The following is a 227,267-nucleotide window of genomic DNA, read 5'->3' on the forward strand; positions in this document are numbered from 1 at the left end:
GATGAAAGATGTAGAACTGACAAATGCAAATAAAATGAAGAGGTCCAAGGGACAGGTTATAAATTAGACATCAGTGTTCACAAAAGTGACCCTGAAATGCTTATGGGTAACATTCTGAAAACACCAGTGCTGTGCTCAAGATCCACAGTACAAACTGTGGATGTTTTACTGCTTTGCAAGTTTGTGCCGCTCCTGCTTCTCAAACCCTAATCCCTCCACTGGCATGAGCTGCATTTTACAGTCTGTCTGGAATAACACGCTGCATCAATGGAAAACTCTGTCACTACTGAGTGTATTGAATAGCTCAGGTCCTGCCATAGTCCCTGCAAAAACTGGAGGTTTCTATTTTGTGGTTTGGCCATGATTGACTTGGCCACTCCTTTCAGGTAGTTTTAGAATGAGGAGCACTGCAGCTCCTGGGTCCATCTCTACCTCCTTGCAGGATCCCTTAGCCAGCATTGCCCCGGCTCTGATGATTTGGTACTGTTTCTTTTCCATTTTTCCAGAGGCAGTGCCATTTCAAACAGATCCTCTGCTAAGGGCCTGCTAAAGATGAGGTCCAGTAGGGAATCCTTCCCACTTTCTGCCTGAACAGCACTGCAGCAATGCATTTGTTCAGCTACTGCACCACAGGCTTACCCTAAGCTCTGTCCCTGCACACCATGTTGGCCCCACAGATGTTCTGAGGGGTACTTGTTCCCAGGGGGTTTGAGGGAAGAGTGAGTTTTAGCTCTTAGCTTCCTTCAGCAAGGCTCATTTTGGTTTTAGCTCCAACCCACCCAGCCCGTGGGTCTTTATTTTCCCTATTCTGGCCTTGCTCCTCCTCACATCCACTCACTGACCTGCCGTGCTGCTCTCCTGCTCCCAGCCACCCCTTCACGGGGCCCTGGCACCCCCCCCCCTCCACAGCAGCCGAAAGCTCGTAGTCGCCGCTGGGCTTCTGGCAGACCTTTCCGCGACACCCTCACCCGCCGAGCCCCCCCCGTAGCTCCCCCTCTGCCGGGCTCCGAACGGGCCCTCGGGACTCCCCTCTGCCGCCCCGGGGACCGGCCGCTGCTGCGGCGGGCGGCCTGGGCGCCCACAACGGCGCCCCGGGGGCAGCAGCGTGTCCCAGCCCCACCGCTCGCCTCCCCGCTGCCATAGCAACCCCGCGAGCAGGCCGCGGGCGGGCGGAGGCGCGCCCGACCGCACCCCTCAGCGGGCTCGCGCGAGCCGAGGCTGCTGTACTTTAAAGGGATCGCCACCACGCCCCACGCCCCCCCCCCAGCCGGAGCAGTGACGCTGCTCCCATTGGCTGGCCCCTCCCCGGCGGCCGCGTCCTTTTCCCTCTTTGATTGGCTACTAGACGCTCCAGCCACCTCCCTCCCGGTTCCGATTGTCTGGTTGCCAAAGTCGCCATCCTCGCCCTTTCTCAGCTTCGATTGGCTCGTCTCCCGCCGCAGGCCGCGCCCTAGTCGCGCTCTGATTGGTTACGGGCCTCCCCCGCCGCGCCCTGCCACGCTCCGGTTGGCGTGCGCGGAGCGCCCGGGCCCGCCCCGCCCCGCCCCGCCCCGCCCCGCCGCGCGAGCGAGCGGGCGCGCGCGCGCCGAGGCGGAGGCCGGCGCTGAGGCGAGGGGCTTGGGCCGCCCCCCATCGCCAGTGTCGGTGGCGGCGGCGGGATGGCGGCGGCGGCGGCGGTCGGCGCGTTGGGCTCGGGCCCCGCCGCGGGGCCCCCGGCGGTGGCCGGCGGGGCGGCAGCGACGGCGGCGATGGCGGTGGCCGGCCCCGGGCCGGTCCCGGTGCCCATGAACCTCTTCGCGACGTGGGAGATAGACCGTTCGGCGCCGAGCTGCGTGCCCAGGTGAGCAGCGCCGCCCGGGGCCTCGCCGGGGGCCGCCCCGCTCCTCTGCGGGGGCCCTGGTGAGCCCGGGGCCGGTCGGGGCCGGGGATGGCACGGGCGGGGAGGAGGCGGTCCCTGACCGCCCCCCCCCCCCCCCGCGCCTCCGGGCTTGGCGGCCCCTGCAGCATCCCTGCCCCGCCGGGCTGAGCCGGGCCTGGGGCCGCGATCCCTCGGTGGTGGCCGGGCCTTGCCCCAGCCAGAGGCTGGATGCGCGGCGAACGGCTATTCCGGCCGCCGTTCCCCCGCCGCGCTGCTCGGTGTGCTTCCAGTGGGAGCGGCGGCAGCACCGAGGACCGGCGGGGCTGGGTGTGCCAGCACCAGACCACGGCTGCGTTGACTCCATGTTGCGGCCTCTGGCTAGTGTGTGCTGTGATGGCCATGGAAGATCTCAGAGTGGGTTATGTCATCGTGGTCATGCTGCTTCTGAAAGCTCCCTCTTTGCCCCTGAAGTGAATGATGGCCTTACAGCCCGTCCCTTGAAGCCAGACAGTGTCCACTTTGCATCCACCGGCCCATGGGGTTACCTGTGTCACCTGCACTCCAGACCATAGGTAACAGCAAAAAGGTTTCACTGTGCAGCCAGCTGAACTTGCAGTTTTATCTCTGGCAGAGCTGTAAGACAAGCTGAATGATGTAAATGTTGTTGCTGACTGTATGGTTAAGGGTTTGCCTAGGCTAGATGTGCTTATGGGAAGGATGCAAAGACTTGTCTTGGAGCCAGGAGGTGCTGGATGTGTTAATGAGCTAGGTGTCTTTTGTCCTGCTCATCTTATCAGACATTGATCAGGAGGTTTCCTCATGAGAATTAAGGGGCAGATTCAAGAAATCACTCTGGATCCATCTATCTCTGGGCTGTGGTATGTTGTTTGCAAGTGATGTATTCAAGTGCTGCACAAAAACCACAGGAGTAAAATTCAAGAGGGGAAAATAATTGTTCCTGTAGGGCAGGAGAATAACAGCCTTTGTGAAAGGGCTTCAGACGGTGGATGTGTAGGGAGAAACTCTGATTGAGTGGCCAGATGGGTTGTAATAGAAATGTTCTGAAATACTCTAAGCTAGTAGAGAAAGTCTGTTTGACTGCCCAAGGAGGTTCTGAGCTGAGCAGACAGCAAATGGGGAGAATTTTGCAACATGTGTCAGTGAAAAGCCAGTGCACATTTTGATGACACGTGCTGAGGCTGTTGTGTGGAGCAGGAAGCAGTGATTATTCTATAGCTTTAAAGTGGCTTGAGGTATTGTTTATTTGTGGGCAGGTTACTCCCAAGTTGGAATTTGGAGAGCAGGACAGAATTACCAGGTTGACTTTCTGCAGAAAGAATATAAAATGCAGATACAGAGCACAGAACTTAGTGATGGTGAAGCATGTGTATGTACATAGTCTTCACAAATGGAAATACTGCAAGAGCTATAGAGAGGAGGAATTGCTTTGGGCAAACCAAAGACGGAATGACTGGGAATAGTGAGAAGTGGGTTAGATGGGTGGCGGGATGCCAGTGGGTGAGCAGAAATGGTGTATCATCAGTTTGGAAGTTGTTTGAAGAACTGCTCTTTGGCCCGATGAATCCTGTGCCTTTTCACAAGGACAGATTCCATTAGCATTGTGTAGATGCCTGTTCTAATGTATGAGCTTCTTTGTGTGTCGATAGCCATGGGGGACAGCCATCTGACACACCAGCTTGGAGGAAACTTCTGTAGAATGAATCTGAAGTTTCATCTCTGGAATGTCTTCAGATGTGATGGTTGTTAGGATGGGAAGAAGCTGATGGAAGCTGATTCTTCCTTCAGAGGCCACAGCTCTAACATGATGTGCTGCTATGCCTGTAGAGTCAGCAGGTGTCTGGAGAACAGTCAGGCCACAGTGACCAGTGTGGGACTGGTGCTTCTGTGTTTTCTAGTCTTCAGCCAGCCCAAGCTTTCCTGAGTGAGCGGGTCACAGGTAGGCACCTATTAGGCAGGTATTTGTGTTCACTGAAACTAAAGGAAGATCAAGCCCCAAATCTGAGCTGGGTTAATGGTGTATCTGTGCACTGTGCTTACTTATTGCTTGTCCATGTTCTTCTGCTACTAACCTGCTTGTATAATGTTTTAGTGTTGATATTATGGTCTTAAAGGTAGAAACTCTGCTGTACTGTGCCAGTGCCCAGCACAGGTGGTCTCTGGTCTTACTGTGCTTTGGGGGTGATAGCAGTAGCAAAATAATATCCATCCAAGGGTAATAATCCTTCTCCCTTGGGCCCCTCTGTTTCTTACGTGTGTGTAGTCTCAATTCTTCCAGCCCTGCACATAACTAGGGAAAGGAGAACTTTGCACTGATTTTAATGCTGTAGAATGTACTTTCTTTTTCTAGACTCTGTATCTTAAGTCTTTGCTGTTCCTGTACTTCTTAGGTGTTTCGTTTTCTGAAAATGCAACTCCGGCTGCTGCAGGAGTGGGACTGGGCTAGATCAGCCTTTGTGGGGTTGCTCTGTGTTTGGCTGTTAATGCAGGATTGTTGAGAGGTTGTGTCCAGGCATTCAGGATTTCGGAGAGGCAGTCTGGGCCAGTAAAAATAGGTACCGTAGAGTAAAAGCCCCAATATACTGAACAGTTCAGTAGCATGATTCTGATGTGCTGTAGGAGGATCTTGGCTTTCTAAGATGAACTGTTGCCCATAATGGAAGTCTTCCCTGCTGAATCAGGAATGTGCCACTGAACTAAGTCCACATTTAGTTTTGGAAGTTGCCTTGCTCTCAGAATGGAAGTATCATCTCTCCTGCTGAGGTCTTTCTCTTTTCAGGGCCAAGTTGAGAGAGATCTGTGAACTCTTAATGCCCTTCCTATGAACTGAGTAAGCATAGCCTAGACCTAACTGCCTTTGACTCAAGTGGCTCTCAGGGGAGGCAGAGCAGAATTTTCTGGGCAGTGGGCTATTATGCAGAGAGGCAGAAAGAAGTAAACACCTGGAAACCAAGCAAAATGCTCTTTGCATCTTCAGTTAGGCTACCCACTGGGATAGGGATTATTGGCTTTGCATCGCGGTGCCTTAGAAGGAAGGCAATCCTGATTGATTCATGCTGCAGAGTGCGAAGCATGCTTTTGCTAAAATAGTCAATCAATCAGCCTTAACTTCCACTCATAGTTATCTTAGTAAAAGTCTTCATAGTGGTGTTCTGAGGCGGAGAAAATGTCTTTATTGTGATACGATGCAAATAAGTACCCTTAAGGGTTGTAGCCAAGTTTTCACTGTATGGAAACTGCAAGAAATGAACTAGAGCTTTGCCAAAGTAAAATGTCTGTCTCTACTGTGTTTTCATTGTTTTGTTTGCTGATCAGGCAGTACATTTGGAAAAAAAGCGTTAAAGGATTTTGTGCAAACATGCTTGGGGTCTTGTTCTTTCCAAGTAGTGATATTTTTCAACGTCTGTTAATAGGACTGCTCTTCCTTTTTTTCCGCCTTTAATATCTGAGAACCCATAAATGCAAGTTCTTAATTAGGAAACAAGATAAGATTGTGTGATTGTGTTCACTCTTACTCTTTTTCCATGACACAGCTGTTGTGTTCATTGTTATGTGGATGTTGTTTCAGTGATAAGTCATCACATTTCTGGTTAGAGGTGAGATACAAGTTTTATTTCGGCTAATGCATCAATATTGTTGAGCTCAGATTGCAAAGGCAGATTCTACCTGTACAAATTATGCTGTGAAAGGTTCTGCAAGGATTCAAATACACTGCATTTCGTCCAGAGTACCTTATATCCTGGTATGATGCATGAGCTCAAAAGCATTTTAAGCCCTGCTGCCACCCACACAGTATGCTCAAACATTGTCTACTGCTTGTGATAGTTAGGAAAGCATTGACTTCAGGAAATGCATGTGGTTCATGCTCACTTTGTGAGACTGTGTATGTGCACCTTCGGGATATTATGTTTCAGAATATGCTCTGAATATCATTAAAACTTCCAAATGTGTGTTTTGGAAAGTTATAGCTTGATGAATGTCTTTTTGGAAGGAGAGCAGTTATTGAGAGTACAACTGGAAATATCCCATAAGTGCCAGCTACGGTGATCCTTTGAAGTGAATGTTCTTGTCTCTGCAACCCCGTTGTTCTGTTTGGGCAGACAGTATCTATTACCTGAGACTTCATGGAGAGTAGGGTAAGACTTCGTTTGTGCAGCTGATTGCATGCTTTCCTTTGCCTCAGGTCCAGAAAGCCTTGCAGTGAGCGGTACATGTTGTACAGTACGGAGGAATGTGCTCTCCTCTGGTACAGCTGCATTCAACTGGGTTGGCAGCATCTCGCAGCCCCATGAAGCGGGCTGCTCTGTCAGGTGTGGACTCAGGGCTGTTTCCTCTCTGCAAGGAGTATTGCCTGTCTTTTCTACAACCCCTAAGAGTTTCCTTTTCTGAAGCTGATTTGGTGATGAAGAGACTCTGAACTGGGTGTTCCTTTAAGAAACACTTATTCCAGCTGGAATAACATGTATTTATCTGCCTGAGATGTTCTTGAGTGGTTTCCTGGGTAAATCAGGCATTTTCATGGTAAACTTCCAACCTCAGCAAAATCTGCTCTGTTTGAGTAAGCTACAGGGTTGCACCTCTGGGAGTGTTAAATGATTCCAGATTGTTCCCTCAAAAGATGCTATGACGCTGTGACAAACCGGAGTAGCTCCAGACAGGGAGTGCTTGGGAGAGGCCACAGTTTCTTGTAAGGAAACAGTCTCTTATAACTGGTGATATTTGCCATGTTTGACTTATGATTTCCTTTTAGTCCTATATAGAAAACAAAATGTTCTGAACAGCCATTGGGTTTCTTATTATTCTTAATATTGTGGGCTTGGCTACAAGCCTGCAACATAATACATCTGATGTGTTGCCCACTATCTGTTGCTCTCTGTGGCTTGTTGCAGAGGAGCATGTTTGGGATTTCTCCTCTGGCAGTGTTATGTTTCCCTTCTGAGCATACTATAATTGAGTTGGTGTTTCCTATTCCTTCTTGCTGCTCATTAGTGGAACTCAGGACAAGTGTCCTCTGCCAGTATGATTGATGGGGGGGGGGAGCTGTGTTCTTTTCAGAATATTAATAGTGACTTTCCTGAAGGCTTAATTTTATATGAAGTACCTGCCATGCTGCCTCCTAGCCTTGCTTTCTAGTGTTTCATTCATTAGCTAGGCTGTGTTAGCTCAGTTGTCTGCTGGCTTATCAAAAATGTTGCATTGTTCTTATTGTGCTAGTATGCTATGAGTGCTCATTCCGCTTCCTCTGGCGTATTCAGTTACTTATGATTGATTACTAACAGCCATGTAACATGCGTATAGTGCACCCTCCTCTGGGATGGAGATCCCCTGACCTTTATACTGCCAAAAGAATAAATTGCTGAGCACCAGTATCTCATGTGGTTCCTGTAGCAGATCCATTCTTCAATGAAATCTGTGCTGATACTTTTACGTAATTGTTTGCAATGTAGAATGATTCTAGATTGAATGTGTGTCTCCAGTCAACTTCAGAAGTTATTTCCAAAAAAGAGCCAGAGGTGAGAAACATACTGTGTTTTATAGCATGCCAGATGAGCATCTAGGCAAGGCTATTTTCTGAATACCTTGTGTTCTTATCTGGTCCAAACTTTCAGCATCCCTACTGATGGGGAAGCTGTGCTTCTGTGGTGTTTTGTTTTGGGTTTTTTTAATGACGTCAAAGCTGGTAGATACTGTTTTGGGAAACGAGTGTCTTACTCCTCTGTGTAGGATGTGGCACCAGTAACCTATCTTTGCCTCTGGGAAAGCAGATGGCTTAAGCGATACTGCTCTTGTAGTTAGAAGCCTCTTAGAAAAATGAGACTTTGGATACTTCAGTATACTCATTGCAGTGGACCCAAAGGAGAGATGCAGTATTTCAGGTATCTTAACACATTGCAACTGTGGTTACAGAGACCGCTCCCTGCTCTGCAGTGTGATTCAGCCTCAGTGCACGCAGCTGAAAATTACGCTGGCTTTTTCTGCAGGCCTGTTGCAATGCCATCTCCTTTGTAATTTACTGCCCACTGTCATCTCTTGTTCTCTTCCTGTCTCGTGTAATCATGTAATAGGGACTCTATTTAGTAAATAAAAACTCCTGTTGTATTTTGGCTGCTATTCTAGCTTTTCTAGGTTCTCCTTATTTTCCTACTCCTGCTGATTTTTACACTTCCACTGTAAATCCTTCTTATCATGCTTCTTATTCTTCAGTGCAAGCATATCTTAAGTAGCATGAGATGCAAAGCCAGTGCATGTAGGACCATATCCTGGACAAAAAATGTCCAGGTTCCATGCCCAGATGTGTATTTTTTAACTCTTTTTCTGTGCAGATGATAACTAAGTTCTCATCAGGATAGGCAGTTTGGGGTGATGGCAGAACTCATGTCTTTGGTTCCATTTTCCAAAACTGAAAATTGCTGTCGTGCTGTTACAATGGTAGCAGGGTTAGAATAAGAGTAACACCCTTGAAAAGGGTTCTGCTACTCTTTTCCTGTTCTTTAATACCTTTTCTCTACCAGGGGAGAAGATTGCGTTCACCCGAATCCTCTCATTGATTCTTCTGCCGTCTGATTTTCAGTAACGGTTCAAGTAGTGTCTCTAAATCCCTATTATTTATGTCAGGTTTTTTAAGATTTACTTATTTATATATTTTTAGAAGAGCTTCCTTGTATTTGTTCTGCATTTTCCTGTGTTCCTTCAGCTATCTTCTAGTAGTCCATTTATTTTCTACCTTATCAATACATCCACTTTCTTCTCATTGCTCCTTTCCCTCAAAAGCCTTGTGCACACCTATTGATAATTTTAGCACTGTTCTCACATTTTTCCTTGATTCTGTTTTGCCTTGCACCCCTGTAACTGAGTAATCTTTAGTTCTGTATCTTAATTTTTCTCTTTTCAAAGTAGTTTGCTTTTTTTCTCTCAGAATTTAGGGACTATTGTGAAGCTGCAATGGCCACATCTTGTTCTTGTATGGCTTGTATTTTTCAGCTGGACTATGTTCTTGATGTGCTTGGGTTGTTTTTTAATGGATTTTAGGTTTTTTCACTGTTAATGAATATCAGCTTTTTTGTTTTTCTGAATTTTCTTTTATGTGCTTCCTTGAAATACAGTCCCATAAGTTGACATTTCTTTCAGTCCTCTCATACCTTATGCTTGTGGCTGCTTGCCCCAAGTATTCTTTCCTTTCTTGTGTGCTTCTTTGTCAGAAGCAGACTCAGGATGTCCATTTGGATTTCACAGCATACTGTATATATGAATAATTTACTAATTTTTTCCTTGATGTTTGTCAGGTCCCTTGACTTTTCAAGCTTTTTCTCTGCTTATTATATTCCGTAATCTCCAGTCAGACAAAAGGACATTTCCATTACTCTGCATTTACACTTTGTTCATCTCACCTGTGTATTGATGAAATGTTCATACTTATTTGGGGATAACTTTATCTGTTGCAATATTGATTTGTGGAAGCATGGACAAATCATCCCTTATTTCAGGGACCTGCTCTACCCACAAGGATCTGAGCAGAGAACTGCATTGTACAGACTCTGGTTATTAACAGCTTGTGCTGCAAGTGGATGAAAAACCTACATACAAATTTACCTGTTTTGGTGAGAATCATTCTTTCAAGTGAAGAATCTTAACTGTGCAACTCTTTAGAACTTTTTTTTTTTTTTTTACAGTTATGAAGAAGCCTCAAAAACGGATGCCCATGCTGGTTTACCACTGTCTCTTCCATGGGCCTGTATCACTGTTATTGTATCATTTCAGTCCATCCCCATGCTCTCTTCCCAGATCTATCTTACCATGATGCCATGTTCCTGAGCCTGCAGGTAGTCGGATCTAAGGTGCTTGCCAGCTCAAGGCAACAGCAAAGGAAACAGATGGGATGTTTGGTGGGTTTGCTACTTCAGAATAGCAAGCTGTAATGAAACCTTAACTCTGCTTTCATCGTTAGTAGGAAAGTTATTAGACTATGTGTTACCAAAGCTGCTGTATTGCGCATGTTCCCTTTTTGTCAGCATGCATGGAGATCTCTACCAGGACAGTCTGGATGATGGAGGATGTTTTAAGTCTCTGTAGCAGGGTTTGCTAGACAAGTATCTATTGGCAATTGAACAAATGCCTGCAGCAGAGAACTGGAGGAAGTTGGTGTGGATCAGTGAACTAACCTTGATCTCATTTCACTGTTTTTCCCAGCTTGGCTGCATTGGCACATCTCCAGCAGACTTGGAGGTGTACCTCAGCAAGCTCTGCCAGGTGATGAGTGTTAGGATGTAGCCTGTTCTACATTCCCATTGGCACTTTCAAACTTGGTTGAAAGGTACTTGTCACTGTGTCTTAAGCACTTGTTCTCTTCCTCCTGTAGACAAGAATGCAAGAGGTGTTTTTGTAATCACTCACTGCTTTGTGGTGGTTAATTCATTAACACGTTTCATTTTAGCCTGGAGACACAGTGAGCAAGCTGTTTAGCAACGGGTGTCATGGCAGACTGCTGGTGCTGTGGCTCCATGGAGGTGTGGTGCATTTGCACCTTGCCATGCCATTGACTGCTGCTCTCAGCTAAGCTGGCAGTGCAGTATCTTTGCCTCTTTTGTTAAAGCAGCCTTGGATTTGGGGACAGCTGGTGCAGCAATTCTGCTGTGGATGTAGACAGAAAAGTTCAAAATCTGTTATGTTTGTGAAAAAAATTCCATGACATTAGACATACTAATGCTAATGCCTAATTTCAGCATAGCTAAAATGAGAGAAGATCAATGTGCTGCTGCAGACTTCCACTTCTTTTCTCTCTGCCCTGAGATTGCTTTTGGGCAGACCCCAAGTTAACAGCTGGAAGTTCAAACATGATGATCTTAAGTAAAGCAATGACCAGTTAAAGATGTGATGTTTCCCAAGTAATGCACACTTTCTGTTGCCTATAAAAAATAATTTTTAAAAGTTTGCTGCAGCATGTAGCCTTACCACTGACCTCTGGATTGTTTAGTAAGCTCTTTCTAACGTTTCTAGGGAGGCTGTTATGCAGCAGCAATGAATTTGGTCACATGCTTTTTGTTAAACGAGTAACTTGTTTGAAAATAGAGCCGAAAGATGACCTTGCGGTTTGGACACTGAAGTAAGGCTCAGATTCAGATCCTGGATCTGAAGTTGCTTGCTCTTCTTCTACTTCAAATAACCCTTTCCTTGCCTGAAGCCGTAGCTATGACTCATGTTCCTGTCCTCCCCACTTTGTTCGCAGCTGCTTGTTTTCATGCTGCAGTGTTGCAGTTTCCTTGTGTGTGCTAGAGCAACTGTGGAGTTGTATTGTAAAGCAGAAGTGATCCTGAGGTGTGGCAGGGTTGCTCCCAAAGCCAATGTCTTGCAACGTGGTGCCAGTACTCATAAAGGAAGAAATTTGTCCTTCTTGGGAAAAATAAGCCTTGTAAGACTGTCCATATGCTATGATGTGTTTCCCTGGGCTGGAAAGACAAAGCTGAAGCTAGAGGAAATGGCTGCGGATTCTTCCCTGGCTTCCACAGACTGAAGAGCTGGGCTAGGAAGCCTGAGGGTGCTCAGAAAGGGGTAACTGCAGAGAAACATTCTGAGCGCCAGACCACCAGCAGAGTTTTCCTTGCTGTCTATTCTGAATGCTTCTGGCTGGGAATCCCCTGAACAGGCTCGGGGGAACTGGTGGAGTCTCAAGGAAGGTTTGGGGAGCAGTATGTGGAAATCAGTTGAGAATTTTTGGACTTTCTGCTGAGGTTTTAAGGGCTCTGTGCTGAGGAAAGATATTGCTCCTAGTAGCGGCAATTAGTATCTGCATAGCTTGCGGTGGAGCACGAGAGAGACTAATGGCTGTGTGACTGAGTAGCATGCTGTGCATGCTGGGACAGGCTGTCTGGTCAGATCCTAATGCTTCCTCAGGAGATGCTTCTTGACAATGTGCTTATTATCTGGAAATCAGCTTGTGTGACAGGAGGTGCCAGGAGGCTATGGCAGTCTTATGTCCTGTTGTGGTAGATGCTGCATGACGTGCTATAATGAAATGCTGCCTGTTCTGTGGGGGTTTTACTCCATGCTTTGGATAGACATGGGTGAGGGGGAAGCAGAGGTGAAGTGATTTATCCAACAGTTAAAAACTGGCAGAGACGGATTAAATCTTCCTCTCTGCCTGGAACCAGATCTTAACTCTAAATTGCTTCCTTCTGTAAAAGCACTGAAGTCTCGCTGTAGCAAAGCCTGGGGGATGTGGTTATATCACTGCAACTCTCCTGTGCACATGGTGGGGCAGCAGTTGTTTGGTATGGTTTGTCTTCAATTAATTTTTCTTTTTTTTTTCTCCCCCCTCCCCAAATGTTTGGATATTGTAAATAACACTACAAATGAGCCATAGCCTCACACAGGAAACTACTAAGAAAACAGCAGTGTCTGTCCAACTCTCAACTTCTGATCTATTTGGCCAATTTTGTCCTGGCTTGTCAGGGGCAACTGCCTCAAAGAACCATGTTTCATAGAAAGTGGTTAGAGGGAGATTGGAGGTCCTGTTAGATCCCCTGTGATGGAGAACTTGGCTCTCTTCCAAGCCCCTGTTTGCAGGCTGATGTGCCTGGGTGCGTTGCGGAGGTAACTCTCAACCATCCTCAAAGTTTGCTGACTTTTTCCAGTGGGGTGGTATTGAGAGTTGGGAGGGAAAAACAAAGAGAGAAGACAGCCTGGAAAGAGCCAACGTAAGTGTGGGAAAGGGGATGGGAGAGAGTAGTGCATTTTCAGGCTAAGCAGTAGTAGTTTAAGCAGTAGTAGTTTAAGCAAAATTTGAGTGGTGATCTTTGCAGTGATGCATCTGTGTGAGTATTTAATGTGAAAGGATGCAGAGTGATGGGTGAATGGTTTCAAGGAGCCTGTTTCATTCATTGTGCAGCAAGGTGCACTTGCTCCCTACATATCTCGGTAAACGTGCCTTTAAACCAGTGAGGTGAGAAGTGTCAGCCATGAGTAGGATGCAAAATTAACAACCCTAAACACCCCTCTTAAGCAATTGGAGGAGGAAAGGTTTAACAGCTACCCCACTGCCTTATAACTTCTGTCCACTCAGAGCCTGGGCAGGAGGAGGGAAAGGAAATCTCTTAACCTTATTATTGTTTGTGACTACAGTAAGCAATCCAGTTACTGCCATCCTTTAATCCTGACACTACTGGACCCCAGTTAGAACAGAGGAGTCTTGGTTTCATACCCTCACAGGCAGGGATGTGTTGTCTGTGAAGGAAATCACAAAGCCTCTCTGTGCCTTGACCTAAAGAAACTGTGATGGTGCTTCACACTGACCACTTGGAGTTTGTCCAAGGAGCATGTGAACAGTTGGCCCCAAAATTTGAGTCCTGTGTATCTGTCCAGGTAAGGAATGACTGCCTGGCTGCCTCTGGGTTCTCCATCCTATCTTTCTAAGTGACCTGGACACTTCCTTCATAGTTCTAAGTGTCTTTTGGGGGAAGTTTGGAGCTTTTAGCAGATTCTGATAGTTCTTTCCTCTTCAGAAGAGGAATCTTGAAAAGCATGTTCCAAAGACCGCTTCTACCACTGTGGCCATGGTTAATTCTCCTCTGGGTAGCTAGCAGAGCTGTGAGATATGAAAGAGACAGGGCTGTAGATTGTGGTAGCTTGTGCCTGTGCCGGGGGAATGGTGTTCTTTGGGTGAGATGCAGAAAAGCAAAAATGGTTGGTGATGGCATAGCAGAAGTGGTCGACATCCCAGCTAAACGCTGCTGTGAACAGAAGGCAGAGCAGTTAGCTATTGGCACACAGAAGGTCTTAGATTCTCTTCTGAAAAATGATGAGGCACTTGTGCCCAGTCCTGATTGTAGTGGCAAGCACTCCTGTTGACATGAATACGAATAGGTTTCAGGTCCCAAGTGACAAAAGATTAATAACTCTGCCTAATTAAAACCTATTTTTTTTAATACTCTGAGAGTAAATGACTTTTCAAGGAGAGCTGGCTGTGAGATGTGCAGGATGTCAGAACTTTCTTTGGGAAGAAGGCAAAACTAAGTAGATCAAGGTTTAAAATCCAGGGTAGCTTTGTGTAAGAGAAGCTCTATGGTCACTGCCTTTAGGGTAGATGTGATTTCAAGCCAAACAAACTTTCTGTTGAGCTTAGAAGTGTTCAGCGTAGATCTTTTCCAGGGTGGTTACCTGCGTGTGCACACACCCCCTCCACATGAAAGATCTCAGTGACAAGTTATCACCCTTGTCAAGGACACTTTGGAAATGCATGCACTGCAAAAGACCTTTGAATTTGAGCTGTGGTAACATGACTGTTGGTCCTTTCTGCTTCTCCCTGTACTTGTGGACTCTTTTCAGAGTGCCAGCTTTGTGTGCTAGCTTCCATACCTGTAGGATGCTCGTGGGGTTGCAAGTGACAGTTGCTGCTTCTGAATGATATGTGGTGATGAGAAGCGGTGATGGAGACTATTTGAAATGCTACCTTTGAAGCACATGTCTGTGCAGAATGCTTGGCTCTGCATCTTTGTCCTGGACATCACACCTGCATTGTGCTCTGCCTGTTGCGCGTCATCCTCCTTATCCTGGGACAGAGGTGCTCAGCCTTTTAGAAAAGCAATAAATCCATTTAAAGCTAACAAGTTGCTAGCTGGTACTAGCCATGTCTCTGGTGCAGGTCTAGGGAGACAGTGCAAAAATGGAGGAGAGTTTGTGTTCTGTCCTGTTGAACCTGAAGCCGTTTTGCAACTGTATCACAAAAGCACAGTAGGAACACAAGCCTGTGGTATTTAGGATCTCTCAGGTTCCCACAGTTCTCAAGCTTTTCTCTGTTTCCTACAACATGCAGACTATATAAAGGATGGGTGAGGTTGGGTGACAGCCAGCCATGCTTTGCACTTGCTAATTTTCTTCCCTTTGTATTTTCAGGTTTTTTACTACCTTGAGATTTTCCATATTTCAGCTATGATACAAATATTTTGAAGGATTAAGCCTTAATGTTTAGGATTAGATAAAAGTTGAGGGAAGGAGTCTGTTTTATGCCTAATGACCTTGTTCTTGTGCATGGACAGCCTGCAATGTTTGGGAGGAGAAGCAGCTCCCGAACAAACATTTTGTTGAGTAGGTCTGCTAATGACAGATGGTGTGGGGTGGCAACTGCTAGTGACCTGGTAGTAAAATGACCAGGCCAGTGAAACAGGGTAACAGAGAGATTTTTCAGGCTTGGGAATTTGTAAGAGGTTGTGTATGACTGATTCAAAAGAGCTTTTCAGTGTTGTACTACGCTGCACTTAAAGCTGCAAAGGTGCAACCATTGCCCATCTTAGATCTCCTGACTTTGGTTTTGACATGCTGTCTTAAGATTTACAGCCTGAAACACAAGAATTTATTGCTTGTGCTGAGTCTCACCACACTCTTTCACTAACATTAAATTGCCCTGGTGGAGGACAAAGTTAGAGCAAATTCACCTAAGCTGAATGCTTCCTTTCCTCTGACTTACACCTGCTGTACTTTGGGGAGTGAACCTCATAAGCTCTCTTACTTGTTGTCGATTTGCATACATACTGTATCCCCTAAATACATTTTTTTCTTTTTCTTCTTTAATGGAAGGCCTTGAGTCATTAGGGACTAGGAAAAATTCTTGCTCTTCCATGCGGACACACCTGAGAACAAAAGTGTTTAGAGTTGTTGAGGACCCACAGGGGTATTTCTTTCTTACTCATCTTTTTGCCTCACCCTCACAGAATTTGGCATGCGTTTTTTGTTGCACTGATAGGAGGTTTCCTGTAAAGCTTTGTGATTCTTAAGGCAGGTTTTGGTTTCTTTTTACTTTGCCTGCTGAGCTTATGGTTTTTGGGAAATGTCATCCTCTGAATATCAAGGCAGATTTCCTTTCCTTAAGAACAAAGATCTGATTTTGAAGGTGTATGCGGATTTTGCTCTGAAGGAAAGTGCGTAATAAAATTAGGAATTTTCCATCAGGACAAGCCGTGTGTTTCTTGGTGGCTACAGCTTCTAGATGAAATGGGTGAGATGCTCCTAAAGCATATGTTTTAGAATCAGATCTGGGCTACATCCAGTTACAAAACTGAATGTAAAATCCTGCTCCTGACTGCAGACAGCTTCTGAGGCCACAGCTCCAACAAACGTGTTGAGTGTTAGGTTGTTCTTCAGGCATCTACTTTATTGCAGATCTGAGAAAGCTGAGCTATGAGGTGTGTGGTTGAGCTTTTTCCCTTGTCCTTTGGGATGCATTTCAAGCTGTTTCTCAATGGCTGTTGGCAGACTTCCAGTCTCTTGCTGCCTTGCTAAATCACCTGTAGTGTGAGTAGTTTAGTAACACATGAGAATTACAGTAAGCATAAGGTGGTATGACTGCAGTGTGTGAAATACACTGTTGTGCCCTGGGAGTGCAGATGGAAAAGCCTGCCTGGAAGTGGTGTTTTGGGTGACTAGTTAGGATGAATTTGAGTGCAAATCTGGCATTAACTCCCAGCAGCTGACATCCCTAACAGGGGATAAGCTGGTGGGAGTTGTTTTCTCACCAACCCAAGGAGAATGGAGTAATGTGGCAAGGATGCTGAGAAGCTGCCCCTTCATAGAAGAGCATTGCCTGGTGGGACTTTCTGGAGCTAGCAGCAGCTCTGCTGGGAGGCAAGAAGAGGGGTTGATGAAAATCTACTCTGAAACATGGCTGCTGGAACAATACTATGTTTTTGATTTCTTCCTCCATGGTAGCTGACTTCCATCTTCTCTTGTATGGACCTGGGTGGGATTAGTCAGCACATTTTTGGTAGAGAGGAGACAATCCGCTTTCCAGTCTTTTCTAAGGAAGTTTGTCACTCAGTGGGTGAGGGGAGAAATGGCAACTTTCCAGGCAGTGGTGCTGCTAGGGATGAACACCCCTTGCCTTTACTCCTTCCTGCTGAGAATCCTCCTCTTCCAGTGTACTTGAATCCCTACCCTCCCTCCTCTTTCCCAGAAGAGATGGGAAGGGGCATGCAAGCTGTCTGTGAAGTATCTACTAGAAATACTGATCTCACATCAGTTGCTCTGCTTTTAGACAAAGCAGGAGGCTGGGTAATTACAAATTTTATTTCTTAGAAAAGAAAAAAATCAAGCTTTTCTCAAGCAGAGTCCCACCATTTCCTCTCGGTTGCTTCTTCCTGGACATATGGAGAAAAGAAAAGTTGTCCACAGCCCTTCTGGAAGCTGCCTGAAAGTTTGGCTGACCGTGGTGTGAAGCAAGTCCTACAGCTGCTCTGATGATTTTTCCAGGGTTGTTGGTTCACATGCTTCAGGTGTTAGAGGAGTGTGTTAAGATAGAAGAGGCATTTACAGTTCAGATATCATAGAATCCCTTCCAATCTGAGTCGGAAGGGATCCATGGGGATTATCGAGTCCAGCTCCTGATTCCGTAGGGCAACCTAAAGGTCTTGCAATTTAACTGGAAATGGGTGCTTCTAAACCTTGCAGCAGGTAACGTAGTATTAAGCCTGTGGGTTCAGGTAACACAGTGGTGAGGCCCATGCCAGGGAGGAGAAGGTAGGAAATTATAAAGCCCACCAGATGACCAACCAGCTGAACACTTGACATAGGAACTGGCTGTGGGCAGCTTTTGCAGATGCTCATGTGCAGTTAAGCTCTGCTATCTGCTTGAGATGCAGCAGGACAGGTAGGTCATGGTATGCTGCACTCTGGATGCTTGAGGTTGTGCCCTGCTGTGAGGTTGTGAGGATGGATGGTGATAATTGTCCCCATTTCTAAAGAACATCTTGTAGCTCCCTGGCTATGTGTCAGAGACTTGCAGGCCAGGAGTGTAAGATGGGGAAGGGAAGCTTTCTCCTACTGATTAGTACTTTGTTTTGGGAAAGGAAACAATTTCTAGGGAACAACCTAAGGAGCCATCTCTGGATCCAGGCAGAGCTGTTCAGGATGGAAATCAGAGCTCTTCAAAAAACTGTAACTTTGCTTTTAAGTGTGAAGATATTGGTGCTGTTTAATGCAGTAATGACTTTGAAGTTGTTGAGTTTCAACTTTGCAAATGTTAAATTTGGCTCCCGTGAATGAATATTGGACACTTGTGTTGCTGGAGGAGTTGCTCCAGGAACCAGACTGCTTCTTTGTCTGTCTGTTGAAAGGAGTTGCATCCAATATCTGATGACAAGGCACTTTTTCAGCTGTGTATTCTTTTATTCTCTTGACATACCTTACAAAAAGGGCAATAAATTTCAGAGATGGCTTGACACCAGCCCAAGTGATTTTGTCACTCACTAATAAATGATGGACCATTTTTCTGTGGGTTTTTGGTGTGTTGCCATTTTCTGTTTGCCTGAGCAAATGTAGTGTTTGTGTATGCCCTACAGGAGGTCAGGCCAGACAGACCTTTAAGACTAATGTCCCTCCTAATCTTAAAAAAATATAGAAGACCCCCCCCATGGGAAGTCTTACATGCTGAGCCTTCAGAGGTGACATGTTAGATCCTGACACTGAATGGTTTTCTAATAAATATCTTCTCAAATTTCAGCTTTTTTTTTTTTTGCTTTTTTTCCCCCCCCTTCTTTCTTCTTCCAAAGAATATGTGTTGTTTGGCATCTTTCACCTTTGGCAATGCAAGTAGCTGGGACGTGTGACCCAAAGCTGTTGTGTGAGTTCTCATCACAGTACAGCCAGTGTTGTCAATAGACATCTGTTTAGCAGATTGTACAACTCAGCGCAGGACAAAATAGGTGAAATAAAAGTACTCAAATAAAGCCAACAATACTGTCTTGATGAAGCTATGTTAGCGCTATGGTGTGCTGAGGGAGAGAAAGGTGAGAGGCACCCCAAAATGGCTAATTGCTGTTGTCTCACCTTAACTGGAAGCCTCACTGAGTTGCATGCCTTTCTGCTGGGGTGCTGGGTGATACGTGTAGTTGGCATTAAAAGTGCTTCCTGTGGGTGACTTATGCATTGGGTTGTTTCAAAAGAAGGTAGGAGAGCTTTATTCCTTTCTCAGGCCAAATTCCAAACACCCTGTTCCTACACTTGGCATGACACTGGCAGTCCTGGCCTCACAGCTTGGGACTGGCACCCTTTCTTTGGCACTAGTTCCAGCACATGCCTGACTATGTGGCAAGCCATCTCAGTGCTGGCCTGGAAGGAAAGAACTCATTATTTTTTAGGTTCATTCTTTGCTGGATTAGCAGGTTGAGTCAGGTCATCGTGTGTTCAAACACACGGTAATGATGGGGAGTCACAGGGAGTGGACAACAAGGCATTGGCTTCTGGTGGTGGGGGCCGCTGGCTAGGTTCACCAGTTTCTCTGCCTATACCCTCTGAAAGGGATGTCAGTGTTCCCAGAGAACTGGGGTGATACTTGATTTTTGTGAACATCTCTTACAAGGGCCTGAAAATGAGCCTGGAAATGAACCGTCTGGACCCCTGGAGGCAGCATGGGGGAAATTGCTATGAGCAGTAACATGTTACCCCAGATACTTATCTGCTAGATGCTGCCCATTGCATGCTCTCTAATGGGCACAACCTGCAGCATGAGGTCCACGAAATGAAACCGTGCTGTTTTGTCTGCAGGGCAGCAGCTGTATAAGGAAAAGATCTTTCTGATTTAGCCCTAGTGTAAACAGATTAAACCCTCCTTTTTATTTCTTCACAAATGTCTCTTTATTCCTTTGATTAATGTGGATAAATAGTCCTCTTTACATTTTATTTTGGGCTGGCTTCAATTAACTGTGATTTGGAGGATAATTGGGTAGAGTAAGGTATTTCTCACTGAGCACCAGTTCTAATGGGTGTTATCAAGTGTCCTCTTCCCTGGCACCTTCTTCAGGTGACTCCTTGAAGAAAATTCTCTGCAGAGATGGAAATATGTTAACTGGAAGAAAGTCTCTTCCAAAAGCACCAAAGCATAGCAGAGTTGCACTGAAGCATAGGGATTCCCTAGGATGTTGCAGCAGTGTGTGCATGTGTAAGAACTCATCCTTTCTTGTTATGTTTGAAGCTGTTACAGAATTTCCTGGGCACAAAGGTGTTTTAAGTCCATATTGCCATGGTGTATCTGGGGCTGCAAGCAAATGTCATTCAACAAGCGAGTGGCAGGCATATTCACAGAGCTTTGAAATCTTACACTAGAGACAGTTCAATCAGGAGTGCAGCTCTTAGTCAGAGGTGTGTGCTGGACAGATTATCAATAGCGCTCAGATACCAGCTGTGTCAAAAGCAGTACAAAATCAAGAAAAAAGTGCCAGAAACCGCTAACAAATAACCCCTATGGTTCTTTGTTCCATGACTGAAGAGTCTTTCCTTTAAGCCTTTCGTTTTCCAGGGGGGAAATCAACCTTGAGTCTGAAACTCAGCGCTTTAGTGTCTGTGAGCAGCTCTTCTTTGTGCAGGATACTCAAATAAAACTAGCTTGCGGGAGACTGTCTCAGCCTGCCTTTTGAGGGGTAAGCAGCATTACTCCAGAGAAATGGGGTGCTGGTTCATACACAGGGTGTGCACACAGAACGTGTTGGGGGGGGGGGCAGGTATCATGTGCTACCAAACCTGGAAGCAGAGGTGACTTAACTGATGCACCCATAGTCATGAGCCTGATCTCTGTCCTAGAGCTTGGTTGTCACCTGTATCTTCTGGATTTTTTTTCTTCATATTTCATAGCCTTTCACATTGCTAGGTTGAATCTTTTTTTTCTTGCAAGAAGAGTTAAAGCACATATCTTATGTTTCCTCTGTCAATGAAATGTGTGCGCGTTTGGGGTTTATTATGTTTTGCACATGTTCAATTGCAGAATTTTTGCATCCTGCAGCATCACCAAAAGTGAGCTTGGACTTGCTGTCAAATTGGGACATTGCAGAGGGAGGCAGAAGCAGTGCTGACAGAAATGCAAATGGTAGATGAGTCTCAAGTTTCAGGTTATCTCTAGAATTGCTGGAATAATTTGTACTTTCTACATGGCAGTTACAAGCAGTCAGAGGGGCTGACAGAAGCAATTGCATTAAGCCTACTAACTCTTGCTAATACTGTGAGCCAGAGGGATTGTAGTGTTGTCTGACTGAGGCTTAAGCCAGGTGTTTAATATCAGGTACTTAAGTTGAAGCTTTGAAAGATGATGTAAACAAGAAGGAAGGGAAAATACCCAGTTTTATTTCTTGGAGTTTGGAAAATGCCAGAAGACTGCTGTGCTCTGAATTATTGTCAGCCCTTATAAAGTGGTTCTGAGGACTACTCACTCCAGAAGGTCTAGTTTTATGTTTTTATTGCCTGTTGTGCTGAAGCAGCTCAGGCCACTTGTTAACAGAGAACAAGGTATTTATGTTGCACACAGCACGCATGCTGCTCTGAAACCAATGTGTGTAGTCTTCAAAGATCTCCAATGTGTCATTCCCTCAAATGGAAAAACTTGGGGAATCAATCACGGTGGCGGTTCAAGGATCTGCCTTATGGTACCTGCACAGCTCAGCTTTGCTAGATGCCAAGCCTGCGCCAGATGTCCCAGCTGCTCTGGTGTCCCTTGGAGATCTTCCATTCATAAGATTGAGCTGGATTGAATTTACTTAGGCTTGCAATCCTGTTGCCAGAAAGCAGAATAACTGGCTGTCATCCAGGTGCTAGAAGGGCTTTGCTGTCTGAATTTTCTGAGTATGGTGGTCTCCGGTGACACGGATTTGTGGAGTTGCTGTGGCAACCTGCATAGGTCCCCTCAAGCCCCAGCCCGGTTCCTGGCTTCCCAATGAGCTTTGCTATTCATCCCGCTTGTGAGAGGGGGAGTGGGGGCTGGGCCTTGGGGCAGTTTGCCCACTGGATGAGCAAAGCAGCCTCTGAAGGGGCAGGGGCAGAGACCACCGCCTTCCCAGAGAGCATGCAGAGAGCTGCAGTGCCCTGCCTGCCTTCCCTCCCTCTGGCTGGGCAGATTAGCGAGAGCTGCTGCCTCTCTCCAACCTCCCTGCTGCCTTTGCTTGCTTATTCCTGCCATAGTTAAATGGGTTTGTTGTCTCCTGGGCTTAATGCATTTAGGTCAGAGTGAGTTAAGCCACAATTTAAACTGAGCTTTTTGGAAGAGATTTGAAAACTTGTGCTGTTTTCATTTTAGATGAAAAAATATTGGTAACTTAAGCAGAAATACGGCTCTTAAAACAGTGCTCGCTGCAAGGGAGCTAATTGCTCTGAAGTTTGTTTGAGTGGAGTGTAGTTCAAACAGGACCTTGAGCTAAGCCCTTGAAGGCAGAATTTTTAAAGCTGCCAATGTAATTTAGGACCTAATGCTTCCCAGCTGAGGTCCTCCCTGAAGCATGCAGCCTGTGCAGAACCATCCCCTTCACTCCTGTGAGTTCAGTGTGCAGCATGGTTGGCTCCACGTACTCACAAATCTTCTGAAGCTCTAACGCCTTCTCATGAGGATGCTCACAAGGCCTTGGGTGGGTATCTCTTTGAGCGTGACAATGTGAATCACCAGGGAGAAAATGAAACTTCCCATTTTATGTGGATGTTTTCTAACAGATAAGAAGCTACTTAATTAAATGGTAGACACAGCTATAATACAGGGAAATTAAGGGTTGGAGAGAGATAAAAGTCTCTTTGTTTCTTTTAAATCAAATTTTAAACATATCCTTATTATTATGCATCGTGGTGTATTATATGCATATCTGGATTGAAATTTTCTCATCTTCTCTTCAGGATCTGACCACCCATCCCAGTGTAATAGTCTTGTTTTCATGTTTCTTGTGAGGTGCCCAGCACAGCTGTGTACTTAATGTTCAGGTCAAGCTAAACACACAGTGTTCATCAAAAGCTGTTCCACTTTTTAACTTTCAATCCAGCAGGTTCTGCATAACTGATGTCTGTTTATGAATCTTGATTCAAGTATAAAGCACATAGTTTTCTCCTGTTTCTGTGAAGTTTAACAGCAATTGTGGAGAAAAACCTAAGCTTAGTGAAATGCTGTTTGGAGTTCTAAGACAGCAAGAGTTGCGTATGTTTGGGGCTTTATATGCAGTTGAATACGCACTTGAGTCATGATGATAACAGTTTAGAGTCGAAGGTGCTTTACTGCGGACATCAGAAGTATCAGCTCCTCTTGGTGTCTTAGGGAAGCTGGAAACATTGAAGCATTTGGACCTGACCCTTTAGTTCCCGTCACACCTCTCAGTGATACACATCAGGGGCTGGAAGATGTAGAACTCGTGGAATGGCGTTGGCTAATCAGCTGGATATAATGCCTGTTGAGATGCACAGGATTATTTTATCTCATGTACCCAGCAGATGAAGCTGATAGAGCCAAATGTGGTCACGGACATTGCAAAGTTTCTTCTGCAGCTTCTGAGGATTCACTAACCTCAACATAATAGTGGCAGGTCAATTTTTGTCTAGGAGGAAGGTTGATGTCAGCATCCCTACCCTTAGCTACCTTATTTGTGCTGGATCACCTCAACCCTTTGCATGTTTTAGGTGTGCTGGTAAATTGTTCTTTCTTGTAATATAGATATTATTCTGAGTCTAGATTGTTGCCAGATGGACATGAGTGTCTGATCATTTTGTGGCGCATGGTCACTGCAGTAGTGATGCCCTTTATACAGTCCAAGCCACACAGTTCACTTAAAGTAACTTTTAACTTAGCTTTACACAGCCTTGAGCCTTGAGATGTTCTGGGTATTGTATGTGTGTGATAAAAATAACAGAGAAGCAAATATGTGATTGGGACTTGAATTCTTGCAGAGCTGTTAGTGATCTCAGAAACCACAGGAGTGTCATGTTACTCAGTTCCCAGATGAAGATGCCTTGTAATGCCTGCATGAAATGTTCCAGCACGCTATAAACATGGAGCCTGGATGCTGCAGAGGCCATACATGGTTAGAGAAGAGCTGTTTATTGAATGGTAGCACAAGTTCTGATATTCAGTCTGGACACAAGACTGTGCATGCTGTGTCTGTACAGTTAACACACTGTGTGAAGAGGGGGTGTGGAGGGGGAGCTCTTGCACATTTGAGTTGGGTTTGCAGTCCACCTTGTGTCTCCTGGGTATATCACAAACATACCTGAGTGTCCATTCCCAAACTCCTGTGGGGGTAATGACAAATTTAATAGACTAAGGGGCAGGGGGTGATGCTGGGGGCACAGAAGTGCTGTTACTTGTTTCTGCTTTTGCTATTTCAGAGTCATCTTAAATATGTGTTACATCCCATTGCGTTCTGCCTCTTACTTGCCAAGGCTGGTTGCCTTAGTCACCAGGGCTTTGGTAACTAGGACAACAAGATTGAGTAGGCAAAGGTAGAAATAATGGTAATAACTTTCTCAACTCTTTCTGAAATTGGCTTGTATGAACCAATGTCATGCATGTGGGTGACTTGTGTCAGCAGTCTGTTCTCCCTTTCTGCCTGACACATCCTGAAGTCCTACTGGCAGCACCACCCTAACAGAGCTGTGCGCTGTGCTCTCCTGCAACTGGAAACAAGCCCATCAGGGACACGTGAATGTTGCTGGCCACTTCCTTCCTGGAGCATGGCAACCTGTGCTGGGGCTGGAGCAGAGTCAAAGGGGCACCTAAGGCAAGCCCTCAGGGGCCAGCACTTGTGTGCCTGCCAACTTGGTGGCAGATCTTGAGTGGGAAGTGTCGGGGCAGCGTGTCTGCTGGCATGGGGACTCTGGCTTACAGTGCTGAGAGCAGCTGGTGGCTGCCATAAAGTCAATGTCTTCCATAGACGTGGTCCTCTTCTCAAATAGTTATCTATTTGTTGATTTGTTTGCTTACCGTCAGGCTGAGGAAGTCCGGGAGATAGCAATTGGTGTCCTGTCTTCCTGTGTCTCATTGCTCAGGTGACTGGCTTTTGGATACTGTTTACGCTACGGGTATAGTTGGAGGTCAGCTTTTGATGCAGTTCTGCTTTGCTTTGAGAGCAGGCTGTTTCTATCCTACCAGGTAATCCCAAATCCTAACTTGGGGCAATGAAATTATATTTCCCAACCCACCTTTGAAATACGTTGCTCCTGGAAGCTTCTGTGGAGCTGCATCCTGCTGTGTCTGTGCTTTGTTACTAAGGCCTTTTCTGCAGTAACAAACCAACACTGTGTTCTCTCCTGTGGAAAGCCCTCAGCTCCATGAATTTGTGCTAGCAAGTGCTAGTATCCCTCACTGCTCTGTGCATTGGTTTCCTTCTTTCTCTTTTGTTTTCTCTCAGCTGAACATGACAGGGAGCTGCAGTGAGCACAGTCAAGGGATTACCTGGCAGCACAAGCCTGTTTTTTGTGGGCATCCAATGCAAGCTTAACAGACTCTCTTGAACACTTTAAGACAAAATTAGTCACCGTCCCCATTAAAACTGAACCTCCAACCAGCCCAGGTCAGGAACTTGGCAGGATCTGAGGGTTTCAGCACCGTTTGGAAGAAGGGCCTCTGCAAAGACTGTGCTTGGAGTGGTAGGGGAATACATGTGCAGGGCAGGAAATGGTAATAGCTGTGGAAGGTTGCCACTGCAGTGTGCTTGCAAACATCAGTCCTGTGCTGGTTTTGGCTGGGATAGAGTTAATTTTCTTCACAGTAGCTAGTATGGGTCTATGTTTTGGATTTGTGCTGAATGCAGTGTTGATAATAGAGGGATGTTTTAGTTATTGCTGAGCAGCGCTTACACAGAGCCAAGGCCTTTTCTGCTTCTCACACCACCCCACCGGTGAGTAGGCTGGAGGTGTGCAAGAATTTGGGAGGGGACCCAGCCAGGACAGCTGACCCCAACTGACCAAAGGGGTGTTCAATACCGTATGATGTCATGCTCAGCCTATAAAGCTGGGGGGAAGAAGAAGGAAGGGGGAAACATGTTAGGGGTGATGGCATTTGTCTTCCCAAGTAACCATTACACGTGATGGAGCCCTGGAGATGGCTGAGCACCTGCCTGCCCATGGGAAGTGGTGAATGAATTCCTTGTCTTGCTTTGCTTATTAAACTGTCTTTATCTCAACGCAGGAGTTTTCTCACTTTTACTCTTCTGATTCTCTCCCCCATCCCACTGGGGCGGGAGTGAATGTGGCTACTTAGTTGCTGGCTGGGGTTAAACCATGACAGTCCTTTTTGGTGCTCAATGTTGGGCTCAAACCCATAACCTTGAGATTAAGAGTCTCATGCTCTACCCCTTGTTTCCGGCCAGGCAAGGGGAGGAGTTAACATTGCAATGTTAAACCCTGTAACCTGGCCCAAAGGGACCAGGGGTGGAGGTTGTAATGGAAATACCTTTAAATTGTTGTAACCAAGGGTTCGAGTTACATATTATAGGAATTATTATAGCAGGACCCACCTGAACCAATGGAGAACAAGCCTTACAAGAAGTAGTGCAAGTGCAGCAGTGACCCCACCTGAGCTGGCTTTGGTGCCCAGTAATTCCACGCTACACACCACCTCTCCTGTCCTGAGTGACCACCATAACAGATGGAGCCCAAAGTCATGGACATTTTAGAGGTATGGCCCATAGACTAAGGGAATGATACCTGTGTGTACATATCAAAAGACAGGAAAAGTGATGGTGATTAATTGGAATGTATTGGGAAGTGTAGGACCTGGGCATGACATAGGTGGTATGGAATAAGGGGTGGATACTGTCCTGGTTTTGGCTGAGATAGAGTTAATTTTTTTTTCTACTAGCTGGTATAGTGCTGTGTTTTGGATTTAGTATGAGAATAATGTTGATAACACACTGATGGTTTTACTTGTTGCTAGGTAGTTGCAGTGTCTACACTAAGTCAAGGACTCTTCAGCTTCTCAAACCCTGCCAGGTGCACAAGAAGCTGGGAGAGCACAGCCAGGACAGCTGACCCAGACTGGCCAAAGGGATATTCCCTGCCATATAACGTGATATAACGTCCGCGTATATGACTGGGGAAGCTAGCCAGTAGGTGGAATCACTGCTCAGAAATAAACTGGACATTGGGTGGTTGTTGTTTTCCTTCTGTGTGTGGTGAGCAATTGCATTTGTGCATCACTCATTTATTATTATTACTATTATTATTATTTTCCTCTTCCTTTGTTATCCTATTAAACTGTCTTTATCTCAACCCACAAGTTTCTTTTTTTTTTCTTCATTCTCCTCCCCATCCCCTTGGGTGGTGCTTAGCTGCCGGCTGGGGCAAAACCATGACAAGTCCACACTCTAGTAATGAATCCTGCTGCTTGAAGAGAAGAAAGCAGCCTAGACTGGTGTGTTTCTGCAAAAGGAACTTTGTAATCACTCTGCCTTTGATTTGGATTTCGTTTAGATTTTGAGCTAGATGCTCAAAATTTGTTACTTTTCATGTTAGAATGCAATACCCAAGCATTAGTGTGTACACCAGCCTTCCTTCTAATTCCCTGGCTATAGATCTGTAATCAGACACCCATGACCAAGACTCCCTTCTTCTGTGTCACAGTGCAAATTTGGGATCATCCCGCAGTGCATGGAGAAGGGCTGGAGGAACAGCCCCTTTAGGAGCAGTGGGCTTCAGGGACTGCAGTATGTCTGTCTTTTGCTCAGCCACAAAAAAGGGGAATAGTTTGGGTTGCTTTGCTCACCTGGCAAGGATTAAAAGAAATTCCATTGCCAGCTGTGGTTAGACAAAACTGTCTGCAAGAAACCTGCTCCTGATGTCTCATTTGGCTGTAACCATGTTTGCTCCTTGATTTGGGACACATGATCTCTGAGGTTGAACACCAGGGTTTTGTGTGGCCATGGCCTGGCTCGGAGAGGGTGTCCCATGCTGCTGAGCCTTGCCAATGGCTCCCTCAGAGAGGTCTCCAACCATGCAGGGGAGGAAGTGGAGGGTTTGTGCTGATGTGATGGGAGCAGTGTTGGCCTCTTCCTTGCCAGAGGAGTGCATGTGTGTAGTGGGGCACAGGAAATTGTAGATCAGAAGTGTCAGCAATAGGCTAACTCTGAGTTATTTCTGAATTGGTCATGGGGTCTAGTGAGTGGCTGAACCCTCCCCAAGATATCCATGCAGCCTAATGAAAAGCTTAAGTTAAGGATCTGAGTCTTAAAAATAACTATTCTGATGGGATCCCTTTTACAAACAGCACCTAGACCAGGGCTGCAGAGGATGCTTCTGCTGTGGATATAGCTTCTGGTTTGAGCAAGTATCCCCGTATCTACTTTTAAGAACGGTGGCTCATGATTTAGATAATGTGTGTTTTTTTAACTTCTGCAGTCTTACCTACTGCTTTTATTTATCACTACTCACCCTTTGGATACAGACTCTGAAAGTCTTCTACAGGCCCAGGAGCATGCTGAGACCTTGACAGTGTTCTTGAGTAGAGGTGGTGTACCTGGACTTGCAGCTGTCGAGTGTTGTGCAGGTCCAGTGGTTATATGCTGTTGACCTACTGTGAAATCAGTTGGTTACCAACAGCAGGGTGCTAGACTGAAGGTGGGTGCTGTGGGTGACCTCTGAGGAGTGACTGCAGATCTAAGGGTGCCCTCAGTGCATTGCTCTGCTTGTGGCTCTTCAGGGAGGACTCTGGAGAGCAGCGCTGGGGAGAGATGTCCTGCCACCTCTGTTACCAAGGAAACAGTGGCTGCATTTCACAGCTGCTGAAGATTTTTTTTATTCCAGAGTGAAATATTAATTTCCAGACTGGAGCTGCATCAAGCTTCTTGAGCATGAGCATGGTGATCTGTTTGGTTGTGCCTGCCCTCTTGGCTGAGTTGCAGGCAAATCTCAGATGTGAGTTTTCTGATGCTTTGGATCTCTGTCCAGCAGCTTTTTAAGTATCTGAGGATGCTGAGATTTCAGGCTGGCTGCAGTACTTTGAGAGGGCATTGGAAACAAGTCTTGGAAGTTCATCCCTTTCTGCTGAGCTCAGCTGGCTGTCTCTACCTATCTGCCTTTTTTCCAAGAGCCCATTCATTGGCTGTGCATGTTGTGTGTGTACATGGAGGTCCACAATAGATTACTCTGGTGAGGAGTAGCAGCAGTGGTCTATGGCAAGAGCTGCAAATGTTCTTATAACAAAGACGTGGTTGAGCAGTATCTCACAGTAATGCATTGTTTTATTGACCACAAATATTGGAGTCATCAATGTGAGGAGATTCTGTCTGCTTTAACTGAGCATGAGATCGTACTGTGTTTGATTCAAGACGTCTGGGGATAACTTTCCCTAGGGTCTGGTTGTCTTCTCTGACTTGTACTGGGGAGGGTACACTTGTGGTTGAGCAGCTTGCTACTGACTGGTAATTTTAGGGAAGCCATAGATTCAAGAATTGAGAAGTGTTTTGGAGCATGTTCTCATTGGGGCATCTTCTGGTCATTCTGAGCCCTTGTCTGTTCTGTGAGTCCTTCACTAAGATCACCTCCTAAGGTGAATCTGCAGGCTTTTCTTGCTCAGATGCCTCATTAAGGACCTGTCTACCAAAGGAAAACAGGCTGAGCAGTCATGACTTGGCAGAGGGGCAGTTAAAGCTGTCTGACAACATAAGTCAAAGTATCATTTTCAGGAAGAGCCCTGAGTCTTGCACTCTGCATGTCTGCAGAAAAGGTGCACTGTTCCCAGGGTTGTGCGTGGTGCCTCCTGCATGTGCTGGGGAAGCAGCTACTAGTGCAGATATTGTGGAGGCAGCTGGTAGGTAGAAAGCTGGCAAAAAGACCTTCTGTCTGCTGTCTCAATTGCTAGGGGAGCAGTGCTCAAGGGCTCTGCTCTGTCAATCCTTTTGCCGGGAGCAGCCCCCTGTGTTCCCCCCACCCCATCTCCAACTGCTGGGATTTTAATGTGGTGCCTGTAAGTGACAACAGTGGAGGCCGGCATGGCAGCATGTACATGACAGAGGGCACTGAGTGCTGCAGCATCAGCACTATGGCTCTCTCCTGCTGTGGCCCTTCATTCAGCTGTCCCACAAGGGTGGCATGCTATGGCAGTCTTTGCACATCAGCAGCTGAATGTTCCTGTGGGAACTCTGAAGGCCTTCTTGGAGGAAGGAAGGAGAGGATGTCTGGTGTAGCTGTGCGTGTTCTGGGGAAGCTCTCTGCTGAAGAGTCTCTGTGTTAGTGTTACTTCCTCCCACATTTCTGGGAGCTGTATAGGTTCAGTAGTGTGTCTGACACTTTTCAGAGGCTGCCAAGCTCTGTTTGCTCTTTCCCTCTCTCTTTATGGCTAGAGAAATGGGAGGCTTGAGACAAAGTAACTTCAGTAAATTTAGCATCAATGACTGTTTCTTTGCCTGTCCCTTCTGATGTGGGGCTAGTGCATCGACTGAAGTTGTTTTCAGGGGAGGATTTTCCATCTGAGGATGAATAGCCTTGAGAATCACTGTGACGAATCAAGATTGGTTTGTCATCCCTTCTCATCCCTTGGTTGCAAAGCATGGTGGATTTGCTATCTTTGTTCTGGTGGACAAGGTGGTACTAACAGCTCAGCCTCACACAAAAATGTTGGACACTGCATGGGCAGCGTCATACAATTGAAGCTGGGATGCCAGTCATTTACTAAGAAACTCTGCTCCAAGAATGAAGGATTCTTTTATTTAAATAGCTTTGTATTTCTTGATTTAGAAGATGAAGTCCCGCTTGCAAAAGGGGTTGGGGTGTTTCAATAGAAGAAGAATGGATGTACATAACCACTGTTAGGGAAGTTTGAAACAAGAACATTAAATAAGGCTGGATTAAAGGTACACATGTAGCCTTGCTGTAGTTCTGCTGTTTTCTTAGCCTTGACAATTTGAATCAATGACCTTTATTTTAATGCAATTTAAGACTGTGGAGTCTTTGACTAAATGGAAAAAAAAATCTGAGTAAGTATCCTGCTATGTGACATTAGCTTGATATCTGCATGATCACTGCTTGGGTTAGGGTGGACCTAAGAACGTGAGTATGGCTGTACTGTTTTGGTCTAGAACTGCCTTAGCCCTGAGTCCTGACTATGGCTGACAGGACGTTTACGGAAAGAGCATAAGAAGGGCAAGCATGGCCCCCTGGCTCTGAAGGTGAACAGCTTGGGTGCTTCCTTGGCTGGAACCTTTCTCTGTAGTGGGTGCATTGGAAAAGCCTTTTACAGCTTGAAGTGGTGGCAGAAAAACTTATGGAAAAAATATGGAGAAAGCCTGAACAAGTAGCCCAGGACTAGATTCACAGGAGCAGTCTGGACAGATACCAGTCTGTAATAGCTGGACTACTTACTGCAATATATAGCCTCTTGCTTCAGCTAGTGTCTCTCCCCGGAGACTGGAAGTGGCTGATGGGAAGCCTACACTTTTCTGAGGGTTTTAAGGGAGATTTGAGAAACTGTAGACTAGTAAGCATCAAGTACATTCGTAGAAGCTAAAGAACAGAGATGGTGGAGCACATAGATAGATACGATGTTGGTGTAGGGGCCCTTTTGTAAAAAGACTTGCCTCTCAGATGTTTTGGAATTGTTGAGGCATAAGAACTGTTAGATCTAGTTGATAAACTACTTGGATTTCCAAAAGACCTTCAGCAAGGTTTCTCAGAGGAGCTTCTTAAAAAGCAAGGCTGCTGTGGAACAAAGGGGAAAGTCCTTACACAGATACATAATTGTTTAAATAAGTAGCAGGAATACATAGTCAGTTGTCATGGCGAAAGCTCACCAGTGGAGATCTGGAGGGATCTGCACTCAGGTGCGTGTTCAGTATAATCCTAAATAGAAATTTTCCTTCCTGTAGAAGATTGCTATGGCACTGAAGAACTCCAGCCCAGGGAGTGCCTGCTGAATGACCATCTTTCACACAAACACTCACACATACTTACTCGCTGCAGAGCTTTAGTTGCCTAAATTTTTAGGGAGGGTTTGTGACATTGTGCTAAGGTCTTGGATGTAGCTTAGGTTTGCATTTCAGGAATGCGAGCTGAGCTGTTCAGGCTCAATCTTATTTTTTTCTTTTTGACTTGAGACTGTTAACAATCTGACACATTTCTTCTTGGCAAAATATTGGTTTGGAGCCCTTGAAACTTTACAGAGATCTGCATGGGTAATTAAAGTAGGCATATTCCTTCATCCAGTTTCTTTTTGTGACGTACCGGATGATATGAGACTTCTTTCCTTTCCTTAGAAAGAGGAACATTGATGCTGAATCCTGGGGAAATCATCAAGCATGGTTTGAGGAGTACATTCTGATCAGACTCTGACAGAAACCATTGTGTGAGGTGCTCTGGCAGCTGGAGACAAGTGATTGAGCTTACTGTGGCAATGATCTGAACCAGCTGCAAATTTTGATGAGCTCTATTTTTTATTTTTTTTTAATATATATTCATGTCATATGCAATAGTGTAGTAGCAAGCATTTGATTCTATACCTATGCTCATGTCCCCAGTGCCTTGGCTGTTCAGGCATGTTTATGTATAAGCTCTGCCAGTTAGACCTTCTACTCTCCCATCTTAAGAAGCTGGCAGCGGTAGTTCATAGTGCAGTGGAAAGTAAGGAGGAAATAACTGGGAACAGAAAACATGTATTGTTCCAGACACTGGGAAAATGGAGCTCACTCATCAGCACTCTGCAATTCAGCTCTAATCCATGAAATGCGGAGTGCCTGCTCAGGCACCCAGGGCTGAGCTGGCACTGTGTTTGTTGCACAGGAGCTCTGGAGGCGTGCAAATCCACGTGCTGAAATGGGTCACATTTCAGACTCCACTCTCGCAGCTACTTTGGCTGCTAGGGCTGTATAGTGACCCTCTTACACTGCAAAAGTTTACCTCCGCTCTCAGAAATGAGAACCTGAAAACTGAAAGGGTGGAATGGTGAACCCACAGTTTACCTTGGTGACCTTCCCTCCAAGGTGGTTGCAGTTGCCTCTTGGCAGTCCTCTCGCCTGCATTTTGCCTGTGCAAGGATCCAGCCAATTCATAGAGGGCTCTGAGTATTTGAAGAGGGACAACAACATCATAACATCTGCTAGAGGGCTGATGGAGAAGGGAGAGCGAGTGCTGCTAGGCCTCTCTTTCTCTGACCTCTGTGTATGGAGTTGTGCACGAACAGTATGTATTTAAACTTTGCATGGGTAAACATAGGTATCTGTTCACATACAGAGCCCAGCTTGCATCAAGTGTTGCTAGCCCCTGTCTGCGCTGCAGTATACATAGATGTTCGGGTGGGCTTGCATTGGCGGTAAGGCTCAGGGGCTTCTGGTTCTCTCATGGTGTGGCTGTTCCTCATGGGAAGTGCCGGCTGCTCAGTCCCCTGCTCTTGAGGAGCTGCTTGCTCATTGGAATTCAGGGGAAGTAGCTGAAACTTCACTTCTTTTGGAAAAGTAGGTCAGGGAAATCTGCCTGTCAGGAATGTCTGGAGGGAGAAAAGGGGATTTGATGAAGGCGATGAGAGCCCGACACAATCCACCTCCATCTGTTTTTATTGAAGAGATTTGTGGCATGAATGTAAATCATAAAGGCTTCTATAAAAATATCAGCTCCTGCTAAAGTGGCATCTGGTGACCTGAGGTGCAAGTCCAAAGTGGGACCTTTGGGTCCAACTTCTCTGTGATCTTGGGCATCTCACTTTCCCTTTCTGTACCCTGCCTTCTCATCCGAAACAAGGAGAAGTGCTGGGGGGTGTTGAGGAGGTGTGACGGAATGACCAGCAGCTCTGCCAAGTTGTGCAGTGCGATGAGAGGATGAGGTGAATCGTCCAAGCTCTAGTGATCCATTATAGTAGCAAAACTTAAGAGATGCATAGACAGCTGTGTTTTGGCTAGCTGCTTTTTATCTGGAGGCAAAGAGCTGGAGGGGTGGTGTGTGTGTAGAAGGATTGCTGTTGCTTGTCTTCCACTGCAGCAGTGGAAGGGAAATTTGGTCAGCCAAAGAAATGCCGGGTCTGGTTCAGATCAGGCTCAACGGGAGCTGAGCACTACTGTCCAACTTCTGGCAACCTGGCTGGCTTGAGTAGCTCTTGTTTGCACCCCTCATTGTCCCAATAGGAGTGTTTTGGGCCTGCTCCAAATGGGTCTCTTGCCTCTTACCTGAGAGATCTTCAAAGATGTGCAATTGCTGCTGCAGGACTCCTGTTGGATGAGTGCTCTGGTGGGAGGAACTTTTACCACTGCACCCTGATCTGCCTTCCCTCAGCAACTGCACATTCCAGAGCAGCCTGCAGTCGGAGCGGTTTGCAGCAAGTTGTCCTTCCTTCCCACATCCATCTTGTTTTCATGGCTGTGTGTCACATGCTGGAGACAGAGCAGTGCCTGGAAAAGGGTCTTTGGGCATATGTTGCTCACAGTCTGGTACAGGCAGGCAAAGACTGGAACTTGACCATGGGCACGCTTGCATTTGCATGGGCTGTATTTGTGCATTGCTACTTGCAGGATGTACTTGCTTGAGCTTGCCATAGCAGGAAGTGAAGTGTGGACATGGACAAAGAGGATCTTATCCTGTGCCACTGGCTGGCAGAGTGACTTGCAGCCTGCAGAAGACATGGGGAAGTGTGGCATGGTATCCCTTGTGTGTCTGAGGCTTTGCTACCTTGGAGATGGGCTTTTTAACAGTCTTCTGGACTTGCAGGGTATGGACTGACAAGTCTTGGGAGGGCAACAGTGTGTCCTGCTATAAGCTTGTACTGTACCCAGGGCTCCTGTTTGACCACAGCGCAGTAGAACAAAAATGCTTTATTTTTAAGAATGACTGTACTTATAAGAGTATGTGCATAAGGCTGGACAGAGGACAAACCTTGTGAACAACAGCAGCCTCTTCTATTGTATTAGGTAGACCTGTCCTTGCATTGCTGAGGGCAATCAGCATTTAGGTGGGTCTAACTTGTCTCTTCCTCTTATTTGCAAATGCACATAGCTGGTAGCCAAGCAGGTGCTGAGTTTTCTAGCTGCCTCAAATATGAAAGAAATTTATTAAATGTTGCTGCTTCCAGTAGGTGCTGGTCTGCTTCCAAAATGGGAAAAGACAGTTTGCTTTATGTTAGTGAGGCAGGTCAGGTTTTCATGTACATTGATGGCTTTATACTATTCTCTGTGTATAGAATTGATTTTGTGTGGCATGAGCAAGAGTTTCTCATGCTGCCAATTCTTAGCCCAGTAACTAGTCTTTGAATATGGGAATAATATGTGCCAAGAAGACAACTTCAGTCTCCTGCTCTGCCAGTGCTTTGGGACTGAAGTCCAAATCTAGATCAAAAGCACTAAATGTGAGTGTCTTAAAATGCCAGACGCAGCTGGGGGCATAAATTTCAAGATGGAAGTGCCTCACCAGTTCATTCCATAAAGGCATGTCCCAGGGAGAGAGATTTGCTTCAGAAAACTCACTAGGACTTACGCTAAAAAAATAGGGCAAATGAAGAAAATCTTGTTTAGACTCAACAAGATCAATGCATCTTCATGTTAATTACTTTTGGCAACATGCATTCACCTGTGACTTTTGCCAGTGCAAATGCAATGCAGCTCAAGCCTCTTTGACAGATTTCAAGATCTGTATGCTGCTAATAGGAGTCCCCAGAGGCTTGGACAATAGTTGGATCCCTTGTCCCTTTTGGTGGTGAGAAGAAAAATACGCAAGGCTGTCAGAGAAACATAAGAAAGTTCCTTTCCTCAAAATGGGTCAGAGCTGGAGTAGCAAATGCTAATAGTAATGGTGCTGCTACTGCTAGCAGACTCCCTGGGGCTCTACTCCAGCCTTGTTTCTGGTTTCTTACATTCTGGAGCATCTCAGGTATCTAGAAAAAGCTTTATGTAGCTTCTCACAGAAGCAGACTGAAGTCAGAAATCCATCTCTGGAAAGTCCTTTACCACTTACCTATAGCACAGCTGTTGACAGCAGCATGGGCTCAGGATGGTCACCAAGGTAAAGTGTACCCAATCACATGCGAACTGCCTGCAGTCTTTCCTCCTGGAGCCCTATAAAAATTACAGGGTTATTCAGTGTATTTGTTACTAGCTTCCTTTTTTAAAACTGAGTGACTCACTTCATGTTTACTAGATTGAGAATTCACAAATACTTAATAGGCTTTTGTATGGAAATGAAAGTTCAGTTAAAATCTCCAAAGTCAGTCCCTTAAAATTGGCTCACTAAAATTACTTTGGATGTACTGGATTATAAGAACATTCATCTGAACATGTTTTGTATAGAAAGCCCAGTTAATTGGATGGAGGATTATTATTCCTGAGTAGTCAGAAACAAATAGATTTTGTTCAATGCCCTCCAAGAGATGGAGCTAGCAGATCTTATCATATACACTCTCCCCTTTTACTTGGAGGTTCAAAGAGGAAAATCAGCTTTCGGCTTTTTCAAGCTTCCAGTTGGGTTTCTCAACTCTGCAACTTGCCAATGAACCAAAGTGTTTCATTCCTGTTTGCTCACATTCCCATCCTGTCCTTGCTGTCATGATTCATCTCCTCTGATGGCATAGACCATGGATGGATGGTGGCCAGAAGCCCCTTTGACACTGAACGTGAGCTGGATCACTTGGGATATGTGGAATAATTAGGTCCAATTGTGTGCAGATGAAACAAAACAAATTTTGGAAAAAGCTCACAAAACCACTGTGCTGAACAAGGCTGGATGAATACATGCGGAGTATTCATTTTTGACTAGGGTATGGTCAGATCAGTTTGTGCCTTGTGACAGTACTGATGAGTTAGTTGCTTCTAATCAGGTAAATTTTGTCCCACAGCTAAGACATGCCTTGGCCCTGTGCTACAGATGCTTTGGCTGTTGTAATGTGAAGGATGGCAGGGTTGTATATGTTCTTGATGAGGGCATGAGTAACTTCAGTGGGGTCCAATTTTAACTGACCTGTACGTGCCTCTCTAATTACATGCTGATTCCTGTAAAACTGTATTTAAATTTGCCAATGCAATTTTAGTGCCTGTTAAAAAACCTAAACTAGTGCAGGCTTGGCATATACTCTTAGTCAGGTAGAAGCCAGCTGTAGATAGTGTGCAATGGGTGCAGCTGAACCTACTGTGGCAGTTTAAAATCGCACTGTGCACCCTCACGTGGGTGTTGACAAGAGAAGTTCTGGCAAGCAGTGCAGTAGTTGGTACTATTGTGGAACCTAGCAAGCTCCTCTGCCTTTCCAGTCAACAGCACTGCAGTGATTTCCTCTCTGGTTGAGTAGTGATGCTCTTTAGCCTTTCTAAAGCAAAAACCTCCTCCATCAATGGCTGATGCCTTGAAAGGGAGACCTTCAGACCTTCTTCCTTCTTTCAGTGTATAAACCTGTTTTAACTCTCCCTAGTTCAGTTCCTGGGCTGTCTTTCCCCCTTGTACAAAGCAGGGTTGGCTGCACTTCAGGTTTGTAAAGACCCATGTTGTTCTGTGTGGAATTGCTCACGACAATTGGTTATTCCCTTTAAACAAGCATCTTTAAGTGTAGGTGACATCAGAGGACCTCAGGGTGGTATATGCTTCTGTGGACAGGACCAAACTGTACTCCTGTTCCCTCAATGTGTCAATTATACTTGATACCGGAGCCAGCCCAAAATTGTTCTTCCAGACAGCATTGCTAGGGTTGCAGTGGGTGAGAGGTTCACTTAAGATTGGGTGGTACTTCCCTGTATCGTGATGTAGCTCTGGGGCATGCTGTGTTGACTGTGAGTGCTTCTTGGTGGGTAGCTGATGGTGCCTAGCTTTTTTATCTGCTGTAGGACACACTGGGCTGAATATGGGAATTCTGGAGATGCTGGGCTGCTGCTCTGGTGCAGGTGTTGGGGGAAAGCATGGTATATCTGCAGTGATGGATGGAAGAGTGGAACTGCTTCTCCTGTGTCAGGCTGGCCCATCCTCCCACCTGCCACTTACAATAAGGAACAATGGTGATGCTCTGATGTACAATCTCTGATTGATCTTTTATATCTTACACGAAGTAAGAGTAGGGCAATTGCACCCAAGGAATTGTGCTAACAAAAGACTTTCTGCTTTTGTACCTGGGTAGCAGCGCTCTTCAGCCTCCCTGAGGGAACAGCTTCCCCTGCCTCTTCTCTGTGTGTGATTATCCCGAGGAAGGGATTCACCTTTCCTTTGAACTGGCAGCCTATTTATAGCTGCAAACTAAGCACCAGTAAATACAACATGCTACTAACAGGTATGCTTTGGGGGCCTTGGCTTCTCTGGACTTGTGTTTTGTTCTTGTGTCTGCATATTGCTGTTCATGCCCTTGGCAAGTTGACTTGGTTTCATCTTTTAGATGCTTGCTTCTTGGCCCTGGGAACTGAAGATAGTGCGATCTAGCCAGGCTTCTGTTCTGCTGCTCAGGCATTAGGGTGGGTTGTCTGATGCTTTCACAGCATTGCTATTAAGGAACTGCCAGGTATTTCTGAACTAGGTTTTTCCTTTGAGTGATACCCTATTGGTCTGTCCAGATCCTAGGCCTTTGGTTAAGTTTGCTTCCCTGATGTTATTATCTGTTGACTTTTGTCCTTCTCTTAAAAATTGTAACTGGCTAGAATTTCACAGTCACTTGCAGTTTTATTGCCTGCCCTTCTTAACCATGTCCTCTGTTAGATAGAGTCAGATTCAGAGGTGTCCCCTCATGGCTGTTTTCAAAACTTTACAGTATTATTTTGGGCTTGAACTAGCTTTTATTTCTTTTATAGGCTTCTTTTATAGTTTTATCAGTGAACCAAAAAAAAGCCACATTTTTGTCTCTTCTGCTTCTGTTGGCTGATGCAGAGCTGCCTGTGGGCAGGTCCCAAGGTATGTGCACTGGCATATGTTTTTCTAACAGGCTGTGTAGAAGAGCTGGGGACGACTCATTTGAGAAACAATTAAGGGCCTCCTGTAGAAAATTCAGAGCTCTTAGAAAAGTAGGACATTGCATCTGAACATACAGGTTTGACTTGGCCAACACATGCCCAGATAAAGGGCATAAAGGAGTGCCTCTGTTGCACCAGGTGGCTTTGTGTACACCTATCGTGCAGGAAATCCTTCACTTCAGCCACAGATTCCCACGGGTTTGTGGGAAGGATTGTACAATAAACCACCTGCCCTCCAATTCCCGAGCTCTCCAATAGGCACGAAAGTTCTCTTTAAAGTATAAAAATGTGCTCTTTAAAATGTGCTTCAAAGAGAATAAGTGGTTAGTGGGGTGTTGAATTTTTCTTGTATGTTACGAATTCAAATTGTTTTAGCCAGGGTGTCTTTGGATGGCTGCATGTGCCCGGTGTGGCTGTGATACAGGATGTGGTGAGGAGGCACACTAAGTTATTCACAGACCCTTTGCTAGACAAAATGTCTGTCAAATAGTTCCTGGCTCTGCTTGCAGCTTGCTGAGATGCTGGATGGGCACAGTGATCCTTGGAAAGAATGTCCTGTTCCACTGGGACAGTGGCTGGAAGTGAGCAGCTCCAGGTGCATGGAGTGTCATCTGCTTAGTCTGTGTGCTGCTTGCTGGAGCCCCCAGGGCCCTGACAGCCTGTGAGTAACTGACACTGCTGAGCCCAAGCTGCAGCACCTTTGAGAGCAGGGACCACGCCTGCCGGGCAGCCTGGCAGCCTGCTGGGAAATCTTGTGGTGCCAGTGAGCATGAGTGACTGCAGGCAGCAGCTGCCTCCATGCTTTGCCTGGAGAGGTCCTCGAGGGGAAACTGCCTTTGCTCTGGCCCGCTGGAGCTCAGGCTGCTCCCTGGACACAGCTCTTCTACTTTTGCAGGGCAGCCAGTCCATGCTTCTCGATGCCTGCTCCCACACAGCCTGATGTTACAGGGGTGGACCTGAGCACAAGGCGCTATTCTATTGCTGGGGTTTTCTGGTAAACACCAAGGTACCCCTCAGCTAGGGATCTAGCATGAGCCATAGCAACATATACAGCCTTCTCCCTTCCACTCCTGCTGCATGGGTTGTGTGGCATCTCTGCCTCAGAAAAGCATGCGTGGTTGGGTAGAAAGAGCCCAGCAGCTTTGGATTGCAGTGACAAGATCGACGTCTCCACCAGAAGGGGCTATTTCTGAAGCTGGCTGACGAGGACAAGCAGTGCACAGTAGAGTGTTTGCAGGCGTCTCTATGCTAAAAGGAAAGCTGCTTTGTAGCACCAGGTAAACTGCAGCTCCTTGCCATGTGGTGTGTGAGATAGCTCTGGTATGTCTGTGACATAGGTTGGAGCGGCCAATAGAGTCTTTCTAGGCAGATCTCAGGGTTTCCATTCCACCCTCTGACCTTGCTGTTGACACTGAATGCACAGAGTGGTTGTTCTCTCGTGATTTTAACAACCGTCCTTTCATAGGTCCCCCACTTTTCAGACAAGGGTCGTTGTGTCATGTGGTCAGCACAGAGGCCTCACTGGTCTAGATCAGTGGGTTAAGAGACCCGCGTATCAGAGAGGTTAAAAACCCATTGGGAAAGTCCATGCAGAAAATTTAAGCTCACTTTTAGTCAGCCTGGATCCCTGTTGTGGTTTGACCCCAGCCACTAACTAAGCACCACAGAGCTGCTCACTCACCCCTCCTGCCCCTAAGGGGATGGGGAGGAGAATGGAACCCTCATAGGTTGAGATAAAAACAGTTTAATAGGATAACAAAGGAAGAGAATTATTATTATTATTATTATTATTATATTTATTTTTTTAAAAAAGTGACGCAGTTGCTCACCATGTGTGGAAGGAAAAAATCCCCAAAACCTGATGACCAGTCTGTTTCTGAGCAGTGATCCTGCCTCCCAGGTAGCTTCCCCAGTTATATACGGAGCATGACACTATATGGCAGGGAATATCTGTTTGGCCAGCCTAGGTCAGCTGTCCTGGCTGTGCTCTCCCAGCTTCTTGTGCACCTGGCAGGGTTTGAGAAGCTGAAAAGTCCTTGGCATAGTGTAAACACTGCAACTGCCTAGCAACAAGTAAAACCATCAGTGTGTTATCAACATTATTCTCATACTAAATCCAAAACACAGCACTATACTGGCTACTAGAAAGAGAATTAAGTCCATCTCAGCCAAAACCAGGACAATTCCTTTTGCTTCTGTCTGGGAAGTAGTCCACAGAGAGCCTGGAGTGATAGGTGAAAAGCAGTGCTTTGAGCAGCACTGCAGTATGAAGGTACAGGTGGGTACCAAATTACAAACTGTTTAAAAGGAAAAGATTTAAAGCAAAACTAGCGGGGGAAACTGTGAACAGAGACTGAATACATCTGGGAAGACAGCACAGCAACTTTGTTAAAATAGCAGTGTTCCAGCCTATGCGGATCCTGGGGATGATAGTACTAGGCCACGATGCTTTCGTAGGGCATTTTTCTGTTGTTGACTTTTTCTAGCACAGAGCAGCATGACCAGGCTGTAAAATGACATTATGAGGTGCCAGGTTTGTATCTGACTTGAATCAGACTAAATGTTAGCAGGAAAATAATTTTGTTGGAAACATGCAGTTCCCACGAGTATTTTAGTCCTTCCTCTTAGCTTTTGAATCCGTTGCGCAACTTCATTTAGTATTTATGGAAGAGTAGGAGAGAAGTTTAAAAACCACCTCACCTGGGTATAACAAGGGTGCAGGGAAGCCTCACAAGCAGCAAAATGTGTCAGTTCAAATTTTGAAGCTGCAGCCCCATCAGAGCGGAGAGCTGGGCATTCTCTGCCTTGTCATTGGCACCTGTTCCTTACGTTTTGCCTTAATGTGGTTATATTGCCTACTTGGGCAGGCTGGAGGCTTGTGGAGCAGAGCTATCCTGTGTGAGGGAGGCATTTAGTGCAGCTTTACAGGCAGGCATAAAGCTGTGATAAAGCAGTAGCAGCCTGGCTGGTAGCTGTGCTGGGTCCAGCACTGTGCCAGTGCCATCAGAGATGGAGCAGCTCTTCCCTGGAGTGGCTTGGCTCAGAAAGAAAGGGTTAATAGCACAGAGGAAAGCTGGATGTGGAGAAGGACGTAGCTTGCCTCAGTGAACAGTGGTACCTGCCTTAACTCTCTGTATTGGTAGGTTCAGTCCCTGCTGATTCACACTCTATATTGAATTCTGTCTGCAGAGAGGAGACTTGCTAGGAGGGAGGGGCAGGAATAGCCCCGCCAATGCTGACAGGCTGTAGTGGTTCCTGTTGCCCAGGTTCTGTGCTGGCTGCACACACAGGCAACGCTCATCCTGCATGGGAGTTTGTGGTGCTGGGTAGGTCTGGTGCCACAGTAGCAGCTGCTCTTTCCTCCCACAGTGGGACTAGCCACGCTGGCAGGGATGACCCCTGCAATCAGGGTAGGAAGGATGCGTATCTTGTGCATGATTTGCTCTCCAGGCTTACAAAGCATGTGGGAGCTCTCAGTCCACAGTAGGGATGGGTCAGGAGGTGGCATGTCTCAGGAGGAAGCAATCCTCAGGTCACAAGGTGGCATTCAGGTTATATATTGACTTTAGCTGTCTGTCTGCTGTGTACAGTGTCCCACACTGAGCCATCCTGGAAATGAGCATAACAGCAAGCATTTGTGTAATAGATACAAGTCCTCAATATAAACAGCTAGTACACCAGAGTGGTCCACTTCTTTTCAAGGCTGCCTGTATTGCTGAGTCCAAAACTGGAGCTGTCTGTTGCTGTGGAGCATGCAAAGGACAGTTGCACTTAGAGAAATCTGCCTGGGAATAGGAAGGGAGCATTTCATCATATAGGCTTATCTTTGACTTGCCTCCACTATGGCATTTGCATTGGTCTGAGAAAGCAGCATCTGTCTTGTTTAAAAGCAATTGGCATGGAGAGATGCTGGCGTACGCTTGCCTATGTGACAAGGCACATCCAAACCTCAGTTTAGCAGCCTCAAGAAGGAAAGCACACGTGATCTGGAGAAGTTGGCTGGAGGCCTGACCAGTGGGAATCCCAGGCAGCTTCGTTGGGTTGAGAGTGTCACTGCTGCCTGTGCTTAGTGGGGACCCTGCTGGAGAACAGGGAATGCATCCTGATTTGGTGTGTGCCCTTGGCCAAGCTTTTGCGGGAGTGCACTGTTTTTCCATTGCAGTCAGGCCTGCTCTGTTCTGATTTGGGATGCCATGACCTCTGCAATGGCACTGAAGAAGCTATGCATCCTCATGCCTCTGCTTCATTGCCCTGCTGCTTGGAACAGCCCACCCTTCCTCATTATGTCATGGGCAGCAAACAAGCAGAGGGATCTTTATGTTAACTCTTGTCCTGAACAGCCATTCTTTCATTAGAAATGCAGTGTTATGAGTAGTTCAGATATTCTTCCATGTGCACTGTCTGCATGTTAACATTTTGGCAGTATGAAAGCAGCTGAAAGCCTGTAGTAGATGTAGCCTTTTTTTTTTTTTTTTGGGGGGGGGGGGAAGGGAAGTACTACGCACCCTGAGTACAGCACTGCTGCTGGTCTATCTGCCTCTTTTCATGTGACTCCCTGTGTTTAGGGCTGGTGTACCCTCAGTCATGCATCTTGGCTGATCTCTTAACAAGGATGTTTCAAAAGCATAACCTGTTAAAACCCTGTGAGGGAAACATAGTGGCAGGTCCAAGAACAGTTTTGGCTACAGTTTGGCTACAGCTATCAGATACTAGTTTTGAAAGCCCTGGGGAAGAAAATTATTTTGCACATCACGTTAGATATTCAGAAAGATTTTTATATTCTCCTAGATAAATCCAACAGATGTTTTCTGTAATGCTGAGTGAATCCTATGTCTTCCAGAGATCAGTTAATCCATTGCCTGGCTGTGCTCAAGCCTCCCTCACACCTGACTGCTTTCACATAGGTAGCAAGCAACTCTGATAGCTGTTGCTGTTGATCAGTAGTAGCTACTGATGCTGGCTGAGGCATGGACACAGTCTGTTCATGTTCTTATCCGTTTCCTGAGCCTCCTTATCTCGTAGGTACATTTGTCCCAGCCTGGTACGTCTACTGTGCTTTGTTCTAACTGTTGTATCTCTTTGGGGTGTGTCCTGCTCTTTCCTGTGCATCTGTTGTGACTGTGCTGTCTCAGTGGTATTGTGATACTATGAAATATGTATATGAACACAGAGGAGTGCTAAGAGCTTGTGATGGGAGAGCACGCTGCTCCCAAAAGGCCTCTGGGTGGCAGTCAGAGCTCCTGGGCAGACCCGTGCGTGGTCCCTGCAGTGGGAAAACTGCTTCTGAGTGTGTTTAATAGAGCAGCTGGGTGCAGCAAGCTCAAGGGCAAGTCACTGACCAAACCAGAGTTGAGATAATCTGCCCAGAGATTGAAGAGTTAGGCACTCTTCCAAGGGCTGATTGGAGTAGGGCATGCCTGATAAATGTATATACATGGTGAGATGGTGATGTTTTATGCAATTAAGAATGGACTGCCCAGTCAGATGAGAACAATAGGGGCTTTTGGAGCGGGCTTTCTCTCCAGTGAGGATAGGAAAAATAGAAAAAGTGCTCCAATTCAATACAGTGGTGCTGAGGTTCCCTTTAATGTGCTGCACTGGCAGGTCCTGTACTGGCCTCTTTGAAAAGAGGCTGCAGTCTGTCTTGAATGGCCATCCCAGGGGGCATGTGCTAGGCAGGACACAAGGCTGTGGGCAGCTGCAGGCAGCCAGCCATGAAGGCAAGGAAAGGTGGACGTATCCGTTTACAGGACACTGTTTTCTTCCCTTTTCCTCCCATTAGTCCTGACTGAGGATGCCATTTTGCTCTTGGTAATACATACCCTGCCAACACTGGCATTTTTTGCTGTTCTCAGCGTGCCATTGCCCTCTGTCCTCCTCCCGTGTAGTGTGGCCAACTTGCTGCTGTGAGGAGAAGGAACTCCTCCTCAGCATGGGCTTGACGTTCCTTTGCTGATTCAACCCTCAGAGGCAAAAGGAAGAAGAGTGTCAGCTGGTCCTCCAGAAGGTCTGAGCTTTGGCCCTGGGTTTGGTCTGTCTAGAGGCACTTGGAAGGAGTTGGGATGATGGAGGGGACCAAGAATAGTCACATGGGGAAAGAGGCTGGATTTCCTAAGGCAGGCAGAGCCGTAAGCTATTAAATGCTTTACAGGAAAGGAAGGGACATAGCAACCTGGGGAGTTTTGTCCTCCTGTCCCTCATGCACTGGGATTTCCTTTGAGAAGATCACCTGGAAATTGGGATGAATCAAACCTACTTCAATTTTCAGTAAAAGAAGTCTGCTCTGTATCCAGCAGCAGGGCAGACATGTGCTACTGGTAGCAAGCTGCTGTCAGCCAGGATGCTGGGGAGCCAAAATGCCTCTCTCATGGCAAGAGGTTGCTGGTTAGCACCAGGGCTGTTGTGCTGCACACCACCTTGCATAGCTCAACTGGGAGACCTGATACACAGCAGTCATGTGGTGGTCCTGGCCCTAGCTCTTTCCTTGAGGATCCCAGGAGAGGGCTGTCATGGCCTTGCATTTGGCCTTTGCGTCCTATTGTGTTACACCACTTCACTGCAGCTTGCTTTACTTGTCCTTCCCAGGCTGCAGCAGGTGCATTTGCTGGAGGGCAGAGAGGCAAGAGTGTGCTAGTGAGGCTTGTGTGCTCTGTCACACTTTCCCTTGGGGAGGCTCTCAAAGCAGGCTGACGTCGGCCTTCATTCGAGTTCATCTTAAAGCATGTAATTGGCCCACCTACCCATCCTGATGCCTGAGCTGCAGAGCCTGGTGAAGAGCCTGCTGCTGTCCCAGTTCATCGCTCCTGTTTGCTGGCAACAGGGACTTGGTTTCTGAAAGTGGAGTAGGTCTCCCCTCCCCTCTGCGTGCATCAGTGGTGTCTCATGCAGACATATCACTTACGGCTGAGGGAGTATCTTAACTTCAGAGAGCTGTGGTTGAGAGCGCATTCCGGGCAGTACCTCACTGCTCGCACCCCGTTTGTGTGCTCTTCCGTGCTTTGGCCACGGTTAGAGGTGAGCTGTAGGGCTGGACACCCCCCTGGTCAGAGCGGGTAGAGCTGCTTTTACAAACTGCTCTGAGACTAGGCAGTCTGCAGGGCGAGCTGCAGGGCATCCCCATGGCCCGGGGTGTCTGGTCCTGGCTGGCTGCCTTCTGCCCTCTAGTGGGATGCTTTGCAGGAAACAGGTGCTGCACAGCAATTGAGCACGGGGTGCATGAGTGTCCCGTGCCTTGTGAGCCCCACTGAAAATCTGGTATTTGTCTAGAAGCCCAGTCTCGGAGGTGGATGTCACCTTGAAAGGCAAACTTGAGCTGCCAAAGTCAGGAAGAATACTGAGGAGCTGCTAAACTGCTGGTATTGAAGGCTTAGCCCACGACCGTGCATCTCATAAGGATGGTAGTGTTGACAAGGATGTGTGGAGGGTCAGTGCTGGGAAAGGTGGATGTACTCTAACATTTGTAGATGGCATGGGAGCTACAGGCAAAACCCAGGAAGCCTGGCTGCTGCCACTTCAAGAAATCAGTGCAAATGTTCAGAAAAATAATCCTGCCCAGAGAATGAGCTGTCACTGACCAGTGGTCAGTAAGCCAAACACTGAACAGCCCAGAATGCTAGCAGAAAAAATGTACCATGTCTGCTCAAAAGAAGTGTGAAGTGTGCTGTTAAGGTTTTATATCTCGTTAGTGGCCAGATGTACCATTCATTGCTGCCTCGCTTTCCATTCTAGCCTTCACCTTCCATGTATGATCCTTGTAGAAGTGCTCCTTGGCACCTGTGCCTCCTCAATGCCTGTGTCCTGTGCAAAAAGAGAAGTCTGAGGTTCCTTGTTTACACAGAGCTCAGGCTGCTTCACTGCCAGGCACCTTTGCCAGGTTGTGGATAAGTTTTGGGTAGTTGTGCAGGTCCCATTTTACAGGGTGCTTCTAAAGCTGCTGCTCCCCTCACTGTGTATGGTGGACCCCCAAATCTTTTTGCTGAGACTGTAGGTAGGTCAAAATTGTTTCCTCTCCTTACTAGTTGCTCTCTGGCTTACGGGCAAAGCACAGGCTCAAACCTGCTCCTCCTGTACTGTGCACAGATGTATTTTCATCCTGTTTTGCCTCCCTCTCTACGAGCCTTAGGAGCTGTACCTCTGGTTTGTATTCCCCTGCCATCAGGGGCTTTAGAGATGTGTGGCATTCACTGAAACATTGGTCTTGAAATACAACAGTAAAACTAGCCACTGTGCATGTCATCTTGTGAGCAGCAGTCACCTGTTGGGACAGGAGGTTGTATGAATTTGCAAGCAACAGCTGGAGCCAGTGCTTTGCTGCTGGCACTGAATTTCACAAAATACATGTGTTACAGGAGCTTTGCTGCTTCAAGATAAACTCACAGGCCAGGTTGGTGACAGTGCTTCATCAGACTTCAGAGCAAAACCTCCAAATTCGTCATTTAACTAGAGAGGAAGGAAATAGCTGGGAAACTGCAACCTGCAGCAGGAAAAAAAAAAAGGAAAAAATGTGCTTAGAATGATCATAGAATCATAAAATGGCCTGGGTTGGAAGGGGCCTCAAAGATCATCTAGTTCCAACCCCCCTGCCATAGACAGGGACACCCTCCACTAGACCAGGTTGCCCAAAGCCCCATCCAACCTGACCTTGAACATTTCCAATGATGGGGCATCCACAGCTTCCCTGGACAACCTGTTCCAGTGCCTCACCACCCTCACAGTAAAGAATTTCTTCCTAATATCCAATCTAATTCTCCCCTCCTTCAGCTTAAGGCCGTTACCCTATGCCCTATCACTACAAGTCCTTGTAAACAGTCCTTCTCCAGATTTCTTGTAGGCCCACTTTAGGTACTGGAAGGCTGCTATAAGGTCTCCCTGGAGCCTTCTCTTCTGCAGGCTGAACAACCCCAACTCTCTCAGCCTGTCTTCACAGGAGAGGTGCTCCAGCCCTCTGATCATCTTTGTGGCCCTACTCTGGATTTGCCTCAACAGTTCCATGTCTTTCTTGTATTGGGGACCCCAGAGCTGGAAGCAGTACTCCAGGTGGGGTCTCATGAGAGTGGAGTAGACAGGGAGAATCACCTCCCTTGACCTGCTGGTCACGCTGGTTTTGATGCAGCCCAAGATACAGTTGGTCTTCTAGGTTGCAAGTGCACATTGCTGGTTCATGTTGAGCTTCTTGTCCACCAACACCCCCAGGTCCTTCTCCTCAAGGCTGCCCTCAATCCATTCTCCGCCCAGCCTGTAGTTGTGCTTGGGATTGCCCCGACCCATGTGCAAGACCTTGCACTTGGCCTTGTTGAACTTCATGAAGTTTGCACAGGCCCACCTCTGAAGCCTGTCAAGGTCCCTCTGAATCAGCAAACTTGCTGAGGGTGCACTCAATCCCACTGTCCATGTTGTCGACAAAGATGTTAAACAGCACCAATTCCAATACCAACCCCTGAGGAATGGTCTTCAATTAGACATTGAGCTGTTGACCACGTGTCTTTGAGTGCGACCATCCAGACAATTCCTTATCCACTGAGTGGTCCAGCCATCGAATCCATGTGTCTCCAATTTAGAGACAAGGATGTCATGCGGGACAGTGTCAAATGTTTTGCAGAAATCCAGGTAGATTATGTCTGTCACTCTTCCCTTGTCCACCAATGCTGTAACCCTGTCACAGATGGCACCAAATTTGTCAGGCACGATTTGCCCTTAGTGAAACCATGTTGGCTGTCACCGACCACCTCCTTATTTTCCATGTGCCTGAGCATAGTTTCCAGGAGGATCCGCTCCATGATCTGGCTGAGCACGGAGGCGAGACTGACCAGCCTGTAGTTCCCTGGGTCTTCCTTTTTCCCCTTTTTAAAATGGGGGTTATGTTTCCACTTTTCCAGTCAGTGGGAACTTCACCAGACTACCACAGCTTCTCAAATATGATGAAGAGTGGCTTAGCAACTTCATCTACCAGTTCCTTCAGGACCTGCAGATGCATCTCATCAGGTCCCATGGACTTGTGCACCTTCAGGTTCCTTAGAAGGTCTCAAACCTGATCTTCTCCTACAGTGGGTGGTTCTTCATTCTCCCAGTCCTTGCCTTCTGTGACCTGGGCAGTGTGGCTAGAGCCCTTGCCAGTGAAGACTGAGGCAAAAAAGTCATTGAGTACCTCAGCCTTCTCCATATCCCAGGTAACCAGGCCTCCCATTTCCTTCCAGAGAGTGTCCACATGTTCCCTAGTCTTCCTTTTATCACTGATGTACCTGTAGAAACTTTTCTTGTTGCCCTTGATGTCCCTGGCCAGATTTAATTCTATCAGGGCTTTGGCTTTCCTAACCTGATCCCTGGCTGCTTGGACAATTTCTTTGTATTTCACCCAGGCTACCTGTCTTTGCTTCCACTCTCTGTAGGCTTTCTTTTTGTGTTTGAGTTTGTCCAGGAGCTCCCTGTTCATCCATGCAGGTCTCTTGGTGTTTTTGCCCAGTTTCCTCTTTGTTGGGATGCATTGCTCCTGAGCTTGGAGGAGGTGATCCTTGAATACTAGCCAGCTGTCTTGGGCCTCTCTTCCCTCCAGGGCTTTGTCCCATGGTACTCTACCAAGCAGATCCCTGAAGAGGCCAAAGTCTGCTCTCCTGAAGTCCAGGGTAGGGAGCTTGCTGCGCACCCTCCTCGCTGCCCTGAGGATCTTGAACTCCACCATTTCATGATCACTGCAGCCAAGGCTGCCCTTGAGCTTCACATTCCCCACCAGCCCCTCCTTGTTGAGAATAAGGTCCAGCATGGCACCTCTCCTTGTTGGTTCCTCTGTCACTTGTAGAAGGAAGTTATCATCAACGCATTCCAGGAACCTCCTGGATTGCTTATGCCTTACTGTCTTGTCCCTCCAACAGATATCTGGTTGCTTTAGGTCCCCCATGAAGACCAGGGCTTGTGAATGTGAGGCTGCACCTGTCTGACTATAGAGGGCCTCATCCATTCAGTCTCCGTGGTCGGGTGGCCTGTAGCAGACCCCTGCTACAGTGTCTCCTGTCCCTGCTCACGCTTTAATCCTGACCCATAGGCTCTCAGTCAGCTCCTCATCCATCCCCAGGTGGAGCTCCATGCACTCTAGCTGGTCATTGACATAGAGGGTGACACCCCCTCCTCATCTCCCCTGCCTGTCCTTCCTAAAGAGCCTGTACCCTTCCATTCCAAGACTCTAGTCATAGGAGCCATCCCACCACATCTCCATGATGCCAATGAGATCATAGCCTTGCAGGTGTGCGCACGTCTCCAACTCCTCTTGTTTATTCCTCATGCATTTGTATAGAGGCATTTAAGTTGGGCCCCTGATGACGCTGGCTTACTGGCTGGAATTCCTTTGTGCTGCACTTCAGGTGCTGTCCTGCTGACCTGTGATCCTTGTCCAGGCTCTGGGCTTCTACTGCTGGCGTTGGCATCAAACTGGTAGGATTGGGATGGATTGAGGTTCCCTTCCCTTGGCAACTTTAGTTCTGGGGTATTTTCAAAGTATGACTTCAGTGTCTGAGAACATACTCTAGCAAATTTCACCATTGAGTTTTTAATGCTATCAGACAGTTATATCAGTGAGTTCCTGGGTTTGTTCCTTTCTCTCTCTTCCCCCTCTCCCTGTCTTATTTTCATGTAATTGCTTGCAGTTCAGAATCCCAACTTTGAAAGTCAGTGCTTGCTTAGCTAAGGTGAGTGAGTGTGTCTGTGTGCATGTGTGTCAGTGCACACACGCGCATGCTCCTTAGCTGGGGGTGGTGCTGTCAGGATGCATATGTTTGTGTGTATCTGTATGCTCCTTTTCATTACCATCACCTTAGCTGGGGATGGTGGCAGTGGTGGGTGTGTGAATGTGTGTATGTGTACATGTACTCCTGTTTGTTACCTCCTCGGCCAGCAGCAATTGTGGAGTGCATGCTCCTGCTTGGTACCAAGTTGAATAAGGAGGTAGAGCAGAGTGAGTGAAAAGTAGGAGCTGCTTTATTTTGTTGCATGTTTAAAAAGCCATGGTCAGGAAAGATGACTTTTGGCTGACTGACCATGCCAGTTAGTGATGGAAAGAAGGCAGCATTGTTGAAGACAATACAAGGAAATGGTGGGTACCTCTCACCAGTAAACAACCGGTGGTGGAGTATAGGAGTACTGGAGTTCCAGAAGTCTGTCAGACTGTCCTGTTGGAGGTCACTTTCCTTGCTGCTGTCAGTCGCTACTGCTATCAGTGTTACACAGTCATTGTTCACCACAACTCAATGTAGAGGAAGTCCTTGCAGTAGTTCAACAGCTCAAGAGCAGTTGCTACTTATTCTGTTTAATTACATGAGCAAGTAGATCCAGATTTATAATTTATTTACCAAAAAGTTCAGTGACTTGAGTGGTCAGTTCTGGGCAAGACCATGAAGTAGTTGCCATGGGATTTGGCTGAAGTGTTTGAGAGAGGCATACCATTCCGATCACTGTGGATCAATCCTGTCCTACAGAGATCTGCAGGGATTAGTGCGAGACCCACTGCTGTCCAGTACTGGCACTAAACACCTAGTGATGACACAAATCTGGGTGATGCAGGGATTGGTTAAGTAACAGATCAAAAGAGGGTCATCAGGGACAGCCAAGCTGCTATGGAGCTCCCTTTTAAAAATTGTGTGCTCTTGTGCTGCAGATTTAGACTCCAGAATATGCGTGCTGATCCCTGTGGGAGGGGTAGTGGTATTTTAGAAATTGTTTTTTTGAGAAGGGATTGGCGTTGCAGGATACAAGCTATACCTGAGCTAGTGAGATCTTTGAGTGAGCAGAGGATGGAAGGGGGTAACCACCTTCCTGCATGTGGTATAGGAAGTACCGGGGCAGAGTACAGGGTCTCCCACCGTGTAAGAGAGATCTAAAAAACTGGACAGGGGTAGAAAGAGAATAAAGAAGCTTTAAAGTGCCTTATCAGAGATAAAAGAGCTGCCCAAGTGGGCAGAGCTGATCAGTATGCACATACTCTTCCTGGAGCAAAAATACCAGGTACTGACTCCTGAGTGCCTCAGTGAGGAGCATGAAGAGCTAATGAGTGGATTAGTTTGGATAAGAAGCATGTTTCTACAGGGAGAACAACTGCCAGGTAGAATTATAATCTTTAAATATCCTCAAATTAAGACTGGATATCCTTATGGAAGTTTTAATCTTTTGGGGATAACTTTTCCATGCAGGTAACTATCACAACTAGATCAGTGCTGTATGGAAAATTTGAGTAGATGTTTTGTCCTTGGCTTACACATACAAGCCTCATTCCTCTCTATGGCTTGTCTAGGGACTAGGGACAGTCAAAGTTAGCACTAGTTAGTGATGTTAGCTAAGCTTAGCCTCTTTGCAAGCTTTTCCTTAATACATCTGGTGTGGTTGCTGTACCCCATCTTTCTGGCTAGCACTCAGTCCTGCCCTCCCTGCCCTAGAGGTGACCTCCTTGTCTTTGGCCACACTCCCTGCGTCTCACTCCTGAACTTGCCTAAGTATTTCTGGGGAGCAAGAAGCCTGCTCTAGATGATAAGATTTCTCCCTTCCTACAAGCAGACGCTCAGAGGGAAAGGGTAGACAAAGATAGGATCACTAATTGCAGTGGTGTGTATGAGGGCTTAGGGGGCTGTAGACCTGGGTTTTGGCTGAAGGAATCCAGGCCATCTGGCAAAGAGGTGGGCAGAGCTTCCTGACTTCTGGTCTCCACCATGCCCTGCTATCCAAATGCAAAGGACAGAGCAGCAGGGTTGCAGTAACAGTCCAGCAAACCTTCTACACAAGCTGAAATCATTCTAGCAGGGAGAGCAGGGACATGGTAGGAGGCGAGTGCTTGCTAAGCCATAAACCTGTCCAACAGTATTGGCTGTCTGTCCTTCCCTTTCCAATATCATTCCATCTCTGGGCTGTTCTACACTGTTAATGTGCATTAGCATAGCAAGAGAAGGGGATTTTTCCCTCTAAAAACAAAACAAAAAAAAAAGCAAGGCGGAACAGCTTGCAAGAGAGAGCACAGTGTGTCAGACAGAAAGGTATTCGGTAGTGGTCCATCTGTTCTCCAGGAAGAGTGGCCTAAATCTCAGGTACAGCACACTGGTATCCACAAAAGCCGTGGGTACCACTGGCTGCAGCAATGCAGACACTGAGTGTGGAGCACAGAGGCTAGCTTGCAAAGCATGAGAGTGCTGGTGTTGCTTGTTGTAAAAACGTGTCTAGCCTGTGCTCCCTGACACATACTTCCTCACGAGTAGTCTCCATGGGAGTCCTGCTGCAGGCTTCTTAGGCAGGAGGTTGGGGTGGCTGGCTGTCTCACAGACGCTGACTAATCCTTCGAGCAGCAAAAGTAGTTCTTCTCACTCAGCCTCAGGCTCCTTCATGGGTTTTTCCTGGAAGTGCCACTTACCATACCGACTCTCCAGGATTTGAGGTTGTCAGGCTGGCTCTGCTGTGCAAGGATTCCTGTGGGGCTGCTGCCTCCCAGCTTCCCAAGTCAGCTCTGTGTGGTACTGTGCAAGAGAAGAGCTGAGCTGTAATGTCTGCATGGGAACATTTGCCTTAACTAAGACCAGGATAAGAGTGGATTTAAGTGCTTTGGTTTATAAATAAACAGCACTGCGGCCAAGGTAGATTTAAGCAGAGCTGGCAACAGCCCTACTTGGGAAGGGATCTCTTTACCACATGGCCTGCTGTTGGACTTCCTGTCGCATGCTAATCCCTTAAGCCTGCTTTAGCTCTGTTAATTTTCCTTCTTTCCTTTTTTCCCCAATGGGCTGTCTCAGTGGCGTGTGAATGCCAGTGTTCCTCAGCCAAGCTTGTGCCTGCAGCTGGGCCAAGCATCCGGGCTGCCCTCCGAGCACCGGGTACCATGTGGCGGGGCCCCAGGGATGGTGGTGCCTGAATGTGTCCCATTCTCTCTGTCTTACAGGCTCTGCAGTCTGCGCCTGAAGAAACTCACGGTGCTGAAAGAGCTGGACAAAGAGCTGAGCTCTGTGCTTATTGCTGTGAAGATTCAGGTAGGCTCCTCTCCTTGCTGCTGCCTCATGGCAGCAAGCCCATCCTTGTGCCCTCTGTGAAGTGCTGGTCTGCGTGTCCCTTTGCCTTGTGCCAACCTCTTGCTTCTGTCTTGGTTAGCACCCTTGGGGAGATTTTGGCTCCCAGGCAGGTAGGAATGATGCCCCAGGGACAGCAGCAAGCTGCCTGGTGCTGGTTTGTATCAGGGATGAATTTGGTTAGGCCTCTGCACTGAGACAGAGTGCATCTTACTTCCCTGCCTGCCTCAGCCAAGGCCCTCCTCTCCTGTTCGGAGTTTGGCATCCCCTATCTCACCGTTCCTGACCCTTCAGATGGGCTCAGCGCTCAGCGCTGGGTGGTTTCTGGCAGTGCCCTCCATCTGGATCCCCTCCCTGGGGAGTGAAGGGTGGGAAGGGAATGCTGCAAGGGATCAGCAGCTCTGTGCACAACTTCTGCTGACATTTGCACCCTGTGTGATCTCACTGCTGCCTCTGCTGTGCTCTCCCTTTTTCTGTGCATCCCCCCTAGGCCTGGTGCCTCTACTCTGAACCAGGGGGAGGGGAGAGGATCTTTGTCACCAAGGGGAGAGGGAATTTACCCCCATGCTGGTATGTGCGATTCTCCCCCCTTCCCTCTCTGCAGCTGGTGGTGAAAAGATGGGTCCCTGTGGGTGCAGGCACATCCTTTCTGCCTGCCAAAGGACAGCATGGAAGCAAGATGCCTCTTGAGTATCCTGTCCTCACTACAGCTCCCCTAACCCAGCTGGGATGCTGGTGTCCTTCCTTCGTTCTTGTCAGCTGGCAGAAAAGCTGCTGATCCCATTGAAAGCACTGTGGGGCGGGAGCTCAGCAGCTTTGCGCTCCCACAGAGCTCTTTGTGCGGCATACATTGGGATCTAAATCCTGGATTAGCGCTGGAAGCTGCAGTATTAGTGGAGCTCTGGGAGCCGGGGTTTGCCTTCATGGCAGACGTGATTCACTCACACAGAAAGAACTGAAAGCAAAATGTGTGAAACTTGGGGCCTGGGGTGAAGACAGCAGGAGGATGCTGTGGTCCACACACTGTTTATTGGTCGGTGTCCCACTTTGCTGGCCTTTCATCACTGTGTGTATGGTGCCATTCCGGAGAGCTGAAAGCACTGGGCTTTCAGCCCTGATATCCCCGATACTTGTGCCCCTTTGGTGCAGGCTTTAGCAAGGGAACAACCTGGGCAGGAGAGAGCTGCCTGGCCCCTGGAAATGCAGGAGCAGTCAGGGCTGGGGCCGAGGTGCCAGCAGCACAGGACTGGAGGGGCTGGGAGCCAGCCAGGGGCTGTGGGTCCTACCTGGCTAGGAGGGCTCGGCTGGTCCCTCCTTTTATCTCCTGCATTGTCTGCCCAAGCTATCTGTGCTTCTCTGGACTGGGGAGCCTTGGGCTCCCATGCAGCCCCCCTTATGCTGGGGCTGTCGTGTGCTGAGCATGTATGTTCTCAGCTGCCCCCTCTCTCATGCACTGCAAATGTGAGACCATGGAAGAGGCTGCACAGTGGGACTCCAGCTTTTTCAAACAGATCACCCCCATCTCCACCACAGGCCCAACTTGCACCCTGTTGGCAAAAGAAACTAACAGGCCTCAGCGGTGACTGTTTGAGGCCACAGGGGCTCTTCACTGCAGGGCTCCTTTCCCTGCCAGGGAATGGAGTCTGCATTCAGGGTCTTAATCTAAACATGGTCACCTCCTCTCTGTGTGGCCACATACCTGTGGCTGCATGCTGATGTAGGCTCCCTGCAAAGCTGAAGGAAACTGGAGGAGAATGTTTCTGCCCACATTACCCTGTGGCTCAACACTCAGTGTGGGAGTGAGGTGGACTTGTGTGCCACCCCAGGCTGCTTCCACCTGCCTGACCAGCCGCCTTGGCAGGGTCGGGGGCTGCTGAGCCTTCCTGGAAGGCAGATGGAATCTGTAGGCAGCTTCAGCACAGCCTGCCTACAGAATGGCCTCAGATGGATCCATCCCTCCTGCTCCTCTCCTAGGTAACAGATGAGTCATGCTAGCAAAAAGCTGTTTGAAGGCTGCCCAGCGAGTGTTGCCATCTCCATCTTTTGGATGGAAACAGATGATGACTGTAATTTGTGGAGGACTTGCAAGTTTCCAAGGGGGCAGCTGGGGACTAGTGGAAAGGGGAGCTATATTTTCTCCCATTTCAGCAGTAGCTCTGTTGGGTTGAGGAAGTTGCCTGTCAGGAAGTTGCTGCTCTGAAAGGCAGATTGCATGGAAACAAAGCTCTGACCCTGCCCGACTGGGGCCAGCACCAAGACAACAGCCCCAGCACTGGAAACAGTCTGCTCAATGAATGTACATGACCCAAAGTATAGTGTAAGCCTGTCTAGAATATCTGATCTCCTTCTCACAGTGATCATGCCCTTCTGGTCTTAAAAGACAGTTTCCAAGTGTGGCATGTGCTGTTATCTGTTCCTTCATCTGAAAAGACCTCTGTCAAAGGACTAAGGGAACTTTCTATGTCTACAGTACTTACCCATTTCCCAAAGGTGATTTGAATATTTAATGTTCAGTGGCTTCCAGTGAGATAAAGTGTGAACTACTGTGAAAAAGGGGACTTGCTCTCATATTACTTGAGTAGTTTTTAAACTTTTATCCCTCATTATTTGTTTTAACAGACTGGAGATGTCATAGAGCATTTCCTTCTGTGTATTGTTCAGCATGGCATTAACAGATTCAGATGTGCCTGGCTCAGCTACATAAAGGTGCAGGTATCTATCTTGGCATTGTAACTGATTATGGTGTGAAGGGCCACTTGGTGCTGCCTCTCAGCAGAGAGACTTACAATAATTCAGGAACACCCAGTCTTGAGCCGTGAATAGGGGAAACAATCAAAGAAAGAACAAAACAAGCCCCAGCACTCCAAGAACTTTCAACTCCTGTGACAAGTGCTGTGGGAGGGATACAGTTCCTCCTGCAGCTGCTTGCAGGATGTGGCTGGTGACTCAGGATCTACCCTTGGTGCTGCTGTAGAGGGATAATGCTGACAGCCCCTACATAGCGGACCAGAATGTGCGCTACAAAATAGGCCAGGCTGAGAAGCTTGTTTGGCTCTGCCAGGCCTGCCTGCTGCCACAGCCCTGCTCCCTGCAGGAACTTCTATTTCCTTCCTATGCATGGAAGGTACTTGCAGAGTTTTCTGTTTACACCACACTCATGCTTTGTTTCTAATCTTTTTGCAACCACTAGTAGGGTTTTCCACTCCTACCTGAGCAATTCCAGCTACCCCCTAAATAACTAAATTTGCTGATGATATTTAATGGGCTGTTCTCTCCCAAAATGCACCTTTAGATTGAATTCTGGGTAGTGCTTTGCTGTCTGCCTTGGCCTGCTCTCCCGTACTATGTTAGTTCTCTCTCCTTTTCCAGGTTTGGTGTGCACTTCTAGCCTCCACGCTGTGTTTTAAAAAAGACCCATCAGGACAGATTTATACCTGAAATTTGGGATTGTACCTTGCAAACCAGGCCTGGGCATCACATGCCTGTGTATAGTAGTGAAAGCTCCTGTATGTTTTCAGTCTATTAGGTAATGAAGATCCGTGACCACGACCTCTCTCTATTGCTTTTCACTTCCTTGACAGTCTTTGTCATCTGTGATCTTCACTGTAACAGTCTGTTATTGAGTTTTCCTGTAGTACTGATGGTGATGCTTAACTGTTCTGCTCAGAAATTGGTCTTGCCTGACATTACTTGAATTGCAGAACAGCTGAACTACATCAGGTGCTCAAGGTCATGTCCAGTTGAGATTTGAATTTCTCAAGGGATGGAGAGTCCTCAGTCTTCCTGTGTCCTGTCCTAAGGTTTGACTGCACTCATAGAGAAAAAAAATCGCAGCATCTAATGGTAATTTCATATGTTCCAGCTCATCTGCTGCCTCTCACTCTGTCCCTGTGCACTTCTGAGAGGAGTTCAGTTCTGTCCTCTCTGCACCCTCCTTGCTAAGTGTCTGTAGGCAACACTAAAGTACCCCTTCACCTTCTCTTTTTCCAGCTGAACAAACCCAGCTTACTTGGCCTCTCTTTGTATGCTTTGTGCTCCAGCCCCTGACCATCCCGATGTCTTCTGCTGGACTTGCTCCAGTCTGTCAATGTCTGTCTTGTACTGGGGAGCCCAAACTGGCTCTGGAATCCAGTTGTGGTCTCGCCAATGCTGAATAGAGGGGAAGAATCCCTTTTCTCTGCCTACACATTTGCTGAGGCTGAGATTGGTGTCATTGCTGCAACAGAACATGCTGCTGATGTAGGGGTACCCAGGATCCCCCCCTGCCCCTTTCTGCAGAATTTGTTCCGCTGCCTGGGGTTCTTCCCAGGCAGCAAAGTCATGGGATGTCCTACAGAAGGATTTTGCTTTTGCCTTTATTGAACCTCATGAGGTTTGTGTTGGCCTTACTAGAAATCCCAAATTGTTCTTAACTGCCTGTTGCTGATAGGCAGATAGTAGCCTCCAGGTGCTAGTTTCTAATCAGTTTAATTGGAGCAATGCTAGTTTGTGCTGGGTTGTGATTTGCTCCTGAAGGTGATCGGTGTTTCCTACTGGATATGTGAGTGCCATCCATTTCATGAAGCCTAGCCTACCTTGCAGGCTGAACTTGTGCTTTAGGTAGTGGCTTTACCTTGCTGAGAGGACCGTACCTCATGCATTTGCAGTACAATGTCCTGAGTGCTATACTCCATGATGCCCTGGGAGCTGGTCTTCTGGCTGAGCTTAGACATTATAATCTCTCTCCCTTTGTGTGACCCCATAGGCCAGGTATCTCCTAGGGCTTGAGCTCAGCCAGGACACAGCCTGCCGGGTCATTGCACCCATGAATAACTGGTCTGGACCTAAAAACTGCTGCTGCTTAGGGGTCTTTGAGCTCTGCTGCTGCTCCCTTCTGCTTGCATTGTGATAATGAACCAGCCTTTGTCCCAGTCCTTGCAATGCCATGCGGACGAGCACTGGCATTTCACTGAGGGTCAGAGCCTCGGATTGGAGCTGGGCATGTACCTTTCATACTGGTAAATGACAGTAACACACAGGACTGCGATGTTTATGAAACTTTCACTCACTGGACGTGCCACCCAAGCTGTAACTTGGTCCCCAGAAATAGCAACTTCAAGAGGAATAATTGTACCCTTATGCATGTTTTGATGAAAGAACAAATCTTTGGTGGATAATCTCTCTGCAACAAACAGCAAATGGTAAATGTACTAAAGCAAATTGTTACTGTCAGAGTGACCACCTATCATCTCTTATTAAAGAAGAGTTCAGGAAGGAAGAGTCAGTGCGTTCTTGGCCAGGAAAGATCACAGATGGTGAAGGGGATGAGCTCCACCTCTTCTCTTCAGTTTTAGGAAGACCTTTCACAGGAAAACCTCGCTCCTGGCACAGTCGCTTGGAACAGTGTTGCAGGCAGCTCAGATTGGCCCTCTTGAACACTAAGGAGGGTTTCGCTAGACCTTCTTTGCTCAGGTGTCTCTGAGAACCGTAATGTTACATCACTGCAAAATGTGGAGGCCTTTCTTGCCTCCCCTCTATAGGTTGTTTGGGTTTTTTTTTTTTCCCCTTCCTAGCATGGGTAACACCAGCAACGGAGGTGCAAGAAAGGCCTTATATCAGCACCACCCAGGCCTGCTGGACCCTGCTGAAGTTCCCATCAGAAGGCTTCCTTGGTGCTCACTGGATGCTGAAACACGCCTGTGCCCATTGCCATTCTCTTTGACTGCAGAGGGGATGTAGCTGTAGTCTCCTTTACGGTGCCACCTGCATGCTCCTGTCATGACTTGTGGGGCTGCTGTCCCATTTGCAGTGGAGATGAAGAGCTAGGGGCTCTAACCTCACCAAGGCTCTAACCTCGCCTACCTTTAGCCAAATCTAGGATTCGTCTAAGTTGCTGAAGGGTCTCTGGCCATGGCATCTGTCAGGATCAAGCTGGGAAGGGAGTGGGAATGCAGTGAGGTCCTGACAAGGAGCAACGTAGATGAGGTGGGACCCAGTTCCTCTGGACTGCTGTGCCTATTTGGTTAGCTTTGACCCATCTGCTCACAGTTAAATTAAGGAGTGCTCACAAAAGCAATGATAACTGATTTGCAAGAACAGCAGTACTGGCCTAGTTGCCTCCCTAAATCAATGTCTCAGCTTGCTGGCCCATTCACAGGGAGGCAGGAGAGAGTGAGGAAGCACCATGGGCTATTTTATGCTTGGAGCTGGTCCCACAGCCCTGCAGGGGCACAGATACTGGGTATGAGCCTTTTGGGGGGGTCTGTGAGTTGTGCCGCCCTGGGACCAAGAGAGCCTGGTGCATGCAGGTAGCATCCCAGGTCATTCAGTGTCTGTCAGCAGCCAAGCCATGGAGATAGTAAAGATAGGACAGAAGTAAAGGAGAGAGATGGAGTGGGCATGTGGTTAGAGTACCTCTCTTACTGCCCTCCTGGGGCAAAAAAACCATTTGTATATGTGGAGAGATACGGACTGTTGCCCAAGGAAAAGACTGGGAGAAGTTTTCTGAGATACAAGCTGGGCAAGCGGGGGGACCCCTGTTCCCCTGGGCGATCCTGCCTTGGTCCCAGTAGAGCCATCCTGACAGCCATGCTTGGGCAGGGGTCTATACTGGATCCATCTACTGTGAAGTAGACATGTGCTCCAGGACCTGTTCCTTTCCTGGCTAGGCAGTGTGTTAGGACTCTTTCCTTGCCCTGCTGGTGCCGTATGCATGGCTCCCTCTGGCTCTAGCAGTGTCCCCCTCCACAGCGTCCAGTGGGCCCCAGGTGCAAGGAGCCAGATTAAGCAGAGCAGGCTTGGGAAAAGCACGTGCTCCCTGGCAGGTGGGTAAGGAGAGGGGGCTGTTGGCAGCTCAGGAGAAACTGCAGGATTTTGCGAAGCATTGATTGATGTGTGTAAGGTGGATCTGTGAGGTGGAACAGAACAGAGTTAAGGCACTGGCTCTTTCCTTGCGGACTGTGAACACCAGTGACTTGTGTGTGTGGTGCAGTGGAGTCTGTGGCCAAGACGCTCCAGCTTAGCTATGTGCATCTACCAATCTTGTTGTAGGGTTCAAAGCGAGTTTTGAGATCAAATGAATACGTCCTCCCGCCTGGCGGCCTGATGGAGACTGAGCTGGAGCTGACCTTCTCGCTGCAGGTACCTCGTGTTGCCTGGTCCCCTGGGCTCCCTGGTGCTCCCCTCATCTGGCATTTCTCAGCAAGCATGGCTTTGGGGGCTCAGTGTGAAGGGGGCAGCCTCTGAGGAGGGGCCTGCTGTGGTTGCCCATGCTCAGATCATAACAGCACGGATTCCTGCTGCTGGCCAGCTGCTCCATTGCTCCAGGGGTTGTTTTGCTGGGCAATGTGGATTTGGAGGATGATGCGGAGTGCAGGTGGCCTTTGAGGGGCACCTCAAAGCTCAGCAGGTCAGATCCTGCTGTACATCAGCACTGAGGAAGAGTTTTCTATCTGTGTGTCACACTGAGCCCTGCCCTCATGCTGCCATCTTCCCTGTGCTTCCCTTCCCTAGTACCCACACTTCCTCAAGAGAGATGGCAACAAGCTGCAGATCATGCTGCAGCGGAGGAAGAGATACAAGAACCGCACGATCCTGGGCTACAAGACCCTTGCAGTGGGCATCATTAACATGGCTGAGGTACAGGGTGCTGGGAACAGAGGGGAGCTTCGCATGGCCTCCCTGTGCCAGTGCTGGGAAGGGAGCTGGGCTGGCTGGCAGGCGCTCAGTGCTGTGAGTGCTCTGGCTTGTTGGCTAACTATAATACAGAGGGGGTTGCTTGCCAGCTGCCATTGTGTCACCACGGCAGCGGTCTTGTCTGTCTGCCTAGGTGATGCAGCACCCGACGGATGGCGGGCAGCTTCTGGGCCTCCACAGCAACATGAAGGATGTGAACATCCGAGTGGCTGAAATCAGCATCTACTCTTTGTCCAGTCAGCCCATTGACCATGAGGACGGGAACGTCCCCTCAGGTCCTAAAATCAAAGCTTCAGGTGTGTTAGCGCTCATCACAGACCTGAAGGCAAGCCTTTGGGACAGGACATGGGTAATGGAGTGCATCCCCATGTTTCTGCCAGTGATACCGATCATTTCACAGCGTCATGCTTAGCTGTGGCATCTGCACTGTCTGCTTTCAGATCGCTCCCCAGACATTGATAACTACTCTGAAGAAGAGGATGACAGCTTCTCCTCAGAGCAGGAAGCCAGCGATGATGCTGTGCAGGGTCAGGTAAGGGAGGCCTGGCAGGATGGCTTATGTCCTGGTCCCATTTCTGGGGTAAGAGTCCTGGATTGAGGGTCTTGATCACCCTGAGTCCTCTCATCTCCCTTGTAAACGTTGGTCATGGTTTCAGAGGGCAGAGAGCCACAGTACCTGACAGCAGGAAGAACTGTGGACTGCTGTCAAGTCCATGGTGGGGCAAGGGACTTTGAAGAGCCATAGATCTCACCCACGTGTCCTTGGAGCTGTCTGGTCTGCAGCATAAACCCCTGCTGAGACCCCTCCACCTTGCACCACAGTTCTCTCCTGTCTCCCTGTGATAATGGGCTAGAAGCTGCCCTCTCTCTGAGAACAAAGCTTTTAGGAAGAAGTACAGTCTGGGTCTGAAAATGAGCAGAGGCAGCAGACCCATCCCAGCACTGTGGTGAGCTGTGCCACTGCTGTTTGCTGTCTTCTTGTTGTGGTGCCTACACTCGAGGCCAAAAAAAGACTTGTGGTAGCATGCCGATCAAGCACAGGGACAAACCCCTGTTCAGGGTCCTCCACATTACCTGTCCCATCATGCTGGGTTAACACATCAGGGCCCCATGTCCCTGGGAGCTGTGTGTATTGTTGAGGCTGATCCCTGGAAGAACACTTTTTGTAAGCTCAGGTGCTGTGCTCTCTGAGCTAACCCTGGAGAGCAGGAGAGCAACACATGGGTCACGGGGAGGCTGGTGTGAGAAGAGTTTTAGGTTGTAACAAGGACTGTTACAGAAAGCTGCGGTCTCTCCTTTGAATCTTGCTGGTGCATGTCCACCTGGAGGGGCCTTGGAGCAAAGGTGCTAGGGAAGAAGGTCTATGGGGGGACAGTGCTAAGGAGGGAGAAGGAGCTGCATGGAGAGAGGTGGGAGAAGCAAGAACCAAGACTCTGGGAGCAGAGTGGACCAAAGCTTTTCAAAATGGGGGACAAGCGTGGGGCAGGACAACTTCTAGGAGATGCTGCTCCCTGCAGGACTGTTGCAGAAAGCTGTTGCTCTGATGTGCTGTGACATTTTGCCTGCAGGATCTGTTTGATGAAGAAGATGACTTGAGGAAAACCAAGAAGGCTAGGAGGAAAATGATCCGAACCACATCAATGACCAGAGTAACATCAGTATTTACAACGTGATCAAAGGGATGGAAGAGATTCACTTCCTCCCCTCCCTGCAGGGAGTGAGGGGGGTTTGGGAGGGATGCTGGCAGTGGTGCAGAGCAGGAGAGAGAGCACTTGGCTCTGAGAAGAAGGGGCAGACCTCTTGCCATTAATGAGTTAGCTTGCTGCTCAGAGCTGTACCCCAGCTCATGGTCTGTACTGTGTTTAGCCTGGCTTCATATCAATGACGATCTGTGTGTAACAGTTTTGACTTGCTGCTGTGACATGGTCTCTTCTCTTTCCCTCCCTGAAGAAGGGGAAGGTTGGTGCAAGGAAGCATGAACCACAAGTAGCTCCTCTGCCTATCAGCAGAAGGGGAAGCTGCCCTGCCAGCCCCCTGCTCTCCAAGCATCTCCTTGTCCCCATCTGCTTCAGCCCTGCAGATCCCTGGGCGCCCTCTTCCTGAGTTTGTTCCCTGTCTTTTCTTGCTTGAAGGCAGCATTTCTCAACCAGATGGTCTGGGGAGAAAGGGGATTTAAATGGAGAGAAAGTGCTATTCCAGCCTGTAGCAGAGACAGTCTGAGTCCTTGCGCCCTCCCTCATGCCCAGATACAGTGGCTTCTTGCAGAATACAGATTTAGTCCAAATCCTACAGCAAATTTAAAGAGCAAGGGAGGTCATAGCTGACCTTGAGCCTGTGGACCCAGAAGGGAGCAGACAGCATGTTAAAGAGAGCAACTGTGGCCTGTACATTAGTCATCTTGGAATGTGGGTTTATAGTTTTGTTGATCTTTTTTCTTCCCTTGTTTTGTTTTAGCAACCAAACTTCAAACAGAAATTTGTGGCTTTGCTGAAGAGGTTTAAAGTGACAGAGGAGGTAAGAAGCAGGAAGGCTGCCCCACTTGGCAGTGTCTTCTGTAGATGTATAGGTGTCAGAGTGCTGGTTCCCACTCAATGGGAGCACAAGGCATGAGCTGCACATGCTCAGGGATGTTACCAAAGATGGTGTGAGACATGACACGGACTGGGCTTTGGCTTTTCCGAAGCCTTCTGCCTCAGGAAGGCAGCTCTGAGCCTCATGCTCAAATCAAAAACACCTTTCTGTTGGGGAGAGGGGCCAGGAGAAGGGTGCTGTCATACACTAGCCCTGCCCCAGAAGCTGGCATTGCAGGGACAATCCTGTACATGACTAAGAGCAGACTGACATCAGCCTGGGGGTAGCTGGCCTTGGCGGGGAGCCTGCACTGAATGTGCAGCACAGCCAGTGGAGGTCCTTTCAGGTGTCTTAACTCCCCGTAAGTATGATGGGTATCTCTGATTCCTTCAGATGTCACGCTCATGGCACCCTCCTTTGGCCCAATGACAGTGTCACTTGCTTCTTCCACAGCCTGGATTTGGCTCCCTGAAGTGGGAACAGTGCCGTGGTGTGTGTCGTGGCTGGGAGAGAGCTTGTATGTCCCTGGCCTGGCATGCAGGTGACTCCATATCTCTTCATTGTCCTCTGGGCTTGGTCCCACAGGTCCTGGACTCTGACCCTGTAGACCAGACCCAGGAGGTGGAGGAAGACCTGGGCTTGCTCTATGACAGCCTGGAAGAGTGCAACAACAGTGACAGCGGACCAGAGATTGAGGACAATGAGAGTGTGCACAGCACACCCAAGCCCACCCTGAGGTAAGGGTTGCAGGGAGTCATAGGCAGACAGCACAGTCTATGGGACCTGGAGAAATGGCCTCTGACACTTTTCTGTTGCTTGTGCTAATGCAGGCATTGTCTTGTCTTCTCTCCCATTGCCATCTTCTATTGGCACCACTGAGCTCCTCACTAGCATATCCTGTTTAATAAACTCAAATCTGCCCATTAAAACTAACCTCCTTCACCTTTAGTCTCATTTAATTTCCTGCCAATCCAGCATCTGACATTTACTGATCTACTGGAAGATCTAAGCCCCCACTGTTCCCAGCTCTCGTATCTTTCTGCTGACAGTCCTGGCCTTCTCCGGGCTCTCCACACTGAAGCCTGCCTGTCTTTTGAGGACTTTGTGACTGCTTGGGCTAGTCCTTGTGTCCCTGCATGCTGCATTCCCACCCTTTGTGGAGACATATGACTAGCAACCATCAGCAATGTCCCTCACCCCATTCCCCAAGCATCAGGTGGCTTGACTTGCTCTGCCAAGCACTGCTGGCTTGGCACAGAGGTCTCCAGTGGACTGTGCAGTGAAACCAGGCTTTTCTCCCACATCTTCTGCATTCACCTGGCCTCTCTGCTCATGGCTGTTCTGTTTCTGTGCTGTCCTTTTGTGAGAAAGTTGCCTTTTATTGTCTTTCTATTTGGCTGCCTCACAGTGTGCTGGGTCTCTTCTAGCCAAGCTAAGCTTACTTGTCATTATTGTTTCTATAGTTCGGTATTTAAATATAATTTGGATTAGTTGGAATCCCTGCTGAAGGTACTTAGCAGGGGTAGCAGACTTGGTCTGCCACAGGCAAACTGTTTGAAATTAAATCAGGAACCCATGGCGCACTGGGGAAGAAACAGGAACATGACAGAAGTCATGTTTTCTGCAAACCCACAAGTTGTCGTGAACGAGACAGCAGGCGCATGGGCAAGGGGGAGCTGCTTAAGTGGTTTGCTTGGACTCTCATAGGAGTTTCACATGGTCTCTCATCAAAGGCTTTAAACAAAGGTGCTGTGGGAGAAAAAGGAAGGTCTTTTTGTGGTCAGATAACGGTTAATGTATGTACACTATGTAAAACTGTATAAACTGTAAGAAAAGTCTATTGAGAATATTTAAATGTAAGACCCTGCCATGGTTCTGCAAGTGCTTGCTTGCAAATATCTGGTTACTGGGAGAGCATCCCAGAATAAGTGCTGGTACCTGCCATTACAGTCTTCCTTAGTTAGGTGTTTGCTGCTGTCTCTGTAGGTAAGCCCACTGGGCCCTGGGCTGTTTTTCGTCCTGTTCACAGCATCCCTAGCTTGGTTTGCTTTCTAGTGCTTCAGTTTCTGGCAGTGCTGAATGTGTATCTCCTTGAATTCACATTAATGGCTCTGTACTTTTTCTAAGGAGATGTGGGAGCTGAGTGCCAAGGTCTTTAGTGTAGACTGCATGGTTCCGAGGCCCTGCATAGCCTTCTCAGCTGGTGATGACCTTCCAGCCTAGCTTTTAAATTCAAGATGTGATCCTCACATTGGATTATTTATTGTCATAGGCAGCCTTGCTAGACACTGTGAAAGTCTCTGTGGAGCAAGGGCATTAAGGTAGTCCTTAGGGGTGAGCAGTGGCCAGTGCCCTGGATTGGACCAGTGGTGTTGGGAGCAGATAGACATCCTTTTGATCAGCCAGGGAGGCCACACAGCTGAAGGCTGCTCCTGCACTGGGGTGAAACTGGAGCTAGAACTGAGGCTGTTAGATAAGATCTCAACAGTCAGAGCCTTTGATTGAAGATCAGAGGTGAAGAGGCAAATGTCTCCATAGCTGACTGGAAAATGGATGGGGAGGAGGGGGCTAATTAATTGAAAACAGAAGGAGGCTGTGCAAGAGGGCTGGGATTTACCTAAATCTCAACCTGCTGAGACTCAGACTCAATTGTGCCTGTAGGAGAGCCTTTAAACTGTGGAACAGGGAAAGCTGAGAATTGCAGAAGAGCTTTGTGCTCAGTGTGACACATCCTCTAGGGATGAAAGTTTCAGAACTGCAAGTGAGAGAGGGCAGAAGCAGGCACAACTTCCATGGGGAAGGGGGACACAAGTCGGGTGTTGAAAGCCAGACCAAGTATATACAATCTAGACACATTCAATATCTAAGAAAAAGGAGGGGATGAAGATACCTTTCTGAGGTGCCAGTGGCACCAGGAGTATGTCACGTTCTGGTGGGATTATTGGGACAGTTCAGAGGAGTGTGGGAGAGATGCTGATTGGGGGGTGAATTATTAAAAAACTTACATAATTCTTTGGTTATTAACATAGTCTGTATGGATTGAAATTTCTGGCTGAGAAAAGGCAAGTGTAGAGTAATGACTGTACAGGGTGGTGACTCTAAACCTGTCGCTTTGGTAAATGAACATGTCATGAAGCAGCTGGTCATGGAGCCAGTGAGAGGAAAATTGAGCCTTGACTTCTCCCAGCAAGTGTATAAACACTGCTTCTGAAGAGCTGCTCTGTGGTGGGGACCATCATTGACTGAGATGAAATGTCCTTGTAGGAGCAGTAAAAGTAAGTGGCAGCACAGTGTGCTGTATACAGATGAGGAAAGATGTTGAAAGGAAAGTAAAAGGAGCAGCCAGGATGTTCAGAGATTTGTAGCTATCCTGCAGAAAGCTGCGGATATATCCAGATGAGGACAATAGAAAATACTGGAAACCTTGGCAGAGTCCTAACAGAAGAACTGCTCCTATGCTTCTGTGGTCATCCCTGGAAACCTGCAACCTGGTATCCCCATCTGCACACCAGGCGAATCAGGAGAAACTTTTCCTGGGAGTTAGTGAGCAAATACATACATACAGCTCAGAGGGAAGCTGGCTCAGAACTCCTGCAGGAAAGTCACACGTTGCAGATGGGCTGCAATTGCTGCAAGGGTCCTGGGAAAGCTGACAGGTGAGATCCAGTGGTAGAGCCTGCTTGTTTCCTAAAGACTGGTCTTTGAGCAGCCCACAGGATGTGGAGGGGGTCCTTGGCAAATAAATAATGGGTGGGAAAAGGAGAAACAAAGGTGGAAGCTCACACTGTGGTGGCAGAGACAATCCTGCTGCCCCAAAGGAGTACCTCTGTTGACCGTCGTGGTTTGGGAACAGGACCTTGGCATTGTACTGTGCAGCTCTGCCAAAACGTCACCTCAGAGACCTGAAGAAAGGCAAATGTAAGTGCTGGGGAACAAAACAGAACATTGCTGTGCTGCTGCGCTACCTGCAGCATGCAATACTGTGGTCTTCAGAGCCTCAGGAAAGGGGAAAGCAGAAAGGGAAAGTGGAAGCTGCTGCAGCAGCAGCAGTCAGAGGCAAGGAGCCTTTCCTGGAAAAGGGGGAGCAGAAGAGAGAGAGGTGGCAGAAATCTGTGGAAGCGATGGTGGGACAGAGGAGGCAGAAAGGCTCAGCAGCATTTTGGAGTTGTGGTGTTGACAGGGACCACGTACCAGTGAGATGGGGCAAGGTGGTGATTCCTTACCCTGCACTGCAGTGGTAGGGGAACACCTGAGAGAGAAATCGCTGCTGCCTAAGAGACAGGGACTCTGCCTCCACCTCACCGGGCTCACAGGTTTGGCCCTGTTGGTCTGGGGTGGCCCCATCCTGTCCCTGCACTCAGCATTGTTGCAGCAGGCCATGGTGTGTGGGGCTGGCAGGTCTGCTCCTAAGCCGTGAGTTGCTCGGACACTTGAGTGTCTGGCCCTGTGTCTCAGTGGGGACCTCTCCACGGTGCTCTGTGCTTGGGACAGGATGGTGGGAGTGTGCTGGGATCATGGTGACTTTGTTCCTCTCTTATTCCTGCCTTTTTCTCTCCCGTCTGTCTGTCTGTCCGTCCGTTCGTCTGTCTGTTTCTCTGCAGGCGTTTCTTTGAGGGAGTCTCTCATTCTGGTTCCCAGACTGAGATCGGCAGTCTGCACAGCCAGAAAGGGCAGGATCAAGAGTCGGGCAGCCCTGTGAGTTACACCACCACCACCACCATCACCACCACCACTTCTTGCCCCTTCCCTCCCCAGCCAGCCCAGCCTCCCCGCAGTGCCTGCAGCTCCCTCTGAGACCACAGCTCCTGGCAGCATCTGCCTGGGGCTGCTCCTTCCCTTCTTTCCTCTTCTTTTTCCCAGCGCAGGCAGACAGGTAGCAATGGGGGGCATCTTCTGGGGCCAGTCCCAGGGGGACACTGGGCTCCCCTGTGGGAGCGTGTGTTCTGTGAGGCCAGGCATGGGTCCCTGGCAGCCACTCTGCTCGGGGTGCTCCATCCTGCTCTGACCCCACTCCCTGTCCCCCAGGGTGAGGCAGATAAGCGGAAGCCAGGAGCGTTGCGACCACAGGAAGAGCCAGGAGTGGAAATCCCTGCAGTGGTGAGTCCAGGCTACGGGATGTGGAGTGGGGCTGGAACTGCCTCAGGCCTTCCTTTCTGGGGTACCAGGGGTGCCCACCAGCTTGGGAGCAGGGCTGGGGGCACAAGTAGATTGGGCTGGAGAGCAGCAAGAGTGGAAGAAGGGTTAGGGTCTGCAAGAGATGCAGCCCATCCTCCTCAAGGCCCTGCAGCCTTGGCTCTCCAGCAGGGCCACCAGGCCTACCATGGATGGGGGCACCCATGGGTGCAGGGAGCAGGGCAGGGAGAGCGGTGTGTGTGAAGTGACTGTGTGTGGCCCTCAGGAGCTGGCTGCAGAGGAGCCATGTTCACGGCTGGCCCCCACAGAAGCTGCCACAAGGGAGGGCAGTGTGGACAGGCTGGCTCAGCTGGGGCCCGGGACCAAAGCTGAGCTCCCCAGTGCCGTGTCCCCCAGGTAAGGCAGGTCCACGCCCCATGCCAGGGCTGAGGGACCTCACGCTGGCTCCCTGGAGTGAGTGGGGGTTGGTGGAAATGGGATTTCCTCAATAGTGTTGCCTCTACTGCTTCTCACTCACAGCAAGGCAGAGAGCAAGCAGTTGTGGCGTCCCCGCAGCACCTCTGTGAAGGACCGGCAGAGCTCAAAGGGACAGGGTGGCCGTGCCAGCAGCCTGGACAGTGAGAGCTCTCCAGACTCATGGCATAGCACCCAGGTGAGGTCCTGGAAGCTGCCTCACCTGGAGGCTTCTCACTCAAGAGCCCTGCCAGGCCCTCAGCCCTGAGCAGAGTGGCCAAGGCAGCCAACTGGGGTTAACGTCCTTGGTGATGCTGTCATAGGTGCCCCGAAAGTCTGTTTACGATCAGCTGAACCAGATCCTGGTCTCAGATGAGCAGCTTCCCGAGAGCATTGTGCTGGTGAATGTTGCTGAGTGGCAGGGCCAGGTGAGTAGGCGTGATGAGAGCTGGATGCATGGGGAGATCTGTAAGCAGGGTCCCAGGGGATTCTCCCAAACATGGCAGGGTGTCCTGGGGAAACTGCCACCAGCTGTGCCCTCCTCTCCTGCAACATGGCCCTTTCTTTGGGGAGACAGTGCATTTGCATATTGCTGAGCTACATACACAAGAATCCGGTGTGTCCTCTCCGTCGTGTGCCACGCAGCAGTATTGCTGGATCCTCAAAGCATGATGCCCTGAGCAGTCCCAGAAAGGCTGGTTGACAGGCTGTGCCTTTTACCCTCACTGCTTGGTCCTGGCTCCCAGTGTCCACACTGGTCACAGCTTCGTTAGATGCCGTGGCAGAGGTGCCAGACTCCCTCTGCTGGCACCAGGCCCTGGGAAGCAGCAGAGATGCTGTTTCTCACTCAGGGATGGGAGAGCATAGCCTGCCCTTAACTGCACTGTCAGAGCTGGGGTCTCTGGGCAGGGAGACATGTGAGGTCTTCCTGCCTCATGCTGATCACCATCGTGTCCGTGTGAGGATGGGCCCAGCCCCTGATGAGCACCTTCCTCCCCCATGCTTGGAGGAGTTGACTGCTGAAGGTGAGCAGGGCCACGTACATGTATGCAAACAGCAGTTATATAAAGCACTGGTGAGACCCCTTTGGGATCTTGCATCTACACCTCGTATCCAGAAACAGTGCTGGAACATCAAGGTAGGGTTTGTGGCAGAAGAAAAAGCTTCTCAGTGAGAGGTGGTGGAGTCTTGACCCAAGCCACACATCCTTGTCCTGTTCCTGCAGTAGCTCTTGTCCTGATGGGGAAAAAGGAGCAATGTCTGCTCCCAGACCCTATCATGGCATCTTCTAAGCCCCCTTGCCTAGCACAACTGCCTGTTTTACCACTGTTCAGCCACACACAGGCACCTAAGAGGCACAGAAGGATTTTGGAGTGCCACAGTGGGACAGAGCAAGAGAAGGGAACAAGCAGAGGGGGACTGAGCCTAGATCTGGGCACTGCTGTGGGATGGCAGGATTTAAATCAGAGGTTCCCTGGACCAAACCGTTTATCTGAAGGAGCACAGCCTGGTTCTTGGGACAGTTTTGCGCTTGCCATCGCAGGGTGGTGGATGCTGTGCTCAAAGGTGAGAGTAAGGGGCTGGGGCAGCCAGCCCCCTGGAGCAGAGCTGGTAGGAGTGGGGATACTTGGGCATGCAGCCAGGGGTGATGTGATGGTTTCAGCTTCCCTGCATGGCATGGGTAGGGACAGGGGCCCCAGCTCTACCCAGGGGGCATAGGGGACAGGACAGGCATGGGCTGCTACTGGCCAGCACCCCCAGAGTGCCTTAACCTGAGCTCTCTGCATTGGCAGTATGTGAGTGAGCAACTCCAGGCGCACAAGCAGTTGGTCGTATCTACCTGCTCCGTGGCGGACATCCAGGCAGCCTTCAACACCACTGTCTCCCGCATCCAGCGATAGTGAGTACAGCTTGGGCTCAGCCTGACAGCTCCCTGTAACTGCAGAGAAGGGCTGGGAAGGGCCCTGGCTCCCCCAAGGCTCATTAGGACCCTTGGGATTGTGGACACAACTATAGCAGCTGGAAATTGTCAGCAATGGGTTTCTGGTGCTGGGTTGGCTGGTCTGGCAGGGCATGTCCCCTGCCACCTGACCCACCTGCTGAGCCCCTGTGCGTCCCTCACATCCTTTTCTCTCACTTTGGCAGCTGTAACTGTAACTCCCACATGCCTCCCCCAGTGAAGGTCGTGGTGGCAGGGGACCAGAGCTACCTGAGCATTGTCCTCCGTTTCTTCGTGGAGCAGCTGGCCAGCAAGACACCTGACTGGCTCAACTACCTTCGCTTCCTGCTTGTGCCGCTGGGTGAGAGCCACCGCAAGCCCAGCCCCAGGGTTGTCTTCTCCCACCATCCTGGGCTCCCCCATCCAGAGCCAATGTTGCCCTTCTCACCTGCAGGCTCTCACCCTCTGGCCAAGTACCTGGCCTCAGTGGATAACAAATACAGCACACTCTTCCTGGACACGGCATGGCGGGAGCTGTTCAGCAGGGCTGAGCCACCCATCGCAGGTAAGGAGCGGGGCAGGCCAGGGCCAGCAGTGCCCTGAAGGAGAGCCCAGCTGCCCCAAAAGCCCTGACTGCTCTTTGCACCCGCAGACACTGTGGACATTGCAGGCCGTGTCGCCCAGTTCATCGCTGGAGCCAGCCTCTCTCACCAGCTCCCCATCTCTGAGGCCATGCTGACGTACAAGCAGAAGAGGTGAGCGTGGCCTTGGGGCACCTGTCCTGCCATATGTGGCCCCAGTCTGGGCTGTGCCTGGGACAGGGCTGTGGGAGATGGGGCACAAGTGAGTGCTCTATTCCACCAGCGAGCAGTGCGGTGCTGAGGGGAGCTGGGGTTCCACAATGAGAGGCTTGCAGCGCCATCCCCTGCCACCCCCTGGTGCACTTGGCCCCTCCAGCAGCTGTGGGCTGTGACGGCCCCAACAGGGGGACCGGCTGCCAGGGCTGGGCTGGGGGCCGCAAGCTGGCACTGTGCTGCCCGGGGGTTGACGCTCGTGTTCCAGCTGCGCTCTCACCTGTCCCTTCTCTTGGTTTCTGGCACCCAAGGAAGAGAAGTCTCTATTTTGATTTTTATATCAGGTATTGGCTTGTGCTTGCTGTGCCGCTGCCTGGCCCCCCCCCTTCCCCCCCATGTGTGTCCATCCCTCTTGCTGTGCAGAGGAGCCATGACCCCAAAGCGGGGCAGGGCTGCCCTCCCGCATGCAAGCCCTCTCCCAGCATTGGAGGGGCCAACTCCTTGCCTCCTTGTGTAGTGTGCCCTGTGCTGCCATGTTGGGGACAGGGGGTCCCATGGGAGGGAGGGCAGAGGAGACGGTCCCAGTGGCCATGAGCCACCTTTGGCCCCTGCCAGCGTGGGGGTCCCTGGGCCACAAGACTAGTCGCATGGCACTCCGTGCTCAGCACACCCAGACCCTGACCAGCCTCTCTTTCTTGTGCAGCCCCGACGAGGACTCCTGCCAGAAGTTTGTACCCTTTGTGGGGGTGAGTGTGTTGAGAGGCCAGCAGGCAATTTGGGCTGGGTGGGGAGGGGCAGTGCACAGCCCTGCTGATCCTGGGGATCATCTGACTTGTCTCTCCTTGCAGGTGGTGAAGGTGGGCCTGGTGGAGCAGTCCTTCAGTGCCTCTGGTGAGTCCCTGGGAGCCCACAGTCCCTAGCTCCCTTCTCCAGTCGGGAGACCCTTGTTGGTGTCCCCCAGCCCCACCCTGACCCACACTCTTCCTCCCCAGTGGACTCAGATGATGCCACAGTCTGCACCCCCTCCCTGCTGAGCTCAGTGCCAGCCACTGGTGGAGCAGCTCCCTATGGCAAGGAGACTGTGAGCACCCCACCACCCTCCCCATCTGTCAGCAGTGGCCTCTCGGGTGCTGGGTAAGGAAGCCCCACTTGGTCTGAGGCAGGGGGTGCTGGGGTGGGAGGGTTTGAAGTGGTCACTGGCCAGACTGCTACATCCTGGGGTTATTGGGCTGATGTGCTCCCTGGGCAGGCTGCAGCTGGGCTACGGGTAGGGAGAGGAACAAGGGCAACACCTGTGTGCTGCATGGTGCTGCCCATCTTGCCCAGGTCTCTGAGCCCTGGTGTGGAGGTGATGGGCCTGCAGGTGGACTACTGGACAACACAAGGGCTGGACAGGAAGAAGGAGGGCGAGAAGCGGGAGACGGGTATCAAGAACACACTCAAGAGCAACTTCCGCTCACTCCAGGTCAGCCGCATCCCCAGCACAGGGGAGCTGGTGCCCCCTAGCACCATGGCCATGACCGTGGTCACCAAGGAGAAAAACAAGAAAGGTAACCAAGCCCACCCTGAGGTGCTCGCCAGCTGTGGGGGCCACACTCCATTGCAAAAAGGTCGGGGGGGAGCCCGCAGGAGGGCAGGGCTGAGACCTGGCCCAGGAGGGGCGAGTCAGTGCAGCCAGCCCTGGGGTAAGGGCTCCCACCCAGGGCCAGGTGGGGACATCCTAACATTGGTCATGTCTGTCCTCGGTCCCTAGTGATGTTTCTGAGCAAGAAACCAAAAGAGAAGGACCTGGAGCCCAAAAGCCAAGTCATCGAAGGGATCACACGCCTCATCTGCACAGCCAAGCACCAGAACACCATGTTGCGAGGTGAGGGGAGGCACAAGCCCCATGGGGCTGTAGGTGTCAGATCAAGCAGTGCAGGCTGCCTGTGGCGGGGCTGTGCCTCACTGCACCCTCTCCTCTCAGTTTCCATAGATGGGGTGGAGTGGAATGATGTGAAGTTTTTCCAGCTGGCAGCACAGTGGCCAACGCATGTCAAGTACCTCCCTGTGGGCATCTTTGGCTACTCAAAGAGTGTGTGAGATGCAGGGGCAGCTGTGGGATGGAGCTGCGGAGGGTCACAGGAGAAGACAGGGAGACGGGGAGACGGACATGCTCTTGTCCCCTCTCTTCTGCGGCCCAGCCCCTGCCTGCTCTGCAGAGGAAGATACCACACCTGCACTGGTTCCTGTGGGCCAAGAGCCGTGAAGGTGAGGCCAGTGAGACCGGGTCCATGCACCCTCTAACACCAGCCAGGACACCATGCCATCTGCCTCCCATGACCCCAACAGCAGCCTGGGACAAGGGTTGGCACCAGCCAGCAGGGACCTAGAAAGGGCTCTGGGCTCCGCTCTCCCCCGATGCATCTGCCAGGCCAGCTCCCCACCAGCCAGCCGGGGCCCCAGCTGGGCTGGGCCCAGGCAGGTTCCCCAGCACTGGAGCCAGCGGGATTGCGCTTGGGGGGGAGTAGGGGGCAAGTGCTGAGCAGGGCCCACCAGCCCCGTACCACCCCTTGCCAGCCCCACTGCCAGCCTTGCGCTCCTGTGCCTGGCCCTGCAGGGCTGAGCCTCAGCAGCTTTTCTAGTCCCCCTGCAGCCCTGCTGCTGAGGCTGGCACAGTGCTGCTGAGGTTGTCCCCAGGCTGCTGGGGGTCACCCTCATCTCCCCATCCCTTCCCGACCAGCCCTGCCCCATGGTGCTGCCAGCTGGAGGTGTGGCGTGGGGGCACCTGGGTTTTTTTTTTACAAGATTCTATTTTTTTTAAATTTATTGTACGGTTACTTTTCGGGATTAATTTTAATAAATTAATGCTGGTACCATTACAGCAGGGGTGTTTGTGTCCCTCCATGTCTGAGGGTATGGCCCAGCACAGCTGGGAGAGAACAAATGTGAGTAGGGTGTGGCTACCACCACTCCAGCAAGCACAGGTGTCAGGGCTGCCTGGGCACAGCAGCCAGCAGTATAACCTGGCCCGGCTCCCAAACACTGGCCAGCTGAGCTCTCCAACAGACTATGAACTGGGAGTGGGTGGAGCTTGGCTCATTTATTTAAAATAAAACCCACAGACTCCACACAGCCTATGTCCTCCCAGCCCAGCCAAGTCCCTGACTACCTGAAGGTGGAAAAAGTCTGTCTCCTTTCGGCAGAGGCAGGGCTTGCTGCCATCTTGATCTCTACAGTCTGGAAGGCAACCTGGGACTGGACCTGGGAGGTAGCGGGTGTTGCAGGTTCAGCAGAGATGTATTCCAAGACATGAGGTCTCTCCTCCTGGCGCCGGAGATAGCCCTGGTTCAGCAGGTGCAGGACACAGGACAGCACATCCACGCTGTGGCAGCAGAAGCTCAGGAACTGCAGCCCTGGCCCCAACTCGCCCTTCTGACAGGCATCAATCACCTACAGCAGCAAGGGAGTCCCTCACTGCAGTGCGGTGCAGCACCCAGGCGGCCCCCTCTCTGCCCCTCAAGCCCTCCATGCCCTTACCCTAAACACCAGGTTGTCAATGTGGAGCTGCTTCTCCACCTTGAGGATGCGGGTGATGAGGCAGCAGAGGATGTTCCTCTTCCTTTCCAGGGCGCTGACCTCAGCCCTCTCTGCCCGCAGGTACCTCTGCCGGGGCAGCAGCCTCAAGCGGCGGCCAGAGGCATGGGCCAGGGCTGCCTGGTTCAGCCGCAGTACACCTGGAGCTAGCACCCGACCCAGGGTCAGCCAAGCCCGGAGCTGGGCCCTGAAGGAGCCCCGGGACACATGTGGGGCTGCTGGACCCAACCCCGGGCCCTCACCGCTGCCTTCGCAGGTGTCAGCCCCGTGCCTGTCCCCCACACGCGGCCCCAAGCAACAGCCACATGCACAATCCCCAACCCTGCACACACAGACCTGAGACCCAGTCACCCACAATGACCCACACGTGGCCCCAAGCCCCAGCCCCACACACCACCCCAGCCCTACACATGGCCTCAGGCCCCAACTCGACATGCAGACCTGAGCCCTGAGCACTGACAGACTCACCCCAGCCCACTCGCTTCCCCTACGAGCTCACACACCCCTTGGGGCTCAGAGCAGCACCTCCCCAGGGGTGCCCCAGCCCCACGCTCACCTCCTGGCGTGCAGCTCCACACCAGGATGCCTTCGCCGTGGGTCAGCGGTGTCAGTGCATGGTGCACCAGGTCAGCAGGGAGCCCTGTAGCCTGCAGCAGGGCCTCCACAGCCACCTCCTGCAGGAGGGCGTGGGAGGGCAATGGCCAGCCGAGACCCACCAGTCACAGGCCCAGCCAAACAAGGCGGGGGGGAGCTTGTGCCCCAACCACCACTGGAGACCCCACTGGAAGGAAGGGGGGACACGGCCCTGCTACGCTCCAGCATCCGCTGCCTCCCTCGCCCCCAGCTCCTACCTCGGCGCTGTTGAAGCACAGCAGGATGTACATCTGCAGCGTGGAGACGTGGAGGACGCAGTCTCCAAACTGCAGTTCTGCATGGCCCAGCCACGTCCACTGCAACCGCCGAGGCTTCGTGCACTCCCAGACCAGCTGGCTCTGGCCTGCCAGAGACTGTGTCAGCACAAGGGCCAGGGTCCGGCCCGGCTGGGCACTCTCAGCACACCCCAGGGCTCTGCCACTTGTGGCTGAGCTGCTGCGGAGGGCCTGGGCCCTGCCAGACCCCACACGCACCCACTGCCACGACACTCACTCTGCTGGCAGAAGTCAGCAAATTCATGCAGGGGGGAGCTCAGGGACGCCGAGAAAAACCTCCCAGGTTCATCCATGTAGCAGAACGGGGAAACGGGCCAGCAGCGCGGGGACAGCGTCAGCACCTTCACCTCCGGCACAGCTGCCTCTGAGGCCGTCCCCAGTGCCTGGGCACATGGACACGAGGGTGGCTCAGGACAGGCCCCAGGATCCCCATGAGGAACACGGGCGGCCCCCAGCCTCCCCACTCCACCAGCATGCTCACCTCGGCCAGGCCCGTATCCAGCTCCAGCAGCCGCTTGTCCTGCTCCTGCAGCTGGAAGAGGTAAAACTGCTGCTGCAGCTCCTCCGACTCAGCCAGGTTGCTCAGCATCCCTTGGGGGAAGCGGCTGGGGAAGCACAACCCGATCTCCTCCACGATGGCTCCTTCCAGCCAAGACGGCCCTTGCGCCAGGAGCCGGTCCCCCAGGTAGTGCCTGCCACAGCCACCAGCCTCAGGTCAGGGGCCGGCCCGAGCCCCGTGGCCACCAGCCACCCGCCAGGAGACAGAGACGGCCCCAGCCCCGGCCTCGCTCCAAGGTGCGCGGGCCCGGCAGCACCTGTCTCCCCTCCCTGTCGCCAGCAGGGAATGTGCCTCTGCAGGCTGGCAGCACCCACGGGCCCTCACAGCCTCTCCCTCCACATGCCAGAGCCAGGAGAAGCAAAGCGGGAGCACCGCTGCCACAACAGGCCAGGCTCAGCCACGGCCCCAGCACTGCCTGCGCCTCCCCCACCACACCACACTGCACCGCACCGCACCACACCAGGCCCTAAGTCCCGTGGAGACACAGCACCCCTCACCGGTAGAAGTGCTCGAAGGTGTGGGCAAGCTCCAGGCCACTGAAGACGACGAAGGGCTCCAGGATCTGCTGTAGCCGCTGCAGTGGCCCTGCACTGCCCGCAGCCCCATGGAGCTCCTGGATCTGCCCGTCAAGGTAGCGGGCAAACTGCTCACTCACCTGCAGAGGCACAGGGCTGGCTGCAGAGGGGGCTCACTGGGTGGCCACAGGGCCAGGCTGGGGCCATATCCCTGGGGGGAGCAGCTGGGAAACCCTGGGGCTCTCGGGCAGGGGCTGAGAGTGCCCAGGCACCAGGCTGAGACAGGAGTGCACTGGGGCTGGGGCCACGCCATGACAGCGCCACACGCTCGCAGCTGGGCACCGTCCAGGGCTGCCACGGGGCAGGGCGTGGTGGCTTGTGGCTCGGTGGGAGGCCAGGACACCACCCACCCAGAGCTGGCCTCAAGGCCGTGGGCCAGGGCAGCCTCCCCAGCCTGTGCCCGGAGCCAGTGAGGCCAGGGCCCCGGCCCTGGTGCCACGCTCCCACAACTCACATGCAGGGTGGTAAGGAAGGAGAGCTGCAGCAAAGCCCCCGCAAAGCCCTGGCCCAGGGCCAGCACAAAAGAGGCTTGCTGCCCAAAGAGCTCCTCCGTGGCACCGCGCAGGCGCTGGTACAGCCCGCAGTATCGCTCCACAAGGTCTGGCGCCTGCCCTGCTGCCTCCAGGAACCTCTGCACCTGCAGGATGCACCACGAGAGGGGTGAGCCCTGCAGTGGGACACGCCATCAGAGGGGCGAGCCCTGCAGTGGGACATGCCACGAGAGGGGTGAGCCCCACAGCAGGGATGGCCTCCAGGAACATCTAGTCCCAGCCCGACTCTGCCAACATCAACTGCCTGGGATCGGCCAGGGGCCAACTAGAGGCCCCAGTGCTGCCGCAGGCTACCGAGAGAGAGCCTGCGGCAACGTGGGAGCGCAGCCCCAAGGGCTGGGCTTGGGCTGCAAGGGCAGGACAGAACCACAGCAGCAGCCCAGCAGGAAACAAGTAGCCCAACACTGTACCCTCTCTCCCAGCCTGCAGCACCAGCCTGACGCCTGAGCACTGCCAGGGTGGCAACGGTAGCAGGGCTGTCCCCACACCCCCCCAGGCCCCGCAGAGGCCAGGTACAGCCCCATGCTCCCAGGGCACTGCCAGGCCCCGCTCCACCCTACACCCACCCAGCGTGGGGTCCCACATGCCCTCTCCAGCCCCCACGGCCGGCCCTCCAGGCTCTACCTGCTGCTGCACCACGTGGCGCCAGCACTGCGAGATGCCCCACAGGCTGCTCGACTTCTCCACCACCGCCTTCGCAGCCCTGGCCGGCACCTCCTTGGTCTTCCCCTCCTTCCCGCCTGCCAAAGGAAAACCCCGGGCTCAGCACGGCTCCGTGGGCAGGCTCTGCACACTGACCCCCAGCAGCCTCCCCCTCTCCCTGGGGGTCCCAGGGCAGAGGAGATGCCGGGGAGGCACGGTCACAAGCCTTCCCCAGCTACGGAGCCTCCAGTGCCACAGGGCCCTCCCCAGCAGATCCCCACGGCCACAGCCTGGCACTCTGCACCCACCACCCTCCCAGCCCCATGGGAGGGCAGCCCCTCGCTCACCAGCTGCTCTTGCCTCCTCTGGTTCTGGGCCACCAGGGTCCACGTGCACCAGCAGCTGGGTCAGGCGCCGCACACGGGAACCAAAGACAGCACTGCGGCTCGTGGCACGGCGGGGCAGCTCCATGCTCTCCAGGTACTCGCTCAGCAGCCAGGCCAGCGGGCTGACGCCGTGGGGGTCTGCGAGGCCAGACAGACTCAGAGCAGGGTGCCTCAGCCTGGGGCATAGCACGGATGGGCCCAGGAGAGCAGAGGGTACCTGGGCTGGTGATGCTCTGCACCAAAGGGTTCACCAGGGCCTCCCAGCACGTCCTGCCCAAGGCCCGGGCCGCCTCGTCATCAGGAAGGAAGCGGTCGGCAAAGCTCTGCTCGTGCTGCAGTGCTCGGTTCAGCCTGCAAGAGAGACCGGGCAGCACACAGTGCTGCCGGGCACCTGCTGATGGCCGGGGGAACTCCCCCAGGAAAGCAGAGCGTGGCCGTCGCTCCCTGCTCTGCCCCTTGCCAGGCACAACGGCTCAGCAGCCCCACTCGCCCCCAGCAGCCAGGGCCCTTCGCTGCCCCTGGGCCCTGCCCACACCGGGCCCTCGCGGCCAAACCCAGGGGCTGTGCGGTGCCTGTGGCCGCAAGATCCTGCCTGCGCCTGACCCACCTCTGCCAGGTCAGGACGCGCCAGCCCCTGCGGGGCACCTCTCTGCTGGGTTAGCCCTGCCCACGGGCCCAGCTTAAACCTGGGGGACCCCAAGGTGGCCCTTGCCCTCTGGGACTGCTGGTGGCCAGGGAGGAGCAAGGGCCCCTCCCTGTTCAGGCGGAACACCCGGCTGCTCCTCTCCTGGCCTTGCAGTCCCCTCGTCGGCTGCCAGCATCCCCCACTCAGCCCTGGCACACTGGGGACACCATGGCACAGCCAGGAAACAATTCACCTGCCAAAGAGCTGCAGCAGTTGCCCCCGGTCCTGGCAGATCTCCTGGCACCAGGCATGAGCCCGGGCAGTGCAGGAGAGGAACGTCCGCCGGCACAACTGCTCCTTGAAGATGGGCCAGAAAGTGGGCTTGGGACCCAGCACCTCGATGCCACGCACGCGTGTGTCAATGCCACCCTACGGGAGAGCGCGACCCTCAGCTCCTCAGGCACGGCCCTGACGTCCCACGCTGCCAGCTCCCTGGCCCGGCCCCCTGCTCCCCTACCTGCTGGCACCGCTTCACCCGGATCTGGATGACAGGCCAGAAGCGGGTCATGTTCTCCAGCAGGATCACTCTGCTGTCTGAGGGCAGGATGGTCACCTGCAGGCAGACAGCAAGCCCTCAGCACACCAGGCAGCGAGCGCCAGCCGCCCTGCGTGCTCCCCTGGCCACCCCCCACTAAAGCCGTCGTCTCTGTCCCCCGCTAGCAGCCCCTACATGCCCACAAGGCACTCCCTGGTCCTCACTTCTGGCTCACTTCTGGCTCACAGCCCCAGCACACCAGCCTGCCGCCCAAGGCTCCAGCACCCGCTGCCTACAGCCAGGAGGAGGCTCCCCCAGCACAGCTCCTGCCATCCCTATCTCCCCGCGAGGCACCCCCCAGGGCCTCGGCACCAGGGCCAGACCTTCGCGGGGCACAGCAAGAACCACCCCCCTGCTCCCGTGGGGCCCCATGGCCCGAGCAGCCCGCGCGAGACTCACCGCGTTGAGCTCGGTTCTGACGGTGGCAGGGCTGTCTCCCCCCAGCACCACGACACGGGCTGGCATGTAGCTGGAGTCCTCGCTGGCCACCAGCATGCTCATCTCCCTGCAGCGCAGCAAACACGGTGCTGCCCAGCAGTCCCCCCTCCCTCCCTGCCCTGGCCCCTGCCAGCCCCACGCGCTGCTGCCCACATCCAGCAACCCCCAGCACGGGCACCGCTGGGGCAGGGCTCGCACAGACCCCAGAGCCCTCTCCTCCCCGCACGGCCACCGGTCCTCCCGGCCCCAAAGGCCCCCAGCCCTCCTGGCCCAGCCCCACCTGACCACCACGCCACACTGCATGTGGACAGTGATGAAGTGGGAGCCGGTGCTGCCGTTCGACTCCCAGTAGGTCTTCGGGTTCCTGTCCGTGAGCCTGCTCGCCCGGTGGGGGTTGGAGGAGACCTGCACCTTCTCCCAGCACTTGTCCTCCTTCACCTCCACGCTGGAGCCTGCGGGGAGAGCACACGGAGCCTCCAGCCACCAGGCCAGCACATGCCAGGCACAGGGCTCCAGCTCCCGCTCCCTGCACTCACCTCGGCACAGGTTGCGCAGAAAGACGTCAAAGAAGGGGATGCTGATGGGCTGGTGGCTCCGGCGGTGCTCCTCAATCTGCCCCAGCACCAGCTACGGGATGGGGTGAGGCTCTTACCAGGGGCCCTGGGTCCTCCTCCCCTCGCCCGCCACACGGCTGCGGCAGGCAGAGAGCAGAAGGCTGCCCCAAGGTGCCAGGGACAGCTGGATGGCCCCGAGACCCAGAGCCCCAGCGCAGCCGGGCCTCCCCAGGCCCACCTGGATGCAGCCAGCCAAGATGCTGGTCGTCAGCTTCTTGTAGAGGCTGGCGTACTTCTCACAGTCGATCACCAGGTCGAGCAGGGCTGGCGCCAGCGACGGGGCCGTGCCGTGCTTGTCCAGGCCTTTGGACAGAGCCTCGCGAGCGCCCACGCGGCACATCACCACCGCGCAGTCCTTGCTGGCTGTGGCCAGCCGGTGCAGGAAGCCAACAACCTCCTGCACCACCTGCTGAGCAAGGCAGACGTGAGCGGCCAGGCTGGTGCCGGGAACCCGCCAGGCCCCAGCAGCAGGGTACCACACTGCTCCGTCCCCTCCGCCCCGACACCGCAGCAGCGCCCGCAAGCGCCTGGCCAGGCATGGCACTGGGCACGCCAGCCACCGGGACGCCGCCACGGCCACAGCCAGGACAGCCGCTCCCCACCTTTCCCAGCGCGTTGGCCACAACGAGGCTGGGCTGCTGCAGGCAGGGACCCCGCTTCACCAACACCAGGCCTGGCCGACGCACGGCACAGCTAGCAAAGCCGCCCCTGCCTGCCGCGAGTCCCGGGACATCCTCACCTCCCGGTCGCTGCTGTGGGCGCTCAGGGAGGACAAACAGGGCTCCACACACTCATGCCAGGGCAGCGCGTCCTCCTGGTAAGCATCCAGGAACTTGTTCAGGATCCTGAGTGACAGAGAGGGCCCACTCAGGCCGGGGCACACAGAGGCAGCCCTGCTTCCCTGCCCCATCGGGAAGGCCGGTATCCCACAGGGACTGGGAGCCGAGGCTCCCCAGGCACCTTGGACGTCCCACCACCACCCAGGCACCTGCTGCTCTGTCCCCGCATGGCCCTGTGCCCCAGGCCACCCCAACTGGCACCTGCATATGTGCTGGGCCACACCTGCCCCTGCCGAAGAACAGCTCCGCCAGGACCCTCAAACGTGTCCTGTGCCGACCCCCCCAGCGTCACCACCAGCACTCACACACCTCCTCCAGAGGCCCCAGACCCTCACCAAATCCCCCTGGACCCACCTGAGCATGTTCAGACTCACAGCCTTCTCCGCCCCCAGCAGCTCAAAGCTGCGCAGCAGCAGCCTGAAGCACCTGCGGTCCTGCAGCAGCTGCGCCACCTCGCCAGAGGTGACGGGGCCTTCACTGTAGAGCTGCCGCTCCAGGGCCACCACCACGTCCTTGGACAAGATGCCGTCCCCCAGGCCGCCCAGAAGCATCCGCACGTCCCTCAGGTCCAGCGGGACCTCTCTGCCTGCCACAACAAGGACACGTGGGCCCAGCCCAGGCACTCGCTTGAGAGGCGCGGGCAGCTCTGCCCGCTGCATCCAGGGGGCCATGGCACGGCAGGAGGCGCGGGCGGCACGCTACCTGCTGTCTCCTGGCCCAGGGGCAGCCGGTGCTCTGCGAGGCGGTTGATCGCGCTGAGGGCCAGCATCGCGTGAGGGCAGCCGGTGCTATGCCCGTCCCACCAGCAGCTCTGCAGCACCGTGGGGAGATCGCAGCTCGACAGCTGCTCCGCCAGGCCCCGGTGGCTGTCGATCAGCATGTTCACCACCAGCAAGCCGTTCTGCACACCTGAGGAGCCCCTGCAGGGACAGAGCAATGCGGGTGCCTTCCACCCCCAAGCACGCAGCCTCCCCTGCACCCATAAGCCACCTGCCCGCCTTGCCCACCACACACACACACACACACACACACACACACACACACACACGAGGGTCCTCCCACCCCCAGCCGCTGTCCTCACTCTGTCCCTACCCTGGGACCCTCTGCATGGTGCTGATGGCAGCAGGGATGGCACTCAGCAAGCTTGCTGAGCCCTGGCTGGAGGCAGAGCCGATGCTGGCAAAGATCTCCCGCATCATCTGCGCGTCGGCATGGTTCAGGGGCAAGGGCTTCCCGCCGGCACCTCCCGGCTCATCAGCCACAGCTCCCACCAGCACCTTCAGGGCCTGCAAGGTCAACAGCAGTCAGCAGGGCAGCGGGCATCTCCGCTGCACCTGGCCGAGCCTGCACCCTGCCCTGCCCTGCCCACCTACAGCATCCCCTCTGCCACACTCACCGCCAGGCCAGCCTGCTGCACCAGGGCGGAGGACGGGTGCTGCTGCATGCAGGCCAGCACAGCCCGCACACCACCCTCCGTGGCAAACGGCACGCGCCAGTCGTACTTTGCCGTGAGCACGGCCAGCAGCCGCAGCGTCACCACCACCAGGGCCTTCTCTGCCACCTCGGTGCTCAGCAGCTCCACTGCCACCTTCACCAGCTTCTCCCTGCACGGGAAAGGATGCCTCAGGAGGAGCCTCCGGGCATGCTGGCACCCCAGGCCCTGCCGGCCACCTTCTCCCTGCCCACGTGGTTCTACTGCAGCTGGGTCAGCCCCAGGAATGAGACTGCCTGGGACAAAGGGACAACAGATCCACATCTCTTCTTGCTGAACGCGCAGGGACATGCCGGCCTTCGCACTTCCGCTGCCACCTCCCGCACTCCAGCGCTGTCCCCCACCCTACCAGCGCAGCCCTCCCCAGCCAGCAGGAGGGCTGTGCAGCACCCCACGGCTCACCCGACGCTCCTGGTCCCCAGCCTGCCCTGGGCTTTGCCGACTTGCTGCTCGGGCTCAGGCTCTTCCGCCAGGATCTTCGTGATGTGCCTGAGCCCAGCTAAGCGCAGCCCCACCTCGGAGCTGCTGCTCTGGATCACGTCCACCACGGTGGCAATCTTGGCCAGCGAGCCCCTCTCGTTCACCCCCTTGCAGCTGCCCAACACTGGTGGGAGAGAGGCAGGGACACAGGCGTCAGGGCAGCAGTAACGCCTCCAGCAACTCCCGGGGTGCCATGCGCCCACAGACCTAGCACCCAGGCAACCACTGGGTGCCTCGACTCCCATGCCCTGCCCAGAGCCTTCCTCCATCCAGGCAACGCACCCATCTCCAGCACCGTGCGTGTGCCCCAGCGCATAGCGGGCGATTACCTTTCATCTGCTCCTCTGTCACCTCTGGGAAGAACAACCCTTCCCTCTCAAGGAGCTCGCCAAACAGCTGGGAATCCGACTTCACTGCTGCAGCGGGGGTGTGGGGCAGCACTGTGGCTGCGGAAGGGTCCTCCTCCTCTGCCTTGGCCGTCGTGGCTTCAGGGCCAGTGCTCCTGCAGTCGGCGCTCTCCGAGGACACCACGGTGCTCCCCCCACCATCCTGCTCGGCTCCTCTACCGAGGAAGTATTTGGCATAGACGTGGGAGCCGCGCAGGTCACGCTGAGCGCTGCCGTGGCACCTCTTCTCCAAGACCCGCAGCACCTTCTGGGCCAGCTTCACAGGTACCGACAGCTGGATCAGGGCTTCTTCATCCACCTCCGACACCTGGACAGATGGGGTCAACTTAACCCTCACGGACTCCCCACAGACATCACTGTCATCCCTTGTGACGGCCAGTGCCAGAATGGACAGAAAGGCTGTGCTGCCGGAGGCCCCCAGGGCCATTCTCCACTGTCACCTTCCCCTGCCTGTCCCCAACCCAGCTACCACCAGCCTGCTCTCACCACCCAACCGCAACCAGCACAATCACCCCATGGGCTTGCCTCGCCTACCCAAACCTCGCTGGACACAGTCACTCTGCTGGGGTCGTGGCAGACTGCACTTCCTCTCCTCTCTCTTCACCCCTTTGCTGCGCCCAGCTCCCCACGTTTTCACCATCCCACACTCACCCTCCCATTTCAGTCCCATTTCTGCCCCGTTCAGGCCGTCCCTGCACAGCTCACACTTGCCATCTCCTCCTCCGGGCCCAGTCCCTTCCTTCCTTCCTTCCTTCCTTCCTTCCTTCCTTCCTTCCTTCCTTCCCTCCCTCCCTCCCTCCCTCCCTCCCTCCCGTTTCGCCACTGCAGGCTCTGGCCCATACCTGCTCTCCCTGGTCCTGCTGGATGAGAGAGGTGATCTCTTTCTGCTCCTCTGCTTCCAGCTTCTTCACGAAGAAGAGCAGCTCCCACCACTCAGCACGGCTCAGGGCCTCTGCAGCCTTGGTCGGCTGCTCCCCCAGGTAAGGCAGGGAGTACAGCCCCCCAAAAGGCTTGCAGAAAAACGGCTGTGCAACTGCAGGAGAGCAGAGCAAGGAAGGGCACTGTCAGCTCTGCTGCACCCCCCACCTTCCCCAGGCAAAGAGCTCATGTGGATCATCTGGGCAGAACTGATCCCCGCTGTCCCACAGTCTGCTCTGGGAAAGGGAGGTGGCAGGAGGGCAGCGAGAGAGGGGGAACATGCTGGGAGGAGACCCCAGAAGCTGCAGAGATGGGGACTACCATCTTCACTTGAACCTCTTTGGGCTGTATAACAGAAAAAGCACATCCTCGAAATGGGCACCTCTAGCTCACTGCTCCCCCAACCTGTTCCCACAATGCCTGGACCAGCCAGGACAATGCACTGGGACACCAGCACCAGCAGAATCCACAGTGCCAGCATGCAGCTGCAGAAGGCCTGACAGGCTGCTCACCTGCTGCCAGCTTGTGGTTGTGCATCAGGGTGGACACCTTCTCTGGGCCCTCATGTTCCTCTTGCCCTAAAGGGCCGATGATCTCCACCATGTGCCAGTGAACCCAGTATGTACAGCCCAGGGCTTGCCAGTACACCTGAGGAGGAGAGCCCAACGCAGACCCAGCTAAGGGAAGGCAAGCCCAACCCCACTGCTCCCATGCAAGGCTGCGTGCTTCCTACAGCAGACAGGCCCCCTGGCAGCCCCTGCCCTCCCAGCAAAGGATACCTGCACGGGCGGCGTGCCGTCATTGCTCTGGCGAAAGTCACCCTCGTCACCCGCGCTGACCTGCTCGTAGTCCTCCAGCATGCGCACCCGCATGCCACGCACCAGGTTCGCCTGCACATACTCCACATAGCTGCTGCGGCTTGGGAAGGCTGAGCGCGTCTTGAAGATGCTGGGTTCTTTTGGTGGAGGAGTGGGGGCTTCTTGAGTAGCAGTGCAGGATGTGGCCCTGCGCCAGAAGATGGAGTGGGTGGTGTGAGGCCGCAGCTCCTGTTGGGGCAGCAGCTCTGGCTCGTGGCTGTGGTCCCAGCCCATCACGTGCACCAGCTCCAAGATGAGGTTTGCCATAGCCATGCTGAACTCAAACTCCTGCTTCACACGGCTCCTCTCCTCAGTCAGCAGCTTGGGCACGGTGCAGTCCTGCTGCTCCCCTCCCTGCTCCATGCCACTGCTGAGCTTGTCCATGAGAGAAGTGACACGCAGGTAGCGCTTCACCAGGACGAACAGCAGCTTCCCGGGGATCTGCAACAAGCACGGCTGTCAGACTCTACCCTGCAGAGCACCTCCAGCCCCAGCTCTCTCCGAGCCACCAGCTCACCCACAGCCAGGCTCCTGCAATAGCTCCGGACCTTTCAGCCCACCCTCGTCCCTCTGCTCAGACAAGGCTCTCCATGGGCCTCTCCACCACCTCTCCCAGCCCCAAGCCAGGCCCAGATCCTGGGACAGCTCTCCCAACACCCAGTCTGCTCAGCTGCCCACTGACAACTACCCTCCTGGCCCAAACAAGAACACCAGCTCTGGCCCCCCACTCTCACCCCTCCTGACCCCTAAGCCCACAGGCCCAGGGCTGGCAGGGCCTGCCGCTACCTGTGGAAGGTGAATCCCCTCAAAGGACATGCAGTGCTCTTCAGAGGATGTTGTCTCAGCAAACAGCTCCAGCAAGGTGTAGCGACCATCAAAGTCCATGTGCTGCTCAATGCCATCCTGATGGCTCAGGGACAGCAGGACATAGGCCCAGCTCCCTGCAACAACAACAGAAACCCTTCAGGCCCCCTAAAGACAGCCCTCACCCCACCCCCCGTGCAGGCAAGGAACAGCTTTGATGCTCAGTGTAACCTAGAACCATGTTCTGTCCTTTAATCTTGATTGGCAACATTTTGCTTCCACCCCTAAAGCTGCAAGATTCCCCCAAAGCAGCAACCCCAAATAACTGACTCCAGAACACGGTCCCAGGGAATAAAAAAGTTACGTTTGAACCTGAATCAGCCCCCCATCTGCCCCACTGGGCAGCCACGTGAACTCTAGGACAGGGAAAGCCAGATCGCTTGTGGGACACACCACCACCAGCAACCTTCCGGGCACGCCCAAGCCTCACCAGGCACTTCTGAGCCACGACAGCTCCTCTCAGATGAGGGGACGGGTGAGGACCACGCCTCTACCCACCGGGGCCTGAGGAAAGGCTCCCTGCCAAGAGCAGGCCAGAGCCTTCCCAATGGACAGCACGCAGCACAGACACCCCAACACTCTGCCAAGCCCCTTGCCACAAGTCCTCCTAACAGCCAATCAGCGTCCCAGCTCGGGAACCCGTCAGGGGAAGGAGCACCCAAGTCCTACAGCACCCCAGACAACTACGACCAAGGAGCCGCTTGGCAGCTCCAGTCTGATTCTTCCCCTTTTGCCAACAAGCCCCGAGACACGCGGCTTCCCAGGCACCCCACGCCTACAACAGGACCGCCACCCCCCTCGGCTGCCCAGCAGCACCTCCTCGCTGGCACTGAGCAGCAGCAGCCCCCACCTGCGTCGTGCGAAGCCAGGGCCCTCAGCATCTTGCCGGCACTGCGGCGGACTTGCTTCTCCTTGTGGCACAGCATCTTCATCAGCAAGTCGAGGGCTCCCGTCTCCTTGAAGGCACCCGCCAGCGAGCCAATGCTGGCGTACGCACTCAGCACGTGGATGGTGTTGAGGATGGAGGACTCGGGCGCCCCGGTCTCAGACATCTGACGGCCAGCTCGCTGCACCAGGCTCCTGACATCAGCCTTCATCTCCAGCAGCGAGGCTTCATCCAGCGGGACATCGGCAGCAAACGGGCTGGCTGCCTTCTCCTCTTTCACCCACTGCCCTTCCGGCTTCCTCTTGCCCAGCAGCGCCGGGCAGCTGGCACAGACCTCCTCCGCGGACATCCACATCGAGATGTTCTCCGGCTTGATCTCTGCAGAGGAGACACTGCTGCCTCCCACTGCTCTCTCCTCCAGGCTGACAACACTCCACTGGATCAGGTACTCAGGCTGGCCATCGTGGCCTCGCCGCTGCCGCAGCAGCTCCTCCGGGTAGGCCTGCAGTTTGGGCCCCAGGTGCACAAGCAGGTTGCCATTATGCCGCTCGTTCACCATGACAGGAAATATGTCTGCAGAGACAGAGGGGAAGCAGGAGCTAGGGAGAGGCACCTGAGGCACAGGATTTGCTATGGCTAGAAATCTATGATCCTGTGGGTCACAGTGCTTGTAACGTGGCAGTGTAACAGAAATAAAACGTGCTATTGTACTAGCTGTACTGAAGGTCAGTGCTGTAAGCCCCTAACACAACAAGACCACTAAAGTATGAGATATAGCATACAAGACAACAGGGCAGGACACAGTAATCTTTGGATTGTTAAAAGGGCTGTGGGCACAGCAGGAACACAGCCAGCAGTGCCCAAGGAGGGCAGCTCTTCCCAGGAAGCTCAGCTGTAAAACCCAGTTGTGCGCTGACAGAGCTCCCCAAGCCGGGTGGAGTGTGTCTGCTGGCCCTGAGCGCCAGTGCAAGCCTGTGCTGGAGGGCTCCGCTGCACATCACCCAGCTGGGTCTGGAAGCACCGTCCAGCAACAGGCCTACGCCCTGGCCACCCCGGTTCCTGGGACACGCACGCTAAAGGCGGGCGGCACGGCACCACAATTACTGGGGAGCGGGCTTGCGCGGGCAGGTCCCGCTAGCGGCCCGAATAAAGCTCCTTATAAGCGTGGGCCAAGCGAGAGCTCCCGGAGCAACGAGAAGCGCCTGGCTCTGCCCGGTCCGGCCTGGCTGCCGCAGCCCCTCGCCGGCGGGCAGGGCTGCCTCACCTCGGGGCTCCGGTACCGAGGTCTCCCGCAGGGCTCTCCAGAAAGGAAAGGCCCGGGACCGCCCCAGGATAGCTCCGCTCGAGGCGCTCGCCAGGCCGGGCCAGACCCGGGCCAGACCGCCTCCCTCCACCGCCGGGCCGGGCCGCGTTACCTCCAACACCGCTCCCACACCGCTTCCGGGTCGGTGGACGCGCATGCACAGCGGCACGCCCGGACGGGAGCCGCGCAGGACCAAGATTAGCCCGCCAGCGGCCCCGGCCGCAGCTGGCTGCACTGGGGCGGGTAGTACCGGGGAGGTCGGAATAGCGTGGAGGAGGGGGAGTTCAGGACCGGCGGCTGCATGGGGCTGGGGACACAGGGAGAGCTGGAGTGGCCGCTATGGCACTTGGAGGGGCAGCAGGCTATAGGGCAGCGCGGGATGAGGAGGGCAGAGGAGGCAGCCGCAGCCGGCGCCAGAAGTGGGGGCTGGGGAGCATCAAGGGCACGAGGGGGGCCGGGAGGTGCCGAGGTCAGCACGCCCCAGCTGTGCAGCAGGTCGCCCTGGCTGGTAGCCACCTTCCCACCTCACTGCAGGGCTGCTCACTTGCCTTCACTGCCCCACAAGCTGAGGGTTGGGAAAAGCCCAGCTGTCCCGCAGTCAGGCTTGGCACAACTGTGCAGAGGTCTGCTGGACCCCACTGAGACCCCCACCCACCCCATGCTCAAGCCAAGGTAGCCCACAGTCCCGCACTCATCTCTCCTGGCAGCCCAAATTCTGCCAGGAGGTGAACACAGCTGAACACATCCAGTGGGGAAAGCGCTCCCTGAGGCCCCACACAGAAAAGGCAGCAGTAACGTGACAGCAGTGGCAAGGAGAACATTTTATTGGCCCCCAGCATCACTCCTGTGCTGAGACCCGCGGCAGGTTGACGTAGCTCTTCATGGGTGGGAGAGGCTTGATCTTGCGCCCAGCCCAGCCACCCTTGCGATGCCACAAGCCCGTGTGCGGGCGCTTGCCCAGCCAGCGGTTCCGGCCCGCCTTCCCAATCACCCGTTTGTTGTGGTCAACGTTGGACACACGGCCCACTGTGGCCACGCATGTCTCCAGCACCTAGGGGACAGAGAAGAGCTGCAGGCCTACCTGGGGACACACAGCTGAGTGCCCAGGTGGTCAGGTCAGGGACAGTATGGCTACCTGCATATGCCTCTTGGAGGGCAGCTGCACGATGGCTGTCCCATTCACTTTCCTCAGCAGCACCCCGCAAGTCCCTGCAGCAGGCAAGAGGAGAGGAGGCAGCTGCCCTGAGCAGCAGGACAAAGCATCCCACCCTGTGGTGAGCACATCCCCATGCTGGGAACTCCCCAAAACCACCCTTCATGCAGCACTTCTTCCTGAAGACAGGACCTCAAAGGCATCACCAGGAAGCAACGGGGCAGAGCTTGCCCTCACCTCTCACCTTAACACAGTGAGAAGAGAGGACAGAAACTCCCAATCACTGGCCACTCAGAGCAGTGCCCCCCTGCCCTCCTCTCCCTCTGCACTAAGCCAAACCCGGCTACAGATGGTGGGACCCTGCCCAGAGACGCACCAGCCGCCCGGATGTACTGCGCTCCCTTCCCAGGGTGGCTCTCCAGGTTGCAGATCAGCGTGCCCACAGGCAGAGCCCCCAGCGGGTAGGCGTCCCCTTCGTTGGCTGACACTGGAAGACAGAAGCTGATGAGTTGGGCAGGATGCAGCCGACGAGCCCCTGGCAGGGCCAGCGCAGCCGCCCCCAGCCCTGGCATGCACCTGCCATCCTGCCTATGTGAGAGGAGTTCTTGATGATGTCCCCGGGCTGCATGTTCTCCGTGGCAATGATCCAGCGCTTTCGGTTGCCGCCGGCCACCAGGGCGATGTCAGCCGACCTGCACGGGGAACCCACGGTGGGCGGGGGCGGGGCTCACCACAGCCCGACACCCCGGGCCGGTGCCCCGCACTCGCCTGCAAGGGTCGTATCGGACGTTGATGACCTTCTCAGTGAAGGGCTGCCGCGGGGCTCCCTCCTCGTAACGTAGCCGCTGGAAGTCGATCATGCGGTACCGCCGCTTGTGTCCCCCGCCGATCCCCCGTACGCGGATGCGGCCTGCGGGACAAGGGAGCGGCTGCAGGCGGGCCCGTACCCGGGCCGCCGGCCCCGGACGCCTGCCGCAGGACCCTGCCCGCCCGCTCGCCCACCTGTGTGGTCGCGGCCGCCCGTCTTCTTCATGCCCACGGGCCGCACCGTGTACTTGACCCGGCACTTCCACAGGGGGTCGGTGGTGCAGCGCGGCGCCGAGACGCTCAGCTCGCGGCAGGCAGCCGCTAGCGCACCCCCGGGCAGGCAGGGCGGGGGACAGGGCGGCGGGCCGTGGGGCACGGCAGGGAGCCGGGCACGGCGCGGCGCGGCCGACAGCAGAAGCGCCCCGAACGCGCGGCACAACCCCGCCGCCATCACTGCCGCGCATGCGCCAAGACGGGGGGGGGGCAGAGACTCCGCCGGAAGTGGGGGGCGGGGCCGCACCGCTGGAGGCCGGCGGGGACGCCGCTAGGTGGCGCGCGCCTGCCGGCGGGGCCGGACCAGCGGACATGTTGGATTTAAAGGGGCTGCGCCGCTGAGGGGGTGGGCGGTGCCGGGTTCCGTTCGCTGTCCCGCCCTGTTCTCGCCGCCGCACCGGGACTGCGATCTCGACTGCGTCGCGGCGGCCATCGAGATCTCTCGCCGAGCAGGTTGGACGGGCGGGGGTGCCGGGTGGGGCCGTGGCGCCCGGGGCTTGGTTGTTCCCCCGGCCGCCGCGGTCAGGCGAGGCGGCCGGTCTCCTAGCCCTCAGCACGGGTCCGGGTAGCTCCCGCACGGCTGCGGGGGGGCACGGCCTCGGCCCGGCAGATAGCGGGGGGGGGAGGAAGCGCCGCGGGGCCCAGGCGGCGCTGGCCGGAGCTGCGTGGCCTCCCCGGGGCGGCACCTCGCCGTGAGCAGCGGGAACGGAACGGGGCCCCCACAGGGCAGTCCCCGTCGCGGGGCCGGGCCCGGGGCCGGCGTGGCTTGGGAGCCGCTGCGTGCCTTGGCTGCTGGGGGAGCGGGGGCGAGGGGCAGCGCCTGGCCCGGGACCGTCGTGCCCGGAGCCGGCGGGCCGCGGTAACGCTGTCTGTCGGGGCGCGCTCCCGCCGCCGGCGAGATCGGCGATAAGAGCGCGGGCTCTGTGGACTTTGGAGCCGGCGGGACCTAGCCTCGTCCGGCACCGGGGCCAGCCCCGGGGGCCTCGCCGGCTCCTGCCCTCCTCGGGCGGCACCGGGTCCCTCCCTGCAGGCAGGGCCGGCTGCCTGTGCTCCTGCCCGCCGTGCAGGGACGGCTGGCAGAGGCCGGGAGCCCCCGAGGGATGCATATGTTTATGACAACGGTGGCCCAGCCTGCAGTCCCAGTCATGGCTGTTTCCAGGGTGCTGTGGACACAGACTGTGGGATTCACTGCTCTATAATTAGGCTGTGTCTTCACTGCCGGGAATGGCTTTCAGTGTAAGATAAATAATATGTATTTGTGCTCCTGCTATGTAACTTGAGTGAATTTTTTTTTTTAACTGTGCTGTAGCTATGTGTACTTTAGCCAGTCAGGTTTGCCCTCCAGAGCTAGGGAAGGGAGAGTAGTAAGATGCTTTAGTGAATAAATGTGTGTTTGTGAGATGACGCAAGAGAGAGCCCGTGTGTTAGCATGGCTGGGTTGCCTCCTGGGACACCTGAAGCCCTTCCCTCTCTGGGGGAACCTGTTGGGGAGGGACAGGAATCCCAATGAAGCACTGGCTCAGGCAGATGTAGGTAGTTGGGGACGGCATGCCTCCAGAGGCTCACAAAACACTGCAGAGAGTGCTGTGAAGATTGTGCGTTACCATGGATGGGATGGTCGTAGTGACAATCCATTGGCTACGTTGGATGCTGTGGCATTTGTTCTCTCTCTGCCTAAAGCATCTAGAGACTGAAAGAACGCTTCCAGGTGGTGCCTAGCCCAGCTCTGCACTGCGCAGTGCTGACACAGACTCCCAGCAATCTTGTCCTGTATCTGGCCATTCCTGCAGGCACAGTGATAGTGATCATACAGCTGGTGGGTTCTCTGCAGCTCCACCTGCTTGGCTTTAGGGGCTGGGATTGGGTCAGCAGTGGGGACACAGGTGAGGGTGATACCAAACAGGATGTAAAACCTTTCACCCCAAGATTGAGTGTAGGATGGAGCAGATCTAGCTGGGTGTAGGGTGGGGGTGATTTTGGCCGTCTGAGCAGGAGCCTGATGGTGGGGTAGAGCCCCTTGGAGCGTGCGGCAGCTTGGGGGCTGTGAACTGCTCCTCGGTGCTCCCATCGGTCCCTGAGGAGGGAGCCTTAGGCTTGGCGTGCATGGTGTTTTCTGTGCTCCCAGGAGAGCATCCAACCATCCTGTTTCTGGAGCCTGGCTGCATCTCCTCCCCTCCCCCTGCTGCAGTGTGGTTGGCTGCCGAGTGCCTGGTGCCTGCGCTTCTGCTAGAACCGGAGGCAGCGCAGCAGACGCTGTGGGAGCTGTGCATCGCCACGGCCTGTGTTCTCTGCGGTGCTGGGGCTTCCAGGAGTGCCGACGCTGGACAAGCTGTTGCAGGCAGCCAGGTACCGCTCCTCTGTGGTGCGGGGTGGGGGAGAATTCCCATCCGGTGACTGAGATGGGCAGGGTGCCCAGCCGTCCTGTAACAAAGGACTACTTTGAAGTGCAATTTCTGGCAGAGCTGATGAAAACTTTTTTCTCCTTGGGAAGCTTACAGTTAGCCAGGTGGGTACAGAATTTCTCTGTGGTGATACTGAGGAAGGATGAAGAGGGTTTCTCTGGCTTGCTTGTCCCAAGAATATGCAGCGGGCGTGCTTCCTGCTGCCAAACAAAGCCCGAGAAACAATGATGGAGGCAGCTCCTAGCACGCAGCAATGGCTCTCAAACTTTCAGAGCCTTGTTTCCCCCCAGACCTTCCTCCTGTTAATAAATTGCTTACTAAGCTGTTCCAAAGTGGAGGTGCATGCTACCAAAGGGGGTGGGGGGGGCAATTGCTGGTAAGTTTCTGGGAGGGAGAGGGTGCGGCTGTGAGGAGGTGTCTGAAGAAGGGCTGGGGGATGGTGTTGCAGCAGAATGCTCTGGTCAGGCAGCCGGGAGAAATTTGCACAATGGTGGGAGGCAGCGGCACGTTACCAGCAACTGCAGGCTTCCTTGTGTTTTGCATAGCTGGCATCTGGCACTCTCTTGCGGCTCCGTGCTAGGGTCTCCTTTAGTGTCCTTGGTCTCCTGTCTCCCATGCCACCTTGGAGAGATGGAAAGCACCTGCCCCCGCCTCTGCGTGAGGGGAAGGAGGGTGGTGTTCAGCACACAGGGTCAAAGATCTGGCCAGCTCAGACACAGGGTAAATAAACATGGCTGAGCTCTGCTGCAGTTGGCAGAAGGAGCAGGAAGCGCCTGTTCTCTCATCTGCTGTTTTGGAGGAACGTCCAGGTAGGAACAGCAGCATTAACCCCAAATACCAAAATGGCTCTCAGGGCACAAGGGACACGTGGCAAGATTTTGACCTTGGTAGAGTTGCTGGATAAAGGCTTGATTTGCTAGGAAAGAGCCACGTAGCTCCTCAAAGAACTCCAGCTGGTCAGGGAAGCCAGGGGTAGAACAAATCCTTTGCTTATTATGCAGGCAGAGCTTTGTCTCTGTGAATTTGGCTGCCTTGTTATGGTTTACAAGACTGGTTTGCTTCTGGAAATAATAGCTCAGTCTTGCAGCCTGCAGTCAGCTGGTCTTTGCAGCCGCCCCAGGTACACTGTGGAGGGAGTGTGGGCACTCCAGAGCCCTTCAGGGTACACAGAGTGGATCAGGGCACTTGCTGGTCCCAGCTGCGTTCTGGCTGTCTTCCGTGCTTCTGAGGCACATCCAATGCATAGTCCTCACATTAGACAGATGCCTGCAGAGGCACTGGCTCCTTGGAATTATTTTGCTTGCTTTAATATTATTTCATGCAGTCAGGGCAAGGTAATGGCTCTCGCTCTGTCTTTTATAGAGCAAGACTCCCAATCAGATTCTGAAGCTAGGAAGAGATGCTTGTCCTGGCTTCATTCCAGCTGCTTAGCTCTTGTCTCCGCTAGCCTGGAAACAGGTTTTAATGGTGTTCTGCTGTAGTCCCTTGCATAGCAGATGCAGAACGGATTTGGTGAGCTGCTGCAGACATGAGCAAGAGTTTAAAAACAAGGTCTTATCAGCTGATCTGGAGGTGCTAGCACAAGCTTGCTGGTGCGGGTGGTGAAGACTGCTGTTCTGGGTCCAATGGCCTGCTGAAAGGTGCACGTTTCCCTGGCCAGCTGGGGTTGTAAACAGCATGAACTGCAATAAGGAGCAAAATGGCTTTCTGCTAATGGCATGCGTCAGTGCTGTTTTGGGGTAAGGGTTTTTTTGGTGGTGGTGGTTGGTTGGTTTGTTGGGTTTTTAACCCTTATTGCCTCTAATGCGTCTGTTCTTTGATTGCTAATGAATGAAAGGAATAAGACCTTTCTGGTCTTGAAAGGAACGAGTGATCTGATACAAAGCCATCCAGACCATCTTCTTTGTCTCTTTCAGAGCACGTGTGCTTATTGGAATTGGATCGTGCTTTGGTAACACAGGAGTTGCTTGCTCTGGTCAATCAGAACAAACCCTGGTAGCTTTTGACTTGCCACTTCCAACTGTGGGCTGGAAAGCAGGAGGAGGGTGGGAAGCTCCCCGGTCCTTTCTGTAGTGATGTGAACCTGAGTCACCATAGCCAAGTTCCTGTAAAGCCAGCTTACCACCACCTTGCTCTAAGTTTCAGGAAGGTTATGCTACAGTGTTTCTGTTAGAAATTGTAGGTGGTGAAGAGCTGAAGCTTCTGGGGCAGAGAGGAGTGTTTAGTGCTGAAGGGAAAGAGCATGAAGGGAGTCTCCTGTCTCCTTGCAGGAGAGCCCTTCCACTTGAGCTGCAAATCTAGTTCCTTAGTCCTAGTTAAAAGCCCCTGGGGCTCTTGCAGCATGCTGGTTAGCACAGACTTTCCCAACACAGGCCTTCTGGTATCTAGAAAAAAAACCCTGGAGCTTCACACTCAGCTAGAGCTGGCATGTGTCAGCTGCTGCTGAAAGAAGCAATCCTGACCTTGATCCCTGTTCAGGGGATACAGAGGGCTGGTCTGTTTCCAACAGCACAGTGAACTTGTACTGGGTTACACATGACTCTAAAGCTGGGGGAAGCTGGTTGGGTGAAGCCTTTCTGGACTTGGAGATTGGCTTTAAAACTGTGCCTGGATGCTAAGGAGAGTCCAAAAAATGATGCTAAGGAGGGTTCTGGTTTTCAGGCATGGGAGAACGTGGCTGAGATAGCTCCTTGCCTCCACTTCCACGTCTCTTGCTGGAGGTGGATTGCATTGCCTCTCTCCCTCTGGGACCCTGCTGGAAGGAGGCATGTGCTGCATTCCCCTCCTCCAAGCCTAGGCTAGGGTCAGTTTCTAGTGCTGTGGTGCCTGGCCCCTTTGTCCTGAAGTGGTGTTCGGCAAAGGCAAATGTAATAAGGAGTTCATCTAAGGAATTCAGATGAGCTTTTTTTTTTTCCCCTCTCCCATGTGAGGATAGTTAAGGCATGGAACAAGGGTCTGAAGAGCTTGTGGGATCTCCATTTGTGGAGATACTCAACCCTTGACAAGACACAGATACCTGATTAGATACCTGCTTTGAGTTTGAGATGGACCAGAGACCTCTAAGAGACCTCTGTGCATCCCTTCCAAGTGATACAACAGCCAGACTCTTTTTTATTACAGCAGAAGTTGCAACATGACAGTCTCTCTATGGTACTTGAAGTCATCTATGTGTTAGTTGGTCTCTCTAGACTGTCTGCAGTGCAAGAAAGGTCCAGGCTGGAGGCTGGGGTTGGGAAAGAACTTTGGGCAGAAGATGGGGCTCTAGGTGCCCCCTTTTTTGGCAGCAGGGTGGAGAAACTCGTGACCCAGAGTTGGTGGCAGAGGACCTCATGCATGTCAGGGTTTGAGTGACATCTTTTGCCTTTGGGATTGCACCTCAGAGATGTGCTGGGTGTGAACTCCAAGGGTGCTCACCCCTGACTGATTTCCTCTTTGTGTGCTCTTAGTGGCTTTAAGGGAGCATGAGATATACCAGGCATTTCTGGCAGTGGTAACAAGCATTACAAAGCACTGTTCCTGCTCTGTACCTCCTGTGAACCTCAGCAGGCACGTACCCCAGGATGGAGCCATATCCTGCAATTATTCCACCAGTTCTTACTTTCAGGAGTCCAGCATTTGCCCTCTAATTTCTGGCTCTTATTCACGTTGCAGTTCTTAATGTTACCCTGAAGCTGACTGTGCACCCATCTGTCCCTTCATTTGCAAAGCATCTCTCTCTTGCCTTTGTTTCTAAAGCCTTAACATGTGTGTGTGCAGCTGCTCTTAGCTGTGAAGTTCTTGGGCACCATGCAGAGCTGATTATATTTCTTGTTTTACCCGTATTGGAATGGCTCTGGAAATGCTGACTGTGGGATGTGCAGCTCAGCAGCACCAGTTCATCCCTTTTCCATGGCCCTGTTGTAGGTGGCCTGGGGTGGTGACCCTGAGCACAGAGGTTCTTCTGGCAGTGGCATGGCAGTGTGCAAGTTTCCTGGCAGCGTCAATATGTTCTGGCTGTGCAGTGGAAGACTCAGAGGTTCTGCACAGCTGACTGTAGTCTCTGCTTTCTGACATGATGGTATCAAAATAAGGAGAAAACTTGTGCTCATGACGCAGCCTCTGCAATGTGGAACCTTGGCACTCTATTCGCTTTTTACTGCTTTTTTTTTTTTGATGTCCAAGGTATTAGGTCTAGGTTTTGTTGCAGTATCCCTTAGGAATGAAGACTCAGCTGTATATTGGTGATCTCGCTTCTAGCTTCATTGGAGGTTAACCAGTCTTTCCAGGGGCCCTTTATTCTGTTGTTTAACAGTAATGAGCTGGCAGAGGTCCAAAGGAGAGGGGGGGAAAAAAAAAAAACCACAAAACCCCAAAACCCTCCCTGCCTTTATCGTTTTGCTTCCCAAATATGTAACCTTGCTGTTTCTCCAGGTAGCAAAAGTATGTCTCATAACCTGATACTTGGATAATTATAATGAAAATAAGACTTTAAGCCCTGTGTTTCTATTTCTCAATGCTACCACTGCTGTCTATCTCCCAAATGCGATCACTCACTCTTGCTATGGGTCGGACTTATTCTTTTCCACAGGAAGATTTTTTTTTTTTTTTTACAGAACCCAGTTGTTTTTCTGCAAATACCATATCCTTAGGTCACCTTCTCCTACAGAAGAGTTTGCTGCTAAAAATCTGTGCCCAATTCTGTACAAAAAGTGCTGGCAGGCCATCTGCAGTTTGAAGGAAGCTGCAATTATTGTCTTGACAGTATCACTTGTGCAAGTTGTGACCGTACCCTGCATCTCACATATACTTGGTCCAGGGACATGCGAGGAGACAGTGAAGTGAACTGAATTTGTTGAGGCATGTGTAGACCTGAAGTCTCTGTCCTATTGTAGTTGACTCCTGATTTCCCTGGTGCTTATTTTTTTTTGCTCTCTCTAGCATTAGGCATCACAGTCTAAGCTTTAAGATTCACTTGGACCCATTTAGTCTGGCATCCTTGTTTCTATTGTGGCAGCTATTGCGGGTTTCATATACAAGCAGTGAAGCTTCCAGCTCTTTCCTCTTAAAGGTCTTGCATGTAGGAGCAGTTTTCAGAGGCAGAAAAGTGGGCTGCTGAAATTGCTGATGCTCAGTGATTTCCCAGTTATGCACTTGAATACAGGAGGAAGGTTTCTGCCTGGCAGGATGTGCTAGCTGGTGGATTCCCAGCTGATTGCTGCAACTACCAGAAAGCTTAGTGCACGCATGTTCCTTTCCTGTCTTCCTGCAGCACTCCTCCAAATGGGAGCAGGGGAGGGGAAGTGTGATGGGTGTTGCTGGAAAGCCAGGCTGTTCTAGCAGCTCACTGAACAGGGAAGACATGCCAACTAGAGCAGAAATGCGCTGGTGGAGACCTGGGCCGTGACACCTGCAGAACCATGAGGAATGCAGCAGGATAAACTCCACCTCCCAAGGAACTCATTGGAAAAGCATTCATTCTTATTCCAGTCTGAACCTCCCCCTGCCAAAGGCAGATGATGATGTCTCCCCTCCTCTCTGCAGGAACCTCGGAGTGTGTTTTCTGCCTGGATAAAGGACACTCAGTGCCCTTTACTGAATGTGTGGGAGTAGGAAGAGTGCTTATACAGCAGCCTCAGCCTGCACGACCTTGGCGTCGGTTGCCATAGAGCGTGTTTCCTCTCTGGAGGGCTGGGCACTGAGTCTAGACCTGCCAGCACTGGGGAGAGCTAAAAATAAGGCTCTGTAGGGTAGAATTGTCACTTTGGAGGGATAATAAGCCATTTCCTACCAGTGTGTGTTGGGGTTTTTTTGCTGTACAAAAAGTAGCAGCATTTAAGTGACTTCTCTGCAGTTGTCTCTTTGTTTTCTTGTTGGTACTTGAAAGTGAACAGCCCACGTGTTGTTCTCAGGTTTTGCACCTTGTGTCCAGCCTGGACAATCCCCTGTCCACCCTTGAACACTGGAAGCATGTTGGTACCAAGCAGACCTGTGCTTCTAGGATGTCATCCTAAGGAAGAAAAAACAGGGTTCTGTAGAGGTCTTTACACAGCCAGGGAGAGAAGAGGAGCCTGTATTGGTATGTCTTGAGGATCTGAGGATGTAGTTGCATGGTAGGATGAGACTGATGTGCTGTGGGTCAGGACATTTTGATTATTTTCCCTTCTTGGACAGTTTGAAATCTTTACAGTTCTGAAAAACAAGTTGATCATGGGGAGTATGAAAGGCTCAAAGTTTTTATTCTGCTGGAAGGCCTAAAGAAAGGATGTTGCTGGAGTAGAGGCACTGGTGTTTTAACACACAGCTCAGCAATTTCTCAGTTGAGTAGTTCTGTGCACAGTGGAATTAATGAGACTGATTTTCTATGGATCTGGGTCTTGTCTTACTGTGTTATATAGCAAGGTGCAAGCGGTGGTGACTTTTTATCATGATTTGTAATGTTCCTTTTCCCACTGTGTTTGTATTGTACTTCTTAGAGATGGCAGCAAGATCTCTGTATGGACATAAGTAATGCTTCCATAAAAACTGTCAGCATTTCACAGCTGACCCAGTACACAGAGGGACAGATGAAGAGGCACTTGTGCTGTACAGCTGTGTGAGCCTTAGGGCAGAGGTCTAGTTTTGTTGTATGCTGGTTATAAGGCTGTTCCTGGGCATCTCCTTGTATCTCAAGCATTGCCTATGCTCCAGAGGACTCCCACTTTCCCGACTTCCCTGTTTCTGAGTCTGGGGCTGTGTTTCCTTGTGAGCTGAAACCAGTGATGGGGCTGTTTTGCCCTTTAACGGTTGTTACCTTGGCTTCTGTGGAAGCAGGTAAGTACCTATGGAGCCTTCCTGGGAGGCTGCCTGGATCCATTCTGGAGCAGGACAGCAGTGCTTTGCCAGATGTGGCAGCACTAGCATCCCTGGGCTGCCAACCCCTTCCTCTGGAGCTGGGAATCATTGCACATTTCCTGAATTGTGCTCACCTACAGAAGTCTGCCTTAGACAGGACTTCCCTTGTTGCTTTAGCACTCAATCACTCCCCCAGATGTATTATAAAGGTGGGAAAACAAATACCCAGGGCAATTATGGACCAGAATGCTTAGCTGCCAGTTTCTGGAGAATCAGTTTGGAAGACAGAATATAAATGACAGCCAACTTTCAACAGACCTATGTCCTCTGTCTTGATCTTAGCGAGGTTTTTCATGCCATTTTTATCATATGGTCTTCTCTAAAGCAAACTAGGAAATGTCACAGTCCAGATCAGACTCTTCAGTGTAAAATGCACGATGCACAGGGTAACTGCACGTGGCACATGGCAGATACTTCACTGTATCCTTCGCTTTTGGGTATGACTCAGGGTTGGTGCTGATGCTGGATCATGAAGTGAATGTGAGGTCAGCATTGTAACTCAGGCAGGAGGACTCGGCTCTTGCTCAAAGGTATGAACAGGAACCCAGTCTTCAAGAGACATGAAGTGTTTCTGCCCTGCTCAGGTTCAGTAAGGTCTCTTCTGTGTTGAGAGTTTACTGCCCTTCCTGAGGGATGGATGTGCATCACTGGAACAAAAAACAGAGAGGAGCTGAGAGGAGAGCTCAGGCCTATAAACAACTCAAGGCACTTCTGGAATAGTGAGGCTAAAGAGGAAGAAATGAGTGGATATATAATGAGATGTGCCTACATATAGCAACTGCCCCAGCATGGTTCACCATCCTCACTTTCAGTGCTGCAATGAAGAAACTGGACCCCTCTATTGCTTGGGTCCCACTCCTCGGCAGGGAATGCAGTAGCTAAGTTGGGGGATCACCCTGAGCCCCATCCCCCCGCAGAGCGTACAGCTGGGCAGGAGAGGAGCCCTGCCAAGAAGAGGAGCTCTGCTCTCTGTTCCTGTACCTGGGGCAGCATTTCTGCTCGCTCAGTAAACCAGGCACAAGGCTTCTGCAGAACAAAGAGCTCAAACCATGCAGAGGTGGGTCCCGCAGGAGGACAAAAAGAAATCCATTGGCAGCTCTTCCCCTATCTCCTCCTGCGGAGTGCCTGGACAGTTTGTGAGCTTCCTGCCAGCAGCGCCCTGGCTGTTCGGGATGCAGTGCCTCCTGTCAGCTCTGGGTGGGTGGCAAGGAGGTGCTGCTGGGCAGCTGGCTGCCTTCAGCTCTGCAGTAGGTTGGCCTTGGGGTGACCCATAGCAAGGTGGGTGGTGGCTTTCCTGCGGTTGCTGAGTAATGTGAAGAGGCTGCTGGGGTGGCCAAGGGAGGGCCTAAGGAGGGATGGCTGAGAGAGGGTTAGACGAGTGAGTCGTGGAATAGCCAGGGTATTGTCAACCTGCTATAAGGGGTCTTGCATGCTTCTTACGTGTCTCACCCTCTGGCCTGGTGTGTTTCCCTAACTGCTGGATTTTCTACGCAGGGATGTTGCAGCCACACTAACGTGGGTTGTAGGACTTGGTATCCCTGTGCAAAGGCAGTAGCTTGGTACTCCCCTGTTGTATATCTGGGGGGAACAGGACAGGGGAGGAGTACAGCGTCCTTATGCCATCCTGAGGAGTCCTTGGGCTGGCAGCAGGGGGAATGAAGCTGAAAAAGCTGTTAGTGTTTCAAGCTGACACCCACACAAGGGTTATGCTAGTGTAACTGTAGCAGTTGGTGTATATAAGGTTTCCCACACAGGCTGATTCAATTCATGCTGGCAGTGTTACGTCCCTTGTCGCCACAATGTCTATTCTGCGCTGGGGCTGGGATTGTCAGGGAATTTTTTGTTTGGTCCAGTAAGGCCACTGATGCCTCCTTGTCTGAGAGATTGTCTTCCAGGAGATTTTCCATTGAGAAAGCAGAAAGCTTTGAGCTGGCATCCCTCTACTTTCTATTAACTTTCTTCTGCAGTCTGAAGAGGTGTTGAGCTCTCACAGCCTCCTTGCATCAGTGGTCTGTGGGCAGGAGGTGTATGCACTGCAACCCCAGCTGCCAACCACAAATCTCTGTTCTTAAATGGAAGCTAAATCAGCTTTCCTTGCTGCTGGGAGTGTGGGGGTGTTAGAGGTCAGCACCGATTCTAGGCTTTTTGACTGCTGTCCACGTGTGCCACCTGCACCGGTTGCCAGCACTCCATGCCACAAAACTGGAGACACGTGCCCTGGCAGCTGCCTGCTGCCAAAGGGAGAGGGGAAGACGAAGGGGAAGGGCTTAGTGCGGGCAACCAGTTGAACACTGTCTATGGCTGCTTGAAGGAGGCTGTGACACTTGTGTCTGGTTGTGGCTCTGAAATAGCACTGAGGCACTCAGGTTTTCTCTCTCCCTCTCTCTGTAGGGCTGCAGGAGCAGGACTATGTCCACCATGGTGTATCCAAGGGAGGAGAAGCTGGACAAGCTGAGTCAAGAGGAGATAATTTCCAACACCAAGCTAGTGATGCAAGGACTGGAGGCTCTCAAGAATGAACACAACTCCATCCTGCACAGCTTGCTGGAGACCATCAAGTGCCTGAAGAAAGATGAGGAAGCCAATCTCGTGCATGAGAAATCCAACCTGCTCCGCAAGTCAGTGGAGATGATTGAGCTGGGACTCGGAGAAGCTCAGGTGAGAGTGGTGGGTGCTCCCCTAGGTGTTACCCAGGATGAACAGGGAAAGGCAGGCATGTGGCCATTTTCCATAAGCTGGAGTGGCGGCAAGGGGCTGAGTGTAGAAGGCCAGTGTGACCCTGAGGGTGGGCCCTAAGCATGCATGTGAGGGAGATATAAGATTGTGGCAGTTACTGACTGGGACTCTTGACAAGGTGATGATGGCATTGTCCAACCATCTGAATGCTGTGGAGTCAGAGAAGCAGAAGCTGCGTGCTCAGGTGCGGAGACTGTGCCAGGAGAACCAGTGGCTGCGTGATGAGCTTGCCAACACCCAGCAGAAGCTGCAGCGCAGTGAACAAACCGTGGCTCAACTGGAGGAGGAGAAGAAACACCTTGAGTTCATGAACCAGTTGAAGAAGTATGATGAGGATGTCTCACCTTCGGTATGCGCTTGTCCTGTCGAGCAGCCACCTTTGGGGGTGGGGCAGGTTGGACCAGCCAGATTGCCTAGGTGTGATAGCGTTGCCCTGGATTTTGCCCCTTCCCAGCTACCGTGCACAGCAATGCCTGTAACTAAAGGGAGTCTGTATGGGGCAGGGTCTCTGGAAGAACATGGGGTAGCATGCCAGGATATGCTGGGGAAACTTGGCTTTATTAGTTTTGTTGGACGAGGGGAAGATGTGGCAGAGACAACAGGGGAAGCTGAGGGTATTAGTAGGCTGCAGCAGGCAGGAGAGATTGGTAGCTGACTCAGCCCAGGCTGCTGCTGTCTCCTCTGAGAACCAATGGCATTGTGATTCCCATCCTCGCAGGAGGAGAAGGAGGGTGACTCCGCCAAGGACTCTCTGGATGATCTGTTCCCAAATGAGGAGGAGGAGCATGGTCCTGGATGTAAGTGTTTGGTCATGCATGGTTGCTGGCTGTCTCCGAGTGTGTTGTGCCAACTGTGCCCCTGTTTATTCCTCTGTGCCTGCAGTGCCCCACCAGCACAGCAGCGCAGTGGCAGCTGCCCAGCAGGGAGGATATGAGATTCCTGCACGCTTGCGCACCCTCCACAACCTTGTCATCCAGTACGCCTCACAGGGACGCTATGAGGTGGCTGTGCCGCTCTGCAAGCAGGCGCTGGAGGACCTGGAGAAGACATCAGGCCACGATCACCCTGATGTGGCCACCATGCTCAACATCCTGGCGCTAGTGTACAGGTGAGCATGGTGGGGAGGGCAGGACAGAACTGGGCCAGGAGAGCTTTTTCCCCTCTCCTGTTTACTAGGGCAGTATGTTCTGGTGACAGGGAGCTCCCCCAGCTTCAGAAAGGTTTTGGCGCAGATGAGGTATCTGAACCACCAAACTCCCTGATATAACTAGGGATTGGCTAAGGTAGGGAGGGATGGAGGAATGAAAGTTCTGTGGGGCTGGATCTGTGTGGAAGGAGGACTGTTGTTAGCAATTCTGCTTGCCATGGGCTGCGGCATCCAAATCCTGAATAACTGGTTGCCTTTGCACTGCAGAGATCAGAATAAATACAAAGAGGCAGCACACCTCTTGAATGATGCTCTTTCCATCCGTGAGAAGACTCTGGGCAAAGACCACCCAGCGGTGAGTGTCTCCCTTGTCTTGCAGTCATTTCCCTTGACCTGTGGGTGCCGCTGGGGCTAGAATGATGCCCTTATGGTGTGTCTGCAGCCAGACTACTGAGGACAGCAGTGTGCTCTGTGATGTGAGGGATGCTGTTCAGGTGGTGTGGGACTATTTTACTGCTTCAATATTTCCTGCTGTCTTGTTCAGTATGGCCTGTCAGGAGTTGGCTTCTCCTGGATCCTGTGATGTAGGTAGAGTAGCCTTGAGCCTCTGGACCTCCTTCTCTTCAGAAGCAGCTGTACTGCAGGCATGAAGGAAATGGGACAGCCACTGTTACTGCTGCTTGCACTCCTTGTTTGGTCCCACTGGATTCTGCTTTGTTTCACAGAGAGGCTTATGTCTCTGCAGGTGGCAGCAACTTTGAACAACCTGGCCGTTCTCTATGGCAAGAGAGGGAAGTACAAAGAAGCAGAGCCACTGTGTAAGCGAGCACTGGAAATCCGTGAGAAGGTACTAGTCTCCCATGCTCTCCTTCCTTCCAGCTCTCCCTGAGGGTTTTTCCCCGTTACCTCACTGCACCTCAGAGGTGCAGGACCTACCTAGTCTCTTTAGCTGGTGATTCTGCCACCACCTTTCCTGCCTCTCTACTGTTTGCAGCCTTGAAGAGGCCTGCTTAGGAGGTGGAAGCTGGGATTTCTCCTCTTTACCTCCCTAGTCCTTGGATTCTGTCTTGCATAGGCATGTCCTGGAGGGACTACAGTGTCTGCTAACTCCAGGAGCTCACTGCAGTCTTGAAATGTTGACTCTTTGTGGCTTCTCTTCTTTTCTTTATCCAGGTCCTAGGCAAAGACCACCCTGATGTGGCCAAGCAGCTGAACAATCTAGCCCTGCTGTGCCAGAACCAGGGCAAATATGATGAGGTGGAGTACTATTACTGCCGGGCCCTGGAGATCTATGAGAGCTGCCTGGGCCCTGATGACCCCAACGTGGCCAAGACCAAGAACAACCTGGTGAGACCTTGGGGAAGGGCCATGTGCGGATGGGGAGTGGTGCCATGGGAAAAGTGAGCGTTGCCTGGTGCTTGAAAAAGCAGAGATATAGCTGCAAGAGGGGGGCAGAGTTAATCTGTGTTGCCCAGTGGGGCTGGAGCTTTTTTCTTCATTGCAGGCCTCCTGTTACCTGAAGCAAGGCAAATACAAAGATGCAGAGGTGCTATATAAGGAGATCCTTACCCGTGCTCACGTGAAGGAGTTTGGCTCTGTCGATGGTTTGTACAGCAGAAGCGGTTGGGGCTGGGGAAGGGTGACCAGTTTGGTGTCCTGGCTCTCAGCCTGGGCTTGGCTGATTCTGGTACCCTCCCCGGCAGAGGGATGGGATGCCTTGCAGGGCTTTGGGCAGCCCTTGAGACACTGCCATTCCAGTGTGTTATGTTGCTCCACCTCTTCTCTCAGAAGGAGTCTTGGAGAGCTCTAGCTGTCAGTCTTTACTGGGTTGGGAATAGTCGTGGCTAAAAGGAGGAATAGCAAGTGGCACAATCATTCCTAGGCATAGGCTGAAGTTTCTCCTGTATACCTGACACAGGTGTTTCCCTGTGGGAGGACTTGCTCCTCCCTTCCCCTGTCCTGTCCTTGCAATGTTGGTTGCCTTTCTTGGGGCTCGGGACCAGGGGGATCTGGAAGCCTTGTCACTTCCCTCTGGTGAGCTGCTGGGCTGTGCAGGAGGCAGAGCCCCAGTGGAAGTGACAGGGCAAGAGGGGTGAGGTGGTGAGTGGAGCTGTCTCGCATTCTTCCCCACACAGATGAACACAAGCCAATCTGGATGCACGCAGAGGAGAGAGAGGAGATGAGCAAGGTGAGTCTGAGCTGGTGGTGCTGTCTGTTGATAGCAGCAAGAGCCCTGGGAGGGGAAGGAGATCCAGGGGTTTCAATCCTGTCTTACCACAGCCAGACCCTCCTTTCTGCAGTCTGAACTGCTGCCGTGGTCACTGATGAAGGCCAGGAGGGATCTGGAGAGTGGGGGGAGAGCATGGCTGCTCCTTGGGGCAGCAGGGAGGGAAGGTGCATCAGAGAACTCAATGCTTTTTCCTGGGGCAGGGGCATGCATGCTCTCTCTCTTTGCTTTAGTGATCCCTCTGAGATGATGGAAGATGGCGGATGGCAGAGGGTTGTGCTGCAGGGCCCTGGCGCTCTGTTCCAAAGAGCTGCTGGTACCCAGAGTACAACCTGCTTCTGAAGCAGCCCTAAGGCTGCCTGGGGGAAAAATGGAGGTCAAGAAGAACCTGCTGACATCACTTTGCTTAGGAAATGGAGCCAAACCTCCTGAAAAAGATCTCTGCACAGGGCAGGCCCTAGCTGTTCTATGTCCTAGCTGGCCTCTGGAAGAGGGTAGACATGGATTGTGCTTGCCCTGGAATAGGCTGAGAGGCAAAGAAGCTGTTGCTCCTGTTGCCCAGGCCCTGCTTTGTGCTCAGCTGGTAAATGCAATCCTGTCTCTGCTTTTCCCAAGCCTAAGACCTCACCTGCTTTTTGGCAGGTGGGTGAAGCAGCAGAATGAACGGCTGTGGTCTAGTCCTCTAGCTGCAGTGAGAGTAGACACTGTCTCTCCTTTTCCTTTGCCCTCAGACCACACCCCATCTGTATGTGGGCTGAGACAGCAGGTTGGCAGGCTTGGCTTAGCAACTTATCAATCCCATCCTATGAGTCCTAAGAACAGGGCACTAGCAGCTGTCTCCCACCAGCATGCTATGTCTGTTGCTGCCCTATGAAGGTTCTGCTGCAAAGAAATTACACTTGCTGCAGCACCATCCTGTGCAGGAGAAATCAGAGTTGGAGCAGAGACCAAGCTCCTCTTGCCCCCTCTGAGACTGAGACACATCTGATGTTATCTTTGGAAAATTAAGAGGTCAAAAGTAGATAGTTGTAGCGTGGGGCTGTGCTCCAGATAACTCAAGCTTTTGATACAGGGCAAGGAAACAGGTTCAGGGACCTACAGCTGGAGTGAGATTTGTTTTTACAGCCTGGGGCAAGAGCTAAGCATCTTTACCTGCCCCTGGGGCTCCTATCCCTAAGGCAGCTGTGCCCATGGCATGGCATGGTTGGCATGGCCTTCCTGGCCAGGTGGTGGTAACTACAGACCTGCTTGTACTGCTGGCCCAGGGGCTGGGGCTGCTGCGTTCTGCTTTGTGCTGTGTTTACACATCTATTAAAAAGCATCAAACCCCACTTGCAGAGCTTCACTTCTTTTTTTCCCCTCACCCCTCCTTCCCTCTGCTCTCGGTAGCAGCAGGGGGAGGCCAGCTTGTGCTAGCAGCAGGGCCTTGGGCACAGCTGGCAGCCTTGGCCTGCAAGGTTCTTTCTGCCCCAGGGGATTTGACACCTTTCCCTTGGGTTTAGCCACCCTTTTAGTGCTGCCTCTACGCAAGCTTCAGAGGTGTATTGAATCCTGAGCTCTCCTGTCCCTGGGGCCTGCCCAGACTGTGCAGGTCTCTAGTGCAAGAAAACCCACATGTGCCTATGGCTCGGGGAGACTCCAGCATGTGGGGTAAAGATCTGAGAGGTGCTGTGAGACTGAGTAAGAAAAATGGTCCCTGTAAGGACAGTTACTTCTGGGCTGGAGCCCTTGCCAGATGGAAACTCCTGCTGTGGAGCAGTGGCCCCCTGCACCTGCTTGGTGAGAGCAGCCCTGCTGTGCTCAGGGCTGAGCTGGGTGCTTCCTGCCCAGCCCATGCATCCTGTGGGTGCAGAGCGAGGGGCATGGCACACCCCCAAGTGCTTGCCATGCACGAGGGTGCACAGTGTGTGAACAGGCAGCCCTGCTCCTGCAGCAGTGGTGATTCCTGCCTGCAGGTGCCATGGTGCCTACTGACCCAGGGCAATGCTGGCTAGCAGCTAGTGCCCTGCAGACTGGGTTGTCCTGGCCCTAGATCTTTCTCATTAAGTGCCAAGCTCTGCCCCCTCTCTTGTTGCTCTGGCCAGCAGCCTCTTTGCTTCTGGCTGTGGCAGGGCCAGCCAGCCAACTTTGGGATGCAAAGGCTGGGCATGGAGAGGAGACAGCTAGATGGGCTGAGCTGCTGTTGGGGCAGGCCGTGACCTTGCAGGCAGAAGGCTTGGGTGTGGCTGGCCGATTCCTTTGCTAGCCATGGCTGAGGGCTTTAGTGCCCATGCTGCCTGGCATGCCTGTGGGGTTTTTGTTGGTTGGGGTTTTTTGTCTCCCTTTTGCATGCTGGGAGGTGGGGTGTCATGTCCTCCAGAGCACCATGAGGATGGGCTGTGTTGTCCCTGCTGCCTTTGGTACCACAGAAGGGGCAAGGAGATGGGGTTTTGCGCCTTCCTGGGGTAGGGACATCACTTCTACTTGTGGCCTAAAACTGTTGCAGCAAATGGGCTTTCAGTCCAGGAACCTGCTGGGCTTCATCACTGCATTTGCACGTTGTTTTTCCAAAGGCTGAGCTGGTGCCTGACCCTGGCACCCAGTGGGAGAACACAGGCCAGAGAATAGCAGTAGGCATGGGGCTAACAGCTCTCATCTCTCCTCACCCTGTAGAGCAAGCACAGAGACAGTGCTCCCTATGCTGAGTATGGCGGTTGGTACAAGGCCTGTAAGGTTAGCAGGTAAGAGGTGGTTCATGGGCAGCTGTGGGCTCTGGAGGGGTTGGCCCCAGGACTCCTGCTCATCTTCCATATATTATTACAGCCCGACTGTGAACACCACTCTGAGGAACCTGGGTGCACTGTATCGACGCCAGGGCAAGCTAGAGGCAGCTGAGACCTTGGAGGAGTGTGCAGTTCGCTCTCGGCGGCAGGTAACCCCAGAGGGACCCTGGTGGAGGGGGCATTGTGGGGCTTGGGGTGGCAGGTCATGGCACAGCATTTGGCGTGGGGTGTGTTGAGGGACTCTCCTGGGCTGTGTAGCCTCTGATATCCTTGGTTTACATACCCACAACACCGGGGCACCTTGGTGGTTGGGGTTGCATTTCTGCAGGGTTATGCATGTGTGCACGTGTGTAGGGTTATGCATGTGGGGTAGAAGGTGTGGCTCTGAGTGCAGCCATACTGCAGCCAGGTTAGGTCAGGTTACTTGACTTTGTCAGCTACTGAGGTGACCTGCACTCACTGGAATGTTTTCTTCACCCTAGGGATTTCTTAAGAATACCTCTCACCCCAGACTCCTCTCAATCCTTAAATAATAAAGCAGGAGCTGTAAGCAGGTAGCACAAAGACTGAAGGACAGCAGAAACCTTCACACTGAAATGTGAAGGAAAAAAACCCTGTCAGTTTTGGGGTAGCAAGGCCTTGTCCCTCAGGGTAGTTTGTGGCTTGGTGGGGGGCTCACTGAGCTGGGAACCCAAACAGGGACTGCTGAGTGCAGGATGGCATTTGGCTCCATCCTTGTGCTGGAGAGTTTTGGCCCTGATAGGGTAATGGCTAAGAGATGGGATGAGACCAAGCACAGTGATGGCACAGCAGATAGCTAGAGGGAAGGAACACAGAAGGGCAAAACGTGGTGCTTCCTTATCCCTTTGTACTTGCAGGGCATTGACCCAATCAACCAGACAAAGGTGGTGGAGATCCTGAAGGAGGGCGATGGCACAGAGAGACGTCGGAGCCTTGGGGGCAGCGTCAAGTACGAGAATGCCACAGACGGTAGCGAGGAAGTGAGTATGGGCGTGGAATGGAGCGGGGTAAGTACAAGACACCATCAAGAATGGCCTCAGCCGGCTGCCAGAGGGAAGGGACAGCCTGTGTCCCTGCGTGGCCTGTCGTGGCATCCTTGTCTGCCTCCATTTGTTCCCTGCACACTTCCTCCCTCTCTTTCTTGGCATGAGCCAGCCAGCCCACAAAGGTGCGTGTCTGGACCTGGCTTCTGGTGTACAGGCCAGATTATCCCCAACGGAGGGCTCCTGCTTCCAGGGGGCTGCCAGGCCCTTGCAATGCACAGCATGAGCTGGTCCTGGTCTGCCCTTAATCTTAGCCTTGCAGTCTTATTAACATCTCTCCCTGCTGCTCCCCTCTTGAGGCCTTGGCTGAGAGCATCGGCCCTATCTCAGGCCCACACAGCCTCTGTGAGCAACTTGGCTGTGTGTCCTGCACTGTGCCACAGGTGATGCTGAGCCTGGGGAGGGTTGTGTGCGTGTGTATGTGCCTGTGACTGAGTGACTGCAGGGCACGGAAATAGTCTGCAGGCAGCGTCTTTGCTGTCCCCCTCTCCTGGTCTCATGCCCTCCGTGGGCTCTGGCCAAGAAGAGGTGGTAAAAGGCAAGTCTTCGCGGGATGCCAGGCCGGGCTGACCAGTGGTGACAAAAGAGGCTGGTGTTAGCTGAGGCATAGACAGGGTGACCTGAGCCTGACTAGTCTTGCTCTGAGACCGAGGGGCATTTTGGTCACTAGTGCTGAGTTTGGAGGAAGGTAGTGGTCCAGGTCTGGGACAGGTGCCTTTTGCCTCCTGTAAGGAGGATGATGGAGAAGAGGTGGCAAGTGGGTATGGTGCTGGTGGGTGCTTGGCTCGAGGGCTGCTAGAGCTGTTAACGCTTACCATTCCTCCTGCAAACTCGTTGGCAGCATAGTGTAGCTGGGTACCCAGGAGTTGTGGCCTGGCACAGGTGACACACTGAGCGCACAGGTGACACACTGAGCGCACAGTTCTTCGCTCCCCCTTCACATCTGCTGTCACTAATTCTTCCCTACCTGGCTCTGCTCCATCCCCACCTGCATGAGCTCCTTCCCTTCCTCCTTCCTCTTCCCTATTGCCATGGCAGCCCCTCAATGCCCAAGCCTGAAGCCCGCTGGCTCTCTTGATTGTGGATTGTACCCAGGAGGTGGCTGGAGGGGACACGGGGAGCAGAGCTTTGAGGAGACCAGGCAGCTCTGCCAGATGCAGGGCTGTCCTCTGTCCCAGCTCTTGGCATCAGGAATGAAGAGGGTGCCTGGCAAGGCACCAACCCTGGGCCCTTGCGCTCCCTATTAGTAGAGGGGGTAGACAAGCACAGAGGGAGGGATGCAGGTTTGGATTAGGATCACCTGGTCCCTCTCCTGGCTGATGTGTCTCTGCAGTTTCTCTTGGCTCTGGTTGGTGTTGGGTGATTGCTTTGCACTGGTGATGGTCTGGGAGACCTTCCTGACAGTCTCTGAGTTGATCATCCCAAGACAAGCAAGCAATGCCACCCTCTCCCCCAGCCTGACCCAGCCAAGGGGGGTAGTCCCTGCTCATATGACCCTTCCCTAGGGGGCTTGGCAGGGCTTCCCTGGCCCAGCCAGCTGTAGATAGAGAGTTTGAGGGCTAGCCCAGCACCCTGGGGGATGTGGCTGCTGCCACGTGATGCTTGGTGCCTTTTCCAGCCTGCTGTGCACATAGCCAGCCTCCTCTCCCCAGCAAGCAGCCCTGCAGTGGGCTGCAGCTCCCCCAAAAAGAGGGCTGAGGCAGCTCCCACTGCTCTTCTCTGTCACAGCCAGTTTTCTCTGTGCTGGTCTAGAGACCTAAGATGTGCTGCCTCAGGGCAGTCTCTGCTGCCATCCCTTAGCTGTCAGCTGCTGCAGGCAGGGCCATGGGAGCCCCCAAGGTGCCAGCAACCTCTGTGCCCTGCTGCCGAGGGCAGCTCTGGAAGCAGCCTAGGGCCTGGACCAGCTTCTTGCTGCCCAGGTAATTGGGCTGGGAGAGCCAGGGTCTGGTCTGTGAGAGCAGGGATGGCACCAGCTCAGTGGCACTGAGGCCTTGGAAGGCACCCTGTGGGTGCGTGAGGCCCAGGAGCAGGGAGCCCTCAGAGCAGGCGGCCCAGGCTGTTCCTCCCTGAGCTTAGCTGTTCCTGCCAGCCTGCTAGAGCATGCTGGCAAAGATGTGAGCCCACTGTTTCAGCCTCACAAGGCTCCCTCCCTGCTCAGACATGGCCCATTGTCTCTGCATGCAGCCTGGGCCCTGCCCCACCTGCTCCCAGGGTGACCTACAACCTCATGGCCTTGTAAATTGTGTCTTTCTCCTCTCTGTGCACTAGGCTTAAATGCCTCCCGAGACTCCCTCTTTCCCCTCCACCGCAATCACCTGGATGTTTGTGTTGTATCTTCCGACTTTTCCTCCACACCATCCCTCCTTCCTCGGCAAGAACTCCACGCCAGTCCCCCAACCCTCCTGGTGCATGAGGGCACCGCGACGCCTGCAGAGGAGTGCCTGGCCACGTGGCCCAGCTCCAGTCCCATGGCCAGCAAGAGCAGGAAGAATCTGCGAGGAGCTGCTCGCTCCCCCCAGGCCAGGGCGACGGGCCACTGTCCCCTTGCGTGCCCCCACCCCCAGCCTGCCCTTGTACATCCCTGGAGACCAGGCCTGCGGGGGATTGTCTTCACTCCAGGCATGCCGACTCCACGTCATTAGACATCCTCAACCCTCCTAGCTTGTTCCCTCCATCTCTGCGGAGGCCAGGACAGAGGCATGAAGATGGGGGGCTGTTTTGGAACAGAGAGGCCTGGCCTTGGCAGGGCTGTCATGTGCCCAGTTGCTTTCTTCCCTGTAGGCTTGGCTGATGTTAGTGCCCTGTAGCAAACCTGCGCTGGCCACTGGTGAGCTGGGCTGTCCCTGCAGCACAGAGCAGTCCCTGTCTTGCTATCCTCCCCCCCACTGAGCTCTGCAACCCAGGGGCAGCATGTGGGCCTCTCTGCAGGGGTACAGGAATGTAGGGTGGCCCATAGCTACTGTACATCTAAGATGTGGTGAGGGGGTGACAGCCAAGGGCCATGCATGGAATAGGGACCTGCCAGGACAAGCAGTTTGGTTGCAACCTCCTGACCTGATGCTGTAGCCAAGTTCCTCACCTGATGGCAATAAGGGGTGCATCAGCTCCCCATTGCTGCAGGGTCCCCAGGTGTGGCTGCTGAGAGAGGGAGAGGTGGGGGTGAAGTTGTTTGCTGTTTCTTGGAGGCAGAGGAAGGGTAGGAGGAAAGCAAGGGGACAGGCCCTGGGCCATTAGAAGTGGCTGAGCTGGGGAATGGGCTGGTTGGGAGAAAAAGAAGGTGCAAAGAAGGATGCGAGGAAAGGAAGAGCTGGGGCTTGGGGTACTCTGAACATGTGGGGGCAGATGGGATGGTTGGAGGGAGGCTTCCACAGGAGGAGAAGGGTCCAGGTTGCTCATAGGGGAGGGCAATTCTTGAACACAGGACCTAGCTTGCCAGATGTGGTCCCTGGGGGTGTGGCTCGCTGTCTGGCTGTCCCTAGCCAAGTGGGTGGGAAATCTGTAACCCTGTCACTGCTAGAGAGACAGTGCTGACCCTGGGTGTGTGTGTGGGTGGCTCAGTGCCACTGATGGGGCTCCAGGCCTGTGCAGGGTCTGGTGCTGTCAGTCACTGCTGGGAAAGGGGATGTTTCCCAAGGCCAGACCACCACTGCCTTGAGGGTCACACCCTTGGATGCATGTCCTCATCCCACCTGCTAACAGAAGTGAACCTCCTTGGCCCTCTTACCTGGGAAGAAAGCTGGGGAGGCTGCAGCCAGCAGGACAGAGCCCAGAGGCCAGCGCAGGACCCTCCCTTATTTATTTAGCTGGATAGTTTCTCTCATGCTAGTCATCTGGCAGGTTGTGATACTAAACGTGCTTGTGTCTATCTGGGCCTGGCTTTCCCATGGTGGTGCAGAGGCCTTAGGGCACGTGCATGCTGCTCCCCTGGGAGCTTGTGCTTGCTGAAAGGAGGTTTGTCCTCAGGATCATAGAGTGTGGAGCCCAGGGCTGAGTGCTCTAGGGCTGTGCCATCCCTGCCTCTGTCTCCCAGTGCTGCTCCTGGTGAGTGGTGAGTCCCCAGTTGCAGGGTGCATTCAGGCCTCAGTGCCACCTGCCCCTGTGCTTTGCCACATCCTGGACCTGGTGCTGTAACAACCGTACCTCTGATTAAAGGTAGACAGACCCGAACTGCTGCCCTGTGCTTCTTTCCATGCTCTGGAGGCCAGCGTCGGTCAGCCCTGGGGTGGTGGGTGCAAATGCTGCTGAAGCAGGTGTGGGGGTGCTTGGTGTCTGTGCGTGTGCAGGGGGATGTGCTACCCCCAGGGCATCTCTCCTAGGCTGAGCATTGGAGATGAGGGACCCAACTCCACTGTGCCTCTCCCTAACCTCCAAACTGGGGTTGCTACTAATCTCATCTCTGTAGCCATGTGTGGCAGGGCTGTCCTGGGGTGTCTGAGCTTGGGCCTTCCTCAACATGTGTTTCCATTCCCCATTGTGTCCCCCAGTGCTGAGCTCCATGTGCTGCCAAATCCTGCCCAAGTCCTCTGCCTCCATGCAGCAGGCAGGGTGGGAGCACGCGGTGGTAGAGCTGCTTCTTTTTCTGAGTGCTCTCATACTGGTGGGTGCAATAGGGTGGGAGCTCTGCAGTAAACCAAACCCCATAAATGTTCTGGGTTAAAAATAACCCTGCAGAAAAGGGAGTGGGGAGAGAAAGAAGGCTATTTTTAACCCAGCATGCAGCAGCATTTGGTTCTGGTGTTGGTCTGCAGTCACCCTGCATTGCTGCAGCTGGGGAAATGTGGCTCCATCCTCCAGCCCTGACCCCAGAGCATACTTCCTGGTTGGATCCTGCTGCCCTTGTACCATGGTCCTGCTCCCCTACCCCAGCTGTGTTCCCTTCTCCACCCCTGGCTTGTGTGCCCTGGCAAAAGGAACAGTGCCTGGCATGCCAGTACCCTACAGGGAGGGTGGTGACTTGGTGCAAGTCTGGTGGGGAGGCAAAAGACACCCCACCACCACTACCCCTGTCTTTTAGTGCCTCATGCTGACAGCCAGCTCCTTTAAAACCTGCCTGGAATGCCTGGTGCAGGAGTTGAATTGTTTGCCTTGCTAATACTTTTGGTGCTCTCTGCATTGCTGGTGAGTAGGTCCTTTGCAGCAACAGCACGTGTCTCCCAGTTTGGAAACCCTTCATCCTGATGAGAAAGTAAAGCGGTTCAATGGATTTGGTTTATCCAAGAAGGGATGAGATGAAAGATTTGCTGGTAGGACAAGTCCTGTTCAGCTGTTGGAGAGAGGTCTAGGGCTAGATCAGCTTTGGGTACCTAGAGTGGGGAAGCGTTGGAAAAGCCTTCCCCAGGGTCACAACCCATAGAGATCAGCATAAGGGGGTGACTGGCCTAAGGCAAAGACCTTGCTTACCTGCAGAGCAGCATGGACAGTCCTGGGGCAATTGCTGCTGCCAGCCTGGGCCACAGGGCATTTTGTTCATTTGGCATGGTACAAAGGGGCTCTCACACATGCTTGTATGGAGCAAAGGCCTCTTGCAATCACCTTATCTCTGTTTCTTCTGCCCTGATGTGCCGGGACCATTGGGATTAGAAGCAGGGAGGACTGCTGTTATCAAGCCATCAGAGCAAAAGTAACTCCACATCAGCAGTGGTGCCACAACCTTGTGTAACGAGTGTGCCTGGTCACAGGGAAAGAGCTTGATGCCATGATGGCACAGTGGCATGAGGTGGTGTCATGCTGGCAGCCTGTGCCTTGCATCCATGTGGAGCTAAATGCGGGAGATGGCTAGAGCCTGTCAAGGGCTGAGAGTGCCTTTCTGAGTACTAAGAATTTTTGAGAGCATGTGGGAGGAAACAGGCTGGTAAACCAGATTTAGGGCTGGGTTTGATCTTTGGAAAAAGCAGGCAACCATAAAGAAACCCCTGAAAGGTGCCACCCTGGGGCAGCTAGTGGAGCTGGGTGCAGCTAAATTGGGGGGGGGGGGGGGGGGGGGGGAGTGGTGTCTGCTTGGCAGCACGGTGCTGGTGCAGCCAAATGAATGCATCTTAGAGCTGCCTGAATTGCTCAGCAAGCTCAAAGCTAATTTTGTCTTGGGGGCGTTAGAGGTGGGACAAGATTGTGTGTGTGTGGATTGGTCTTGTCTGACATGAGTGAGCCTGCTGGACCAAGATATGCACTGGGACAAGTGCTGGATGGAGAGGAGGAATAGCAATGGCATGGTGAGGAAGGGTAATGGGAGGGAGAGGATAGTCTCCAGCCAGCATCAAATGAGGAGGGAGTCCTTGAAATGAATGTCCCAGCAGCATGTCCTGGCTTGATAAAAGTACCCCCAGGCTTGGGGCTTCCATCAGGTCTTGGTGCTTCCCTGGCCACTGGGATCTCCTTGGTAGCTGCTGCCTGAGCTGTCACAGGTGATGGAGCTATGCCGTGTTTGAGCAGAGCTGTGGGGATGCCGGTGCCATTTGTGCTAGTGGCCTGGTGCAGGTCAGCAGTCTGGGTGTTGGGCTTCTGCTGGGCAGGAAGGAGGATCAGTCTGGATGAATCAGGCCATGGTGGGGGTCTCTGACTCCATGGTCATCATGTCTCGTGGAGACCCAGGGTGAGGGGGAGCCATGCGGTAAGCCTGCTCTAGGACAGGGCTAAATCCTCAGTGCAAGCAAGCAAGAGGGTGTTTGGAGCCAAGCTCAGTCCTGGCCACTCATCTGCAGCATGCCAGAGCCTGACAGGTGCCACTCAGCAGTCGCCCTGGCTTGTGTCTCTGTGTCCAGGATGGCAGTGGCACCCTCCAGCGCAGCAGCTCCCTGGGGAAAATCCGGGATGTGATACGGAGGAGCAGTGAGATGTTGGTCAAGAAACTGCAGGGCAATGGTCCCCTGGAGCCCAGGAACACCAGGTAGGGGCCAGGGTTGGGAGGGCCAGGCTGGGCGCAGGCACCCTGCCACCTTGAGGGTTGGGGCCTGGCCAGGCACAAGAAGATCACACCTGCTCTCCTCTGCTTTCTTGTAGCATGAAACGAGCTGCATCATTAAATTACCTGCACAAGTCTAGCGATGCTTCATTTGAGGTAAGCACTGGGCAGGCAGCAGGGCTGGTGCAGGAATGGGTGCTGGAGTGGGGGCTGTGTTGGTGCAGCTGGCTACAGGGGCTGTGGCCGGCAACATGGGCGGTGAGGTACCTGAGACCCCACCGGAGATGTTCATCTACGCAGATATACTCTGCTGCTGTGTAGGCTGGAGCTACTCTGCCTTCCGAGGGGTGGCCTGGGCGGATGCCCCCATTGCAGCCCCACTTTGGAGATCATAGCTCCAAAAGTGAAGGTGTTGCTTCCAAGTAACCACCTTGGCAAACCCTCCAGCCACAGAATGGGTGCATGGAGAGCAGAGGTGGCACCTGATGGGGCTGGTAACAGCCCTGGGGGAGTCCTGGCTTGCAAGGCAAGGGGTGCAGGAGGTGGGCTGGCAGCTTTGGGGCGTGGGTGTGGTTTGCAGGTACTGGTCCTTACGGGCAATGTATTTTCCAGGGCACCCAAGGTCTCCGTGCAGAGAGTAGAGGCCTCAGTGCCAGCAGCATGGACCTGTCCTCCCACAGCTCCCTGCTCTCCTCCAATTGACCCGTGTGCAGGTGCCCCCAGTATCTGGCTGCTCTGCTGCCGGCGCACCCCAGCTTTGCGCTGCTCAGGGCAGCACCCGTCGCCCTCCCCACCTCAACTGCTCTGTTTTCCCCTTCACCGGCTCTTGTGCCACTTGTCTGCCTGTCCAGCCCGGGGCCCCAGGGAGGCCATAAGCACCGGGAGGCCCTAGCTAGTTTGGGAATTGCAGCCCACACGCATGCTCCTCTGCTGCACGCCCAGGGCCGGCAGCTTCGGTGGCAGCACGCTCGGCACCAGTCGCACACGCTAGCCAGGTAGAAACGCTAGTCCGGTGGGAGTGAGGCAGCCTCGTACGCGCGCGGGGGGGGGGGGCGGGCGGGCGGGCGGGCGGCACCCCCGGCCAGGGCAGCGGTGGGTGTACCCTGGGCCGCACCCGGCCCTGCCCGGCCGCATGCCCCAGCTGTGACGAGGGGAGAGGAGGAGGAGGACGCTAGGAGGCATGGGCGGGGGGCGGCCGTGCGTGGGTTCACCCCCGTTGGTTGATTGCTGTACCGTATTTTATTAAATAAAATCGACCCCAGAAGCGACCGTGGCTCAGCACGTAGGCGGGGCGGAGCGGCGGCGCGCGCGGCGGCCGGGGGCGCGGGCACGGGCACGCGGGCGGCGCCCGCCGGGGGAAACAACGGCGACGCGCAGGCGCGGAGCCGGACGCGTTCGCTGCGGGCCCGCCGGCGCAGGAGGGGGCGGCTTCGTGACGACAGCTGTGACGTCTTTCGGGGGGCGGTGGGGCGCTGCCCGCCGTACCGCTCGCTTCCGGATGCGCGGCGGAGTTGGGCTATGGCGCGCATCACGCTGGAGGACCTGGACGGCCTGGGCGAGGAGGCCGCAGCCGGCGACGAGGAGGAGGAAGAGGAAGAGGAGGAGGAGGAGGAGCGGGGCCGGTTATTCGCCCACTGGGAGGCTGTAGCCAGCACGCACCGAGTGAGCCTGCCCCCAGGTGAGCGCCGAGCCGCGCTGCGGCGGGGGACCCCGCTGCCGGCCCAACCTGGAGGGGCCCTGAGCCGGGCCGCGGAGGCGGTGCGGATGCGGAAGGCGGGTGCCCTTCGGGGGCTGACAGCACCCCGTGAGCCGGCTTCGGGGCCGGCGGCACCTACCGGGGGTGGGCAGGTCGGGCCCGGTGCACCGCGGGACTCCCTCTGCTCTCCAGCCTGGGCGAGCCTGCCCTCTCCTGTGCTTTGCCTTGCAGACATGGCAGGTCCGATCGTCCAGATGACCCGGCACAACCAGGCTCGTGAGCCCGTGCCGTACATTACCCTCTCGCAGCGTGAGAAGGTGAGGCCTGGTCCTCTCTGCACACCCAGGTTTTCGTCCACTGCCAGCCTGTGGTGAGGCTGGTGCGGGTGCTGCTGCCAGCCTGGGGAGCGGGAAGAGCGTCTTCCTTGCAGAGAAGGTGGCCACGTGTCAGCTTGCATACACCAGCCTTGCAGAGGTTTCTGCAGAAGCACTGCAGCCAGGATGGCAACTCTGGATTGGTGCAGCATTCTACCATTCCTGCATCTTCTTCTATGTTGAGTAATGGCAACGCTCAACTTCCCAGCCTTTATTTTAACATCGGAATGGTCTTGCTGCTTTCTCTGGTCTCCTGACTTCCAGCTGCTTCCTTTACCAACCTATCCTCTGTTGGGGTGGGCACATCCAAGAGAGTGAATTTTCAGTTCGGACCCTGCTCCCTGCCTTGCTCAAAGCATCTTGTTGCATAGCTCAAAGTCCTGCTGGGTTTGTGTTTGTGCTAGTTACGTGGCTACTGGTCAAGCTCGAGATCTCAGTTGGCACAAGTTAGGGATGCTTCTGCTTCTGTGGGGAACACAGGGCCTGTAGCCCTGGCCGTCAGACCTGAGCATGTGGTGGTGTTTGTCACAACTGCCAATCCAAACATGGTAGCTTCTGCCTGAAGGTGTCCTGTTCTTGCTGGCTAAGTTGTACATCTCCTCTCATCTTTCATACAAAAGGGTGCTTCTGAGCTTTGAGAAGTAACTGTGAAGAAGCACTTGTTAGACTGGTTCCTGTGTCTCTGCAGGCTTGGTTGGGCTTGCTACCAAGACGATGTCTGTCAATTGTCCTCTATATGAGGAGAGCCGAACCAATTTCTTCTGGGCTGAGGTCCAGCACTCCTACCTGTAAAACACATCTGAGCATGCAGATTGTGCAGCTCTGAACTGGGGCTTTACCACACTCCCTCTTCCCCTGTTCTTCTGGGTCCCAGGGACTTAGTCTGGGTTCTTCTGTACCTATGCTGGTCCCAGGCAGGAATGGGGCCCCAAGACTTTGTTGGGCCTGAAGATCTTTTGTTCCTGTTGGGATCCCCTCTGTGCCTGAGGAGGATTCTTGGAATTTGACTCTGGGGCTGGGTGAGGTGATAGGAGTGACTTCCTGCCATTAGTGCTGAGGGGACTCTGGAGCTGGGGTCCTTAAGGACATGTTTCTCAGGCTCAGGCAGGTCACTAGTATTTGGTTGCTCCTCCTGAGCTGTCAGTACTACAAGCCCTCATCCTCTTGAAAGCAAGTGAATTATTGTGTCACCTACAGAGCCTTGTACTCAGTCAAATTCCCCAGCTTACATCGCAGCAACATGTTGCTACTGAGCCTGCGTGAAGCATCTTTGCTCTTTCTCATGGTCAAGTCTCATCTTCTAGAGTGGTGGTGGTTAATATAAGGATCAGGCTGGGGGAAGACCAGACACTATGCCTTGCTGGGTTGATAGGTTTATTTGCAGATGGTGCGGCAGATGAGAATTGCAAATAGTCTAGAGGGACTGGGGTTTCCTTGCTTGGAAAATGCTCTTGTTCTGCTTTTTGGTGCGACAATAGCAGGCACGGCCCTATCTAGAGGGTGAATGCTGGCTGGCCTGCAGTGTTTTGGGGCACTTTTCTTCCTGGCACCCTGCTGATGTACACAAGCAGCCTAGATGCCTTTCTTCTGCCTTTGGTTTGGCTTTCTGAATAGAGACCTGATTTGGGTGGAGGCACAGAGAGGCTGCACTCAGTGTTGAGGCTGGTCACAACTTCCTGGCTCACTCACTGCCAACACAGCTGTGAAGCACAGAAGTTTGGCCAGGGGCCATGAGCTCTGCGGAACAAGGCTGTCTCATGACCACTTTAATCTGGCTGAAGAACAAGCTGAGAGCAGGAAGATAGGTGCTGGCAACAACTTCCCAGCCCCTCTTTATGCAGTACCTGTGGTTATAACTATGCCATGAGCTGAACTATGAGCAGATCTAGATGCAATTTCCCCACTCTCCCCTGCCTCCCCTTCTGTGTTGGGTTTGTGCAGAAGACTGGGCAACTGTGCTGGAAATAGAGGTTCTGACTCATCCTGCAAAGCTGTCCCCTCTGCACCGGCTGGGTTCGTGTCTGTTCTTCCTCCTGTCACTTCTTGGTATGGGAGAAGGATCTGAGAAGAGTTTTGTTCCAACCTTCACAGCTCCTCTGGGTACTAGAGCTCTTCTGCCAGACTTTCCCTTCTGCTGGGCAGGAGTCTTTTTGCTTGTTATCCTCTGTGCATGCAGTGCTCCAGGGAAAAGGCACTGCACCTGAGAATCATATCAACCTTACTGGAGGCCTTTGGGTGCCTGGAATGAGGAACATCCTTGTGAGTAGGCAGGACAGCGGCTGGAGAGGAGCAGAAAGTCCTGTGCCCCCTGCTGAGGATGTGCTGCATTCCATGTGCATGCCAGGAGCCTCCAAGCCTCCCTGCACCCTGTCTTCTGTCTGTGCTTTTCCTTTTGCTGACTTTTGCCTGCTGCTGCTAAGTGTCCTTTTCCTAGGTGCATGTGATGCCAGTTCCCTTCGCCTTCTCCTGCCAATCACTGACTAGCAGGGGGTCTCATTTTGGCAGGGTCCTGTCTCCCCACTTTCTGCCTGTCAGTGTTGGTTTTGCCACCTGAGTGCTGCAGTGTTGTCAGCGTGCTTAACTCTGACTTGGCTTGTCTGTGGCCTGTTTCAGTGCGAGGAAGCAGCCTACGAGGAGCGGCAGTACCCAGCTGGGAAGTGGGCATGTGTCACCAAGGGGGAGCCCATGTATGAGCAGAGCATCTCCATGAGCTTCATGAAGCTCATGCGCTACATCTGCAAGGAGAACTCTGTAGGTGTGTGCAGGCAGGGGCTGGAGGGCGCTGGCAGGCTGCACAGAGGGAGGGCCCTGCCACTGTTTGTCTGGAGTGGGGAGGAGGGCTGCTGCCACTGACCCAGCTGTCTCACTGTGCCCACTGCTTTCCTACCTCCTTCCAGGTTGCTATCTGGGCATGACAGTCCCAGTGCTCAATGAAATCCACCTGACCAAGGAGGGGACCAAGCTGGAGCGTGAGGTCGTAACTGCCTATTATCTTCCGGCAGAGTTCCAGCAAAACCCCCCTGTTCCCACAGACCCCGAAATCCACATCACCGAGAGGGCACCACTCCGGGTTATAACCAGGTGACCCCAGCACCAGGTGACCCCAGCACCAGAGGTGTTTTCTCAGCTCAGCAGAGGTGTATGAACTCCCTGCATGGCCTCTGTGGTTCCTTGGGCAGAGGGGTGGGAGCCCTTGGGCTGTGGGAAGGGGGAATGTGCTGGCTCTGTTGCTTACATTGTTCCCTTTGCTGCAGGGTTTTCTATGGGATGACCACAGAGGAGACAATTCTGCGAGAGATCAGTGTCTTCTGGGAGCTCTTGGGCTCCACAGACACTGTGCTCCGGGAAACCTACATCGTAGCTGCTTATGAAAATCCCAGCATCCCTCAGCGTCGCAACGAGATCTGGTTCATCTGCCGAGCAGAGTGAGTCCCCTCTGTGACCGCAAACCGTCCTGTGACTGGACCTGGTATAGATGGCAGTTCTGACCCAAAGGAGACGAATGCACATCCTGACCCACCATTCACCCACAAAATGACAGACCGGGAGACTGCGGGGTGGGTTTGCACTCTATGCTGCGAGGGCCCAGCCAGGGGAAAACCTGCCTGGTTAGCACTTCACCTGCCCCTGCAGGGACCAGCTGAGGCTGGAGCTGGCACTGGGGAGAGCCTCTGCAGCAGGCTCCTGGTGGGAAGCACGCGGTGGGGGCTCACATACGGCAATAACTGTGTGGGTTTGTGCAATGTGCCAGCCTGATCTGGGCTTCTCTCGGCTCTGAGCTGGGGTTGCAGAGCTGTGCCAGGCATGCTAGTGGGGCTTGTGGTTGACAGTCACAAGCTGATGGCATCTAGAAGGCAAATGACTGTGTACGAGGTGTAGGGCACTTTCTGGGCTCTGGCCTGCTTCCTGTGAGAGTGGCTGCCTGTCTTGAATGGAGCTACTGAAACGCTGCTACAGGGACAGTGGGGTTCAAAGGGGAAAAGGGCTCACCACAAGCATGATGTGGATCCTGTACGTTTCCTGCTGGGGTGGCTCTGTTTGGACTGTGGGGTGCCTCCCTGGCTGTCAGTCGCCATCCCTCAGCCAGGACCGGGGCGCTGGCAGCCTTTGTCCATCAGTTGTGGGTGCTGTTTTGCCGACCTGCTGCAAGCTGAGAGGGACGGGTCCTGACGGCGGCAGCAGCGGCACCACTGTGTGTTGTGTTGTGCATTGATCGGTGAGTTTCACATCCACAAATACTGTCATGCTTTCCTGGGGGAAGCTAGCAGTGCCAACAGTAAATAAACCCAGCTCAAACCACTGCAGCTGCAGATCACTGATGGTGGGGACAAGGGGTACCCAGGTTGGCTTGGGAAGAGCCTTGCTCTTTCCCTCCTCAAGGTGCTCCAGGCTGCAAAGCTGTGGCTTATTAGAAGGGCTCTAATGTTTGCCCAGGTTATGGCCCTGTGTTCAGCCAGGCACAGCCTCTGCTTTGCTGCACAGGCTGCTTACATTGCTGCTACAGACAACTGTGGCCACGCTCCCCTGCAGGTAAGGCGGTTTTCTGTTGGATGGGGTCTGCTCTAGCCTCGTTTTTCCCCTGTGCAAAAAGTTGGCTCCTTTGACTGTACTGCACACGGGCACCTGAGAATTTGTAGGTGATTGCACATCGTGCTGGTTGGCTGCAGGAACTGGCATAGTTTTGCAAGGATGTGATTAACTGATTCAGTGTGGAGGGACTTCTGGCTGCTTCTGACCCAGTTCCTGCTGTAACCAGAGGTGTGCTGTGTGCCTTGCCTCCTGTTGCTGCTGCTCAAACTCTGGCTCTGGCCCTTTGGCCCTACAGTACAGCTGGAGGGGGGAAAGGGAGGGAAAGGTCAGGCCCAGCTCCGTGGTCTTATTGCCCTAGCATTACAGGCGGCTTCTGCCACTCCATTCTCCAGACTGTTTGCTGCCCTGTCCAGGCTGGCTTGCCATCTGGCAGCAGGAGAGCCTGGCTGCCCAGCCTGTGGCTGTGAGGAGAGCAGGGCCGAGCATGTTATTGCTCCCTCAAAGAGGAGGGTATGTAGCTTCAGGCAGTGTCTGGGAAAGCACAGCAAGAGCAGACACTGGTTCCCTGGGTATCTTTTGGTGCAGTTCTTGTCCCTGGGGCACTAAAGGCAGGTAGGGCTGGGAAGGTGCTGTGGCAGCCTGCAGCTCTGAGGGCTGATGTGGCAAGTGCTCCTCAGATAAGAATGGTGATACCTGGATCAGCAGTTCTGTGCTCACTTCCCTACTGGGGAAGGAGAAGCAATTCCCTTGTGTGAGGCTGGGATCAGGTGGCCCAGCATCAGTGGGCAAGCAGTGTCAGCCAGCATGCGTGGGTCAGAGACCCTTCCTCTTACTGCACATCAGCTGCTTTGTTTGCTTGCCCTGAGCATCCAGGTAGAAGTAAATCTTGCTTTCTAGAGCTTGCTGAATAGGCTACCACTTCCTCTGAGGCTGCTTGGTCCCCAACCACAACCAGAACAGCCTTTTGTGACAGGAAGCGGTGGCTTCCCTATGAGAGGGGACTGGTCTGCGGCTACTGGCAAAGCCGCGCAGCCACAGGTCCTGCTAGAGCAGCTCTGTGGTCTCAGAGGTCCTGCTGGAGGTGGTAATGGTAGGGGCTTCTGGTGCAGCTCTGGGCTTGCACCACCACACAGGGCAGCAGGCGCGCTCCAGTCCTGTGCCTCAGGCTTTGCTGAGTCAAGGCTTCAGCATCCTCTGTGATCGATCCAGCAGTGCTCTGGGGGATGCTGTGGGGTGTCTGATGGTGAGTCTTCCACACAGTACCAAAAGCAGCCAGAATTTGGGAGGGTCAACAAACCAGCTGGAAAACTGGTGTTCAGAGCTGCAACTGCCAGAGCTGGTGGCGCAGGGCTGCAGCAGGCTCCACGGGAGGCATTCAGTCAGGCAGGGAGGCCTCCAGCCTGCGCCATGCCGGCGGCCATGCCGGCTTGCACTGTTGTGCCTTGACTTTGGGCGATGTGGAGGAGCAGCAAGGAGCAGGCAATGCGTTGTGCAGCTGGGGCTGTGCGTCCACCCCTCTGCCTGTAGCAGAGTGCAGAGCTCCTAGCTCCCAACTGCCCCGTGCTTTTCACAGGGTGTCTCAACAACAGAACAGATGGGGAGCTTCTACCATTAACCAACAGTCCATCTGTGAGTAGCTCCTTGGCAGGAGGAGAGCTCTGTTGCCTCCTTGCTGCTCCGGACACCCCGCGTTGGGGCTCCCTGTGGACAGGAGCAGGGAGCGCCCATTGCCCTACGGTGCGGGGGTCCCAGCCGGCCAGCCCAGGGCCTCCTGGCGCGCCTCTCGCCCCCCGTGCCAGTGAGGCTCGGCGGCCGCCGCCGCAGCTCCCCAGCGGCCCTTGGGGCCCGGTCTGCCCCTCCGCCTCGAGCATCGCCGGCCCACAGGGCCCCACTACCCCCGGCCCACCGCCCGGGCCCCGCCCGGTTTCCGGTGGCCGCCCTGCCCCCGGAAGCCCCTCCCGCCGGCGGCAGGCGGGGCGGCGGCGGCGGCATGGCCACGGGCGCGCACTGACTGACCGGCGCGGCGGGGAGCAGCGCGGAGGATGGCGGCGGTGCGGGCGCTCTTGGTGCTGGGTGAGTGCGGGCTGGGCTAGGCGCCGCAGCCTCTCCCGCCCTGGGGATGCGGGTCCCGGTGCCCGCCCGCAGTGGCGGGGCTTCGCGCCCACCCCCCCCCACCCGGCGCCAGTAGTGGGGCCGCGCTGGGGCCGTGGGCGGAGGCAGAGGGGCTCCGCGGCCGCCGCCCCCGGGGGGTGGAGGCGGCGCGGCAGCCTCCTGGACCGAGCCCTCCGGTGGTGGTCCGGGCCCCTCGGGTTCCCATGAGCCCGGCGGTTACGGGGCCAGGCGGCCCGGGACGGGCCCGCGGGGCTCCGGCGCGGAGCGGGAGCTGCGCGGGGCCCGGTCGCTTCGACCCCGGCGGGCAGCCGCCCCGCGGAGCCCCGCTGCGCTGCGGGAGTCGCCGGGGCGCCTCGCCCCGGCTCTCGTTCCCCGGCGTGCGCCGGCTCCCCCTGCCCGCCCGCTCGTAAGGGGGAGCGTTGCGCTTAAATGAACTCGGATGCAAATGCGCCAGACGTTTGCCGTCTGGGAGATGGCGAACAGGCGCTCCCGGAGCAGAGGCGCTCCCGGAGCAGCGGCGCTCCAGGGAGGTGGCTCCTGCAGCCCCCTCTCGCTGGGCTCGGCCCCGACTTGCCGCGTCCCCGGGCCCTGTGGCGAGGGCTGACACCAAGAAGGCTACTTGTGTGCAGCAGTGCGTGGTTTTCCCATGAAATCTAAGCAGATCAAAACTCGGAGGAAAAAAAACAGTGGGCACATAGTGGGCTACCACCCGTAGAAATTGGCCTCCCAACTGTGGAGGGGGTTCTGTCCCTTGCTGAGCACATCCGGATGAGGCATCCCCCTTCATCCCACCCTCCATGCTGTGCAGGGTGTGAGCCAGCCTCCCTGCCTGTTCCCAGCTCTGCCATTGTCATTGGTGGCACAGAGGTTTGGGGTGGCTGGTTGATTTTCCTGGCTGCTGCTTTCCAAGGCCCAAACCTCCCTTCCCTCGTGCTGCTCCATGGTGTTTCTCCCTGCTGGCCTCCTAGCACCATTTTCCTTGCCCGAGGAGCCTGGGGTTTTGGCTGTGGCATGAGAGCCATGGGGGTTTCCAGCCTGGCTTTGGAGGGTCCTGCGTCTGCCCCATGCCACACTGCCTTGTTTCTCGCCCCCTTTGGGGGCATGTTGGCAATACCCGCTTGTGGTCCCTTCTGTGTCACCGTGCACAATAGTACAGTTTGCTTTGTGGTTTCTGCTGCAAAATCAAGAGTGATCTTAGTCTAGCACCTAGGGATGAACGGGAGGATACTGCCTCTGAGGGAAAAGTATTTATAGCACTGCTGCTCTTTGCATGTCCGCCACAATGCTATCTGGCTGAGACTTGCTGCCAGGCTGCAAGTAATGTCCAATTTACAGCTGATAAGCACGAAAAGCAGCACTTATTTAGCTGATTAGCGCTGTAATTGCCGATTGCTTGGCAGCCTCCTGGCAAGGCTGTTTCTGGAGGGGGAGTGCATGCTTTGCTTGGACTCTGGTTTGAACCCATGATCGCCTACCTGCCAGCGTGCTGCCGTGGGCAGCTGGGAGGTGCAGGCCTGCCCGTGAGGGCTGTCTGCTGCCTTTCCTGACAGCATGCTCCCCTGTCCGGTTGCTGGAGTTTCTGTGCTGCTCCAAGCACATACTCTCCTCCTTGTTTCTCCTGCTCAGCAGGACCGTGTCCTACAGCACTGGGAGGAACATGCTCCGTCTGGCTCACGGACACTGTAAAAAATCTCAGACACCAGCAATGTGGGCAAAGCGTACAGTTTGATGTCTAGGTTTTATGGGCTAGCCGTTAGTTTTGTGGATTGCAGGGCAGTGTCTCCCTTTGCCTGTGGATGCTGTTTGGAGAGAGGGCTGGGAAGTGTGGGGTATCCATGGCACATGCGGGTCCTTTCTGTGATCCTCCATTGCCACGTATATGTTCCAGGAATGCTTGGTGCCTGGACTGCTGGTCCTTGTTCCTCCATTTCCGTTGCTCAGCAAAGCTGTGATCTTTCTGGCAATGACACTGCAGCATGCCAGATGTGTGCTGACTGCTGCTGGAACATGTGGTTGAAATGCTAGCAGAGGAATATTTGCTGAGTCAACTTTTCTTTAAAACTGAAAAAAAAAAAAACCCCAAACCAAAAAACCAACAAACCCCCCCCTCAAAAAACAAAAAACCCTCCCCCCCCAAAAGGTCTCTTTTGTTCTGGAAGTGCCTCCATGTCCTGTGTTGAGCTGTATGTTTCTGTATGGCAGTGCTTTGCTTGTGCTCGCTAGCAAGCCTGTTCCTAAAGAAGATCAGGTAGGATCTGAGAATTCCTTGTGTTTAAAGGGTCCAAAATAAATTTCTAATAGTACAACTTGGGTGACTTTTGCTCTTTGAGCTGAAGCTGCCATCTATTTTCCAGCAGCTCCAAGTCCTCTGCAGCCAGACCAAGTACTATGATCTGAGTGAGCATTCCTTCAGCAGCCAAAAAGCTGTGCTGCTCAGCACATTTCTGGGCTGTTTTGGGGCAAAGCGGTGACAAGCCAATACTGTTCTTTTCTTGTAAAGCATGTGATCCCCCTTGGGACTTGGCTGTGCTCAGGCAGTGCTCTGGGCAGGCTGTAACCCCAATGTGGAGGAGCTTCAAAGGCTCGGCAACTCCATAGCCATGGCTGTAGGCACTTCTTTGTCTGCACAGTGGGTCCTGGACCACTGAGAACTGGCACCGGCCAGAGGGTTATCGTGTTCTGCATGCTTTAAAGATGTCCTCTGATCTCTTAATTGATCTGGAATGAGACCATCTTCCAGAGGCAGATGGGCAGATGTTTAAACTGCAGCAAGCACCTGTGTTTAGTTACATGCTGGGCGATGAATGCTCTTGCTCATGAGGGAGCATGTTTCCTCCCAGTCTGCTGAAGCCCTCTTGCTCAAGAAAGGTGGGTGGATGGCACCACATGTCTGCGTGTTGCTCAGATGGATCGGTCTCACCTTGACTAAAGGCTGGTACGTGTTGCTTCCAAGCAGGTAGGCATATGTGTCCGGGGGGGGCAGGCTGCACTTTCTCTAAAGGCCATGGAACCCAAGGGGAATGGAGGAAAGAAGTTAGGAAAGGAGTGGGAAGAGAAGAGCCTGGCTTTGGGGCAGTGGGCAACAGTGCAAGGGCCAGTCTGGCTGTAAGTGATAAGGCACTTAAAAAAGATCTGAAGCCTGTGAGGCCTGGTTACAGGTATTTACTAGGGGAACTTTACACTAATATTTTTCTTCCTTTCATTGCAATTCATCTGCTATTTGAGCTGCAAAGATCAAAGCTGTCTTCCAGCAAGCACACGTGGACTTAAATAAATAGCTGGACCTACACCTCTCTCCAGTGAATAAACACTCTTTCCTCTCTGAACATTTTCAAGCGTAGCTCTCAGGTCTGGAATGCAAAATATTTCACATCAGCAGTGGGTGTTTCCACTGCTTTCAATATTTGGGAACTTGGAACAAATGCTTATTTAGCAGCAGACAGACTTGGGTACAAACGTGTTCTTTGTGAAGGCAGTTGCTGCTGCTGCGGTGTTTGCAGTGAAATTCCCCTGAGATCGGAGGACATGCGATTGTCCAGACCCCAAGGAAATAGGTCTCGTTCTTGTAACATGAGTGGCAGTCTCATGGGCTGGGACAGGCAGGTCTTTGGAGGCCTGGAGGGCAGTGAGGCTGACAAGATGCTTGGCAGATGGACAGGAACGTTGTCCTTCAGGAGGATTTAAGTTGCACGGGCTGTTAACGTTGGATTTGGGGGGGCATTTGCAAAAGCTGCGAACCAGCACAGTGGATTTTGCTGTGTAAGTGAAAGAGGCAGCTGTACCAATTCACCTCCCTGGGCCTTCAACATGGTGATGCCTACTGGAGAAGGTTGGTCATGCCTGAGGTGGGAGAAGAGCAAGTGTAGTATCTTTTACCTTTATGAGAAATGAACTGTTTCTTGGGGGAGAGGGAGAAGGGAGATGAAGAAATGACAATTTGACAATTTGTAATGTGTTGGTTCTTGGGCATCAGCGTTCTTGGGCAGAGGTGCCATGCTGGGTGGCCTGTTTCCATGTCCTGCTCCTTGCCTGGAGGATGTTGGAAGGTGGCATCCAAGAACTGCTTGTAAATGCCTTTATTCTGTTAGAAAAGCAGATGTTATATTGTGCAGGGGCGTTAAAGGCCTGTGCTGTGAATGTAGCATACCTTCTGTGCCAGCTTGCCTGGAAGAAGCAATCCCACTGCTGGGCATGGAAGGACTTGTTCTCTGAGGGAGACCTGACAGGGAGCAGATAGGGATGCTGCAGGTTTTCAAGCTTTTCATGTGGCTGCCTGGCAGAGCAGGGGCTGTTCCTTGGGCTTTGTCGTGGTTGGGAGGCTCTGCATGTGGTTCATGTCTTGTTCCTGGTGTCCTTGTGAGCTTTCAGCAGTCTAGATGCATTGTGCATCTCTTGCCTTTTAGGGAGGTTGTTCAGAGGGAGCGTGAGTAAGGTGGGGGACCGTGGGGTCTTTTAGAAGCTGTTTGCTCACTTCCTAATGCCAAAGCTATTGAACCGCAGCATATGAAAGCAAGCACACGGCTTTTTGATTCCAGAGGATGTGGTCTGAGCAGGGTCCTGTGCTTCCACCTCCTCCATCCTACCTGACCCTGTCAGGATCTGCTGTGCTGGTTGTGTTTATGAGCTGTCAGCTCACTCACTCTCCTCTTCCTTGCCTGTTGTGGGAGGATATGATCCAGGGTCTGCTTTCCTGCATTGCTATTGGGTGTTATATGAGGGAGCAGTGTCCCATCACCTCTCAAGTTGTACGGTGCCAGCAAATCCACCTTGCATTGTGATGGGAACTGTTGCTATTGCTGTTTGGTTTAGACCAGACAGCTGGCGTCCTTAAACAAAAAAGGGCCAGACGGAACGATCATCATGAGGAAGACCATCCCCTGTTTCACTCTTCCTGTGCCTTCTGAACGTACCACTGTGCAGGCAGTGGGAAGGAGGAGAGGCTTGCAAGGCATGTCTTTATACGGATGTGGGTTGGTTTGGGAACTAGACCGGAGTGCAACAGAAGCTTTGCAGGATGCTCACGAGTGTCTGTGGTCTCAAGGAGTGGAGCACTGGAAGAATAGTTGTCTGGGATTTCTTCTGGATAGTCTCTTCCATGGGAGATGGGTGCAGGCTGGTTGTAGTGAAGCTCTTGAGGTTAGAGGCACATTCAGTCCATTAAGCAGCTGCAGCTCTCTGGGTCTAGGTTGTGTGTCTGTGGGTCTGGGTGCTGCTTGAAATCAGGTTGGATAGAGTCTTGTCCAAAGTTTTGTCCAGTGTTTCCTCTTGCCTCTGCCTGCTTTGGCACGTTGCACCATGGTGGGGATGAACCCATGCCACCCCATCAAGGCAGGGACCCCATTTTGGGTCATTCCTTTGTCCTGGGGAAGTACTTGGCAGCAAGTGCTGTTCTCCTATGTTTACCTGTATCTCCTTTTAATCTGTGCAGCCCCTGCTGAGTAGCTGTGGAAGATCTTCAAGCCAGACACAAGTGGTCTTTGTTTCAAAGCATCAATTTGTGTTGGCAGCCAGGTCTGCAGCGCATGTGCTTTTCATTGACTGCTGCTCCAGCTCCGTTCTTTGCTCTTGCCAGCTTTTTTTTTTTTTAAATTTAATACAAAAATGTTTTTCCTGAGTTTAAAGGCTGAGTCGTACAGTACTTCTAGTCTTAAATTAAGCCTTGCCTTTTTGGGGGAAGCAATCTCTGTGCACAGAACTACAGACTACTTTCCTCTTCTCTGAGAGGTAACTAATACGTGCTGTCTGATCAGCAAGAGAGAGGTGAGGGGGACTTCAGAGTGGTTTGCAAACTTCTGAAAGCCTGGTCTGTGCGCCTGGGATGAGGAGTTTTGGTGTGCCAGCCCAGCTTGGGCCATTCCCGAGCCTACTTGTCTTAGAGCACTTTGGGAAGGTTGATGGGTAGGTGCTTTTGTTGATACTCTTTGCAGACTGTTACTGCCTGTGCTGCTCCTTTGATTTGGTCAGCTTTCAAAAATCCATCCAGTATTCTCTGATTTTGACCCTCTGAAGTTGTTCTGCAAGGACTTCTCTTGAAAACTCATTTTAATCCTTAAAAATGTTATGTGACATCGAAGTGAGGCCCAAGTCACTACTTAAAATGTTCCTGTTGATAGCGAACAGATGGATGCTGAGGTGTCCAGGTGCCCCAGAGAGCAGAAATTGAAACTATCCAGATCCAATCACAGGAGAATTCAGATTAAGACTTGGCAGGGGGTGGAATGTTGCAGTGTTGAGTGCTCCCTGTCCCCTTGCACAGTGGGTGCACGCAAATTGTGTGTCTGGAGAGGAGGCATGACTGGTTTTAACCGATGATTCCTTGTGTGAGATGGAGCTTGCCGGTGGGATGCCAATGGCCTGTCTTCTCCTTGTCAAATTAAGCTGTGATTTGAATGGAGCAGGCAGGAACTTTGGTATTTGTGGACTGGGGTGCACAGGGCCCCTGGTGTGTGAATTGAATCCGCCACTCTCAGATGGTCTTGGACTTCTGTGAGGTTGGGATGTCTTGGATCAGTGTTCATATTGTGCAGGATGATGAATGAGGAGAACTGATAGGAGCAGACTCCTGTCTGGAAAGTGGAGTGACACATTGGACTTTGGGTGTGTGAACCCTCCCGTTCTGGAAAGTGAGATGTTGCAGGCTGGGAGAAAGCGATGACACACAGAGGTTTGCTGCTTGTGCTGGGAGCTGGTACGGGAAGGGGCTGGGATTCAAGTGATTATTAGAAGTCTACTTGTATTTCAGCCCCTGGTTGACCTACATTCAGTCCCTAGATGACTCCTGTCCTGGAGGAGAGGAGTGTCCGTGAGCACTTTGCATTCAGACCTCAGTGCTAATGACAGTTATTTGCTTTCAGGGTAGCTCTAAGGTGACAGGCTTTATAACTTTTCCTCTCCTGCAATGCTGTTGAGATGAGGTTTGTCCCAGCATCAGGATTTTATGCCTGGGTGCAGCTTGGGCCACCCTGAAAAACAGCCAAGACGTCACCCTACTGCTGTCGATGTGGGCACACTGGCAAGTTGGCTCTGTCCTCTGTCAGCCCAAGCCAGAGGGCTCTGTCCCCAGAGCCATGGCACAAGGAGGTCAAGCCCCATTCTGGCTGCAGAGGGGAGGATTGTGTGCCTTGGGCAGCTCTGTGTGGGGTTGTCCTTGCTGTTGAACCTGATGCTCGCACAAGGTAGGCACGGTATTGCTTAAGACCAACTATAAATGCTCTCCTCATTACGGTTGCTCGTTGGCTTCTGTAAGAGCACAAAGAAAGCCTTTGATTCCAAAACATGCAGTGACTCTCCAAATGGTTAAAGGCAGGACGAGCTGTGGCTTGCAAGTGCCTTTATTGCTTTCCATGCAGCTTTGGTGTGTGTCCTGGCTCTGCTGGGGAGGCCCATCACTTGTGTGGCGTGAAGCCGCTCCATGGTGCTGCACGGAAGTCACTGGCAGTGCCTGTGTCAGTGGGAAGCTTTCAGGAGGGAAGTTTTGTTGGTTTTTTTTTTTTTTTTCTTTCCCAACAAAAAGACAAGATCAGAGAAGATAAAAACATACAGTCTTGTTGGGTGCCACACAGGGCAGTGCATCCAGCTCTCCCGAACCATCCGTGGGAGCATAAATGGGTTTGTGCTGGTGAGGATGAGTCGTTCAGTTGCCTCTGCAGCTGCCCTGGAGAGGGGCTGACACTGAAAGTCTCCTGCAGCAGTTGGAGAATTGTCTTGGACCAAAGAAAACAGAGCTTCCTGTGAGTTACTTGGCATTTTTCTTTGTTCCTATCCTTCTGTACTGCCTGCTGTGAACACTGGGAGCCTGGGAGACATCTCGGAGCACCTGGTAGGTGCTATGCGAGTGGCCGATTCCTGTGCCGAGCCTCCTTCTGTAGCAGTGAGATGGCTGGATGTCAGCCAATTGTCTTGAGATCACCCTTTCCTCCAGCCAGGTTTGAACAGATGTTTATCCGCCGTATTCCAAGCAAAAGCTGAGCTATGAAGGCGACACTCTCTGCTGAGTTAGCTCCTGATGGCTCTCCCTGCACGTTGTGTGTGCTTGCAGCCTTCAGGTGCGTAAGTGGAGGAGCTGCTTGCTGGGGCCTCGCCTGGCACAGCAGCATAGACCCTTCCGCCCAGGTCCTGTTTCTGTCTTGCTGCCTTGTTGCTCTGGCCCATGTGCAGCTGTTCCTTTTCCAGTTGCGCCTCCTGTCTCCCCTCTTACTGGTTCCTCTTTTGTATCCAGACCTCCCATGGCATGCCACTTATCCCCTTCTTCAACTTCCCTGTTGCTCAGCTTCTCTCTGATGCCTGGCTCTGAGTGCTGCTGTTTCGCCAGGTGTGGCTGTGTTTTTCTCATCGTATCTTGAGTTTGCTCTTGTCTCCTTGAGCCAGGCTCACAGTTCAAGACAGGTGGTGAGAAATCAGAGCAGAGCTGGGACAGGGCTGCTGAGATGTTCAGGTGGTTCTTGGAAATCAGAGACTTTTTAATAAGAATTCTTTCACTCAGCTAAGGAAAAAATCTCAAAATCATGTGGCCTGAAGCAGAAACCATTAATCTGAATGGTTACCATTTTGGCAAGGAAATAAGCACCCAGGAAACAAGAGTGTCATCCTGGGCATCCTTCAGTGTCACACTGTGTTCCCGTGGCCTTGCTGGGATTTGGCCCTGCCTCTCACTGGCTGGAGACGCTCCTCTGCATGGCTCCCTTGCAGACAAAGACGTGCCATGGGTTTAATGGAGCAATCCATTTTACCTGGATTGCCAAGCAGCCAGGCACCTGCAGATACCTCAGCACAACTTATTGCTCTCCAGGACCTGGTTGTTGGGTGTTTGTTGCCGCTGTTTGTGTGCTTCCTTGCCATTTGGTTGCTTAGGATGTCCTGGTGCTCTCCCAACTGGTGGATTAGTGACTGTCCAATAAGAATTATTTGTTCTCCAGATACATTGGGAATCAGCTGTCCTGCCACTATGGATAAAAGCACTTGTTTTTCAGGGAGATTTGGTTAGTATGAATTTCTGTATCTGCAAGTCCATTACACCTGAGGTTTTCTTTAATTTGTCACTATCTGTAACAAGCATTCTGCCTAGTTATTGATTTGTAAAAGTATTCCAGAAAGTGCCTTGCTTGCATATTCTTCCCACTCAGTGACTTTTCTCCATTTTTAGCTGAGAGGTAATGTAGCAATGTCTCATAGAGAAGCTACCTTTTAATTAATATTGCATGAGCAGAGGAAATATTAGCTTCTCTGTCTACTTTCCTATTTTTGTGTCTTTTAATATAGATTCATAAATGGCTCTAATGAAAATAAACAAGGAACTGTTCCTTTCTGTGCTGTCTTTGCTTTCAGAGGTGATACTGCAGATCCAGCCTCCCTGGTGATGTTTCCCCCAGGAGGCAGGTCCTGGGCCATACCTGGACAGCAGCGCTGCCCTGTGCAACCATAAATGCTGATTGTGAAATAGCGCTGGTTTTCAGCTTTCCAGCAATGAAAATAGAAGGAGCTGGACGAAATCTGCAGACCTGTAGGGCATAGTTGGAGACAGATATGGGGAGCTGAGGATGATGCTTTGTAGTCAGGAGGAAGACAGTGCCACATAGCCTGAAAACGGATGTGCAATGCACAGCGGGTGGTATTAACTAGTGTCACTGAAACGCTCGTGAGGGGTGACACAGAAATGATACAAACACAGAGAGAAGCCCTGGGCAACCAGTCCCTCCTCTGCAAGTTTCAGATGCAGGCAGAGGTCAAAACCCAGTAGCGTAGAGCGCATATAAATAGGAGAGGCACCATTGCAGCCAGCAGAGTGAGGCCCATTTCAGGTGTCTCCTCAATGCCTTTTGGCAGCTCCACTTGTCTCTGGCACTGCTGGATGCACAGGGCAATTTTTAGGTTGCGGCACCATGGTGACTGCTAGGAAAAGTTGGTGTGTGTTGTCGGGAGTGCCTTTCCTGGGAGCTTCTTCACTTTCCTATAGGAGGGGAGCAAACAGGTCAAACCTGCAGTAAACCAAGTGGCAAAGCCGGGTGCTTCAGAGACTTGCTCACTTAGTTGGACCCATGGCGCAGCCTTGCTCTGTGGGGAGTACAGCTGCAGGATTGCCCCCCGTGTAGTGCTGTATGTGTCATCCCCTTGCTCCTGGTAAGGCAGAGTGGCTGGATGCATGCTTGTGGGTGGGCCATGCAGAGGCAGTTGCATGCAGGGGTTCACAACTGAGTCCCTGCAGCAGTTGCCACGGCATGGGTGTCATTTTCAAGTCTATGGAACTGTATGAATCATTTCTCCCATGAGCTATAAACTGTCTGGAGAGCTTGGGCAGCTGGATCTTCCTGGCAAATCCATCTGAGTGTCTACAGGCAGATAACTAAGGGAAACTTAGCTGTAAATATACCGCCGTGACCTGCAGAGAGATTTAAAATATTTATCCCAGAGCAGAGCTTGGGAGATAAATAAGCTCCCTGTCTGCTTACTTGCACGCAAGGCTCAGGAGTGCAGCTGTCCCTTTGTCCCCAGAGTCCTCCTTGGGGCTGGAGAGTTGCTTGTGGGTGGGCTTGAAGTCCCTGTAGGTAGTGTAAGCATATCATAGAATCATAGAATATCCTGAGTTGGAAGGGACCCATAAGGATCATCGAGTCCAACTCCTGGCTCCACACAGGACCAGACAAATAATATAATATAGCTGTTGGCAAAATGGAGAGGGGAGAACCAAGGGTACTTGCACTGGTGTAGATGTGAGTTCTTGTCTACGCCCTCACTCCCCCAAGTCTGCCCCCCAGCTGCTGTCCCTGCTGTGTTGCTCTCAGGGTTTTTGTGGAGCTTGTTGGTGAGCCATGTCTGGCTTGGGGTCTGCCAGGTAAGGTAGTAACCCACCTGGCCTCCTCAGAAAGCAAGTTCTGCAAGATGTCCTGGCCAAGCACATCTGAGAGCCAGTACAGGTTTGGGTGGTACTGGGAAGGTTTTCCTCCTTCCAGTGGGTTTGGTGGCAGCATGCAGAGAAGCAGCTCCCTCAAGCAGCTTCAGTGCCAAATCTGCTTCATTCTCCAACACACAGGCCTGGGAGAGCAAGGATGGCTTGCTGGCAGGAATGTGCCATACCCAGTGCAGCCTTGGCTTGGGTGCTCACCCAGTGGCCTCGCTGCATGGAGAGGAGCCAGCTCTGAGCAGCAGCCTTGTCTTCTCTGACAGTGTGTTGATGAAGCAGCTGGCTTTGCTTGGAGGCCTTGTGTGCATGCTGTTTCTCTTCGCACTGCTTCCCTTGCCGTGGCCTCCCCCCTGCCCCCCCCGCATCCCTCTTTTGTCTCTGCAGCCTGAGTTTCCATTCCCTGGGCTGGCTGGGGCTCCTGTTTGCTGAAGGGAAGCACCAGGCAGCTTTATGGAGCTTGTTCTGCTTTTTCCCATCATCTCCTGGAATGACGTTTGAGCTGGAACAGGAAAAACGTGAAGCCCTGGCCAGGGGCTCCTTCCACACACACAGCACTGTTGTGGAGGAATCCCTCTTGGCAGGGCTTGGGGTGGCAGGAGCAATGTCAGCCTTCAGCCCTCAGCCTGAGTGAAGGGGTGCGGGGATGTAGCAGAGAATGCTCCTGTGATACCTGGAGGTGTTGGCCCCAACTACCATGGGACGAGTTCTCAGCCACACAGACCTTGTGGGTGAAGCAATGTGGCCTCATGGCTGCAGGGTCTCACCTCCAGCCCTGGGGCGAGGACCCCTGAGCCCAGAGGCAGCTCTGTTGCAGCTCTTCCTCGCTGGCAGGACCTGCCCGGCTATTCTACACTGCCTGGGCTCTCTTCTGCCACCAGAGGGGTTTTGCTTGGTAAAGACCTTTGCATTCTCACATGCTCCTTGCTTAAACTGGGGGGGAAACATCATTCTTTGAGGCCACTGCACAGGGAGCACGTAGCTCATCCTGGCTCCACTTGGTGCCTGTCTGCCATGTTTCCTTTCATGGGAGAAACACACGATACCTTTGCTGTACCGGCCAGAGAGCTCAGCCTCTACATCAGCTGTGTCTCCCGCCTGCCATGCGCTGCCAGTTGCACACATCAGCTATAAATCAGTGTTTCTGAGGAAGCCAGGGAATCGCTCAAGGGTTTTGAGCAAGCCTGGGAGAGTTGGTTGGCGGGATCTGTGGGCGCAACAAGCGTTGCTAGTGCTGAGTCACCCTTGAAGCATTTGTTTCTCACTGGAGCTTGGCAGCTCAGCTGGTGGTGTCTGCTTGGGAGCCTTTGGCTGACGCACCATTAAAGATGGTTTAATTGAGCCAGCAGGATTCCCAGCTCCTGCACTGGGCTCGTGGCCTTCCTGTCTCACTTGTTTTACTCTGTCTCTGTTTATCTGCCACCAAGATACTGTCCTGGCATTCCTGGGGGTCCTATTGCCACCACTGCCTGTGCTGCTTAGCAAGCAGGCATGGGCCCACCTGCCCAACCAAAGCAAGCTTTCTTCTCCACAAGCCAGAGGCTGAGTGGTGCAGACAGCTGCCAGCATGCATTTGGGCAGGAGAAGCTGTAATCTGGCTGCTAACTCTACCCTATTTTCCTCCTAGCTGCACTGTGCTCATGGCTTGGGCTGGGTCTCTGGGGTGAGGGCTCGGGAAGGGTACCTGGGCTTCTCTTAGGGGCCTGGGACCACCCAGTTGCCTCAGTGGCCCAACAAAATGGCATCCTTTCCCTGGGACTGGTGCGTACCCCCAGGGATGCCCTTGCCTCCTTTTGCAACAGATGTGTCCTGGTTTCAGCAGGGATAGAGTTAATTTTCTCCCTAGCAGCTGGTTAGTGCTGTGTTTTGGGTTTAGGATGAGAATAATGTTGATAACATATTGGTGTTTTAGTTGTTGCCAAGCAGTCAAGGACTTTTCAGCTTCTTATGCTGCCCTGCCAACAAGAAGGCAGGAGGTGCGCAAGAAGTTGGGAGGGGACGCAGCCAGGACAGCTGACCCAAACTGGCCAAAGGGATATTGCATACCATATGATGTCATGCTCCGTATATAACTGGGGGTTGACTGGGAGGCAGGGCAGCTCGGGAACTAGCTGAGCATCAGCTTCAGGTGGTGAGAAATTGTGCTGTTCAGCACTTGTTTTGTATTGTTTTTTGTTATTGTTGTTATTGTTGTATTCCTTCTCTGTCCTATTAAACTGTCTTTATCTCAACCCATGATCTTTACTGCCCCCCCTCCTTTTTTATTCTCTTCCCCATTCCACTGGGAGGGGGGGGAGTGAGTAAACAGCTGTGCAGTTGTTTTAGCTGCCTGCTGTAGAGCATGGCTTAGAGTGGTGTTGACCCATTCCCAGGACAGATGGGGGCCTCCTCTGAGGTCAAGGCCAGTTCTGGTTCAGCAACCTCAGCTGTTGCGAGGAGCCAAGGAGCTTGTCTAGTACTGGGACTTCCCTGGTTTGCTCCAGCTTTCCCCTGTTTGAGAAAGGTGCCGAGATGTCAGGAGAGACTGTGAGTTCCTCAGCCTTGGAAACAAACTGCACAGCATGGTGGCTGTCCCACCAGCCCAAGGAAGCCTGCAGTGGGGTATTGGTTGGCAGCAGGCCTGCTCTGCTTGGGAATGAGAAGGAACCTCCTGTAATGTTCCCATCACTCTGTGCCCACAGAGTAGCACCCTTGTTCCTGCTCATTGCCAGAGCAGCAGCTAGCTCATGCAGTGGGAAATGCCCTGGACCTCGCTCCCCACCACTGCCCTGTCCCTGACACCAGCGGTTATCATGCCACGTTGATTTGGGGTGGCTCTTCTCTTATCCTGCTGCCTGGCTCTGCTTGCTGCCAGTGCAAGGATGAAGGCAGGGAGCTGTGGAGGACAGAGGCTGCAGAGCTCCAATGGCAGAGTTAGGAAACTGAGCTTGGGATGGTCCTGGAGGAGGCAAGCCTGAGGGGCATGTGGCTGGGGAGGGAGCTGGGATTCACAGGGTCTGTGCTGCAGAACCAGGATGGGCAGTGTGGGGAACCCCAAACTCGCTTGACCTGGGTGGATGAGTGAGGTCAGTGCCCCAGTTGCCTGGCTGTCCTGGCATGTGCCGTCAGCCATCAGGAGTCTGCAGCTGGGTACCTGGGCTCACTGTCCTTGTGCTGAGTCTTTTTCTCAGTTACACTGGTCTTTTCTCCTGCGGCACATATGTGAGCAGTTCCTGCCTGCTTGGGGGCTGTGCGCAATGGAGGCTGCAGGCACCTCCCCGCTGTGTGTGGCGGTGAGCTCTTCCCATGGCCAGCTGCACCCCAGCGCGTTACTGCAAGCACTGCCTCAGCATTTGCTCCAGCAATTGATTTACAGTGTTCAAACCCCAGCAGCTTTGTTCTGGTTTCTTGCAATAATTGCTCAGAAATTGGGCTTAGTTGTTCCCAAGGATGGGATCCTGAGCCCCGAAGGGCGGGGAGGGGCAGGGAGAGTTGCTAACCACAGGGGAGAAAATCCCCCACAGCTTGTAGCCTCTCTAAACAGTTCTGGAGAGGCTAATGGGAATTGTGCTAAGTGGTTGTGGCTTTTCTTAATTCTAAAGCTTGGTTTGAAGGGCAGAGTTGGCTTCTCAATGGTTGCTTGGAGCCTGTGTTTAAAAGCACCCCTCCATGCAGAGGGCAGTGGAGAGAGGTGCTGTGGGCCACCAGGGACGAGCTCAGGCTGCAGTCCCATTGCAGAGCAATTGTCATTCACTGGTAGGCCAGCAGCCAAGATGTTTACAAACAAGAGTTTGCATCTGCCATACATCATAGGGCTCCTGGTGGGGTCCATGAGGGTGGCCGGGATCTGTGCAGATGTAATCTTGCATTGGCACACAGGGATGGAGGTGAGGAAAGAGTGGAGCAGCTCTGCAATTTCCATTTGGGACCCAAGTGAAACTGCCAAGTACTGTGGGATGAGCAGATGCCCCTAGCTGTTACACGATGAGGATGTCTCTGTGCTTATTTTCGTCCTGGGTTGTTTCTCCTCTGTATCAGTAAATTCCCACCTGGAAGGTTGTATATCTGGGTGCTTTGCAATTGAAACTTAGCTCATGGATGCAAATGGCTGTGCTACAGGCTGGTTTGACATGACCTTCCACGGAGCATGTGGAGATGAACTAGATGCATGACCTGTATGGTGGTGTGATAACTGGCATGAAGTGGTGGTGTGCAGTCATTGTGTCTCCTGCAAGTCTGGAGCAAACCACCAGAGAAGCTTGGTGGTTGTCTGAGCAGACCCATGCTCTCAGAGCAGGGCTGTTAGATCTAGGTGTTTGGTACAAATGTAGGGGCAAATAGACGATGTTTTCCCAAGTCCCTCATTGTCTTGATCCACGCCAGTATGACCAGGTTTACCCTAGACCTGGAGCTCCATGGTGTGGGTGCAGTTCTTTCCAGCTCATGAAGCCAAAGCCACTCTAGCTGAGCATTTCTTGGAAATGCTGTTTTGTACCCATCGAGTTGTGCTGGGGACTCAAATAAGAATTATTTTTTATTTTTTTTTCCTGGGTGCAAAGGGAGTTTTTGGTTTTACTTTAACTGGAATGGGAAACAATGTAGTTTTAAAAGGCTTATATGATGGATGCCCAAAGACTTTCCAGATGTTGGGCTTGATCAGACCAAGCCTGCCATGTTCAGAGCTCCTTGTCTGCATCAAACCATTTCCATCTGGTCTGGTGGGAGAGAGTCGTTTATTGCAACTCTACCTGTCTGAGAGGCTTTCTCAACTGGAACCTCTTGTACAGAGGATCGTGCTGGCTGGAAATCATTTGGAGATGCAGATCTCTCTGGGTGTTTGGCTTGGCTGCTGTTTCCACGGTATCTGCTAAGCAGTGGAGTAGGCTGTGTGTGGAGCAGGCATGCTCTGAGCAGCTGCTTTATGTGGCTGTAGGGACCAGCTCGCAAGGCACAGGGGTCGCTTGTGTTACTAAGCATTCATGATTTTTCTTGCCTGCTTCTACAGCTTCAGCTGGCGCAAATAAGCCTGCTGGCTCTGTGTTTGTGACCAGGAGGGGAGGAAAAGCTGACCCATGTGTTGTTCCCAGTCCTGGCATGCCAAAAATCTGCTTTTATAGGAGCATGTTCGTAATGAACTGTGCCAGGAAACACATGGCTTGCTCGAGCCATGAATGGGAGGTCTGTATGGGGCCCTGTGCTCACCGAGAGCCTCGCGAGGACAAAGAGCAGATGCTGGTGTGTGTTACTTGCTCTGTGGCAGCCTGCATCCTCTGGGCTCCAGTGGATGGGGAACAGAAGGTGGGATCAAGATATTACGTGCTTGCCTGGTCCAGCGATGGCAGAGATGGCAGGCCGAGATGGCAGAGAGGCCAGGCGAGTGGTTTTACTGCATACTGCTCTTTGTGGCTCCACTGGCCTGGGGAGGGCTGGCTTGCTTCTCTGCAGACGTGGCTGTTTGCAGCAGAGGCTTGGGTTGAAAGGAGCTTGAGCGCTGCAGGCAAGCAAAGAAATGCTGCTGACAGCTTGGGCTGACGATTGTGGATGGGGAAGAGAGAGAAAAGGAGGGATGTGTGGGCCCAGATGTCATGGGGACAATGAGGCTGTGCATGCTGTGCCTGAGCAGCAGCAGAAGGAAAGGCTGTTAGGTGAGGGTTGCAGTCCTGAGCATTAGCAGTGCTTCGGTGTCTGGAACGTTGCTCCCTTGTAGGAACTGCTGCCAAGCCTGCATGGGCTAAGCTGCTGGTGAGGAGTGCACACCCAGCACATGAGGAGTTAAAACTGCTTGCAGTGAGTGGAGCCTTGTTCTCACAGGGGGCTCAGTGCTTCCTCTGGACCAGTAAGCTTGGGGTGCTCCAGCCCGGTGATTTGATTGCCCAGCCTTTGGAAGCAAGCTGGGGCTTGAACCCAGAGTCTGCTGCTCTTTGATCTTAGAGTGGCTAAAAGCAAAGCCCCAGCGTTGGAGCCATTCCCAAGGACTTGGCATCAGAAGGAATTGCTGTCTGCAGACAATGATGTTTAATAAATTGCTCCTAAATACAAGTCCTGTTTGATAATGCTTTCTGGGAATTTGTTACTGAAACCTGTGAGAGTCCAGGACCCCAAACCCTAACATGATCCCTGCTGTGCCTTTTATGGCCTTGGGTTGGAGCACAGGTCATGGTCTTTTCTGAAAATATGCCTATGGTTGCCTTGGACACCAGACTTCTGCTGTGGCCTGATGTCTCTCCCAGAGAACATGGCAATAAATCAATCCTGTGTTTGGGGCTGTCCATGTCCATCCTATGTTTCCATATCCTTTGGGACATGGGACCTGAGTGTGAGCTTCTTGGTCCCTTCTGTTGAGTTTTGATGCTCTTTTACTTCAAAGGCTGCCTTTCTTGTGGCCCTTAGCTCTGCCCCTGGGCTTGCAGGGAGCCAGGTGGTCTTCATAGATGGGGCCTGGGTTGTTGGTTTTGCTTGGGGTTAGGAGCAGCTAAGCATGCTGCTGAGGAATGTAATGGCAGCTTCAAAGCAATGCTCTGCCTGTGTCTCTCTTGCCTTGTTACAGGTCTACGGAGCTGGGAGCAAGTGCTGCGGAGTGATACAAGTCCAGAGTGTGTTAACTCATCCAAACCTTCCTTTTCCCTTAGTGATTCCTTATCGAAGAGGAATAGCTCATGTTGCTGCTGGGTTGAGGCCTTGTTTCCTCAATGATCTGAGCAATGGCAGTGGCAGAAGCATAAAGGTTATAGTGTGAATGCGGTGGGGTGGTTATACATCAGCAATGGATTCCCAGGTGGCAAATAGCTGTTGCTGCCACCTTGCTTTGCTGAGGTTTGTTAATTAGCTGACACATCCAGAGTTGGTTGCTTGGTAGCAAGTGGTGAAAGTGTCTCTTAATCCTAATCTTTCAGTCTAAGGCTGAAGGGCTGCAGCCTGGGGATGGACTTGGGCTCTTCCTTCTGCCCACCTCAAGTTGTGGTGGGGGCTAGGGCGTCTCTGGCGAGGTTACCTTCCTCTCTCCTAGCTGTATGCCTGGCTGCCTCTCTGCAGGAAAGTGCACTGTGTAGTTGCTGCAAGGTACCCAGGGCCTTCCCCAGGTGAGCTGCTGTGCTCCTTGCCCCTTGGGTGTTGCAAAAGGCCCTGCAGGTTTGAGGAGCAAGGGAGAGCAGGCTCCCTGCCTGTGTTCTGCAGCAGTGCCTTCCTAGGGACCATGGCATCTTTGCTAACTATTAAAGAAAGTGGTCAGGGAACAAATGCTTAGCAGTGTGTCACCAAGCTCTCTGTCTAGTTGGGTGCTGAGCTGGTGGTGTAAATACATTCAGCTCCCACCTCAGGGCTGAGACTTGCAAGCTTCTTGTGCATCCCCAGGGAACACTGGCTCCGCAGTGGAGCTGGGACAGCTGTGAGCTCCCCTGCTCTGGCATGGGAGCACTTGAGGTCTTCTGCTTCGAGAGGCCAGGACAGATGCTGGCCAGCCATGTCCTCTGCCGTGAGAGCTCCTTGGGGGAGCTGGCTGTGCCAGTTTTTGCAGCTAGCTCCTTCCGTTGCATCCTGGTACCTATGGGTCTTTGTTTTATTTGCTTCCTTTAAGTCAGCTGTCCCCTTGCACAGCTGGGGCAGATCCGAGCCCTTGTGCTGGCAGGGGAAAAAAGGAGGAGGATGTTTCCCCTTTGGGGAGGAAGGATGCGGTTTGAGTGCTCTGGGCTTTGCTGCCCTGGGCACTGCAGATGAGTTGCAGCTCCTCTAATGTGCTGTTCCAGATGCAGAGCTGGCTTGCACAGCTGATCTGGCTGATCTGCGCCAGGCTGATCATTGCTGGAAGTGCACCTGGAAGCAAGGCTGCAGAATAACGCTCCTGTGGCCTGGCTGAAGAGTGGGGCTGGGCTACAAGCTGCAGAAGCCTCTCAGTGCTTGTTTTCCAGACCAGGAAAACTTAAACTTGCACAAAGCCCTCTCCCAAATCCCATTCCCATGCTTTTAATTCCTTGTTTGGTTGCAAGCAGCTTTGGGATTACTCATATCCTTGCATCAGCTGTGGTGTCTCAAGAGGTTGGTAACCTAGGCTCTTTTGGGTACAAAGTGAAATGGATAATTTCCTTTTCCTTTTCCCTTTCTGCCCTCTGTCCACAGAGCTCTTTTAGCTCGGTGAGGAAGTGCCCAGGAGCTGGGCGCTGGGTATGCCTGGAGGTGGGCAGCTCAGGGTTGAGGGGAGCATGAATCTCCTGTGGGGCTGGGGGCAGTACACTTCTGGCTCTGCTGGCACCGCAGCCATGGCAAATGCTTGCCAAGGCTAGCCATCGCCTGCTGAGATCTGAGCCATCTTTCTTTCCTCCACATCTGCCGCTTAGTGCAAGTGCGCCAGGCAGCGAGGGGGCTGCCATGCTGCGGCACACGCTGCCGCCAGCCATCTTGCCTGTTGCTTCCCCAGCGTGGCTGTAGGTGAGTGAGCGAGCTGCAGAGACAGCAGGGATCAGGGGCTGTGCAGCAGCTGAAGGCCTTGTGGTTGAGGCTGCATTCCCAAGCGATGTCGTTAGGCAAGGAGACAATGATTTTTGGATTGCTTCAAGATGTAGGCGACTCGGCCCGTCAGGCGGGGCAGGAGATATGGTGCCTGGTCTCCCCAGCTTGCACAGTTGCTCTGCAGCACCCAGATGGGGTTGGGCTACTGGAGTGTCCCCAGGCGAGTGTGTGGGACACATTAAGTGACAGATGGAAAACCCGGCTCGGGTTGAGGCCTGGCTCATAATGCAGCCCCATGCCCTTGCAGCCTGGAAGATGAGGATGAAGGTTTGGGCTTGCTGCCATGGCAGGGACTCACCAGGTAACACCCATGGTGCTCTAAGGCCTCTTGGCATGGTGCTTTCACTGCCAGGCCTGGCCAGGCTGTGCCAGGGCCACAGAGCTTCTCACTGGCTGCAGCCCTAAATATAGCCTTAGAGATAGCTGGTCCCCCGGGGGCAAGTCCTGACACCCCCCCACACGTTTTCTGGCTCTGTCTCCATAATTATGAAGCCCAGCCACCCCATGAGGGTCTGCAGTCCATGAGGTTCGTTGCCTGTTGCTCAGCTATCTCCATGGCACAGTGCGGGAGGACAGTGTCCAGCCTCAGAGGTGAGCACTGAGACACACAGCTGGGCAGTTTGCTGCCACCTCCTTCCCCAAGAGCCCTACAATGTCTCTGTGCCCAGAATGTACCAAACCTGATGCTGCCTAGGTGGGAACAGGGATGTGAGATCCCCCAAAATTTCAGACCCAGTTTCCCAATGCTAGCCCCCAGCTCTGCCATGGCTCCCTCAGATCCTTATTACTCTTTTGGTGTGTTTTCTTACAGCTCTGGCTGATGAAAACAGCAACACTGATGATGTCTTTCACTTTTCTAGCTCTGCAGAACAGCCACAAACCAAAGCCATTCCCAGGCTGTGCTGCAGTCTGCTGCCAAATCACTGCAGTAATGCTGTGGCAGCACTTGAGGGGGTTGGCTACCATGGGGCTGGGTCTCCTTTGCTGTAAATGCGGAGAGCCCTTTGCTCCCTGGCAAACTCATAGGATTAAGAGCTCTTGCTCTGCAGAGCTTCAGGCAGCAGTTAGTAACTTCATAGGGTTGCTCACAAACTCTGTCCTGGATGAGGTTCTGCTGGTTTTATTTGTGATCCTGAAATGCTCTGCACATGCTGAGCCCACTGTGGCCTTTGGAGGAGGCTGCAACGGCAAAGTCCTGCAGACACCCCAAACTCAAAAAGTGAATTGAGATACACTTGGTAGAAATTCAGGCTGGCAGTGCAGGTGTTAGCATGTTTTTCCTGGGAACCTGCTATTTGCCTCCTTAAATAAATGAAATTAATTTTGAGCAGGGGTATACCTCTGCATGAAGGATGCTGTTCCTGCATTCGGATCTTTGTCATAAGTATGCTCTCAGAGCTGAGATGTGACCTGATTCTCCTCTTCAATCTGTCCTTGTGCGTGCTGCTGGTGCCTGTCCCGTCCCTGCAGATGATTTTCTTTGTGGTGTGTGGGAATGATACCCTGGGGACCTGTAGGTACCAGTGTGACTTCCCTACACAATTCACTTAACCTTCATCTATTACCTCAGCAGGAGGGGTTTGCATTTCAATTAAGTATCCTTTGGGTAAAACACCACTGGGTGTTTTCAAATGTGCTGCATTTCAAGTGTGTGTATCTAATCTGGCTGAAGCTTTCCTGAAAAGCTTTCTGTAGCCACAGTTGAAATGGTTTTAGGCCAGGAACATGTGTTGAGGGTTTCTTTTTCTCCCAGCCAGGAGTGGCTTGTGTCACATACGTAGGCAGAGAGGGAACATTTGCCAGCACACACATTTGGGATTGCTGCTTGGCGTTGGCTTTGTGGGACTGGCTGTCCCAGCTGTGTTACTAGGGGAGAGCTCTGCACTGGCTTGGGCTTGCTAAGCTGACTTCCAACAAAACTGGTGTTGCTGGGTATTTTTTGGGGTGGCTCTCACTAAGGGAAGAGAAAAGAGTCATTTTACTTCTTTCAACAGCTCCTGGCAATGTGGTGCAGCCCAGAATAGCTCATGAAACCACAGCAGAAACATGTGGTGAAGGTGTCCAGTCAGACTGAGCAGGGGTTGCCTTTGCTCTCCACTGGGTGCTGCAAGAGCTCTCTCCATCTGCCAGCTTGGGCAGTTCTGGCTAAGCTGTGCATGATCATGGGGCTGCCACACAGTGGTGCTGGGACGTCCTCTAGCTGAGTGAGTGGAACAAGCAGAGGCATTTTGTTCTTCGTTCGGTACAAGCGGTGATGTGTGTTGGCTTTATAGAGGCTTTACCCAAACTCTGGCATAATGACATCCCACACAGATAGCCCTCTGTTTGGACACCTTTCTTGAGCCACTGTCCCAAAAGCCCAGATGAGGTGGAGGGGACGGAGTGGATGTGTGAACCCTGCTGACTGCAGCCATTTCCTGGACCAGGGCTGTACGACTTCTATGGGCAAGTGCAGTACTTCCCATCTCCGAACTCTGGGCTCTGGTGCTCTGGATTTAGAGTACTGTTTAAAGCTGTGTCCAGCTCTGGGCTTCTGATGTCTTCCACCCAAAAATGTCTGAACGACATCTAGCTGCTACTGGTCTTTCCTTGCAGCCCAAATCTAATGCATGGTTGGGACAACGGTTTCCAGCATGTGCAGCCAGTCCATCCATGGCACCTTGGATGCTATTTTCAAAACAAAACACAAGTTTATGGCTCTTTATCCCAGTTTACTTTGGCACTTGTGCTCATGAGACGTTCATCACAGGGATCTTGCTTGAGTTGAACTGGTTGTGTCCCTTTCCCCAGGATGGAAGATAAGGACATAAATAGTTTCTCCTGTTTCACTAGGGAGCTGGATCCTAGTGTTTCTTGACACCTTGTAAAATCCCTGCTTCCCATGTGGAGCTTGTGCCAAGCCTTCATCGTGTCCCCTGTCCACAGAGCCATGTCCTCCTGCCTAGACTGAAAATTAGAATTGAACCCGCAGTCCCATCTTGCAAAGGCTGCAGGCAGGAACGACCTCTAGGTTCTGGACTACTGTCTCCTCTGCCTCAGTGTCTTTGGGAAGAGGCTTCTGTGATTTTTGCAATGGGAGGACTTTGTTTTTCTCTCTGTCCGGGCCATGGGGAAAGGGTGTTTGCAGACACAGGCTGAGCTGCTCCTGCTCCTGGCTCACATGTACCTTGAGCTGGGAGACTGGAGCCTCATCCTGGGGAGCAGCAGTGCTGGATGAGCGCCTGTGTCTATGAAGCAGTTTTCCTTGCAGGGGTGGGAACACACCGTTTTGACCACTTTCTTGTTCATTTTCATGAGAGATTCCTTCTAAGATGCTTGAAATCTGCCTGGCTTGGCCTGTTTTCGTGCAGAGCATGATGCTGGGAACAGAATCTAACAGCAATTGGCGTGTGCTGAATTGCCCTTTGTCTGCTTTCCTTTCTGCAGCCAGCTGGTAACCGGAGCAGAACGCCTGCATGGCTGCTGTGGCCAGGCAGCAGCCGGATTTATGAACACACTAGCATGGTCCCTTGGCAGCCACATAAGGCAATGCCTAGGGAAGCCCTGGCTGCTCCGTCCCCAGGACCCTGAGCTCTCAGGTGGGGGTTAGTGTGTGGAGGAGGATTGTTGGGCTTTTCCACCACTACAGAGAGATGCTTCCAGTCCTCCAGAGCCACCCCACGGCCACTATCAGAGCCTGGGGATTTGCCATTTTTTATTTCCGCTCCTACTTGCAAGTGGGCTGAGTCCCCAGCTTGGGATGTCACTGCTGTATCCTCCTGAGCTATGCTCCAGCAGCTGCTCTGTTTATTCTCATGGGGCAATCCTTGTTCCAGACCAGCTTTTTTCTGGGTAATTTCTGAGGATGTGGAGGTGAGACAGAGACATGAGCCCAAGGAGAGAATCTTTGAGGAAAGCTTAGAAACAGTCTGTGGGTGTTTCCGATCCGGGGCAATCCTGATTGCATGGCTGGCACTTAGGATGTGTCCCAAAAAGCAGGACAAGAGGAGCCCAAAGAAACATCTGAACTGCCCAGGAAGCTGCTTGCTCTCCGATGCTTTGGTGACTGACTTCCCAGCTCATACCCTGTGAGATACCTCTCTGTTCAGGCTGGAAGCATGGCCCTCAGCAGTGGGTCACAGGAGCTCCCTCTTAATGCCTCTGGTCCCAGGGAGCAGAGTGCTTTCCTTGGCTTCTGGCAAGCTCAGGCAGCCCTGTCTGAGTGATTGCTGGAGAGACAGCCTTAAAGCGGCTGTGCTGGCATCTCAGCGCATGTCTGTCTAAACTCTCCCATCACGGATTGTTTTTGGCAGATGTACTTTGGGGTACGTTTGTCCTAACATGGTGGTTTCGGTTGTCTGGAGACCCTTGAGAACAGCACATGCTCACCTACTCCCTTCTCCCCATCCCCATGCTCTGAACGTGCCCTTTTTCTGTCTTGCAGCTGTGGGCACTCAGGCAATGATCCTTTTCACCAAGGAGCCATACTCCCAGGATGCCCTGCACGGCCGCAGCGCCATCCTCCGCTGCGAGGTGAAGGACCCAGCAAATGTGGAGTTTGAATGGCTGCAGAATGGACTCCCTGTTCAGGACACAGAGCAGCGCTTCAAGGAAGGCAGCAACCTCCAGTTTGCTGCTGTTGATCGGCACCGGGATGCCGGGGACTTCCAGTGTGTAGCGAGGAACTTGCTCACTGGGGAGGAGATGCGCACAGCCAATGCATCTTTCAATATCAAGTGTGAGTGTGGGGCGAGGGCAGCCAGGCACACGCTGCAGCCTGGTACTGCCTACTGTGGACAGGGCAAAGCACTCTCCTGGGGGGGTCTGAGACTGGAAACAGCTTTGCCAGGCTGCCTGCTAATGCATGTGGGACTGGTGGTCAGACAGGGATCAGGCGGCATGAACTGTGCAAGTAGGATTCCTTTCCACCTACCATGGCCTTCGTGCCCTCCAGGCTGCTTGTATCTTCTGATGTTCCCAAGATTATCGGAGATGCTTTCTCCTGCCTCCTTCCCCACTTGTATATATGAAACGGGGATGTTACTGGACCAAATGTATTCTGAGCATTGCAGATCCTTTCACACCCCCTCTTATCCCTCAGAGAACAGCTACACAGGGCAAAGTGGGACATTTGCAGGGTGGGTGTCCCTTTACTCCATGCTGGCTTGAGGGCTTATATGTTTCTAAGCGTGCTTGTGCCCTTGCTGCCTGCTCTGGTTATTACTGAGTCGGCATCCACCAGGGCTCTGTAAGTTTAGAGAGCCAGCTGTGTTGATGTTCTTTGATCCCACAGGGATTGAGACAGGCAGTGTGGTGCTGAAGCAGCCGGCCAGCATAGCTGAGATCCAGCCCTCCTCCACAGTGGTGCTGCGTTGTCACATCGACGGCCACCCGCGGTAAGGGTTGCCTCCTGAGGAGTGGACCCTGCCGGGGTCCCCCTGCACCTTTGCTGCGTGCTCTTCCCCTCTCTCTCTGTCTCTCTCTCCTTTCTCCTGTGAGGATTCAGTAGAGTCTAGGGAAGGCGAGAGGCAGGATTGAGCCTGTGGCTGAGCACCGGGGGAGAAGGCAAACGGCTTCCTCAGAGCCGCGTAGCGAGGAGCACAGTAAGGACGGGCTGTCACAGTCCGGTTGCTGAGCTGCTTGATGTGCTGCGGTCACTCTCCGTTGCTTTCCAGTCATGTCCCGTCCACTTGGCTGCATGTCTCATGGCTTCATGTCTGTGTCGGGGCCAGCAGTGGGGACGAAGAGCCAGGGAAATGGGCCATCTCTGGGCTGTCTCCTCCACACACATGCTCTCTGGGGAGCCCTGCCGGTGCCCTGCACCCGGTCACCCTCTCACCCCTGTCTTGCAGCCCCACATGGCAGTGGTTTCGGGATGGTACCCCCCTCCCCGACAGCCGCAGCACCTATTCTGTCAGCAACAAGGAGCGAACGCTGACCCTGCAGAGCGCCAGCCCCGATGACAACGGTCTCTACTACTGCTGTGCCCGCAGTGCTGTTGGCTTTGTCTGCAGCCAGAACAACTTCACGCTGAATATCATCGGTGAGTTGTGTCCCGGCCACTCGGGCTGGGGGCTCAGCTGTTTTACTGCTCTGCTAGCAGCCTCCCCTCGGCTGCAGGGCAGGACCCAGGCTGCAGGGGAAGTGTCAGGCTGGTGTGACTCTCTGTGCAAAGCCTCTGGCCAGAGACAGGCCTGGCACACCTGGCCAGGTTTGAACCCTACCCTGTCTACAGTGTTAATTTGCCCCTGCATCTTTCTGGAGCAGGTCTATGCTGTCGTCTCTGGTATTGGAGCACCAGAGTCCTCCATCCTTCAACAAGGTTTGGACCCTGAAGGCTGTAGGTGCTGCTGGTTTTGCTAATACCAATGCCACTGCAGTACTGCATGGGTGAGATACCTCATTGGCCTTTGGAGGCAAGGCCCAGGGAGGGCAGGAGATGTTGACCTTTTGGTCCTATTTGGAATTGGACAAAGGAATTTGCAGTCTGGTGACAGGTTTGATCTGTTTGCTAGGAGCCCAGGGAGCTCAGGGCCTTGCTGGGAAACAGAAGGGGCTTTCCCCAAACAGCTGCTGCATGCTATCCTGGGCTCTGGATGCATAATTACAGCCATGCTGGCATGTGCGTCCTTTGGGCCCACAGTGTGCTCGCAGGGTGCTCCTAGGTCTTTTTTGAGTTTCCCCCAGAGCACTGATAAAGGGACACTACATGTTGCTCTGCTCTTCTCACCCTCCTGTGGTCTCTGCCATTGCAGATGAGAGCTTTCCTCAGGCGGTGATCGTCCCACAGGACCTCATCGTGACCAAGAATGAAGAGGCCATGTTTGACTGCCAGTTTGTAGCCGTGCCCCCTCCTACACAGGAGTGGCTCTTTGAAGACAGCCCCATCACCAACAGATCCAAGTAATAGGGACACCAGTGATGTGGGCAGGGCTGGGAGGAGAAGGGGGCATTGTGTTCCAGAAGCAACAGAAAGAGGCCAAACCCTGGCCATGCCCGAGGTTAAGCATTTAACATCAGGCTGGCCATTGGGATTGGTATCTCAGCTTGGGTGGCTTGGGTTTAGCAGGGCCTTTAGCATGTCCTTTATCTGCATAGGACTCAGCAAGCAGTTTATCCTCAACTGAATCTGTGGGGCTGTCAGTCCTAGATGTCCATGCACGATGATCCCCAGAGCTGGGGATGTCTCCCAGCCCCAGATGCCCACATGTGGTGATTTCATGGAGCCAAGAACAGTTTAAGCCCCAGACACCCACTTAGGACAATTCCCAGAGTCAGGGGCATGTCCCAGTACCGGATGCCCACAGGTGGTGATCCCCAGACTCGGGGACACCTTCCAGCCCCCAACATCTGCACAGCGATCACTGGGCCCATGGCTGTCTTGCATCTCCAGATACCAGTGCATGGTGATCCCCAGAGCCAGGAATGTTTCTGAGCACCAGACACCTACGCATGCAGCAATCCCCTGAGCTAGGGACATATCCCAGGCCAGGCTGCCTGTGGATGGTGATCCTGGAGCCTGGGATGTCTCTCAGGTGCTGTCTGGGTGCCAGATGCCCAGTGGCCTGGCAGCTCCCGGGCGCCACCTTGTGCCCCCTACCCCCTTTCCTGGCTGTGCCAGCTTTCAGAGCTGGCCCCTTTTGGTGATGCATCTTTTGGTGCGAGTCATGTATTCTCCAAGAAAGCGACTTCTATTAGTTCATTTCCTCCATGAAGCATGTGTCCCACCATCTCCTTGTTTATGTGTGCTGCTCCCCCTGCACTGGGAAGCTTTGACTAGGCACAAAGTCTCCCTCTTGGTTCCACGGGCTCATGTAGGACATCACAGGGCTGTGGCTCTGGCCCATGTCCTGCAGAGATGCCCACTGAGCCCTGCCTCTCCCCACGTGCCCAGGACCACCGTGTTCGCCAACGGCTCCCTGCTGATCACCCAGGTGAGGGCTCGCAGCACCGGTGTCTATAAGTGCGTTGGCCGTGGGCAGAGGGGGAAAGCTCTTGTGCTGAAGGCAACTCTGCGGCTAGCAGGTGAGGTCCTGGGGCTGGTGGCAGGGTGGGCAGTGGGTCCCAGAGTTGCAGTGTCACTCTGGAGATATGATGGGTCAGTACATGGAGAACTGCTTGGTTTATCTGTGAAATGGTTCATCCTTGCTGCCTGGCAGCAAACATAACTTGTGTGCTTTCTCCCTCGGCTGGTGCCTCCCATGGGGATGATGATGCTGGTGGGTTGGCTACATGTTCCTGCCCTGTTTGAGCCCTGCTGTCTATTGCTTCTCTCAGAGATCGAAGAAATGGCACCCTTCTCCCCGAAGGTGCTGACGGCAAACCAGGGGCACCGTGTGGCCTGTACTGCTCCACGAGGCATACCCACACCCCAAGTCTGGTGGGAGAGGAACCAGGAACGAGTTCCCACTGCTGGCAGGGTGCACCAAGAGGCAGAGCACCTCGTTTTCACTAGTATCACCGAGATGGATGCCGGGACCTACACATGCCATGCTGCCAACAAGGCTGGAGAGAAGAAACAGGAGCTGAGCATCACCGTGGCTAGTAGGCAGCTTTTGGAGAAGGGCTGGGAGCAGAGAAGGGGACTGGATAGGGGGCCGGGGTGAGCTGGGATGGGATGGCGCATCACCTCACTGATAGAGGCATATCTCTCATGGCTGGGCTGCAGGGCCCCATGGCTGGCCGCACACTGCCTGTCTGGTCTGTGCTGGTGCTGGCCGGAGGGGTGGCGAGCGGCCCTGTGTAACCCCTGCGTAACTCTGCCCAGCGGTACCCAAGTGGGTGGAGATGCCCAAGGACAGCCAGTTGGAGGAGAGCAAGCCAGGATACCTGCACTGCCTCAGCAAGGCCTCCCTGAAACCCACCGTCACCTGGTACCGCAACGGTGTCTCCATCTCTGAGGTGAGGCGATGTGGCAAGCCCCTGCTGCTCATGGGCACTTCTGCTGGGCCCTTGCTCAGCTCCTTCCTCTGCTGCTGCTGTTTCTTGCCTTGCTGCTAGGCCCAGCGTCCCTGTCACCCCCACTCTGGCCATGTTCCTGGCACCATCTCCATCCTGCTGGTGTATGGGTGCACAACTGGTGGTCTCTAGCCACCTGGCTGGCAGCCAGCCCTGTGCTTTTGGTGCAGTGACAAGAGAGATGTCCCTCAGAGAGATGTCGCTGCAGCTTGTCTCAGTTCTCCATGTGGGTCTCAGCAGGGCTGTGTCTATCTGAGGCATGGTGTGGGTGTATGGAGCATCAGGAGTGCCAGAAGCAAGGTCTGAGCCCAGGGCTGGTGACAGTGTCATTTCTGCCCCACTCCCTCCCTCTGGGCAGGACTCGCGGTTTGAGATCTCTGAGAATGGGACACTGCGCATCAACAATGTGGAGGTATATGATGGGACCATGTACAAGTGCGTGAGCAGCACACCAGCGGGCAGCATCGAGGGATATGCACGCGTGCATGTGCTAGGTATGCCGACAAGCACTCCACATCCTCCCCTTGTGGGCAGCTTTTTTGCCTGGCAGGGTGCAGGCATGATACCCCCAGCTCCAGTGCCTCCTGTGTCTGCGGGGGGTGCTAACAGCACATCTGTCTCTTGCAGAGAAGCTGAAGTTCACCCCCCCGCCCCAGCCACTACAGTGCATGGAGTTTGATAAGGAGGTTACCGTGTCCTGCTCAGCCACTGGCCGGGAAAAACCCACCATCCAGTGGACTAAAACAGGTAAGGAGTGGGGGGACTTGAATGTGATACGTGTTTCTGACTTGGGGCCCCAGGAACTTTGCGTTGGCCCGCTTCCAACATGGGTGAAGCAGCGGTGCTGTGGCTGCCTGGGAAGCCACTGTGTGCCTCATGCATGACTGCTGCATCCATCCCTCTTCTTGTGTCCTGCAGATGGGAGCAGCCTGCCATCCCACGTCAGCCACAATGCTGGCATCTTGTCCTTCCACAAGGTGAGCAGGAGTGACTCAGGGAACTACACGTGTATTGCCTCCAACAGCCCGCAGGGCGAGATCCGTGCCACCGTGCAGCTCGTGGTAGCAGGTGAGGGCTCTATGGCAGGCAGGTGGGTTTCCTGCTGTGCTGGTCTTGCAGTGGGTTTGTCTGGGTGGCACCCAACTGGCATGCCCCTGCAGAGAGAGAGAAATGTCTGGTCTGACCCCGAGCTCTGCCCCGTGGCACCTGAGTGTCTGGTTTGTCAGTGCTTTGCGTACAGCCCGAGAGGGCATGTGCCACCGTGCCAGTGCTGGTCCTGTTCCCTTGTGGGAGCTCAGCACCATTCCCAGGAGCTGACAGCGTTCGTGTTGGCCTCTCTGCCTTCAGTTTACGTCACCTTCAAGCTAGAGCCAGAGCCCACGACAGTGTATCAGGGGCACACAGCCATGTTCCAGTGCCAGGCAGAGGGGGACCCCGTGCCGCACATCCAGTGGAAAGGGAAGGACAAGATTTTGGATCCCGGCAAGCTCCTGCCCAGGTATACAGCCCCTGTTCCAAGCTGAAATGTGGCGCAGCATGGCTCTCCCTGTGCCTACCCAGCACACGGGTGCCAATGGTGTGGTCTTGGGTTCCCAGCTTGGGAGGCACGTGGTCAGTTGTCTCCATGTCCCAGGGCCTGGACTCTCCTGGCCCCAGGGTTACTCTTTCTGCCACAGCTTCCCAAGCTGCAGTTGAGCTGCAGCCATTTGTTCTTGAGCATTGCACAGCCTGACACTCAAGATGATTGCACTGGGGACATGGAGCTGAGGCTGAGGCATCCTGGGGAGATGGGACTGCAGGTGCCCCAAGCCTGCCTCTGCCCTCTGATGCTTGGAAAGGGCTCTGTGTGATTGGCAGGATTCAGATCATGCCCAATGGCTCCCTGGTGATTTACGACGTCACTACCGAGGACTCTGGAAAATACACCTGTATCGCCGGCAACAGCTGCAACATCAAGCACCGTGAGGCCTTCCTATATGTCGTAGGTAAGGGAGGTGCCCAACATGGGGACATGGCCTCCTGGTATCCCCAGCAGCTCTAGGCCCCACTTCTGGCCCCACTGGTGGGTGCTGCGTGTCAGGTAATGCCTGCTAGGGAGTCACAGCATCATCCCTATCAGTATGCAGAGCTGTGGGCTGTGCCCAGCATTCTGTGGCTGGACCAGGAGGTGGCCACAGCAGTGGGGGGCCTTTTCTCATTCCTCCAGCATATTCCTGAGCAGGATTTGGGAAATCCCTCCACACCCTCATGGGTTCGGTGCTCTCTGCCCCACAGACAAGCCGGCAGCAGAAGAAGATGAGGGACCTGGCAGCCACACACCCTACAAGATGATCCAGACCATTGGGCTTTCAGTGGGGGCGGCTGTTGCCTACATTATTATCGTGCTGGGGCTGATGTTCTACTGCAAGAAGCGGAGGAAAGCCAAGAGGCTGAAGAAGCACCCAGAGGGCGAGGAGCCTGAAATGGAGTGTCTGAATGGTGAGGACAGCACCCTTGGGGGTGGGGGCTTCACTGCCAGCCCCTTATCCCTGGGCTGCAAGGGCTGTGGGGCAGGGAGCTGCCAGGGAACGGGACTTCTCTTTACCCTTGGAGTCTCTTGCTCTTGATTTTGGCTATGGCTGGTGGCAGAGATCTGCTGCCAGGTGAGATAATAGGTAAGTTAGCGCGAAACCTGCATCCCAGCCCCACATCGCGGCCATCTCTGCTGAGTTATGTTTCGCTCCTGCTTTCCAGCACCCATACATGGCATCACATACACCCTTTGCCAAGGGGAGGGGAGTATCCTTATTGCAATGTAATGACATAGTAGTATTCTGCTGGCCTGTCCAAATCACGGTTCACCAGCTCCTGGTGCTGGAGGGAAGACTTTTCACTGAACAGCCCTGAACTCTGCTGTGAACCCACCTTGTTATCTCTGAAACCCATATAAGCTTTGAGCATCTAAGCATCCTCCAACAAGGACTTCTGGAGCAAACATTATCTGAAAACTATCTCTCTGCTTTTCAAGCTTATCACCTATCAGCTCTGCACTGGAACACACAACTCTTCTGTATGATTGTTCCTGCGAGTGCCTTTTCTGGTTGTGCTGTTGCCTTTCTGAGATGGGAAGCCCCAGACAGGACTTGGTGCATCCAGCTCTGCAGAGTGACACAGCAGTGCTGTGTCCTGTTCCCAGCTGTGCCACTGGCTTCAGCTCCCTGTCCACAGAGAGAAAGCAGGCAGCTCAGGGCTGAGCCCACTGCTGTGGATGGGACATCAGGGTTGCTTTCCCCAGGCCTCATGTTGTATTGCTGGCTGCACCTCCCAGTGCTCAGTGTCCCTGTGCAGCTGGCCACAGCTGGCCTGTACCTTTCCTGCCAGCTAAGTTGGCGGCTTTGGTAAACAGCTGCCAGCAGTGCCTCTTCCGTGTTGGCAGCATGTTGTGCTACCCTGGTTCCTACCTTCTGTGTGTCCATTGGAGGATGTTCCTTCCTGTCCTGTGGCAACTGAGCCGCTTTTTAACAGCTCTTTCCATAAGACCCTGCAAAATCCCTGCAAATAGACTAAACCGGACATGAGCTACATGACTCCTTCAGTGAACCCAAGAGATCTCTGGGGCATCATTTTCATTTCCAAAAGCTGTTTCAGCTCTTTCTCCTGACATCATGGTTGTCTTTGCATCACTGACACCAGTGAGGACTTGTCAGTGATGGGGTGCACTTGAGTTTGCTGCCCTTATAATTCCCTGGATCTCCCCACACACTACTGTAGATGCAGATATTGTGCTTCCCCCACCCAGTTCTCCAGTACACAGCCACATCCTGACCATGTGAGGATTGCTGTGAGGTCCTGGCAAAACATCACCACTGGGTTTGTCTCCTATATTTCGTCTTGTATTGGTACTTTGAACAGAGCCAAACCTCCAGAAGAGAAGTCTGGCTGTGGGGAACCTTGTGGGAGCAAGGATGTAGGAGCATCTCTGCAGCTTTGTGCTCTGCTGCTGTCACCACTGTGAGGTCTTACTGTGGACAAGTTGCAGGAAGGTCACCTGTGGCAGTAGGATCTGGCCAGCATCCTCTTCCTGGGAAAGGATTTGTTTTAATGTTTTTTGAAGTGGTCTCAGATTTTTATTTTGGCCTATCTTATATTTTTCTTTTTATTCTGCCAGAGTTTGTCTCTTCTTATCCCCTTCATTTGGAACCAGTTTAGCTGTCAGAGAGATGCATCCTCACTGCTACAAGCAGACCCAGCTGCCCAGATGTCTGCACTCCTTTTTGGTACTTCCCGTAGCCTCTCTGGAGAAATGGTTTGTGTTTGCTGTCAGCTCCAGTGGAGTTACCCCCTTCACCATGATCTTCAAAGATAGAGCTCTTTTCTTCCTTTTGATGCGGTCCCTCTTTAGCTGGGTGACCTGAAGTATCTCAGCACCTACCTGGTGACAAGCACTCCCTGGCTGGCCACCAGATCCAGACATTTGACTTTCCTCTGGATTTGCAGTGAATCCTTCCTATGGATTTTCTATGGATCAATGCACTCCTCTAACAAGTCGGTCACCTTCCAAGGTCACGTCCTTGGTGTGCCATATCCTCTGTAACAAGGGTGTTTGCTCTCAATGTCCCTCTGTCTGACTGTACTGCTTTTTTTTGGGTGAACACAGGCTTAGCATTTGGGGAGGTTGATGGCTATGGGGACTGAGGGGAGCATTTGCTAAATTTCTCCAGGGCAGCATGGCTGTGTCTCTTTCTCCAGGAGATGCTCAGGTCTTGCAAGCAGGTGGGCAAAGCAGGCAGCTCCTCTATGCTTGATTCACCTCTGGACTGCTGGATACATAAATTAAACTTCCTATTCATTTTTGAGGTCCCTTTGACTGTCTTGTCAAAGCTCTGTGAAACATGGGGATATCTGTTCTCAAAAGTGTCTGTCGTTGCTGCCTGCTGGTGCTGTCTCTCAGTGGCAGCGTACTGACTCTGCAGCCTTCATTATTTTCTTGGCACAGTTGCAGCGGTCGTCTTGTATTAGCCTCTTGGCTTCAAGCTTGTAGTCTTGAGACACTATCAGTCATGAGTGCAGACAGCACAGGGTCAAACAGTTTTGCTAATAATTAGCATAAAAACAGGGAGATTGTAAGTAGCTTCAAGCTTTGATTTATAGGGTAGATGGTGTTTTTTCACTATGGTCTTATGCAAATGTTACTCCAGCATGTGAGTGTTCAGCTGGCAGTAGCCATGGCTCTTAAGTCAACATATTTCAGTCTTCACAGCTCCAAGCCTACCTATGACAAAGCCACGGTCCCTGTCATGGTGGCCAGACCTACACAGGATGTGCTGGTGGGCTGGTACCTCTCTTGTATGCACGCGTTGTAAGCATGCACGTACGCGTGCTGTTGTACAATACCTCTTGATGGAAATTATGAGCAATGGGATTACTGTTGGAGTTACCTTATGTTGGGTCAAGTCTTAATTTTGTGATTAAATCCTTTTGCATGGCCAGGTGTTTCCTTAATGCTCTCTCCTGGACTAGCTGAAATGGAGCGTGCACAGTAATGCAGGGTGATGCTGCACATGTGTCAGCCACCTTAGCTCAGTGCTGTGCCCCACTTTACATTCAAACTTCTGCCTTCAGCTTATGGAAAGTACTGCTTCTTAGTTCCAAGTCTGATCCAAGCAGTAAATGCATTCAAAATGAAGGTTGACTATCTATACAGCCTCTCCCCTACAAGCTGCTTGTAAAATGCAGGGTTCTCTACTTTCTTAAGGCAATCATGTTTTGTCCTGTTTGCTGGCTTCTGTTCGTGCCAGGGAAATTTCTAATGGAGTTCCTGAGCAGAAAGCTTGCTGGGGTTGATTGTGAGTAGAGTACTTCCTAGCACTGCTTTAACCCAGGCAGCAAAGGAAACTCTAGGCTGATCTGGTCTGAGACATTCAAGATTACCAAGGACATGAGCATTGCTGGCTTGCTGGGAAGTGAGCAGTAGCAGGGGGAGTCAGGCTGCAGCAGCTGATGCCAGATAGACTTGAGAGTCTCTTGGGCATCAAAAGACTGTGGTTATAGTGAGCAGGGTCCTCTTCGCTCTATCTCTGCCTCACACATCCTGCCGCTGTTCTGCAGAGTTTTGTCAATGGTAGTTTGGATGTAGTCACCCCTTTGGGATGACTGAGTGGCATGGGATGGACAAGGCCAGATGGGGCTGGTTGACTCTGGGACCAAAGCCATTGCTCAGCATCTGATTTCAAGGGTGGCTGCAGGGCTGGCAGAGATGGGGCTGGATGTGAGCCCAGAGGGAACGACTGTGTGGAGGCCATGCTATTGCCTGGGACTAGACATCAAGCTGGGGTGCTTCGATCCAGTTGTGAATGCTTGGAGTGTCAGCCCCAGAAGGGGCTGATCCCCAGCACATTCTCTGCACAGCCTGGCAGGATGCTGAAGCCATTTGTGCTTCCCTTGCAGGTGGTGCTTTGCTGCAGAATGGGCAGATGACAGCAGAGATCCAGGAAGAAGTGGCCTTGACCAACCTGGGCAGCAGCTCTGGGGCCAGCAAGCGCCACAGTGCTTCTGACAAGATGCACTTTCCGCGTTCCAACCTGCAGACAATCACAACCCTGGGTATGCTGGGCCACCCTGGCCCTGACCCCACTCCATCAGGAAACCTGTGGCTGAAACCCCAGCATGTCCTAGCCAGAAAACTGGGTGTGGTGGGGTACAGAGGGCCCTGCAGCCACTGGGCTGTCCTAATGTATGCTGTCTTCCCATGTGCTGCTCTACACTTCCAGGGAGGGGGGAGTTCGGTGAAGTGTTCCTGGCCAAGGCAAAAGGTGCAGAGGATGGCGAGGGTGAAGCACTGGTCCTGGTGAAGAGCCTTCAGACAAGGGATGAGCAGCTGCAGCTGGACTTCCGGCGAGAGGCAGAGATGTTTGGCAAGCTGAACCACACCAACGTGGTGCGGCTTTTGGGGCTGTGCCGTGAGGCAGAGCCACACTACATGGTCCTGGAGTATGTGGACTTGGTAAGGGCCCTGCCAGCAGTGCCTGCAGTGAAGAGGAGGAGGGATGGACAGTATACATGGGGCTGGCAGCACAGGGCAAGCAAGGTGTAGGTCGACCAGGCTGAGCTTACCACTGTTTCCAGTTTACCACTGTGGAGGACTCAGGGGGAATGGAATTCTCCTGCGAAATCTGGAGGTGACTTTGTCCTCTTCCACACACTCCTGATTTCTGGTTTATGTCCAGGACTTAGCTGGATAAGTTAAGCTGTGGGACTCCATGCTGCAGAATGGCTGCCAATGCTAAGGGCTACTATGGGAACTCCAGTGCATGGGAGAGAAATCAATTTGGGGCATGAAAAACCTCCTGGAAACATCAGGCCTGCTTGCCCTCATCGTAGCCGGTTGAGGTCCATAAGTGAGATATTGGTTTGCCCTACAGAGCAGGGACCAGGAGGACAGGCGGGGACTATGGCCCAGGAGATGAGGATCCATGGGGCTCCCAGTGGGCCTGCCGTGTCCGGGCACTGCAGGGACCGATGTGGCTGGGAGCATGGAGAGGTGCTGCTTCTGACTTGCTGTCTGTCTCCCAGGGGGACCTGAAGCAGTTCCTGAGGATCTCCAAGAGCAAAGATGAATCTCTGAAGCCACAGCCCCTCACTACCAAACATAAGGTGATAGTGCAGCTTTGAAAGTGCAGTGGGGCTGAGGACCCTGAGGAGGGCAGCCAGTGCTGACATCTCTCTGGGATCAGGTGTCTCTCTGCACACAGGTGGCCCTGGGCATGGAGCATCTCTCCAATGGTAGGTTTGTGCACCGGGACTTGGCAGCCAGGAACTGCCTGGTCAGTGCCCAGCGCCAGGTCAAGGTCTCATCCCTGAGCCTCAGCAAGGACGTGTACAACAGGTCAGCTGGGAGCCTGGCAGGGGAATGGGAGGGGATAGGATAGCACCAGTCTCATTGCCTGCTTGTCCTGCCTGCAGCGAGTACTACCACTTCCGCCAGGCCTGGATCCCGCTGCGCTGGATGCCACCCGAAGCTGTGCTGGAGGACGAGTTCTCCACTAAGTCAGACGTGTGGTCCTTTGGTGTGCTCATGTGGGAGGTCTTCATGCATGGGGAGATGCCCTACACCCCACTGGCAGATGATGAGGTCCTGGCAGGTATGTGGAGTACCTTGTGCTGTCCCTGGCACTGTAGCCTACTTCCTTTTCTTGTGGCAGAAGGGGCCAGCAGGGCTGTGTGATGTCTCACTTCTTGACATGGTGCTGGTCTGGCTGGGGAGGCTGTTCCAGCTTTCGTGGAGAGAGGTGTTGCCCTCCCTGCACCCCGCAGAGAGGATCACACCTCTTCCCAATGGCCCTTTGGACTTTGCTTTCACACCAGGTCTACAGTCAGGAAAGACAAAGCTCCCGCACCCTGAGGGCTGCCCTTCCCGCCTTGCCAAGCTGATGCAACGCTGCTGGGCCCCCAGCCCTAAGGATCGACCCTCCTTCAGTGAGCTCGCCGCCGCCCTTGGGGACAGCCCAGCTGACAGCAAAGCCTGAGCATCCCAGCCCTTGCTGGGGAAGGATGCAGCGGGGTGGACAGGGGTCTGTAGGTGCCTGGGAAGCCCCTGGCACTCCTGTGGCCCCTTGCTGAGCCCAACCCCGATGCGCCAGCGAGCAGCTCGGCACCAGCAGCTGCTGGACTCAAAGCACAAGCCAGTGTACCCCAGCCCCCTCCACCCCTCTACTTCCCAGGTCCCAAAAGACAGCCCTTGCTGCCCCTTGCTCTCCGCCTGCCCAGCCCGGCACCCTTGGGCTGCTGGCATGGATGGAGCGCAGCTCCTCCTCACCCTGCAAGAGCTGGGCTCCAGCACCAGGCTCTCTGTCCCCACTCACTGTGTGCGTATGTGCCGGCCTGGCCCGGCCTCTCTCTCCGTCCGTCTGTGCTAGGCATGCCTGCATCCCCTGCGCACCACGGGTACAGTCCAGCCAGCAGGAACACAAAGTGCCTGGCATATGAAGGAGCTCACTACCTTTCCCAACTACCCTGTGCCTTTTTTTTGTATGATGACTCTGGGCAGTGCCCCCTCTCTCCCTCTTCCTCTTCCAGAGCGCTGACTCCTCCCTACCATAGTATTTCTGTTACTGGAATGCAGCCTAGAGTGGATTAGTTTGTTTGCTTGAGCCAGAGGGTACCGCAGCCAAGAAGGGTTGGGTTTTGTTGGGTTTTTATGTGCTGCTCACAATAAAGAAGGCTTTTTTTTTTTGTTTTGTTTTTTGTTTTTCTGGTCTTTGTAAAATGCTGCTGTCAGATGGCTGTTTGACTGTTTTCCTCCACATAGTTCCTGGGAAGGGTTGGAGGCCGGTTCCTCAGGCATCTGTCTCTTGTGTTTAACCCTTTTGCCCCCTTCCTATCTGGATCTGAGATGCCATTCCATGTCCTGAGGGAACACTTTGCCTTGGTGCTTAACATTTCTCTGGGCAGTCATGGGTTGTTCTCCAAGAGGTACATGTGTCTCGAGAAAATGTCCCTCTTGGACTCCCTGAAAGCAAGCGCTTTTGGACACACTGACAGCACCCCTCCCCCAGTTCAGGTAGCCAAGCTTTCGTAGCAACTTTTCTCCTTTGTAAATGGGTTTGTGCACCCACCTCTGTGGCCTGGGGCAGCTTTGCAACCAGCACTGCGTTGTGTTTTCACACAGGAGGTTTCAGCTGCTGCTTCTTACAGGACTGAGGAGCTAGCAGGGCTAGGCCCGGTTGGGATTACTTAGGGGCACTCCTGCAGTCTTCTCCTCTGTGCCAATGGCCCTGAGCAATGGCAGGATCCTGGCGGTCTCTTGGGGAAGGAAGGGTTGGCAGATAATGTACAAAAAGCCCCAGTCCCCACAGAATGAACGTGAGCCAAGCCAGCACAACGTAGGCCTTTTCCTTTGGAGCCAGAATGGGACCCTAGGTTTGGCCAAGCTGCACACCAGCAGTTTTGCCTGCTGCACAGCTCTGGGTTGGGGAATTACAGAGAAAGATCTGAGCTTTTTCTGGAGGCCTACTGAGGCTGGACTTGAGGCAATGGGCACAAGCTGCACAAGGGAGATTCATATTGTATGTTAGGAAAAATCCTTTCCCCCCCCCCAAGGGTGATAAAGGTCTGAGACAGTCCCAGAGAAGCTGTGGAAATTCCATCGTCAGAGACACTCAACAGGGACCAGTTCAGGATCCTGAACAATGCAATCTAGTTGGCTGTGCTTTAAGCAGGGATAGACCAGAAATGTCCAGGATCCCCTTCCCACCACTGCTACCCAGAGAGGTTATGGAGATGCTGGAGGGTGAAGAGGGCTCATTTCTTGGAATATGCTAGCTGGCTCTAAGCTCAGATTCGGTCCAGGGCTTGGGAAACGAGGTCAGCTGAGTCTGGGTACAAGCAAGTTTTCTAGCTATAAAGCAGAGTTATCAAGTGTTTGTCCCTTTCCCAACACTTCTGATGTGTCCTGCAGCTGGGAGCTGTGGAGTCTCCCCAGGCCAAGGCCTCTTGGTGAGCTAAGATGTGGCTGTGGCTGGCTGTTGGGCCCCTCTCTCCTTCCTGGACCTGGCTCCTTCACATAGTGGGCTTGGCAGCAAGTTAGCACCACCCTGAACCCTTGCTGCCTCCATGACCCTTCTCCAGATGGCCTGGCCGTAGCCTGGCCATTGTGCACACTGGGAGGAGCTGTTACAGGCAGAGGTCTAGAGATGTGCCTCCTCTTCCCCTATGTTTCTCTTGTCGCTCCTCCCAGTCCTTCCCAGTGTGCACACAACCCTTTTGAAGTGTGCAAGTGCTGTAGCACAGCTGCATGCATGTTCTCCAACTTGCAAGTGACCTCTCACGTGCATTTGCTGTTGTTTGATATCCTTTTGTTCCATCTCTCCCATCCATTCCGTTCCTGTGTACTCGCCTGCCTGCTACCCCACATCTCAGGCAGGACAGCTGTACACTGTGGGCTGATTCCTGCAGCCAAGTCACTAATGAATGTGTCTTGTCGTGCCTGTGCATCCCTGTGGTATTCTTTACCTTGAGCACATCTTGTCCCAGAAATACTCCCAGCTGGTTCTGCAGTTGCTTCCTTGTGCACTTGTGGATAGATCACGTCGGAGCCTGTCATTTGAGCCTTCTAGCTGGACTAACATTGCTACATTGCAGCATCTCATCTCATCCCTCAGTAGGGGTTACCTACTCCATCCTGGTCATTGGTGCCTTTCCTTGGAGGCTGGGAGGTGAGGGGCAGGTAAGGGCAGTTGTACAACATCAGCTAACAGACAGGCCAGCAAGTGACCTTGAGTCTCTGCCCAGAGTAAAGGCCACCTGCATATTTGACACTATGAATGATTCCTTGTCCTCCCACCTCGCTGTTTCATGTTGAACATGACAGGCAGAGCACCAGGGTTATTGCTGCACTTGCTCAAAATGCTCCTGGATGGGCTGGAGGTGGAGCCAGGCACCATCACGTGTGGTGGCCCTAGCCAAGCAGCATCTCTGTGATGCCACAGCTAGAGAATACAGATGCCAAGGACTTCTGGAGCGACATCCTTGCTCTGCCAGCTTCATGCATGCAGGTGTCTCTGCATACTGGGAGGCTGCAGCGGGCTGGTTCTGTGAACAGTGTCAGGACGGAGTGTTCAGCTTTATCCCAACACATCCTGAGGACTTGAGTGCCTGTTTACCATGCAGTCAAGACCTGGTGACTACAGGAAAGCACCCAAATGGAAAGGCACCAAAGCTAGGACAAACTCCAGACCCAAAGGGTGCAGAAAGGCGGGGGCTGGGATTGTGTATTTTTGGGAGTGATGTCATGAAAAAGTTCTATATCCTTGGGGATGGGATAGATGTTGGGCAAACTAATTGGAAACAGCAAGCTGAGGAAATACAGTCCTAGCTAAATGTGGTGGAGGAGACCAGGAAATCAGAACCCCTGCAGGAGAATGAGAAGACTTGGGCAGTTGACAGAGGTGGGATCCAATTGCCTCAGCCCAAATTGAAGGAACATCTTAAAAAAAAAAAAAAAAAGACTTGGGAAGGAAAGACAACCTGTGATATCCAGGGGCAGAAAGAACAGCATGGCTCCATCAGAGCAAAGGTCCACCTAGTGGGCCACCAGCTGTGGCCAAAATTGAACATTTACTGAACAGTGTAAGAGAATAGCAAGCAGCTATGCACTCTCCCAGCTAACAACTCCCTAAAGCATAAGGGCCTCCAAACCTGGCATTTCCAGCAGTCCTTGATGTTTTTTCTTGCCAGAAGTTATCCAAGTTCCCCTTACAACTATGCATGCTTTGAGCACACCGGGGCAATAAGTGCACAGATCCACTATGCAGCTTGAAGAAGCAGTTTTTGGTTTGCTCTGATTTTACCTACTGCCCATGGCTCTTACACAGCTGTGTCAGGCACCTGGGGGGAATTAATGGGCCTTAACTGTCCTAAACAGCCTCACCTGGGAACCTCCCACCCTTTTGAGCTGCATTTAAGCTCAAGCCTGGGGTTTCAGTTTTGTTTTGAGCAATCTTGTAGGTGCTCCTGCCTTAGCCTTGCCTCTAGCCTTGTCTTCTAGGCATTTATTGTAGCCTTATTATCCAGTCCTGATTTTGGCCCAATCTCCTGACTGGGTGGATACTGGACTTAGTTCATTGCATGCTCTGTAGATGGACCTTGTTACCAGCATCTGTTTCTGCTCAGGTACTGTGGAACTATACCTGTTAGTGAGGGTGTGGGGTAACCCTAAGATACTGGCTAGTCACCCCTCATGGAGCGGCCCCACTCATGCTGTTCCCTCATATATCATATATGAAGGGCAGAAGCACCCCTCTGCTGATCAAAACAAGCACATTAAGAAAGGCCCTAACTTCATTTTACACGTGCAGCAGTACCTCCAATCTAGCTGTTACTGCTCATGGAAAAGATCTGGCTGTTAGAAAAAGAACATCTATCTGTACTCGGCAGCAGTCAAAAAAGCATCTGAAGTATCAATGGTAAGAAGATCAGTAACAGGATGGAAACTAGCATAACCCCAGTGTTGAGTGCAGAGGGGGTTTAATAGTTCCCCAGTTGAAATACGGATGAAGAGCTGGAAAAGGATGAGAAAAGTCTTGTTGCAATGGCCTAGAGGAGGGATGCGAAGGGGACATGGAGGGCTGGGGCGATGCTGAGGGCAGCTGGCAGCAGGGCCCATGCTACGGTGGAGCTGACACAGGCAGCAGCTTGTCTGGAGGGATCCTTGGGAGTAATCAGGTAAGTGGCTTTTATGACATAGTGCCAAGTGCTATGTGCCCACAGCTATATAAGAAGAGGGTTAGAAATGTGAATTTTATGACTGAGGGGCTGTAAATGAGAATAGCCTTGAAGATGAAATGGGACTGTCAAGTGGCTAAAAACCTGGTTTCAGCTACTTTCAACTGCCACTGGGTGCTGGTTTGGTTAGGGAGGTCCAGTGTTGCTGGAAACTTGCATTCTGTGGGTGGTGGCCTTGGTGAGACATTAGCATCCTGGGAAGCTCAGAAGCAGGCTGATGCAGTGGTCCCATTCAGAGCACAAGTGGGACAAGTGTCTCAGAAAGCATCCCCAAGATGAGGCTAGGGAGGGAGAGGATGGCAGCAGAAGGTATGAGAAAGCCCCAAATGAGCCAGCTCTCACCACTTGCCTGTGCAGACTCTCCTGCAGCCTGGGGAGCAAAAGGCCTCTGTATGGCTGTGCAATCAAAAGGCCCAGGGGGAGGGGGAAGGAGGGAGTGTGTAGTAGCCCTACGGGCAAGAGGAACCCCAATCCTGGTACCTGTGGTGGCTGCACACTTGTGCTGAGCGAGTAGACCGGCCTGGCTCTGGCTGTCAGATCCACATGCCAGTTGCTCTCAGCCTAACTGATGCCTCCAGCTGTGCAAAGGGTCTTGCTGACCCTTCCCCAGCCTGGCGTGGCACCGCAAGGCCTCTGTCTCACCTGTGCCAGGTGTAGTTTGCATTCAGCTCAAAAAGAGGGTGGCCAGGGCATGTGATGGGAGGCATGTGAGTCCCATCAGCCCTGCTGGGAGCTATAAATGGCATGTGTGCTCACTGGAGGAGCATGGCTGGCAGGGAGGAGGGGGAGGCGGCGGTGAGGGGGGTGTTTGGTTTAGCAGTTACTCCCTTCCTCAGTAGGAGGTTGGCCCTAGAGAGTGGGAGACAGCTGTGAAGGCTGGTGGCAAGCGTGCATGTCCTCTGAGCGATGAGGCAGATATGGAAAGGGCTTGTGCAAGCTGCAGAGCCCTCCACGGGGTGCTCAGGAGGCAAAATGGGTCTGTGGCAGGGCTGGTGCTGGCAGAGGTGAGGTCTTTTCCCATGTTGCAGTTCCTATTTGTAGGACAGGGTGTGTGAGACCCCTTTTCTTAGCTAAGGATGTGGCTCGCTCTGTCCTCACAGCTTTGTGCTCTGGGGCTGTGTGGTCCCTCCTGCACCCTTGCTGACCCACATGCGGCCTGCCTTGTACCCAGGTGTCCTGCCTGCGTGGGCTGTCCCTCTCCTGTGGAGGTCCTGGTTCACACCTGAGCATAGGACACGGCCTGTGCTGTCTGCTAGGAACCCTCTGAGCGGCAGAGTGGGGGTGGACATGGGCCCCTGTCTGTGTACTGGGGCCAGCCCAGCCATCTCCCGAGGGGACAGGCGTACAGGCGGTCTGTCCTACCCACAGATGGCTGATGTACAGGACCCCGTTCTCTCCTCCTGTGGACTCGAAGGTAGCTGTGGGCCATCCTCTCAAACCAATATCCTTTTTCTCCTGACCAGTGGTCACCTTGTGCTCGGGGAATGTGTATTTTGGTCACATCTGCCCAGTCCTGTGCCCTGCACACCCTTGAGCACCCATGTGGTCCCCAGACCCTTCTCAGTGCCTCTGCAGCCCCTCCTCCTGACCCTCGGCAGACTCTGCAGCCACCAGAGACAAGCGCAGACTGTAGGAACAGTGGGGGTGGAGGGCTGCCTCGAGCAACACTTGGTGGCATCACTGAGAGGCAGGCAGGGTGCTGGTGCCGAGCTCCTGCCGACCGCATCCTGAGCACGGCAAGGCAGGGGCCGGCAGGGCACTCAGCCGCGTAGCGCGTTCCCTACGAGGACACGAGTGACTGGAAGGGGCAGCAGGAACGGGGGAGCAAGGGCTGAAAGAGCGGGTGTCTTGGCCCAGCCTCTTCCGCCCTGCCGCAGGACGGCCAGGCCGGGCCGTCCGCAGCAGCGTAACGCCCTCGGTGTTCGTCGCCGACCGACTGGCCCGCCCCGTCTGTGCGGCTCGGCTTGCTGTCTCTTTAAGAGCCTCCCTGCGTGTTTCAATCTGTGAGTGACGCGAGCGCAGTCGGAACGTATGCAAATCAAACGCCAGCCGCCGGCCAATCGACGCTGGCGCTTGGCGGCCGCCAGCCAATGGGGTGGTGCCTCCCGGCGGGGCGCCGGCTCGCCCCATATAAGGAGCGCCTTCGCCATAAAAGGCAACATTGTATCGCTTTATATGGGGGCGGTGCGGCGCGGCGGGGGCGGCGGCGGAGCGGGGCCGTGAGCGCGGAGCGGGCGGCGGGACCATGGCGGGGCCGGCCTGACCTGACCCGACCCGCGCTCGCCGCCGCGATGTTGCCGAGCCAGGCCGGTGCCGGGAACGGTGCCGCCGCCGCGCTGGCCCGCGGCTCGGGGCTGGGCCGGTCGCCGGTACCGCGTGGGGCGAACGGCGGAGGGGCGGCGGCGGGGCCGCCCGGGGGCCGCCTGGAGCGGGAGGCGCTGTACAGCGGCAGCGAGGGCGACTCGGAGTCGGCCGAGGAGGAGGAGCTGGGCGGCGAGCGGCGCGGCGTGAAGCGTGGCCTGGCCGAGGCGGCGGCGGCGGGGCCTGCGGCGGGAGCGGCGGCGGCCGCCTACAGCGGCGGCGGCGGGGGCGGCGGGGCCGTGAGCGGCGCCAAGCCCGGGAAGAAGACGCGGGGCCGGGTGAAGATCAAGATGGAGTTCATCGACAACAAGCTGCGGCGCTATACCACCTTCAGCAAGAGGAAGACTGGCATCATGAAGAAGGTGCGGCCCCGGGGCTCTGGCCGGCGCTGGGGGCGAGCGGCCGCCGAGGGGGGCGGCCGGGGGGAGCGGCTGGCACCCACCTGTCTGCGGCCGGCGGCCCGGCGGGAGCCCTCGTCCCTGGGCGGTGCGCGCCCGGGCCGAGCGAGGAGCCGGCCGGCGGGGCCGTGCCCGGAAACGGTGGCGGCTTCCCGGTCCCGCGCGGGGGTGCGGCCCGGCACCAGCTCCTTCCGGGGGGCTGTGTGGGAGCCTCTGGCGGGGCCGGTTGTCGCCTGCGGCCGGTCCCGGGCGCCCGCGGGGCTCGGGACAGGGACCTGGGCAGCCGGGAGAGGGAAGGGCGGTCGCGGTCACGCAGCCCGGGGCCGAGGGATGCCGGGTGCGCCCGGTGGTCCCCAGCCGGCTGTTGCGCCCGGGGAGGCCCGTCCCGCCGCAGCCTCCAGCCGTCGGGGCCCCTCTCCGTGAGCCTTGCTGGGTGCTGAGCAAGTCCTGTGGCACAGCTGGGCTGCTCTGCCCACCAAGGGCCCAGCAGGGCTGGCTCCTTTGGCGCGGAAGGGGCCAGCGCCATGTCTCGGTCGGTCCAGAGTGCTCTCTGCGGTTCCTGGTGGCTGGAGCTGTTGTGCAAAGACAGATTAGAAACTTGGGGGATTTTGTGTGCAGTTGGATGCTGCTGGTTCCTCTGCATCCCTGTCGGTGCTTGTAGCATCCTCAGAACAACTAGGCAGCGCTGTGTCCCAGCTGAGCTGGGCTTCATGCACCCTGGGAAGGTGGGAATGGTTGTAGGGTACTGCTGGGCACATCCTGGCTGCACAGGATACAGAATGGGGCCATCCTGTCTGGGGTGACTTGTGTGAGACCACTGAGTGTGCCATGATGGTGTATGAAGAGTGTCCTTCCTAGCCCACAGGTCAGTCCTGGGGGATGGTAACCTCACTGCAGGGGTGTTTGGGTGCAGCTGTGCTCGGGGCTGTGAAGACTGAGAGAGGAGTCTTGGTCCTGGCCTGGCTGGGGTGTCAGTGAGGGGAAAGATATAGCAGAGACATGTGGGCTCAGTAACATCCTCTTACAGGGCTCAGCAGAGGTGAAGGGCTGAGGTGTCCAGGCGTGTCTGGAGAAGCAGGTGGGATTTCTAGAATGGGGACAACCCAGTGTCCCCCATCTCCTCGGGTCCTCCTGAGGGGACCGCTCTTTTTCTGTGGCCTCTTGACATGCACATCCCCTAAGGGCATACTAAAGGAGATGGGAACACAGCATGAGGCACTTCAACCTCTAGGGAACTGATCTTGAGTTGGTTTTAGAGGCCGTAGCTCCTCTGGGGTGACAGAGCTGGAGCTGGTGTGACCAAAAGGAGGGCTGCGCTGGGAGCACAGGGACATGTTGGGGACTTGTCCTGCACTGTATGTGTCCCTGCCATCTGTAACTTCCTGTTCTTCCCTTGTGCTGCTGGCAGGCCTACGAGCTTTCTACGTTGACGGGTACTCAAGTCCTGCTGCTGGTGGCCAGTGAGACGGGCCATGTGTACACGTTTGCTACACGGAAACTGCAGCCCATGATCACCAGTGAGACGGGGAAGGCGTTGATTCAAACGTGCCTCAACTCCCCAGACTCGCCCCCGCGCTCAGACCCGACCACTGACCAGCGCATGAGCGCCACGGGCTTTGAGGAGACGGACCTCACCTACCAGGTGTCTGAGTCGGACAGCAGTGGGGAGACCAAGGTAATGTTCCTGTGCTCAGCTGCACACCTGGGCACCCTGGAGGGCATGGGCTGTGCCTGTGGGGCTGTGCTGGGAGCCTTGATTGTCCCCAGTCCTCCTTGAATAGCAGCTTGGGAAGCTGAGGATGAGTCCCCTTTTGCTGCGACTCCAGCGAGCTTTTGTGGCTTCTCAGGCCTGGCTCCTTCACTTGGCTGGCGGTAGTGGTGATTCAGAGAGGGAGGGAAGTGGGTGGCAGGTGTCCTGGCCCTGGCTTTTGCAGCAGGGGCTCCCCACCAGCCCAGCCCACCCCCCTAGCCAGCTCTCGACACTGTTATCTCTCCCCGGGCGTCTCTATGCTCTTGCACTCATTGATAAAAATTTGATTCTGCCTCCATGGCCTTATAAGGCCTGGTTTCCCTCGCCAGAGTCCCTGGCAGGGCCCCTCACATTCCTTATAAGCTGCAGCTGTCTCTTGCTTTGGTGCTGTTTTGGAAGGGGGCAGGGAGGACACAGGGAATGGAAACATTTGGCTGGACGGACTCTTTCTGCTCCCTGCCTGGTGTCCCTGCAGGCGCTGGCCCTTGCCTGCCCGTGTTACTTGTGGCCTCTCGCCCAGGGTGCTGCAGGGGGCCTGCTTGTGGGTGCAGAATCAGGCAATGACCCTTTTCTGCTGGGAGGGCCCTGTCTTGTCCCTGCATTTCCTGGTGCTGTTCCTCAGAGCTCTTGCAAGAAAGCTGGCTCCTGTATCCCTGCTGCTTCCTTTGCAGGCTGGTGCTCGGGTCTGCAGGCCCTTGGACGTGGGAGGCAGGGGACTTTGTGATGCAATGCTGCGACTACATGCCGAACTGGGGGTTGTACCACAGCTTCCTGGGTTTGTGTGGAGTGCCGCTGGGTGCTGCAAGTTGCTGCAGCTCTGCTGTACCTGTGCTCACAGCATGGGTACTGGGCTTGCTGTAAAAGCATCCTTCCAGATGAACCGTGGCCTTACTGTAGGAGCCCTCCAGCCTGCTGTATGCAAGCCACAGCAGCATCCTTGCTATACAGTAGCCACTAAATATTAAGCAGACAGAACCTGGAGACGGCTGTCAGATCTCTCTTGAGCCACAATTCCTCCATGCCCTCTTCCCCACGTGTATGCAGTTCTGCACCAAACAGAAGTTTAGTGCTGCTGAGCCTTGAGAAATATCAACAGTCACAGAGATCCCTGCAGGCAGAGGAGCTGTGGTGGGCCAAGGTGTTGCTGGCTGGAGAGCTCTGTGCTGGAGCCCAGAAGAGTCCATGGGAAGGCTTCCTGCTGATGGGAGCCCAACAACAGTCCTGGCTGTCCCAATCTGGCATGACCCTCCTGGGCGCGTCTGATTGCTAGTGCAAGTTGTGCCAGCCCTTTCCAGTAGGCAAAGGAGCCCATTGTCACCAGCAGTTTCTCCCTTGTGCAGCCTGTGTTTGTAAGGACTAGTGTCTCTTGGGCTTCTCTTGCATGAAAAGGCAAGTCCTGTGGGCATTTTGTAATGAGACAAATTACCTGTGCCTGGAGTAATTTGGCAGTGCAGGAAGTGCTGTGCATGGCAGCTGACCTGTCCCTGTCATGGGCCTTGTCCACATCGTGTCCCTTAAGATTTTCTGTGAAAATACTGCTGGGTGGCCCCAAAGGAAGTGTGCTCTTGGGGTGCAGTTACTCTGCAGAGGAGATCTTAACACAACTTCTCTCTGCCCACTTTCTGATGCAGCCCCCACTTAGTGCCCTGCAAGCTCCATCCCAGTACTCACAAGTGATAATACTTAGTGGGGTGCCTTATGGCCACAGCCAGCATTTGGTGTGGGGCTGGAGGAGCCCTTTGGCCCTGTCTTCTGCTCGACATTCTGACTGAACCTACCTGAGAATGAAGGGAGCCTGTGGGTAGGCCATACTGGATGGCTGGCATCCTTGCGGAGGGGTGGGTGGTACACAGGGCTGGGTTATGGGTGCCTCATTGGAGGAGGTGGCAGGAAATTAAGTGCCTGGGCTGTCAGGTCCAGCCACATAGGGTGCTCTGAGAGGGTTGGGCAGTTGTCCCTGGCCTTTCTGTAAACTCTGCTTCCTGGACTTCTGTATGGACAAAACCTGCTTGTGTTCAGCTGCTGCAGCAGAGGAGGGGAGCAATGCAGCCAGTTACCTACAGTCAGTAGCCCACTGGTATTCCTTTGTGCTACACCCAGCAGCAGCTATGAGCTCCTCCTGCTGTGCCAAACCCCAACTCCCTGCCATGGAACTGAGCTCGGACTGCAGCTGGGACTGAGGCACACTGTACTTTAAAGACAGCAGCTATATCCTCACAATGATACCATCATACGCTGACCTGTCTGGTCTTTCGTGGGCCCCAAATGACACCATGTCCTCACATAGTCTCCTGGATGTGGCTATGTGGGAGAGGGTATTTTGGAGGAAGCTTGAGGGCTCTAGATTGGGGTGAGAGCATGGGAGTAGCCCTGATCTGGTCATCTCTCTTTGGGGTGGGGGAAAGATGGGACTTTCTGCCCTATACGGAATACAGACCAGGTTGGGATTTTCCGTGTACTTCCAAGACCAGTTGTCCTGCAACATCCACGTAATAATGTTGACTGGGAGGTCTGGGCCATGCTGAACAGCATTGTCCCAGGCAGTCCCCAGAAGCTGTGGAGTTAGGATCATTTCTGTCCCCAAGATTCTACTATGGTCCAGGATGGGCATCAGATGGCCTGGGCCATACCCTGTGATCTACTCATGCTGTATAGCATTTATCAAGTACGCACAGTGGTGCGGATCTGTGCAGACATCTGCTGCTACGCTGCACCTCTCTACTGCATGTTGATTCCCCAGGAGCTGTTCTGCAAACTGAAGTTTGCAGTGAGCTGTGGTGGGGAACGGATGTGCAGCTGGATCAGGAAGAGAAGGGCCTTCAGGGGTTGTCCATGGCCCCTTTGGGTAATCTCTGCTGAAGGTGATCCATTACTTGGCTTCTATTGAAGGCTGCCCTTGCACATGTAGTCTAGGCTTTGCAGGGTGCTGGGGGGAGCCAAGGTGCCCAGGGGCTCCTGAGGCATCACAGACAGGCATGGGGAGAAGGCAACGGATGTCCAATCCCAAGGTCTCTCCCAGCTCTCTTTCTGTAACTGGGAGCTATTGCTGCAGCCCAAGATAAACACAGCAAAGAGGGGAGGAATATGAGTGTCACCTGTGGTGGAGTAGGGAGGGCAGAGAAGGGGCATACATGATTTGAGCCTGCTGGCACAGCATCCCTCCCAAGCACCTTTGCTGTTCTGATCACACTGAGCTTTGCCCTTGTGCTTCTAGGGAGTCCTGGGAATCTCCCTGAGTAGGGTGCTGTGAATCTTCTGGGATGCCTCCTCCAGCCCTGAGAGTATGGAGTGTGGAGGGATGCCAAGTGTCCTGGCTGCTTGGGGACTATATCTCAGGGATGTACAGCTTCAGGGCTATGCCTTGGGATGAGGGAGCCTGGCTTTTCCAGCTGGGAACAGGACCCACCCTGCTCTGCTATGGCTTCCATGACCTAATGGGCTGGGGGGAGCTCTTCCCTGTCAACCACGTGGGGAGGGCGCCCACAGCCTCCATGCCCCATGTGGGATGGCAGGAGTTTGTGGTTGAGCTAATGGAAAGTGCCTCTGCTGGGCTCCGCTCTGTTACCACGTGCCTCTTCTAATTTGGACTTCAGGGACTGCAGTGCCAAGGTGGAGGGGTGTTTCTATCCTCCTTCCCCAGGCCTTGGGGCACGGCTGAGTGCCCAGGATTGGCTCCCCCTGTCCAAAATGGGCTGCCTTCCCTTTTTTAGCTGTTCGTTGAGCTGTGAATTCCTTGTTCCTGGCAGCTTGACAAGCTGGGAACAAGGCTTAGCACGTGGGAGAGCTGGGCCCACCAGCCGGCAGTGGGAGGGGTGGGAGAGTGGCAGCCTTAACTCTTCCCAGGCGTGCTGGCAGTTGTGGCAGGGCACGGGGATGACGGGTCCCCTGTGGCATGGTCTCCTGTGGAGCGGTGTATTTGCAGCCTGCTCTGGCCAGTAGGGCAGGAGAGGGGCCATGGAGACCCTGGGTATCCAAAAGAGGATTTGGGGGAAGGAGGCATGTTAGGTGGATTGTGACTGCCAGGGGCAGCAGGGATTGTGCTGGGCTTGGTTGGTTCCTGCAGAGCCAAGCCATGTCCAGCCACATGCTCTGTAACTGCAGAAACTGGGTGTTACGTGCCCTGCAGCCTGGGGTACATGTTCCTCCCTTGTTCCAAGACCCAGGCGGCCAGCCTCTCAGGCTGGTATTGGCCCAGCACAGGGCCCTATTCCTCCTGGTGCTTAGCTTCCCTGGTGATGCTGTTCTCTGACAGGCACAGAGCTCCAATGCTCCTTGCAGGACCATGGTGCGTGCTGGCTGTAGCTAACACACGGGGTCCCTTGGAAGCATTTGCCTTGTGCTCATCTCCTGCTAGTAGACTGGCAGGATGCTTCCCCTAGCCAGGTTCTCCCCTTTGCTCCAGGACATTTGCAGAGGCGTTCCCCAGGGCCTACCAAAGCAGCTGTCAGGGCTGGGTTTGGGCCTCCCTGGTGTCCAGGTCTGGCATTGCTCACCTCTCCTTTGCTGCTTTCAGTGTACAGCTGCCTTTAAGAGCCAGTTCTCGGCTTGTTCTTGGCCATGTGTTTCCTGCCATAAGGGAAGTGGTGTGTGTTCCTGACAGGAGACAGTGTGTTTGCCTTTACATCTGTCCCTGCAAGGACTGCTTTTGCCTGTTATGTGCCAAAAAAGAGGCTGCTCTCTTCTTAGAGGCTATGGGGACTTTTGGGGAGGGGAAGGGTTGCTTTATCCCCTGTTGTCTTGCAGGGAAGTCTCTCAGGGGACCTGTGTGGCCCTGGGCTTGTATCCAAGGTTTACGATGAGCTCTCTCCAGCTCTCCTCGTGCTGCATTATTGGGCACAGTCTCCTCATGCTTGTACAAGCAACTCCTCTCTGCTACCCTGGCTCTGCTCCATGTGCTGGCAGTAGGCTATGGGGGTATGGTTTAGCACGGGGATCCAACCTATGGAGTCTGGTTTGGTCTCATGGGCAGATGTTGACCAGATCCAAGGGCTGGTCTGAGTTGTCACAATCTCTCCTTCCTCAGGACGCACTGAAACCAGCGTTCACTGTCACCAACCTGCCGGGGACAACGTCCACCATCCAGACAGCCCCCACCACCTCGACCTCCATGCAGGTCAGCAGTGGCCCGTCATTCCCCATCACTAATTACCTGGCGCCAGTGTCTGCCAGCATCAGCCCCAATGCAGTCACCAGTGCCAACGGGACAGTGCTGAAGACTACTGGAGCCAGTGCAGTGACATCTGGGGGCCTCATGCCGATACCCACCGGCTTCACCCTCATGTCAGGTCAGTGCCTTTAGGGGCTGAGGACTGCATCCATCTGTGTCTGCACCTGGAGTGTGTTGCTGCCCTCTCCAGAGGAGAGGAGACCTAGTGGCAGGAGGAAGCAGAGTGATTGCTGCTGTAGGGTGAACCTGGCTGGGATTCCTTGCTCGAGCCCAGCTGGGCCAGTGGCTGGAGAAGGGTTGTGTAGTGACTGTTTCCTTAGAGTGCTGCTAGCTGGCCCTGCTGCTGGGAAGGGCGTGGTGGCAGGGAGCTGAGCTGGGACCCCAGGGCAGCACCAAGAAGCCTGGAGGGAGTGAAAAGAGCTGGTGGTGACAAAGCCTTTCTTTCTCCCTCCTTTTGGCAGGTGCTTCCCTTTCTCCGGGGACCCCTACCATTCCTCTCACTCAGTTACAGCCGCACTCCCTGGCTCTTTCCAGCCAGCAGGGCCAGGTGGTCACGGGTACGGCTGGACAGCTGCAGCAGGCACAACAGACAGTCTTCCGCTTCCCTGCCAGAGCTGGAGGGCAGATCGTGTCGCTGACAGGTCAGCACTCGCTTCTCCTCCGCTTGCTTGAGGTGGGGGGATGGAGGTGTCTGTGGGAGTCCTGGTCCTGGCCAGAGAGCTGATTCCCAACTCAGGTGGGAGCACAGAAGAGGCAGAGCACAGGGCACCCTGGCTGTGGCTGCAGGGGAGAGATGGGAAGACAGGGCAGAGAATGCTTGGCATAGACAGGAAGAGCAGTGTCCTGGGGTATACAGACCAAGGGAAGCAGCGGGTTGTCGGTCTCCAGGCCCAGGGTTTGCCCTGCGGCTAGCAAACACAGAGGAGACAGGTCCCTGGTGCAGCTGTGCTGAGGCTGAACTGTGCTGCTAGGAGGACTGATGGAAGGAGACCACAGGGGCTCAGATGCCCAGTGGATGTTTTTTGAGTGCTGGTGTTTGAGCAGCTGCCCTTGCTTTTCTATTTGGATCTGCAGTCAGCCACTGAACCACAGTGCAGAGGATAGATTAGGAGAAACCCAGAGCAGAGGAGGAAGTGGTGCTGCTGTGCTGCCTTGTGTGCATTGTCCTTTTTAGGAATTTCTTCTTGTGCTGAATCAAGGCTCTCCAGGTGTTGTACTGGGGCCAGACATGCTCCTGGGTAGAGTTTCAGAGCAGGGCTAGGCTCTCCCTTGTGGGGGCAGCCATCATCTGAGGACCAGCACTGAGAGTGAGACAGTATTTCTTGTGTCCTGCCTGTTTGTGCCCAAGTTGATGAGTCTGATAGCCTGCATACTTTCTTGGAGCCCTTACGGCTTCCATGGGCCCTGGCAGACAGCGTGATTTCATGCAAAGGACCAGATTTACCTTGTGATCTGGAGGAGCTAAGAGAATAATGGACATGTGTCTCTGGTGTAGTGTGTGGGGAGATGCCCAGTCTGAGCAAGGTGGCTGGTGATTCCTGCTCTCTGGCATCCCTTATTCTTCCCTTTGGAGGCTTGACTTGAGCCTGACAGGAGCTTTCTGTGCTGAGCTCCATCTCTGGAGCTGAAGAGCTTTGCAGTGACCTTGTGGTCCAGTGGTCTCTAATCCCTGTGTAGGCACTGTGACATCCTTGAGATCACAAGCTGAGTGAGAGAGCTGTTCCTTGGGTGCCCTGTGGAGGATGGAGCTGAGCTCCAGAGTGTGAAGGCAGTGGGGCCCAGCTGGCCTGGGCATTTGGGCTCTTGAAGTTCTGCTCGCTGCAGTGAGATGATCCTTGCAGGGCTGGCTGAGTGTGGGCAGTGCTGGGGGCATGTGCTGGGCACTCTCCTCCCAACATCTTCTGTCCTGGTGGAGCCAGGAGTGGTGAGGAGGGCCCCAGACATTCCTGAACCATGCCTGGGAGCTGGACAAAAGCTCCTGTGGCCTTTCCTTTTCTCTCTGGAGCCCTGTAGGCCAGCTAACCCCTCCTTGGCCCCTGGGCGCCAGGAAAGAGCAGGTTTTGGCCTACTCTTTGGGGTGGGGCCTGGTTTCTGCCACATGCTGCTTTTGGCTAGCCTTCCCCAGCACAGTGCAGAGCCACGCTGTAGAGCTGTGAGCAGCCAGAGAAGGATTGGAGGGCTTTCATATGGCCCAGAGTGCCTGTCTCCCTGCTGAGCCACAGGCTCATGGGCTCCTCTCTCTCCCCAGGTGGTACCATGGCTCAGCAGGTCCCAGTCCAGGCGATCCAGGTGCACCAGGCACCGCAGCAAACGTCTCCCTCTAGTGACAGCAGCACTGACCTTACCCAGACCTCTTCTAGCGGAACAGGTAATTGGGACATTACGGTAACAGTGTTCTGCCTTCCTAACCACTGCTGATAACAACCCACACCAATAGACCTCACACCTGCTCCCTGCCCAGGATCCTTCTTCAGACTAACTCTATCCCAGCCTTTCTGACAGTTTCCCAGGTGTATTTATCCTTGTTGCCAGCCCCTGTGCTATGCTATATCTAGGTAGATGCTGCTGTGCATAGGACACCTTACAAGGGATTACAGGTTGCCCAGTTCTCAGATGGTTTCTTAGTAAGTCAGCATTGCCCCTAGCATAAGGCATTGGCTCACATCTACTTCACATTTTTACTGTATATGCAGAGGACACCTCTGTTTTCCGCAAAATCTGAGTTCAGGTGCTTGGATGCAGGCTGTATCCAGTTCAACAGCTTTATTAAAACTTCATCAGGAAACTTGTACCTCAGGTTGAATTCAGTCCTGGGGTATTTGGCTACTGTGCTTTTCTGCCCTCTCATACTCATGAAAGGAAAGGTTTGAGCTCTCCTGCCTGTTCCATGGGGCTTTTCCCCAAGAGCTTGAGAGAACAAGATGGGTATCTCCATGCACCTTCTGCTTCAGGACAGCATGCCAAGGGTGGCTGAGGGAGGGGTGCTGAGCAGGTGTGTGAGTGTAGCAGACTCCTTTTCGTGTGGCTCACATGTAGTCTGTCTTGGTGCCAGTGACCCTCCCGGCGACCATCATGACATCGTCTGTGCCAACCACCGTGGGTGGCCACATGATGTACCCCAGCCCACATGCGGTGATGTACGCGCCCACATCTGGCCTTGCGGATGGTGGACTTGCAGTCCTCAACGCTTTCTCACAGGCGCCCTCAGCGATGCAGGTGTCCCACGGCCAGGTCCAGGATCAGGGTAAGACAGCTGCCTGGGTCAGTGCTCCCTTAAGTATTCTCACATGCTGATTTTTCTTGTCTCACATGTATTTATGCTGTATATTAATTTCAAAGAATCTTCTTCTAAGCAGTCCTGGAGGCTGTACAGAGGCCTGGCAAGGGTGATGCTTGATGCTCACTTTTAGATCCCACCATTCTCCTATGCAAGGAATTGCTTGACCTGTTTGCTGAGGAAAAAGGGTGAGGGTTGCTGGGATGGGTGGCATGTGGGGCAAGCAGTGGAGGGAGCTAGGACACTGGAGAGGATGTGTGGTTGCATGAGGGGGCAAAGCAGCATGAAGCCATGCAGGCAAGACTTGGATTGAGGCCTTGTGCCTGCTTCTCCCAGCATTTGGAAAACTAGCACATGTGGCTTTCTCCTGGGATGCCTCAATGCAGGCAAACAGGCACTTTCATCCTTGTGAAGTTCCGTGAAGCTCAGAGAAAGGACCCATGGGGGAGCACTGTTTAAGGGATGGTGTCATTTGTGCTCTCTCTCTGTGGCAGGTGGTGTCCCCCAAGTGTTCCTGACAGCCCCATCAGGCACTGTTCAGATCCCAGTCTCAGCTGTCCAGCTTCACCAGGTAGGCGCGGAGTGGTACTCACAGGTGTTCAGGGGGTGTCCTTGTTCTGCCCCTGCCTGCACATCCTTTGTGGGTCTGGGCTGACCCAGGCCCTTGGGTAGGGCCAGTCCTCAGGTCTGGGAAAGATGTCAGCGCCACCCACCCTTGGGTGAGGAAGTCTTGCCCTCCTTGGACAGGTGCCCAGAAAGGACAGTGCGACCCTGGCTGCTGGCACACGTGATCTCAGGGCATGCTGACCCCCAGTGCTTCCTCCTCCCTTTTCTCTCTAGATGGCAGTCATCGGGCAGCAGAGCAGCAGTGGCAGCAGCCTGACGGAGCTGCAGGTGGTCAACTTGGACACCTCACACAGCGCCAAGAGTGACTGAGAGGCCTCTGCTGCCGGCCTTGTGCTGTCCCTGGCTTGTCATGCCAGTGCCGGGTCTGGCGGCAATTCCTTCTCGTACAGACTGCACCAGTTATTTATTGTTGCCTTTTCACGTTTCCTTCATCCACACATGCACACACACACACACACACGCACCCACACACACACACATACACACAGGCACGCGTGTGGGGCTGCAGGACCCACCTGGGCTGTAGCTGTGCTGGGGCCGTGCAGGGCTTGGGGGTGTTTGGATGCCGCAGTAGCTGTGCTTGTCTCACGCCAGCCAAAGAAACTTGCCTCTTGAGGGGAGGATTGCTCTGCGCTGTAAATGAATACTGTGGGCCATTCCCAGCTGGAGGCTCTGGCTCCCTTCTGGGTGCTCTGAGTCACCTTGCCCACGAGTATTTGCTCTGCATGGGGCTCAGTGCAGACCCAGAGCTGTCCTGTGGGCACAGTTCGGAGCGGAGTGGGCCGAGGCTGTGCTCCTGGCCTCAGCAATGTGCCTTTGTGGGGGTGACAGGTCCTGGCCACAGCAACTCACCCTGGTCTCTGGACAGGGGAGAGTGGCCAGCTTGCATGTGCATCTCTGGTCGGCCCTGTGCACCCTCCCTCTGGAGGGCATGGCACAGCCTGTGGCACGCGGCCCCGTCCTCCCTGTATGCACTATGGTGAGCCCTCTGCCCTCAGTGCCTCCTCACTGGGCTGCCTGGCAGATTTGCAGCCTGCCTGGCTCTGCCTCCGGCTGCCCTCGCACAGCTGAGGTGGTTGGTGGATGCCCAGGAGCACAACGATGCCCTGGAGGCCCCTGTGGCTGGCCCAGCGCCACACTCTCCTCTCAGCCCTCGCACTGCTTGTGGACTCCGTACACCCAGGGGAACGTGGCTGGGTCTTTCCCACACCCCCCCTGCAGCTCCAGCCAGCGCTTTTTAAATTTCTGTGTCTGATGCAAGGTGGAGAAAACTCAAGTGTCAAAGGGAAGAGCCCATGGGGCACTGAGCTGCTGGGCAGGTGGCAGGCTCTTCCTCTGAGCACCAGTATGACCTACAGGCCATCCTGGGCTGTGGAGGGGCAGCTGTGATGCCTGTGCAGGCTCAGCAAGGCCAGGGGAGAAGGGCTGGAGCGTGCTTGGTCCTGCATGGGAGTTGCTGTGAATGGCTCTGCTACCTAGCCCTGTCCTTGGAGGGAGAGTGAGAAAGTGAGAGAAGCTGCTGAATCCTTAGGGGAAGAAGCAGCTACTGTAACTTTTTTTTTTTTAAGTTAAAAACAAAAGAAGCCTTGGAGAAAAAAGGAAAAAAAAAAAAAAAGAAAAAAAAGAAAAAGACTTTATTTTTCTAAGTGTTAAACTCAGTATTTATGTAATTCTTTAAGGAATAAAAGTTTGGCTCCTGTACAGTTTTCATGGGGTTTGTACCAGGGGGATGGGAGAGGGGTGGGTGGGCATGGAGGCAGGAAAGGGGCCTTGCTTTTGAGTTTGTATTGTAACCTTGGACATGTTCCCTCAGCATTAGCGTTTAAGCTGCACTCTCCACCCACCAGCATGTGCCAGGGATCAAGCTGAACTGAGTGGGATGCTTGTTTTCCACTTACCTGTACTGAGGACTCCATACCCATCATTTTGGGCTTCATGGGCAGAAGGCAAGCGAAGCAGTAGCTGGACTCTAGAAGTGGGAAACCCATGCCTCAGGAGCAAGGGGCTTGCAGTGTGTCTGGGAGCCAGAGATGGGCTGGGTTTTCTGATGGCTGCCCTGTTCACCTCCGGTCCTGGGACCTGCGGTTGTTGTGTCACTGCTCTTGGTGTGGAGCAGTACTACCTGTGACTGCCTAAGGGATATGCGTATCCCCACTTCTTGGGTGGTGAGTGGCCAGCAGTGGTTGATCCCTGCTCACTGTGCAGGTAGCATCTCCTGAACTCCTAGCTGATGATCTGGGCTGTATTTCCTTCTCTACAGCAGTTCCTTAGTGCACAGATGTGGACAGGTCCCCTCCAAGCCCTCTGTGCAAAGAGCTCCCAGAACGATCTTTCAGCCCTAGGTCTGTTACACAGCCTGGGAAGGGCTTGTGGGGAGTGGGGTGGCCCATCTAATGAGCGTGACATTGCATGCTGCCCCCCCTTAGTATCCTTGCTCTAAGAATGATGTGTACCCCGCAGCTTGGAGCGTGTGGGAGCGCCGTGCCCCATTGCTAGGTGTATGAAAGCTGCTCAGTGATGCTTCCAAAACAAGGCTGGGTACCTAGGAGTTTGTCCAGGGAGAAGGATGGGGTTGGGGTTTGCGTTGTCCTTTGCCCCAGCACATCACCGTGGCCTGGCTTTGCTCTGCTTTGCTTGTGCTAGCACTGTGGAGCAGAGCTGTTGGGCCGGGATGGCGGGAGTGCCCCTGCTGCTACAGGGTAGGGTGTCTGACTGCATCCTCTCCATGGCTCCCCAAAGGCAACTGCTGGTTAAACGCTAATGGTGTATTTTATTTAAGTGCAGACTTGTAAGAACACTTGTGTATCAGGGATGAAACGGCATTTATTGTGTGGTGACATTTTTAGTTCATTTTACTGGTTTGAGGGTTGTGTGTGTGTGTGTGTGCGCGTGTGTGCGCGTGTGTACGCATAAGTGTGTGTGGGATTATTTTTTTTTTCCCTCCAGTTTCCAGGGTTGTGTTTCTGGAAGGATGTGGAAGTAATCACAGTACTATGTACAGACCTTTCTTTTGTATTAAAAAAAATTACTCTTTCAATAAATGTTATCATTTTGTGCACAGATTTGGGATCTTGGCCGTGCTTTGCGGGAGGGGACCTTAGGGCCAATGAATGGGGATCAGAGGCAGATTCCTGTGGAGGGTGGGGGGCCTGTCTGGGCATGATGTAGCAAAGAGGGGCTCTTTGTAAAAGTCTCCATCCTCACTGCCTCACCCACAGGGAGGAGCAGGAGGACCTCAAGCAAGAGTTAAAACAGGGAGGACAAAGAGCCCGTGTTGCTTATGGAGTAGTTAGGCAATAACTAAGGCCTAGGAAGAGGAATTTTTGCCATTGTAACATCAAAGAAAAGATGATCCCTAGGCCTGGCCCCAAGTGGATTATATATTTGTATACTGATAAACTACCACAAACCAAAGGAGGACAGAGATATTTTTTAACAGTGACAGGTATTTCCAGGGTATATAAAAGTTTTGTATGAAGGTGCTGCTGTTAAGGTAGTGTTTACCTGATAGGGGACTCGACAGGTAAGTGATGCTGGCCAAGGCCCTGTCATCATGGCAGATGTCATGCAGCTGGCATCTCAGAGCATCCCGACACAGTGGTTGGTGTGTGCAGTACCATCCCCAGGCCTCAGGACAAGGAAAAAGAACAAACTGGGGTTTAAAATAAACAAGTTGAAAGGCTGCAGGCAGAACAGCTTCCTCTGACGTTAACAGGCATCTGATCCAGGTCTCAAATGACAGTGAGGTTGTTTCCCCTTCCCTCTTCCAAGTCCATTAGTTTTGGACACCTAAAGTCTTTAAAGATGGAGCTTAACTGTTGTCTTTATGAGGCCCAACACCAAGACTGTTACATTCCCTGCAGAAAACTGCTATGAGAAGATACAGCAATATTCAAAGTCCAAACTGGAGAGGCATTACTTAAAGTCAGGTCAAAGGCGGATGGATGCCTGTAAGCCCCTAGAAGCCAGGTCAAGGGAGCATGAGGGATCAATAAAGTACTTAAAGGTGGGAAAGAAACCAAAGGGACAAGGGCTCATTACAATCATTAGTGCTGTTGGGTCAACAGCATACCAGCTAAAAACGCAACTACTAGCCTCTACATAGCATCAGGTCCTGGAGCAGATACCAGTACAATGTAAGAAAAGCTTAGCACTGACAAAAGTCTGTGTGGTGGAGGGACTGTGCTATTCCTCACAATGCAATTTGGAGAAAATACGTCTCAGTGTAGCCGGAGAGGAGAAGATTGTACAGAAAGTGCTTAGGAGCAAAACACAGCTGAAATGGCTTTTTCCCCATTGGAAGGGGAGGTGCTTCACCTTTACTGGTTACACCACAGCCAGCCCCAGGTTCATCATGCCTACACAGATATGTCGTGTGGTTCAGCACCGCAAAACCCATATCAACACCCATAACCCCATGTCTCTTGTGCGCAGGGGTCTGTGTATGACATATAAAACTCCTAATATGGAGCAAGATACCACAGGCATAATCTTTATTTTTAGGATAAAAAAACTAAGCATGGTATCAAGACCATCAGAGCCAAGACCTAAGCAGGGCATATGAATACCAAAGAAAACATCACAAACAAGATGCCTGTGTCCTATCTGGCCACTGCCATTTATTGTTAATGACAATTTTGGCTATGGGATGTTGCCAGCTGATGTTACCAGCCAGGCTGCCTTTCCCGCTGCACAGCATTATCACCACCTCATGTTTGTGACGTTAAACACAGCAATGTTGCAGGTGCATTACATGCACAAAAATAACAGCTGCCAAGAACAGAGGAAAATAGCAATGGTTGTACATGTGGTATCAGCTTTTATGTAGCTGTGTGGCATTCAGGAAGTTATTTTCCTCTTCATTAGTGCAAATATACTGTGTTTATCTCTACAGGAGATGAAGAAACTTGTAAAGGTGAAGCACGAGATAACTAAATACCAGTTGTATCCTCTAAATTTTAACAATGCCTTGGGAGTTAATGGGGAAGGAAATTGCCATGTTAATGGCACACACAGAGATTTCAAGAGCTTTCATAGGATTCTGGAAATGCAGCATCACTAGCATCAACAGAGGTTACAAGTACTAATGGAAAAATCAAGAGGCTGGCTTGGAAACACAAACATTTACAGTCCACCATTGGTGCCACAGCTTTACAGGATGGTCCCCACAGACTGATGTAGCACTGCACTGATTTATCCAGCCTATAGTTAATTGCAATTATATTGTTTGTATTAATTGCTGAATGCTACTGTAAAAAATGGAAATTATCTAATCAGTTGCATTAGTACTGAGGGTAGAAATGAGGTTAGGCACATACATGAAGTTGCTCCAGGGTCAAATAAGGAAACAGGCTCTCATCCATTTAGCCTTTGATTTTAATGTTTGTTTCTAATTTAAAACAAATGTTACCAGACAAATAGAAACCTGCACCTACTGGAGTGTAGCTAGCTGCTGCGAGGCCTGTCAAGGAAGGGAAATATGGGTGAAGGATAAGAACATAGATTTTATCATATGGGCATTACAGATCAGTGTAACACCAAAACAGGAAAGGAACTAGAAACAGGCCAAACTTGGTGCAACTGGCTTCAGTTGCCTCTCTAGCAACAGTGAGAATAGGGCAGTCTTATAACCCAACGCATGCCAGGAGCGAGCACAGTGCTCACTGCCAAGCACAGTGGATGGACGGTGGGGCCGAAACTACCCCAGAGCCCCAGGCCCGAAGAAGTTGCTGCACTGTAATTTTTGGTTAACATTGCGTTTGCAGTAAGGTTAGCGCTGACATTATGTGCTTTCAGCCTTCCCTTCACCTACCCTGCAACAGTCCTTAACAAAGTTCATTAATCACCCGATAAACCGCACCCACGCGCAGTGTAACACAGGCACCTTGAGCTCTTGCAGATAATCTTCAGCTCCCAACCTCATTTTTTTTTTCTAGTTTCTCATATTAGCTAGGAGAATCAGAAGATACTATTATTCTTCATATTTCTGTGTCCCTCACACCCATTTCTGGCGTGCAGGCAGCGCGGGGGGCAGAAGCCCTGTGACACACGGTTGCCGTGGGCCAGCACCCCCCGCCACCACCCCCGCTCTCGGGAGCCGGCCCCGATCCCCCGCAGGAGGCCGGGCTGTCGGGCCGTCCCAGGGGACGCGCACGCCGCGGGGCGGGACGGGGCGGCTCCTCCCGGCACCCGCCCGCGGTCCTGTCGGTCAGCACCGCGCCCCGAGGGCCTGCGGAACTCGAGCGAAGCGCTCGGGCCCGCGGAACGGCGGAAGGCGCCCGAGCGCCGCGCCGGGAGCGCCAGCAGAGCGCAGCTGCGGACCGTGCGACGACTTCGCCCAGCTCTCGTGGCCCTGGCCGTCACCCGTAGCGGGCGTGGTCTGCACGCCCGCGTGTGCCGGGGACGCGGAAGCGGGGAGCCGCAGCGGCGGCGTTGGTAGGTGCGGGCCGCGGTGCCGCTTCCGGTCCCCTCCTCTCCCCGCGGCGGTGGAGGGAGCTGGTGGGCCGGTGCCGCTTTGCGCCGCCCTTGGCGGAGGCCGCCAGTCTCGGCCGCGTCACCGCCCCGGCTGTTAACGGTGTGCGGGAAGAGAACAGAAACGGCGGCGGGAGAGGAGGGGACGGGACGGGACGGGACGGGACCTCCCGAGGGGGGCGGTGTGTGAGGGGGCGCCTCCTTTTCCCCGTGTCGGGGCAGATCTGGGGGATGAGCCGCCTCCCTGTGCGCTAGCGCCGGGCCCCGTTGTGGCCTGCCCCGCTGCGGCAGCGCTGCGGCAGGCCTAGCCGCGGCTCCTGGGCCGGGGGTGATGGGGCAGCGGTGAGCGAAGAGACCGGGAGGTGGAGCAGGGCTTGCTGAGGTGTCTAGGGCGGCCCGGAAGAAAACCCACCTTTTCCGCGCCGGCCATTGCCGAGGCAAATCGTTTTTAGCGGCCCTGCTCGTTTCCGTGTGCAGGCCTCCGGCCCTGCCGTCCCCGGGGCGAAGGGTTGCTCTGCCCGCCGGTGCGCAGGCTGTGCTGGGCTGCACTGCTGAACCGGGTCCCAACTCAGCATCGTTGCTGGTGTATTGATTTGCCACAACTCTGAAAGTTAGCGTAGTGCGTTTATTTATGCAGTCTAACAATTTAGCTGTGGGTTGTCGTAGGCTCCAGTGTGCCGTATTCATCATATACATTGCAGCTACTTCTTAGGTGCCCTAAATCCCAATTCTCCCCTACCTAGCTACAAATCCTTTTGGAGCCCCTTCTGATAGCTTCGCTCTAAAGAGGTTTTTTCACGCTAAATGAAATGCTCTAAAGAGGTTGTTTCATGATGTGGGGATGGGGTGAAGTTACCAAACAAAATAATGCTTCACAGAGACTTTGTTTTACTAAGATTTTCATTTTATGTGAACCTCTTGGGGTTGGGTTTTTTGTGCCCTATACAAGCACAGTTGAGGAAAACGTTTGGCTTACAGTGCAGCATCTAAACACCATTGCAAACCACAGGAGAATAACTTGGTCCTTTTATTACAGAGAGACTGCAAGAAGATTCCTAGCTGGCTTGCTGCAAACTCCAAGGCAGGCATAATTGAAGGTAGGTATGAATTTCTCAGGAGTTCAGGCTTCTCTCTGCACCTGGGAAACATCTTTAATATGCCTGTCGTCATCTTTGATGGTCTGTATCTTCTTTGGTTGTGCATGGATTTACTATTTCTTATGTATATTAACTCCTTTTTTAAGAATGACTTGTGTTACCATCAGCTGAACAGCATGTTGCTTCGCGGCTTCTCTTGCTAGTATGCGTAAGTGACAACAAAAGGGCCTGTTCATGTGTTTCTACTACCACCTGCCTGAGCTTCTCTGCGAATCTTCTTATCAGACTGATCTGGCATCCTATGTAGTAATGAAGTCATTGTGTGTGGTATTATCTATAGTTGGCCAGCCAATTGCTGGCACTCAGACAGCAAATTATTTCATGCTCCTCTGCATAGATGAAAGCAAAGAAGTGTCATGGCTGCTTCTTTGTAGTTCTAAGATACGCAGAAAAATCAGGCAGCAGAGGGTAACAATCTTTTCATTGAGTAAACATTGTAAAGGCAAAGAATATCTGAGAGGAGGCCGATGAGGAAATACTGAGTGGCTTTTAGATAGTGACCTGATTTGATGCATATGAACTTGATCTGAGAAATTGCTGCTTATTTACTTCAGGGCCTGGTGACTCAAGTTAGGTCCAGCTCCAGAGTGAGAGACAGTGTCTGCCTGAAGCCTTGAGCTCTACGTAAACTTGCAGTCTAAACAGATGTAAATGGTAGATAGCAAGAGGGAAGATAGAAGTGCAAAAGCAGCAACTTGCACAAGGTCATGTTGTGGATGGTGGCAGAGATGAGAACAGGACCCAGGTCTCCTGTTGTTATTTGCTGTCTTATAAGAGGATCTGAATGGGCCCACTTTGCAATGAGTTTTTTGAGGAGAACCTCTTTCTGTGTTTCCCAGTACTGCTGATAACAGGTTTTGTATATGAAACACTGGCTCATTTTCTTGGAGGGGGGATGTGAGCTTCTGCCAAATGGGATTTTCTTCAGAGCTTTATCCTGGGTGCAGGATCTCAGGATCAAAAGCTGTGCCTCAGCCACTTCTTCTGTCAAGCAACTGAGGTGCTTGCTCACGCTTTCCCTGGCATGCAGCTCAGAAATAAAAGCTCGCCTGCTTCCCCTCTGTCTCTGCAGACATATTTCCTGTCATGGTGAACGAGCGGCATAATGGCAACCTGCTTGTGCACCTGGGGCCCAAACTGCAGGCCTACCCGGAGGAGCTGCTGCGGCAGCGGCGAGGCCACGATGGCCAGCCTGAGTACCTGATCCAGTGGAGTGTTGTCAGCCTGGAGGAGAGAGCAGTGGGAGGCAGCAGTGTCTCCTCTGCAGAGATCAAGCCGGAGAACATCTCGATGTGGATGTCCGCGGAGGAGGTCTGTGCCAGCTGCCCGGCGCTGCTGGGCAAGAGGAAGCCGGAAGGGCAGTGGGTGAAAGAGGAGAAGGCAGCCAGCCCGTTTGCTGCCGATGTCCCGCTGGATGAAGCCTCGCTGCTGGAGATGAAGGCTGATGTCAGGAGCCTGGTGCAGCGAGCTGGCCGTCAGATGTCTGAGACCGGGGCCCCCGAGTCCTCCATCCTCAACACCATCCACGTGCTGAGTGCGTACGCCAGCATTGGCTCGCTGGCGGGTGCCTTCAAGGAGACGGGAGCCCTCGACTTGCTGATGAAGATGCTGTGCCACAAGGAGAAGCAAGTCCGCCGCAGTGCCGGCAAGATGCTGAGGGCCCTGGCTTCGCACGACGCAGGTGGGGGCTGCTGCTGCTCAGTGCCAGCGAGGAGGTGCTGCTGGGCAGCCGAGGGGGGTGGCGGTCCTGTTGTAGGCGTGGGGTGCCTGGGAAGCCGCGTGTCTCGGGGCTTGTTGGCAAAAGGGGAAGAATCAGACTGGAGCTGCCAAGCGGCTCCTTGGTCGTAGTTGTCTGGGGTGCTGTAGGACTTGGGTGCTCCTTCCCCTGACGGGTTCCCGAGCTGGGACGCTGATTGGCTGTTAGGAGGACTTGTGGCAAGGGGCTTGGCAGAGTGTTGGGGTGTCTGTGCTGCATGCTGTCCATTGGGAAGGCTCTGGCCTGCTCTTGGCAGGGAGCCTTTCCTCAGGCCCCGGTGGGTAGAGGCGTGGTCCTCACCCGTCCCCTCATCTGAGAGGAGCTGTCGTGGCTCAGAAGTGCCTGGTGAGGCTTGGGCGTGCCCGGAAGGTTGCTGGTGGTGGTGTGTCCCACAAGCGATCTGGCTTTCCCTGTCCTAGAGTTCACGTGGCTGCCCAGTGGGGCAGATGGGGGGCTGATTCAGGTTCAAACGTAACTTTTTTATTCCCTGGGACCGTGTTCTGGAGTCAGTTATTTGGGGTTGCTGCTTTGGGGGAATCTTGCATCTTTAGGGGTGTGTCATGGTTTAACCCCAGCTGCTAAAACAACCACACAGCTGTTTGCTCACTTCCCTTGCCTCCCCAGTGGGATAGGGGAGAGAATTGAAAATGGAAAAAAAAAAACCCAACCAAAAAACCTTTGGGTTGAGATAAAGACAATTTAATAGGACAAAAAAGGAAAATAGTAATAATAATAATAAAAGAGTATAGAAAACAAGTGATGAACAGCACAATTTCTCACCACCTGAAGTCGATGCTCTGTAAGATCCCGAGCTGACCCACCTCCCTGCCCACCCCCAGTTATATATGGAACATGACATCATGTAATATGGAATATCCCTTTGGCCAGTTTGGGTCAGCTGTCCTGGCTGTGTCCCCTCCCAGCTTCTTGGGCGCCCCTTGCCTTCTCCTTGGCAGGGCAGTATGAGAAGCTGAAAAGTCCTTGACTGCTTGGCAACAGCTAAAAACATCACTGTGTTATCAACATTATTCTCATCCTAAATCCAAAACACAGCACTATACCAGCTGCTAGGAGGAAAATTAACTCTCTCCCTGCTGAAACCAGGACAGTATCCACCCCTTATTCTATAACATCTACATCATGTCCAGGTCACACACTTCCCAATACATTGCAATTAATCGCCACCATTTTTCCTGTCTTTTGATATATACACGCAGGTATCATTCCCTTAGTCGATGGACCACCACTGTGAAATGTCTGTAAAATGTTCATAAATGTCCACAAAATGTCCATTGAGTTCCTGTAGTCCATGACTTTGGGCTCTGTCCATCATAACAGTCTTTCAGGGCAGGAGAGATGGTAGATTGCTACATGGTGCACCTGGAACTTGTAGCTGATGCATCTGGCGTGGTCCATGCTCACGGAGGCATGGCCAGCTGGGTCTGCTAGGGTAGATCCCCTAGTGTTAGCTAACCAGGTGGCTTTTGCAAAATGTGTATCCCAGTGTTTGAGGGTCCCACCACCCATTGCTCTCAGTGTAGTCTTTAGCAGTCCATTGTGGTGTTTGATTTTCCCAGAGGCTGGTGTGCAGTAGGGGATGTGATACACCCACTCAATGCCATGCTCTTTGGCCCAGGTGTCTATTAGGTTGTTTCAGAAATGAGTCCCATTGTCTGACTCAATTCTTTTTGGGGTGCCATGTCACCACAGGACTTGCTTTTCAAGGCCCAGGATAGTGTTCTGGGCAGTGGCATGGGGCACAGGGTATGTTTACAGCCATCTGGTGGTTGCTTCCACCGTTATAAGTACATGGTGCTTGCCTTGGCAGGTTTGTGGGATTGCGATGTAGTCAATCTGCCAGGCCTCCCCATATTTCAGCCATCGTCCTCCATACCAGAGAGGCTTTAACCACTTGGCTTGTTTAATCACAGCGCGTAGTTCACATTCATGGATGACCTGTGCAACAGCATCCATGGTTGAGTCCACCGGTTGATCACGAGCCCATCTATATGTTGCATCTCTTCCTTGATGGCCTGAGGTGTCATGGGCCCACTGAGCTATAAATAATTCATCTTTATGTTGGCAGTCCAGATCTACCTGAGCCACTTCAGTCTTAGCAGCCTGATCCACCTGGTGGTTGTTTTGATGTTCCTCAGTGGCCCAACTCTTGGGTACGTGGGCACCTACATGATGTACTTTTACAACCAACTTCTCTAGCTGGGCAGCACTATCTTGCCACAATGGAGCAGCCCAGACGGGTTTGCCTCTGCGCTGCCAGTTGCTCTGCTTCTGCTGCTGTAACCACCCCCACAGGGCATTTGTCACCATCCATGAATCAGCATAGAGGTAGAGCATCGGCCACTTTTCTCATTCAGCAATGTCTAAAGCCAGCTGGATGGCTTTTACTTCTGCAAACTGACTTGATTCACCTTCTCCTTCAGCAACTTCTGCAACTCATTGTGTAGGACTCCATACAGCAGCCTTCCACCTTTGATGTTTTCCCACAATATGACAGGATCCATCAGTGAACAGGGCATATTGCTTCTCATTTTCTGGTAATGTATTATATGGTGGGGCCTCTTCAGCATGTGTCACCTCCTCTTCTAGCGATATTCTGAAATCTTTGCCTTCTGCCCGGTCCGCAATCACTTCCAAGATTCCTGGGCAGTTGGGGTTTCCTATCTGAGCCCACTGTGTGATCAGTGGCATACCACTTGGCTGCCTTTGACTGCAGTTCATATTGAAGTTCCAGCATGTCCGGCAGCACTCAGCACCGGCGTGATTTCATTCAGGCCATGATAGTCTACTGTTAGCCTCCACTCTCCATTAGACTTTCGCACTGGCCATATGGGACTGTTCAAGGGTGAGTAGGTTCTGCTGATCACTCCTTGGCTCTCCAGTTGATGAATCAGCTTATGGAAGGGAATCAGGGAGTCTCGGTTGGTGCAGTATTGCCGCTGTTGTGGTAGTGATTGGTACTTGTTGTTCTTTGACCTTCAGCAACCCTACAACAGAAGGATCCAATGAGAGACCAGGCAAGGTAGACAACTGTTCAGTTTCCTCCACCTCCAAGGTGGAGGAGGCAGCTATGCCAAGAGCCCACTGGTACCCTTTTGGGTCCATGAAATACCCTCTCTGGAGGTAGTCTGTGCCCAGGATGCACGGAACCTCTGGGCCAGTCACAATGGGGTGCTTTTCCCAGTCATTCCCAGTTAGACTGACTTCAGCCTCCATTACAGTTAGCTGTTGGCATCCCCCTGTCACTCCAGAAGTACAGATGGGTTCTGCCCCTTCATAGCTGGATGGCATTAGGGTACACTGTGCACTGGCGTCCACTGCAGCCTTACACTCTTGTGGGTCTGACGTGCCACACCATCGGATCCACACAGTCCAATAAATCCAGTTGTCCATTTTCTCCACCTGGCTGGAGGCAGGGCCCCTGTAATCCTGATCATCATATTTGTTACCCATTTCTTGTAAAAAATGACTTAGAAGTCCCTTCAAGAGGATCATACGTATGATCAGGCCTTCCACTCAGTCTGGGGAACTGCCAGCTGGAAACGGGAGTGGCATTTTTCCTGGAAGAATCCTCTTTTGTGATTGTTTTTCCTTGCAACTCACGTACTCATGCCTGTAGGGTCGAGGTAGGTTTTCCATCCCACTTCCTCACGTCCTCTCTGTGATCACATGGGTAAAACCACAGGGTGCCTCGTGATGTATACCCTCTATATCTTCTCTCTTGAGCAGAGGAATGCTTACTCTGAATGTCTGAGATACTGGTCTGTACAGGTGGGGAGTAGGACATATTCTCTTTGAGTTGCTGGACCTTCCAGGATGGTTTCTCCACAGCCGAGACAAGGGAGGAAGAAAGACTTTCTTCATATTGCCAGAGTCGGCTAGCCATTTTATCCACTGTTGGCCCCTCTTTCTCCTGTTCTCTTGATGACCCAGGTTCATTGTCATCCCTTACTAAGCAAACTGATTTTTTTTGTGTATTTCTTCTTTTGTATAGGGGCAACTGATACCGGCATGGGTTGGTATTTTGGTTCAGCCACTGTGCCTGTCACCATGGTTGGGGTGGCTGTGGTCCCAGTTGTGGGGGTTGGAGTAGCCACAGTGCTTTTTGTGGGGGTTGGAGTAGCTACAGTGCCTGTTGTTTTGTTGTGAGATCCAGAGACCTTCTCTTCCCTTTGAGGGTACTGAATAGTGTTGAACAGAACTTGGTAGGCATGGGCCAGGCCCCAGCACATTGCAATGATTTGTGTGTCTCTGGAATTGCCAGGGTGACAGCATACTTTTTCCAACTATTCTACTAGCTTTTCAGGATTCTGCACTTTATTCAGGGGTGAATTTCCAAAACACTGGGGGTGCCCACCACCCTAGGCATTTGCCCATGCTACCCCACACACCCTGCCACTCACAACTATCCAGCCTCAGGGCAGATCTCCGGGTGATATTTTTAAATAGTTTAACCCTGAACAAGACCTGAAAGACATTCAGGAGACCTAGCAATAGAAGCATGCTGGTCTGAACATCCCAAGGGTATTCAAAATTCTCAAGGGCTATTGTAACTAGCTTGAAGGAGAAAGGGAAGGTGAAGGTGTTTCCCCTGTGTCCCCCATAGATTGGTTCTCCACAGAAAAAAGGTAGAGAGTGTGATTCCTAATAATTCCCAGGAGATAGCACCTGAGGTATGGAAGTGATAGCAATGATGAATACACATACCAAATCATTCTTATGGCCAACAACGTTATCTTATCTTAAGTGAGTAGTATGCAGTGCAGCAACAGGAACATTCTCATCCAGCGCCTGGAGAAGATAAACAGCACATAGGGAATACATAATACAATTAAGGACTTACATGACACAACTATGCAAACGAATAATACAACATTGTGTCCAGCAACTATTAAACTCATATAATGAACGTTTACAAGTAATTTGTTTTAACATGCTTTGGTCAGATCTGTTGTTATCTCAACCCTCTGTGCCTGACGTTGGGTGCCAAAAAGGGCTGTCGTGGTTTAACCCCAGCCACTAAAACAACCACACAGCTGTTTGCTCACTCCCCCCACTCCCAGTGGGATGGGGTAGGGAATTGAAAATGGAAAAGGAAATAAAACCAACAAAACTTGTGGGTTGAGATAAAGACCATTTAATAGGACAAAAAAGGAAGATGGTAATAGTAACATACAAAACAAGTGATGAACAGCACAATTTCTCACCAGCCGAAGTTGATGCTCTGCAAGACCCCAAGCTGCCCCGCCTCCCTGCCCACCCCCAGTTATATACTGAGCATGACGTCATATGGTATGGAATATCCCTTGGGCCAGTTTGGGTCAGCTGTCCTGGCTGTGTCCCCTCCCAGCTTCTTGGGCGCCCCTTGCCTTCTCCTTGGCAGGGCAGTATGAGAAGCCGAAAAGTCCTTGACTGCTTGGCAACAGCTAAAAACATCACTGTGTTATCAACATTATTCTCATCCTAAACCCAAAACTGAAACCAGGAGAGGGTGGAAAAATCTGGTGTTATTCAGTGGAGCAAAATGTTGCCAATCCAGATTAAAGGACAGAACATGGTTCTAGGTTACACTGAGCATCAAAGCTGTTCCTTGCCTGCAAGTCTGTCTTGCATGGCGGGGGGTGGGGTGAGGGTTGTCTTTAGGGGGCCTGAAGGGTTTCTGTTGTTGTTGCAGGGAGCCGGGCCTATATCCTGCTGTCCCTGAGCCATCAGGATGGCATTGAGCAGCACATGGACTTTGATGGTCGCTACACCTTGCTGGAGCTGTTTGCTGAGATGATGTCTTCTGAAGAGCATTGCATGTCCTTTGAGGGGATTCACCTTCCACAGGTAGCGGCAGGCCCTGCCAGCCCTGGGCCTGTGGGCTTAGGGGTCAGGAGGGGTGAGAGTGGGGGGCCAGAGCTGGTGTTCTTGTTTGGGCCAGGAGGGTAGTCGTCAGTGGGCAGCTGAGCAGACTGGGTGTTGGGAGAGCTGTCCCAGGATCTGGGCCTGGCTTGGGGCTGGGAGAGGTGGTGGAGAGGCCCATGGAGAGCCTTGTCTGAGCAGAGGGATGAGGGTGGGCTGAAAGGTCCGGAGCTATCGCAGGAGCCTGGCTGTGGGTGAGCTGGTGGCTCGGAGAGAGCTGGGGCTGGAGGTGCTCTGCAGGGTAGAGTCTGACAGCCGTGCTTGTTGCAGATCCCCGGGAAGCTGCTGTTCGTCCTGGTGAAGCGCTACCTGCGTGTCACTTCTCTCATGGACAAGCTCAGCAGTGGCATGGAGCAGGGAGGGGAGCAGCAGGACTGCACCGTGCCCAAGCTGCTGACTGAGGAGAGGAGCCGTGTGAAGCAGGAGTTTGAGTTCAGCATGGCTATGGCAAACCTCATCTTGGAGCTGGTGCACGTGATGGGCTGGGACCACAGCCACGAGCCAGAGCTGCTGCCCCAACAGGAGCTGCGGCCTTGCACCACCCACTCCATCTTCCGGCCCAAGACCCCAGCCTGCACTGCTGCCCAAATGCCTGTGCTCACTTCAAATCATGGTCCGCACAAAAAGCAGGGTCGTGCTTTCCTGACTCCGTCAGACTTCAAAGACCGCAGTGGCTATGTGGAGTACTTACAGGCAAACCTGGTGCGTGGCATGAAGGTGCGCTTGCTGGAGGACTGTGGTGATGTTAGAGCTGGGGAGGAAGGCGAGTTTCTTCACAGCACTAATAGCATGCACACAGTGCAGGTAGGTCACTAGTGGGAGTAGTCTGGCTGGGATGGCAGAGGGGGGTGACAGGGGTGACTGATGATTTCCTAATGATGTCTTCATTTGCAGGAAGCTCGACAATAGGCATATTGTAATTAAGACACTGTCTACATCTGTCCTAGCAAATAAGTCACCTTTCAGAGCTGGAATTGTGGGTCCTGAGGAAAGTTAGTCTGGTTTAGTATGGGCTGTCCTGCTCAGATTTCTTAGCCTCTAAAACAGGTGGCTACATCCTGCCTCCCAGGAACAGTCCCTAGCCCTGGTTTGATCTTGGGGGTGGTTTTGGAACAGGCTAGGTGGCACAAATGAGTAACACAGCAAAAGGTGCTTGAAGGTCTTAAGCCTTGGTATGTGAGTGACGTGTGAGTACTTATGGCATAGTGGTGTTCTCACTGGATGGGACACAGCCTATATAGCTGTTTCTTTTGATTTGCTAGTGTATGCTGGGATCTGCTTCCCTTTAAAAATGCTCTTTGAGTGAGTAGACCTTAAATGAGAGTTTGTGGTGAAAAGAGCTGTTTGAGCTGCATATTTGCAGTTGAGTTGCTAAGTTTGTGCCAGAGATCAGGGAAAAGGCCTCAATATTTGAGAAGGTGAGGAATCATAGAATCACAGAATAGTTTGGGTTGGAAAGGACCTTTAAAGGTCATCTAGTCCAACTTCCCTGCAATGAGCAGGGACATTTTCAACTAGATCAGGTTGCTCAGAGCCCCTGACCTTGAATGTTTCTAGGGATGGGGCATCTACCCACCTCTCTGGGTAACCTGTTCCAGGTTTACCTTCATTGTAAAGAATTTCTTCTTTATGTCCAATCTAAATCTACCCTCTTTCAGTTTAAAACCATGACCCCTTGTCCCATCGCTACAGGCCCTACTAAAAAGTCTATCCCCATCTTTCTTATAAGCCCCCTTTAAGTATTGAAAGGCTACTATAAAACACCAACTCTCTCAGCCTTTCCTCACAGGAGAGGTGCTCCATCCCTTTGACCATCTTCATGGCCCTCCTCTGGACTCACTCCAACAGCTCCATGTCTTTCTTGTACTGGGGACCCCAGAGCTGGACGCAGTACTACAGAGGTGGGGTCTCACCAGAGCAGAGTAGAGGGGTAGAATCACCTCCCTTGACCTGCTGGTCACGCTTCTTTTGATGCAGCTCGGGATACAGTTAGCTTTCTAGGCTGCAAGTGCACATTGCTCGTCATATTGAGCTTCTCCTCCACCAACACCCCCAAGTCCTTCTCCTCAGGGCTGCTCTTAATCCCTTCATGCCTGTATTGATACTGGAGGTTGCCTTGACCCATGTGCAGGACCTTGCGCTTGGCCTTGTTGAACCTCATGAGGTTCCCATGGGCCCAGTTTTCGAGCTTATCCAGGATAGCATCCTGTCCCTCAGGTGTGCCAACCACACCACTCAGCTTGGTGTTGTCAGGAAACTTGCTGAGGGTGCACTCGATCCCACAGTCTATGTAATTGATGAAGATACTAAACAGTACTGGTCCCAGTACGGACCTTTGAGGGACACCACTTGTCACTGATCTCCATCCAGAAATTGAGCCATTGACCTCTAGGTTGGTCAGGCAGGACTTGCCCTTGGTGAAGCCATAGTGGCTGTCTCCAATCACCTCCCTGTCCTCCATGTGCCTTAACGTAGCTTCTAGGAGGATCTGTCCCATGATCTTCCCAGGCACAGAAGTGAGGCTGACAGGTTGGTAGTTCCTGGAGTCCTCCTTTCTACTCCTTTTAAAAATGGGTGCAATGTTTCCCTTTTTCCAGTCACCAGGGATTTCACTTAACTGCCATGACTTTTCAAATATCATGGAGAGTGGCTTGGCAACTACATCAACCAATTTCCTGTGGACTCTGTGATGCATCTCATTGGATTGTATAGACTTATGTATGTTCAGGTTCCTCAGGTGGGTCTCAAACCTGATCTTCTCTTACAGTGGGAGGGACTTTTCTCTCCCAGTCCCTGCCTTGAGGTCCATGCACTCAAGAGGTGTGGGAGGAGATTGCCAGTGAAGACCGAGGCAAAAAAGTTGTTAAGTATCTCAGCCTTCTCCTTGTCTGTTGTTACCAGTTTGTCAGTTGTGTTCATCTGGGGGGTATGCTTTCTTTGATCTTCCTTTTCTAGCTGACATACCTACAGAAGCCTTTCTTACTAATCTTTGTGTCCCTTGCCAAGTTCAGCTCCAGCTGCACCTTCCTGACCGCCAGCCAACATCCCTGCCCTGTTCCCAGGATACCTGTCCCTGCTTCCACTGCATGTGCATTCCATTTCCTTCTTGCCCTTTAGTTTGACCAGCAGGTCATGACTCATCCATGCCAGTCTCTTGCCTTCCTTTCCTTCCTTTCCCCACATGGGGATCAAGAGCTCTTGTGCTCTATGGAAAGTGTCCTTAAAGGTCTACCAGCTCTGTTCTGCTCCCTCGTCCTTGAGTGCAGTTTCCCAGGGAGTCACATTGACTAACTCCTTGAACAGATGGAAGTTTGCTTCCCTAATTTCAGGGTCCTGACTTTACTCTGTGCCTGTCCCGTATCCCTCAGGACTGTGAACTCCACAGGCTCCACAGGCACCAGCCCAGGCTGCCTCCAATCTTAATGTCTGTGATTAGCTCACTTGTGTTGGTGACCAACAGGTCCAGTAACGCATTTCCTCTGGTAGGGCTTTCTATTACCTGGCCTAAGAAGTCTCCAGGAGTCTCCTGGATTGCCTGCAGCTTGCTGTGCTACTTTTCCAGCATATGTCAGGGTGGTTGAAGTCCCCCAGCAGGATGCAAGCCTTTGAGCACAGTCCCTCCTGTAGCTGGACTAAGAAGGCTTTGTCAAGAGGCTCCCCTTGATCGGGCAGCATGTAGTAAACACGGACCACAAGGTTCCCTTTGTTGGCTTGTTCTCTAATTCTTGGCCTAAGGCATTCAGCTCTTGCCACTCACAGAACATCCTGCTGGTGTATGGGTCACTGCTGGAGCAGCAAGACTTGGACTCAGGCCTTGGGGTGGGAGAGCATTTGAATGCTGTTCCAGCCTTTTTGTTGGCATGGGTAAGTGTTTGCTCCTGCTTAGACATTTTTCTTAGACCTTTTTCTTGAGAAATGCATGACTTCCTAATGCTCTTTCCAAATCTCTCTTACTGTAACTTGAAGTTCATTACCAGTCTTTCCAGAGGGGAGGTAGAGAATTTGACATTACCTTCTGGATGTTTGAAGACCATCTCCTTTAAATCTACTTTCAGCTTTTGTTAAGCACGAGATTCTCTAGACTTCTTGGACCACAGACCATTTTATTTTGTGTAATGCCGTTGTTTTCATTTGCAGCCAAATAAAAATTAACCAATTAAGAACACTGAACACTGACATTTTTTTTCTCCTATTGTCTGTCTGTACTTTCTTGTGTGAATATTCTTTTGTTTTTTTTCCTCAGCCAGTTGCAGATGGCTTCTTCCTTCTGCTACTCTTCTGTTTATTCAGTCAGAACTGGTTTTAGGATGAATTTTTCCAGTTGGCAAAGCCAGATCTAAATGGTAATAAATATTCAGTGAAGAAGTTTGTTGGCTGTTATATTTGGAAGAACCTAATTTCTGCCACTATTAGTGTTCCTTGCCCTCCAGTCTGTCTAGGAAGTTGGGAATACAGTCTTTGGGGAAGTTAATTTTTACCCTGTTCTTTATGTTCAGATCTGTGTGTGTGTGTCTGTAGCAGTCCCCCAGAGTTATGTGAGAAACTTGTGAGTCAAACCATTCAATGAGTTTTTTTTCCACAGGGAGATACCAGGAATCTGACATCTCAAAATCATATTTGTAATGACATCTCTTGATCATCATTGCTTTTCTGGGCCTTTGCCATCAGTCTCTCTTTGAAGGGAAACTTGATTTTTATCTTCGTTCCTCTTTCTTGTCTTGTGTATCACACTTCCTTTGTAGTGACAGTTTTATCTGTTGGTGACTAGTGAGTTCAAGTTACAAGAACTTCTCCCTGGTCTTTGTTAAAATTTTGATCCTTTCCTTTTCGATTAGTTCTGATTTTGCAGCTCATCCTGCCTGAGGTTTGCTGTCAGTCTTCTGAGTGCAAAATGCAAATTCATGTGCATTTTTGATCTGGGCCAGTCCATCATGAGTCTGTATCTTACCTCCTCTCATCTTTCCTTTGTTGCTCTGTTTTCTGTTGCTTTCTTTGTCTCTCCAAAGAAAAAGTTTCACTGTTGTGTCTGGTCCTTCAGTCATATCTTTCCCTGATTCCTTTGAGATATTTGGCAAATAGCTAGTTTAGGTCAGGGATTCATTGAAGATTAATTGATGTTGTGCATAGAGTTTAACTCAATTATTTCCTTCCATATAGTGCTTTCTTAAAGTGTCTCAGCATCTTATCTCTTTAACTCTCCAGCACAATGGAGTCCAGTTAGCATTGGTGTAACTCCAAAAGAGCTCAGTGAATCAGGCAACCCATCTGTTTTTCTGCTGCTTTTTTTAAAGTTATTGACATGTTGTACTTGCTGTTGCTGGATCCTCCTGCTCAGAAGTTTAAATGTAAAACTACGGTATGGGAAGCCATAAAAAAAATCCTTTTGATTTTGAGAGGCAACTTGGACAAAGCACAGGAAACAATTGCCTTCTTTGAGACATGCTTGTTAAGAGCCCAAAACCTGTCTGAGAGGATTGGTGAACGACCAAAGTGTAAAAGTATAACCAATAGAACGTAAAGTCAGAGTAGGAAAAATAGTTTTCTTTACATTTGCATTCACCACGTGGTTTGTGACTCAAGACCCTTTATATACAGCTCATCTGCCTCATAGTAGTGTTGGTTAAGTTCTTCCTTTGTATGCTTCCCTCAAGGCACCTGCTGCTGGGCACTTTTGGAACGGGCATGCTTAACTAGGTGCACTCCTGTCACTGCTGCTGTGCTAGATGAGATCTGTAGTGGTTGCAGGCGAAGTTGGTGGGTTTTTAATAAAGATTGAAGTGTAACCAGGGGAAAAAGTTAATAAAAATGGTATGTCTAAAAATTACACAATGTCTGTGTTGAAATCTGTATATGAATTAAACGGTCTTCTGCTTAAACTGTGCTTGCTATCTCCATGCATTTGCAAAATGGGAGGACAAATGTAGCAAGAAGATTGAATGAGTGAGCAAATCTGATCATCTAGATCTGTTTCACCCACAGGTTTTATGGCAGTCAACAGGTCGGACCTACTGGATGCGTTGGCACATGTTGGAGATTATTGGCTTTGGAGACCAGTGGGAAGATCCTACTGCTCAGGAAAAAGAATATAGTCTGTTAGAGAGCTTTAATCTAGGCACAGGTGAGATGCATGTGTGTGGCTGTATCATCTCTTTCTGATTCTGCTGTGGCATATTTTTGAGTGCTGAACTTTATATGGCTAAGCATATAGCAACTAACAGGTTGGCTTTAGAAAGCACTATGAGCTTTTAGTTTGTATGACCACATAGAGTTGGTTAAGTAATTACATGGCCTGTGGTTGCATGGAGTATTTTTCATCCTAGACTTCTGTCATGATATAATAAAAGTCATGATATAAAAAGCATAAAATTTTATTTAAACTGTGACTGTCAAAAATGTGTGTTTGAATTAACTGAACAAACTGCTGAAATAAGAACATGGAATCTCTCTGAGATGAAGCTGCTTTAGGCACCCTCAGATCCCCTTAAATAAGTGATGTGGATTTTTAAAAGCATTAACATGCCAACAATTTGTTTAACTTCATGCTGCTCAGTTTTGGGCAAGGTGAGCATTAAATGCACTGTTTTTGTAAGATATTTGCAGAGTCTTCTAGAATCCTTTGACATTACCCTTATGCTGGGAGAAGATAAAAGGGAAAATCCAGGCTTCAGATACTCCTTTCTTGTTCAGCATCTCACTTGAATCTGGCCAGGGAAACCTGTTAAAGAAACTGTTTAATCATGCCTGTTATCTCGTAGAACATATTTTGGGTAGAGTGATTTGTCTTTAACTGCTGCAAGAGACAGAATATACATGAGATCAGCAGCTAATCATCCACTTCAAAAATATTCTTATTGCCAGTTGAAAAGATGGCATCTTTAATGGCTTCTGCGTCTTGTAATTGAAGACTTAACTGCGCATCAGTTTGAAGTGACTAAGTTAAAACAAACTGGGTTAGACTTTGCCTTTTTTCTCAGTCTGTCTGATTTTGGCAGAAGCGTGGACTCTATTTCACTTCCGTGCGAGTAAAAGCCTTTCCAGTCATCATATCTCACATAGAAACTGAATTGAAAAAATAGATGCTTTCTGCTTTGAATCTTGAGAGTTGAATAAATTAGCTCATATCATCATTAGACTGTTGGTAATCAGCCATGTATGTGGTTGCTCTTAGCATACTTGAGCCTCTTGGAGTGACTTTGGCCCTTTTCTGTTGAGTCTTGAGGTGATAAATGTATCCCACCTTGCATTTGCAGAGAGCGCTGCAAGTTTTTGCTCAGATATCAGCAACTATTGATTCAGCTCTTATTTCTAAATTACCTAGGGAATATCTAACCTACATAACAGATTTTATCTCCCTCTCTTCATTTTGGATGCGTTAGCTAAAAGGAGCGTGATAACTGTGCAGTCTCATTTTGCTTTTGCCTATAAGTATTTGCCCTGTTAGCCAGCAGGATGCATTTGGAAAAGAGAGAAACTCATGGCAGAGTTAACTTCCTATCCATTGACTCCTCTAGCATCTTGGACCAGCTCTGTTTCCCCTTCTGCAGCTGCATGCTGGCACTGTGGATTCTGCTGGTGCTGGTGTCCCAGTGCATTGTCCTGGCTGGTCCAGGCATTGTGGGAACAGGTTGGGGGAGCAGTGAGCTAGAGGTGCCCATTTCGAGGATGTGCTTTTTCTGTTATACAGCCCAAAGAGGTTCAAGTGAAGATGGTAGTCCCCATCTCTACAGCTTCTGGGGTCTCCTCCCAGCATGTTCCCCCTCTCTCGCTGCCCTCCTGCCACCTCCCTTTCCCAGAGCAGACTGTGGGACAGCGGGGATCAGTTCTGCCCAGATGATCCACATGAGCTCTTTGCCTGGGGAAGGTGGGGGGTGCAGCAGAGCTGACAGTGCCCTTCCTTGCTCTGCTCTCCTGCAGTTGCACAGCCGTTTTTCTGCAAGCCTTTTGGGGGGCTGTACTCCCTGCCTTACCTGGGGGAGCAGCCGACCAAGGCTGCAGAGGCCCTGAGCCGTGCTGAGTGGTGGGAGCTGCTCTTCTTCGTGAAGAAGCTGGAAGCAGAGGAGCAGAAAGAGATCACCTCTCTCATCCAGCAGGACCAGGGAGAGCAGGTATGGGCCAGAGCCTGCAGTGGCGAAACGGGAGGGAGGGAGGGAGGGAGGGAGGGAGGGAGGGAGGGAGGGAGGGAAGGAAGGAAGGAAGGAAGGAAGGAAGGAAGGAAGGAAGGAAGGAAGGAAGGAAGGAAGGAAGGAAGGAAGGAAGGAAGGGACTGGGCCCGGAGGAGGAGATGGCAAGTGTGAGCTGTGCAGGGACGGCCTGAACGGGGCAGAAATGGGACTGAAATGGGAGGGTGAGTGTGGGATGGTGAAAACGTGGGGAGCTGGGCGCAGCAAAGGGGTGAAGAGAGAGGAGAGGAAGTGCAGTCTGCCACGACCCCAGCAGAGTGACTGTGTCCAGCGAGGTTTGGGTAGGCGAGGCAAGCCCATGGGGTGATTGTGCTGGTTGCGGTTGGGTGGTGAGAGCAGGCTGGTGGTAGCTGGGTTGGGGACAGGCAGGGGAAGGTGACAGTGGAGAATGGCCCTGGGGGCCTCCGGCAGCACAGCCTTTCTGTCCATTCTGGCACTGGCCGTCACAAGGGATGACAGTGATGTCTGTGGGGAGTCCGTGAGGGTTAAGTTGACCCCATCTGTCCAGCTGTCGGAGGTGGATGAAGAAGCCCTGATCCAGCTGTCGGTACCTGTGAAGCTGGCCCAGAAGGTGCTGCGGGTCTTGGAGAAGCGGTGCCACGGCAGCGCTCAGCGTGACCTGCGCGGCTCCCACGTCTATGCCAAATACTTCCTCGGTAGAGGAGCCGAGCAGGATGGTGGGGGGAGCACCGTGGTGTCCTCGGAGAGCGCCGACTGCAGGAGCACTGGCCCTGAAGCCACGACGGCCAAGGCAGAGGAGGAGGACCCTTCCGCAGCCACAGTGCTGCCCCACACCCCTGCTGCAGCAGTGAAGTCGGATTCCCAGCTGTTTGGCGAGCTCCTTGAGAGGGAAGGGTTGTTCTTCCCAGAGGTGACAGAGGAGCAGATGAAAGGTAATCGCCCGCTATGCGCTGGGGCACACGCACGGTGCTGGAGATGGGTGCGTTGCCTGGATGGAGGAAGGCTCTGGGCAGGGCATGGGAGTCGAGGCACCCAGTGGTTGCCTGGGTGCTAGGTCTGTGGGCGCATGGCACCCCGGGAGTTGCTGGAGGCGTTACTGCTGCCCTGACGCCTGTGTCCCTGCCTCTCTCCCACCAGTGTTGGGCAGCTGCAAGGGGGTGAACGAGAGGGGCTCGCTGGCCAAGATTGCCACCGTGGTGGACGTGATCCAGAGCAGCAGCTCCGAGGTGGGGCTGCGCTTAGCTGGGCTCAGGCACATCACGAAGATCCTGGCGGAAGAGCCTGAGCCCGAGCAGCAAGTCGGCAAAGCCCAGGGCAGGCTGGGGACCAGGAGCGTCGGGTGAGCCGTGGGGTGCTGCACAGCCCTCCTGCTGGCTGGGGAGGGCTGCGCTGGTAGGGTGGGGGACAGCGCTGGAGTGCGGGAGGTGGCAGCGGAAGTGCGAAGGCCGGCATGTCCCTGCGCGTTCAGCAAGAAGAGATGTGGATCTGTTGTCCCTTTGTCCCAGGCAGTCTCATTCCTGGGGCTGACCCAGCTGCAGTAGAACCACGTGGGCAGGGAGAAGGTGGCCGGCAGGGCCTGGGGTGCCAGCGTGCCCGGAGGCTCCTCCTGAGGCATCCTTTCCCGTGCAGGGAGAAGCTGGTGAAGGTGGCAGTGGAGCTGCTGAGCACCGAGGTGGCAGAGAAGGCCCTGGTGGTGGTGACGCTGCGGCTGCTGGCCGTGCTCACGGCAAAGTACGACTGGCGCGTGCCGTTTGCCACGGAGGGTGGTGTGCGGGCTGTGCTGGCCTGCATGCAGCAGCACCCGTCCTCCGCCCTGGTGCAGCAGGCTGGCCTGGCGGTGAGTGTGGCAGAGGGGATGCTGTAGGTGGGCAGGGCAGGGCAGGGTGCAGGCTCGGCCAGGTGCAGCGGAGATGCCCGCTGCCCTGCTGACTGCTGTTGACCTTGCAGGCCCTGAAGGTGCTGGTGGGAGCTGTGGCTGATGAGCCGGGAGGTGCCGGCGGGAAGCCCTTGCCCCTGAACCATGCCGACGCGCAGATGATGCGGGAGATCTTTGCCAGCATCGGCTCTGCCTCCAGCCAGGGCTCAGCAAGCTTGCTGAGTGCCATCCCTGCTGCCATCAGCACCATGCAGAGGGTCCCAGGGTAGGGACAGAGTGAGGACAGCGGCTGGGGGTGGGAGGACCCTCGTGTGTGTGTGTGTGTGTGTGTGTGTGTGTGTGTGTGGTGGGCAAGGCGGGCAGGTGGCTTATGGGTGCAGGGGAGGCTGCGTGCTTGGGGGTGGAAGGCACCCGCATTGCTCTGTCCCTGCAGGGGCTCCTCAGGTGTGCAGAACGGCTTGCTGGTGGTGAACATGCTGATCGACAGCCACCGGGGCCTGGCGGAGCAGCTGTCGAGCTGCGATCTCCCCACGGTGCTGCAGAGCTGCTGGTGGGACGGGCATAGCACCGGCTGCCCTCACGCGATGCTGGCCCTCAGCGCGATCAACCGCCTCGCAGAGCACCGGCTGCCCCTGGGCCAGGAGACAGCAGGTAGCGTGCCGCCCGCGCCTCCTGCCGTGCCATGGCCCCCTGGATGCAGCGGGCAGAGCTGCCCGCGCCTCTCAAGCGAGTGCCTGGGCTGGGCCCACGTGTCCTTGTTGTGGCAGGCAGAGAGGTCCCGCTGGACCTGAGGGACGTGCGGATGCTTCTGGGCGGCCTGGGGGACGGCATCTTGTCCAAGGACGTGGTGGTGGCCCTGGAGCGGCAGCTCTACAGTGAAGGCCCCGTCACCTCTGGCGAGGTGGCGCAGCTGCTGCAGGACCGCAGGTGCTTCAGGCTGCTGCTGCGCAGCTTTGAGCTGCTGGGGGCGGAGAAGGCTGTGAGTCTGAACATGCTCAGGTGGGTCCAGGGGGATTTGGTGAGGGTCTGGGGCCTCTGGAGGAGGTGTGTGAGTGCTGGTGGTGACGCTGGGGGGGTCGGCACAGGACACGTTTGAGGGTCCTGGCGGAGCTGTTCTTCGGCAGGGGCAGGTGTGGCCCAGCACATATGCAGGTGCCAGTTGGGGTGGCCTGGGGCACAGGGCCATGCGGGGACAGAGCAGCAGGTGCCTGGGTGGTGGTGGGACGTCCAAGGTGCCTGGGGAGCCTCGGCTCCCAGTCCCTGTGGGATACCGGCCTTCCCGATGGGGCAGGGAAGCAGGGCTGCCTCTGTGTGCCCCGGCCTGAGTGGGCCCTCTCTGTCACTCAGGATCCTGAACAAGTTCCTGGATGCTTACCAGGAGGACGCGCTGCCCTGGCATGAGTGTGTGGAGCCCTGTTTGTCCTCCCTGAGCGCCCACAGCAGCGACCGGGAGGTGAGGATGTCCCGGGACTCGCGGCAGGCAGGGGCGGCTTTGCTAGCTGTGCCGTGCGTCGGCCAGGCCTGGTGTTGGTGAAGCGGGGTCCCTGCCTGCAGCAGCCCAGCCTCGTTGTGGCCAACGCGCTGGGAAAGGTGGGGAGCGGCTGTCCTGGCTGTGGCCGTGGCGGCGTCCCGGTGGCTGGCGTGCCCAGTGCCATGCCTGGCCAGGCGCTTGCGGGCGCTGCTGCGGTGTCGGGGCGGAGGGGACGGAGCAGTGTGGTACCCTGCTGCTGGGGCCTGGCGGGTTCCCGGCACCAGCCTGGCCGCTCACGTCTGCCTTGCTCAGCAGGTGGTGCAGGAGGTTGTTGGCTTCCTGCACCGGCTGGCCACAGCCAGCAAGGACTGCGCGGTGGTGATGTGCCGCGTGGGCGCTCGCGAGGCTCTGTCCAAAGGCCTGGACAAGCACGGCACGGCCCCGTCGCTGGCGCCAGCCCTGCTCGACCTGGTGATCGACTGTGAGAAGTACGCCAGCCTCTACAAGAAGCTGACGACCAGCATCTTGGCTGGCTGCATCCAGGTGGGCCTGGGGAGGCCCGGCTGCGCTGGGGCTCTGGGTCTCGGGGCCATCCAGCTGTCCCTGGCACCTTGGGGCAGCCTTCTGCTCTCTGCCTGCCGCAGCCGTGTGGCGGGCGAGGGGAGGAGGACCCAGGGCCCCTGGTAAGAGCCTCACCCCATCCCGTAGCTGGTGCTGGGGCAGATTGAGGAGCACCGCCGGAGCCACCAGCCCATCAGCATCCCCTTCTTTGACGTCTTTCTGCGCAACCTGTGCCGAGGTGAGTGCAGGGAGCGGGAGCTGGAGCCCTGTGCCTGGCATGTGCTGGCCTGGTGGCTGGAGGCTCCGTGTGCTCTCCCCGCAGGCTCCAGCGTGGAGGTGAAGGAGGACAAGTGCTGGGAGAAGGTGCAGGTCTCCTCCAACCCCCACCGGGCGAGCAGGCTCACGGACAGGAACCCGAAGACCTACTGGGAGTCGAACGGCAGCACCGGCTCCCACTTCATCACTGTCCACATGCAGTGTGGCGTGGTGGTCAGGTGGGGCTGGGCCAGGAGGGCTGGGGGCCTTTGGGGCCGGGAGGACCGGTGGCCGTGCGGGGAGGAGAGGGCTCTGGGGTCTGTGCGAGCCCTGCCCCAGCGGTGCCCGTGCTGGGGGTTGCTGGATGTGGGCAGCAGCGCGTGGGGCTGGCAGGGGCCAGGGCAGGGAGGGAGGGGGGACTGCTGGGCAGCACCGTGTTTGCTGCGCTGCAGGGAGATGAGCATGCTGGTGGCCAGCGAGGACTCCAGCTACATGCCAGCCCGTGTCGTGGTGCTGGGGGGAGACAGCCCTGCCACCGTCAGAACCGAGCTCAACGCGGTGAGTCTCGCGCGGGCTGCTCGGGCCATGGGGCCCCACGGGAGCAGGGGGGTGGTTCTTGCTGTGCCCCGCGAAGGTCTGGCCCTGGTGCCGAGGCCCTGGGGGGTGCCTCGCGGGGAGGTAGGGATGGCAGGAGCTGTGCTGGGGGAGCCTCCTCCTGGCTGTAGGCAGCGGGTGCTGGAGCCTTGGGCGGCAGGCTGGTGTGCTGGGGCTGTGAGCCAGAAGTGAGCCAGAAGTGAGGACCAGGGAGTGCCTTGTGGGCATGTAGGGGCTGCTAGCGGGGGACAGAGACGACGGCTTTAGTGGGGGGTGGCCAGGGGAGCACGCAGGGCGGCTGGCGCTCGCTGCCTGGTGTGCTGAGGGCTTGCTGTCTGCCTGCAGGTGACCATCCTGCCCTCAGACAGCAGAGTGATCCTGCTGGAGAACATGACCCGCTTCTGGCCTGTCATCCAGATCCGGGTGAAGCGGTGCCAGCAGGTAGGGGAGCAGGGGGCCGGGCCAGGGAGCTGGCAGCGTGGGACGTCAGGGCCGTGCCTGAGGAGCTGAGGGTCGCGCTCTCCCGTAGGGTGGCATTGACACACGCGTGCGTGGCATCGAGGTGCTGGGTCCCAAGCCCACTTTCTGGCCCATCTTCAAGGAGCAGTTGTGCCGGCGGACGTTCCTCTCCTGCACTGCCCGGGCTCATGCCTGGTGCCAGGAGATCTGCCAGGACCGGGGGCAACTGCTGCAGCTCTTTGGCAGGTGAATTGTTTCCTGGCTGTGCCATGGTGTCCCCAGTGTGCCAGGGCTGAGTGGGGGATGCTGGCAGCCGACGAGGGGACTGCAAGGCCAGGAGAGGAGCAGCCGGGTGTTCCGCCTGAACAGGGAGGGGCCCTTGCTCCTCCCTGGCCACCAGCAGTCCCAGAGGGCAAGGGCCACCTTGGGGTCCCCCAGGTTTAAGCTGGGCCCGTGGGCAGGGCTAACCCAGCAGAGAGGTGCCCCGCAGGGGCTGGCGCGTCCTGACCTGGCAGAGGTGGGTCAGGCGCAGGCAGGATCTTGCGGCCACAGGCACCGCACAGCCCCTGGGTTTGGCCGCGAGGGCCCGGTGTGGGCAGGGCCCAGGGGCAGCGAAGGGCCCTGGCTGCTGGGGGCGAGTGGGGCTGCTGAGCCGTTGTGCCTGGCAAGGGGCAGAGCAGGGAGCGACGGCCACGCTCTGCTTTCCTGGGGGAGTTCCCCCGGCCATCAGCAGGTGCCCGGCAGCACTGTGTGCTGCCCGGTCTCTCTTGCAGGCTGAACCGAGCACTGCAGCACGAGCAGAGCTTTGCCGACCGCTTCCTTCCTGATGACGAGGCGGCCCGGGCCTTGGGCAGGACGTGCTGGGAGGCCCTGGTGAACCCTTTGGTGCAGAGCATCACCAGCCCAGGTACCCTCTGCTCTCCTGGGCCCATCCGTGCTATGCCCCAGGCTGAGGCACCCTGCTCTGAGTCTGTCTGGCCTCGCAGACCCCCACGGCGTCAGCCCGCTGGCCTGGCTGCTGAGCGAGTACCTGGAGAGCATGGAGCTGCCCCGCCGTGCCACGAGCCGCAGTGCTGTCTTTGGTTCCCGTGTGCGGCGCCTGACCCAGCTGCTGGTGCACGTGGACCCTGGTGGCCCAGAACCAGAGGAGGCAAGAGCAGCTGGTGAGCGAGGGGCTGCCCTCCCATGGGGCTGGGAGGGTGGTGGGTGCAGAGTGCCAGGCTGTGGCCGTGGGGATCTGCTGGGGAGGGCCCTGTGGCACTGGAGGCTCCGTAGCTGGGGAAGGCTTGTGACCGTGCCTCCCCGGCATCTCCTCTGCCCTGGGACCCCCAGGGAGAGGGGGAGGCTGCTGGGGGTCAGTGTGCAGAGCCTGCCCACGGAGCCGTGCTGAGCCCGGGGTTTTCCTTTGGCAGGCGGGAAGGAGGGGAAGACCAAGGAGGTGCCGGCCAGGGCTGCGAAGGCGGTGGTGGAGAAGTCGAGCAGCCTGTGGGGCATCTCGCAGTGCTGGCGCCACGTGGTGCAGCAGCAGGTAGAGCCTGGAGGGCCGGCCGTGGGGGCTGGAGAGGGCATGTGGGACCCCACGCTGGGTGGGTGTAGGGTGGAGCGGGGCCTGGCAGTGCCCTGGGAGCATGGGGCTGTACCTGGCCTCTGCGGGGCCTGGGGGGGTGTGGGGACAGCCCTGCTACCATTGCCACCCTGGCAGTGCTCAGGCGTCAGGCTGGTGCTGCAGGCTGGGAGAGAGGGTACAGTGTTGGGCTACTTGTTTCCTGCTGGGCTGCTGCTGTGGTTCTGTCCTGCCCTTGCAGCCCAAGCCCAGCCCTTGGGGCTGCGCTCCCACGTTGCCGCAGGCTCTCTCTCGGTAGCCTGCGGCAGCACTGGGGCCTCTAGTTGGCCCCTGGCCGATCCCAGGCAGTTGATGTTGGCAGAGTCGGGCTGGGACTAGATGTTCCTGGAGGCCATCCCTGCTGTGGGGCTCACCCCTCTCGTGGCATGTCCCACTGCAGGGCTCGCCCCTCTGATGGCGTGTCCCACTGCAGGGCTCACCCCTCTCGTGGTGCATCCTGCAGGTGCAGAGGTTCCTGGAGGCAGCAGGGCAGGCGCCAGACCTTGTGGAGCGATACTGCGGGCTGTACCAGCGCCTGCGCGGTGCCACGGAGGAGCTCTTTGGGCAGCAAGCCTCTTTTGTGCTGGCCCTGGGCCAGGGCTTTGCGGGGGCTTTGCTGCAGCTCTCCTTCCTTACCACCCTGCATGTGAGTTGTGGGAGCGTGGCACCAGGGCCGGGGCCCTGGCCTCACTGGCTCCGGGCACAGGCTGGGGAGGCTGCCCTGGCCCACGGCCTTGAGGCCAGCTCTGGGTGGGTGGTGTCCTGGCCTCCCACCGAGCCACAAGCCACCACGCCCTGCCCCGTGGCAGCCCTGGACGGTGCCCAGCTGCGAGCGTGTGGCGCTGTCATGGCGTGGCCCCAGCCCCAGTGCACTCCTGTCTCAGCCTGGTGCCTGGGCACTCTCAGCCCCTGCCCGAGAGCCCCAGGGTTTCCCAGCTGCTCCCCCCAGGGATATGGCCCCAGCCTGGCCCTGTGGCCACCCAGTGAGCCCCCTCTGCAGCCAGCCCTGTGCCTCTGCAGGTGAGTGAGCAGTTTGCCCGCTACCTTGACGGGCAGATCCAGGAGCTCCATGGGGCTGCGGGCAGTGCAGGGCCACTGCAGCGGCTACAGCAGATCCTGGAGCCCTTCGTCGTCTTCAGTGGCCTGGAGCTTGCCCACACCTTCGAGCACTTCTACCGGTGAGGGGTGCTGTGTCTCCACGGGACTTAGGGCCTGGTGTGGTGCGGTGCGGTGCAGTGTGGCGTGGTGGGGGAGGCGCAGGCAGTGCTGGGGCCGTGGCTGAGCCTGGCCTGTTGTGGCAGCGGTGCTCCCGCTTTGCTTCTCCTGGCTCTGGCATGTGGAGGGAGAGGCTGTGAGGGCCCGTGGGTGCTGCCAGCCTGCAGAGGCACATTCCCTGCTGGCGACAGGGAGGGGAGACAGGTGCTGCCGGGCCCGCGCACCTTGGAGCGAGGCCGGGGCTGGGGCCGTCTCTGTCTCCTGGCGGGTGGCTGGTGGCCACGGGGCTCGGGCCGGCCCCTGACCTGAGGCTGGTGGCTGTGGCAGGCACTACCTGGGGGACCGGCTCCTGGCGCAAGGGCCGTCTTGGCTGGAAGGAGCCATCGTGGAGGAGATCGGGTTGTGCTTCCCCAGCCGCTTCCCCCAAGGGATGCTGAGCAACCTGGCTGAGTCGGAGGAGCTGCAGCAGCAGTTTTACCTCTTCCAGCTGCAGGAGCAGGACAAGCGGCTGCTGGAGCTGGATACGGGCCTGGCCGAGGTGAGCATGCTGGTGGAGTGGGGAGGCTGGGGGCCGCCCGTGTTCCTCATGGGGATCCTGGGGCCTGTCCTGAGCCACCCTCGTGTCCATGTGCCCAGGCACTGGGGACGGCCTCAGAGGCAGCTGTGCCGGAGGTGAAGGTGCTGACGCTGTCCCCGCGCTGCTGGCCCGTTTCCCCGTTCTGCTACATGGATGAACCTGGGAGGTTTTTCTCGGCGTCCCTGAGCTCCCCCCTGCATGAATTTGCCGACTTCTGCCAGCGGAGTGAGTGTCGTGGCAGTGGGTGCGTGTGGGGTCTGGCAGGGCCCAGGCCCTCCGCAGCAGCTCAGCCACAAGTGGCAGAGCCCTGGGGTGTGCTGAGAGTGCCCAGCCGGGCCGGACCCTGGCCCTTGTGCTGACACAGTCTCTGGCAGGCCAGAGCCAGCTGGTCTGGGAGTGCACGAAGCCTCGGCGGTTGCAGTGGACGTGGCTGGGCCATGCAGAACTGCAGTTTGGAGACTGCGTCCTCCACGTCTCCACGCTGCAGATGTACATCCTGCTGTGCTTCAACAGCGCCGAGGTAGGAGCTGGGGGCGAGGGAGGCAGCGGATGCTGGAGCGTAGCAGGGCCGTGTCCCCCCTTCCTTCCAGTGGGGTCTCCAGTGGTGGTTGGGGCACAAGCTCCCCCCCGCCTTGTTTGGCTGGGCCTGTGACTGGTGGGTCTCGGCTGGCCATTGCCCTCCCACGCCCTCCTGCAGGAGGTGGCTGTGGAGGCCCTGCTGCAGGCTACAGGGCTCCCTGCTGACCTGGTGCACCATGCACTGACACCGCTGACCCACGGCGAAGGCATCCTGGTGTGGAGCTGCACGCCAGGAGGTGAGCGTGGGGCTGGGGCACCCCTGGGGAGGTGCTGCTCTGAGCCCCAAGGGGTGTGTGAGCTCGTAGGGGAAGCGAGTGGGCTGGGGTGAGTCTGTCAGTGCTCAGGGCTCAGGTCTGCATGTCGAGTTGGGGCCTGAGGCCATGTGTAGGGCTGGGGTGGTGTGTGGGGCTGGGGCTTGGGGCCACGTGTGGGTCATTGTGGGTGACTGGGTCTCAGGTCTGTGTGTGCAGGGTTGGGGATTGTGCATGTGGCTGTTGCTTGGGGCCGCGTGTGGGGGACAGGCACGGGGCTGACACCTGCGAAGGCAGCGGTGAGGGCCCGGGGTTGGGTCCAGCAGCCCCACATGTGTCCCGGGGCTCCTTCAGGGCCCAGCTCCGGGCTTGGCTGACCCTGGGTCGGGTGCTAGCTCCAGGTGTACTGCGGCTGAACCAGGCAGCCCTGGCCCATGCCTCTGGCCGCCGCCTGAGGCTGCTGCCCCGGCAGAGGTACCTGCGGGCAGAGAGGGCTGAGGTCAGCGCCCTGGAAAGGAAGAGGAACATCCTCTGCTGCCTCATCACCCGCATCCTCAAGGTGGAGAAGCAGCTCCACATTGACAACCTGGTGTTTAGGGTAAGGGCATGGAGGGCTTGAGGGGCAGAGAGGGGGCCGCCTGGGTGCTGCACCGCACTGCAGTGAGGGACTCCCTTGCTGCTGTAGGTGATTGATGCCTGTCAGAAGGGCGAGTTGGGGCCAGGGCTGCAGTTCCTGAGCTTCTGCTGCCACAGCGTGGATGTGCTGTCCTGTGTCCTGCACCTGCTGAACCAGGGCTATCTCCGGCGCCAGGAGGAGAGACCTCATGTCTTGGAATACATCTCTGCTGAACCCACAACACCTCTTGGGGGCCAGGCACAGATGGTTTTCCAGAGCAGGCCACCAAAGGCATCTCCAGATGAGGACAGCATAGACTGCCTGTATTGGTAGGGATGCATGTCACCAGGTGTGGAGGGATGTGCATCTCCACCCTGTATTGACCTGACACATTTCTCCATGTCAGGTTGAATCCTGGCATAGGCAGGTCAGAGGAGTTTCTCATGGCAATGCTGCAGGTGCCAATGGGGCACACGCTTAGTCCAGAGGAGGCGAAGCTGCTCATGAACCAGACAGTACAGCAGGTCCAGGATACTCTGAGCATCCCGGATGATGTTGCTCGGCACCTCCTCATGCACTGCAGGTGGAATGTGGATTTTCTGATCCAGTGCTATGTGGAGAACCGTGAGACCCTGCTCATCTCCTCGGGGCTGCAAGTGCAGGATGCCCAGCCGCCCCCGAGCCCAGGAACCCACTGCCCCGTCTGTGTGAACCAGCTGTGTCCCACTGAGAAGCCACCAACCCTCTGCTGCATGCACTACTGCTGCAAGGTGAAGGTCCTGTGGTCTTTGGCTCCTGTAACTTAGGGAATTGCTGCTGCCTAGTTGGTGGCAGTTGGTTGACTTTGTCTGAAACTATTATCAGGTGATTTTCACAGAGCTCATACATTCTCTTTTCTTAGCTCCCTTGTTTGTGGTGATCCTTCAGCTCCTGATTAGTCTGTTCCCACTTTTGTGCTTTTGAGTACTTATCCACAGTTTGTGGTGGTTTCATGCACCCTCTCCTGGGTGGAGTGCAGCTCCTGTTCAGCTCTGATCTCTCCTCTTCTGCCTTCACAGCCCTGTTGGAGTGAGTATCTCACGACTCGCATTGAGCAGAACATGGTTGTCAACTGCACCTGTCCCATATCTGAGTGCCGTGCACAGCCAACTACAGCCTTCATTTGTTCCATCGTTTCCTCCAAGGAGATTATAGCCAAGGTGACGTAGGAGAGGTGGTTACTGGGTGTCCAAGCTCTGTTTCATTTTGATCAGCACTAGCAGATAATCTTGCTGCTGCTTTTCCTCTTTGCATTACTAAGACTGGCAGTGTGATAGTTGAGGCAGACCAGATTTCTGCCCAGTGGTGGCTGTTGATCATGATCAATACCAGCTATTCAGGAGAGCATAACATAAGCAAAAGGTATTTCCTCTAAACATGTCTCCAGCAAACAACATTTAAGGTGCATTCTTAGTTGAGGACCAGGCAAGAGGTGTGGTAGCAGCTCATGACCACTATCCTCTGCTGGTGTGCTGGAAGGGCACAATTGTGTAATGTAGGACAAATGAACAGAAAATATTTGAGCAATTTCATTTTATCGCTACATCAATAACCCCAACATCCTTTCTCTTCCTTCAGTCTCTCGCTTTGAGCACCTCAGGTCTTTGTGAAGATGACAGAAGTTACCACATCAGACTTAATCTTCACTCTAATTAAGTCTGTGTGGGTGTACAGACATCTCTAAACCAGGCTTCCTGAGCTCTGCTCACCTTCATCCTCAGTCAGCAGGGGGCAGCAGGAGCTGCTTGTTCTGAGGCAGAAGTTACTTTTTCTCCTTATTTTTTCAGTTTTTAGTTATTACTTAGAGCTGAATGCCCTCCCCACCTAATGGCAGACCGGTGGCTGTCACGTGACAGACTCTTTTTCTTAATTGCTGGACAGAACAAGTATCTCATCTGTTTTCTGCTGCTCTGTTGTTTGACAGGTCTCCACCACCAATTGCTTCTCCAAAGATATTCTCCTCCTCTTCCAGCTCATTACTGTCATTATGATCCAGTGTGAACAGTCATAAAGAGAAATGAACAGTAGTCATAAAGACTGCTCTGTCTTATATTTTTCTTGAAGCTTGCAAACTGGCAACAAAATGGGCAAGGCAACCAAAAAAAGCATTCCCTTTGATGTATCTTGTTTTCTATTAAGAAGTGATTGGAGAATTAGTGTGTGTATCTGGGCAGTCAGTTCTTATTGGCTTTGTAAATCCTGTGGTCACACCTGTCTGAGAGCAAGATTTCAGATCCTGTTGCTATGGCTAATTTACAAAAAATATGTTCTTGCCGGTCAACATAAACTGCAGCAAATTTTAACAAGTTGCTCTGCTCTCACTAAAATGTTATCTGCTTCTCTTTTTGGTCAGTAAGTGGTATGTCTGGAGCATTAATGCCTCATGTGGAGTCACACATACAGTCATATAATAATTTAGGTTGCAATAATATGTGGATATCTCTAGTCCAACCCTGTGCTCAAAATAGCCAGATTCTTGTGTTAAGTTTCAATGCCGAAGTTAAAACATACTGTTCCAGGTTCAGTCTTCTCTGCATCTTACATTTAGGTAGCTCTAGGCAATGGTAAGATCCCCCTCTGTTGTCTTATCCCATGGTGAACAAACCCAGCTCTCTCAGCCTCCCCCCACACATTCTGTGCTCCAGCCCCTGATTGTCTTGGTGGCCTACGGATGATATTTTCTCTAGTCTATTAATGTTTTTCTTGTACTTGGGAACTCAAACTGTTGCCAGTATCCAGCTGTGTCACCAGTGCCAAATAGCTGTGAGAAACCCCTTCCCTTGCCTGCTGGCTGTGCTCTTGCTAATATAAGAATATTTGAGTTTAAACTTTTCATGCTTGTATTTCTACAGAACATAAACCGTGTCATCTTTCTGAAAGAGGTTTTCTCTCAACCTTGTTTCCCTCAAGTTCCTTGAGAGCCTGTTCTTCAGAGGTGGTCTTCCATTCTGCCTTCAGGGATTCTTTGCTGGGGATCATGCCATAGGCTCCATACCTGGACTAACTCCAGCACGTACAAAGGTTTCTCTGAGATCTCTTGGTCAGTGTCATGTGGTACTTGACAACTTCTTGATTGTACCTGGCTAGATTTCTTCCCTCTTGCTCCCTCTCCTTTTAAGCTTCCTGAGAGCAGCTCCTTCTCTTACGGTTCCAGTAGGAATCCTAGATCTGCTTCAGCAGTTCTATTTCTGTATCTTCCTAACCAAGAAAACAGGATAGAGCAAAACTTTAGACATCAGACGTTGTGAAATTCAGCCTCTCTGAAGGCTATGATTTGGTGCTGTCTGCTGACTCAAGTACCCATTTATCTTCCTGGGTACTGGTGTCTGGGCAGAAATCATCACATCGCCTATTAACAGGATGACAACAGACACAGATGTTGACTCTCAGAATTCTAAGAATGAAGTGGCTTTGTTGAGACTTTGCCTCCACCAGGCATTTTGCAATGACACAGGCTGATGTCCTTGCAGCCAATCAGTGTGTACTCTCTAGTTTAGGTTGCCTGAGAGAGAATGAACAAGAGAGAATAAATGAGAGAGAGGAATGAATGAGAGCCCTGTCGGACCTCTTCACTACTCAGGGCTTGCACCTTTTCTCTCTAGTGCTTGTTGTGACCTATATTGTCCTTTCTGTGCCTGGAGGCTTTAGAACAGCTCTCCAGGTATGCAGAAACCTCTGCAGGGGAGCTGTGAAGACTACAGAATTTCTTCTGAACTTCCTCTATCTTTGTGCTTGTTTGCACAGTCCTTACACTACAGTAACTGAGCGTAGAAAACTAAGGCACTGTGTACAGTATAGTTGCATCCCTGGGTCCCTGCCTCAACAGTCCCTTATTGATAACAATTTGCCTTGTCCTCTGCAGTAATGCCTAGAGGCTGTGGGCAAAGCAAGCCTCCTTCTCCTTTGCACATCATGTAACTAGGCAAAAGTCTGCTGAGGAATTCAAAATCAGAAAAAGTTAAAATGAGCACCTGATAGCTTTGTATGGTGAGATGATTGGCTTGGTGGTTGAGGGGAGATATTGTTTATCTCAGCTTTAGTAAGGCTTTCTACACCATCATCCATAACATCCTCATAGGAAAAACACTGATGAAGTACAAGCTGGATGAGTGGACAGTGAGATGGCCTGCTGAGCTCAAAGGGTTATGATCAATGGCAGAAAGCTCAGCTGGAGGCCAATCACTAGTGTTGTAATCCAGAGGTTGATACTAAGTTTAACATTGTTTAACATCTTCACTGATGATCTGGATGATGGGACCAAGTGCACCCTCAGCAAATTTATGGATGATAAACAGCTGGGAGGACTGGTTGATACTCTAGATGGTTGTGCTGCCGTTCAGAGGGACCTCAGCAGACTAGAGAACTTAGCAAACAAGAATTAGGAAGAGCATTGACAGCAGGCTAGGGAAGGTGATCCTTCCCCTCTACCGAGTGCTGGTGAGACCTCACCTGGAGTACTATGTCCATTTCTGGGCTCACCAGTACAAGAAAGACATGGACATACTGGAGACAATCTAGTAAAAGGCCACAAAGATGATTTAGGTTTTGGAACACCTCTAGGAGAAGCTGAGAGAGCTGGGTTTGTTTATGCTGGAGAGGAGAAGGCTCAGGTGTGGATCTTAACAACATGTGTAGATACACGAATGGGATAAAGGAGCCAGATTCTTCCTGGTGATATCCAGTGAAAGGATAAGAGGCAGTGGACACTAATTCAAATACAGGGAATTCCATTTAAACATAAGAAAACTTTTTTTTTTTTAACAGTAAGGGTAATGGGACTTTGGAACAGGTTGGGCAGAGAGGCTTGCAGTCTCTATCCGTGGGTACGCTCAAAATCCAACTGAACATGGTCCTGAGCACCCTGCTTGGAGCTGGAGGGGTTGGACTAGTTTTTATCTCTAGAAGTGCCTTCCAACCTCAGCTATTCTGTGGTTATATGAAACAGCCGCCACCAGATGTGACATGAGGGGTGGGGAATTTACACAAAGGGAATGAAAGAGTAAACTAACTTAGTGCTGGTTTGTTGTGAGCAGTTGTTCAGTCAGATGTAGAGCCCACAGGCACCAGACCCCAATTGTAAGGCCTAACCATGCAGCTTCTCTGCCTTAATTCTCCTTCCTGGCTTCTTGTTACAGTATGAAAAAGCCCTCCTCAGAGGCTATGTTGAGTGTTGCTCCAACCTGACGTGGTGCACCAACCCTCAGGGCTGTGATCAGATCCTCCTTAAGGATGGACTTGGTTATGGGGCAGCCTGTTCCAAGTGTTCCTGGATATCCTGCTTCAACTGCAACTTCCCAGAGGTGAGGCTGAACTGAATCATGGGCAATACTGTCTTGGGTTTGGCACACACCATTCTGCTTTTGTGTGGTTGACTGGCTCTCTCTTTCAGGCCCATTATCCTGCCAGCTGCAGCCACATGTCTCAGTGGGTGGATGACGATGGGTATTATGAGGGAATGACAAGTGAAGCCCAAAGCAAACATCTGGCTAAGCTAATTTCGAAGCACTGCCCAAGCTGCCAGGCTCAGATAGAGAAAAATGAGGGGTGCCTGCAGTAAGTATCCATTTTTGTTTGCTACTGGAGACAGAAGAGGGCAAAGACATACAATTAGGTCCATTAGGGTTTTTTTGTTTGGTTTTTTTTTTTTCTGTGGAGTAAGAGTTACAGCAGGTCTGTTTTATTGTTTTAGAGGAAGGAGTGATTGCTTTTAATTCCTAGGAAAACAAAAATGTTCCCCAACATTCAGAGTTAAATCCATTGATAGCTCTGTAGTAGAACCAAAACTCATTTTGCAGTACCTTTTTATAGTGCACACTTGTCTGCTCTCAAAATCCGCTATAGACATAACAGAGGTACAGGTTAGGGGTGTGGATATCTCGGCACCATTTTTTCTTTCATGCTCACCTATTCACTTCAAGTAATTTTTCTTTTAACTGCTTCTTTTGAATTGGCTTGAATCTCTGGCAACTTTTTATATGATAGGGAAGTTACCTCCAGCTTTGAAGCCAGGGCTTAGGAGTCACCATTTGTTTCTTTCTTGCGCTGGCCCAGCTGTGATTTGTCCCCACATACTGTGTGTGGCCCTAGGGCTGTGCAGTGCCTTTCTGCACTCTGCAGCGCTGTATTTCTGAGGGAAGAGGTGAGGTGCTCATGTGGATCTTGCTTCAAACGGTGGAACGTTTAGTTCTCTCTTCCAAGTACTTGGTAAGTTAGTACTGTGAGACTGTGCTGCAGTTTACCCAGCTATTTTTGGAGACACAATGACTGATTTTTAAGCATCATTTCCTTTCAGAAAAGACTTTAAAAAATACATGCAGGGAATGGGAATGACTGGGTTGCACACTCCAGCCCTGTGATGTAGGGGAACACTGGGAGGAACTGTCTGCAAGTGGCTGTTAGGACTGAATGATTCCTGTTCTTCTCCTACCATGCAGTATGACATGTGCAAAGTGTAATCATGGTTTCTGTTGGCGTTGCCTCAAGCCCTGGAGGCCGACTCATAAGGATTATTACAACTGCTCCGCTCTGGTGAGTGGTTTGCTATATCCCAGTGGTTCATGCTTGTGTTCAGATGCACCTGGCCTCTCAGAGAGAGGATGAGGATCTCCACTCGTGCCCTTTACTCTGGAATGTGTGCATTTGCCAGTAATTTTGATAGTATTGTCAAAGTCTCTATGTGTGGTAGCCATTTCCAGGCAACGCTGGTACTTGAGGGAAATTACTACAGGTTACTTCTACCTTTCCTTTCAGGTGAGTAAAGCAGCTTGGCAGGAGAAGCGTTTTCAGGATTACAATGAGAGATGCACCTTTCATCATCATGCAAGGGTAAGGCCTCCTCCTTCCTCTGCAGATGCTGACTCTGTTGCCTTAGCCCTGGTTAGCAGGATGGTTTCAGTTGTGTCTCAAGGTATTTCACCTGAAGCTGAGAAGCAGGCTGGATGCAGGTGGGGATGCCTGGTCATTTCACCCTTGCTCTGACGTAACAGGTAGTTCTTGGCCTGCTTTCTTCTACTGAGTCCGTTGTGGAAACTGAACACCTAACTCGTGGTGTTCATGTGCTCAAACTGATGCAGTACTTGGAAGCAATGCCAGCTGAATGCTGAACTCCATCTACAGCTGAGATACTGTAAAAGGAAGCAATGGCACAGTAGAGATGTCATAGTGGGATGCAGTAAATGCTGTCCTGTTGCCTGCATCTTCTGGGATGGCACTTCAGGATGCTTAGCAATTATCTATGTGGAAGGCGCTATTTTTTCAATCTTGTGGAGCTTGACATTGATTTTTATTTTTCCCCTCCTGTGGTTATTGCAGGAATTTGCCATGAGTCTGAGGAACAGGGTTTCTTCCCTCAATGAGATGCCAAAAATTAGGACTTTGACCTTTGTTCTTGATGCCTGCAAAGTGCTAGAACAGGCACGGAAGGTAAGGCTGGATAACAGGTTTGCTGAGGTTTAGGCCTAATTCTGTTGGCGTGTTTTATGCCTTTCTTAAAGTGAGGAGATGCCCAACCTTGTTCCACTCCAAACAAGAGGAAACAGAAAAAGTTTGAGGGGAGGAATAGCATCAGGACAGGGAGGAGCTCATGTCTGCCTTTCCCTGCTCTCACTCTGAGTTGGGCTCTGCAGCGTTCCTCACAGTCGGCCATAGCATTTGGAGCTTAACTCAAGCTGACACCATGGAATCAGCACAAGGATCTATATTTAGGGTTTTCATATACAGGGTTTGGTCCATTCCAATTTGAAATGCCCCAGTGGTAGTACCTACCTTTTGAAAGCTCTCCTGATGCTGTGGCACAGTTAGGAAGTTCCTCTTGATGCTCATGTTATGATTTTCCTTTCTTAACTTCATTTCGTGAGCTATAGGTGTTTTGAGAGCACTGAGTTACATACTGCATGCCCTGATAGCCACATTATGAATGATTTGCAGTGCAGCCACTGGATGTGTGCAGTATGCCTGTGACAGCATAGGCCTGCAATGTCTTCTGTCCCCTGAAACATAGGAAGGAGGTGGGAATTTCCTTTGCAGTATTGCCTTTGCAACATAGACCCTGTTTGTGCAGGCAGACCTGATTTTGAGAGAGGCATGTGGAACAAGGGTGTCTGACCATGTTTTGTCTTTTCAGTATGGTAGCCCCTGTGTTTGTCAGGATACATATGTTGCTTGCTGCTGCTGGCTTTTCCGGCCCATTTCTTTAAATGGAAACAGTGATTGTGTTTCCTGCTGGGTGTCTGGATGGCTTTAGGGGTCATTCATTCATAATAGGAGGTCATAGGAGTTTGTCACTTGTTGAATTGCCTTTGTCGTGGGCTTTTGGTGCTGTATAGCACCATGCCTTACTTCCCTTTGAGCTCAGTTCTCTCAGTTCATTGCCACTTGAGTTCAACCTGGGTTGCCCAGCAATGTGTAGATTCTTTGTGCTGGTTGTTTTGACTCTGTGTTGGTCAGTCACACTTGTTACGCATTTACAGTCTGTGTTCTTGTGATGGTTTGCAGGTGGGAACAATCAGTTATTTCAGACTTCAGTACAAAATAATTACACATTGATTTCCAATCCTATGAGTAGCTCTAGGTAGCCTGGCTCTGCTGTCACTTGGCATGATGGTTCACTGGGCTATAGCCACAGACCAGAAGTACTGCCAGGCTTCTCTCAGCCACTGATACATAATGAAGTCTGGAAGGGTTTGATGCTACTCTCTTCTTGCCCACTCTGAAGCTGAAGGAGGATGCTTACAGCATGACCTGTACTGCTCCAGGTGCTGGCCTACTCCTGTGTGTACAGCTACTATAACCAGGACACTGAGAGCATGGATATTGTGGAACAGCAGACTGAGAGCCTAGAGATGCACACTAATGCTCTGCAGATCCTTCTGGGTAAGTCCCACAGCCTCTCCAAAGTAGAGACTAGCATTCCCAGCTGTCTGGTTCAAAGGGTGGCAGCTCTGTAATGGGGCAATAGCGTACACACCAGCACCCAGCTGGTCTCTCTCACTTCTCCCAGCCCATTTTTGCCTCCTTGATGTCATTTCTGGGAAGTCCACTGAAGCAGTTTGGCTGCCAGTGGAGATTGATGCAGTAAGGAGCAACATGTTCCCTTCTGAAAGTGGACTGTATGTGCAGGAGACCTAAGTAGCTGTGACTGGCTTCATGATCAGAGCCAAGGGACTTGGTTTCTTAAGAGTGTGGGAAGCAGTGTGACTTTGTTGGCCTTGAATTGCAGAGGAAACCCTGCTGCAGTACCAGGACCTGGCCTCTTCTCTTCGGCTCCTGAAAGCAGAGCATTTCAGTGCTGGTTTGGAGTTGGTACACCAGATCAAGGAGCGTCTCTTTGCAATTCTCTGGCACTCCACACAGGTGAAGTCCACATGCTTGTGGCTTGTCTTGCTCTGATGTAGTTTGATGTTGGACAAAGCTAGAAGGGGGCTTTGGTCAGCTGAGGGGACAGACTCTCATTGCTGTGTGTATGCAGGGAAGGGGTTTGCAGCACAAAATACACCCCAATTCACATATTGTCTCTCTCTTCTGGCTGTTCTTACATGCTAACAGGATTTCCATGTTGGGCTCTGGACTTTGGCAGATCCTGGTCAGAGAAAGGTGAAACTGTCCAATGTGCCTACTTCAGCCCCTGCCTGTACAGGGTGAGTTTTCTTAGCAGGGTAACAAGGAAGGGTGGGTGACCGCAGACAAAAAGTCTGCAGTCTCCGGTGACCGGAGTTTTCTCCTATGTTCTCTGACTTACAAAAAAGAATTAATAACAGATACTGATTACTTGCATCCTGTGTTGTGGTTTGAGATAACAATTAAGTGACATAGTGGTGTAGGGAGACCAGCGAAATCTCTGCTTGGTATGTAGCTATGGTCAAGAAAACTCCCATCACTGGCAGACCCAGTTATGGAAGTTGCTCTCCCTGGACTCTCTTGAGTTTCTGTGGAGGGTCACATTCTTTCTTCAGAGGTGTATCAGAGATCTAGGAGGTGTCTAGATGAGAGAAGCAAGAATAGGAACATACATGGGACAAGATGGGAGGGCCTGACATTTATTTGAAGAAGGGAATGGAGAAAAGGTGACACAGCTGTAAAATAGTGTGTTGAGATGTGAAGTGGATGGTTTGTTGTTTTCCTGTCCTAGAGTACTGAGCTGGCAGGTGCAAAGTATGATTGGAAGGTGATGAGTTCGAAACAAAGTCCATTCCTGTATGACATGCTGTTTAAACCAAGGAACACAACGGGCATCTGTCACCAATCCCCTCTGACAGCTGCTGTGTTTCCAGGAGCTGAACAGGGTGCTGAATGTTGCAAGAAAGAATGATAACTGAGTCAAGAGACACTGTATCAGAGCAGGGTTTCTTGTCTCCTTGGAATGAGGCTGAGACACCAGAGCTGGTGGCAGGCTGCAGCTTGTTGACCCAGTCACAGGTGGCTCGCTGACAAGCCCTGTGCTGCAAGCATGGATAAGGCCATTTAATCACCTTCTCCTAGGTGTACCTGCATGGCTGCTGTGTCCCTGGGGCATGGCTTGCATGGGCATGCTGAGGTGATGGTAGTAGGGAGGATGGGGGTGGTGTGGGGCTGGGTTGCGATGCTGCTCATAGCCGGGGCTCTGCTCTGATGCTCTCCTCCTCAATAGGCCAAAACGTTCCATCCTGTGTGACTCCCCCAACACAGATGAAGTTGGCAAAGAGGTTGAAGATGAGGAGTATGAACCACAGTGGCAGGAAGACTATGATGATGATGACGATGACCTTGATGAAGACAATTTCCTGTTTGATGATGAGTCAGATAACCTTGATTGTGACTCCTACTTTGATGATGATGATGCCTATGACTAGAAGTGGACTGTCACACAGCCTGCTAGCCTGGATCTCTGCCTTTGCTGTCTCGAACAGTTTGTATTAGTGTCTTTCCTCAAAGATAGCGAGGAGCTCTCAGGCAGAACAAAGAGACAAGCCCTCTGAGGGCTACTTGCTCAGTGACTCTCCTTTAATATGCAGAAACATTGCTCTGGACAGATGGGCTGTGTTACTGTGGTCACCTCTCTCAGAAAGACATCTCCTTGCCTTTCTCCCTTGTCTCCATTTCTGCCTATAGGTATCTAACTGAGTTGCAAAGTCACAGTCCAGCTGCAAAGTGAGGACTGCTTGCCACCTGTTAACGGACTGTTCAGTGTCCTTGGGCATGCTCTCCCCAAGGACGCAGCAGAGGGGAGTGTGGCATGTGTCCTGGCATGGCACTCTCTAAACCACCCAGTGTCTAGAAATACTATAAAGCGATGTGTTTACACTCAAGTCAAAGCCTCCCACCTGGAGCTGGTGGGATTCCCTCCAGAGCCGCAGATGGATGTGGTTCAGTGCATTCCTTTAGTTGAGGAGGACAGCTCTTTTGCTGTTTGTTGGAGGAGTTGTCTTCCCTACTATGAAGCAGGATGGGCTGCTACAAGTGGCACAAGTTTGCAGGACTGTTTTTAAGTGTATAAATGTATGCACGCACACACACACACACATATAATATATATATGTATATGCAGAGGTCATTCAGATAATATTCTATCTTTGCAAAAAAAAAGAAAACCCTGAGGAACAAGGGTTGAAAAAAGTTCTGTTTAAAAAAGAAAGTTTTCTTCTAACACAAGCCTCCTTGTTGTCTATGGGGAACATGGTTTTGAAGGGAGAGCGACATTCTCGAGTGAGGAGGATGTGACCTGGATGGGCTCATCCCAGGAATTATTTATGAAAATGGTATGGGTTTGGGATCATCAGCTAAGCCCCGCAGTCTGCCCTGCAAAGTGGCTCTTCCTTCCTGGGCAACAGTAAGAGGTATGGGGAGGGATGGGAAAGAGAGTGGAGGACCAGACTGCACAGAGTGATGGGGCTGTTGTTTTGGGGCGCAGGTGCAGGACAGAATGCCTGCATGTTGATGAAGGTGGTAACAT

At 53.1% G+C, this 227,267-nt stretch overlaps 8 protein-coding genes and 1 long non-coding RNA gene across 41 annotated transcripts; 6 read left to right on the forward strand and 3 right to left on the reverse strand.

The window, feature by feature from the left end:
• Positions 1-1,555: 1,555 nt before the first annotated feature.
• On the forward strand, positions 1,556-74,855 carry LOC129204397 (phosphofurin acidic cluster sorting protein 1-like). Of its 5 annotated transcripts, XM_054820316.1 has the most exons (25): positions 1,556-1,840; positions 53,372-53,459; positions 60,525-60,614; positions 60,987-61,112; positions 61,303-61,465; positions 61,610-61,701; positions 62,738-62,818; positions 63,624-63,683; positions 64,326-64,477; positions 68,342-68,435; positions 68,766-68,837; positions 69,139-69,269; positions 69,393-69,525; positions 69,650-69,754; positions 71,120-71,226; positions 71,472-71,626; positions 71,720-71,830; positions 71,918-72,020; positions 72,371-72,403; positions 72,763-72,805; positions 72,908-72,950; positions 73,052-73,193; positions 73,386-73,609; positions 73,813-73,926; positions 74,026-74,853. In XM_054820316.1, the coding sequence occupies exons 1-25, from the start codon at positions 1,659-1,661 to the stop codon at positions 74,139-74,141; spliced, it is 2,760 nt and encodes a 919-aa protein (XP_054676291.1). In that variant the 5' UTR covers positions 1,556-1,658; the 3' UTR covers positions 74,142-74,853. The 5 variants fall into 5 exon arrangements, with proteins under 5 accessions (XP_054676291.1, XP_054676295.1, XP_054676294.1 ...); XM_054820320.1 differs by lacking the exon at positions 60,525-60,614 and having other exon boundaries at positions 74,026-74,854; XM_054820319.1 differs by lacking the exon at positions 62,738-62,818.
• Positions 30,172-40,385, reverse strand: LOC129204401 (uncharacterized). The gene is made up of 3 exons (XR_008576360.1): positions 40,302-40,385; positions 35,513-35,613; positions 30,172-30,390 (listed from the first exon to the last, which is right to left on the reverse strand). It is a non-coding gene; the product is annotated as an uncharacterized LOC129204401 (long non-coding RNA).
• A 53-nt stretch (positions 74,856-74,908) lies between the features above and the next one.
• LOC129204395 (cullin-9-like) lies at positions 74,909-89,778 on the reverse strand. 9 transcript variants are annotated; one of them, XM_054820310.1, is made up of 30 exons: positions 89,557-89,700; positions 88,257-88,865; positions 87,329-87,483; positions 86,465-86,983; positions 86,198-86,333; positions 85,610-85,800; positions 84,690-85,074; positions 84,283-84,484; positions 83,785-83,992; positions 83,481-83,674; positions 83,091-83,308; positions 82,815-82,974; positions 82,289-82,394; positions 81,728-81,958; positions 81,472-81,562; positions 81,216-81,387; positions 80,897-81,002; positions 80,420-80,515; positions 80,156-80,331; positions 79,495-79,628; positions 79,239-79,415; positions 78,874-78,989; positions 78,153-78,335; positions 77,621-77,778; positions 77,046-77,256; positions 76,782-76,947; positions 76,487-76,632; positions 76,192-76,309; positions 75,579-75,781; positions 74,909-75,491 (listed from the first exon to the last, which is right to left on the reverse strand). In XM_054820310.1, the coding sequence occupies exons 2-30, from the start codon at positions 88,849-88,851 to the stop codon at positions 75,207-75,209; spliced, it is 5,838 nt and encodes a 1,945-aa protein (XP_054676285.1). In that variant the 5' UTR covers positions 88,852-88,865; positions 89,557-89,700; the 3' UTR covers positions 74,909-75,206. The 9 variants fall into 9 exon arrangements, 8 of the variants coding, with proteins under 8 accessions (XP_054676285.1, XP_054676283.1, XP_054676286.1 ...); XM_054820308.1 differs by lacking the exon at positions 89,557-89,700 and adding an exon at positions 89,708-89,778 and having other exon boundaries at positions 74,910-75,491; positions 82,743-82,974; XM_054820311.1 differs by having other exon boundaries at positions 74,910-75,491; positions 81,728-81,955.
• Positions 89,779-90,400: 622 nt separating this feature from the next.
• MRPL2 (mitochondrial ribosomal protein L2) lies at positions 90,401-92,021 on the reverse strand. The gene is made up of 6 exons (XM_054820334.1): positions 91,751-92,021; positions 91,517-91,658; positions 91,325-91,440; positions 91,125-91,235; positions 90,731-90,804; positions 90,401-90,646 (listed from the first exon to the last, which is right to left on the reverse strand). The coding sequence occupies exons 1-6, from the start codon at positions 92,004-92,006 to the stop codon at positions 90,434-90,436; spliced, it is 912 nt and encodes a 303-aa protein (XP_054676309.1). The 5' UTR covers positions 92,007-92,021; the 3' UTR covers positions 90,401-90,433.
• A 120-nt stretch (positions 92,022-92,141) lies between these two features.
• Positions 92,142-119,200, forward strand: KLC4 (kinesin light chain 4). 11 transcript variants are annotated; one of them, XM_054820326.1, is made up of 17 exons: positions 92,150-92,281; positions 93,954-94,174; positions 103,492-103,758; positions 103,955-104,185; positions 104,555-104,633; positions 104,719-104,944; positions 105,251-105,338; positions 105,729-105,830; positions 106,157-106,330; positions 106,488-106,587; positions 107,119-107,171; positions 109,863-109,930; positions 110,013-110,121; positions 110,851-111,000; positions 117,795-117,919; positions 118,033-118,090; positions 118,547-119,200. In XM_054820326.1, the coding sequence occupies exons 3-17, from the start codon at positions 103,510-103,512 to the stop codon at positions 118,634-118,636; spliced, it is 1,902 nt and encodes a 633-aa protein (XP_054676301.1). In that variant the 5' UTR covers positions 92,150-92,281; positions 93,954-94,174; positions 103,492-103,509; the 3' UTR covers positions 118,637-119,200. The 11 variants fall into 11 exon arrangements, with proteins under 11 accessions (XP_054676303.1, XP_054676305.1, XP_054676298.1 ...); XM_054820329.1 differs by having other exon boundaries at positions 110,851-110,973; XM_054820328.1 differs by lacking the exon at positions 93,954-94,174 and having other exon boundaries at positions 92,142-92,281.
• Positions 119,201-119,308: 108 nt separating this feature from the next.
• Positions 119,309-124,304, forward strand: LOC129204400 (heme-binding protein 1-like). The gene is made up of 5 exons (XM_054820335.1): positions 119,309-119,612; positions 119,862-119,947; positions 122,618-122,759; positions 122,902-123,085; positions 123,259-124,304. Exons 1-5 carry the CDS (start codon positions 119,453-119,455, stop codon positions 123,431-123,433), a joined length of 747 nt encoding a protein of 248 aa, XP_054676310.1. The 5' UTR covers positions 119,309-119,452; the 3' UTR covers positions 123,434-124,304.
• Positions 124,305-124,439: 135 nt separating this feature from the next.
• On the forward strand, positions 124,440-164,176 carry PTK7 (protein tyrosine kinase 7 (inactive)). The gene is made up of 20 exons (XM_054820315.1): positions 124,440-126,607; positions 150,445-150,738; positions 151,294-151,396; positions 151,853-152,043; positions 152,756-152,903; positions 153,895-154,025; positions 154,278-154,544; positions 154,768-154,901; positions 155,317-155,452; positions 155,586-155,705; positions 155,877-156,026; positions 156,306-156,456; positions 156,816-156,943; positions 157,233-157,436; positions 161,385-161,540; positions 161,708-161,940; positions 162,510-162,590; positions 162,671-162,822; positions 162,900-163,078; positions 163,302-164,176. The coding sequence occupies exons 1-20, from the start codon at positions 126,577-126,579 to the stop codon at positions 163,460-163,462; spliced, it is 3,150 nt and encodes a 1,049-aa protein (XP_054676290.1). The 5' UTR covers positions 124,440-126,576; the 3' UTR covers positions 163,463-164,176.
• A 6,208-nt stretch (positions 164,177-170,384) lies between these two features.
• On the forward strand, positions 170,385-184,860 carry SRF (serum response factor). Of its 3 annotated transcripts, XM_054821551.1 has the most exons (8): positions 170,385-170,941; positions 172,386-172,652; positions 177,751-178,012; positions 178,356-178,535; positions 180,143-180,262; positions 180,947-181,138; positions 181,666-181,742; positions 182,012-184,860. In XM_054821551.1, exons 1-8 carry the CDS (start codon positions 170,510-170,512, stop codon positions 182,105-182,107), a joined length of 1,626 nt encoding a protein of 541 aa, XP_054677526.1. In that variant the 5' UTR covers positions 170,385-170,509; the 3' UTR covers positions 182,108-184,860. The 3 variants fall into 3 exon arrangements, with proteins under 3 accessions (XP_054677526.1, XP_054677527.1, XP_054677528.1); XM_054821552.1 differs by lacking the exon at positions 181,666-181,742; XM_054821553.1 differs by lacking the exon at positions 178,356-178,535 and having other exon boundaries at positions 170,386-170,941.
• Positions 184,861-188,034: 3,174 nt separating this feature from the next.
• Positions 188,035-226,970, forward strand: CUL9 (cullin 9). Of its 9 annotated transcripts, none has more exons than XM_054819429.1 (42): positions 188,035-188,233; positions 189,306-189,366; positions 190,499-191,107; positions 196,875-197,029; positions 197,375-197,908; positions 203,084-203,222; positions 205,019-205,209; positions 205,793-206,177; positions 206,383-206,584; positions 206,875-207,082; positions 207,193-207,386; positions 207,555-207,772; positions 207,889-208,048; positions 208,469-208,574; positions 208,905-209,135; positions 209,301-209,391; positions 209,476-209,647; positions 209,861-209,966; positions 210,348-210,443; positions 210,532-210,707; positions 211,235-211,368; positions 211,448-211,624; positions 211,874-211,989; positions 212,528-212,710; positions 213,085-213,242; positions 213,607-213,817; positions 213,916-214,081; positions 214,231-214,376; positions 214,554-214,671; positions 215,082-215,284; positions 215,372-215,631; positions 215,709-216,072; positions 216,361-216,501; positions 220,477-220,641; positions 220,731-220,894; positions 221,776-221,869; positions 222,092-222,166; positions 222,653-222,763; positions 224,095-224,212; positions 224,559-224,692; positions 224,885-224,976; positions 225,966-226,970. In XM_054819429.1, exons 3-42 carry the CDS (start codon positions 190,513-190,515, stop codon positions 226,165-226,167), a joined length of 7,491 nt encoding a protein of 2,496 aa, XP_054675404.1. In that variant the 5' UTR covers positions 188,035-188,233; positions 189,306-189,366; positions 190,499-190,512; the 3' UTR covers positions 226,168-226,970. The 9 variants fall into 9 exon arrangements, 8 of the variants coding, with proteins under 8 accessions (XP_054675404.1, XP_054675405.1, XP_054675406.1 ...); XM_054819430.1 differs by having other exon boundaries at positions 188,036-188,233; positions 208,908-209,135; positions 225,966-226,969; XM_054819424.1 differs by having other exon boundaries at positions 188,037-188,233; positions 207,889-208,120; positions 225,966-226,969.
• The last annotated feature ends 297 nt before the right edge of the window (positions 226,971-227,267 follow it).

This window comes from Grus americana, chromosome 3 (genome assembly GCF_028858705.1).
Source record: "Grus americana isolate bGruAme1 chromosome 3, bGruAme1.mat, whole genome shotgun sequence".
NCBI classification, from domain to species: Eukaryota; Metazoa; Chordata; class Aves; order Gruiformes; family Gruidae; genus Grus; species Grus americana.

What these genes read in the sequence shown, in the direction of transcription:
- LOC129204397 (XM_054820316.1), top strand. Translation starts at nt 1,659, where the DNA reads ATGGCGGCGGCGGCGGCGGTCGGCGCGTTGGGCTCGGGCCCCGCCGCG. An exon ending in GGCTGAGCCACCCATCGCAG is followed by an intron (nt 71,831 to 71,917) that starts GTAAGGAGCGGG and finishes TTGCACCCGCAG; the next exon opens with ACACTGTGGACATTGCAGGC. An exon ending in CTGACGTACAAGCAGAAGAG is followed by an intron (nt 72,021 to 72,370) that starts GTGAGCGTGGCC and finishes CTGGCACCCAAG; the next exon opens with GAAGAGAAGTCTCTATTTTG.
- LOC129204395 (XM_054820308.1), bottom strand. Translation starts at nt 88,851, where the DNA reads ATGGTGAACGAGCGGCATAATGGCAACCTGCTTGTGCACCTGGGGCCC. An exon ending in CCTGGCTTCGCACGACGCAG is followed by an intron (nt 87,484 to 88,256) that starts GTGGGGGCTGCT and finishes TTGTTGTTGCAG; the next exon opens with GGAGCTGGGCCTATGTCCTG. An exon ending in AGGGGATTCACCTTCCACAG is followed by an intron (nt 86,984 to 87,328) that starts GTAGCGGCAGGC and finishes TGCTTGTTGCAG; the next exon opens with ATCCCCGGGAAGCTGCTGTT.
- CUL9 (XM_054819424.1), top strand. Translation starts at nt 190,513, where the DNA reads ATGGTGAACGAGCGGCATAATGGCAACCTGCTTGTGCACCTGGGGCCC. An exon ending in TCAACTGCAACTTCCCAGAG is followed by an intron (nt 220,642 to 220,730) that starts GTGAGGCTGAAC and finishes TCTCTCTTTCAG; the next exon opens with GCCCATTATCCTGCCAGCTG. An exon ending in ATTACAACTGCTCCGCTCTG is followed by an intron (nt 221,870 to 222,091) that starts GTGAGTGGTTTG and finishes CTTTCCTTTCAG; the next exon opens with GTGAGTAAAGCAGCTTGGCA.
- LOC129204400 (XM_054820335.1), top strand. Translation starts at nt 119,453, where the DNA reads ATGGCGCGCATCACGCTGGAGGACCTGGACGGCCTGGGCGAGGAGGCC. An exon ending in CCGAGTGAGCCTGCCCCCAG is followed by an intron (nt 119,613 to 119,861) that starts GTGAGCGCCGAG and finishes TTTGCCTTGCAG; the next exon opens with ACATGGCAGGTCCGATCGTC. An exon ending in CCACTCCGGGTTATAACCAG is followed by an intron (nt 123,086 to 123,258) that starts GTGACCCCAGCA and finishes CCTTTGCTGCAG; the next exon opens with GGTTTTCTATGGGATGACCA.
- SRF (XM_054821551.1), top strand. Translation starts at nt 170,510, where the DNA reads ATGTTGCCGAGCCAGGCCGGTGCCGGGAACGGTGCCGCCGCCGCGCTG. An exon ending in GCAGATCGTGTCGCTGACAG is followed by an intron (nt 178,536 to 180,142) that starts GTCAGCACTCGC and finishes CTCTCTCCCCAG; the next exon opens with GTGGTACCATGGCTCAGCAG. An exon ending in GACCTCTTCTAGCGGAACAG is followed by an intron (nt 180,263 to 180,946) that starts GTAATTGGGACA and finishes TCTTGGTGCCAG; the next exon opens with TGACCCTCCCGGCGACCATC.
- MRPL2 (XM_054820334.1), bottom strand. Translation starts at nt 92,006, where the DNA reads ATGGCGGCGGGGTTGTGCCGCGCGTTCGGGGCGCTTCTGCTGTCGGCC. An exon ending in TCACATAGGCAGGATGGCAG is followed by an intron (nt 91,236 to 91,324) that starts GTGCATGCCAGG and finishes TCTGTCTTCCAG; the next exon opens with TGTCAGCCAACGAAGGGGAC. An exon ending in GCAGTACATCCGGGCGGCTG is followed by an intron (nt 90,805 to 91,124) that starts GTGCGTCTCTGG and finishes TGCCTGCTGCAG; the next exon opens with GGACTTGCGGGGTGCTGCTG.
- PTK7 (XM_054820315.1), top strand. Translation starts at nt 126,577, where the DNA reads ATGGCGGCGGTGCGGGCGCTCTTGGTGCTGG. An exon ending in CACATCGACGGCCACCCGCG is followed by an intron (nt 151,397 to 151,852) that starts GTAAGGGTTGCC and finishes CCTGTCTTGCAG; the next exon opens with CCCCACATGGCAGTGGTTTC. An exon ending in GCTGAGCATCACCGTGGCTA is followed by an intron (nt 154,545 to 154,767) that starts GTAGGCAGCTTT and finishes AACTCTGCCCAG; the next exon opens with CGGTACCCAAGTGGGTGGAG.
- KLC4 (XM_054820323.1), top strand. Translation starts at nt 103,510, where the DNA reads ATGTCCACCATGGTGTATCCAAGGGAGGAGAAGCTGGACAAGCTGAGT. An exon ending in GGAGGAGCATGGTCCTGGAT is followed by an intron (nt 104,634 to 104,718) that starts GTAAGTGTTTGG and finishes CTGTGCCTGCAG; the next exon opens with TGCCCCACCAGCACAGCAGC. An exon ending in AAGGCCTGTAAGGTTAGCAG is followed by an intron (nt 109,931 to 110,012) that starts GTAAGAGGTGGT and finishes ATATTATTACAG; the next exon opens with CCCGACTGTGAACACCACTC.